Here is a 288,358-nt window from a genome sequence, read left to right as displayed (position 1 = left end):
CTCACTGTGCAGCTTGGATTTTCTGGTGAATTGAATGAGGAAGTGATATCACGTGGTCTTTCTATTTAATTGTATAAAGCAGCACTCACCCTGACCTCTCCATGTCTCATGGAAAATGTCAACAACCATATAATCATAGAGGGGTACACATGAGCAGGAAGAAGAAAAATTGTATTTAAAAGTATCCACCATTTAGAGCTTTAATTTACTCTCCTAGATCCTGTCTAGCAGAGCATCTTAAAACAATTTTTCAAAGAGCCTTAGCAAAAATAAATTAAAAAGTTTATTCAAGGAGAAGTATTTTTGTTTGAAACTAGTTGAATATTAGGTATAGAACTGAAATAGATTTTTTTTCCACTTGGCAGATGAAGAATTAGTAAATGTTTCACTTATTAATTATCTTCAGAAGCTATTTGCTAAATGAATATTATTATTTATTAATTATGTATCCAGGATCCAAAGATGCTTTACCAGCTGTAGTTTCGATTCCCAGTTGATGTAAATTGGCTTTGCCTCACTGAAAACAAACCATCTATATCAGCTTACACCAGCTGAAGATCTGGCTCCTTAAATGCAGGGCAGCATTGAAATCTCAGACCTGCTAAGCAGCATGCAACTTTCCATATGAAAATATATAAAATATTTAGCAGTTTTCCAGAAACTCCAGAAAGGGCTTTGGTTTCTTTAAAAAGCTCAGAAACAATGTCCTTCTGAGAACTCAATACCAGCTGAAGGCTGAACCCTGCAGATACCTGAGCAGGATGCAGGGGTGTTATAGTGAAGACAGTGCTCTGTGCTACACTATCCTAAACACTCCCTTGTTCCTATCAGCTTCCTTTCACTCTCCAAAAAGCAGCATACCACCTCTTTAAGAAGAAAATGATACATTAGTTTAGCTAACTGTAAACCCATAACAGTTTGTGAAAACAAGAATCAGAAGTGGTTATAATTTGCCAGGTCTGGCATGGATACTACTCTCCTACTCTTTTATCCTTTTTATCCTTTTTTTTTTTCTCTAGCACCATATTATAATAAGTAAAAGATCTAGCAAAATAACAAGTAGTCTAAGACCCAGATTTTGTAAGTTCATCTGTGACTCATCATTTATGTAATTTGGCTCTCTTCACAGACTGAGGTTGACATTCTTATTCTACCTGCTCTGTAGCTTCTGCCTTAGAGGAAAAAAGAAAAATCTGGACTATAAATAATTTTCCAAAGGTTATGTGGTGGAAACAAATAAGGTATAGGTTATATAGACATTTCTCTACTACTACACACACACACACACACTCACAAATAAAAAAAAAGGAAAAAGAAAAAGGAAAAAAAAAGAAAAAGAAAAAGAAAAATTGCAAAACTGTGACAGGTCTGATGTTTTTTTTATGCTTGCCTTTTTTTTTTTTTTTTCTTTCTGGTACTTGTTCAGTCTTCATGGCTCGAAAGCAAGTTGTAGCAAATGCCTCAAAAAGCTCCAAAACGTGGGCCAATACTGAAAGGACACTGTGGCTTGCCAGAGTGCTTTATGAAGACAATTTTGCAGTACTAAGAAACTGCAACTTGAATTAAAAAGGGGCAAGGCCCCCACTTAAAATGTGGAGCCAAAGAAGACCTATTCCATATGTTTCCTGTCACTAAGTCTCACCAGTATAATTTAAATCAAACACAGGAGAAGAAGACAAATAATTTCTTCAGGTGTAGACATTGCGAATTGCTAAGGCAGCTTGCTCATTTTTAAGCAGATGCTGTGTGCAGCAGATAGGCAGGCTACTGTTTTGCAGTAATTAAGAGTCATATCAACCTGGTAACATGCCAGGATTTCAAAGACAGGAGGAAGCACAGCTAGATAAAGTCTCACAACTAGTGTTTTAGTGCTGAAAGGTCGTTTTGCATTTCTTTTTTATTTTTAATTAAAATTTCAGTCTTCCTTCCTCAAAAAGGTGATGAAAATGAAAGGACCTTTCTAAATTGTGAAGACATTATCAGAAGTTCCCAACAGTCAGTCGGACTGGCTGGACTTCCTGCAAATGGCTGATAGCGTTTATCACCTGGGCATCTGAGTGTCTGGTGCACCGTGGAGCTAAGTGCTCCTCTTTCTACTAGAATGATACTGCACATATACAATTTTTTTGAAAGCTTAGTAATAAGAAAAAAAAATGTTTCTCATTTTCCTATAAAGCATTCCAAGCATTCAAGGTAATACTGAAGGTAGTCATTTTCCATATGATAGCTCTCCCTGTGTCAGATAATGATTTTGCAGTCTTTGAAATCCTGACTCAAAATCACTCTATATGTTTTTATTATTATCATTTTTTCCAAAAAGCTTTACAAAGGAAAGACAACATGAGCACACTGCTTTTATTGTGTGGGCGTGTGGTTGCCGCTATATAATAGACTCCCTAACGTTCTTGGTTATAATGTGTAGCATTGACAATGTGAAGCTCTGGATTTCCAAACTCCATTTTCGGTCTCCATTATAGCCTTTCATTCAGCCAAAGGATTTACACCTAATTACAGAGCTGTGTGCTTTTTGTTCTGTTGTCTGCTCAGAAAGTATCCTAGGCATCTAGGCATCTCGTTGTTGTCATTTAGGGCAAAGAACCGGAGTGTATCAACGTGCTTTGGAAAGCTTTTGATTTCTCTAAGTATACAGCTATAGATTTTAAACAATGTCTCCTATAGGCTTGCTAATGAGAGTGACAGGCAATTGCCAGGGCAGTACTATCGGAATAAATCCATTTTGGATTGTTGCTAATATGGACTTTGTATCTTTGGTAGGATTTTGTGAGAATGGATGGGGAAGGAAACAAAGAATGGTATGTTTTGGTTGGTGGTTTTTTTTGTTTGGTCGGATTTGTCTGATTTATAAACATATATAGATATATGTAGATATATAAATTTAAGTCTTTCTAGAGCAGTTGCAATTTCAAGTTGTTTTGAAAGGAGTTTTATATGTTAAGCAACAGTAATAAAGATATAAATAGATATACTGAGTTGGAAACTCTGTTAACTTTATTAATCTATCTCTGCTTCTCCTCTGATCTCAAGTATACCAACTTACACCTGTAGTCAGACATATGCAGTTTTTTGTGCCATGAAATTTATATGTACTAGTCAAAGAATACATCCCATTCTAATAAGAATCAACGTAACAAAACAACAAAAAAGGGTAAGACATAAGACAACAGATGGAGCTAGAGAAGTGAGGATACAAGGGAAATAACGCAACAGGACAACTAGCAGGAGTCTCAGCAGATGAGTGTCCTAATTGCTCTCAACTATTTTTGTAGGTAGACATTAGAGCACACAGATGTTTCACTGTCAAGGATGTGAAACGGGAGAAAGAAATTCTGTGTGGCTATTTATAGGGAGCTTTTTTGATCAGGAAGGGCACAAAGGTAGAAAGCAATAAGATGATTGGCTGATTGAGGCTGACATTATCACAGTGCACAGATAGGAATGGGAATCAATATTCTGTGTTGGTGAATGACAAATGTTATGTAAAGAAAGAATAGTCTGTGAAAGGTCTTGGAAGAGATGGCAAATAGCTTCTGCTAAATATGGTAAAGAATAAAGAGGTGAAGGAGGATGCAGGGGGAGAGTGACATAATTAAAGGCACTGGTTAGGTGGATGATCTCTGCAGCAGCAATCTGAATGGAAGCAGGAAAAAAATGATATTTTGATTAACCTGAGCACAAGCCAACACAGCTCTCCCCAAACATTTGAAGATACGTGTAAAGATAAGAAAAACACTTCAAAGCACCACAAAGAAATGAAAGCCATAAAAATGAACAGTGAGTACCAAGTTACACATCTAAGGATAGTTCTTTTGCCCACAGGAATGAAGAGATACAGTAGAGAGAAAAATAACAAGCTCTAATTTAAATATATTTAACTTCATGGCATGACTCAGAATCCAAGAGGGGACATTGGAGAAATATCAGAAATGTAATGTGGATGGCAGAGGCAGTATGGGGCACATTAAGTAGATATATGAATTGTGACATTAAATATGGCTACAGATTAAATCACCCCAAAATATATTGTACAAAGAGGGGAAAGTAGAGTTAAGGACAAAATCCTTAGAACTATTGCAGAAAGAAAAGAAAAAAAAAAAAAGAAAAAAGTGAAAAAGGGTAATGAGATTGCTCAAGATGTTGTGCAGGCTGAAGGTATAACTAGAGTTTTCCTAGAGAGCACAGGGAGGACAGAGTTGTGGAATCAAAGGAAGGACAGTAGTTTTGAGGAGAAGAGTCAGCAAAATCTAAGGTCCCAACAAACCAAAGGGAATGAAAATGGAAATTCAATTTTCAGCACAGGCTATAAAAAGACAGAAAGGAGAAGGAGGTTCTGAAGAAAAATGAGGAATATGCCAGCAGTCAGGAGGAAGACTAGGCTGAGGATTTAATGAAGGCTCAGAAGGCAATGAGCTGAGAAACAGCTTGAAGAAACAAGTTGTATGATGGTGAAAGTGAGAGGAAGGTATATTACATTTCTTACAATGAGAGAAGGTTGAACAAATAGTTTTTCTGTGGGAGAAAATTTTATAAAAGCGTTGCAGTATTAATACTGAGAGCAATCCAGCAAATGTGTAAGAATTAGAATAGAAGCACTAAGAAGTGAGAACATATTCTTGCCCCACACAGAAAGCAGGATTAAGATCTGATTTTCTGTGTGATGATATAAAGAGATACAGAGCATTGATCTTCTTTACTACTTAAGGTAATATAACAGTGTCATGCATTGTACACTGCCATGCTAATATGAATGCCAGGCACCTAATGCAGATGTCGAGATGTTAAGGTGTAGTTTCACATATCTCTATATGATAGTTATTTTATGTTATCAATAGTTGTCTATGACAATTAAAAAAAATGCGTGATGCAGGAATCGTCAAAATAAGGCAGTTTGACATGCAGAAGTGGTAGTACTATTTAATATGAATCAGGTAGAAATGGGAAAAAAAATGTAATACATAAAAAAAAAAAAGTGAATAGGAACATTTAAATACAATATGAAATCATAAGTGGTCATTAAGAATCTGGTCATGACTGAGATCTCACCAAAAAAATGTTTGGGAGATATTTATCTTGGAATTTACATGGTCAAAAAAAAAAATACCACCAAAAAAAAAAAAAAAAAGGCTTATGGCAAGGGTGATGACTTGGATGATCTGTTTACAGTCAGTTTATGTGTTCTGGCTGATGTTGAGGATTATTTCTTTGCACATGCAACTGAGAATATTCCTACTTTCCTGTTATCTTTTTTCTTGTTTTAATTATGGGGAACCCTGGGGTTCCAGGAAGCATGGGCACAGGAGTGGCAACAAGAATTTGCTTTCAGGTATTCTGTCCCTGAGAAGGATTGATTCAGAAGTGTGATTCATCGGTTGGTTCTATGCAAGACAGTTAGCTTAGCAGCAGTGATGTGGGCTATAAGTGATATGTATTAATCTGTCAGGTGGATCAGGAGTTTGTGTCATGGAAAAGTGGAAGGTTATAAAAGCACAAAGACTGTTCTACATCTCCAACCATTTTCCTCAGATGAAATAGAGATCATTTGCTTTGGGACCCCACTGAGGTGGGGGAAGTCCTGACTATTTCACCAAAGGTGAACCATTCAACTTGAAAGATACAAGAGTGAGTTGCATTACACTGAGAAAGTTTCTTCCTAGCAAATATCCATAGGCTTTTATACATTTCATGTATTAAATAGAAACTGAGTCAGAACCTTCTATGAAGTATCTGTTCATTTGTTAGAGAGATGAGCTGTAAACCAGCAGCCTCAGTCCTTCAGTGAGATGCTGAGGAGTTTGCACTGTAAGTGTGGACACATAGGTCTAAACACAGGGGCAGCAAGCCAAGGCCATGTGGATCCCAGCATAGCAGCTCAGCAATTTCCAATGAGGGAAGCTGAACCAGGCCTTTGATTAAGTACACAAAGATATATCCACAATTCTTATACACATGCTACACTAATATGAATAATAACAAAATATACTTCAGAATTTCTGTTTTTTCCCTTCTGAATTATGTGATTGCTTTCTCATGCTTTTGGTAATGTGTCTATTTAATTCACCTGGCATGAAGATTTAAGCAGGACTTGGATGAATTGGCATGAAGATTTAAGCAGGACTTAAATGGTACGTAGGTCTTGTGTGGGTTCCTCCATACATGGCAGATTTTTTTTCTTTTCACAGAACACTCTTTTTTGCTTTCCTGGGCAAATTGTTTTGCCACTGGAATTATGCTACCTCCCATGAGGATAAAGCTGACCCAGCCAAACTAAGGAAGGAATTAGATTTGGCTTTAGCATGCATGAAAAGAGGAAAATGCCGTCGAGATGTATTTAGACAGAAAAAGTTCAGCACCCCAATGTTGAGTCTAACCACCACGCTCCTTCAAGTTTGAATAGTACACACATTGTCACTGTTTGATGTGATAGACCTCTCTGTTTCTTGAGTACACACGACTGCGTGACCTTGCTGTTTCAAGAACATTTTTCTTTGGGGCTTCTGGGAATCTGTTTTCTTCTTCGCTGTTGACCTCTAATGATAGATGTGTCTGAGCTTCCATGACAAATATTTTCAAGCCTCACAGAAGTTTGTAAACTATTTGCTGGGTTTTCTATTACTTCCTTTCCAGATCAAAAAGGGATTTTAATATAAAGAGATAGGTTTTTATGGTAGCATTTCTTTGATACTTATTACCATATGTGATTTCTTTTTCATAACACAGTTAGAGCTGCCTGGGGATAAGAATGAATATATATACATTTTATGTCCATTTTGACAAGTACACCAAAAGAAGAATAAAATTGTATACCCATTATATTCCTTTAGAATGTGTGAATACTAAGCTATGTTATCTAAGGTATTGTTCATTTAATATTATTACTTCAATAGAAATAATTAATAGAATAATTTAGTATTTTAAAATCAGGAGTTCATACCAATCCTTCTCTTCTGTGTTTGTATAAACTTTCAGATCTTGAATTTGTAGATCAAAAAAGGAACATTATTAAAGAGTAATTGTGGTCTTGTTTCTAAGACAAAGGCCCTGGTATAAAGGTTGTGCTTCTATTACAGTCAATATATAAATCTTAAAAATATCTGAGGGATATATTTTCACTTGAGTGTCTAAAATAGTCACTAAAATCCAAATGATAGCATGAAAAATAATAGACTATTATTCATTATTAAAATAAGTAGATATTTGTCAATAGCTTCTTGGTGGCATTTGTCATCTTGGCATATAGAAACATTTTTCACATTAGATGGCTTATCCCCAAACTGCTCACGAAAGCAGTTACACTGGAAACTGTGGCATAGCAACATGAAAGGAAAAGTCTCCAAGAGAAGTGGAAACCAAAATGCAGATATTCACTGTCCCAAACAGAGACTTAATTGCAGGAACATCTTATTTTGGGAAATATTAATTCACATAGCCCTGAAATATGAAAGTGGAAACAGTTGTTCAGTTTCAGGTGCCCCTGTTTAAAAACTGAGATGCTCCATGCCTCATTTTATCTGTCTTAAAGTGGAGAATAAAATGTTTGTAAAGCCTACTGAGTTTGTGAAGATCTTTCTTCTTATGATCTTTATATATTTCTCTCTTTTAATTACATGTATAAGAAATTAGCAAAATTATTTTTAAAAGCTTTAAGGTTACCTATTTTAAATGCTACCTATTCATTACATGACTCATGAAAGGGTCATCTTATCTTAAAACATTATTAGAAAGCAGCTGTAGATCTGTGAAAAAGAAATCTCAAAATTAAAGCTGCACATCTTAGATAACTTCTGAATGTTTAGGAAGCATGCAAGGTTCTCCCATCACTAGTGTAGTGTAGACTTGCAAAAAGTACAATCTAATTATAAAACATGATGCCCAACTATCAGCAAGATTAGTTTAGGGCACAGTCTGGCCTGGAAGGAAAAAAGAGTTAGCAAGTCTTCCTATTGCCTTAAATATTTAACAAAGGTCTGTTATAAAAACATGTCTGATATTATTAATAGATTAAAATTGGGTTTTAAATTCCAGTCATGATGTAAGTAGAGAAAGCTGGCTTGGTGTACTAAATGCAAGATGACTAAGAGTGGTGTGCTGAGAATTCAGATGGCAAAGCTATGCAGCTATCATAATCGGTACAGCTAAGTATTAGAAATGAGCACCAAACAGGATTAAGAAGTAGTCAATAACTTGTTAGGAATAAAAATATTCTGCTAACGTAGGACAGCATTAAAACACGTGTTTTAATGCTGTTCTACGTTAGCAGAATATTCTTGGAGAGATTAAAATATCAATATTTGTTCCGTATTGTCCAACAGAATGAGTTTAATGGGTTTTGCACTTAAGCTGTCACCTGCCAGTCTTTGGTTAGATGAACAATATAGAAGACAGAAGCTGTTGTTACTGTTATTAATTTAGATAGGAATGTCAGGGTGTTGTGGTTTAACCCAGCCGGCAGCTAAGCACCACACAGCCATTCGTTCATGCAGCTCCTCAGCCGTGGTCAGGATTGCCGCAGCGTGAGAAGAGACACCCTTCCCAGTTGGTTCCTGCACTCTGAAGTATTTGCCTTCCATTCCTGGGGCAGGTTTTCCCTTATTTCATATTCATAGCTCCATGTGTGTGATTTTTTTTTTTCTGGATTATCTTGTTTGTGTTTATCTGAAACCTAAACTCCTAAGGCACCTCAGACACTTGGGATTTTCCCTGCAATAATGAATTTATCCTCAGATCTGAAAATATAAATCTGCCTCACTCAATCTATCTCAGAAGACAGGCCAAGTGAAACAAAAAAGAGTATACACACTTTTACATGCCTATTTACAAAATCCACTAGTTAATATTTTGAAATAGACATTTTAAAATGTATTTTAACTTATTTTCTTACATCAGTCTAAAGCATTGCAATCAGCAAAAATCCATTGTGTTATGTTTTCATAAACATTGCTCATGTGCTATCTCCTTAAAAACAAGGAATAAGAAGAAAGAAAAAAAAAAGAAAGAAAAGAAACAGCTGTGATTCATCAGCAGGGTAAGTCATATGGGAGTTTAGCAGTGAGGGCTGTCTTCTCCCATGCTTCTCCCATGTCCTCACAGCTCGTGATCTCCCAGAACTGTCTCCCTCTACATAGCCCTCTCTGTAACTTTTCTACAGCTTCTCTGTAAGTACAACTTGTCCAAGGGCCCACTTTTAAAAGTGTGGATTGTTTGAGGTGCAGGTTAGATGTGGGATTGTGCAGTGTAACCATCTTTAAAACAACTGCAGCACCTTTGTAAAAATACTCTTTAAGCTGGTCAAAATATGGGTTTCTAAAGAAAACCCCATGCTGGAAGCAAAACTTAGAAGAAGGAGAAAAAAAAAAAAGGAAAGAGAGAATTTCAATGAAGGAATTGATTGCACAGTAAAGAAAAAGGACAGTTAGAGATGATATAGAAAAAAAAATACAAAGCTGCAGTCTGCACAGTCCATTAATTATTAGTACACAAAATAAATGTTGCTTTGTTGCTTGTTATCCACAAAGCACTCTCACAATGAAATAATGTTTCTTTTCCTTTTCTATAACTTTATCAGGATTGCACCACTTTATCTCTGTAATAGGCTGTTGTACAATACTAAGTGTTTTATTTCTGTGTGTAATACCTAGACAACCTAGATCACAGCTGTTTAGATTCCAGCAGTAGAAAAAGTTTAATTTCTCAGCTGTAATGCAATGGGCACAATAGGTTATCCTAGATAGGAACAATGTTATTCTATCAAAATGGTGGGATTGTATCAGAAGGCGGCATTAGCTGGAAATAACAATTTGGGTCCCTGCTACCCCCGCCAAGTACTTCTTTTACTAAGCTATATAGACGTGTCATATCTTTTTTTTTAAGATGCTATTGTGATAAAAAGACAAAGAAAACAGTTTTATACTTAGGCATTCTGAACAACTCAGAAACCATCGAGGATGTTTTATGTTGAGCTTGCAGTGCCACAGAGAGGTTGGATTAAAAAACAGAATAGCTATCTTACTCATATGCTTTAAAACAAGTTGTGTGGAACAAAATATACATATTGTAAGTAAGTATGTATCATTGGGTCAAGTTAAGCTTTAAATGCCTTTTTAAGCATTTTACAATATAGTAGAACTTCATTAATTTTCAGTTAATCTGTCAACAATACCAGTGACTGATCTCCCAAGCTCATTTCCTGTAGACTTTACCACTAGGGAAGCCCTAAAAAAGGAGCTGCGGAACCTCAGATGTCTTATTGTTTAGGAGATTCTTACTCCCTTTTTATAGGTTTCAGCTCAGCATACGTACGAATTTAATAGATACGTTTTTGAAACTATATAGGCACGCAATTCTGAAATGAGGGAGGTTGTCTCTTTAGGGTAAACTCCAACTCCTGCTAGTAGTAGTTGCAGTGATTACATGGCCATTCAATATTTTAGTAAGAAAAAACAGACAGTGACTTCATGGGTAAGTCTTTTAACATACATGGGTTTTAGTGAAACCATTTCAGCCTTTCTCGGGCAAAAGCTTCTTTGTTGGGTGAAATACATCTTACTCCTTTGAAAAAAAGACTGCAAGAATACTAATACAGCCACCAGCTGTACCTCAGAAAAAGAATACAGTCAGGAAGGTTGACTCTGGTGGGAAGAAATGAGGAGCTCAGTTTATTATCCTGTTGATGACTTATTTTAACAATGACTTCAAACCTACTCTACATACAGTTAGAGAAGGTCGGGGGGGGGGGGGGGGGGGGGGGACATTTTTAGCACTAGGTGACTAGTCTGGGATTTTTTGAGGCTCTCAACATCGTGACAAAGAGTCTTATAAACCAGCCAAAGGAAAATCACATGTATTTTTTATTATTATTATTTTAGAAGTAGTAGTGATGTTGCGCTATTTTACTCCACCAGAAAACCAATCTGAATAGCTGGAAGATTATTTCTAGGTTAAGGTATTGAGCATGAAAAAGAGATGTATGTGTTCAAAAAAAAAAAAAAGTAAGGACACCATGTAATTAGGATGAAAGAACTTTTTCAACACTGTGCCTTGAAAGAAAGTTTCTATTAGCCTTAGAGAGCAGATGAGAGTAAATGAGTCCATTAATAAAGAATCATGCTAAAAGAAAATCAGGTTTTCCACCTTGTGGAAGAATCCAACCCCATATTGCTGTTTTCAGACAGATGGGGATGAAAAACTGATTTTTATTATTTCCCTAGAATGCAATAATCAATTTTATGACAATGCAGATATGACAAATATTTGTTAAATGGAAATATTCTGACATTTTTCAAGGCAAAATATGTAACCGTTGCAATGATCTGAGAATCCAGCTGACCACAGATGTGAATCAGAGCTAAATCACTTACTGCATGTTCTGATTCTGAATTAATGTTAGTGAGAGCAGATTTCTTGCATGTCACATTAGTTGTCAGGTTTAAAGAGCACTTAATTGCTACTATTTGGAGACATGGCAAACACTTGTAGAGAGAAGCTAATGCCTTTTTCTCTTCTATATTGGGTGTCTTAAAACAAGTTTTGGTGTTCTGCGAGCACTAGAAAATTCCCAAGAGCTGGCTGAGGTTTTGGGGTATCCTAAACCACAGAAAATAGAGTGGTGCTCAGTGGGGAGTCCAAGCCAAATAATGTATTCATTTCTAGCTGGTGCCCCTCAGATCAACAGATATCTACAACCATGCAGTCAGCACCTTTTGATCCTATGGGGAAGCAAGAGCTTTATACTGTGAAAAATATCTCTTTTAAGGGATGCAGGAAGAATGGCATATTCTCCAGAATGGCTCCCTTTTTGTTCTTCACCTTTTAAGGGCTCTAGCTGTGGTAGGAGGCTTTGATGACTTAAGTGTTGTGTGAGAGGTAATTTCATGGTGTTCTTCAGTTTTTGAAAGAGAGGTGGGTGTTGCAGTGCATCTTCAGAGTATTATTATCATTATTTATTATTTTATTATTTATGTGCATGTTGAGCTTGTGGCTATAAAAACAGCTGTTGGAAATGAAAAGATAGCCCTTCAGACCTATGGAAAATATCTCTAGGCAATCAAAGGCAGCTATAGTTGAACACGTTTAAAAACACACAGTAAATTAAAGGCCTTGAAGGCTGCAGTAAGCATATTCTTTCAGAACTATTGCTGAAGTACCTAGTGATATGGAGCCCCATCTGTTAGATATTAAAGTCAGCCAGAGTCACACAGGGTCTGTCTACTCCACCCAGTCCCTCCAGCTATATTTTCCATCAGCTTTTCTTAAATGTGCTGGTGTAAGTGTGAGGCTTTTATGTTTTTCACATTCTTGACATGTCAGATGCTAACTTAGTGCACCATTTGGGAAGAAAATAGCTAGATTGCTTTGAGAAAGTCTTAGTTGCTTTTAATACAACTGATTCAAAAGGAGAAAGAAGAAAGTGTGTGTTTTCTGTTGTGCTGGGGCCAAGGTTCATGACACTTAGGAAATGCTGCCCGATTCAACCATGCAAGACTAATGTGATTGCAAAGCATCGCTCATGGTTTTAGCCCATGTCAAAACATTTAATTTGAAAGAGATGAATTCACAGCTACCAGCAATGACCCTTTAAAATGATGGACGGTTTTTGCCATTTGCTGGGACCTGTAAATTCTCTATGAAACTGGAAATCTACTATCAAAAATCCCAAACTCAACTGAGAATAATTTGTTTGTCACCTCCACTTAGAGATAAACCATTTCAAAAATTCTTCAAAAAATATCAAGTCTTCCGTTAATCAATAGTTTAGATATGTAAACCCTGTATAAAAGATGCAGTCATCTTTACAGCCTTTATAAGATTTTAAATTTGCAGTATGTCTGCTAAAGAAAAATCACTGAAGTCCAACATATGCAAACCTGCAAAATGAAAAGGAGCAGTGATAAAGTATTTTGCAGGTTTTGGCAGGATATCTTCTAAGCTTGTTCTATACAGCAGAGCGGTGTCATCAGCAAATCTGTTAGCCTGCAAAGCGACTTTCCTATGGAAGAAGTGGCAGATGTGCATCCATTCTGCTAGAAAAAGTAAACAAACAGTGCAGGTCAGTGCTTATGTCAGAACCCTTCAATTTTGTTTAGTTCATCTTGCTTTTACTATAATTAAGTAATGATCAAATAGCTTGACCATATAGGAGCATGTACGCTGTAGATGACAAAACAAAAAAGCAGTTACATGGATAAAGTTGTCCTTATAAAGAGCAGAAGATTGAATTTATGGTGTGTTATGCAGCTTCACTGTGTCTGTTTTTAACTTGTTTCTCCTTCTCTTCCTTCTCACTGGGAGTAACTTTAAAATTTCTTCATTGTGTTGTCTCTGCACTTTTTTCCAACCTAATCTTACTTGTCTCCCAGACTGTCTATCTCAGTTGGTCATTCTTCTCAGACTCCTGTCACCTCTATTTTTCTCAGAGAAAAATAAAGAGAAGAAAAATAATCTAAATCAGATCTCCCTTGACAGGTCCCATTATACTGGACACCCCTAAAATTAGAATTTAGGACTTAAAATTAGAAATTAGAAGGAAAAAATCACTTAACAATTTTCCCTGTAGCCACACTATCTTATTAAATTACCTCTTCTTACTGCAGCTCATCTGTCCCTTCTTGTGCTTATTTTTTACCTCAGAATATTTCTGCAAGCTGAACTGTGATCACCTTGGAAGAAGTTCTGTTCTTTCTGGCTACCTTTGGTAGCAGCACCTTGTGAGCAATGCACCTAACAGTATGATACCAGTCATAGATGGTGTACAGCCACCTCCTCATGTGGAGCTGCCAAAGTCCAAAGAATTGCTGTATACAAGATTTCAGAATACTTAAAACGCACTATGATCTTCAACAGCTTTTAAAGTAAATTCGTTTTCTAATCCCTTGTGAAAAATGCAGTTAAGAGTACCATGCTGAAAATTCTGGAAATTGGATCTTCTTATCATTAAACAGATAAATGATGGCAATAGCAGTGTAAAGTTACCTTGCCAAAAAAATCTCATATTTGATCTTGAAGGACAAACCTTTGGAGTGAGACTCCCTGTTTGCCAGTAAGATGATGTTTGCCCTGGTGGCCACCAGTGCCAATGGGATCCTGGCGCGCATTAAAAGGAGCATGGCCAGCATGTCAAGGGAGGTGATCCTCCCTCTCTACTCTGCCCTGGTCAGGCCTCACCTGGAGTACTGTGTCCAGTTCTGGGCTCCCCGGTACAAAAAAGACAGGGATCTCCTGGAAAGAGTCTAGCGGAGGGCCACAAAGATGATACGGGGCCTGGAGCATCTTCCCTATGAGGAAAGGCTGAGAGACCTGGGTCTGTTCAGCCTTGAGAAAAGAAGACTGAGAGGGGATCTTATCAATGTTTATAAATACCTGAAGTGTGGGAGACAGAGGGATTTGGCCAACCTCTTTTCAGTGGTTTGTGGGGACAAGACAAGGGGTAATGGCCACAAAATGGAGCACAGGAAGTTCCGCACCAACATGCGAAAGAACTTCTTCACGGTGAGGGTGACGAAGCACTGGAACAGGCTGCCCAGGGAAGTTCTGTATCTCCTTCTCTGGAGATATTCAAGGCCCATTTATTGCATATATAAGCAGAAGCTTTCTAATCATATGATATCAGTTTTATAATGAACATTTTAGTATATAGGACAGCATAAAAGACTAGGGCAATACTCTTAAACAAGTGTTCAAATGTCTTAAAAAAAAAAAAAATCCCAGTTTGACACTGAACTCAGAAAAGAGTGATTTTTTTAATAAAACAAGATTGCAGTATTGAGGGCAGCTTTTCTCAGTTGAGGGCATCAAACAAAACCAAACCTATGCAAGGTGACTCTAAATTAAAGATTCTTTTATTCCCAAGAACATTAGGGCTGTCGGTTCTTTTCCTGGTATGCCACTACTTCTAATGTGTCAAGGACTTTCTAGCTGTCACTTCACCTCTCAGAAACTTAATTTAATAAGATACTAAATTTAGACAGCATCATCGGCAAAATCCGGTAGTTTAAGCAGCTGGGGAAAGCATTAATCTGTCCTATTTCCAAATGTTGATTTCTACCTAGAGGACAAATTGATAGTGCACAAAAGTTTAGTTGCATTTGTGTGGGGACCTAATGTGCATGCACTAGAGAGTGTCTGTATAAGTAAGTTAATTCTCAAGGTATGTAGTCAGAATCTGCAAGTGCTTTCATTGTTATCACTTGTAAAGTGACAAATGTGTGTGTTAATTTTAAATGGGACTATGATCCCAGCCCAACAAGCTTGAAATTGGAGAATTTTGAAACTTGTATATTGCACATGAAAATAGTTTACCAATTAATCGTATTTGGGGGGTCTTCTATATAGCTTCAAGTTGTTCAAGACTGAAACAACATGGGGAAAAAAAAAAGTGATGTTCTTTGTTTTTACTTTTTTACTATTTTTTGATGATGGCCAAATTGTCATTGGTCTCGGTGTATTTTACAGTTCCAAGCAGATGAATTGGTAGACTATAGTATTTATATTTTGCTGTTTAAACATCAATAGGATAACTCTGAAAATAAAAATGTTTAGCCTGAAAACTGCACTCCTCTGATTAGGAAATACAGGGTATTGTTAAGAAGCCTGTATTTAAAAAACAGAAGCAAACTGATAGAGCACATTTTATGCAGTAAATTTCTGTTCCAGCTTGTTTTCACGTTTAAATCTTGTTAAAACTAAGGGAAATTATATTTCATATTGCTTGCTTATAACTGTGAATAATTATAATACTTGAAATTCAGTTGATAAGTGTATATATTTTTCATCCTTTAGGAAGCTTTAATTTCTCTAAACAAAGTGTGCAGAAGGATTACTTTCTGTCCTGCGTGCCTGTGCAATTGATTAAAAGTGAAACAACCTGCCCTGCTTAATTCTCACTGCTTGCTATGTGGACCTTGCATAGCCACGTGGGGAGGAAATCCAAGTTCCTGGATCACATTCAATTTCTGAAGGCACAACGCTAGAGAGCCACACAAATTAGCATAGATGGTAGAAAGTAATCAGCCACAGGGTTTAGTTCAATCTGGATTAAGATGTGGGACAAGTTAATGAAGTACAGTGATACGTTCCCAGTCTTAGTATCTTCCCTCATGCATGGGACTGTGGTATAGCCATGGCAAGCACTTCTTGTTTTAATTATTAAAGTATATTCTATAGTGTGCTGTCCCATCCCAGACTAGTAACAGTTTTGGCTACGCTGGTTCTGAGATACGACTTGTGATCATGGGTAAATATGACTGTAAACATTGTACATGAAAATGTCTTACAAAAATCAAGAAAAACATGTAAGCACTCATAGTTCTCACACTCACTGTTTGTTTTAATCACCCAAAAATAAACTTCAGAGCCTCTGAAATACCAAATCTGGAAAATACCATCCAGTTTACCCCTCCACTACTGCAGGCTGCTCCTTAATTTCCCTGTACTTTGTGAAGGCTCAGTTTAAAAAATTTCAGAGCCTACTCCTGCAGTTACACTACTTTGTAGTTTTCTGTGGTCTGTTCAAAGAGATTCTCAAAAAATGTCAACGGGGCCTACAAGGATTTTGGTGGGGGAGTTGCAGTCCTACCACGGATTTCTGTGTGGTCATGGACAGCCAGAAAGAACAACAAGAGAACAAATGCTGCTGAGGACCATAAATCTCCTCCACAAATGGGAGGATGCTTGAATATGTTGTTTTGTTGTCATCCATAGACTTAAGGGCAGTATTTTACTAGAATTGATATGTGCTATCTATGTAAACACATATAATAAGTAGTTATATGTAGAAGGAAATAGGCAGCTGTACTTGTATTCTTCGCTAGAGGGCAGAGCTTAGCACAGAGAAGTGGTGACAGCCACATTTCCCTATGCTAATACTTCAAGCTCAGTTCGGAGGTATGACATTATATATGCACATAGCTTCAGTCTTCTCTAATCTCTGGAAGCCCAAAGGCAATGTTATAGTTCTATCAGTTCAAACCCAGCTGCTGGTCTATCTCAAATCCTGATCAGCTCCATATCTCACCACCAAATCTGTACAAACTTTGCTATGTTCGTGGACTTGTCTACAGGTCTCTGGAAAACAAATTCTTCCCTCATTACAATCAATTCCCCAGTCCTCTCTCCTTTTTTCCTTTTTTTCCCTTCCTACCTGTAGGAAAAATAAATCTACCTTTAAAAAAATAAATAAAATAAAATCCTAATAAGGCTAATAAGAAGAATCAGAAACAACTATGTGGAAAGCTGTGTTAAGGTCTTCAGGTGATGATGTAGATAATGAAATACTAATCTACTAAATGATTCCATCTGAGATCCAGTGAGAGGTATGCAAAGGATTTGCCCTGATTGTCAATATAGGTGGATCTTGAGAAAGGACAAAAAAGAACTGGGACCCTGAAAGAAGAGACAGATTGAAAAGTCAGTCGATGAAAGAGTGCTAAAGATATAATTGAAGGAAAGAATCCAAAGTTGTGGTTTTGGAGAAAGGAGCAGGAGACAAAGACCTTTTGGACTTACAGAGAGAAGGGAAAAGAAGTAAATAGGGTTAGGAAATGGGAGAATGTGTTTTCATGGGCAGTGGTCAGAGGTTAATGAGGGCTTTAATTCTGTTTTTAATGAAGAGAATATTGGGATTAAACAGAATCAAGAAAGGAAAGAGCTCATGATGGTGGCAACTAACATTTAAAAGAATGAAAGGATGGGAACTACAGAAAGCTAATCAAATCCATTTAAATACTCTATTTTTATGTACTGCCTCAAATAGAAAAGTTCATAATCATTCAAAAAGCAAAGATGTAGTTACATTTCGTTATAAATAATTTTGTCTCCATGCTCAGCATTTATATTAATTCTAAATGAAATAGTTTCATTTTTAATAAAATACTATCCTTAATTGGAAGTAAGGTATTAACTAGCTTTCTCAGCCTGTCATCCTGACAATAGCCAGTATGGAATTTAAATTCTTCATGGAAGTTACAACAAGGCTGCATTAGGAAGACAAAGAAGAAAACCATTTAATTAAATTGTAAAAGACTTTAGTAAGGAAGCAGGCTTAGGAATAGTTTGAAAATGACAGCAGGCACTTATAAAGAGTGATCACAATAAGGAAATGCACATGTTTACACAGACCTAAATCACAAGGCTTGTTCCTTCCTTCCAACATAGTTTATTCTGTAAGGTTTTGCTAGCATGACTGCTTACATGAACATATAAATGGTTCAAAATGTATAATGTGCTTCCTTGAGCACAATAACAAAGGAATATGTTTACAAAATATGGTTGCTAAATTTGAATGCAGATGTTACATGTTTGGCAATATAGATATTGTATAATTATTGTTCTTGAAATGAAAAATTAACTCTTAGAAATGGGTTAATGTGTCGTAATGATTATTCAAGAAACATTATTGACTATAGCAGATATAGGGTAGAAGAGAGCTTCAGCTGACAGTTTGTCCAAACCAGATATAAAACACAGATGAAAAGCAGAATAAAACAAATAAGACGAAGTAAAACTAGATAATTAATATCAAGTAGGAGTTGTGAAATATTGAAAACCGAAAAAAGGAAATAAAGATTGAGGTAAATAAAAATTTGTGGGTTTTGGAGGTATGAAAAAAAAATGGAAGAGGATAAGAATAACAGATTAGCATGTCTGTTATTAAAGAAATCCTAAGTATGGTACATTCTCATCTTAAACTACAGTCAGCAAAATTATTGATAGTACACCAAAAGGTAGAAAATGTACACAAATTATTTCAGACCTATATTTGTAAGTACTATAAAGTATTTTATTTTGGAAGTAGACTTTCCAGCCTTTTAATAACATGGAAGGACTGCAGAAATGTGTACTCGGCATAAATATTTTTAAATAAGTAGATGCAGTAATATGTATTCAGAAATCCTGAAAGAGATAGATAAGGACATCTATAGTCTGCTGATGCTCTTTTTAATAAATCTTGGAACAGAGGAAATTCTGATAAAATAAAAGCAATGATGAAGTGCTAGTTATCGTTGCAATATATAGTATATTTTCCCTATTAAAAACATCAAGTAAAATGTCCAAGGTAACTATATGCTGGTTAGCCTGACACCTGTCCCTGACAAAAACAAGAAAGTGCCAATGAAATTAAATTAATAAAGAATTAAAGGACAAGAAAGTAATGAATTACAGACAGCATGACTTTATAAAGAGATCTTGTCAACAAATTTGACTTAAATCTCAGATGTAATGACACATCTGGTTGATGAATATAATCGGGTAGAAACGATGTACTGTGATTTATTATAGGGGTTTGACTTAGTAACTTATGACATTCTAATGTACTGAACAGATGTCAAAAAGCTGTTGCCAGTGAGAAATTATCATGGATAGGGGTGATTTCATTGGACTTTCACAGACATTGATACAAAGCCACATTTTAACCAATGATCTGGAGGTGAGTAGAAATGACCCCTCACAGAACTTGTGGATGACACAAAGACCGGTGCGAACTGTAAACAAAGATGCAGTCATTCTCAGCAACTGAGGTCACAAGCAAAGGCACTTCTTATATAGCTACATGCACAGTTATACAACTGCCTCCCAAATAGTAGTCTACGTTTAAGAAAGAGGTGACTTGACGAGTATCTGTGGGTCATGAAGGCCATGCAACTACCCGTGCACTCACAGTATGATGCAACAGGAACAGGTGATCCTGATGTGAGAACAGGAATGTCATGACCAGAAACAGTTGAAAATTTTGGGTGGGAGGAGGAAGGGTGTCAGACAAGAGTTGAAGAATTTCTTCTAGAACTAGAGAAAGTGTCTTAAAATGTGAGGCAGCTCAATTCATTTAAGTAAACAGAAAGAGCCTGAGAGGTGATTGATCCCCTTCCTGGGGAAGGTGCCAAATGGATATTACAATCCATCAGAGAACTGTAAAATCTAAAAATCTAAGAGTTTAACAAGAACTGTCTGAAAACTGAAGCTGGACAAAACTAAATTGGAGTAAGATTGGAAGACGTTGTGTGCCATATAGGTTTTCAAACCACAGTTACTATATTTTCATAATTAGTCAAATATTTTCACAATTGATAATACAAATGTTGCACTTATATAACAAGTAATCAGACTGAATATACTGAGCTTAGCAAAGCAGTGAATTGTACAATTTGATTGCTTGTTCCTTCTACATTATTCTCGGCGAATGAATGCTGACTTACATAAGAGCATTAACAGTATTGCAAATACTCCACAGCTGAGTTTTCAAATTATTGCCCAATTTGAAAAGAGCATTTTCATGGTAGAGGTGGTATTTCATATTGGAACTGTAATATTACAGTAAGCTTTTTCCTCCAAAAGGGACTAAAGTTTAAAGAGAATATGGTTTGATCTTAACTACTTTTTGGCCTTGCTCATTTTTCCATTGCAAACATATAATTCTGTCAAGTTTTATTTGTGGTAATGTTCACAAAAACAAATCGCATGTTATATTTCACAGAAATACTTGTAGAAAACATCAAAGTCTTTAGTAATAAAGATAAATAAAGAGTAGCAAATAACATTTCGTATTCCACCCTGAATGGAAGTGACCTCTAGTACAAAGTCAGAATTTAGAAATTCATGGTTATTTTACTTCTGGAGAACATATTTCCTGTGATGCAATAAATAAATGTTTTTGCTTTCTACCTCTATCCCATCATTTGTAAAAACCAAACTACTAGTAAAGGATATAACAGAATTCAGCTTTTATGACTGAACACTGCATTACAAATTACAAATGGAATTACAATTGGAAACAAATGATGTCTTACTTGGAAAAAGCAGTAAACAGAGAAATGACATTGTGGCCAGGAAAAAGATCTATAAAAAGCAAACCCAGATAAGTCAAATTATACACACACACACGCAAAAGGCACTTTGCTTGTCAAAACGATTGCAGTTTTCATCTATAAAAAGATGCTTCTGGGTGGTGACTCAAAACCCCTGCATTTGCTATTTCAGATGTAATTTCCCTCATTCCGTTTTCCTCTGGTGTCAAGAGCATTAAAAGAGACGCACAGATTGCACGCTGCCTTGGCAGGCATCCTGTGAGCGAACACAACCTCTTCAGAACTACTTTTGTTACTTTCATCAAATTTTGGGCTGCGTTGGGCACAGGTTTTTCCTGTATATGAAGGTAAAGATGTGCTACAGAGTAGAGAGGGCATGACATTTGTCCGTTCTAATAGTACCTCTTGCCAGCCAGAGCTACCTGAACTTCATCTTGGGTTGGGGATAGGGGCAGGACTGTGCTGCCAGCCATTAGAGGCTGGGGAAGTCCTCATCCCCTCAGTGTTTCAACTTTTTTTTTTTTTGGTCTTTGGCAGGGGGAACATTTTTTTTATTATTGTTTTGGGGGTTGCTGGTAGTTCAGCCAAAGACCTTCCCTCTGGGTCAAGAGTTCCTCCAAGGGAAATCAAAGTCCTGGTATTTCAAACTTGTGATCTAGATGTATGCTCAGTAACATGTCTGTTTCCCAGCTGTGCCCAGAGCTGTGTTCACCTTCTAGGAAGCTTCGTTCTTCAGCTCTGCCTTTCTGTAAGGCCTTTCCAGCAGCTGGTACCCTTGTAAATTCAAGAGCTGCCCTAGGGTGAGGAAAGCCAAAGGCAAAAAGACAAGTTCTTGTCAGTTGCTTTCACCCTTATTAAATGTCTTCTTAGGGAGCTTGACAAAGACTTGTGGGAAGACAGCAGATGGCCCCTTCCTGCCCTACAGCCCTGTCTCAACCGGGTCACCTTGCCCTGTCCCCGCCGGGCAGGACATCTATGGGAAGCACTGCAGAGTCAATCCAGCATGTGGGCAAATGCATTGCTCAGAATGGAGACACAAACTGATAAGCAGAAATAAAAATATGTCATTAACAAGGGTCTCTTCCTCTTCAGTTAAGCTGCTATTATTTTTTCTTCAATTTGGGTTTAGCATAATCTGAAATTTAAAAGAGAATATTTTTCCTTTGACCCAATATTAGAGCATTGGATGGTGAGGACAGTGGCTGACATGTCAGGTTTTGCTTCGAAGATGAAGCAGTCTGAACTATCCATTGTAACAAGATTGGTGAATTTTACAAAGTGAAAAAAGGAACTTTACACCTTAGTAGAGATACTTCTCCTTTCCTTCACATAAGCTTAGCAGCAGCATTTTTTTTTGAGATGGAAAGTGATCTCAAACCATACCAGGAAATCTTGCTAAGCTGTCTGCAACAGTGGAAAGACATGGGCATTTTGAGAGTGGTCACATTTGTGCTGCGTTAATTTAAAGCCTTTGGTCAAACTATAGATGAAAACCACTCATGACAGAAGTAGGTAGTGCATGGCACTAACATTTGAATAGAGACGTGTGTTGAATCTGTGAGGCTGGTCAACAATCACAGACATGGCTTGATAAACTAAATGATGTAACTGTGTGCTTTGGTTGTACAAAAAAAAGAAATCATTCCTTCGTATCTGTAGTCCTAGACACTTACAGCTAAAGTCTCTTAATACTGTATAGCCTCAGACGAGTAAGAAATCATAATTAACACCTGCAAGTTATCCCTGAAATGACATTAGTTTTGCTATAGATAAACAAGTTCCTTTTGAAAATCTGTTACAAAAATATTATGGATGAGGAGCTAGGAAGTCAAAAGTTAAGAAAATGTCACATTAGCATACACAGCCTTGACTCAGATGCACAGACATAGTTAATATGTACTCTTGTCTTCTTAGTCACAGCTATCAGCAATGTATCATAAGTGAACAGGATGCAAGCTTTTGTGTATGCTGATGTTGTTTCCAATAAAGCCCAGTCCATCCATATGGCTTAATTAATTATGTGAACAGTGCATTAGTAAGCTTCAGATGACATGGCAGCTGTGGCTTTCACGGTTTTCCTGAAGAATGACAGGCTGTATGTCATTAAACAGTGGAGCTGTCAGATAATTTTAGAAAGAAAGTGAATCCTCGATATTTCTCCTTTCTGGAATGTTTAATTTTCTGTGAATGGGAAGAGTGTCTGTATTTAGAACCAAAATCCATTAATTTACAGCCCATCTATAATGTAGTCTTTGACAACTAAAGAACTTTACCACAGTTCTCTGTTGATATTCTGATCTGCAAAGACCATCCTCTGTTGAAAAAGAGAATAATTTGCCTTTCATACATAATCAGCCTTGAGTGTCATCTGAAAAAAATTACCTTGACGCTATATATATATAAAAATCTTTCTTCAAACAATTCCCTCTTCTCTTGTATTACAGTATGAATACTGTTTAAGGAAACAGTCTTGAACAACTTAACTCCTTTTGCATATTGTGATCTGTTTTCCTACTACAGTTCTAAAAGTTCAACAAGTACAGCAATTCAGTGTACCGGTGTATCCTAGAGCTGACATTTCCAGCAATAGTCAGCACAGAGATGAAGCTTGGGAGTAAAATTCCCCAGTTTATTAAATAACTAAGTATTAAAATCTAGGGGCTCTTGTGATGAGCCTAAAACAGAAGTTTAAATCCAAGTCTTAACTTTACTGCAGTTTGTATTGTTTTTACTTACATTCACTTAAAAGGCTGTGCTTCATTTGGTTGTAGGAAATCTTTGATGTCTGACTTTATGTTTGAAGTCATTGTGACTCCAAATTTCTGTTTTGTTTCTTTATATATTTCAAATAAACATGTGCACAGTTAGCACACTGGTATTTTCCACTCCGGGAGAAGGAAAAAGGGACTGAGAAAAGTGTAAGAGGAATGTCTTTTCAGATGAAAATACAGATACTGTATTATTCTGTGATAAGCAATCATAGGATCTGTTCCTGGTGGTTGAATAGAAGAATCCCATTTGCCAGTATTTTACTTCAAAAGTGACACCGTCAAAGACAAAGAGAACGCTTGCAGTGAATGACATTGCTCAGAATAAGTGAAATTGCTAGAATTGTGTGTGTTTGCAAAAGACAGAGACCAAAAAAAAAAAAAAAGCTTTTTCTGGCAGGAAATGTAGTTGTTGAATAAAGACTAGCTGCAGAGTGGAGGACGCATGTGGCTGAAGGTATTTACGTTCAGACTTTTTCGATGGCACTGAAGATTGTACAGATTTCCTGATCCTGGGCTTTGAGATATTTGTATCCATAAGATGTTAAGTGCTGCATAGTATTGGGAAATGCTTTCTAATTTTTTTTAAGCTTCATTTGTGGATAATAGGCCTCCTCAGATGAGTAAGTACGGGTGCTTGTTGAATCTAGAAATTAGTGGGGGTGCGGAGAGGAGAGCTACCAGTGAACATCCTAAAGCTTTGAAATTCTGTGTTAATTGCATTTGAAAAAAAAATAACAAATAAATAAAAGCAACCTCCCCACCTCCACATCTAACTGAAAGTAAAGAAATCTGCTTAAATATGTCCAAAGTATTTACATTTCCTTTGCATGCAACCTGTGTATACCATTCTTTCTTTTACAGCTCTTCTGTTTAATGTGTTTCTTTCTGGGTCAAGGGCTTTTTCTAAAGTTTTATGGTGTGAATAGCTTGTAATACAAATTTGAAAAAACTGCCTGTAAACTTCACAGTTAAGCTGAAAGTATGTGCAAGGCCCTCAGTTAAGACTGATGTCATGCTTCCAGTGGAGCCCCGCTCTGAGAAGACAGCAGAGTCCCTGATTTCTGCTACATCCAGAGCACCTCCTGCTCTCTGCTGAGCAGCCATAGACCAAAATCCTAGTTGTGTTACCTATTCTATTTAAAAGCCCATTAGTAAGAAGCCACAGGTTTTTCACAGATTGAAGGAGAATATCCAGATGTTGATGTCTGTTGCAGATGTAACTTTCACAGTGGTTGTGTTCACTTACTCTGTGGTTATTTCACAGTGGTTTCCTAGGTTACAGCTGGCTCCATTTTGTTGCTAGTTACAGCATTCTTAAAAAAGCTGATAAGTAATTGCATCCTCAGCATCCCCTCAACAAGAAAGTGTCTTTTTGTGTGTTCTGTTTTGTGTGTGCCTTAGAGAGCCCCAGTGCAGCCGAGCTGTAATATGTGGAGGCCGGTTCTGCCCTCTCCATTCTCAGCAGAGTGCACATGTGCACATCCCAAAATCTGCAGTGATGAACTCCATCTCACAAGCATTAAGAAGTGCTTGGAGACATGAGTCCCTAGCTGGAATATTCAATTTTTTATGGGCGGAGTGGTAGAAATGACTGGAAAAAGGGGACTGAGTGACATTCCCATGGGTGGAATTGAAATGGATCCACCCTCTGACAAACACATGGGGGATTTCAGTTTGTGAGTTTGGGAATTTTCTTATTTACTTCCCACAGTCATTCAAAAACGCAGGGGGAAAGGTTCAGGAGTTTTGATTTGCTGATGATTGCACAGTGAGTTAAAGGCAGAACCAGCATCAGAAGTTTGCGTTTCTCCATTTTCTTTTCTTAGATTGCAAAGATATGGGTGTTTCAGTCTACTGTTAGCTACCTTGGAGATTATTATCAAGGTACTAGGTCAACAAGTAATTAGAGTCTTATTCTGTCAACAGATTATATCAAAATCATCATCATCATCTACAGATGCGTTACTTCCATAAGAAAATTTATACCTCCATAACTGGACGAAGCAATCATAATGGCTTCCACACATACTAGCCCTACTAGTAAGCCAGGTTTGCTAACAGATCTGTGTAAATTCTCTGACTGCTTCAAAATCTTAATGAAAACTCCTCTGTTGTCAGTGGAAAACTATCCTGTGCTGTTTCATTTGAATGTTCCTAATGAAAGGAAACTGTAGGATTACATCTGTTTTCTTGCCATCATCTGTTTACCATCAATTTACAATCAAGTTGTAAAATATTAAGTATTTCTATTTTCTATTTGAGTAGTTTGCTTACACTCAGCTGAAGTACATTTGCCTATATTAACTGTTTATAGCTAATTACGTATATGACTATTAGCAAGCTTGGGAAACATGCTTTTTGTTTCAATATCTATTGTAACAAAGTTTCTACAAAAGCCTTAGCAACCTGAGAGGGTATACACAGATAAGAAGCCTGGTTTCCTCTATTTGAGAATTATTCACACAGAAGACACCAATATAAAAAGAGTAACTGAATTTTAAAATGAAATTATCAGATTAGTTTCGGTCCAGATTACAGAGGCTGTAAAATTAATCTGGAAAGAAACTCAAACATTTTTCTTTTAAAAGATCCAGTGATTAGGGAAAATTCTGCTTGCTTTAACTTCCATAGGAGTCCTTGCAGCACAGAAGGAACAGCTCTATGCTGGTATAAAATATATTGAATATAAATTTGAAATTTACTGGGAAGAAGAACAGATTCAGATTGCCTCATTTAATTATCCATGCTGTTTCTAAAAGTAAACACTTTTAGCCATTGCAAAATGTAAAAACAACATCAGTTTTATGAACTAAAAGGCTTTAATTTTTTAATAGGTTAAGAAATATAGGCATCTTTTAACTTGGTCAATTCACATTAGAGAACTTCCAGGATTGCAAAAGGCAGTGTAAATGGAAAAGAAAAAAATAACTTTGATATCAGGAAGTTGGAAGTTCAAGGGAAAAAATATAGCAAGCTATGTACCGTTCATCATTTGTTTTTGGCTTTTGTTCATGGTATAACTAAGAGAGAATTTAATCTCCCTGTATCAAATATCTTAAAATACTATTCGATTCAGCTTTTCAGCAGAAAAGCAAAATGGGGTCAACTTTATGAGAATGGATCTGCTACTCAGATTTATAAAGATACATAGGAGTGCTATTGATCTGGAGGAGCTGGAAGAGCTCCGGTAATGAAAAAAGAGGCTAACTGCTGTCAAGAAGTGCTGTTTCTTTAAACTGATGCTGAAGGCTGTGTAATTTGTAACAGACTGGGGAGAAGAATTGTTTTTGAAGCCCTTGATTTTAAATTTGGTTTTAAATTCTTTTTCCATATGTAGTTTTTCATTGCTTAATGTTGTGCCAGGCCTGTTTTTACATAGTCAGCATCTCATATATAAAGGATGAGTTTCTGTGCTGCCCCTCCAGCAGGGGCAACCCAGAAGATGCAGTTGAGTGCAAATGAAGCTGCAGACTACTGAAGAATGCTTTCCACTTTGAGTTATTTCTGGCATTGACATGGCCTTCAACATAGCTTAGTAAGCTGTGGAGCAGATGAGCTCCTGTAGCACCTGCAGTCAGCTAGCGTAGCTGCCATGGCATGCACGAAGGCCTCGTTTTTGGCTCTGCTCCCCAACCAGTTCCTACTGCCAGGGCTTGCTGGTACCAGCCATTGCCCTGGTACCAGCACTGCGATAACTTCCGACTGCAAAATTGTGTGATGGTGACTTATGGCAAGTATTCCTATGTTCCTGCCTGCACCAGCCTGGGAAACCCGCCCGGCCTCCCTGCAAGGCCTCCAGCCCCTGCCCTGTGGTTGCACACCAGCACACTCCTGCACCCTGCGCTCAGGCAGAGGCAGGAAGGCTCCTGCATGGGGCAAGGGCCGCGCTGCACCAGGCCTGGGGCCCACCGAGCCCATCTGCTGTCATCAGCAGACACAGAATATACACTGAATTTAACCTGCAATTTTATCATCCAGTCATGCTGTCTTATAAGGTTTTCTTCAGTTCTTTACAATCAGCTTTTGTCCTTGCCTCGCTAAACAATGTAGTGTCATTTGCAAGCTTTCTCACCTTGCTGCAGACTTCTGGCTGGGGTGATGCATGATAGCTCCCACCATTCATCCCGGTAGAAGTCCACTTTTATCTCACTTACCTTGCAAAAAATGGCTGTTTACTCCCTGCTTTGTTTCTACCTGAAAAATACCACCTATTCACTTCTGTGTAGGCCCAAGCTCTAGTAACCAGTCTACCTGGTAGCCCTCTGTGGACACTTTACAGTCCCTGAGCTAACAACACATCTTTCTGCCAGCAGCTCAGTGCTGCTCTAAAACACCTGAAACAAATTGCTGTAGGTGCACAAAATTCTGTATTTCATTCCAGGACATTAAATACTGCAGTATTTAACTTCTGTGCACCTAGCTCCTTTATTGGATCTAGCCTGAAGTATACACCAACACCGTGTTCTTTTGTACAGAAACAGTAGAAGAGAAAAGCATTTGAAACTACTACCTTCTAACAGTCCTGTACCTGGGAAACCCAGCTACACTTCTGAAAGAATGATAAACGTTTGGCTGAGGTTGTCTGCACAGTCAGGAGGCTTTCTTTTTTCCAGCCTTCCTCTCATACTTCTCTCGCATCAGTAAGTCTTTGGATCTCTAAAGACACCTATCACTCAAATGGGGATGCTTATGTGGGAGACAGAACTAGATACACTTTGGACCTAGGGTGAGACCTGGTGCAAGGCTCTGGGGCTTGAGGTTTTGCAGGTGGATCTCGGCTCTGTCCACTACAGGATCAATTCATGTTCATGGGCCCCTTCCCAAATACACACCAGAGAGGACTGCATAGTCCTAGAGGTTCAGTCGGTTTTAATAAATGACTTCACGTTGTTCACAGGGTATGAAAACATCTCCCCGGTGAATAGATTTGGGTTTAATATAACTCATTTATTTACTTAAACATGATTCTAATAAAGAGATTGAAAGACAAACACTGTGGAGATTAATCATTATAAAATGGTAATTACAGAAAAAAATCATAACTGACTTGAGGTCTTTTGAAACCTAACCATACAGTGATACATTCTTACTGTATATTATGGCAGACCTCTAGAAGCCTTTAAGCCAAACTGCCCCACTTTTTTTTTTTTTTTTTTTGAAACTAAGCATGACAAATACAGGAAAGAATTTTCCATTTCTATAGGTAGATTTTATTAAAAATATACCAACACAGGTACTATGTATACTCTTTCTCGCTCTATGTATATGAACATGTACACGCACAACTGTACATTGTATACATATACGTATTTATACCCTATATACTGAACTAGAATGAAGTAAAAATTTTAAACAGAGAAAAGTTGGTGGCTAAGACCTATTAAATAAAAATGTCTGGGAGAAGGTGAATCCTTTGTGATTGGAGTGTCATTACAAGAGGACCTTTACTTCCATATTGCTTTCCAGCCTAATAACTATTAGTGGCTTCATAGACACCTAGATAAATAAATCCCTCCAAATTTTTAAGTCTGTTTATTAAGAGTGGGTTTGCTCTGTTCTTCAAGCACATCTCCTCCTGCGAGAGTCCCACCCTATATCTGTGTCCTCACTGCCAGGTCCCACTCCCTGTCCCCCACAGCTCCCCCCATATATATGTTCCAGGGGAAAGCAAGCTACTGCTCTCTGAGGAGTGCACAATAGGACCCAGGGTGCAGCAGCCACAAATGTCACCTTTTCACTTGTCCACTCCTAACCTTTTTAACAAAACCACAATATTGTAGTGGCTATGTAGTCTACTACAAAGTAAGTGTTTGTGTCCTCTGTTGCCTACATAGTATGGAAATGGTTGAAAAGGCTCTGTCTTTATATATTTATTTACTATGCATTTAATGTGTATGGTAAACGGGCTATGTTTGATGTGTCGATCTGGTTGCCCTTACATTGTGTACACTTGCCAATGCCATCTTCTGTATTCAGTGTAGTAGTACATCATATCATAGCCTGATCAACAAATAAACCATAAAGCATATACCTTTGAAATATTACTGGTTTGTCATCTCTAGTCTTCATACAGTATAAGCTCTCATAGTATTGCATAAATACAGACGATTCATTGCTTACCACTAGTTAATAATGACGTGAGTAAAAATTTTTTTGCTTTCTTCTTTATAACTGTCTTTTTCTTGATGGCTTATGTCTGTGAGCTCACATTTGTTTGGGACATCAAAATTATCCAGATAGTCTTGGAAGTATCTGTGATGTCGCAGGCACCATGTTGTGGTTTTACCATGAATGAATTGGCAGGAAGATTGAAAGGAAACAACAAAGGAAACACCTATTTACACTCAGATACCTTGCTAGTAAGTGTTCACAATAAACAAGTAAATAGAAAAATAAATAGATAAATATGTAAATATCATTCCCAGAACAGATTGGGGATTATTAAATGGGGGAGAGATTTGGGAGTTGTTTATAGAAAAGTCCCCAGAGCCTTTGGACTAAAATACAGCTGCAGTGCTGAAAGCAAATCAGATGCTAGATTGTTTTGCAGGGGTAAACAAAGTGAAGCAAAGCCTGTGAGGGGATGTTGCTGTTACATAAGACACCAGTTAAATTGCATAAAAGTGTTATAACCCCTATTGTGTCCTGGGCCTCAGGGTATAATTGCTCTTGAAAAAGAGAACAAAGCAGAACAACCAAAATGATAACAAGTTTCAAATATTTAAGTGCTGAAAAATATACAGCTTTCTTTCCATGAAAGAAAGAAAGGAAAAAAAAAAAAAGGCACCTTTATAGTACTCTGTTGAAAGTGCTGGGGTTTAGAATACAAAAAGCTAACTTGGCTGTAGGTGCATTTCTTTTTTTCACATTCATAGAGAGCAAAAAATGAAGCTAAGCAATGTGAAAATCAGAAGATGAAAGCATAATGAAGAACTTTTAGGAATAATATGAAGGCTAATGATCGCATAAAATAGGTTACCAAAAACCCATTGAGGGACTTTAAAAGATATCTCTGCCTTTCAGAACATACAGCAGAAAAAAAGGATAGAGAGTTACAGGAGCATGCAAGAAGTGATATAGAGAGCACAGAAAGGAGCAGATTTAACAATGGGACATTTTGCTCCGTTTTCTATTATGTAAGTCCTTACCCTGTGCTCATCAATGAGAATCTGCTCCACCTTCATGTTCCCCCTTTATCAGCAGACTCAGTCTGACAGAGAGCATGAGATGAGCTCACTTTTTTTATCCTGATTTTGAATGGAAATAAGACTCACGCAATTGCTCAATTTCTGTGTCTTTGCTGATCTTTCACATCCGTTCAGTAACTTTTGTACCCATGGGCCAATTTTAAACCCATAGGTTACCACATATATTTCCACAGATTTCATGAACAGGTAGTGAGATAGAAAAGAGAGAGGTCTTTCAAATGTCCTAAGCTGCATTATGAGCCCAAGACTGATTAAACATCACAAAATCCGTATCATCTCTCAGACTCATTATACAAATGTCTGCAAAACTGTCTTCTTGAATACTAATGCTCATAGAAAGCTTGATTTTTTCTTTTTTTTTCATTCCTGGGAACTTTTTGCTCTTGGATCAAAGTCAATAAGAACCCAAAACCTTGTTTGGCATTTCAGCTGTATTGACTGGTCCAATTAAAACTATTACCTGTCTTCAGAGATCTTGCCCCTTGAACAAAGTTCTACTTTCCAGCAACTATACTATTAAATAAAACATATATGAAATAACAGGATATTAGGGATAGATTTCTCCTTACAGCTAAAACAAGAAATTCTTACCATGTGCTGTTGCATGTTTTAATGTTGAGGTATTCATTTTTTCGTGTGCCTTTGTATCAAAGCTGAATTTTAGTATTGCATATGAATTCCAAACAATAGTTACTCACAAGAAAAGCAAGAGAAAGTCCCTCTTGAATGTATTTCACTAATAGACACTGCTTCAGGAGGACATTAAGACAAGTAGTCTGTTGAGATATTTTTTAATATTTTTAATTTTTTTAAATATTTTAAATAAATTTTTTGAGTTGCAATCAACATTTGCATAGCTACGGCAGCCAAAGGCAAAGTAGTGGCCTGGATGAAAGGCTCCTATCTGGTTTCTCTGTAATTGATTGTCCATCAAAATTATGAAGAGTTTGTTTGTTTGTTGTTGTTGTTGTTTGTTTGTTTGTTTGTTTTTTTTAAGAATGTGGATGAGAAAGTTTTTTAACTGCATTTTTGAAAGGTTGCTGAAGAGAGAACTGTAACTTACTGTTTAAATACATTTTAGCATTTAATCCCATATATCTGAACAGTTTGGTTTGTTTTTTGTTGTGTTTTTGTTTTTGTTTTCCCACAAATACAAAAAGCAGAGGCCTGTAAATACAGAGTAGTCCCCAGTACTTGCTAGACATTATGGAGGGCTGAAAGATTTCAGTGCAAAATGCTAAATTACTTACATTTGTTTAAAAACAGATAAGTTGAATATAGTGATGATTGTTGATTGATTTATAAGAATCCTTTAGAAAAGAATTCTGTTTGCTAGAAAACCCAAACCCGATAAATTCTGTATAATGTACAGATTACTGGAAACTTCGGTTTATTCCAGTTACAAATATCTACATGAATTAACTTACAGGCTGCAAAATTTGATTCTAGGTGGGATTGTAATATGGTCCAATAAAGTAACCAATTCCAAACGCCAATCAGAGCTATATACAGGAGTCTGTCTTGAGAAACACTAAGGTGCCTGAAAAAAAAAAAAAGAGGGGGGAAAAAAAAAGAAAGAAAGAAAAGAAAAATCTTTCCAAACTATCTCTTCCATTATTTCATTTTTGTTTTAATGAAGAACCTTTTGGGGAAATTGCTATGCTTGAATAGCATGAAGAATGTACATGACATTTTATTTCATTCACCTGTGACCCTGCCTATTATTCTCCTCAGCAGTTCAGAAATGAAACGTTTCATAAGCTGTTTGCTCTTTACTGGCCATTTAATTATTATGCACCTCATTTCTTTTGTTTAGTTGTTAAATTAAAAAATATATTTAGTTTTCTGTGAGTTTGGGGCTACTTTATAATTTTGTAGGCTATTCCAAGGTGTGTATGTTACGGTAAGATAACACTGGCAGGTCACTAAAAGCATTTGCTTCTGCTTCATACTTCACAACACCCCCAAGGCATGCATTATCTCAGAGTACCACACATCTTGTTAAGCCTTACATTTTCTGCAGTTGATGGACAAGCTTACTGTCAGGGTCTTAGCAGAAATGCTACTTTTATATGTTCATAGCTTTCCCATTGTCTACAGTTCAGTGCTAAGATGCACATCCATTGTATATCGGATGTGTGTAATGGGAAGGCACTTAGACCAAAGTCGAGAAAGAGATCAGTTTAATACTAGTTTCCTTTGAAAAACTATAGAACTGTGGACAGATTTGAGTGCAGAGCTGCTAGTGGGCTGAGACGGCCCAATAGCAACACCAAGACCACCATGAATATTTCAAATTATTTTCTCCTTTAAGATAAAATTTCATAATAGATGACACAAATAAAATGAGATTTACAAAGACTGGCAGCAGGTTGACTCATCAATTATCATGTGTACACAAACTATATATTGGTAAGGCCTCACAGAAGTAATCACGTGTTTCAGTTACTTGGCTTTATATATTTCTAATAAAAGCTCTTAGAAAATTTGAATTAAATAAATGGACTGTGAAGCTAGAGGAAACAGTTGGTAATTTTGACTTTCTGTTCTTGCCTAAACAAGTGATGGGCACAAACCAATTCCTGGAACTAGACACTGACACCTCAAGTGCCAGAATCCATGAACAGAAGCCCTATAAAATGAGATGAACCTAAGCATCGAATTCATTTCTAACTTGTTCCTTGAACACAAGATCGAACAAAATGTTGATAACAGAGCTAGAATTTTGAAGTTTGCAACCATTTTTAATTTGAAAAAATAACACACTTTGTTAATGGAAAACACAGATAGTTTGAACTGTAACTCAAATTGGTTCCTTTTCCTTTAATATCTAGCAGGTTTTCATAAACTATAATTTTGTCATATAGTAGCTGAGAAGTGTGATGCACACTTGATTCTTCAGTGGAATTCTCCAGCATATATCACAACATAGAGGAGCACATTCAAGTCCTTCTCTATTTGAAAAACATGATTCTTCCACTTTACAAGCAAGCATGCTCTGCCTCTTTTTGTTTTGCTGCTTATAGAAAAATTCTGACCTCCTGTGTATCCAAAAATCAGACTGAAGTCAGAAGGAGCTTATGGTGCATTGTTGTGGTGCATTGTTGTGGCACACAGCTGCAGTAAACATGCTAAATAAAGTTAACACAACATAAGAATCAAAACAAGGTTTACTAATGATCCTTATTTAATAAAAAGTAATAACCCCGAAATACTGCAATAAGACAACTGGGAGCTGTAGTGGTTTGGGGCCATTATTGTTGAGTGCTTTTAATACAGTTCGCAGAAGTAACCTTTCTTTGTTTTCTGTGTGAGCTGGCAGGTTGCCTTTGAAGCAGAAGAACAAAAATATAGTGGGGTCATGCAATAACAGTGCCTATTTCCTTTTTTATCTTTGCTTTAAATTCCTACCAGCAAAGGAAGTCAAATTTTGAGAGGAAAAGAGAAGAAAAAAAAAAAAAACATTTTCCACCAGATTATAATTATTTCAAGGTAAATGGTACATTGCTGTTTATCACTGATCCATTGGAATATTTTTTTATTTGATTTATGCAAAAACTGAAAAGGCCAAAATATCATGATTAGCAACAGAATAGACTGACAGGCATGTATGTTCATGTAGGGGAATTAGACACACAGTGGTAATTTCTTCAGGCTAGGTTTTATCTGAATATTATATAGAAAAAAAAAAAAGAAAAAAAAAAGAAAAAAAAATTCCCTTGATTAATAATGTTCTTTTTAGGCAGGTCCTGAATATAGAATTTAGAACATGCTACCCTACTTACAATTGTCTGATTTGCATAGCGTGCCTTCAGGATGCCTCCTGAGGTAGAAGAGGTGAATATCTACAAAAAACATTTCTTTTTGTTCCTACCCCAGGAGCACTCCAAAATCATGTGGTTTCATAGCTGGAAGGCTTCCAGGTGTGGCTGCTTCTGAGCCTTTTGAGAGCAGGGAAGGGGATGAGAGGAAGAAAAGATACACCATATGTTAGACAATAGTATTGTTCTTACTGGTGTTGGTATAATAACATTTTTTATCATTGTTACATTATCATTGCTTTTAATAAGTTCTAACAGTGATTATGAGGCTGTTCCTATGGTCAGGAGTGATGTGAGAGGAATGATGCTTTCAGATATAAATAAAAGAAAAGTGAAGGTGTTGGGAGATGGAGGAAAAAAGAAGAGAAATTTCAATAGCTTGTTTTATGACAATGAGGTTTTAAAGACATGGGGAAAAAAATTAAAAAGGAAAAAAGAAAAGAGAACTTCAGTTTTGTTTCAGGAGTGCAGCGAAGAGAGTCAAGATGTAAATGTAGTCAGAGAAATGGGGGGAAAAAAAGAATATAGATGGAATGCATATGAAGAGTAATGAAAGGGAGGAGGCCCAGGAAGAGGTGAATTACTGCAGCACAATATCTCAGATGACAAATACTGAGATGTGTGCTCTGCTTGTGTAGTGACTCTTGATGACATAGAGATGTATGAATTTATATACTAGATGTCAGAAACAGGCAGGTAGGCCCTGATCCTGAGAAGCTGCAATTTGATGTAGCTCTGCTGGAGAAAATGGAGTTGTGCCCATTTCCATGAGCCCAGGATCTGGCCACATTAGCAAGCAATTTCATATATAATCAAATCATTATAACACAAACTAATTGTCACATAAGATTAATTCTTCAGCACTCTTTCTTATTAAAAACAAACAATAAGCCCTATCAAATCTGTGACTTAGAAGTAGTAAATAAATGAAGCATTCATCAGCAATAAGTGCTTATTCTAAAGAAATAGATCATTTGCACTGCAGTCATTAATTCCAGAAACTATGCCAGGTTAGAGTTCTTCTTTAAAAAAAAAAAGACATGTCACTAGGTTTGGGGACCTCCTAGTGGTACTTGGAGGGACTGGATCATGCTTTTCTGAGATGTCAAGAAGCCTTTGCCCCTGCCAACACTGGCACTCAGGTGCACTGTGTTGATTTGCCTTCTTGCAGTGGATCTTTTGAATCAAGACTGGATTGTGGATGTGTTTTAGTTGAGCATAAAATGTTTTTATACAGAGGTCTGTTCTACTCCCATGTTGTGCACAAGTTCCAGCTTGGAGTGGTCCTTCTGAACTTGTGCATGTGCAGATGTTTGTTTCTCTGGGTTTTAAGGATTACATCTGCTTTGCTGACTATGTTGAGAAAGGAGTGAAGGACTGGGCTTTGATTTAGTGCAATCTGTTGTTTTGCCCAGTTTGTAATCCCCTATCATGATCCTTCTTCAGCAAGAACAAACCTTTCTTGACCTAGACTGGAGCTTCTGGTCTCAAGGGCCTGGGATTCCTGAAGGCAAGTCTTGCCAGTAAAGACAGAGGTGAAGAAGGCATTGAGTACCTTTTCTTTTTCCATGTCTTTTGTCACCAGATCCACTGCACTGATTCAGCAGTGAGCCCACGTTTTTCTTGGTCTTCCTTTTGTCGGTGATATACCTGTAGAAGTCCTTGATGGCTTTCATGTTACTTACCATCTTCAGTGCCAGGTGGGTTTTGGCTTTCCTAACCCCATCCCTGCATCCTTGGACAATGTCCCCATACTCCTCCTGGATCCTGCTCCTGCCTCTTACATGCTTCCCTTTCATGTCCAAGTTTAACCAAGAGATCCTTGTTCATCAGGCAGGTTTGCTGCTACTTTTGTTTGACTTCCTGATGGTTAAGATGGACCATTGAGCTTGAAGGAGGTGATCCTTGAACATCAACCAGGTCTTCTGTATCCCCTTTTTTTTTTTTTTCATGGCCAGCTCCCATGGGATTTTTCCAGGCAGACCCCTGAACAGACCAAAGTATATTCTCCTGAGGTCAAATCTTGTGGTCCTATCTTTTTGCCTTTATCCATCTTCTCAGGATCCTGAACACCATCATGCCGTGTTCACTGCAGCCTAGGCTGCCTTCAGTCTTCATAACTGCAACCAGTTCTTCCTTGATGGAAGTATGAGAACTGTGTCCCCTTTTGGGCTTATTCTTCACTTGTGCCAGGGAATTGTGTATCAGTACACCCCAGAAACCTTCTGAATTGCATGTGCCTTGCAGTGTTTGCCCTCCCAGGCAACTGAAAAAATATAGTGCATATTGGATGATCCATAGATATTTCAGAAATCCAAAGAAAAGTAAGAGAATTATGGAGTTGTAAAATTATTTTTGATAAATAAGCAATATTTATGGAATGTATTTTTTGTAGACAGAGATCTTGCAGTATATGACAATATATGACAACATTTGTTGATTTTACACACATGTATATCTATTTGGTTTCTTAATGTGGAATTTCTGTTTCTAAAATATTTAGTGCGTGGTTCGTCAAAGGGATGCAGAAGTAGTTGCCAAATAGTTTGCATTTCCTGTAAACCAACTAACATTGTGAGCTTACATTTCACAGTTCATTTTTGGTGGTTTAGATAATTACACTACAAAAATGTCTAGGATCAACAAACCAGAAAAAGATCCGTTTGAAAGGTCAGACAAGAAGTCACATTATTGACTAGGTATATACTCTGTGAACACAATTAGCACAAACTGTGTAACTTTAAAAACTGTCTTTTTTTTTTCAGAATAAAATTGCTTGAAACCAAGTAGCCAGCCTTTGCACTGAAAACAAGGAATATAAATTGAGGGATCCTTAATGGGAGCTCTGGGTTGCAACCAGGGACTCCTGGCATGAACCAGCCCAGCTATCATTGATTTTTGATCAGCAAGCTGTGTTTCTTGAGAAGCTACCTGCTTTTCTTCCTTGACAGATGAAGCGTGATATTTTCATTATTATTCCAATGTGTTCATTCAGCAGTGTTCTTCAGCAGTGTTTACAGAATATTTTGCACAGATGATGCCTCATTCAGGAAAACCAGATCTGAAGATTTTTCAAAATTTCTTGCAATTTCTTTCTTGCTTCTCTTTGAAACATTTTTTTTATTACCATTATTTTAATTCATTCATTTTTCCAGATGACTGGGAATTGCAGAGCCTGAGTCTAAATCTATCCTTCAGAGCTTGGAGTTGATGGTGTTCTGCTGTTTGGCTGCATCTAACTGTAGACTGAGGTTTAACACCAAATTTTCATCCATTTTTGCAATCTGCCCTAAGTTTCCCTGTGTCATTCAGTGTCAATATTCAGGCTCAGGAACACCTCTAATTGGAATCATCTAATGCAGCATTATTTTTTTTGCAGTATTCATACTCTGAATTTGAACCAAGCAGAGTGCACATCCATGCTCATTTGTTGAACTGGATGGTATCGGTCTTTGAAGGGAGCACGGGCTGGCTTTGTTGATTGTAGATTCAGTTACTCCCTAATTTTAAAGAATTCACTTGTTCATAAGACAAACACAAACTAGAAGCAGAATCGTGGTTTAATATTATCCTCCTCCCCAAATCCCCTACCCTCCAAAAACAATGTCTCAGAGAAAGATCCTAATGTTGTGCTTAATCTAGTTAGTACGAGGAAACTCACTCTTGCTGGAGCCATGTGCAGTAGGTAGGCATTCCCTTAAAAGAAAGAAAAAAATGCATTTGTTCATTATTTTTTGCTCTGCCTGACACATAGGCTATGTGACTATTTATAGTCATAAAAAGCAATGGTTACACCTACAAGATAGTGTGAAGGCAACAAAATGCTTAAAACAGCACCATAGTTATCTGAGATACATTATTTATGCTATTTTATTTGCTAGATTGTCATATTTATGTTCTTTTTATGGAGCTTCAGCTGTTGCCAGATTCAAGAGAAGTAAGATGCAATGTCCTTGAAACAAGGAGCACCCCTTGTTCCTTTTTATGAGTTTTAGTGCATCTGAATACTGTTTCTTTATGAGACTGTCTTGTCAGGACTAGGTTTGCATGTATCAGATGTATTAGCTGTTAGTAACCCTGGACTGAATCTTAGCTGTTGACTATGATTTTTTCAGAATCTTTCTCGTTTGCAAAAGCTTAGCAAAGACCTTCTGTGTTGATTCCTGTTTCACTGCTGCCATCTTCTGAAAAAATTTTAGTATTGCTAGGTGGGCTTTTTTTTTTCTTTTTTTTTTTAGATTTAACCTGGCAATCAGGACGTGAATGAAATGCATGCTTTGTTTGTCTTATTGTTTGAGGGTATATTAATTGAACTCCAAAGATGCTACAGACAGAGGTAAAGGGACAGGCAGTAAAATTTGTTCCTCATGACATTCCTTGTGAACAGATACATGCATTCAGCAATAACATATCTTTTTCAAACTAGAGAGAAGTGATATTTTACTGTAACTTCCAAACACTTTGTTGAAAAAGTCAACTGTGACATCACACATGTAAAGTGACACATCTTCTACAGTAAAAATATTTTGCAATGCTGTGCTGTTATGCATGCTATAAAATGCTATGTCTCTGTTTCTAAAGGCATCTCAAGGTAACTGATTTTCCCTCTTTACATCATAGCTCCTTATAAATAATGCTTCCTTTCACACAAAATATTTTATTTCATATTCTTGCTTGTATCCACTGAAGTAGTGACAACATATATGCTATTGCTTTTTTTGACTTGAGAACATAACTCATGCTCTGAGTTCATGTGTTCTAAGGTAAATGTAGCATTGTTCCATTAGAGCTACAGTTGATTTCTGCTAGTGTTAGTGGGAGAGGTGGAGAGATACACAATGTAGTTTTAATATGTGCCTATACGTACTATGCATTTAGAGGTTTGGTTATAATCTGCTAGATTCAAGTTTTTTAAGACGTCACATTTAGATACATATTTTGGCTGCCTTAAAAATGTTCCTTATACTCATTAAATGACAAAGTGGCAATAATTGTTTGCTTCCAGTGTTTCCTCATAGAAATACCTTGTAAATTATTATGGAAATCATTTGTAGAAATCTAAGTTTACCTGCATCTACTTCACATTTTCTTAGTCATCCAGGCATAAAAATACCCCAAATTATACACTAAATATGTGTAGTTAGGTGTCTGTACCACTTCAGTTACTTCAATGGGAACAGAATTAAGCCAATGAACAATTGCTTTTTTATCTCCAGAGGTGCCTGCAAGAACATAATACTGAATTTAATTTCCTTGTCATGCCTGTACTACAGTGAAGTAAGGACTCTCTCTACTTGTGCACCCTCAAGCCAGATCCAAGTGGTGCTGAAACATCCACCGAGCGTAGTGCAACATCGTGCAGAGCCAGTAGTCCAGGTCCCAAACACACTGTAGTTGCATTAGCCACAGATTACTGACATGGCTGTAAGACTTCCAGCAGGACTAGCTTAAAGCTTCTCAAGTGTAAGCTGTACGTAAAATTCAGTTTTGCCACCCAAAGAAGAAGAAAGGGGCTTGACAACAGCTGCATGGGAATAAGAAGGCGGAGAGGAGATCCAGGTACACAGGGGTGAAGAGCACAGGATGATGCCTGGCTCTGACCAGGCGTCTGATTCTGAGGAATCAGTGTCCCAGTGGCAGCAGCTGTTTCTGTGGTTAGGGAGAGCTCCTCTAAGCAGCGATGTTTTACATCTGAGGACTTGTCACAGTCCCTGTAGTATGATGAACTGGAAGCCTGGCTCTTTCCTTAGCTGTCTGCAGCTCTGGCACAAGTGACGTAAACAACAGGGACATGAGCATCTTGCTGTGTTTTGTAGCCTGCTGCTGTAGGCAGCTCCCTACTTTTCTTAGGCTTGTTTGACTTCCTTTTCCAGAGGTAGTTTGGTCATCATCATTCTGGGCATCTCTTCCCAGTGCCCCAGGGCACAGGATTGTTCTCCTCACAGTAAAAGCTGTGCAAATGCTGTCTATGTCTGTTCAGAGAACTAAATCCATGGTCCACTTTGAAAATCTTGTGGTGTTTGAACTCATGTTTGCTTGGGTTGTCAGCTATCAGATGAGATTCTTCAGTGATCACAAGATCTGACTCTATTATGCACACATAACAGCACCACAAATAGCAGGGTTTTGTACTGTCAATATACCACATAATTTGTTACCAATTCTGCTTTACAGACTTTTCGTTCTTATTTTCTGGAATAGGCCAGTAAGTCTCACATCCCATCCACACGCTAAGAACAAGATTGTGCAACACCTTTGTGTGTAGGCATGCAGCAGAGTAACCTGTAAAGAGTATCATCCCTTCCTCTACAGGTGTCTGAAGTAATTTCACCTCAGAGAAGCACCTGGGCTCCTCTTAGCTTCTTACTTATGTTCTATCCTTTGCAGCACTTGGAGCACAGAGCAATTCAAAAGGGATGACGATTGCTCACCCACATAAATCAGCAAACAGATTTGGGGAGGTCTGAAAGAGGTTCTCTGAGCTTATGCTGTCCATTTTACCAAATCATCTTTAGGTTAATGTAGTCCAATGCAAGACAAGGTCCAGGAAAGTCTGCCTATCTGCAAACACAAACTCATCAGCATTCACCAAAGAGTCCCAGGGTGCACACGCTGTCATTTAGATCTCAGGGAATGAGCCCATGGGTTGTTTTGTAGAAGTTAGGAGGGAGGCTTTCACTTTTAGATTCAAAATGAAAACATTGAAATTTCTAAGACATTTTGACGCAGACCTGCATTTAAGGCTTTTAATGTTTATAGAAAATTGCTTCTTATAATATTGATGGCAAATCGCTCTTGGATTGCAAAAGCTGCACAGAGACTACAACTATATTTTTGATACCGTGTTTTGACAGATTGTCATGCTCCTCACAAAAGTTTCAGATGAAACGTGCATAGTAAGTATGTGTACTTTATTGTAAGGAAAAAGACCAAAATTGCTCTGCAAGTACTACCATGCTTTATATCTGATAGAGCTGGTGTCATTGAAAATGGATGCTTTTTCTACTGTGACATTTATCTTCATTGTAGTATTTGTGGGTTTTCTATAACTGACAATTGGCAAAGCCACAAATCCTAAGTAAATGTAGCTACTGCAGATGGTAAATATTCTGTTTTTAAAAGTTCTTGCTGTAAGCACAAGAAATATCAAAAGACAGAGGGTATGGGGCTGATGGTCTCACACTTGATCCTGGATAATAAAAAGTGCCAGAAGCAAAGTCAATCCAATACCTGTAGTTCACAGCAGTAGTACAGCAAAGAGTATGACATTTATTTTGTGTATTTTTATTTTTTTTTAATAAGGGATAATTGACTTTAGATTGAAATAGGTAACAAAGCATATAGTTTCAAAGTAAAAAAGGCTTGGTCTGTATTTATGGAGGTTTGAACTCTAGTCAGGAATCAGACTGCTCTCCTACTCAAAATATATACTATATGGTAAAAACTTTTCCAGTCAAATTTGGTATCGGGACTTTTTTTCACAAAACCACAGAACTGCAGACTGGTTAAGGTTGGAAGGGACCTCTGGAGGTTATCTGGTCCAACCCCCCTGCTCAAGCAGGGCCACTTAGAGCAGGTTGCCCAGGTCTATGTCCATGTGACTTTTGAAGATCTCCAGGGAGGGAGACCCCACAGCCTCTCTGGGCAGCCTGTGCCAGTGCCCCATCACCAGCACATGTTCAGACAGAACCTCTTGTGTATCAGTTTGTGCCCATTGCCTCTTGTCCTGGCACTGGGCATCACTGTGAAAAGAGCCTCGCTCCTTGCTCTGTGCACTCACCCTTCAGGTATTTATACACATTAATGAGACCCCCCTGAGTCTTCCCTTTCTCTAGGTTGAACAGCCCCAGCTCACTCAGCCTTTCCTCACAGGAGAAGTGCTCCATCACCTCCACAGTCGTTCACTGGACTCTCTCCAGTATATCCATGTCTCTTGTATTGGAGAGTCTAGAACTGGACAGAGTACTCCAGGTGTGGCCTCACCAGTGCTGAGTAGAGGGGAGAGATCACCCTCCCTCAACCTTCTGGCAATACTTTGCTTAGTACAGCCCAGGATACCATTAGCTTTCTTGGGAACAAGGGCACATTTTTTCACCAAAAATACCTCTTCTGTAGGTATGTATCACTCACTATAAGATTACAATTTATATTTTGTAAGTGTAATCTAATGCTGTATTTTTCTACACTATAACAAGAGATGACATTGGGTATTATTGGCAGCGTCATTCTATATGTGACTCTTTGATCGCTTTGGTTTCCCTTAAGGCATGCTCATATTTTCACTATAAATCCTTGCTCCAGTTAGCAGCCTATAGTTTGACTGCAAAAGCTCATCTAGAATTGAACCTTGGTGCATTATAAAATTTTACATTTTCAAGGGGTTTTTTGACCAGGTGATCATGTTGTCTAGTGAAAAAATGGATTTTTTTTTGCCTTTCCAGTGTTAGTATCCAATAAATCATTCTCATTGTTTTTTAAAAAATCCAATTAAAAAAAATCCTGCTAGTCTGATTAATATATATATGTTCACTATATACAAATTAAATGATTAATCACAAATTAATCATATATATCTTAGATTATACTTGCCTTGTATTCTCTTAACAATATGCTATAGACTCCTCCCATTACAATAAGTCTTCATATTTCTTTTTTAGCAGCTCACTTAATAATAAAGTTAACGCTTGTAATCTATGGTTTATTTCTCCTTTAGCATGAATTATGATAGTAATGTAGTGCACTTCTGTTTTGCTTAGGGAGGGTGGGGTGACTTGGTTTTAGAGGAAGGAGTGAGTAGAGATGTTGAAGGTTGATTTCTTAAAATACATTTTCCTGAAAAGGCAAGATAAAAGTTGTAATCCCTGCATTTTAAATGAAAGGTGAGAGATCTGTAATTTTTGTTTGTTCATACAGTCATGGTTTTGAGGGACCTTGGCCTCTCTTGCATGCCAGTTTTACGCTACTGACAGAAAGCTACAGTAGTGATGGAAATGTTGATCCTGCCTTCATTCAGTAGCTTTAATTTTCATGACTCCCATCTGTAGTGACTGACCCAGACAGACAGCACTGAATGAATGAGGGAAGATCAAGGACAAAAGACAAAGGAACAGAGAAAACAAAACAATTTTGATAATATCGCTAGTCAATATATTCTCAGTGACAATAGGTCGTATCAGAAGGAACTGATTTCATTCTTTGATGAGATTATAAGTTTGATGAGAAAAAGTAATTGCAGAAAATCAATTTCATATATTGTATGACTTCAAACTACAGAATATTCTGGTAAGGTAATCACCACCATAACATATCCATAAAGAGTTTTAGGGGACTGGGTTCCAACTGCAATGTTTAGGACGTGTGCAGCAGCATTGTCTCATCACTGTTGGATGATATAGTATGCCTCCCTGGCTGGTTGTTGTGTGGATTACAAACTGACAGATCACAGAAAGCAGTCTTTCTGTGAAGAGTGCATGATCAGCAGGGTATTGCTAGCAGCATTCAACAGGGACTGATAGCATACCTGTCACAATTCAATACTTGACAGTGATCCAGAAGTAAATAAAAAGACTCTGCTGATACAGCACAGCAATGACACAAAGATTAGTCAAATATAATTAATGTCAAAAGCAAGTCCCTAGAAAAGTGCCATGAATATGATCTGGGGCTGGACAGAGGGAGTAACAGAACGGCTTATCCAGTGAGAAACTTAGAGTGTCTCTGCTTAGGTTAAAGAAGATTCAGGGGTATCATGATAGTACATATGTACCTTTACAGAAAGAAAATAGGAGATACTGAAAGATGTTTTAGCAGAGAATTGTGAAGCAGAATGTAGTGTCTGGAAGCTGAATCCAGGGAGAGTCAAAGTAGATGTTAGTTAAAATTTTTAACAGTGATTTGAAGGGCCATTAAAACACAGTGCCAGAGGTATGAGCGGGTCTTTCCTCACTTGATGTCTTTAATGTGGACTTCAGTGTCTGTTTTGGAAGAAACACTTGGCCAAACCATATGTCACACACAGTCTGTTTTCAGTCTAGCTAATAGTGGTAACTTCAGGAGAGAAAACATGGCAGCCCAGATTTCAATGTAGACTGTAGAAATCTGGTAAGAAATCTGGGTACATGCTTGAGTTGTCAGCTCACAAAGTCCTTAGCAGTGCACCCATAGTGCTGTAGCTTAGACCTCAGCTATGACTACCTCACTGCAACCTTGCCTTCATTTTGCTGTGTAGACACAAGAGGAGGTGAGAGTAAAAAAGAAAAGGAATATCTGAGTAGAAGAGTAACTTTAAATTAACAATAGGGAACCAAAACTTGAAGTTTCATGTGGGAATTCAAGAATGGGAGTATTGTATTGAAGTTGGAAAAAAGATGATTTTAACAGGAATACTTTGCAAGCGTTATAGGGAGAGATGATCAGTGTTAGAGACAAAAGAAAAAGTGTGTGGAGTAGGCAAGAGAATGAGAATTGTGGTGCTTAATCAAAAAAAAAAATAACAAAAAAAAAACAAATCTTACAGATGTGAAAAAAGAAATGGCAAAATCCTGCTTCCAATACCAGTTCAGCATATAAATGACAAGCTCATTTTCCTTTCCTTAAAAATTAGAGCTACATTCTGTTCCCTCTTCCAAACTTGAAACGTTATGCATGGTCTGGTCAGGAATAACTGAGACTATGGCTCAGTTTCATCGTCCTAGGTGTCTTTCAGCATCATTCTTGGCAGTGCACATGTCAGCTGTGGGGTACAAATTCCATTGAACTGACCAGAGTTTGGACTGATTTTACCTCCTGTTTGACTGATGATAAAGACAGGAGGATTTTTAAAATAGGATCTGGATCCCTGTTGAGGTTTTTTTATACCTCCTGTTTTGAGATCACTTGTATTCAGAATTTCTGCTTAGGCCTATCTTATACATTTTTACAGATATCCGAAAGCCTGTAATAGCATATGTACAGGTTATATATTTATTCCAGTGCCCAAATCCCTCAAGTGCTTTGGGGATTTCCCTGCTAATCCTTATTTTAATGTGTAAACCTAGAGGGTAGGTTTCAGACCTTTGGGATTTATTCTTTTTGCTAGTCGCTTTCCAGCTGAAGAATCTTTCAAGGGTAACAACAGTAAGTGCTAAATTCACTGTTCTTGAACAATTTATGTTATCACTGTAATCTGCCAGCCTTTCAGCAAATAAAGGGAAAGAAAGTGTGACTGTTGTTAGTAATTACACTATTTATAGTATTTTTTAAACATATACTAATATTAAATTTATGCAGAAGTATTAAATCCTGACTGAACAACGTAAATCCTTATATTTCCAAAGGCAAAATAACTGTATTAATATTAATGAAGCCACAAAATAGAAGTTAAATGACAGCACTTTTGCAATTGCTGTATTTCATTACTGAAACTTTATTATATTTTTCATATGTGGATGTAAAAAATGAATGGAGCTATCGCAAACTGCTTTGTTGTAAATGACCTACGTTTTCTTTATGATGCATGTTTTGCCATAAAATGGGAGTGCTTAATGCATTTCTGTGGGGAGATGCCTATTTATTCTGACAAACCGATCAGCCTCCAGGGTGGTCTTTTGCCACAGAACTGATTTTACAACTCATCCATTATCTAATAAGATGTGAAATGAGTATCCTGGCTCACCAAAAAAATCAGGCTTTGTTCCATCACAAGCATGTGACAGGGTCACTCACAGACTTACTTGCAGGATATAAAATTGTTAGTGGAAATCCCAGTTTACACTCTCATACACACTTCCAGTACAGAAAGCCTGTGGGGAAAACATTGGTAAACAACACTTTGATCTTACTCCTGAGCAATTTTTATTTTAAAGGCAAGTATAAAGAGTGACCTCTATAGTGAGAAAATGCATTTCACATCTTTAAATAATACAGCATAAGTTTATGAATTTTGTTGTTATAAGAAATGTCAATGCAACCTAAACTACATTGTGAGGCAGCTGGAATGTCTTGACAAAATATGTCCTGTGTTCTTTGTTTGTTTTTTTCTTCCTTCCTTCCTTCCTTCCTTCCTTCCTTCCTTCCTTTATTTTTCTTTCTTTCTTCAGTATATCCCCCTTTTTAATACTTATGAAATGTTTAAAACTGCAATTGTAAAAGTGAAAGACTGGAGCGAGGAAAGGAAACTGAGACATTCTGGTAAGGCAGTGGTATAGTAAGTGTATACAAAACCCTTTCAGACAAATGTTTTCAGCCAGATATGTTTATAAGGAAATAAAGTCAGGAAGGTAAAAGAGAACAGGACACACAGTAAGAAATATGGTTAAACCTGGCTATAACCTTCATTGCTAAGTGACAAGTCTTTGAGATATTAGGGATCCAGACAGAGAGTACATCTGTACATGTTTGGGCAATGTTGAACATGGATGAAACTTTGGAGCACTAATGCAGTGCAAATGTTGTAATTACATGATACTGTATTACAATAATGCAACCTTTCATATAACATACCTTACAGAAGTGCCTTCATTGTTAAACTGTTTGCTAAGAAGCACAAATGAATTAACAGATCAATGTCAAATGAAGTAAAATAAAAGATTTAAAATCATTGACAAAATAGTTAGGGAAGTGACAGGAAAGCAAACAAGAGATTTGGTTCGATATCTCTAGAAGCTAGAACACCCACTCCATTTCCCCACTCCAAATTTCCCTGACTTTCTGAATAACAGAGTCAACCCTTTTGGACTCGCACAATGTTTCTTTTCACAAAAGCACAGTTTCTTTAGCATGACAATGAAATACGATTTTCAGTGGTTCTTAGAAAAGTGACAATAAGGCTTGAAAGAGTTCAAAATGAAATTCCGAAAGATTGAATTTGTGGCAGACAAATGTTCCAGTGTCATGTCCTCCTGATATCCTTTATTCGTTACTGGTGAATGCAGCTCTGCATCAAAAATCAAGGCTGTTTTATCAGTCTTGCTTATAATGCCAGTCAGAACAGCTTACTGCTGAGAGATCTTTCTGCTGAGAGTCTGGGCTGGCATCACGACAGCGTGGCTTTAAAAAAGCATTAAGAGAGACCCATTTTACATTATTGACTTTTCCTCTTACCTGCAAGGACACAGAATTTAATGCAGCATTGATGAGTCAAAGATTTTGACACATGTCAAGACAGATATCTTAATTTTAGAGTTTAAAAAAGGCATCGAGCTTGATACATACGAACCAGTTTAGGGAGCAGTGGCAGCTCAGACTGAGGCAGGGACAATTATTTTACTCATCTGCTAAAGACATTACATTACTTTTGAATGAACTCTTATGTAAAGAACAATGTAATTTAAGGAGGATGAAACCAGAACAATTGCCAGAAATGTAATAAGGGTCTAGAGGGAGTCCCTTAAAACCCATGTTAAGTAACCTGTCATTGTATTCTTACTATGGATTTTTTTAAACCATTCTATAAAAGTCCACGGCAAGGGTATAATTTCCTAGAAAATGGTATTTCATATAACCTGTATAAAGCGATCATGTCCCAGTAAATTCAGTAACAGTTTTCCATGAAGAATGCATTAGATTTAGAACTATGAATGGACTGCTTACATTGGTAAACACTATAGAGCAGAACTACTTGTTTCAGACAGCACCCTTTTTGTATAAATAGATTTCATTGCAGCAGAAACACACACACGCAGAAGTATCTAGAATGACTTTATGTCCTTAAATCAACCATGTAGCAAAATCTCATTTTTAATAATGGCATTTATTTTACTTCACCAGAGAAATGTATAATAATAACTGCAAAATTGTTGTGTTAATGATCAGATTGCATAATAAGATGCACAATTAGGAGGATTATGGGAATTTAATGGGATGAGAAGGGCAAGAGATCATCTGCTGTATGACTCTTCACAGTTGTACTCTGCTGTCTATGTCCCTAATGTGTTTTTATGACTTGTGTGCTTTGGTTTGTTTTCCAGTTTGTGTTCTGCCGTGAATGTAAAGAAGAATACCATGAAGGGGAATGCAGCTCTCTCCTCAGCACGCAGGGAGCTGTGGCCCAGAAGGTAGGCATCCCCACAACTCATTACATCCTGATCATTATCCTTGGTCCAACTAGAGCGACATTTGTTGGATGGGTCCTAATTATAATCCCAAGCAAAAGCAATTATGTTCATACTGAATTGCTCTAGCCATTGGAGTTGGCTTTTTGGTGGATTTCAGATGCTCTGACTGATAGAGTAGCTGAATTCTGTCAGAAACACACAGAGCTCTACCATCAGATGACAAAGAAAAGGCCTTCCCAATGGGCTTTTGGGGTCGTCTCTATTCAACATGAACACTTTTGAAAGGCTTTCTGTAGTTTTCCTGTCTTGCAGCTTGTACTCAGTGCACCAGTCAAGAAATCACGTGGGTTTGGACTGAGTAACAGGGGTTTTATACAGTGTGTGCAGAAAATGCTGTTGATAATTCATGTTTTAGCTTAGAGAAATAAAAAATTGGATTGCCTAGGCTAGAAGCTGTTAGGTGATAATTATTCTAAGCTGCTCCATAATTTTGTAGCTACTGTAGCTATAGCCCTGGACAGGAAATAGTTTTTCTCTCCCAACATTTCTCTTTGTTTGAGATTAAAGTTTCCCTGCTCTTCATTATACATGAACCACAGTCTTTCAAAAGAGGGAGAGGAAGAGACAGAGCAAAGAACAGGAGAAATTCCCCCTAAATATCTCACACCTGGATGGTCAAAGTGCTCTCCTAGGGAGAAAAAAACTGTAAAAAAAAATGCAGATGTCCGGCATGTTTGATGCTAAGATGAAACACTAACCCTGAGACCCAGGTAGTCCAGCATGGCAGCTACAGGACTGTGAGCAGGTGCTGACAAGGTTTGTGGCCTGCTCCCAACAAGGCATACCCAGCACCTGTCAGTGCCTGCAGACAGGCTCTGTCTGAGGATGGCTTTTGGGGCCTCTTACTCTTTGAATGTAGAGATCGAGATGGAGCTGGGGACATACTAGGAGTCTTTGTCATATGTTACCATAGAATCATAGGATCACAGAATGATTTGGGTTGGAAGGGATCTTAAAGATCATCTAATTCCAAACTCACTGCCATGGGCAGGGAAACCTTCCACTACTGCACCAGGCAATCACCTCTGTAGAGATTTTTCTCTTTAACCTTTCTTAGTGAAGCTCTTCTACTTTATGAAAAAGAATCAATGCTCATTGAGCCAGAATTAAACAGCCTGTATCCTAGCAGGCAGGGCATCTACCTCCGGTGCCTGGAAGATGTATACTGTAGAAGACCCAAAAAACATCTAGTCCAGTACCCTGTCTCTATCAGATTTCAGTTACCAGTGTCTAGAGAAGAGTGCATGAGTATAATGATGTCCCATTCCCTGAATATTTTCCAGTCTCTGGTGACTTGTGATTCAGGTGTGGAATTTTGTATTTAGCAGCTACCAGCAAAGTTTTACTCCATGAATTTGTGCAACCCCTTTTTTGAAGCCATATATATGCTTCTAGTATTCATGTTACTCTGAAATGAGGAGATTTGCAGCTTAATTATCCTCTATGAAGAATAATCTTGTTTTGTTTGAAGCAACCTTAAAAAAATTGTTCCAGCTTCCATTCATATTTATGTAAAAACAAAAAAGCTTCAATGGAGACATTGAGAGATACTTAAGTTAAAGTATCCAATAGCCTGGTAAAGTAGAAGACCAAAGCTGAGTGTCTTACCTGAATTAAGCAGAGCTAGAAATTGAATACATCTCAACATGCACAGTGAGTCTTATGTCCACTAAGCTATTTATGCCAGTTTTGCTTAGAGTACTGAAAGCTTTGAGCAGTCATCATGGCACCTTACAAAGGATTTTAAGAATTTTGGGTCACTGAAAGTTCAAGCTTATATAATCTCCCTTTTGCTTTAGAGCAAAAGATAAAGGTGTGCCAGGAAAAATTAGAAGACTACAGGAAGAAGTGGTTTATTTTAAACATTTGCATGTTGCCTTAGTGTCTCTTGATGACAATGTGAGTGCTACATTCATTTAGTCCAGTGTCTCAGCAAATGAACTGCACTCAATTAGATCTGTTAAGTTAGGGAAGTTAAATACTATAGTTACAATGTAATGCAAACGTTTTAGCTATACCAGAAATTTTTCCAATGCTCTGAGAGAGAGCTGTTCCAGAATAGTTAAATGATACCAGAATATCTCTTGTAGTTATGCAAATCAGTTCCCCAGTACAGGCAAGATCACAGACTACGCAAAATTCATTTAGACTCCAGCTTGCGTAGAAGTTAATTGACTTTGATCAGCCTTCTTATTCTTAGAAAGCGAGGTGCACTGATTAAACTCCTCCACAAGGTGGTGATGTGCCGCTGAAGGAATGATTTCCCTTGCTTTCTGTAAACAGCAGAACAAGTAGCTAGCTAGCTAAAACACTGCTACCGTAAGTGCTGCTAACACGCTGGGTTTTTGTTTTGGTTTGGTTTGTTTTTCTGAATTACATCAGTAAAAGCTGTCTTGCATACATCACTCATGTACAATGCATACAAAACATTTGTGGGGCGTATATGGAAAGAAATGCATGTGGGACTACTTCATCTGCTTTACTGAAACTAATTTAAACACTTATCTATCTGTGCTTTCTGCATTTTTTTGTTTTTTGCACTCTTCCTGTTAGATTCAGAACCCTGTGTGTCAGAGTTAATTTGCTATTATTGTACTATTTGTTCCAACAGTGAAGATTGTTTTACCTTTGACTGTCTTTTTCTAGGTAGGAATAATACATTTCCAGGGTTGGCTTCTGCGTCTTAAGCTCCTCCAGTTTGACTCTTGTCCTTCCCCCTAGTCAAGATCCTTTCCATACCATTGATTTTAGAAGCCAATCTTATTGTCACAACTGCTTCTACTCAGATTTTAGGGTCAACCAGACATGCAGCCACCAAACCATTCCTCTCCAGAATTGGTGCAGAATGTGTAGTCTCAGGAAAATATCTTCTATCAGAAAAAGACAGGTTTTATTTTTGCCTCTGGTGGCTACAATACTGAAGGGAACCTTCCCTTACCTTAGCATTTCTACAAACACCTGCATGACCCTGACATTTCCAGTGTAAGAGGAAAGGTTTAGACCTAGGTTGGCATAATGAAGATAAATGCGGTGGGTCATGAGGGGTGGGAAAGAGCTGGAAGCAAAGCCAAAAAGGGATATTGTGGAGGAGCTGGGTAGCCACATGTTGACAACACAGAGAACAAGGAGACCTGCAGTGCCACTCAAAGAAGGCTCTCGTGATCCCTATGTCAGAGCACTGCAAGAGCCATCTGCTGCCCGCGGGCCTGCTCATGGGTCTGTCAGGGCAGGGCCCAGCTGCCTGTCCCATCCCCCTGCCCCACCAGGAGCAGGGCACTGGGGACACCTGGACAGCCCCAGCCCTGACACTGGGCACCTCCCTGGGGACAGGAACGGGACAGGGATGGGCCGAGGCCAGGCTGGGACATGGGCCCACAGTGGGGCAGGGCCGTGGGGAGCTGGAGCCCAGCCCTGCTGTGGCCATGCTGGGGCTGGTGGCCCTGGGCTGATGAGGAGTCCAGGGGCTGGGGGTGAGCAGTGACAGGCAGGGGTGGTGGTACCCTCAGAACTAGATAACAATTTGGGAAGTCTTAGAAAAGGTGATCCCTCAGAAAGAGAAGTAGAGCCTGAAACAGAGGCATTCAAGTCTCCATAACAGCCAAGAACTGATGGGAGGCAGACAGGGTACAGACAGTGTTGTTTGACTGTGACTTTTCAGAGACATAGTAGAAGCTCCAGAAATAGGAGAAGGAAGAGGGAAGAAAGGGAATAAGGTTGTGAAGTGATATGGGACAACAAGGAGGAATCAATCAGAAAGGGTGGTGGTGAAATGGGCCTGTGCTGGGCCTGGTGTCACAAGGAAAGAGGAAGAACCCTTGGGTCAAGAGGAGGGAGCAGAGCTCGTGGGTCTGTGAAGGGAGGATGACGGGGAAGGGGAAATGGAGTCTGTTGGCAGGAGGAAGGAAAAGTACAACCACAGCTATGAAGCACAAGAGGAACAAAGCAGGAGCTATGTACGGTCCTTAAGGCTGCTTGAAAGGGTTTGAACTTTTTAAAAACGGGAAGCTAAAGGACACTGCTTGCAGGGGATAGCATACTGAGTCCTTTACCAGAAGGAAAATGATGTTGTTATTGATATTTTTTCCACCTCACTATAGGATCTGCTTGGGGTTATTTTTATATGTTAGTTAACACACTTCTTTTTCACTGGTCTGCAAGTTGGCATTGCATCCAAATTTACTATCTATCGTGTGTTTACCTAAATCTGGTATGTTTTTTTTTCTCTTTGCTATCCCCAAAACTGTATTTACCCAGCTCTCAAGGTTGCATTTGGGTAATTGACCACTGAGAGTTGTTCATAGCTCTGAGACCTCACATATCATCCTGCACATGTGCTTTCAAGGCCTTTAGCTATCATCCCATGCCTTCACTCCTCCATATGGTGTTTTATTCTAGGGTCAGAGATAGTTCAGTCTGTATATTATAGCTGTGCTTGCTATTACTATCTAGTAGTTATAAAAATATGTGTAGCATTGTTAAACCACACAATTGTACAAAACTAAGCAACATCTAAAGCAAAGTCAAGAGAGGTACAAGTCACTTCGTCGTTCAATAATTGCTGAAACAGACCTCTAAGATGGTCAAGGCAAGCCCAGACAAAGCTCGACAGTCCTGAGGCCTGTGGTGTTGGCTGGGCACGAAGGCTGAGGCCTCTTACCAGAAATAGTGACAGCATTTTTACTGAGACACAGAGCTACATGTTCTAAATGTTAGTCTACACTCTATTTAGGTGCAATCTTATAGCTAATGCCACAAAACTTAATTCTGATGCCACTGCAAACCTGTGGGATGTCTGTCTCAGCTATAGTGCTCATCTGGAGGCCTTGCTCACCCACACCCTAAAGCCAGTCCCCAAACCTTCTATCTTCAAATCAAATCTCAGCTGCTTTTTACTTGGGTCCCAGTCCTTACTGTACTCCATTAGCTAATGCAGAGTCCAGATATTAATACTGCTTTTCTGCTTCTGACAGTAGAAAACTTATCCAGAGCTCCTGCCAGCCCAGTGGCCCATCAGACCAAACCAGCAGTCCAGTGCCTCAGCAATGCCTCAGCTGAGTCACTGCAAACCTTGGAAGTACAATTTTTTTCCAAATCTGATCCTAGTCATCAGTACATGCTACCTGGACTCTGCTGGCAGTCTGGGGGTTCAGATCTAACTTGGCTGTAAGCTCTCCGACAAGTGATCAGATCTGAAGCAGACCTTTTTGATAACTTCTCAGAAAGCAGCTCTGTGCTTGCAGAGGCATGAAACCTGTGCACACATCCACGGAAGCCTGTAACATCACCTGGCATCCTGCTTTTGTCTTTTGTGTTGTAGTTCCTGGAAAGGCTCGCAGCTCACTTGGGCTTCAAGCGAGCCTTCAGGCCTTCTTTTCCTGCCATTGCCTCATGTATGCATATCTCTAAATTGCCAGTAGGTGGTATAAAATATACAGCCATGACTTGAGAGGCTTCCTTTCCCAACCACTGAGCAACATCTGTCTAGTCTCGTATACTATTTTCCCTGTAGAACCCCAGCAAGCACATAGGCTTGTGAAGCCTGGTCTCTATATAGCTGGAAGTTTGCTGTAATTATGCAGCAGAACATATTGGCGACTGTGAGCAAGAGCTATTAGAGAATTTCATTCTAATGTGGAATTTCCAAACAAAGGCACTTACAAAATATCCTTAGCTGAAATATTGTAATACTAAATATGCAGCTAATGTTTCATGAAAATCATATTTGATGCGATGTGTTTCTTACAATACTGGTGTGGAACAGAAAGACTATGCAACCTAAGTGTTAAATTGTAATAGAGAGAATGCTGACAAAATTATGGAATTGCATATAACTCTTGATTTACTGTATAAAGAAAGTAGCAAGCTTTGTTTTATCTGAACCTTCAGTGATGGGTGAGTTATTAGGGAAAGCATTTGTATGTCATATTGGACTCCATAGACATGTGACATCCCGAATCAGCTCTTGGTTATCAGGTTTTTGTGTTTAAGCTGTAAAATACTACAAATATAACTTACAGAATTGTTTCTTCACTATTACAGCAAATTTTCTATACTGCTTTTAGAACAGTATGAGAAAAAGAGGTGTGGTATTTGAAAAGATATATATACTACAACCAAGAGTTAAAATGGGAAACATGCAGCATGTCTATGTAAGCATCTTTCTCTACCGGAAAGAGGGGAAAAATTAATCGAACTGCTAAACAGTAAATGCTGACCACAAAAGTATGAATTATTTCGCTGCATTTTAGTGAAAGAAAAGGTTATTGAAGAGGTTCATCATACATAGTATCTTTCAATGAGTCCTGAGTTACAGTATGAAATCTGGAACCTCTATTATTAGACCATTGATTTTTTTTCCATCAGATAATTTTAAAAAGTTAAATAAAACATGGCTGTACAAAAATGGCACATGTAGCTCGATTTTGACAGTATCTTAAACAACGGGAAAAGAAACTGAGGCTGAGCTTCATTAGGTGGCATATTTACAATGTCAGGCACAGGACACTTCAACCCACAGATGCCTAATTAAAGGAGCAAGAAAAATAACCAGGAAACATCCTGCAAAATTAATCTCTATGTTATAAATAAAGATGCACCAGAGGAAATCTGAGAGTAGGTCTTAACTTTTTTTCTAATGAGAAATAGATGGAAACTATAGAGAGAGAATTTTATCTTTCCTATTTTAGGCAGCAATAAAATAAAAAGATGTGACAAGCTGTTTTTGTTTATGAGGTTAAGATGACAGTCCTTTGCATCTGTGTTGCCATTTACAGGAGAAAGTATGTTCGTCCTTCCACTGGTGGAAAACAGTTATACAAGAATGATCTCTCTTGGATTAGATTTTCTGCTTTAGAATGGTGTAAATCCAATATTCACAGGCTACCTGAATTTCATGTGTTCTGATAGGAATATCTGCAACATGCAGAGTGAGAACCTTGATGTGCAATATCACCAAAACAGAGCTCTCTGATTTTATTTGGTAAAAGTCTTGTGTCTGACACAATACCCTGTGTATAGCATTGAACTTTGATTTTATCTACTTGCTGTCATCACAAAACAGGTCGTTTTACAGAAGAATTCCCTAGGCATACCAGACAAATTGGCTCACACAAAGCCGTTTCATGTGAGCTTAGCTGGATCAGCGTGGTGCCAGCGCTCTGTTTTTCCTCTGCATTAAACATATTCCCATTGATGGATATCCTTCCTTTTCCTGATCTATATAACCATTTTTAGTATTTTGATTAGCCTGAATCTCTCTGTAGACCAGAGCACTAGTCCCATAGCTATGTGCACCTCTCCTTATGAGATTTTTTGACTCTTAAATGACTCAAATGATGGACTTTTTTTTGCAAAGCTCCTCTAGCCTATCTAGTGCTCTAGACATCTGATATTTTTTCTCCCAGAACTTAGTAAAAGACACCGATAAATATTACAGGAGGTTAGTTCATGCAACCATGTTCATAAAACAGCTCAGCAGAAGATGAGAAAACAACAGGAATTTAAGCTGGACTGTCATCATCCCTTGTAGATCAGGTTTCAAAAGATGAGGCTGCTTTTGCTCCAAGCTCTAGCTCAAAATAATTAGTGGGCAGTGTTAATACAAGTGTTATGGAAGGTTGAACATTGCTTTGTGTACAATGAATTATTCTTTGTTTTTCCTTTGAACCTTTTCAAGCATCCACAGTTGTTCTCACATTCATGCTGGAAAATGAGTAATACTTTCTCTTTTGAGACATCTAAGCCTTTTTAAAATGCTATATTTCACATAAAGTCATAATTTTACATATTTCTATTTCTCCTTCTTAAATCTTATTTTGCCAAGTAAAATTAACTGAAAACCAAGCATTTCTGATCAAAAGGAAAAGTATTTCTGATTAAAAGGAAGCAGCATTAGGGTACATTTTTGAATTAATGCATGACCAACTTTTTTGCTTATCAGAATGGAAATAAGCAACAACAACAAACAGGGATTCACCAAAGCTGAGCACAACAGAATGTCAACAGCCTCATATTCCATTCTGAATCAAGGGTTTTCAGTTTTCAGATGAGCATGGTCATAAAAGAAGTGTGCTTGCATAAGACAGTCTATAACATGGTGGCATGTGAATTTAACATTATATATCTAATGCTGCCAATATTTTTGAACAAGTTTTGCCATCAATGTTTTTACCCTGGATCGCACTGCTTAGTTGCTGACTTTGACCACATACTTTTTTTTTACTTTATGTATGACAAGACGATGAGTGTCCCGTTACCTGAATGAGATGCTACTTTAAGAAGGATGCTTTCTTTCTATTTCAGGATGCTTTCTGTCTCTGTAGCACTTTTTCCTCTAGTGCCTGATATTGATTAACTGCATAAAGAGCTTTCCATGTGCATGTACTTGCAATGCTGTATGGTTCTCAACAGTCTCTGTGGTCTCTTTATCCCTGTTAGTTTCTCCAACAGACTCAGCATAGAAACAGAACAGAAGTAAATCCGCATCCTTCAATGTGACCCAGAGATAACAAGGTGGACTCTTCCACCATCTCACTAAGAGGACAGTGCAGAGGGGATGTCGAAAAATGCTTGTGACAGCTCATACTGGAGCTTCCTGTTATTTGTGGGTATTCACTCCTTGTAATCGTGTGCAGCACAGTTGGGAATCAAGAAAAATCATCATGAAGTGGAATGGATGGAATCTAGCAGCTTTTCACTAATGCTCTGATAAATACCCTGTAATAACTGGGGAACTAGAGTATATTTTGTGAGGTCAGCATCATAAGTGTATGAAAGTCTCCTGTTCTAGACAAACTAGCATGTGATGCATACCTGGAGCATCACTTACCTTCCTATCCAAGATGTGGCAGGCCACAGAAAGTGCGAGCAGCCTCTGGTTGAGAGCCCTGGTCTATTACCTAGGCTGTTGTCAAGATTAGGTTTGCTAGCTTAGGATAAAAGAAGGTGATATAAATAGACACTGGTAATGGAGAATTGCCATACAACTTTTCTTTATTGTTTGAAGGTAAAATGAAGATCAATATGTGTGCTTGCAGTCACTGCAATGCTTGTGGCTCATAGATCTGGGTGGTATGATCTCTTTACTGAATTAGAGAGACTCCATCACTGTACCATTTTTCTGCATTTGCTTCCTGCAGCAGGAAGTTTTTAACTCAGCATTCAGCAAGACTTGGCATAGGAGGGATGTTTCAGCTCTGATGGGCTGAAAATATCATGCTGCTGTGTCTATTTCATGCTAGAAGTTTTGCAAGGAAAACGTTAATATAATAATTCACTCTGCTGGTGTCATCAATTTGTTCTTTCTCAGTCAATCGTGTATATGCGGTTTGCACTTGTTTATTTGAATTATTTCTAAGCTCTCCGAAGTTTGTATTTGCTTTTAGAACTAAGATCAAATATCTTTATACAAATAAAATTAGCAATTCAGTGTGTGAAATTTTGCCTCAGTGTCATTTGCTATTAGGAGCAACAAAGACCTGAGGATGTGGAAAAGGTACATTTCTAAGTTCTGAATCACACAGTTTGGATTTGGACTATTTGGGAAAAAACAAAGCCACTGTGAAGCTCTTCTGGGTTGAATACAAAAATTAAAAATAATCCAATCTTCTTGTGTAGCTATTATTCTGAAAATATTAGTAAAGTTTTTTCACTGCTATAGTGATTTTCATCTTGAATCATCTTTATGGATGTTAAATAATTAATTGCCATTGCAACCAGATTATATTAATATCTTCTTCCTTCTGTCACCGGGCAAACTGAGGCCCTATGGGCATTCACACTCTCCCCGTCTTCTCTTCAGGCCCCTCTGTGTTTGCTCAGATTGCTTATTAAAGTCACCCTTCATTAAAGACCAAGGTGCTGCAAGTTCAATACTAGATTATGTTCTTTGCTGTTAACCTAAGTAGCTTTTTCTATTTCCTAGAGCTTCCTAATGTACCGTTTGACAGAGGTCATCCTTTTGCTGAATAATCCAGCAGCGTGCAAGGCCTAATTTGCTATCGAGAAGCAGTGAGCTAAAAGTAAAAATCATTGCTAAAATAGAGCTGAGGAAACTTTGTTCACCTTTATCACCTCTGCATCATAAATACTGGCAAATGGGAGAAAAGTGAGGGTCACAAAAGGTGTTAAAGGCCTGAAGTGACTGATATAGGTTGTGGAATAAAGGAAGCGTAAACACATTTTCAAGGATTTCTAATTAAAACGCGCTGATTTTTTTAGGTGCATGTTGCAACGACCACCAGATGAGCTAGAAACAAACTTCTCCAGATGTTCCTCTGTGTTACTCCATGTTAACTCAGGAAACTTCAGCCAAGAAATAAAAATCTATGGTTTATTCTCTGACACGGCAATAAGTCACCAGTTTTATCAGTCAGTAGCAGCTGAGTAGAAACCCCTTGGAGTTACGGTTACATTGCGTGTTTCAAAGCTGGGCCAATTTCCTTTTGCTGACTTGTTAGAAATAAGTATTTTTAAAATCCGTATAAATCAATAATAAAAGTCAATCCACAGAGTAGTCTACAGTTACTTCGAAGGCAGGAACACGAAGAAGCTGCAGCATTTTTTACAAATGATATAATTTAGTTTAGGCTCGTTATTCTTCCAGACACTGGAAAAACAACCACAGTACAAATAGATAGAGTTGCACTTCAAGGCTGGAACCTAAATACATTGTTTACTTTTGAACATCGTTTCCAGCCCTGCGTGATAGATATTACCCAGGGCACTGCCATCTCTTTTGTCCTTGTATTATCATTTTAGGTAGGAAATTGCCAAGTAGGACACTTGCGTAGATTATGTAATTTTGGCCCAGTCATAAATAGGACAAATGGAGGAGTCCTTTTTACAGCGCTCTTCATTATAACTTTTTCTGTCCATGTTGTTCTGTGTGGGGAGATATGAGCTTTCATTATTCACCAGTTGTTTGTTTTTTTTTTCCTTCAAAATCTTTGTGTTTCTTTTCTGTACCTTATAAAGGCTCATAAGTTTACACAGGATTATATATGAATGAAATCTAGATCACAGAAACAAAGGAATATTCTTTATTATGAAAAACAGCTTTCTTTTAGGGACCACGCCATTTCTCATCGTGTTGCATTGCCTTGGTGTTTTATGTTTCTTGCAAGAAGAGATTTAGTCCCTGAAGCAAAACCAAACCTATGGTGTCTAAAAATCTCAGCCAGGTTCACCTGACTCCTGCTTCACCTTTTGCTTTTACCTGCCTGTGTGCATTTGCAGCATGGCTTGCTGCCTGCTGCACCACTCCTGCTGCCCCTCAGGGCAGGGAGCTTTGGGGGGACACATCCTGACCAGCAGCTGGCTGTAGAAGCCCCCTGGGATGGCACACGCTCCAGCAGCTGCAGCTGCCCCACCATCCCCGTGTCCTGTCACCCAATACACGTGGTGTGCACACTGAGGGAAAACAAGTTTGTGAGAGCTGCAGAATTTGTGCTTCAAAATACAAAGTTCAGCCTACATGTCTTGCAGTCATGGGTAAATAGTTTTTCTCTCTCTTTGCAGGGATATGTAGTTGATGAACATGCAGCCATGCAAGCCCGATGGGAAGAGGCATCTAGAGAAACGATCAAGAAAACAACCAAGCCTTGCCCCAACTGCCATATTCCAGTAGAAAAAAATGGTAAAGTTATTAGATACCTCGTATTTACCTGTCTTGTAAAATTCATTTTACAGTATAAATATATGAATGTGCATGTGTAAATATGCATACTATTATCCCAAGAGAGGGAGGGCACACAGAGCTTGAATCTTCCCTCTGACACTGTCTAAATTATCTTGAAATCACTAAATCTAAATCACCTAGTTCCAGAGCCACTAACCCAGCCTCACAAAGCACTCAGCTATCCCCTTGATAGACAGGGAAAAAGAGGCATAGAGAAACACTGGGTGGTGCGTTCATATGACTGAATGTCCAGTTAGTTGGACGGATTTTGCATTGTCAGTGAAAAAAATCAACATTTATAGGCCAAATCTCATCTCTCACTGAAACAAGATGTGTCTAATGTAGGCCAGAAAAATCACACCTAAAAGCGGGATGTAGGAAAAATAGAGCTGGTGTAGATGTCTAAACAGTATACAGCTGAATTTAAATGAAATGAATCTCAACCCGGTGAAATGTCAATTGCAGAAGAGCAAGTCAGAGGAAGAATTACAATTCTTGACAAACTGCTTATGCTGATCAGTGCCTACCGTGTAGGAAGAAAAGTAATCTGTTGGCACCAGGGTGGTTAAAACAGGGAACAAGAACAACAAATAGGCTATGTCCTGTAGTACATGCTGTTCCAAGCTTTAATTGTATTAATGTGAATTAACCAAAATATTCTAAAATGTTTGCCTAAATATTATATGAATATAAAGTATAGAGGATGCTTCTCAGTTTTGTGGCATCAGTTATACAAATGGGACTGACTTTGAAAATGCTGAATAAGACACCACGAACTGTAAGGAGAAAACATTTGAAGCAGTGATACTATGGAAATACTACTAAGGAAGAAATAGGACAAAATCCTGAAATCTGTGTTTTGAAGAAAGAAAAGAAGGTAGCTGGCAGATGGAAAGTGGGAGACTTCAAGCACAAGGACCTGAAGGGATGAAAGCATGAATTCAAGAGTGGGAAGGAGAGACAAGATTTGGCAAAGTGTAGAGAGCAAGGTAGGCAGCAAAAGAGAGAGAACAGAGAGGTAGGTCAAAAAAAAGTTATTTACAGACTTGGAAAACAGGGTGGAAAACCAGAAGGTTGAACTGGGTTACAAATAGACATTGCAACTGTTCATACTTACGGTCTGTGCATACACAAATGAAAAACCTTCTGGTCAGGCTGGAAGCCCTGCTAGGAGCTTTACTTTCTTTTACACTGTGTAGTTTTATTGTTAATTTACAGTTGTCACATGTCACAAATAGCATATCCCTATTTGACAACATGATATAATTTATACAACTCCCACTAAGAAAATTACTTGTAAAAATCTCCAACATATCCAAAAAAGAAATAAAAGCCATTATACTTTTTTCTTTGGAAGAAAATAATTATTCAAAATGGATAGTAAAGAGGAAAAGACCTTTCCTTTCTAATGGCATGACCCATGTCAGAGTAGTGCCTCATAATGCAAAATGCCAAAGCCACAACAGCAGGCTAGAAATGTTTCCATGTACTGGAACCAGGTGGTAATGCTGCCATTCAGAAGAACTTTGACAGGCTGGGAAATGGGCTGAGAGGAACCTCAGGAAATTCAACACAGGTAAATGCAAAGGTCCTGAGCCTGGGGAGAAACAACCCCAGTACAGTCTGGGGTAATACCTGATGGGGGAATAAAGAAGACAAAGTCAGACTCTTCTCAGTAGTGTCTGGAGAAAAGACAAGGGGCAATACTCCCAAACCCAAATGCAGGAACAGAAAACATTTTTCACCGTGAGGGTGGCTGAAGACTGGAACAGATTGCCCAAAGAGGTTGTGGAGTCTCCATTCCAGGAAACATTCAAAACCTGACTGGACGTGACCCTGAGCAGCCTACTTTAGCTGACCCTTCTTTAAGCACAGGGGGTTGATGATCTCCAGAGGTCCCTTCCCACCCCAGCAATTCTGTGATTCTGCGAAATAAGGCATGAAGCTTGAAAGGTGCAGTGTTTGCTGTCTTCTCTGGTAACAGGTACTGCACATTTCAGCTTGTAGGCTGACATTTTTAAACTGCCTACAGCCCATTGTTCCCCATTGTAACAATACTGTAGATTTATACTGATGACATGTTCCACTGAGTCAAATGATAAAAAGGCACCTAAAGTCTTTTAACAAAACAACTTTGTTTATTGCATTCTATTAAAATATATGCCAATTTTAAAAAATTGATATGCAAAAGGAAATGACATCTCAGCAGCATTTATTTTATTTGTACTCCTCAACAAGTTTTAGTCATGCTGGAAATCTCTTTGGATAAAGATCTATGTTCTACTCTACTACACAAATAATAGCTTTTCAAACCACCACTTACAAATTAAATCTGTGCCCTGCTGGTTAGTGAAAACTTCTGAACAAGTATGTACAAAAACGATTAATGCCCTTGAGAAGTCAAACTGTCAGACTTGCTGCAAACTGCAATAGTCTGCCTGCTTCTCTGAAAACACAGAAAGCCAGGAGGTCCTCGGTGAGCCTGGCTGCTGGGAAGACATGGTTCCCTTGTCAGTCTAGAACTGATCAGGACAGGTATATAAGTGTTCTGGAAAAATGGTGCTTACAGAAGGCATTCAGGTGATAATCATCAAGCTGAACAGCTTAGTCTCATCTGGAGTCAGATGGCCTTCAGGTTGTGCTGAAAAACCTCCTCTTTCTGTACCTCAACTATTCAACTAGAATAACCTGCAACAAATACCTTTATGGTATCTCCTATCTCCCTTCAAACATGACAGAGCAGGTAGGGAAAAAAGCAGGAGGGCTGCGGAAACATCACGCTGTAGGTTTAATTTGTGGTACCAGGACAGCACACAGCACCTGCTTCAATAAATGGGTTTGGTGCCAGTGGGAGAACGTAGGCACAGCTGAGCAGTCCACGCCCAGAACGATGAGCTGGAGTAGCCTGCTGCCTGCATGGGTAATGCCCAGCTGCCCTGAGCGCCTGGGTGACTCTGAAGTTCCCCAAGCATCTTCATCTTCCCTATGACGTCCCACCTCAGTGGTCCCCTGAATTAAGGCATGAAGCTTGAAAGGCACAGTGCTTGCTTTCTTCTCCGGTAAAGGGTACTGCATGTTCCAGCTTCTAAGCTGACTTTTGCAAACTGAGAGGAGCACTTCACTTCTGCCTAAGTACAGCTGGTGTCAAGAGGCTGATGACTGTACACTGAAATCTGCCAGCAGGCCTCATCTGGGAGGAGTACGCTGACTCCACACAAGAGAATAATTCTGCCTTCCCTCCCCAGATGCTTCTGTGGACACTGTTACTTGCCACTTGACACTTTTACAAGGGACAGTGACAATGCCAATAACTTTTCTGTAATTGCCTATATTCCTGTATGTCAGTAACTTTTCTGTATCAGCTTGTATTTCTATAGGCATTGTAGAATACTTCTAAATGCCAATAACTTTTCTGTAATAGCCGAAGTGAAAGAATGAAGCACTTTCCCACAGTTCAGTCCACAGAATCACAGAACAGCCGAGGTTGGAAGGGACCTCTGAAGATCACCTAGTCCAACCCCGTGCTGAGCAGGATCACGTAGAGCACATTGCGCAGGATGGCATCCAGGTGGGTTTTGGAAAGCTCCAGAGAAGGAGACTCCACAGCCTCTCTGGGCAGCCTGTTCCAGTGCTCTGTCACCCTCACAGTAAAGGACTGCCCCCTCATATTCAGATGGTAGTCTGGGTGAGTTTAAACATACATCCACATCTCTCAGAGGACTGCTGTGCTCATAAAGCCATGGGCCATGTTGCTCGGCTCTGACTTGATTTCAGCTGCTGTGTAACAAAGTATTTTCACTGATGTAGCTTGGCAGGTGGAGCAGAAGGTTTGACAGAAGGTGCTTGTTGGACTTTGCTTCCTGCACCAGGATTGAGATGCATTTTATCCCGTGGGGACTTAATATGAGTTGTAAGAGAGGATTGGGTCTAAACTTAAAGTGTGTTGCAGAGTTTGGCCGTTAGTACACTTAAATTTAAATAAGATAAAAATATCCAGTGAATTGCATCTCTTGCACAAGTATATAAACTTTGCCTTGTTGAATAGATGTTGCCATCACAGCTAGTTTTCTCCCTCTGTCAGATGAAGCAGATAGGCCTATTTTAACAAATCAGTTCTCATGTCTCCTGTCATTTTCACCTTCTGGAGTGGCATTTATAGGAAAGGTTGAGTAAGGGTAGCAAGTCGTACAGAAGGGAACGCACACTCCTTGTACATCCTATCACCATCTGGAGTCAAACTGAGCTGACATTTCAGCACTTCTTACTGCATGTTTTTCTTTCAGTTTGAATTATACAAGAGATTTCTTTGTATGGTAAGCAACATAATTTCCATTTGAAGTACATTTTTGCAATGACCTTTGACAATGTTAATGTTTTATATATTACAAACTAATCATTTGATCAAGGCTGTGAGCAGAGAGATTAAAGCTGTTCTCACAGTGTGGGCAAGTAAGAAGCCCAACACACTGGAAACACTGAGGTGATCAAAAGGCTGCTGCAGATATTAAGAAGGTCAAAGTAACTTAAATTGCTAATGTCATTTTGATATAATCAGCAGTGAGCTGTCAAAATCTGTCTCCTGATTTACTCTCTTTGCAAATCTCTTAGTTGTTGAATCCAAATTCAAAAAAGAATTGAATTTTGTTCAACCTCTGCCTCACAGCTTTACTAGCATAGACTGCTCTGGAGCAGATACCTGCGTCACTGCTTTTAGAGGCCACAGGCTGTCATTGCTTTTCCCTGTCCCCAGATGTCAGACAGGACTGCACTTCCTGCTTCTGCAGCCCCTCAAGTGAGACCAGAGTGTTAGACCTCAGTAGGAGAGGGAATAACAGGATTTAGAAAGCCCAGGAGAGGTAGTGTTCAGGTTTGTACTTTTATTAAGTATTCTACTTGGTTAGTAATTGAAGGGCTTCAGAAGTTGATTTTAAAACTGTTAATAGTTGATTAACATCTCTTAAGTGCTTGCCAAGTACCAAAGTCATTCTTTTGCTGTTTTGCAGGTGGCTGCATGCACATGAAGTGTCCTCGACCTCAGTGCAAGTTTGAGTGGTGCTGGAACTGTGGCCTGGAGTGGAACAGAACCTGCATGGGCGATCACTGGTTTGACTGACAGCACAGGGGCACTGGGACTAGCTGGCATTGCTGTTGGAGCTTCCTTTCATCAGGGTCAATTTCTGAACTCCTTGCTTAAACAAACCTCCCAGCGGTTTCAGGAACAAAGAGTTCAGAAATTGGCCCAGTTTGTAGGTTTTTCTTGCTTGCCTATGAAATCATACAAAAAATCACATTGAAGTAATGCCAAGGGTTTTAAATCCACTAAGTAAAAAGAGTAATTGTTTTGGTGGACAGACTTGCTCATCGTCGTACGAAAAGGGGTAAATTTCACCTTTCTGAACACGTGTGGTCTGTTAGCACAGTGAGCAGATAGGGTTACTATGAGGAACTTGCTTGACACTTATAGTTAGGAACCCACAACTCCTACAAGAGAGCATCGTCTGTGTGTGTGTGTATCAAGGGCTGTGGAGGATGTTTCCTGCATCAGCTACTTTTTCTTCAACAGCTCCTTTGCCCAATCAGCCCAGTTTTTGATTTTGAGATAGTATTTCTTAACAGATTATCTGGCGGATGGATGGAAGTCTGTGGCTCTTCAGTGTTTTTTCAGGGTTCCTTCCTAACAGGCTTTCTGTAGGGGTCTTGCTTTCAAACCATATTCTCACAAGAACTACCAGCTTTATGCCACATTTGTGCTTGAATATTTGTAACACGCGGCATGAAATTTGGCTCTGTACTCATTACAGACTATGTTAACACTGGAGAATTATTTCAGGGTGGATGCAATTTCAGCTCTAACCATGACTGTTGTTGCAGTGATGACTGGATCTGATTAAGTGTTGCACAAGCCAGACTCTCAGGGTTTAATTTTTGTTGTGCTTACAGCAGTACTTTGGACGTAGCAAGGGGAAGCAGGAGGAGCCTTCTCAGGGGTTTTCTCTATCATCATTCTCCTAAATTAAATTAGAATATGGGTGTATTTCTGAAAATATATTCACAGCTCAAACAGTGAGAGGTAGAGGGACTTCTTTTATTTTACAGTGTTAAGACAGTATGTAAAGCTTAATAGCATTTCCAAGCCTGAACAATCTTATTGTTTTGTGTCCTTTATATTGCTGTCTTAATCTGAAATGAAATGGGTACTGATCATATCAACATGCCATGTAAGGATTTATACAATTCAATTTGGGAAAAAAACGCACAGTAAATAAAATGGTCAGAATTTTGATCTTTCTTTTATTTCTTTTATTTTTTTCTTTCAATACAATATAAATAAATGAGTACAAAGATGGGTGTGTTGGATGATGCATTTCCTTGGCTGATTCAAACTACCAGCTGAGAGGCCAGCCCTTTGATTAAAACATACTCTTAGAAAAAAATAAATTCCAAGGCCATGGAATTCTTCTATCAAGCTTGAATTAGTAGTTTGTATGGTATGACTGTAGACTCCTGAAAATATGAGTGCTTTGTATCAGTTAGTGCAGAGCAAGAATCTTGATGTACAAAGAAATCCCAGGCTCCGCAAAAAAAGCCCAGTTGTTAAAAGCAGTGGAGTATTAATCTGTGTCAGCTGGAAGTCACATTAAAAATCTGAAGAAACGAAAGGATGAGGGGACGAGGTAGCAAAAATGAGAGAGTGAACTGACAGAATTTAGAAAATGCACTGGGGAAGAGAAAGAGAGTGACAACGAGAGCACAATGGCCAGTTCCTAAAGGCCACTTTCCTTTTTGGCATCAGTGAACTAAAATGTGTGCAGAAGTAGCTACATTAAAGCATAGGGGTGCAATAGAATGATGCACTGCAGCTCATGTAAGTACATTATCTTAATAGAGATATTTTACTGTGAGCTCTGATTATTTCATGATTTGATTTCCTGCACCTGGGTCTATTTCATAATTTATAGGGCTTGCTGCCAACAGGCTAGGGAAAAATCACCATGCATAATTTTACTTTTATGCTGTTACATGGGAGCTCCTCACTAAGTTTCCTATCTCCAAATATTTGAAATAAAAGAAGTCTGGATCTCTTCCCCTTTTTGTTCAGTGGCTTCCTAAAAGAGGAAGAAAAACTTGTTCTCTGTAAGGCGGTTTCACTGAGTTAGACCTAGCCCTAACAAGTTAATATTTCAATTGTCACGTAGAAACATATAATTTATGCCCCTGGATCAAGGTCCATTGAAGTCAGTGGACTATAGATCAGCTCCTGTATTTCTTTTTGGCCCAGGCAGGGCATGGCTGGGCATGAGTCATAAGGCTAGAACAGAAACATCTCTTTCTTGGGAAGAATTTGTCAGAGGACAGGATTATGGACATTTATCTAAAATATAAGCAAGGGTAAGAAAGGGGAATAAAGAAAGGAATTCCAGCAGAAATGCAAATTTATTCACTTTTAGAGGCTAACTTTATAGCCCTTTGCCACGTAGAGCTTCTTCACACCCCCCAGATTTTCACCCTGCAATCACACAACATCTCCCTGCCCAAAAAAGAGTGGCTCCTGCAGATTTTAACAGAATACATCAGAACACATCCCGATTTTCTCTGTATTAATACATATACATCTGTCTGTATATACACACACAGTTTAATGGTACAGCCTGTAAACCTGATTTCTGTTTGCAGTAAGATTAATTCTAATAGCTTTCACAATGTACAGGGTATGAAAAATTGGGATTACTGCTCTGCTGACACTGTAAGAATGCTAGAATCCTTACAGAAATGTGTGAAGTAGACCTAAAATTTCCTGCACCTTTTTTTTTTAATGGAAAAATTGTATTTAAAAACCTAAAACATTTTTTGTTTTGTTTTCTTTTGTTTAAAGCTCATTGAAACTGTAATTTGAAACAAAGCAAAACGTACCAAATGAAGTCTTCAGTGTCTGTGCAGACTGTTACTCTTGTTTCAGCTCTGAGCTATCAGGGTGGGATTCGTCTTACCCAGCCTTAGCCATCTGGTTGGTTCAGTAGCCTCCAAGGCTTGTGCACAGACCTGCTGACATGTGGGTAGGGGGGGGCCTGGTGATTTTTTTGGTCGTGGCCAGAGGTGTAATGGTAAAGTTCCTCCTGGGCCCTGGGTGCAGCTCCTGACATAGGAGCAGGACCATGGCTCTCCCCCACGCTCCTGGCTCTGCCATTGGCATGGAGGAGTGAGGAGGTGGGGGGGGTCTTTTCTTAAAACTTATGAACTGGCATTGTTTGCCAGCATCCATGAAGCCAGCCTTGGCAAATACCCTCTTTGGTGGGGCACTCACGTCTCTGGAAGTACTCCTGGCAGCCACGGGGTGATGAAGAGAAGCAGGACTCGAGCACAAAACAAGAGGCAATCTGAGGGCTTAAGCAGATGCAGAGGTTTCAAGAGCTTGTAGGGTGTTGCTCCCCACTAGCGATGCACTCTGGAAACAGTAAAATTTAATGTGGAAAGAAGATGATTTACTACAGTGACGTAAAGGAAAAAAGAAGTCCATATCTTTTCACATCTAGGTTTGCCTTTGTTTATTGAGGTCTCTACCTCAAACCTTCTTCACCTTTTGGATTAAAACAATTAGAGACTTGTTCTTGGTACTGCAATCCATGCTCCATTTAGTGTGTGTTAAATGAATTAAGTACAGGATGTATGCTGAAATATTCAATAATAATTATCTCTATAATAATTCAGTTCTATAACAACAAAGAAAATCTCTAATATTTAATTCCAGCTGGCAGTGAAATCTGAAGACCGAGTAGATTAAGAAGAAAATATGTAACAGCTTGGCTCCCTAAGGATAAAGCATATCTCAAAGCTAAGCATAAATAATATTTTTGGAGCCGTGACTTTGACTAAAATATGATTTGTATGTCTGCCCTTATTTTCCACAAACTGCAGTCCAACTAATTTCATTTAAAAATGTAAACTTTAAAAATAAATCAGTAAATGGCACCTCAGAAGAAACATTACACCACTACTGGGAAAGAAAAGTCACACTCTCAAAGGACAATTAAGCAGTGGGTTTTGCCTTTTGCAGATGAGTACTAAAGTACCATCTACGGTGCAAAGCAGTATGATAACAGTGCTTTTTGCTTACAGAGCCTTCATGTGGACTGAGGTAAAGTTGCATTTGTGGACGGAAACCTGAGACACGTAGAGGTGAGAGGCCCAATCCCAAGAGCTGCTGCTGCCCTGGAAGGCTGGAAAGATTTAGCCCTCTGTGCCAAATGTCACACTTTGAGGCAACAACAGCAGCTGCTATGTCCCTCATGTTCATTGTACCACTCTAACTGCTATACTAGTAAATCACTGGATGGAGTAAGCTTCATAAGCAACACTAGTAGCAAGATAGAGCATGCTATCACCTCTGAAGACAGCTCCTTCAGCAACTTTACTGAGATGTCTATGACAGCACTGCATTGACAGTGATTCGGCAAAGACACAAATGTAATACTTCATATTTTATCCAATTTTATTACTGTTTGCATGGAAATATTTCTCTCTCTAATTAGCAAATTTAGAGAAACACATCTCCCCCTTTTAAAAAAAATAAAATAAACATGTTCATCTACTGACTCTCCTTATGTTTATTTGTGTATGTGTTTGACTTCCCTTGTAGCTCATCTACTGATTTCCAGCTGTGGATCATCCTCAGGTAAATTAGCTAATGCTCTAGGAGCTACTAGAATAAACACAGAGTAGCCTCTTCTAATATTCTGGGTAAGTGCAGGCAGACCAGAAAAATTAAAATGACTTTAAGCAAGCAGTAAGGTAGGCAAGTTGAGAGAAGCTCATTTAATCATATAGAGAATCATATTCAATGTAGTGGCCTGTGGATCTGCAGGGATTGTTTTTTAGAAATCAGGTCATATGCCATTTCATTTTTCTTCATTATTATTAATAGTGTTTATAGTGTTTTTTTCTTTGCTTTTAATTTAAGTTTTTTCTTGTCTGTATTGTCGTTTTCTGAATAATGGAGCAATGGTTCTATGCCAGTAGATAAAACATGCAGAAGACATTACCTGTTACATTATTTGTTTGGCTTTTATCCCTTGAAAGCTTGAGGAGTACACATAATCCAAGTCAGCAAGGAAGTGCCGTTATCTGTATTTTACATTCAGGGAATTCAGTCCAGAGAGCACAACCGGGCCACGTGTAGACAAAGACACCTACCAACCCTTTCCCCACCACTGCCTTTCTGCTTGGGGGAAATCTGTGGCTGCACCAAAGTGGATGGCACCTGCATGTCAGCACAAAGATGAGGTGGGCTCACAGAAGCAGGAAGCAAGTTTGAAGTTTAAGGTCCAGAAGACACCAGTATGATAGTACACGCTAAAATAAAATAAAATAATAAAATAAAATAAAATAAAATAAAATTAAATTAAATTAAATAATTTTTTAAAGGTGGGCTTTTCAGTGGTCTAAAGAACTGTGACCTAACCTGACATCCTTTGCAACAACTGGGAATTTAACTGCTGGCTTCACTGGGAGAAGGCTAACTTAGGGGCTTTGAAAAGTTTTGATTTTTTAGCAGTACATAGGGGATCTCTGGGTGAACTCGAAGTCCCAGATTTCTTCTTGTTTCTTTGTTAGTTGAAAATTGCGTCTGTAAAATGTATTTGTGCCAACTCTCTCCACCTTGCTTTAGTGAAAGCTTAAATCCATCAATCTGATGCTAGGGTTGTTTTGAAAAGCTCTGGTTAAGTACAGCTGAAGAACTCTCTATACTCATTCTTACTTGGTACATGATTGCTTTGTCTGCCTCATAAACAGTAATCTCTGCATCTTGCCAAGTTCATTTGCTGTTTACCAGCCCAAAAACTGGTTGGATGAGGATCTCAATCAATGATCAAAAGGCAGTGCTAAAATAAAAAGCAGCAACCAATCAAATGAAATAGTATTCAGACACTGCTTCTGTTGGGGCCAATAAAGTAATATAGTTTTCTTGGAATGGACGTTATGTGCTCCTGGAGAGGTTCAGTCAACTGAGTTTGTTTATGCCTGGAAGTTCATTCGGGAAAACTCTGCACTCCTCTTTCCCAAAGTAAAGGTGTCACAGTATAGTAGAAGGGTTGACATTTTTTTTTTTTGAGTGGCCTAAGTCTGTGTGTTCCAGAAGTGATAGAGTTAAAACAGAAAAGACAAACCACCTCAGTAAGCCACACTGACATTTTTAAGTGCTCAGTGCTGCAACAAATGCCAGGTTTGCTTTTTTTTTTAAAAAAAAAAAAAATGTTTCTTAAAGGCAAAAATGGCTGTGACATTTACATTAAAATTAGTCAGTTAATGAAGCTTAAATCAATTCTGATTCAAGCTCAGAAGTTTTAGCAGTGATGTAACTGAATCTAAGACTATACCAAAATGTTAGTCAGTCTGTGCTGAGCGAATATTAAGGTGCCTGTTAGCTGAGCTGCAACCACTCAGGTTCTTGGTTTACTTCAGAACTAGAGTGATGAAGGCTATTCCTATTGACTCATTGTGTTGGATTTTACAGAACAGTGCTAGCAGAAAGCTCCTGCATGGTAGGATATCTTTTCCTGAACTAATAACCTCTTTTCTTCTGACATTTACTGTGTGCAAGTTAAAAACAATCAGTGGCATTTCATTTTTAGTCCTCCTTTCTGTGTAGCTTCAGGCAGTTGAATAAATAAAAATATAAAGCCAAGTCTCTCCAACAAAAAGGCTTCTTTTCTTGCTATCCCAGTACAACTATACACAGACCTACCTGATACAATATATTAGCTTGGTAGACCAGTCTGGTGTACAAAATAAGACATAGAAAAGAAAATTTACTTACGCCTTTATATATTGCCCTGTTTTTAAGATCTTTCCCAGTCTAGAAAAGTCATAACACCCTTTCCTCTCCAGAGAGGGTCCAATCCAATAAATCCCTGAGATGGGTGATGGCTGGGGCAGTCCCAAAGCTCACACATAACCTGTATCATCATCTGGGTGAGCTGCAACGCAGATTGCTGGTGCTCTGCTATTCCAAGTTTGATGTTTTTTCCAAGTTTGCGTTCACTCCACTATGGAAGAGAGTACATGAGGTACATGGGTCTTGATGTTTGTAAGGGGATCTTATGAGGTCCCTCCATACATGCTCCTACAGCCTTATTCTCCCATGGGCTTTACTTGGCCTATTCCCAAATGAAATTTTTAACTTTGAGGACTGTTTGATCAATTATTTATCTGTTTGCAGAAAGGGAGAGAGATCCAGAAGCCTTTCTTATTAATGCAGTCATTGTCTCAGATCCAACAGCTTCCTTTGCTAGTCAATGGCATTAACAGAGAAACCTCCCTGCCAGAAGGCTTTCCTGATAATTATGCCACATAATCTTTTACCCTTTCATGATATTAAGGTATCAGGAGTGGAAAGGTCTTGTTAGTTTGCTGTGTCCTGCCTGCTACCACAGGCCCCTTGCGATGGAAGGCTTGCAGAGTGCTCTTGCAAGCAATTTTTCTTCAGTCTCATTTACTTTCATTGCAAGGCAATTCTGGAACCTGATTCCAGCTGCTAATGGTGAGAAACACTTTCATTCCAATAAATTAATGGCTAGTTTAATTATTTTTTTATCAATATGAGTTTTAAGTTTAAAGTTTTCTTTTCCCCATTTGTTTTTCCTACTCCCTTCCTTCTCTGTGGAGACTCCATTTGTTTTCTTAGGCTAAGTAGGCTGAGCTCAAAAGCTTTGTTCACCATTTCTCTAACCATCATAAAATCAAGTTATTTTTTCAAGTATGAGTGACAGGATTTTGCATATGATGGCGTGCATGGTCTCACCATGGCCTTCATGCCACTATGGCTCTGCTGAAGACATTTCTGACGTGGGCCAGGATCACAGCACATTCTTCACAGACACATCACGCTGGCACTTCAAAAATCATCCTGTGATGGTGTACATCTCCCAAAGCCTTCTTTGCCTTTTTTCTAAGAGATGCACTTTCAATTTACCAGGTCTCTACACTTTTTTTCTGATTATCTTGCTCATTTCCTGCATTTATACAGTGCTAGCTGTCCACTGCTGTGTATCATAGAATGCTAGTGAGTTACTGCAAATTGAACGACTATAGGGACATCCTTTGGTAATCACTTTTGAACATGTTTGTATGATTTGTAAATGTTGTTTCCAAGTGCTACAAAAGCTTTTTTTTTTTTTAATACTTTACAGTACTGTAAAACTGCTATATTCAAAGAATCTGATAGCTTGATGGGCTTGAATAACTCCAGTTTGGTAACTTATTTGTTTGTGAAATGTTTCAGTTCCTTATCCTTCAGGTTTATCTATATTTCTATCAGTAGACCTCATATAGATGTAGATGAATGTGGTGGGTTGATCCTGGCCAGTGAATTAAAAAAAAAAAAAAAAGTGTTGAGATAGATAGTTTAATAACTGAAGGAAAGAGAGAAAAAAACAGTGATGTAAAAGCAATCATTCACCACCTCCCACAATCAGACCAATGACCAGTCAGTCTCCAAGCAACAGCTACTTTAGAAAGAAAACCTCCCCGTTTTTGTTGCTGAGCATGACGTGATATCGCATGGAGTATCCCTTTGGTCAGTTTGGGTCAGCTGTCACCACAGTGTCCCCTCCCAGCCCCTTGCCCACACCCAGCCTATTTGCTGGGGTGCAGAGTGAGAAGCAGAGAAAGCCCCAGCACTCTGCAAGCACTGTTCAGCGACAGCCAAGGCACTGCTGTGCTATCAACACTGTTTTAGTCATGAATGCAAAACACAGCATAATTCAGGCTGCTATGAAGAAAATTAACTCCATCCCAGCCAGACCCAACGAGCTACCTCAGGTTACTGCTGAACATGTGCTGACAGCAGCATAAATTACCTCCTGCCTTGGCCTCCCCCGGTGCTCCAGTGCCTAACAAGGATTGATCTAACGATGAAGGTTTTTCCTCAGTAGGGCTATTAACAGGGTTTCTGCCTGACTGGCAGTCTGTTTTTTATAAATGTAGCATCTTTAGGATCTTTTTGTCTTGGCCAAACCTGGTTGAAATTGGCTAACATTGAAAAGCTTCTGCAGGAGGACTGACAGACAGCTGCACAGACAGACAGATTCAGACAAGGAAGCTAGGAAAAAAAAAAAAAAAACAACTAGGTAGCTACATTACATTCTCACCAAGCTATTGGGGAATACAGAGTAAAGTCAGAGAGATGAAGCAAAGGAGGCTAAACAGCCTTGTTTTGTCATTAAATTATGGCTATACAAAACAGTAAGCATCCAGTCTTCAGTCTTAATTCCCACTTTAAATTGAGACCAGAAGTTCCCAATTAACTTAAGGGAAGAAGAATTGCATACATTTGGATAAGTAGCTGTGATAAATGGTTTGCTTCTCCCTGTTCTCTCTTTTGGGGGCTATACAGGCAGCATGAAGTTTGTGGGATTCCAACCCAAAAGCTGGGCATTGCCCTGTGTTGTCATGGGGTGTTGTTTCTACCAACTTATGGGGAGATTGAGGTTGGTATTAATTAAAATACTTAATTAAAATACATCGGTGATGAAAATTGCCAAAATAATCTGATTCAGTTTCACCACGTGTCTCTCTGTGTCTCTCCTGACTGCTAATGAAGTTTGGAGCAACTGTACTCCTAGCTCGGGTATCTCAGTTAAATATCTCACGCTGGTGGAATGGCATCAGCTGCAGGCAGCCTGCTTTCGGCTGCTATTTAAAGATCACTAGGACACGGGCAGCACAACTCCCATGTCGCTAATGGAGGGCATTTATCACAGCTGATTGCAGTCCAATTTGTTTCTGTTGCAGTAGCCTGATGCTATATGGATCATAGGACCAACATCCTCGCTTCATGCAGCTTCCAAGCATGTAGCACTCAGAGAAAAGGTGAGAGGAGGAAAGACATGGAGGTGGGTTTCAGTGATCTTGGTCTTCAGTCTGCCAGGTTCCAGGCTGGACCCTATTTATTGGCAAGGAAGGAATAGCAAAAGTTTTCCAGAGGGGATTATAATAGCTGTTTATCAGTAAGTGCCAGTGTTTACGATAATGCTAGATAACCACATCCTTATATTTTCCCACTTAGTTCATGGGGATTTTTAAAAATACTTTTTGCTTCTTTTTTTATTGAAGTCATGTACTATGGTGATTGGCAGAGTATAAACTATATTCCTAGATAATAACTCTTTTTAAATACAAATGGGACACACATTTTTAAAGAGCTATTTTCACTCTTTATTGCAGTATCTAAGGAACTTGAAGCTTAAATATGATTTTGTCTTCTTTGCCACTTATGCATTTTTGAGTATTTTCCCCAGAACTACCACCTAACAGCAACTAAATAAATTGCATTCTAGGGACATTCAGTAGAATATTAAGAAGGTATCCCACATAGCAATTCTGGTTTTATCTCCTATATGTACATCTTGGAACATGTACTACTCTACAGCATCTATGGAGTTGTCATTTCTTTCTGTAAGAAGAAATAAAATTTAAAAAAAAATCTCAATCTTCTTACAAGATTTTTTCATAAGAAAACAAAAATGAATACTTCATGGGCAGAAAATAAAGGCATATTTAATGTGGGTTTCAAATACACACATAACAATTTAGGAAACTGCTTAGTGGAAAACCCAGCAGCAAATGTCAGCACCACTGGGTAAGTGGTCTCGGGGCATCCGCTCTGCAGAGAGCAATGCCTCATCAGACACCACTTCTCCAAAATAAGCCTTAATGTTTCTGGAGACCCTGAGAATTTCATACTCTGAGAGAAAACTTAATATTATTAAATGTTCTCATGTAGCTATAAAGCCTGTGCAGTTCATTCATGTCCTATCCCACTAAGAAAGGAAAAATAAGCTTTTAATGCACAACCTTATGCCATCGTTACTTCCCAACTACAGACACCATGAATTTTTGCATTGCAGACTTCAGAAACAGTGATACCAGAAGCCTACTGAATTACCACCAACACTTTGAACAGGACTCATTCAAAAGTAGTCTTTGCATCAACAAATTAACTTTGCTATGAATACGTCAGCAAACATGGGAAGTCAGGACCACTGCGATATACATCATCCCTGGCCTCTGACTACTCGTCTGGCCCAGAGCAAAACCCATTAGCGTGTTCTTGCAGAACTCTCTGGCAGAATTCCTCTGTGACAAATATCTCCTTCTGTAGTAAACTGCTGAGAAGCAACAGTTGCTCCAAATATTATTCAATATTACTCATTTAGTAGGAGAAAAAGAAAACAACCCTAATGGGTGGTTTTGTTTCAGTTTTAACTTCTTAAATCTTAAGCAAACAAACAAAGCAAGCACCTTAAAATTTCTCTGAGAATTTCTTCTTGAAGAGCAAGCACTGATAAGAAATTTCAATTTGAAAAATATAAGTTTTCGTGGGTTATATATAATTGGAAGAGTTTTGCTCTGAAGGTGAGTGTTAGGCATGCTCTTTCTTTTTGGTGTTACTGTCTCTTACATCCTGACTCCACAGCTTTCATTGTTAACAATAATAGCTACTATATCTAAATGACAGTGTTTTCGCCCTGTACACGCAAATGGCTGGGTTATCAGATGTCCTGTTTTGTAGTACAGAGGAAGTTGTTAAGTAGGATGATAATGACAATTTCATCCTCTTTCCTCTGTCTCTGTTTTCAGGCTAAGTCTGCACGCTTCAATCTCTGCTGGCCAAGAATGCCTTGCATCATTACTGAAAGAGGCTGTGTATGAGGATTTATGGGACTAGAAACTGTACATAAGGTAATCGGAAAACTGCATGTGCAAAATCTGGATTTAATGACACATCCTTCTCTAGCTGACAATTCAGATTCCTTGTATGAACTTGTAATTAAGTTAATTTATATTTCTCTGTTGAGAACACAACTAATCACAGATGATGAGTATTACCTGCCCACATACCTTTCTGGTGCAAGGAGGCCATTTAGAGGAGGTGCACAAACACACCAGCTGTAAAAGGGCCCTGAATTTTCTTCCCTTTTTCTGAAGAGCAGCACCAGCAATCATGAAGGAAGCTACTCACTGACTAGAGTAAGGATGGCAGAATCTGATTCATGCTCCTGGCCTCACTTTGCAGATGAGCTGTGAAAATAAATGTGGATAATCAAAGAGCCAGTACCATTAAAGTGCCCACGAGGGTTTAACATCACGCAGCTTGTGTTGCTGCCACACACGGTGAAGAACAGCCAATTTTGAATAACTTCCCAGTAAATGAGGCCTGCTTGTGCTGTACTCTGAAAAAGGGAAGGGGCTGGCCATAGAAACTGAAACCTTGGAAACATGTAAGTAACCTAAGAGAAGTAACCATATGGGAAGGCATTAAGTTTGCACAGGCTGCTTTCATTCTGGCATTTCCATCTTTATTTGACCTTATACTGTACCTTTTGCTGTTTGTGTGTAGCATATGAACGTAAACTGAAGCAGCGCATCAGAGCGCTTACTAGCCCTAGGAAGTGTGTCATCTCGTGCTGTAAGCACCACTTGCTATTCAGAGTCATTTCAAGATCTGTTACCTGTCTTTTCACTCACTCCCTCCTCGGGAGAGGGGATGGGAGGCATCCACTATGCCTCCCTTATCTCTCTGTGCAGGTCTGATTGCAGTGAGGACATTGGCCAACAACATACTCTAAGGAATGTTTCTGAGGTGGCTGAAGACACTACCATGCCTGTCCGTGCACCCTGCCCTTCTTCTGTTACTCACTTTATCCCCACGAACAGTGAGCACTGAACAGTTTGACTCTGGGGTGATTTAATTGAAACCTTGTGCTATGCCTTGGGACAGTTAAGACACAGACATGTGTTGTCCCTGCCTCTCCTAGAGGATCTGCAAACCCAAGAGGGCAGGAGGGGCAGCCAGGAGACCAATAACATCTGAAAGTGTCCCTGCAAGGTTTGCCCAAGTCTGTCTGATAAAAACACCCTTAATTAAGTTGGTAGAGAACAGTTAAGGGGACACAGTCTCCTCTGGTGTAAATCAGTCCCTAGTGCTGTGGAAATCCATGGAGCTGTCAGGTTTACAGCAGCTAACCACGAAATTGTTCATAGTTCATGCCCTGGTAAATGTTTAGCCAGCAGAAGGCAAGGTTTCCTATACGCTGCACTGACCAGATGCATGTCAGGACAGGGTGCATCTTCCTCCCAGCAGAGCTGCAGGTCCAACCCATCGCCACCTGCCCTCACATCACCCCCAAGCAGAGGAGCCACAACCTTCCCCAAAGTGATTTGCAGTCACTCAGGTAGTGGGCTGAATGCAACATTAAGGAATTCAACTCATGCCTAATTAAGACGATGCAATCAACTGGTCCATAAACACTTAAGGATCTTCTTAATAACTCTATTTTTATCAGCTTGAGTGCTAGACACTGTAGTGTGAGGTGATCATTAGTGCCGATGTTTGAAGTCAGGGAAGTTTTATCTTACTGTATTTTCCCTCATGAGCATTTGCTCTCTATTAACCCACTCCCTCTGCCATTACTGTGCTGGCTCCCATTTGCTGCTAACATCTAATATAATTTGCTCTAAATTACTTTAAAAGTACGGATGGCCATGCTTCCAAAAATACAGTCTTAATAACCAGTTTCTAGGCACAATTTTAGGATATGAGAAACTGAAAGAAGAAGAAGAAAAAAGAACTAACTAGAATTGCTTTAAGTGAAAAAAAATTTGGAAAGAAGATTCTCAAGAGCTACTTTTTTTTTTTTGTGGGAAAATGCATACTATCTATATGTTTGCCTTCATTTCTTAGTTCAGAAATGGCTTTTTAGATTACTGAACACATTTATAATAAAGTACAGTTTACAAAATTAAACTTCTGTTGCCCAGGCCTGTCACTGCTTGCCACCATTTAGCTGTGGAGCATTAATAATATATTAACAGTTCCTACAAAGCCTCATTGTGCTTCATATTACCCAGAGTTACAGCAAAAGAAGACTGTTCATGGTGCAACCCAAGTGGTTTATCCTCCCTCCACCCGCTGTTGTGAGCTCTAGTGTAGTGTACACAGCAGCAGTCTGGTGCAAGCTGGCTGTATCTTGGAGATGCATCAGATTCTCACAAGGTCCTGTTCCACTAAGGGAAGAACTGGAACTTCATGGCAAAATCCACAAAATCCTATGAAGGACGTTGGACCCCTCCAGCTGTGATGTACAGTGATTCAGCACACAAGCCCAGGAACCTCTTTTGGCTGTTGGATAAAGCATACTGCTCTTGGCATGAGCCTTTACAGAGGGGTTGTGCAAAACTCACTTGTTTCCACATGATGGAGGCCCCTGCATATGCAGTGCACTGCTATTTGACGCTCTGTATGTCTTAGTATGTATGTGACTGGCTATAAGACGCTTACCCTGCACAAAACTGAGTGCTGGCATATCCCCTTGTCTTCACAGAAGCTTTATTAATTTCAAATGGACTTTGGGGAGGTTCTTGTGGCACAACTCAGTGCAGGAGGCAGGGCCCAACTAGGGCTGCAGTTGTCTGACCAGTGACAATGCAGAGGATTTATTTTCTATGTTCATTTCTTTGCCTAAGTATGGTATTTGAATTAAGACAGAAAAAAAAATACATTTTCTACTCACCAGGTAGAAAGATTTCCCTCCAGCAATTTTTTATTATTATTATTATTTTTTTGTAATTAGTTGTCATGCCAGTATCATAGTGGCCAATGCAGATCTTTTAATGGTGCTGTTGTTAAGATGAAGATTTTTTCAGCCATGGGTTTAGGAATTCTTTTATTTGTGCTGAAAGGTGAAAACACCATTTTTTGGTTGTTTGTTTTTACCCTTATTAAGAAAAATAGATGGGAAAAGACGGCAACAGGACAGAAGAGGACATTTTCAGTGTACAAACAAACTCAGACTACTTGGTCACTGATGTCTCAAATGCTTCAACTCATTGTGGGTGGGAAGAGAAAGCAAAGCTTTGGGTGTCAGCTGCAGCCATCTGTCTCCAAGGAGCAGCTGGTGATGAGATGCTGATATTAATGAAATGGGATTGCTCAGTGCTGTCGATTTACTGCGGTTAGCATAGCTAATTCTGAATCATGCTACCCTTACGGCTACTGTGCCTTGAAGGCAGCAGGCTGTGTTGATGGTAATGATAAGACTTAGGACACCAGTGGTTCAAAGAAGGTGTGAAAAGCAGTACACTCGGGGTGTTTATGTAGACTGTATTGTGCTTCAATTGCCAGGTGACAGATCCCAGAGCTCTGAGTTTCCTGGATCAGTGATTCTTAGTCATCTGCTGGTGGTTGGTGGGTAGGAAATGACATTGGCTGTGTTATTCAGACTTGGGGGGGGGGAGGGCAGGTTATAGGGTTAATAACATTGCTAGTGGAATGGAGAATATGAATAAGTCTGTGTGAAATCACTCTGAAAACAGTTGTGTTAAACCTGTTGCTGCACCAAAGGGCTGGGTCTGAGCTGGCATTTCCAGGACATAGGCTCACCAGGCCATGTGTGCACAAAAAGCTTTTTGCTAACGTTTGGTGACTTAAGTTTGCATGTATCTGAACTCCTGTGGTAAATGACACTGATAGTAGGATAACATTGAGGATAGCCTGCAGAGTAAGAGGTGTGTCTTAGCAGCAACCCAGGTCCTTCGGCCCAATCAGTTCTAAATATGGCATAGGAAAAATATCTGACATGCTGCATTCAGCTTTGGCACTTCTGTATTTCCTTCTGTACTTTCTATAAAACCACTTTGTTGATGTTTTTAATGACATTTTTATGCCTTCTTCTAACACAAGCTCATACTTAGTCAAAGTAATTCTGATACTGGGTTGGAGTCAGTATTTCCCAGAAAACAGCCCACTCTGCGTACTGCATGTAATGGTTTCCAGGAGGGATTATCTAAACTTGTGGTTGTGAGACCCGTCTAACATAAGGTCATGGGTGTTTGAGTCCCATCTGTGAAGCAGGCAAACCTCTCGTGAGGTCTGGCTCAGCAACTATTCGAAGGTACTGCCTTAGTATCGGTACCAGCCAGCAGAAAGGCTGGGATTAGGTGGCCATCTCCCAGAGGTTTGTGCCTGCAGGCCGAGTGGGAGAATTGCCCGATTTCTGGCTGAGCCATTTGGGCATTTAGCCATCAGGTCACTTAGCACAGTTTCCCACTGGACAGGTATTTGGAGGGGGGCCTTCGCCTAAGGCCTCAGGAATATATTAAATGGTGACAAGGGACCAGCTGCCTCAGGCAGTGCCATGCCCAGAGAACTTGAGGATTGGTTTCGGGACAGCCTGCCAGAGCTTTGTAAGAGGTTGCTAATTACTATCAATTGCAGTGATTTTTCCAGAGGAAGTGGATTGCGATTGCAAATTCACAAGTGCAATTTCATGTAGACCACAAAGGAATCATCTGAATAAACAGCCTTTAATTCACCACCACCCCATGCTGGATTCGGCCTGCTGACTAGCTCCACACCCTGTTGGCATGCCCGTAGCTATCCCCACACCCGGAGCTTTTCACAGTCAAAGAACAGAGGGGAGGAAGATCTAGCGGGGCAGTTTATGCTATGAAACACAGGCAGAAGGGCTGATTTTAGTGCACACGGAGAATTGTGGCCCTTAACCTGCAGCAGTGCTGGGGCATCCCTGTGGTTTGTGCTGGAGGCCACGCTTAACACCGAGACAGACAAAAATTCAGACAGCACACAGGGGCAGTTGGAGGCCAAAGCAAACTCTTATGCAAATAGCCTAATCTTTTTGGTCTTGCAGTGGTTGTAGAGAGGCTCTGCCACTGGCTGGCAGTGTCTTGGAAGGGGACAAGTTGTGCGATCATCACATATTTTGCCCCTATACAAAAGTATCCTATCTCTGCATTATATGCCTTTCTTACATCCCTGGCAAGTAGTTTTAAGCTGTGCCCCATGCACAGGCTGCAGGCCAGCAGGTCATGGTATGGAATTGGAACCAAACCTGTGAAGTTTTACAGCTAAGGATTCAAAGGTACGTGATTAGTAGATGCCAGCAAGGCACTAAGAAAACTTCCACATTGAGCCAATTCAGCTTCAGAAAGTATAACATCACTTTTTCAACAGTGTTTCCTTGTCCTTACAGCCTGTCTGAAGAGCACTGTGGTGTCTTAAATAGCCCTAGCACTATAAAGCCTGGGCTCCTGAGAACTACTCTGTCATTTTACTCACAGGTGTCCAGCCTGCTTTTCATTTCCTGGGTCTGTTTTGTTTGGAGTGACTCTTGCCAAGGGATGATCAGATGTCTTACTGAGATTTCCATTTATGTTATGTAAAAACATCATTTTTTTAAGGTTTCCATGCTCACTTAAGCATTTTATATTCAGGAACTATGTACCTTTTCTCTGTAACTTAGTATTTTTCTTAATACAGCATCCTTATGCAAGAGCCAGTTCAGGAGCTGTGTCCGTGTCTGCTGAAATCAATGAAATGCTGCTGAGAGCAAAATCAGGCCAAATCATAAAAAACAAAGGACTGAAGTGTCAAGGCAGGAGACTTGTCTCCTGCTGTGACACTGGAAATGTGTAAGTTCCAAAAACCACAGCTTCAGAGGGGTAGAAAGATTAACTGGGGGAAATAGAGGAAAAGCAGTGTCCCATATGCATTTAATATAGGACACACAGATTTGCTGCATTTAGCAGGATGAGGCAGTCTAAATGTACAGTGTGCTGTATTTTTTCAAAGATATCACAGGTATTTGGCAGTCTGAGGCAAAATCAATACAAAACTTTTTTTTAAGAGTCTTTTACCCCCTTTTCTCTAACCCTGGGCTTCTCATGCTGTTTGTCTCTGCATCCCCTGTTACCAATTCTTATGCTATCCATTTCTGCAGTTTGGTATCAAAGATCTTGTCCCCACTTTTTTCATTCCTTAATGTGCATAATAGACATTTACAAGAACTATAAGCATTCAGCTTTTACTCAATTAGCTTTTAGCTAATGCCTTTTTATATAAAAGTCTATTTCCTCAACCACTGGCTCATTTTAAGAAAGAAATCAACAGCACTGAATGTCAGTTATCTCCATTTTTCAGGGGTCAGCTTTGCTCACACTGAGTACCTTAGTTTATAAGGTGCACCGCTAAATTTAATCTTCAAATCTTCAATAACCATTCTTCCCAGAATGTCTCTAAAGTGTGGGGTCTTTATGAATAATTACTGAGTTCCATTAAAGTATGCAGAATAAAATTTGACACAAATCAGTTCTTCAAATACATCCAACTGCACAGAAATAATTAATATATATATATATATATATATATATATACACATACCATTCATGTAAAGACTGCTGCATAGTGGATATTTCCTGCCACCTAACTAGGGTTTAACCCACAATTTTCTCTGGGAAATAGAGAGCTCCCTGATGTTCCCTTCAGATAAGGCAATCTCTACAAAAGTAGCACATTAAGAAAACATTGGATAGAGACTGCAACAGCTGATCAAGACAAGAGTTGTGTCGTGTCCTGTATCTCCACTATGGCAAACATGGTGCAGGGTCGGTGAGAGGCACTGCTGTGGGCATCTTCTTCAGTGAGCATCACGTAAGGATTAGTATTCTGCCTGCCACTTGTTAAAAAATTTTTTTTAATGACCTTTCCACTTCTGTGTAGTTGAATGACGAAGAGATAATCAAATGCTAGCTTCAGTTTAAATTTGGCAATAGAACTAGCATTGCTCCTTGGCAGAACGAAGATGAATTCTTTAAGTGTGGCTTACAGCTTCTGTTTTTATGGGCAGGGTGAGCATGCAGCCATCCACAGGTAGAGGACACCACTACAGAGTTCATTACAAACTAGACCAAGAAGCATCTGCTGATTGCAGGGATTGTCCTTTTCTGTAACCGTGCAAAAGTTCCATGTGGCAGTCTCACATAGCTCGTCTCTACACACTATTGAAATATAAAGTAGCCTTGTCTTCATCACACTGAGATAATTTCCTCTTCTAGGCTTCTAGGTGAGGAAATGTAAAAGCAAAAAAAAAAAAAAAATGCTGTGTGGATTTGTTTCTGACTGTTAAAGCCTTAAAGCCTGTGTAGCTATGTATGCAGATTAGGTACTGCCCTTGAAGACCTGGAGAGCAGCCAGCCTGCCTCTTCCCTGGTAATCTTGATGTAAACAGTGTTGTGCATAAGCAGCATTTGTTATTACAGTCGGAGCAACTCCAGCTTCCAAGCCATACAGACCAGGATTTTATTCTACACTTTCTTCTATCTGTGTCTGGAAGAGTGGTGGTTTCCTGAGTACCCACTAAACATCATTTACTTTGCAGCTCCAAAGTGATCTTTCCTCCAAGATCTTAGACGAATTTGACCCCCCATCCACACACACATACCCATGACCATGACAGTAGCAGATGTTGGCATCTTTACATTTCCGAGGTGCCATTGAAGCCCTCACATTTTTGTTACTCTCTGAACCATGTTTGAACAGACCTGCAAGATTTCCTCTTGCCACAGTGGTGTTTACATGTGTGTGTGTACAGCATGAACCATCATTATAAGTTTATATTGTAATACAAATAAAATCAATCAAGATCAATGTTAGTAAAACATCAGACTGTACCGTGCCTTGGCAGAGAAAATGGCAGTCTTGCTCTCCAGGCAGAGCTTGCCATTTAGTTGGCAACACCACCCTGCTGTGTATGTTTCACTTCAGTTCTTATACTTACGGATTTGGGATGTATTTTTCAGCCTAACATTTAAGTTCAGGTTGCTTAGCACCTCCTGTGCATGTAGTTTTGTAGACTCTGTCTGAAAAATTTCTGCTCCTTCCATTGCACATACAGATACTCTAAAGCCAGTCACCCGAGCCAACAATTTTGGGCCTGAAGTGGTCCACACAGAAGTCATCTTTTCAACTATGCTTTAAGAAAGAGGGAAAAAAAATCCGTGATATTTTGTATTAGATGTGTGTGGCGAGAGAAACAAAGGCCCCTCCTCTCCTTATAGGTAGGTTCACAATGGACACTTAAAACAGTCATGGAAATTCTACTTGCATGTGTGTGAGGAGTACTTATTTTGTGGATGTCAGTAGCTGGGAAAATACTGAGTCTAATTTTGTAAAGGATAATTTTGAAAACTTTTTGTACAATATGATCCTTTGTATTTGTTAGCGGAATGGCATTGATTAAAAATGATTGAGTCCTTTTTTTTACAGCTCTGCCATTAGTCTTTCTCCATGTATTAGCCTTTGTAAAGGGTCAAGTTGGACAGTCTGGAGCTAAAATTTTTGTAATGCATCTAACACGGCTTTCTAGCTAACGCATATTCAATTAAAGAATTAATCTGTTCTAAAATTAATTGTGGCTCAGGATTTAGTTTTAACAGGATTTCCATTTATGGGTACTGTACAGCTTCTGTGTAAGGAAGTGGGTTTTTGTGTTTGTTTTTGTTTTGTTTTCCTGTGAAGACAGTGGATCTACTATATAGCTGAGGTAGAAAATCTTGCCCACTAAAGCTAGTTACTTGGGCTGAAACGGTGTGATTTTCATGGCCACCCCACATTGGCATATTTATATTGATACACCTGCATCTGTGTTAGGACTTTTATCATTACAACTATGTGCTGTATCAGTACCTTTCATCTTTGTTTTCAATACTTAAATAAACTGTTAGCATATATTAACCTATGTACATGTATTTTTATCTAGTTTCCTAAAGGAAAAAAAAAATCAATCGTGCTGTATGCATCAGTCCTTACAGAGTCTGGAACGTGTTAGCTGATTTTAATCAAGCCCCAGAAAGAAGCAGAGATCTCAGAAACAACTACTTTCCCACAGATTTCATAAAGACAGATAAGCCAAGTACAGGAAAGACTTCCTGTTATTGCCTGCATGGAGGGATAGCTGGCAGTAAAGCCTTTATTACACTCAGCCTGCACAGAAGAGGAACATTACAAATATTTTAAATTCAGGAAATGTGTCATTTATAACATGCACTGTATAAGACATCAGAGAATCTAATAATATGACGTGCAGCAGTAGCAAACTGGTCTTCTTGTGTCCAGCTGCTCACAGTAGTATATCACCACATATCCCAATACAGCATACACCCCAGCAGTCTAGCAGCTTCAACACTGTGAGTGCTGCTTCTTCCACTAGGCTGCCATAGCTTGAACCACAGAAGACATTAATTTGAGTGCACACCTAGCCCAGCAGGAGGGCTTGTTTGCCTTTTTTTTTTTTTTTTTTTGGTCTTCCAGAGAAGCTGTTTGAAAGTTGCCCATTTCATGCACAGTGAGACATGGGATTGCAGCAGAGAGCTGTGACTGGTGTAAATTCCTGAGTCTACTCTTGAGACTTGCCCAATGTAAACAAGCCCACGAGCAACAAAGAAAGAGCTTCAGTGAGGGTGCAAACTCAAGCACTCAGAAGAACGAAATGCCAAAACTGAGACTTGATGAAACTTAATTTAGCTGCCCTTGGCCATATGGTGGGATTTTTAATTAACCGTACAAATCTTAATATACATTATTCAGTGCTCTGGAGGGTAGAGCTTAAGGAAAGAGAAAGTTCATCTGATTCCTTTTTACTGTCCATGTTGATAGCCCTTAAAAATATACAGAGAGGACATGACAAACCTTGCTTTTACTTACAGAAACATTTTTTTTGCTATGGGCTTTTCAGTCTTAGTCATTACCATAGAATCTAACAGCTTCATAAGACTGATAAATTTACCTTTTAAACCCTAATTTAAATAAAAGGGTTTTATTATTCCCATTTTCCTGGTTAGACTTTTGATAAACAGATGTAGTGCTTCAAAACTAGGATTTATCTACCCACTGGAGATTTTTCTCAGGTGTAAAGCATCCACAAATCCTGTTACATCCAGCTGTAGCTTAATACTAATGAAAACAAGATGACAGATTTTTCTTATTATTTTCCAGAAAATGAGGAACATACAAATAATCAGCTACGGAGAGTTTGGTCTCAAGGCCAGATCAGAAAAGATGTTCAGGCGCTACCACACTCAGCACTAGGGTGCCTGACTGTTGAATACTTGTCTCTCAGGAAGACACCTAGACCCTGAGTGAGATGCCTATGGACCTTCAGCTAAGATCCAGAAAATCTGTAGATGTAGCACACAAAGCTGCTTAAACTAGCTAGTAGGGGATGCTTAGGTCATAGCTGTGTTACTGAGTACCTCACTGAGGGATTACAGTTTGCTCCGCCTGCCTGGAAGTGTCCCTTTTAAGAACGTATCCACAGGATCAATCTTTTAAAGTATGGCTGCAGAAATACCCTTTACCAACCTCCCTTCAGACCACTAGCCTGAGGATGTCAGTGAGCTAGATTCAATCCTTCATGACTAGATGGGACAGAGGCTGCTAAATCTTGATTTCCTCAAAGAGTACATGTTCACCCACCCCACCAACATGAATCTGGCAGGGCCCTGAGGGCACCACCAGGTCTTAATGCCCTGACCAGCTTCACCGGGGACCTGCACACTGCCCATGGATCAGGGCTGTGTTTAAGCTCAGGTCTGGATGTTCAGCCCCTGCTTGAGCTATTGTAGTAGGTGGATGTGCTGTCAGCTCTGTCTCTCTGGCCTTGTTTCCTGGATGGATCTTCAGTGTAGCCTATCTCCTAAGCAGACTGCCTGAGCAAGCTCCACACCAGGCCTGCTGCTTCATCTTGCTGGGCTCATCAATGGGCCCTGCTCCCTGAGCTGTGCCCAGGCCGGCAAGGTTAGTGCCTGTGCTGTGGTCACCCCCGGCTCCAGGCCTGTCCTCCCTTGTGCAGCAGCCTTGCTCTTGCTGCTCCCTGCGAGACTCATCACGTCTTGTGCTTCCCATGTGGGGCCTTTTAGTCAGGATACTTCCCTTTTATACCATAGTGAATGTGCTCCTGTGACTAGCCTAGGAAGTCTTGCTTATATCCTATTTCAGTCCATCCATAGCACAACTTCTGTGGTTCGGTGTTTGCTTTATGCACTTTAAATAAATAAATCTATGTTAAGGGTGAGCAGTGATGGCACATGGCTGTTATGGAGCAGGGACGTGACAGCTCAGCTCAGTTTCCCCCAGAGCCCTGCAGCCCTGGTGTGACTGCACGACCTGCAGAGCCCATAACTCTGCCTTTTATGAGATGTCATCCGTGGCATAATCATCTTCCGATGCTCTGGGTACCGAATAGCCTGGTTTCTTGCAGTCCTCCCCTCAGGAGAGCTGCCTCGCAGCAAACTGCCCTTCCCCAGCCGGCGAGCGCAGCGTGCCAGCATACCGGGCGCTGGGATGGCTGCCACCTGCATCCCCCTCACGGTGCCGGCGCGGAGGAGCTGGAAGACAGCTCCCCGATTCCTCCCCGGAGCGGCACACGCACACAGGTGCCCTTCACCCCCGCTGGCCCTGCGCTGCCGCTGCCCCTCCCGCCCCACCTCCGTCGGGGGTGCTTCCCGTGGGTCGGGGCCGCCGTTCCCCTCCCCACATCCCTGCCACCCCCGGCGGCTCCGCGGGCGGGCGAAGCCGTGCTGCCTGGGGCCGGGCGGGGTCTCCCCGGCGGGTCGCCCCGGGAGGAAGTGACATGGCGGCTGGGAGGGAAGGCGAGGGGCGCTCGGGAGCCGCCCGGCGGGTGGAGCCTGGCGGCCCCGCCCGAGCCGGCAGCCGCCCGGCGCGGGCAAAGTAGTGGCACTCGGGGCGGGGAGGCTCGGAGCGGCTCGGCACGGCGCGGCTCCCGCCCCGGCCCCCCAGCGCGGCACACATGCCAAGGCCCGGCAGCGCCAGGTACGTGCTCTTCCCCTGGCGGCCGGAGGGCTCCTCAGGTGCAGTCGAGCCGGTTTGGAGGAAAATAAAAAATAATTAAAAAAAAAAAAAAAAAACCAAGTAGCCCCCCTCCCCCAAACCGGCGGGCGGGCGGGGCGCGGCGGGCGGTGGCCAGGACTCACCCGGTTCATTCCCCCCCCTCCGGCCCCCCCATATCCCCGGCCGCCATTTGCTCCGCCGAGGGTCTCCCCGCGTCCCCCGGGGCTCTGCGCTGCCGGTGGCAGCGGCGCTGCGAGCAGCCGGCCGTGCGATGGCTGGGGCGGCAGGGGAGGAGGAGGAGGAGAAGGAGAAGGAGAGAGCGGCTGGTGGCGGTCACAGGTAGCCGGGAGCCCGGCCGTGGGTGCTCGCCTCCGTGCCGGCCTCTCCCGAAGGAGGGGGGAAGCCCAGCGGAGCGACAGCCGTGAGCTGGCTTAGGGTGTTTGGGCTGATAGCGGTCGGTGCGGGGAAAACTCCAAAGGGGCATTGTTTAGCTAAGAAATAACCCTTTGTGTATTTTTTTTTCAACAAGTGCATGCTCACTGATTGCTGAAAAGGCAGCCCCCCCAGAAAAAGAGAGTCTGTGTGAACAATGTCATAAGGAGGCTTTTGGTCTTTACCTTTGACATGCGTTTCTAAGAGTTACAAGTATTTCCATACTGTGTGTAGAGCTCTAGGAATGATGTCCCTTATGCAGGTATATGTGGGAGGGAGTAACCTTGCTGCTACATGAAAACCAAAAATCCATCATAAGAGGCGGAAGGAGGTGAGAAACTCCCTCTCGCCGGCCCTCTCTGTCTTAAAAAAGCCCAAGAGTGTTTCTTCAAAAACAGCGATGCGTCCAGCCCAGGAAGTTGTACCAGGCGATCATAGCCTCAGCTTGTGCTTAAATCACTTTGCACTGAGAGCAAGTTGCAACAGACTTAGAAGCTACTGGAGCAGGGAAACAGTCGGGGTGCGGAACAATGTAAGCACGAGTTTGCAGCTTTCTTTCTTTACTAACTTCTCACGTGAATGGCAACATTACTTTAAACACACAGTGATTTGCGTATAATGTGCCAGGACTGCCTTTGTATAAATACTGACCACGTCGGTCACTAGGGTAGTTGGTGTGCTGTAAATGTTTGCTGTCGTTTACTGCCCAGCAACTTTCTCTAGGTGTTTGTGTCTGGTCTAATGCTGTGTTTTTCCAACTACTTTCTGCTGTACTACAGATGAAAATACAGTTTGGTTCATTTTAGGAAATATATGCATAGCTTTGCTTTTTCCTATTAATGTTCTGCATAACCGTGCCTGAATAAGCTGTATCTAAAAATGAAACTTTAACCGCATGTTTTGGAAGACAGAAGGCCAGGATTCACGTGGAAGAATATATCAGAATATATGCCTGCAATGAACAGAGGAAGCATTGTAAGCTGCTGGTGGATAAAGATTGCTCTTAAGCAAAGTTTGGTTGTACCATTAGTAAGCCTTTAAATATGAGGCTTTAGTAAGTGCTGCACAAGAAGCAGCAAGTGTTGTATTTTTGGAGTGGAGAAACTGCATAGAGGGGTCAGTGCTTGCCCAGAGTCACAGAAAAGGAAACAGCACTGTGCCTAGAGCATGGTAATGGCCTGTGGATCGTGAACCCCAGTGGATGTCAGTTTGGTGGGCAGTTGTTCTGTTCAGCAAGTTTTGCACTGTCCAGCCAAAATCATGAGGTGGTGGAACTGTGTTCAGCTTCTCTCTGGAGGGAGGTGTGCTTTCCTGGAGCGATGGTTGTGCATCAGTTGCAGTTGAATGTACTTACTGTACCAGAAAGGAGAAGGGTTCTTGTGCAGGTGGTGGGTAAGAATCCTATGGCTGTGCACTGTCTTGCTGGAAAGAGGTGGTTTCTTGTTTTCTTTTCTAAACCCTGATTTTATTACTGGAGGATGAAGGCTGTGAAGAGTGCTCATGGAAATCTCTTCAACCCAGGAAGGCACTGTTATGACTGGTCTGAGGTTAGCAAATGGCATTCTTGTGCTGCACACATGTGCTTGCGGCCCTTAGAACTTGTATTAATAATTTGAGCTTAAATTTTAATAAGTCAAACATCTGCTGCTTGGTGTAGAAGAACGCTTCCCTAACCAATTGCATTGCTGCTGCTGCTGGTACATCTTGGTAAGGGAGGAGAGGAACAAGAGAGCAACAATGCATTTTAGTGTGCTGTGCTTGTGCTCTAGTTAGCAAATGCTTTTGAAGCTGTGGATCTCCCTAATTAGGGAGAACTTTATGCAGGGCAGCTATTTCCTTAGGTGTGCTTGATTGGATCAGTGGGATGCAATGGGATTGTCTGTAAGAAGACTGGGAAGGTGACTGGAGAGCAGTACCTGTACACTCATTTCATTTCAGCACTGGTACTGGGCAGCTGAAAATGTGTTTTGCTTCTGCTGGGGGCTGGCTTTCCCCAGCTGTGCAGTTTCAGGGGTTTGGGAAAGTGTATCTAGCGGTCTGTTGTTTGGTGGTCTTAATCGTCACAGTGAGACATGAAGGAGCTTATCCTGCTCGCCTCTGACTAATGCTCCTGTGCTTCTCAGAAACTGCTGACTCATTTCGTTTTCTTGCCTTTTTTCCCCTTTCCTCCTCCGGTTCCTCAGAGTAGAGATGTGGTAGTGTCAAGGTAAGGTCAGAAAAAGAGGAAATGGAAATAAATAAGAATAACTGTGTACAGTGGCAAGGACAAAGATGCTATAAAGACCCCTCTTTGATTATGTGAGGGAAAGACAATGTCTGTAGTGGATTTCCTGAAAAGGAACACGAACCGAGCATTAGAAACTGAGCAGAGCGGTCCACATGATAGCAGTCTGCTCTTTGTTTTGAACTTCATCTTCCTAGTTCTGCGCCTCTGCTTTCACCTTCAGCCCTTCTGTCTGTTTCATTATATTCTGCCATGAAGAGCTTAACACAGAAATCATTTTCTGCTTCTTGCAAATGAGCTGACCTGGCTTGAGGTTTCTGTTGTAGCATAAATAACAGGAACAGGGAAAGATGATTAACCAGTTCTAGGCTGGAAGGGAATCAGAGGTAGAGGTTGCTGAGACAGGGCTTGCTTGCCAGAAGCTTTGGAGTTGCAAGCAGAGACTAGTATACTGATTGTGTGTTATGTCCGCAAAATTTCTGACATACTTGTCATACAATGTTATTTCTGGATTTCATTACTGCTGATTTGCTTTTTATATGATCACAAAGTCAAATTGCAGTCACGTTTCTCCATCAGGATCCAGGTGAATGGAAAGCTTTGCCTGCACAGTTTCAGTTGGCAGATTATGCAAGCTTCTTTCACCTGTCAGAGAACAGGAAAATGGCTAACTGAAGATCTGTTGTTAAAGACAGGAAAAGAAAATATTAGGGGAAATCTGTGTAGAAGTTACATATGATTTTGCATGAGAACTACTGTGTAAAAGTTAAATAATGTCCTGGTTCTCCCCCTTTTTCCCTTATAACCTCTTTCTTCACACATCGTTGTTTGTCTCTTATTACCATGCTTTTCAGCACTTTGGGAAATACCATTACTACAGATGCTGCTTTGCACTTCTGGAAGGTTTGAGGCACTCTGGGTGTAGCAGCCTGCTCTTGAACTTGAATCGTTCATGAGGTTTTCCCCCTTTGTTACAGGTTGTCTGTCAAAGGTTAACAATGCTTTAGTTAATCTTATGGTTCCGAGGATATATTTAGACAGTGCTGAAGCTTGCATAGACACATTTTTTTTCTCCTTGATCTGATACTAGTGAAAATTACATTAAAAACAATGCAGTAACATCAGTCTTCAATTCAGCAAACAGTAGGCAGCAGAGATACCGCTATCTTCCCTTAACTTAGAAATGTAAAACAAGCATCTAGAGCGCCAGAGTAATTGAAAGAAACAGTCCTTTCGTGTTGCCCAACGGTGGTAGGGATGCAACACGGTTATAATAAAGCAGAAAGATAACTAGGAAAGAAAGTGCTGTTCCCAAATTCATTCGGCCTTTGGTGTGTTGCTATCTAGTTTTTACATGCCTATGCATGGACCTCTGAGAGCGTGTGTAAGTACTGCATTTCACCTGAGAGGGAGACAGAGAAAAGCTTCATTCTGAAATTAAGCCTTGTAAAACTATCCCAGATTTATTTGAAGTTACCGGGACAAATGCTGAAAGCCAGGCTTCTGAAAGGATTTAGACAACTGAAATTGTGCAGAGAAAATCCAGGTTGGTGTTGACATACCAGATACTTAATTTCTTCCTTACAAAGTTTGTAAAAATGCTACCTGATTCTTACCAGCCTGCTTAGGAACTCTGCACACTTGCCATCCAGTGGAGTAAATGCTATTGGATGAAGCACTCTTTTTAAATGATTTTGCTGGAAGTCTAAGATGGCTTTGACTAGCTGCGGCTTTAGGTACTGAGAATACAAGTACATTGATTAATTGTATCACATTTGGCTGGTTTTGAGGGATAATGTTTTCCAAATAACAAGAGCCAGTGAAGCTTGTTGAGAGATTTCTTTTGGCTTCAGCAGGATTTGAATCAGGTCCAAAACGAAACTTCCCCCTTTATTATTGGACTTGATAAAACCAGTGTCTGTGATAAAGGCTTTTATTCTTTGAAGTTCTCAAATTAAATCAGTCTGTTAGGGGACTGATGATTGGGGGGGGGAACAAGGAGGCTGAAAATATTCTGGGTTCACAGTGTAGCAAGTCTGTTCAGAAGCAGGTGTCTTTGAGGCAGAGGTGAGTGAAAACTGGTGTGGAAGATGATCGCTGAAGCACGGGTAAAGCAGTTACCACTGTTTATTTGGATTTTTACCTGGCATCTGAATATGTGATTGCTTTGTGTGTGGGAGCAGCTGAGCCTTTCACTGAAGCCAGGATCTTATTTTTCTGGGACCATGCCAAAAAGATCTCAGCTATAAGATGAACGCTTTTCTAAGTATTGGATGTTACTTCCCTGAGGCAGAAGTTGGTTTTCTTTGAATAGACATCTGGAAGCTTCCCTGCCACATGCATCCTCCAGTTAAACTGTTTTCCACAGAAAGAAGAATTAGAAAGTGTAATAAATAAGTATTTACTTTCCTGTGAATTCCCATCTTGGTGTGGGCTACATCTTGTGTATGCAGTGCCATTTCAAATTTTGGTATGTGGTTTTCATAAAGGAGAAATTCAGGTACTTTATACTCACTTCGTACTCTGCTAGCACATGACACTGAATAAATCCAAATTAAATTAATACTTGCAGGTGGAAAAAAAGGTCTTGTTAGACAAAAAAGAATGTTTTGTTTAACATTGTCTCAGTATTCAGAGGACATTAATGAATGCTGTTTCATATTAATTAAAAATATGCAAATGGCTTAGCTGAAGGAGACAGTCCTTCAAGACTACTGTCACAGAAGATTTAAAAAAAAAAAAAAAAAAAAAAAAAAACAGTTCGTTTGGAGTTGTAATCAGGTGGATGGCACTTCCCATATCCAGCATGGCTAATTGTGCCTCATGACTCCTACTGGGGGCTTTTGGATGCCCTCACACAAGATGTTGGTGCTGTTCCCTCCTGCGCCTGCCGTGAGCAGGGTCTTTGTGGCCTGGCCTGGTCTGGGCAGCCGGCAGGCCTGCAGCCAAGCTCGGCTCCTTGTAGGCCAGGGGGGACTGCCACCATGATGGTGGCACTCAGTGACTTCTGAACTCAGTGAGTTCTGCCACATCTCCGCCATTTTCTGTGTTTTTTTTTTCAAGATTCAGTTTTCTGTCACAAATCCTATATTGTTCATTAGCTGCACTTTCTGGCTTTTTTATGTAAACAAAACAACAAAGTCACAGAGGTTAAGAATTAGACTTGTGGAAAAAGGCTTAAAGAGGCTACTCAAAATGTAGGTCTACTAATGTAGATCTACTAAATGTAGATCACAAATCCAGAAAATATAACAAGGTCATTTTATGGGAGTGTACTAAGGAAATAAAATTATCCTTTTTCTGGTGCTGGTGGCTTTTGTTTTATGATTGTTGTAGCTGAAACATCTAGCAAATGTCTTTAATTCCTCCTCGGACAGGAACAGTGGTGGACGTGTATGCCTGTGTGCATGTGCGCACAGTGCTGTTAGTTTGGTACTGAAGTTACACCTTCTAGCTTATGATACAGTCCCACTTAAATTGCTAAATACTTGTCTCCCATTTCTTGAGGAACAGAGAAATGAAGGGAAAGAGTTCATTAGGTCAGCACATACACCCTGGTCTGAGCCATCCCCTACATTTTTACCTCTTACACTGCTGCCGCTGAAGAGCCCAGGCACCTTGGGTGTGTCCTTTCCCTCTCTGTTCATACCTGGCCTTTCAGAAACTGTTGTGAGGGAAACTTGAGCACTGGCAAGAAGGCAATTAAAGGAGTATGAAAAGTACTATTTTGTGCTGAAAGCTGGAGCCTAATGACTGGGCTGGTCGTAGTTCTGGAATTGGCTCTGCCATTGGTTTGCCACATGACTGTCTGGCTTTGCAACAACCTTGTTAGTTCCTGGTGTGTTAGATGGAGGTAGGAAGACAGATCTTGTCAGGCTCATTGAGTGGTTGGAGTTTTTCCTGGATTTATTCACCCCTTTCATCCAAAAGAGTTAACAAAAATCCATACTGTTTTCTAAACCTATCTGTAAAAGGTTTGATTTCCATATATACAAATGGAGTTACTTATGCTAGCAAGTTTGTTGAGTGGATGTGAAACTTCCCTGCCTGCACAGAACTGTGTGTTGTAGAAGACTGTCTGTTGCTGACCTGAAGTTAGGGGGGTGATAATTTTGTAGTCTAATTTTGTACCTAGCTAACTGTGGGTAAGAAATTGAGTATTAAATATGTAAAGTTTAAATTAATCCTTTGACCAGTGTTTCCTTGGTGCCTCACACCTAAAGCTGTTATGAATTTAGGGAAAGTATTTTGTCTGCTGAGCGTATAGGCTGTTCCCGGACCTTGTGTTGACCCCTTGTTTTGTTGTGGATGTAATTTACAACTCTTTAAGACAAGATGACAATGATCAGTGTTTGGCAAGAAAAAACATGAGTCTTGTAGGAGAGGCCTCCTTTCTAAAGCTTATCTCTCATCAAAAGAATGTTTGGGCTCCCAGCACATTTTTTTTTTCCTTTTTTATTTTTTAAGGCATCCCTGTATTTTTGCCAGCCCTTGAATGAGCCTTTGTCTGTTGCCCCCCGTCCCCTCCCAGCCCTATTGTTCTGGTTCTTCTAAAAGAAACATTCTTGTAATAAGCACTGGAGAACAGTAGCTACTCCTGTGTTGCATTTATTCCTGAAATACCCAACACAGAGGTGATCAGCCAGAGTGGTATGTGCCCTTGAGGCTGGTTAAGTACCATGACACCGGTGGCAACATCCTGCTCTACTGCACCTCCTGCCTCCTTAATTTTTATTTTTTTCACACATGTGAGCGATGTTGTAGATCTCACCATTGAGATATTTCCCACAGACTGTACACTGAGGGCCAGTGGCTTAATGAGATTGACTCGGATCTCTCTCTCACATGTGCAATTACCTTATACAGTACCTTGAGTGTTCAGTACAGAAACTCATACATAATCAACACAAAAGCATATGTACAAGCATATATATGCGCAAAGATTTGGTTTGTTACAGACATTCATATCCTGTTGTGTGACAAGCCACCTGTACTTCAGCAGCAAGCCAGATCACTCACTGAAGAATCTTGGTAGAAATGTGTTTTAAAGGTTTTGATTATTTTCTTTCTTTCTTTCTTTTTGGAGGTGGAGAGTGCCAGATGTCAGTAATATCTGTGCCTGGTTACCTTGACTAAGCACTTAATATTGCCTATGGTGACTTGAGAGCAAGTATTAAATTGGCTAAAAGTGCATGATAAAGATAGTTGTCCTGGACTGTTTGTTAGTTACCTGAGTTACTTCTCAGGAACTGTCCAGGTCACCTATATTTGTGTGACAGTCCAGCTCACATCCTGCTTAGATTCTCAATATATTTTCTTGTAAGTCTGTGTTTGCTGTTCAGTCCTGCTCTCTTGCTCAGTCTCTGAATTGTGTTTATATGCTCTTATTGACAACACAAGTAACTTGTATTGATGGACCCAGAGACAGTAAAAGAGGAAACAGGGACTCTCTGGTATCCAGAACTGAACTCTGGGGCTCAATTCTGTTAGACTCCTTCTGGTCTGAAGAATCTTAATGCAGCTCTTTGTTTTATTTTTCCCAAACAAAGTACAGATAATTGTGCTTTGGAGAAATATATATGTTTTAATGTATTAAGATGCAGGAACTTGGGTGGGGAGGAACTGCAGAGCAACACCTGACATGCTGGACAGAAGCAACTTGCCTTCTGCTGCTGTTCTTATGAGCTTGATGTTCTGCTTGATGTTCACCCAGGCACATTTTTTGAGTAACTCTGCAGGGGCCAGGAAAAGAAATGCTTAACTTCAAGGAGTTTACCCTCTTCAAATAAATGCTTCCTTCAAGATGAAGCTCTGATGGCCCTGTGGTCCCTAAACACAGCACCCCCAGGAGTTCTGTACTGCCTTGTGTTTAAGCCCAGCTCCCTATGGTGCCCTTGTTCAACTCCCTCCTCCCTGAATATTTCATGCTCCTAGAAGAAGGAGCAAGATTGAACTACTTCTCACATGAACTTGGGCAGTGGTTCCTCATCTCGCACTTTTTGTTTTCAGAGTACTCATGTTTCTCCCTGGTTGCCAGTACCCCCTGTATAATTCCTTTCTATGTGGTAAGGGACCAGCCAGCACTGAGACTGTCAGGGCAAACAGTAGCCATGTGGTGTGTTTTACCAGCACACAGTTTGCGTGCATGGCCAAGGAACTCATGTCCTGGTAGGCATGAAGGGCTCGCATAGCTGTCTTGCTCTGACATTAGATCACAGCAGGAAGAAAATACGAAAGGGGAAGGGAGAACCTTATTATACTCTAACCACTTCAAAAACTCTTGGGTTACTTTTGTTTCTTTTGTTTGGACTCTGTTATGCTAATTATCTTTGTGCTCAATAGAAAATAAATAAAAATTCAGTTTTATGGTGTGGTGGTTTTTACACTGATTGTTAAACTCCACTATGCCACTCACTCATTCCCCCTACTCAAAGGAACAGTGGGGAGAAAATATGATGTGAAAGGGCTCGAGGGTTGAGATGAGGACACGGAGACACTCAACAATTACTGTCACAGTCAAAACAGACTCAGAGTATAGATTAATATAATTTATTGCCTATCACTAGCAGACTAGAGCAGTGAGAAACTAAAAGCAAACTAAAAAAAACTTTCCTCTACTCCAAGCGCCACAGGGGAATGGGGGCTGCAGTCAGTCCCTGAGACTTTGTCTCTGCTGCTCCCTCACAGTCCCTCTCTGCCCCTGCTCCACGTGGGGTCCCTCCCACGGGATGCCGTCCTTCCTGAACTGGGCCTGTGGGGGCTGCCCACAGGCAGCAGCTCTGCAGGAACTGCTCCCACACGGCTCTATGCTACCACGGGGTCCATCCCCCAAGAGCAAACTGCTCCAGCACGGGTCCCCCACGGGCGGCAGCTCCCCCTGGACGCCCTGCTCCTGCGTGGGCTCCTCTCCACGGGCGGCAGCTCCGGTCCGGGGCCTGCTCCTGCAGGGGCTCTCCATGGGCCGCAGCCTCCTCCAGGCCACATCCACCTGCTCCACTGGGGGCTCCTCCACGGGCTGCAGCGTGGAGATCTGCTCCATGTGGGACCCATGGGCTGCAGGGGGACAGCCTGCTCCACCAGGGGCCTCTCCACAGGCCGCAGGGGAAAGGGGAACTGCTGCTGCGTGCCAGGAGCACCTCCTGCCCTGACCTTGGTGTGTGCAGGGCTGGTTGTCACTCCTCTCTCCCAGCTGCTTTTGCACAGCAGTTTTTTTCCCTTTCTTAAATCTGTTCTCCCAGAGGCCCAACCAGCATTGCTGATGGACTCAGCTCTGGCCAGCGGCAGGTCCCTTTTGGAGCTGTCTGGAGCTGTCTCTGATCTGTCATGGGGCAGCTGCTGGGCTCTGCTCACAGAGGCCACCCCTGCAGCCCCCTCCTACCAAAACCTTGCCACATAAGCCCAGTATACATCACAAGTCTCTAAATTAGGTATCCTGAAGCTTGCTGGTAGATAGTGTTCATTCTTCAGCCTTTGAAACAGACAAATTGACAGATCTCCGTTGTAGCTGTGTATTACAAAATATGCAGTCAGGAATGCCTGACTTCTCAGAAAAACTGAAAAGCGTCCTGGAGTTCCCTTAACTGTAGGGAAAACGCTTAAGGTATGATCAAATGCATCCCCAATGTGTGACTTTTCTGAGGAGGTAATGCTCTGGACTTTCCTTTGAAGGAAAGGGAAAAGTGATTCAAACCCTGATTAAGCATGAGACAAATAGATAATTCTTCCTTCAGACTTTTTTTTTTTTTTTGTAGCATGTACAGATAAATACCCCTTGAAGGCCTATACACAGGTGGACGCGACCTATCTTATGCAGACTTTTGACACCCACTGGCAGGAAGAGAAGAGCTCAAGGGCTTCCTCTGTCTGCCTTGTCGATATATTCTGAATACAGAAGCATCGTTGAGTTTAACTCTGGTATGAGCTACTGCTGCTAGCTGAGCTGCTCTGATGGCAATTGAAAGTTACGTAGAGGCAGTACAGAAACTGCTGTAATCTGACCTGCGCTTGTTCTCATTGCCTTGGTCTCTGTATCTCATCTGTCCAGGAATCTGGTTTAGAGAAGAAAATGCAAGAATGGGCATCATTGTCATATGCTTGTTTTTTCTTAATTTGCAGCAGAGCATTTAAAACTTAAGCATTAGCACTTTATCATAGAGTAAATATGAGCAAAGAAATTTGTGCAGGTTTGAAACGTGCTTTTCTGAAAATAACCAATTGCTTTGCTGTCCTGCCTCAGGTTGTAAGTATGGACAGTATTAGGTTAGTCCAGATGCTGTCAGATAGATGCCGTGTGACTTTCTGTACTCCAATCACTCTGTTTACTGCATAAACTTTGCGAAGGTGGGCAATAGTTTTTAGCTTCATTCTCATGCTTTCTGTAGAAGTGCAAACAGTTCTGGTCTTTAAGATATCCCTGACTGTAGTCTCAAATGTCTTACAGACTTCGACGTGCTACGCAGTGTTATTGTCAGCAGCCTCTGCCAGAAGAGTGGTGTTCACCTTGTGTATCACTAGTCTAATGTTGTCTTTGTCTTTGCCACGTCCTCCTGCTGATTTTCTTCCAAGCAGAAAGAAACACTGAGAGTAGTTTAAATAGAAAGAAGTGGATCTTGCTGAAGAACGGAACAAGGAGAAGGGAGAGGTAGAGTGAATGGTCTTGCAGTCTGCTTTTAAACCTGATCCTGTGACCTCTTAGTCACATGAATAGATGCTTGTTGACTTGTTCCCTAGACGGACATTTGAGGTTTGAGTCTTTTGTTTCATATCCAACTGAAAACTGTTATTAAAGAACATTCCTATCTGTTTTTGATGCTCTGGCTGGCCGTTTTCTCCTAATTCATTTTAAGGGGTGTTTGATAGAAGAGAGCTTCTTGGCAGCTCTCCGATCTTAATAGCTTCTGAGAAAATGCATTGATTGACTCTTTTGTTTTCAAAAGATTGCTGTAATTTTCAGCCATTATCTATAAGGAAATCAGTGTAATTTATTAAACTAGCATTTCGGATTAAGAATTAAAGACTTGATCCTTTCATCACTTAAACCAGTGTTATATTGATGTTACCCATGAGGAATTTCAGTAAGACAGAGCAAGTGGGAAAAGTTGCTACGAATTCTTAGAAAGCAGGCTTCTAGACCTCTTCCACGAGGTCAGAATTGCTTCTTGAAAATTAAATTTCTACTTTGTAGCCTTTACCAAGAATAAACTACTTTTCTTGGAGTTTTGGTAATGGAAATAGTCCTATCAGTGTCGTATTCAAAAAAATCTTTGAAAGAATAAGCTTATGTCTGAGAAACAAAACACTTAGCTGGCACCATGTGTATAATGGGTTGCAAATTTTGTAGAGAAAATAACTTGAATTTAATCAGAAGAGAAAATTAATCTCTAGTCTCCCTACATTTCAGCAAAGAAAAATATGAACAGTGGCTCCAAATTCTTGTTCCTTTTTCTAGCAAGTTAGATTAGATACATTTCAATGGTACTGCTTACGTAGTTTTGGTTTGCTTTGAAAACGTTTTATGGAAGCTTTACAGAATTGAAACTTCATGACAGGTCTAAATGCAGGAAGAAATTAGTTTTAAACATTGCATTGTGGCTTTATCAAATTGTAAGACAGTAATTATGTTTTATCACAGTCATCTCATCAATGTCTCTTTTAATTCTGTGAAGTTTTGCTTTAAAGACCCAACATGAAGTAAATACTCATTACTCATGAAGTAAACGATGCACTAAAATATAACATTTTAATGTAGTTTAACCACTCTTACAGTGGAAAAACCAAATTGATATACTAACATTCCGGTGAGTTCTTCCTCCTTCCAGACTCTGTCATTCAACTGCTTTTCCTCTTCATAAAGACTGTCAATCAGCTGCTTACTACAGGAAAATTTTGTTGACCATATCAAATAGTGAGTTTCTATGTCTCCACTGTAAGTAGACAGTGCTTTAATTCTATTTCACGTGTGGGTTTTTTGATCTGTTCCCTTCCTGATCTCTGGGAATTACATTAGATTAGAGTGATTCTGTGACATGGAATTAAACAGGCTAGCTAGCACAAAAAGCTTTTGATCAGTTTTAACCAAGGACAGTAGGATAACCCTACTTATTGGGTTTCAGGCACTGTACAGTCTTTTAAACCATCCACTCGTAGGCCACCGATCGCTCCCAATCAGAGAGTTTTAAATGATCTAAACCTGCTACTTGACAAAGTAAAAGAGTCAGAATTAGAGAAGTGAAATCCGTTATTCTTCACTGTAAACTTACTCAAAACTTGATTTTACCTTTTATTATTTTTTTCCCCTCCAGTGTTTGATTTTATCTTCAGAGTGAGACAGAGGGCTGTAGCATGAATCGTTACGATGATTCCTACGAGACAACATTTCTCATTCTACTTAGTTTTCAACGAAAACAAAGTCTTCGGGCAAAGCCCATGCTAATAAATTGTATGCCATCCTAAGAAACATATCTGTAGTGGAATGGTTGGTTAAAGCTGGAAAAGCTTTTTACAAGTATAATGACAGTGGTTACTACAATGAACACAGGCCTGCTCTGCATTTCCGAGGTACAGATGGTGTCTGCTTTGGGACTGAATAGTGCAGCGAGATAAAGGGAACAAAGTCTGTAATACACAAAGGGCACATTTTAACTGCTGATAATAGGCTTGGGACTGCCATAAACACTTGATATAAATCATTCAGCAACACAGATCGTCTTTCTGACTTTTTTTTTTTTTTTTAGTGTTCCTTGTGATTGAAGACCTGGCTGAATATCTTCCCATCACTTTGTAGCAATTCTTGTGTGTGCTCTTTGCTGTGGTACGCACAGTCAGCAAGGGCAATAAAACAAACGTTTCAGGACACTGATCTAGACTCAATGCCTCATGTAATGGGGTCTCATATAAACTAAAAGGATAGGCATAAAGATTTGTTCATCGTTTAATTCCCTGGGATGCTGACAGCTGCTGTTTTGTGACGACCTATGACCGGCACATTCAGAAATAGTCTCAGGACTTCCTCCCTGGGCAAACTCTCATGCCTTACAAGGAGAAACAGTTTAGGAATGGAGCAGGATGGCAGTACCTCCTCCTTAAACATATTCAAAATACTGGGGTGTTGATTGTTGAGAGATCGTGTCTTAATATTTTTTCTCCTGGCAAGTCTAGAGTTGGTGGTAGTGACGACTGCGGGGAGGCCAGTAAGGTTTTTGGTGGGCCAGAATACTTGGCAGAGGGTACTTTCTCTGGATTGGCAGCTGCTAGGATTGGATCGGTCCTTTCCAAAATTGTGCAGACCTTTTTAAAGTAATCTAAGAGTTGGTTTTCTGGAAACACTGCTGGGTCATGGGCTAGCGCTGTTATTGATGTTTCCTTTCTGGGTTTATGGAGTAAAACTGACAGAATTACAGTGTCAAGGAGTGATCGAACAAATTGTGTATATTGTGCATAGTCAAGCTTTTATTCTATTGCCAAAATCGACTCGTATTTAAATGTAACAAGGGAACAAGCCAAGAAAGCTAGAAGCTGCTGCTACCGTTTGGTTTGGGAGCATGGCTGGAGCAGCCTGCAGAGGAAGACACAAATTCTGACATTAAGCTTTAAACCTTGCATTTACTTTTAATAGAGAGGAGTGAAGTGAATACATACAGGACCTTTTCTTTTTTTTTTTGTAATAACCTTTTGAAAATGAAATGACTCGATGCTCTCTTATGCAGAGGGGCAGAAAACCTGAATTCTTATCTTGCTCCGATAACATTGTAGTCTTAGATTGTGTGCGTATCCTTGAACTTCAAGCGTACAAGGAATAATATTTAAATTGAATAAGTTACTCACATGCCTAAAATTAGTGTACTGCACTGTTTACTTGAGTGGATATACATGGCTGTGTATGTGTACTTAAAGACATTTTCCTGAGTAGACATGGGGTATGCTGATGAAAGTGATACCAGGAAATGTATCTGTTGTTTTGTTGTTGTTTGTTTGTTTGTTTTAGTTTAAAACTGTGGACGTGTTAAATAATTTGTTCTGGGTTTCGTTGAAGGCAGTGGGACACACAGTATAGTGTTTTTTCTTCCCCAGTCAAGTAAAGGAAGAAAATACTGTTCTTACCCTTGCTATTCCTATGCATCTGTAGTTAAGCTCTCTAGCTTGCTGGTCTATTTTAAATAAGAACTGAATTCTGTGTACTTAAATCACACAGGATCAATCATTTGGTAAATGCATCTTAACAAAATAAAGATCGGTCAGCAGTGTTCTGGACTTTCGTATGTGTACACAAGTAAAATAAACCTTTTCATGAAGGTATTTGAAACTAAATAAATCAGTCTTGAATAGAGTAAAAGTTGGAAACAACTGTTTTGGGGTGTTTCATAATGTACCCTTGTGAAGTTAACCAGACACCCAAACAAAAACCGTTCAGCGGTGTGGAAGGTACTGGAGGTGTGCACACCCTGGTTTGTGGGGAATTTTATAAAATAGTTTTGAATGGGAAATAAGTTTCAGATTTTAAAAGTTCAGATAGTGTTGAAGAGAGGTGACGGGACTGTAATTAAAGATGTATCCTACTTTGGGTGTGGTACAAGTTCCTGCTGTGATTAAGGTTTTTCGGATGAAGCATCATCAAAACTACCAGCAAACACTAGCAAACCTTTGTGAAGACTGAGTGTTTTTAAGACTTGCAAACTTTGGATCTGCTCATGAATATAGCAAAGACGACTGTATGTGTCTTATGAACTACCAACAACTCAATTCAAAATATAAATGAATCGTTTTGCTCATATTTTAGCAATAAAGGCCTGATAGAGGAGTATTGCACTGCACGAAATGGAGTCTATATGCTCATGTGTTTTGTAGAATTAGAACTGAAACGTGAAAATTTGTTTCCAAAGTCAATGCAAGTCGATTCAGAAATATGGTATTCTCTTTCCATGCTTACCTTTGCAAATATTGTAATCAGTCCTTCTAAACAAAGGAATTAAATTAACTCAGATGTTTAATGGAAAGTGAGACATCTGTAATAATCTGTTCACAGAAACAAATGCACTCTGTAACCACTGATACTATTTGGTTTTGCAGGTTGTCTTCTGCATTTTGGGTCTGAAGGTACCCTCTTGCTTTCTCAGCAAATCATGGACATCGTTGGCTTTCTGAAGTCTCAGTTCATTTGCCACCTGCTGATCTGCTACATATTTATAGTGTCAGGACTGATCATTAACTTCATTCAACTCTTTACACTTATACTTTGGCCAATCAACAAGCAACTGTTCAGGAGGATCAACTGCAGGCTGGCTTACTGCATTTCAAGCCGTAAGATTTTATTTTGTTTTGTTTTGTTTTTTTGTTTTGTTTTAGTTTTTTTTTAAGCTACTTTCATATTTTGTCTTGAGGGAATGGTCAAAAAAAATCTGCAATAGATTTCAAAGTAACCTATATAAAGATCATTACTGCTTCCTACAGCCCTTGCATTTGTGTGAAGAGGTGTATGCTTTGTTCAAATGTGCTGTTCTGCTGAAATGTCGTGCTCTTTTATATTGGGATACTTGCTCGACTCAGGATAATGAAGAAAGACTGCCTCTCATTTGGATATCCATCATGTTCCATTAAGCCAAATGGGAAATATTGACCAAATAATAGCATAAGTTGCTGAGATGCATTATCTGGAGGCTTACAGTGTTAACAAGTCATTTCTGGTAGCACTTTCAATCTCTTTGTTATGCATGATTTTGTTTTTAATCATTGTTCAGTTTTCATATGCCAATACTGCTCAGAAATAGGAAGTAACAGTAACAAAAAAAAAGGAAAAACACTGATTCAATATACTGCTTTCTTAAGCCGGTTGCAAATTGTTGTTTGCTTGAATAAGCATTTCAGACTTTAAGCTGCATTCGTATGTATTTGGTATAAGCATAAAGTGTATAATGTAGAACACAGCTGGTAGCCTGTAAGCACTGAAAGAAGTGGGAGTCTCGGGGGGGGAGAGGGGAGTGTGGGCTCAGGGTATTTATTACTTGTAGGAAGGCCAAACCTTTACAACTGTTGGAGATGTGACAATTCACTGACTGTTGACTAAACAGGTAATTCCAGTGGAATGACTGAGGTCTGTATGCTTATGTTTCTTCTTTGTTAATAGGAGGCTGGTGGAGTCTCCACTCATCAACAGTAGATTATCAGAGCACCTTGATAATATCAGTCTGTTTATATATTTGTTTCTGAAGAGCTATAACTGCAGCTTCAGCACTGATTTATTGTGGTACAACTTCTGACTTCCACATAATTGCTATCAACATACAGCAGAGTGCAATCCCTCCAAAGCTGTTAAAAACACAGTAGTGTACCCATGTCCAGTAGCTGTGTGTGCACTGTTAAATATGTCCATGGTCCAGGGGAATTGCCCTGGGCCTTTCTGAATCTCAAAAGTGGGTTCTAAAAATGAAACTGTTACAAAGTGCATGCTTTCTGAGGCTCCCTAAAGATGATCCAAATGTGATGTCACTGTCAATGGTGAGTGGTTTCATACAGAGGAAAATAACCCTTCAGCACAGGGATGATGAATTGTGTTGCAGAAATACCACGCAGTGGTTTATTCCAGCTTACCTACTCACTACTTGCGATATGAGAAGGGGGAAGCATTGTTAGTATTCATAATTAACTGCTTGATGCAGAAGTCTGCCACTCATCTCAAACTGGAGGCTGTTGGGGATTAATCTCATCAGTGAGTCTGATGTGCAACTGTTAAAAACATTTTTGTTTAAACACTTCTGACTCAAATTTCAAAGCTGCATCAGGATATATGGGCCCAAATGAATTGGGGGTACTCTTTTTACTATATCTGTAATAAAGGGAGGGGGATGTTCCTTGTGAGAAATTTCATTTTTTGCTGTCTGTGTGTATATCCCTGAAGTAGGGAGTTTGCAAGTAGTATACATTTCCATGTGTGAACGGTGGCGTGAATGTGGCCAAGTTTTTATCTGGTAGCATGCTATATGTTTGAAGCCATGGAATGTAGAAGATAGCACATGTGTAAACTTTCTTTTAGAATAGAGGAACACATTTAGATATGTATATTATTTTTAATGCGATACCTTCTGCCCCGGTCAGCCTTTTGGCTATTTAGTGCAGAGACACCAGCTACTTTAGAGTCTCCAGACTGAATCCTTTAGCTGCCCTCCGCCTGGTCTCATCTATACCAGGGGCTGGTCACTGTTTGAATAAGAGCCTGTAATAATACTGCATGCTTGTCCTTCATCGGTCCAAAACACAGCACCACACCGGCTAGCAGGAGGAGAATTAACTCTATGCTAGCCGAAACCAGGACAATTAGGTAGATGGCTTTGCACTCAGGGTTGTTGATCTAGTCTTAAGTGTTGACTCCACTAGAAAAGGTTGTGTTGTGAGATTTTTGCCCAGTTATGCCCAGAACAATCTAGCTCTAGGTTAAAGACAGTTATATGAGCTTTACAACACTGGTTTGCAATCTGTCGTGTGATATGAGTCACCCTTATTTGAGTGATGTTTGAAAAGGGGAAAATGGTAGTTAATTAAAAAAGGTATTTGGAAGAACTGCAGTAGATCAATTAGTCAAAACTGATGTGTTTTTGTATTACTGTATGTGTAAGATAATGGCTTTTGCGGGCATTGGTGTGCTGACTAATACGTAACTTAAGTTGGGTCTGTATGGGCCCGATGAAAGTCATGGAAACTCAGCCTGCTGTTTGAGATGACGAAGCTTAGCCATGGAGAACACAGAGAAGAAGCCTGTGGTTTGCAGCTGATAAGCATCACATTGCTTTGAGCAGCTGCTAAAGTCTGAATCACAAAGTCAACCCAGTAGTGAAATAGAGCAGGCATGGTTTAACTTAAAAGTAAAATGAAAGCAGCAGCTGCCTTTAGATCTTTCTAACTTCAGCCAGTTTCCATTTGATGTCAATGGTTGAGATGAATAATTCCACAAAATTGAAGGGGAGCGTTTCATCCTTGCCACCATGCTCTTGGGAAAGTGTTTTTGTATTTCAAATAATAGTGAAGTTTTCTTCTACCCATTTTCTTCCTGTGTCCTTTCTAGTATAGGAATGTAATATTCTCAGTTGCCCAGGTGCAGCGTCTGCTGTCATACTGCATATAGGAAGCTAAACTGCTTTTGTGGCTCATGATTTGTCCTCACTGCAGTGGTTCTGCCAGAGTTGGGGATGTTCATCTGCTCACTCGAGTTAAGTCAGACTAGCTCAAGTAAATGTGTTCGTACCATAAAAAGGTCATATGGAATAACTGTGTTTTGGTAGCTGAGGACATGTAACCGTGTGAGCTGCTACTTCACTGGGAGTATGCCAATAGCTCCGTAGCTTCTCACCGTACCTACTGACAACGCAGCAGGCTAATGCCATATACTTCAGAATTCTGCTCATTGATTCAAGTTAGAGAAGAAGTGAAAGCTTGTTTTCTAGTTTGAATTTATAGTGGAAAGGATTGACTAGAGCAACAACTTCAAGGGAAAGGAGCAGAAATGCATGCAGCTGCCTTCAGTAACTGGTGTTGAGAAGTTGTCTTCAAACCAACTGTGAATCATGGGTTGGGCAGATAGGGTGAGTTTAGCTTCTGTACTGACTTGTTCTATTATACTTTAGAGTTAGGGAGAACTGATGTAGTGTTGCAAGAGAAAAAATACTCATTCTAATAAACTGGCATATTTTTGGCATGTCTTTTTATGAAATTTGAGCTGGAGAAATGTTCTTCATTGTTGATTGGAAGCCTTGTTCATCTTGAGTCTCCTGCCCTCCAAAGGGTGTGTTGGCCTGTCATCAGATTGTAATTTGGATTGCTTTTGTATCTCCAGCGTACTTTGTGCTTAATTGTGAATAAACTCCCTGTTTGATCCCGTTAACCCCTTTGCCAAGTATCTATAGGGTAATGGTTAGTTGTAGTCATCCTTACTCTGTATGTCTTAACCTTTACTGGAGAGTGTTAGTTGCAGAGACTAGTTATATTCAACTTGAAAAGAACAACAGAGGAAACCTTGTTTGTCCTTTTGTCTGTGTTGCTCTTAAATGAGCTAAGAGACTAGTAAGGATTACATGTTCTCTGTTGTGTTTTAAATGTAAGGGGAAAAAGAAAAGGCCTTTGGGCTTAGAACTTTCAGCCGGTATTTATAAGTTCTTCCTGATGCCAAACTCTTCAGAGTGCAGCTGTATTAGGGAAACCGAACATTGCAAGCCCATGCAAGCTGCTAACAATAACAAGTTTTAAAAACAAGTGTGCTTGGAGGATGGCATTGGAACATAGGTTGGGCAATCAATCAATCTTATATTTTGTTTTTCAATAATTGATGAGCACTTTGTCCTCAGTTTCTTTTTCCGAAAGACCAAGAACCATTGGATATCTAAGGAAGGAAGAAAACACACCTAGTGTGGAATACATCACAGTCTTTGATGCTGCTTGTACCTGAATTGGAAGAGGTAGGAATACATCCTCCTTGTTATCTGGAGACAGCAAACCATCACAAAGCATACGCAGAGCTCGTCTGCACTACTGTGTGAAGTTGGCCAAGGCAGTAGGCAGAACAGGTTCTCTTCACAGAATCATCTAGGTTGGAAGAGACCTCCAAGATCACCGAGTCCAACCTCTGACCTAACATTAAGTCCTCAACTAAACCATATCACTAAGCTCCAAATCTCTTGCCTGTAGTGCCATGTGTGCACATGGCTGTGTAGCTTCCTGGGGCAGTGGGAGAGTGCCTTTTACATCCTGAACTGGTTTGTGCTTGGTAGGCTGGTGCAGTGCTACCCCGGGGATGAACAGGGTGTGCTGGGCACCTGCTGGCTACTTGGGACATAACTTGGCATGTGCTGAAACTGGGAATGGGACTATACCTGCTGGACAAATGTCATCTTTAATGGTGCTGGGTATATTTACTCAGGAAGATGTTTGTCTGAGCAGAGCAGTGGTTGAGAGTTTGTTCTCTTGCTGCCCCTGTGTTGATGGAAACTCAGCTCTCCCTTCTGTTGAGAACCAGCTGGTGCTCCCAGGACGCCTGGCAGGCCGGCCTGCCACTGCCTCTCATCACAAGGCGAACTTTGTGCTGCGTAAATGGAAGAGCTGCCAACAAGAGTATGATTGTCTGGAAGGATGCAAAAGGGTTTTAAAAGCAATTGTCTTAGCTTCTCATTTGCCTTAATAAATTAATTATCGTAGTACTAATAGCTATTCTTGTGCTATGAAAGGGGTATTATTATACCTTTGGGTAAAGTTACACTTTGTAGGCTGCGGTTTGTAAATCCCTCTGAGGGGAAGGCCCTTCTTTGCATGGAAACAGGCACCCCTGATGCCCGCTCACTGATTGCAGAGAGAACAAAACGGAAACTGATTCTTCTTATGACTGAGCTTTCTAGAAACAAAATCAGATGAAACTGAGAACTGCTTTACCTTCATCTTAGCTGACTGTTATGAGACAGTAAAGCTAATTCCTTCCATGTACAACGATAAGGTGTCCAAATAAGGATGAGTGATAGTATAACGTTTTATCCTCAAGATTTTGTTTGATTGCTTGTAGTCCCAGTGCCCACTTGGAGTTCAGAGGAGCCCTGGACCATTTTGCTTGTTGTTTGTACCAAGGTGATGCTGAGGCACAGAGGAGAATTCTCTGGGGCAGCTGAGTAAGCAGGAAGGGATGGGAAGTGAGGGCCTTTGTAAGGCAGAGCTTTCTTCTTTCTGCAGTTCCCTCTGCTGTCATCTTGCAGTGCAGAAGCAGCAGTCTGGTGTTGTTCAAAGTATGCCACAGTGTCCTTCATATAATCCTGTAGTGTTTTATTTATAATACAAACTGAATTATGCTTGTCAACATAGATGTAACAAAGAGCTTTCGTAGGGCACTTAGGACTGCATTCTTAGCCTGTTTGCAGGGCTGTTTCCAGTAATGTATACGAAATGACTTTTTCTCAAGTGCTGTCACTTGTCTATATAAGCCTTTCTTATTTTGGTTCCACACAACACATCCATATGAAGCCACTTGTAAAGACTAAGCAAAGTTTAGAACAAATACTAGAGGCCAGATATGGTAGTCACGGAAAGAGAAAATGTTGCCTGGAAGCTTCTGATAGCTGGACTGTCACCTTAGCCTTTCCTGCTTTCACTCAAGCCCCACCATGGGGATGGATGACTATAGGAAACTACAGGAGATGCCCACGTGCTGTGATTTAACCCGGCAGGCAGCTCAGCACCACACAGCCCTTCGCTCACCCTCCTCCAGCAGTGGAATGGGGGAGAGAATCGGGGAAAAAAGGTAAAAGCTTGTGGGTTGAGATAAAAACAGTTTAATAGGACGGAGAAAGAAGAGAAATACTAGTAAGTACAAAACAAGTGATGCACAATGCAATTGCTCACCACCTGCTGACCAATGCCCAGCCTGTCCCCAAGCAGCAGTCTCCCCCACCCCAGCCAGCCCGCCCATATTAATTGTTCAGCATGGCATCACATAGCATAGGACATCCCTCTGGCCAGCCCAGGCCAGCTGTCCTGGCCATGTCCCCTCCCAGCTCCTGGTGCACCCCCAGCCTCCTTGCTGGCCGGGCAGCACAAGAAGCTGAAAAGTCCTTGGCTTAGCAGTAAGCATTGCTCTGCAACAGCTAAAACATCATCGTGTTACCAGCATTGTTCTCATCCTAAACCAAAAACACAGCACCATGCCAGCTACTAGGAGGAAAATTAACTCTATCCTGTCTGAAACCAGGACACCATGTTAGTTTTAATCTAGATGACTTCTGCTAAGGAATACAGGATAACCCCAGTAGCACAGAGATCCAAGTGAGCAGGTTGCCCACGTACCTACCCAGGCAGTAAGGTGGTTGTTATAGCCCCAGTGAGCTCCGTGCTGCTGTGGCAATCTTGTTCTCGGCTCGTGGGCTACCTTAGGTGTCTCTATACAAACTCTAGTCCTACCTTTTTTCTGTAATGGAGTCTTAGGTCTCCTCCCACGTTCCCTGCCAATGTAAAGTAGGGGGTTACGTGTCAGATTGGGGATGGGGAGGTTCATGCTTATAAGTTCCAATTACCTGTGTTGATCACGGAGCTGTGTATAATAATGCAGATGATTAGCTTTCTCTAAAAACTGCTTTTGTTGGAATGATGAATATCATTGAAGCTTTTGGATTCTTTTGCTTTCAGAAATTAAATTCATAGGGGTATGTTGTGTTACAGACTTTGTATCAAGTAAAATATGCTTGGAGCAGAGAAGAGTGTATATTTGTGATCAGATGGTAACATTTCATTTTCTAGCTTGCTTTGTCTTTCCTTCCCTATAAGTAATGGAGTAACATATAGCAGTGCATTGTAAAAAAGATATAGTGACAAATGAGCATGGTGACAGGAGTGATCTTACCTTTTGATGCGAGCAAGGACAACGGAATATGAGAAAGTTGTATCTGATTTACTGAAGCCATCAAAGTAGGGGGTAGCAGGAGATTTAAAATAATGTATGACGAGTTATGAACTCTGTAGCAGTATATTGTACATTTCTACAGCTAGATTGCCTTCTAGTGCTTTTTTTTAAAAAAAAGTTAACGTGAGGCAAATCTATCTATGCTTCACTTTTAAACAGTCAGTATATCTGAACTTTATAACTTCAGGTGCTTTTTTGTTTTTATTTTTTTCTTTTGTTCAAAACATGCTATTAGTTCGCAGGCTGGCAAAGAGTTCTTGGGATCATACTTCTCAAAAGCTATCAGTATTTGTTTACAAAATGATGTTGGAAACTAAATGTTTCAAGCTGTGAAGTACACTGCAGCCTGTATCGGTGTGCTTTCCTGCTCTTGCTTCATTTTGGGGTCTGAGTCTTTTTCTAAGAGGGGAAGAAAAAAGAAAAAAAAAAGTAGACTTAAGCATGTACACCATAATACTGAAATAAACCTCTTGTTTCTTCAAATGATAAGCTGTATAATGCTATTAACTCAGTAAGAATCTATTTTAGGGGTGGTGGGGAGATCATGCCATTTTTGGTTGTGGATGTGATTTTGAAATGTTTTCTAGTTGTTGCTGAATATTTTCTCAATGTATTATGGCATGTGACCCAGTATTCTGCTGTCTTCTAGACAGTTGTCTGAGTTACTGTCCCTCAAGCTTGTGTGTACATCACCAGATGTGAGTGTACACAGTTTCCTTCTGGTAGATTGTATTTGGTTTTATGGTTCATTTCCCTTTTGAAGCTTTCCAAAAGGCCCAGGTAGATCTGTTCCACACTGAAGTGAGTTTTGCCCTGAAAAAGTATGTTTCCTTTGCCTTGGCAATGTCTTGCTAGAGTAGAAATCACCTGAAGTGTTGTCTACTTTAAAGTAATTCCTCAACACCTTCTTCCAGCCTGCTTCCTAATGCTCTTTTGTACCTGTTACGCATTTGTGTTAATGCTGCTGGTTATTTGTACAGATCCCCACTGAGACCAAACCTTGTACTTCTTTACCCTAATTTGGAAGGTCTGAAGGAGCTAGTCAGTGTAACAGGTTCTCCAGTATCTTGTTGGTAGTGTAAGATAATGCATTTGTTTTCTGCATCCATGACAGCTTAAACTCCCTTTTTTCCCAGTTTGTAACAGACATGAATAAGTCCTCTGCAGTGCCTGACAAATGCCTCCTTATTTTCTGTACTGACATTAGTTTGCAGTACCAAACAATAACATTTCAGTCCCTCTCAACTTATGCCACTTGCATGCTTTGTTACCAAGTTTTCATAGTGGTTCGGATATCGACAGTGAAGTTTGGTGGAACCCGAGGCTGTACACGGATTGCAGGTGCTCTCTGTGGGCATAGTGCTGTTCTGTTCACGAAGTGCAATTCGGTGTCACTGGCACGTGACCTTTAGCAGAGTTCCTAATTCAGCCTGGAAGGGATGTGGGCTGTTATGGTCAGCTGCTGGTTTAGGAGAAAGGAACTACTTTCTAGGAAAATGGATATAAAAGAACTTTTGATACTGATGCTGTCTGTCTAAGGCTGGTGAAGAGCTAGGGAGGCACTTAGTCTGATCTTCTTTAGTGAAAAGAGCATCTTCCTATTGCTGATCACAGAATCACAGAATTGTAGGGGTTGGAAGGGACCTTGAAAGATCATCGGGTCCAACTCCCCTGCCAAAGCAGGTTCCTTAGAGCAGGCTGCCCAGGTAGGCGTCCAGATGCCTGATACTGTTTTGCCGTTGCTGGAGCCTCTGTAGACGTAGCTTGTCTTCATTTACCCTCTTTATTTTTATATATATATATTTTTTTGCCTCAGATTCCTGATCTGAAGAAGGGTGATGGTGGTATCCTGCTGAATGGAGAGGGGGATAGCAGGGAAGCAGAAGAAGGCGAAGCACATTCTGTTTGCTGTCAGACATCTCACATGACAAAGTTCCTAGCACCTCTTGCTGAGCATTAGATCTGGACAGCAAGCTTCCTAGATTCCTGAACAGGGGGAAATCTGGAGTTTTTGTATTAAAGTATGTCACGATAAAATTCAACAACATGAATTTTCTGTGCCAAATTACAGCACAGAATATGAGACATTAATATTTACAAGTTTGCTATAGTTGTTGCCTTATTAAGGGGGAATATCACTGCCAGAGGACCAGATCCTTCTTAAGAGACCTGGCATATTTGTGGAAACCTCATCTTAGCTCTAGGGCTGATTTTAATTGATAGAATGGTACTGAATCTGAAGGAGAGAGAGCCCCTTGATCCTATGTAACCCTCCTGCAAAGATGTGGAGAGTAGCTCATGGATCACCATCAGCTGTTACAAGCAAATACCAAGCTAGCAGTGATGCAGCCCTGTCTGGGAAAGAGCACTGTTCCCATGGGCAGAACTACTGGAGGAATTTTGAATTCTGTCAGGTCAGGGAATACATCTTCTGGTGTGACATCGAGGTGAGGTGCCACATATATTGTCTCATTCCAGGATTTGCTTTTGGTTGGCTGCATCTCCTACTGCCCCGCTCTCTTTCCAGTGTGCACTGCTGGAAGCGTATGCCATGATGTTTCTCCCTCTCTCAAAAGCATGGAAGTCCCGTAGCTACATGTTGTTGTGGAGTAGGTTGTTGGGCTCTTTCTACAGCAAGGATTTCAGCAGCTGGTTCCGTGAAAGCATCTGATGGCTTACCAACTTTTTGCAGGAATTTTTCAAACCCGGTAGGAAGCAATATTTCCTTTCAGCTGTTACTTGAGGTCTTTCAGTATGACCCTTGAGTTGAAGGAGCTTCTGAGTGCACATGTGGTCCTCCTCTATGGCTAGGTGGTTGTTTCTTGTGACTTGTTTGCAAACATTGTGAGGATTATGTTGTTTTCTCACTTTTCAGGGTCTGTTGGGCAAGGTCTTGTTGGGCAAACTGAATGTATGTTGCTGAATATCCAACAGAGTATTTAAAATTAGGGATCCTTTAACGCTGTATTAGAAACCAAATGGAAATGAATGCAAAACAGTTCTGTAGTCTGCTTGGGTTTGGTGAGGCAGTTACCCTTTGGGCAGACCCATTTTGATCCTTGCTGAAATAAATTTCAAAATGAAATAAAGAACCACAGAGACAGAGATATAAGAGACTACAGTGCAATTGTTTGTGGGTAGATGTTTTTGCTCTTCTGTTAGCCCACTGCTATTAGTATTTTTTCATTTGTGTGCTCTTTCTATTCTCAAACAAATTGCATTAGGGCGTCAGTAATTAACATTTTCTTTATCTCACGGTGTTGAAGGGGGAAGTGCTCCTCAGTCTGATTATTCTTCAGTTCACTTAGCTGTGTTTCTAAATTGAATCTCCAGTATATTGCATCTATGAGTGTGGAGTTTGCATTGAAGGTTAAAGTGCAAGTGAACTTCCTAATACACGAGGTTTCTTTTTCATTGTACGTACATTTCTCCCTGCTCATTGGAACTTATGTAGCTCCGTAGTTCAAAGCAAAAATCCAGGAATTAATATGTACTGCTAATGAAAGATTTTGATGAATGAATGTATCTGCTGCCTGGGTTAGTTAAGGAAATAGAGTGATTGTGCAGACTTAATTTCTGGCTGTCACTTCTAAGAAGCTTATCCTCGTTTTTGGGAAAGTGTGGGAGATCTGCAGCAGTGAGGCTTTTGACAGTGGCTCTTGTTATTATAGCTTTTGCTGCTGTGATGTAGCTCCTTGCCTGTACCACCCTCAAATGCTGTGGAGAGTCTTTTATTGGATTTTTTTTTTCTTAAAGCAAACAAGCTCGTAGCATTCTCTGACATTTTCCAGGCCTTTTCCCTAGCTTATCTTAGGTCTTATCCAAAGATGTGCAATGTGCTAATACTCTGTAGTCTGCTGAAGACTCTCTTTTGGCTAGCTAGCTATAAAGAATCTCTTGTTTCCTTCAGACTTCAGTCATTTTTTGTGGGTTCTGTCTGACCTTGCCCTTTATAACGCTATTCATTATGCAAAGCAAAATACAGAGAAGGAGATGTTAACACTGCAGTATTCAGAAGTTCTTTTTACTTGTTGGATTATGTTTTCAGAAATTGAATGCCAACTGAATTTCTGAGTTGAATTTTTATCAAAAAGTTTTCCTACCCACCAAAATATGTCAATTAAAGTTTATTATTATTTTACCTGTTGTACGAGGACAGGCTGAGAGAACTGGGCCTGCTGAGCTTGGAAAAGAGAAGACTGAGGGGAGACCTCATCAATGTGTATAAATATCTGAGGGGAGGGTGTTGAGAGGATGGAGCCAGTCTCTTTGCAGTTGTGCCCAGAGAGAGCACAAGAGACAACGGGCACAAACTGAAGCACAGGAGGTTCCGGCTGAGTATGAGGGGGCACTTCTTTACTCTGAGGGTGACAGAGCACTGGCACAGTGCCTCCCAGAGAGGCTGTGGAGTCTCCTTCTCTGGAGCTATTCAAGACCCGCCTGGATGCCATCCTCCGCAAGGTGCTCTAGGTGATTCTGCTCAGCAGGAGGGTTGGACTAGGTGATCTTCAGAGGTCCCTTCCCACCTCGGCCATTCTGTGATTCTAACATGTATTGCCTCTTGTGCTCATAAAGAAGAAGGGAGATACACAGTCAAAACAGTTGACATACTTCTTTAGTTTTCAGATGTTCCTGGTTTATCTAAAGTTTAAAATTGAGAGCACAGTATATTTTCTTTTTAGTATGAGACTACATTTTCAGTATTTTACTAAATGCTAAAAGTTAAGAAAGTTTCTGGTTGAATTCAAGCTTTACATAGAGTTTGTCCTTCTTGTGTCTTCGTAGGTTCTGACTAAGTGCTGGGATCTGCATTAATTCATGCCTAAAATTCAGGGTTTCCTGGAAGGTGATTTAAATTTCCTTAGTTGTATGGCAGTAGTTTTTTCCTGTAGGTACATGCAGTCCTCAGCTAAGAACTTAAAAAGGCTGCAACGACAGATCCGTGAGTCTTTGAGGTCTGGACTTTGTTATGAAAACAAAGGATGGATTTCTTCATGTGGAAAACAGCCCGTTATGCAAGTGCAGGTGAGCAGAAGGGCGAGCAATGTCCTGGGGGCGTCCCAAGCCCTGTGGGTAACACTGTAGGACTTGGTGACTTAGAGTTGGTGGGGAGGACAGGGCCCGATGTTTGGTGCTACTTGATGTATGGGCCACGTAAAGAAGTCCTTGAGAAGTTCTTTGTCTCTGTTGGAAAGGTAGGAATTGGACCTCCATTAAGAGCAGTGGTGTGCTAGGTTCTTCTTGTGTTATGTAGGATATTGGAGTGCCATAATAATCGTCAGGGCTCGTTTTCAAAGGTTGTTCCTGTGAGCAACATGAGAAGGTTGAAATACTGTTGAGTACTTTGACCCAGATTGGGTGGAATGATAGTGATGTTGCTGGCCTTCATACAAAGAGCCAGGATGCTGCGGCTTGTGCTTTATTTCCAGCTTATGTCATTGACTTGGTGATGCAGGAAAGTCCTGAAGTCATGATCCCATTTTTAAACAGAGAAGACCAAAAAGAGGTGGGAAGTTTGCTTGCTCTCATACGTGGGCAGTGCCTGTTGCAGATGGGTGCTTTTGTTGTAGAATGGCTTTCCTGAGATCTGAAAAATGTAAGTAGAAAAAAACATGGGATCAACTTGTCTTGGGCACTTCTGCTGAATTACGGCATTGCAACTGGGAGGTCATCCCTGCCTCTCCCTTTGGCGCCTCTGTAGGTCTGCAGCAGGGAATCGCGTGCTGGCCTCTGGCGCTCAGGCGGGCAGGAGGAGCTGCCCGCAGGGTTGGTGTCTGCACCGCCCGCTCCTGCTGCCACCAGGAGCCGCTGCTTTGTTGCAGCATAGGAGCACTGCTCAATTCCTTGGGGAAGAAGGGTAAGAGGAGCCCTCAGACGGGAGATAAATCTCTCTGACGTGTGGCTGTTAAATAATTAATTTCCCCAAAGGTTTTGAAAAGAGCATTTCAATGCGGTGACTGCTGCAGATCTGTGTAAGCGTTAAAGCCGTTGTGCTTGCGAGGCTGGCGTTGTTCCACACGCGCCGTAACTTGGAGAGAAGAAGCTGTTTTGTAGGCAGCTTGGGTAGGGATAAAAGACAGAAAAAAGCTGTGAAATTAAATGTTTGAAGTGTGCAGCTGTTTTTTTCTTACGGGAGGGTTGCTTCTAGCTTTCAACATGGAGATGGTTTAAAAGGAACAGTGGCTAAAGAAGTGAACAAAACCTGTTTCTGTGTTTCTCCATCACTCAAGCTCAGGGTTGTACTAGAGAAGGCAGCATCCGTCAAAACCCCGTTTCATGAATACATAGACGGACTTAAAATTACTTCCTTACGTGAAGAAGAAATTTTGCTTTGCATTCCGTGGGCCTTAGGTTAGAAAGAGGGAAAATCCATTTAGTCAGACCCGAATGATCAGTGTCTGTCTTGAGAGGGAGGGCAATGTGGGAGTGGGAGCTGGGGGAAGCTGGCAGCGAGGTGGTTTGTTGGCACAGAGGAAACTCAAGCGTTCGGTGCCAGGCCTGGCTTCTGGCCGGATCCGAGCTGCTGGCTCAAATACCAGAGGCACGCCTTGAGGTACAAAGGTTCAGCCCTGTTTTAATCACAAGTTCGCAGTTGCTGTCATAGGTAGTACCCTGTGAGGATCCGAAACACTCTATAACTTTCAGGATACTTCGAAAACTTGTGCGTTTAAGATCTTGCGTTAAATCTGATACTGATTTGGGTTACCAAAGCAATTACAGCTTGGCTGTGTTACAAGAACGCAGGCTTGGCCATACTAAATTGGCAGTAGTTTATCTAGTTCGGTACGTTTCATCTGAGAAAACATTGATGACACTCCATCAAAAAGTGTTTCACACTTTTTATCAGTACAGCACTTGTCTTCATTCTGTAAGAGCATGAAATGGATCACATTCAGGGAGCTGAGGCACAGAAAGCACCAGAACTGTAGCTGTGTGGTGCCTGCCGCCAAAATTTCAGCCGTGATGTTTGAATAATGCAGCATATTTTTCACTTATTATGCTAGCCAATTCATGCATGTGTATGTGCATGTTTTAATTCTGTGACTAGCCAAGCATTGAAGTTAAATTGCCAGGAAGATCAAGCCACAGATAAAGCTTTGTAATGGGTGTGAAGAGTCTGTTCCTCATTTTGCGTTACTCAGTGTGCTGTAACAGTGACTACACTGGAGTCGAAGATTATTTTTATACCAGTTGAGGATCTGGCCAACTTATGTAAATGTCAGTGTATATTTATATTTAAAAAAAAAAAAAAAGTGGGGAAAAAGTATGTACCATCAGTCTTCAGGAACTTCTGTTTAATTAAGACCAATGCAAAAATCGCATTTTAGGTTACAGTTGCATTCAGTATTTATAATTTACAGAACCAGCTGGGGGGTAGGGTTGGATTGTTTTTGTTTTTGTTTTTTTTTTCTTTTGAATTTTAACTACAAAATACATCATCCTGTCTCCTACTCTGTGATTTTTATCTTGAAGTTAGATTGGTAAATTATAAGCATGTTGGAAGGAGGGAGGGGGTTGTTATAATTTTAAAGTGGTGGTTTGGTCTGTACTTTAATATTCCAAACTGTGCATTCGTGAAGTGTTCCTTTTAGCATATTACTCTTTACCAGTCACGGGCTGCCTCTGGGTAGAGCGTGCCTTTGGGCAGCGATCAGTGAGCTCTGCTTTCAGCAGCCCGTGTGTGTGCCGGGCTCCATAGAAGAGCGCCGTCTCGCACGCTTCCCTGGGGAGTGTTTCTGTACGCTGCATGCCCTGCCTTTGCTCTCAAGGTCTAAAGGTGAGCCCTGGTCTGTGGGCTCTGTGGCCAGCCTAGGGCCCCTCTCTGCCCACCCCTTGGGGTGTTAGGTGATGAAGCCCTGCTTCCTGTCCGTGTTCCTGGTCGAGTTGTTTGGCCTGTTTTAATAAATAGCCTGCTCTGGTTTGAAAGTTCAAGTCTAAAACAAGATTCAAAACTTTATTTGGCTATTTGTTTGGATAAGAACCTAGAGAGACTTTCTGTTCAGGTCTGGGGCTAGCCCCTTGACTTGGACTCTCCATAGAAGTAGCTCCACTCTTTCCTGTGCATCTTCCTCTGCAAGACAATTTGCCTCTTGCACAAAGTTCATAAAAGCAGTCTTTCTTTAAGAACTTTGATCTGTTTGTTTGTCCTATTTATGTGCCGTATCAAGGAGTGATTTGATGTGCTGCAACATCTGGATTTGGAGGATTCTGGGATGAGTTCTTGTTTGTGGAAACCTGCAAGCAAGCCTCATTCCACAGAACCAGGCTACTGGAGGAGCCTTTGCATGCCATCTGACTGGAGTGTTGTCATCAGCTGCTGTGCTGTTTTTTCACAAGCTTCACAGTTACATCCTTAGCAGTCAGAAAGAAATTGTAAGAAAGGGTGCTCACAGCAACGCGACCCAAGCCATGAGTGATTTCTGTCCTTCAGAGGAACTTGCTGACATTTCTTCTGCTGCTATCAGTCTACATGGCAACTCCAGCTGAAGCAGGATCTGAACTGGTTAAAATCACACAGTTTTCAAATACCAGGCCCATAATGAAAGAGGACTGGAGTACCTCAAGGCACTTCTCTCCCTGGTTCTGTTGTGGTGCAAGCTGTTGCAAAGACATTGCAGCAGTGGTGTAGATTACATAGGGTGTTATTCTTGCCTGAGCCTTCAAATAAGGTCAGTAAATTCACATGCTAAATCATGCTTATTTGCACTGCTTTTTGGCTTTCCAGCTTTGTAGGCAAGACTTTAGAGAAGATCTAAATGGCCTGCATGGAACCCCAGAGACCTCAGGCATGGTGCCAGCTGGCACCCTAGCAACTCTGCAACCTGCCCTTGGTGGCTCTGATGCAGCAACCAGAGCTGGGGCTATTACTGCGCCTCTCAGTTTCAAGTGGCTGAACTCCTGTGAGAAGTCCAGATGACCATCAAGAACATTTTGTCTTAAAAAGCTGTGAATCTGCCTAATACAAAGAGAAATGTCGGCTTGCATGAGTTAAAGGAGGGCATTTCAATCACTTGTAATGCAGTAGCATGTATGGCTTAGACAGCGGGAAGAGGACAACGTTGTCTCATCACCTTCCAAGTTGATAAGCATTGCATTAAGTGCTGAGGTCAGTGAGTCACGTGGGTCCTGTGAATATCTTTAATTTTGAGAAAATGGGGGCAACAAAGGTGGTGGTGATTGTTCAGAACAGGAACTCACTGGATAAAGTCAAGGAAGTCACTGACTCTTGCCATAGGCAGCCTCATTCTGGGATTTCTGTACTGCTTTGATCAGTTTGGCATGGAATTTTTTTTTTAATTTTTATTTTATTTTTTAATTTTGTTCTGGTACCTAATACATTTTGTGTAATATTGTATACCCTGCTTAAACCTTGAAGCGTTTTCTGTTGTTTCTTTGGTTCTGTTGTGCTAGAAATACTTGTGGTAAAGTTCAGGAGTGGAATACCAAAAGGACATATGCATCTGATTTTGTGACACCCCTCTGCTCCCAGCACACACACACCATATTTGCAAGATGGGTCTTAATTTTAGTATTTCTGTGACACTCAGATTCTGCCTTTTAAAAGAAGTGATAGCTCTTCTTCCTGTACCTCCTTGAAATGGTATGACTGGCTGCTGCTCCTCCTAATTTGCAAAGCACTGAATAGGAAAATGCCTTGGTTACCAGAGCGGGACAGCCTGCCTTTTGTAACTGGCAAAGCCCGTCTTCTTAGAAACAGAATAGAAGAGCATAAACTCCAAGTTTGTTGGTTATGCTGGGCTGCTGTGTACCACATAAGCTAAACCTGTGTTTGCGAGGAAAATTATTCTGTGCAAATAATTCTCAGAATAAGACAGTAGTCATGTACAAGCAAGGAGATGGTTACCTCTGTGTGCAGCATTTCTGCAAGTGTTTTCTTTTACTGGTGGGACTACAGAGCAGAAAGCCAGTAGTACTCCTTTTGCAGGCACCCTTTTAGTTAGAGCAGTAGGAGGTTAGACAAGCTGGTGAAAACTTCACATCCCCTCCTGCTGGAGCAAACGAGCTGCCAGGTTCCTGAGCAGGTCGGGATGCTTGGGGATTCTTTTTCTGACTTTCTTACTGCACTTAAACGTTGAGGAACTGTTAATGCAAGCACAATTAAACTGAATGTGATTTGAGAAGCACAGATCTTTTGTTCCTTACCTGTGATGTGATATTATTGCCTTCTTCAGGTGTACATCTGACTTAACTGAATATAGTATTTCTCATGTGTGTTGCATTCTTTGTTTGTGTTTTGTTTTTTTGGTTTTTTTTAAGTGCTTTTTTGTATATTTACCTATTTGGATAACTTCAGTTTGAGGAGTTATGCACTACACCCAGTATAAGTATCACAGCTTCACGAATACTTGATGGGTATATTTGATCTGTCGTACTTTATTTTTAATTCATGAAAGCCATTTGTTTGACTTGTAGCTTCTGACCTTATTGTCCCTTTAAAGAATGCTTGGTGAAAGTCACTGTTAGGGATTCAGAAGCTAAAATAAGCACCAGGACATTGTTCTTGTCTCTCAAGACCTCACGTGATGAGATGCTGTAAGATTACAGGCAGAGACAAGGAATTCAGGGAATGCAAGTGAAAAATGAGTAATGGCTTTGTTCTGAACTGTGTTCTCGAAATGAGAGAGGTTCAGTGGCCATTCAACGTTAACTGAATACTAAATTAACTGTGATGGTATAAGAAAGGTACCAAGTCAGCTTTTTGTTTCCAGTCCTGACATTCAGAGAGAGTATGTTGTGCATAGGAAGGCTAAGTCGAAGGTATCTACCTTAGCTCCTGAAAATAAGTTGTTCATAGCATATTATTTCTGGCAATATATGGATATTTCTTAAGAGTGCACTGGTTATCTGAAATAAAAAGTAAATGGAAGTATTACTAGAAACATACAGAAACTTTAGCTGCCATTACCCCAGTTTTCTTGTTCTGTTGAGACTCTAATTCCTTCTTTTTGTCTTTAGACCTCTATGAAATGTAGCTCTTAGTAAAAGAGGGTTTACTTAAAAGCACTACAGATTTTTTCTAGGTTTTAAATTACCTTTTGCTCAGTTTCTTAATCAAATCACTTTTTTTCCCCAATTCTTGCTACTTCCTATGGCAACTGGTGTTCTCTTTTAAAATGATCAGTCAGTTTTCTCTCCGAGGTTGGTTCCATCCCTTTTCATCAGTAACTGAAAGTGAAGGTTGAACATGTGGAAGACGTGGATCTAGAGCAAATAAAACAGTGGGATTTTCTCTCTTGATGTGCCATTTTGTTCTGAACTGCTTTCTTTCCAAAGTCCAAATTTTTATTTAATTTGAAACTTAGAGAGGATAAACTTGGTACACATAGAAATGAAGACTTCTGTAAGAATAACATGCAAGAAGGACAGACATTGGGTGAGAATAGCTTTCCCTCCTTAGTATTTGAGTTGAACATGAACAATTCACTTGAGTCAAATAACTTTTCTAATCTTTAGATGATCTAGTTAGTACATGCAAGCAATGCATGTAGCAAAGACAGAAAGTCACGAGCGTGGGAGTTGTTCTGAGTCCTAAGTATGGATACTGCCAATAGCCCTATAATTAGGGAAGTGCTAATGATTCATTATGTCAAAGAATTCAACTCTGATTGAATAAATACAAAGGAAGACCAAGACATCTATTAACTCAGTTCATGTTTGCTTTTGTGCATGCTCAGATTTTGAGATCCTGGCCCCTGAAAGTTGATTTTTGGCTGAGAACTCCTTTGGCCAGGCTACTTTTTTTTTTTTTTTTTTTCCTTCCCTAGTGGCAGGAAATAGGACTAGAAGGGAGTTCCTGTATCTTTGAAATAAATTCGTATTTTTTTCTAGCAGCAGTATAATGCGCTCATTCGAAGATGAATCTTGTTCAGTTTCTAAAGCTGTTAAGTATTTGTCATCTGTTAAAAGGATTAGAAGAAGTTGGAGAATACACAGGTAGTTGAGTTTTCGGTCATTTTACACAGTTGTTCTTGTGTCTCTCCTAACCTGCCACAGCTTTAAGGCATACTTGTGGAGGGGCACCCCAATCCCCTCCTCATGTGGTGTTTGTTTGTTTGTTTGTTTTTGACAGCTTGAGTGAGCCAAGCTTTTCTGGTTACTGGTCATCTTGATAGCCATGGTCTGCATTTGCTTTGTTTCAGCTTTTCTTTCCTGGATGTCTGGTACTGATGTGCTGGCCCAGAGATTGTCTCAGTACTGCATTGGGCCATTCCCTTTCTTTTCAGGAAAAAGGCCTTCCTAATGTCATCCTTTTCCTTCATAGAGCTGTATAATGCTAGTAGACCAGAAACATTAACTGGCAAGCTAATGTTCCCAGATACTTCTCTCCTCTGTCATTTCTAAATGATGAGGCTCTATTTTATTAGTTCTGCAGGGCTTGTCTTATCAAAATTAATTTCATTTCTGTTACCTTACCTCTCAAGGTCATCTGATTCGTAAAGTGTGTTCTGACTTTGTATCACCCACAAAATTTATTAATTTGCATTGAATACCTTAGTCTGCAGAAGTGAGAAAAGGAGATCCTTCTTTTCTAGATTGACAAAAAGACAACATATAGTTGCAGTTTTTAGTGCAGGTCTCCTTTAGAGCCGTTTACTAATCGTCAGTTTTCATTTTTATTTTTTTCTAATCTTCCATGCTTTCCTTTCCCCTGTTTGTACATGTTGTAAGCCATGTAAATAGCTGTTCTTTTTCTGAAAGATTAAATTATGCCAGATTCCTGACTTTTATTCAAATCAAATAGCGCCTAGCCCTCTTGTCTCAAGAAGAAGCTCAAAAACAAACATTAGAGATTCAAATGCCTGACGGCAAGTACTTGTCCATGCCTTTGGTGTTTTATAAAAGTTTGGGAGCAGGTTTGTAACCACTGTATAATTCTTGGATTTAATTTTTGAGTGTATCAATTTAAGATGGCACTTCCTTATTCTTATAAATTATAGGTCACGCTGCTCCCCTTTAAACTTCTGTTTTGTGACTTAGACAGTAATATGTCACCCAAACCAGCAAGATCAGAATGGGAGTAACCTCGGAAGTACTGCTCATCTGAGCCATCGTTGTTGCAAAAGCTTTCAGTGGGATACAGAGGCTAGTCCTGGCACGCAGCCCCCTGGATAAGGCACAAGGCAGGGCCATACACAATCACGGCATGCCGGGAGGGGGACACCTGAGGGGTCGGGTGCTGTTTTGCTTTGTCCCGGGGTGGATCGGTGTGTGAAAGTATGAGTGTTGTCTGCTTATCTTTTTAGCAAGCGGTCACTGTGGTGTAAGCCTAACTGATAAGGGCTATCAAATGCTGTATTACTGATCATTGCAAAACATGCAACATTTTGGGGGTTGTTTCTCACCCTCTCTTCTCATGTTTCCTCTCTCAGCGCTCAAGTCTTCTGTGTGTCAGTGCTTGCACAGATGAACGTGCTGTATTTCTTGCTTTGTATACGTCAAATACCGATAAGAAAAAGCATAACCTATTAGTCAGTGAAATCTGACCTCTAGTGCTGTTCACTGATAAGCTGTTTCCTTCTAGTAAAGACAGAGCAAAACTTTTCCCGATACACCTTATGTACCCTCCTTGTTTTGGATCATGTGTGCCGCTCCCTCACGGGGCTGAGGGAGTACCTGAGCTGTACGGGAGCTGACGTAGAGATGGAGCAGGACAGATTTTGCAACTGGGCACTAGTTACGAAGCGTCAGTTCTCTTGATAGCATTGCCTGGAGAATAACTGTTTCTTTCAGGAGCACATTACAGTAAAACCTGCATGAGAAGTCAGGCTTTAGTGTGGCCACAAACAAGAGCTCTGGTAAAGTGTGCTGAGCTTATCTGATGGCCTGGTGATCAAAGCAGGTCCTGGGGGATTTAACAATTGAATTGTGAAGCTTTGCCCCCTTCCGAGGGAACCATTAGCTTGTGTTGCAGAGATGCCGGGGGAACAATCTGCAGGACTGCAGATGCTTTAACATTTTATCTCATCTTTTCATGGATAACAGGAGGCTGCAGTGTATCTGTTTTTTTTCTGTTTGGCTTTATGTTGTCTGATTGGCATAGCTGGGATTAAGCAAAGTGGATAACGTAAATGATACAACATCTGCAGTCAGCAATGATTTTTCTTGTTAGACCAGTTGGCATGCCTGGAAAACTGGAAAGGATTTGTATGCAGGAACCCTTCTTCAAGCTTAAAAGAGAAATCACAATCTTTAGGTTAAGTTCAAATGGAGAACAGTTAATTGAAGGTTAATTTCTCTATTCGCCCACTACCCTGAGAGTGAGGAGGAGAGAGGTTGGTTCCTGTGGATCTGGGGAGAGTTGGGGATGCAGGACAGAGGAGGAAGGGCAATCGTCAGTGGATCTGTGATGTTAGTTGGGAGTATGCAGGAATTATGGAGGTGACAGAAATCGTAACTTCATAAGCATCCTTTCCAGCTATCTTTTGAATGTTTTTGGCTTATTACAAAGTAGGTTTTCTTTGAGAGGAAGCAATGATCCTCTGTACAACTCTCAAACAATGAAGCTTTAATTCTGACCGGAGCTTGTAGGCATTACTCTCTGGTAGGTTTAGAGGTGAGGTGTGGAGCTGTGGCTTTCTGGGAAGCACTGAGGGTGACTTCCCTGTTAGCTCTCATACAGGCAGGTTCCTGTGGAGCCCAAGCAGGAGACTGGTATAAAAACAGCAAGGAGTTGCCTGGCTTTTTTACTTCTTTCTAGATTCCGTTGAGATTTGTGGGCCAAGATCAACACATGGAGTCGGGGTTTCAGTTCATACTCCACGTTCGTTTTTGTACCTCTCATAACCTTAGGCATAGTTATCAGTAAGTCGCTCATACAAATCCCCTAGCATGGGAATAAAAGCGTGTGCACTCAGGACAGATGTATGTTGTTTCCTCTTCTCAGTTAACCTTGTTCTGTAAGAACAATGAATTCTTCCCAAATAACTTGTTGGGGATGACTGGAAAGCTGGAGTTGGGAGCTTTTTGGTTTTGTTTCGGGCTGTCGCCTCCTTCCTGCTGGTAACTAATTCCAGCGAAGAGCTGAGCACTGATGGCAAGTACAGACCTGGTGGTCACAGTGTACCATTCGTAACAGTGAGGAGGTTTACTGTAAGCAGCTAAATGGGGCACTATTTCTTAAATTAAAGATACATGGGCTTAAAAATAATAAAACCTAGCATGAAGAAAGAATTATTTTCTGTGCGTTTAAGCAAACAGGAAATTGCTTAAAGTGAAGTGTTGAAATAAGACTGTTGGTGTTCCCTTTGCGCAGTGACTTGCAGTGTGTGCCCTGTTACCATTTTTAATTTGCTGAGCAGTTCCCCTGTGGTGGTGTTCCTGTGCACAATAGAAGAAAGCCAGTGGTGTTATGGGCACAAGAAGCCACATCCGCCAGAGATGCGACTGCCTGGTTTCATGCCCATACAGAGCAAGTGGTGGTGCCGTGGAAACTTGCCAAGCAGCGTGTTGTCTTTCACCATTCGTTGGTACAAACTCCTTTGATCTGTACGTATTATACTGAGCGCAGTCATTTGTGGCAAAAAAAAAAAAAAAAAAGCACATGGTCTTTGTTGGAGTATTAGATCGGTGAAGAGAACTGTATTAAAAGAACTACCTGCAAGCAAATGCTGAAATAAATGGGTCTCGGCCTGAACATATGAAAGGGCTGGACTGCATTTATCTCTTGCCTTGAAAGCACATCCAGTAATTTATTGTGATGGGTGGGGAATTAAGTCATCATTCCTGGATTTCTCCCTCTTCGTGATTTCTGGCCCTAAAAGCACAGCCATGCACGTCCTTGAAGTGTTATTCAAGGGAGTTGCTGACAGGATCTCCCATGGGGACTGAGGCAAAAATCTCCAAAAGCAGACCTGCAGCCAATAGAGAAAGTTTTGTTGTTGGCTGGTTGGTTGTTTTTGTTGCTGTTGTTGTTTTAAATTTGTGTGCATGATTCACCACCATCGTGCTCTGCCTTTTTGCTGAAAAATAACTTAAAGGGCAGGGAAAAAGAAGTGCAAAGGTAGGGTAATGGGGGTGGACTAAGGGCGGGGGGGGGAGTAGGTGAGGGGCTAAGGCAAGGAGAGTGTGGATTTTGGTTTCCTCTTCTGTTTAAAACACTCAATTTAAACATTTTCCTGCTGGTTGAAGACCAGGAGCTCTGCCTTGGAGCAGACCAGATTTCTCCATTGCACCTCATGGTTGCTCCCGTGTGCACCTGCATGTGCAGCTCATGCAGAGTAAAGAATGGGAATCTGCTTGAAGCTATAGAGCTGATTCCTTGTCTGCTGGGCTCCATGAAAGTCCTCCCCCTCATTTGGGAGGATCAGGGAAGACAATGCTGGGCAGAAAATCTTTATATGCTTTTTGTAATAATAAGCTATTCTAAGAGTTCTTCCTGTGGGCATTTAGTAACATTCCCTCTCTGACCTCCAATTGTTTCATGTTCCTAATCAGTGCAAGTTTGCAGCAGAGCTCCTGTCCTCGAGTTTTTCCTCATAATTACTTGTAGCTGCTGCAGGGGATGGAGTAGACAACCAAACCAAATGACTAGTGAAGCTAGATGCATACTGAAGCACTGGGATAGCCTGTGTCAGGACCCGTGCAATTGTCAGCACCTGATTTTTTTGGAAAACCTCCTAGGCAGCTTCACAGCTGATATAGTAGGTATCGTCCTGGGTTTCGAATCTGTGGTCCCTGAATCATGTGTGGTACAGAGGGCTTTTGAGTAGTCCAGGGAAGATAACAGACCTGCTTTTCTTAGTTACCTGTGGGCTTAATTAGGTATATGGAAAATGTTTGAGATGCACCTAGTAAATGTAGTATGATAATCTGAAAAGGAAGAAAGTTGTTCTTGTAAGTCATTAGTTCATGGACAGATATGGCCTGGAGTAAACTAGCCATCAGGCAGTGTTTAGCCTTATTTTACCATGACTTTTTTTGGAAATGCTTTCCCCCATCTTTTATGCAGTGCACCGATTCATTATGCAGCCAGTTGGTCTTTGGAATGGTGGTTGTGGCTTGCGCTGCTTCTCTTGCTTTTGATTTGTATTGGAGTTTACTACACTTTTATCACATCTTCCTATAAGAATAAAGGAATGGAACTTGTAGGTTTTCTTGGTTTGTGTTGCCGTGATGCATAGGTTAAAGAAGATGACTAATGCTTCAAAGAGGAACAGTTCTGTTGCCCTTTAAAGTAGGTTACGTACTTACATTGCCTACTTTTTGTACTTTATTTTGTAATTGTTGTACTTTTTGAGTCAATACATAAATATGCTTTCAGTCGCATTCTGAAACAGGCGTTTTATGGTTAACCTAGTAAGTAGATGTTTCAGTGTACTATCAAGAGTAGTTAAGTGAGCTAAAGAAATTTACTAACAAAATCCATGCAAGGACAGAAGAACAGCCTCAACTGTTTTAATGACTCATTCTCTCAAAACATCAAAGTAGCAGGTCTCAGAAAACTCTGTGTGTTTCCCTTCCTCTGGTAAATGTTTTCCACATAACTAGTTAGCCTTGGAGATGTTCTCTATTTAGTTACTTGCTCTTGAAGTGCAGGCACTGAGGCAGTTCAGATTCAAGCACCAAAGGGGGGCAAGAAGCCGTCTACTCTCACAAAGGGTAGGTGCCGTTATGTGCAGCGGGGTGAAAGTTTTGTTTGTTTGTTTGTTTGTTTTCTTTCAGGGTAGAAAAACTAGAAATTCTCAGGTAGACAAAGAATCCTTTTTAGGCATTTGAAGGCACGCCTTTCCCTACAGCCAGACTCTCCTGGAGCTAGTTGTAACCCACTGAAAGGGAACTCCCTTCCAGCCGGGGTGAGAGATTTCATGTTTGTTTGTTTTTATTCTCCCTTCCTTTGCATTAATTGTGCGGCAGTGTTAGTGGAGGAGTTGGTTTGTAAGACAAGAGCCCCCATGACGTGGGTGCATGTGAATTAACCAGCTTAGTCATGATATTCTAGCTCCAAAACCTCATGAAAGGGGGTGGGGAAGACTAGAAATCTTCCTTACACTAGAAATCTTGGACCACCCCTGCTTGGGAGCAAGACATTTTTTTTTTCTTTATTTTTTTCCCCCTATATAGCCTGACTGGTGTACAAAGAGGAGGCTTGCACTGGTTAGCTGCGCTGTGGAGGAGGCAAAGAGAATGTGTATGAGTGACCTTGTGCTGTTAGGCCACTGCAGGAAGTTTTTGGTAATAAATTTCTGTGGCAGATTGTGGAAGTAAGCTGGTGGCGTGATGCAAGAGCAGTGCAAACTGACATTGCTAGTCATTGCTTGAGAGCCACAGGGAGAAGGGAGGCTGGGAAGAAAGGAAAAGAAAGAGGGGAAAGATTAGGGAAAGAAAAGCATTTAAAACTGAAAGGTTGGCGGGTGGTGTTTACTGTATTTAATACAGAAGCATTCAGTGACTGCTTTGTGTTCCTGCAGTGACTGCAGGAGCACAGCAGCAACAAATGGGCATGTGAGGTGAGGAGTAGGGACATACTTCTGCAGGGTTTATACAGACAAAAATCCTGCTCTTGTGAAGCCTGCAGGATCCAAGTACGTACCGAAGTACTCGTGTCCATACTTCTTTGGAATATATTGGAGACTGAAAATACGAAGAGCTTTATGTATGTGGCATACCAGTATAGTGAGATTCCTGATGTATTATTCATTTTGTTCAAATTCTTAGGAAAAGACAAAACAAAGCACTTGAAGGGAGATTACTTTGAAGTTGTTGTTTTTTGTGTTTTTTTTTTTCCTCGGGTAAAGTTGGCTTTTTCTTCAAGAGGACCTCACAATCATCATCTGTACATGTTTATTTCAGGCAAGAGGCTTAATGACAGTCGAGATCAAAAAAGAGACTCCTGTCTGACCGTCATTCTTTCTGTCATAGCTAGGGTTCCTAGCTAAGCAGAAGACAAACAAAAACCTGTCACAAACTTCTTTTCCTGTGGTTGTTTTCTGCCCTAGGATGTGATTGTAGATTCTGTAAAGGTTTGCAGATTGGTGGGTTTTTATTATTCAATTTTGCTGTGTTTTGGAGAGTGGAGGGCTTTTGTTATTTTTTTTAAAACAAAACCTACTCTCTTGGAAAGATGTTGTGTATGTTTGTCACAAGGCAGCTCTTAGTAGAGCAAGTCTGGGAGCTTAGCCATGTATTTGTTTCCCCACTTCCCTGTCTCTACATCTCTCTCGCTGGGATGTGAACATCTTTGGCTGTCATTGGGAAATCCGTTTCCAACCAGCGATATCCTTGCTGTAACGCGTGGCAGCTTGGGTCTCTGAGCATTGCTTTGATGCATAATAGCAGGCATTGAGTAATAGGTACTCCTGCCACCGTAGTAGTAATCTGCTTTGATTAGGAGTAAACAGAAGGACTGACAACTCAGTCATTTATCTGTACCTTAAACGTGTTTTTATCATATTAAAGTAATGTTATTTGAATAGAGATTGTTTATTAGCCTGGCTGTAACACTGTTAGATGAAATTCATTCATGTCACTAATGCCTGTTCTCCAGCGTACAGCACGATGTCATCCAAAAGCTTCAGGCAATTAACTGAGCTAACGATGACTGAAAAAGTAGAAGACTTGTTCCTGCCTGTTCTCTGTTTTCATTTCCCAGTTGAGGCCAGTGGGGGACATAAACTGAAAGGGTTTCAGACATGTTTCAAGGGCCAGCCTGGTTTTGATCTTCCCTGAGGTGCATGAGGATGTGCGGAGCTCTGGGGTTTACCTCAAGCCAGGAGAGCATCTCAGGTGTCTCATCCTTCCAGCAGAGATGTATGCCCCGAGAAGGGGGTGCTTTTCTCTGAGCAGAGAACAGCCCCTCGCATTGGACCTTTGCTTCAGTGCAGAAGTTTTGTGGTAGCTTTGTCAGGAAACATTGTCCCTTACCACCTTCCCCTCTTCATCGTGACAGACGGTTCTCATTCGTCCTGTGATCTCCCTAGGCCTTCCCAGGGGGTTCCTCAAGGAGAGGCACTGCTTTTAGGCACCCTCTTCCTGCCCCCATCCCTCCCTTGCTTAATCATTTCATCAACTAAAGCATGTGCAGATGTACTTCCTATTAATAACTCCTCTTGGCTCTGCACACTTTGCCAGCCACCCCCCTTATCTTTAGCCTGGGGATGGCAGTTCTTCATCCAGCCTGAGCTATTGGCTCTGCTCTGAATGATTGATACACTCCTGGCAAATGTAAAATGCATCTGTTGTAGCAGGACACACAACTGCTACTCCTGACAAGTTAAAAGGATGATGCATAAGGTGTACGTGCAGCAGACCTGCTTCCAGATGTCTTGTCCAAGCTGCTTTCTGGTCTATAATTGTGCAGTTTTTAGAGGCTCCTCTCTTTATGCATTTCATTTAATTGATTCGCAATTGCTGCTTTTGTAACTGTCTGCCACTTAACTCGTGTTTTTAGATGGCACTTCTTTTTCATTTGTTTGTTTATTTGCTTGGTAAAGCACCGTACTGAATAGTAATGTAACTCTCAACAGAAAAATAAAGAATTTTTCTGTCTGATGTAGTTCAATCTCCATTTCATTGTGGGGCAACGACAGTGTAGCTTACAATCAAGAGAAGGTACGTGTCAGAGATTCTTGTACTGGACAGTCTCAGCTGGCAGAAGCATATCAGTAGAGAAGGTGTGAATAGAATTAAGGAAGTTTAATAAAACAGAGGAAAGCTTTAAATCGAACCTTTCAACATTCAACTTTTGAACATGGCTATGTTTCTCTGGCCGTTTCTGGGGCTTGGGACAATGTTAGATTCATGTGTGTCCATGTTTTTGGTTCCAGCAACCAAATTAAAATGCAGCCTTTCCATTTACTGTGGTACTATTTGGATCAAGACCCTAGTCCTGGTCACCTTGAACAGGACAGGGGGTCCAGTCCTGACACAGCTGTAGCCAGAGCTGGCATCAGTGTTTTCTCGCAGTTGTCTGAAATGGGCACATCACCTTGGAAAGAGCTTTCCCAGGCAGTAGCTATTCTGCTGGGAAGATGCTGAAGTCTGCTGGGTGTGCAGACTGCCTCAGACAACAGTCCCCACTGAACGGATGAGTTTGAGGACTGGTGCCTGCTCTGCCTACACCCTGACGGGGAGAATGCGCTGGGTCTGCGACACCTCTGGCTCTTTGCTCGGGACTGTCGTTGGGTTACTGGCCTGAGTGGTCAGACTGAGTACAAAATGCAGTCACTGGCTGTGCTGTCGCCCATATTGCATGTAAGATGTCCTGAGAGCACGGCAGTTTGAGCCTGTCCAGCCAGGAGCCAAGTGATGCTGATGTGGAGTGAGGTCTGATTTGTTGTCAGTGCTTCCACAGGTTTTCAGCTGGCAGAACTCCTAGGCAGGAGTATGAGGACCAGTGCATAGTGCAAATAGGCCTGTTTGTTTTTCCTACGAGCTTGTTTCATTCTTCATGTAATGTTGTATTGAAAACCATAAATGCTAATTTTACATGTATCTTGATAATACATTTTTAACTTTAAATTTGTAATTTTCAAATAAGTGAAACTCCTCAATATCACTGTGGAACATTTCTACTCCCTCCCTCCTTCCATGCCATCTCTTTATCTCCCTTTTCTCCCCTGCCTCCCCTGCCTTGCCCTTTTTTTGCCCTGTGGTGTTGAGGCAACTGATGCTTTTCAACACATTAATAATTTGTGGCTTTGCATATACTTTGTACATTCATTTATGTCTTGTTCTTTATTTTAGAGATGGTGATGTTATTGGAATGGTGGTCAGGCACCGATTGCACCCTCTACACTGATCCAGAGAGTTACCACAAGTATGGGAAGGAGAATGCCATTGTAATTCTTAATCACAATTTCGAAATTGACTTTCTCTGTGGTTGGAACTTCTGTGAAAGATTCGGAGTCCTTGGGGTGAGTTTTGATTAGTGTTAAAACAGCTTCCTCTTCTTGGGTGTGGGGAAAAAAACACACAAATTCTTTGTGTTTTTGTGAGTGTTGTGGTTTAACCCTGGCATGCAGCTAAGCACCACACAGCTGTTTGTTTGCTCCTCACACAAAGTAAAAACAAAGCAAGGTAAAAGTAAGGTAAAAGTGCAAGAACTTATAGGTTGAGAAAAGGCACTTTACTCGGTGCCAAAGGTAAAGCAAAAGAAGGAATTCATTCACTACTTCCCATCAGCAGGCACCTGTTCAGCTGTTGCCAGCAAAGCAGGGCTCATCATGGGTAACAGTTACTTGGGAAGACAAACACAGTTCCTCTGAACATGCTTCTACCCTCCTCCTTTCCCCAAGCTGTTACTGTTCAGCACAATGCCCCATGACGTGGGACATCCCTCTGGCCAGCCCGGGCTGTCCTGGCTGTGTCCCCCCCAGCTCCTGGTGCACCCCCAGCCTCCTTGCTGGCAGAGCAGTGCCAGGAGCAGATGAGTCCTGGGCTCTGTGTGAGCACGGCTCTGCAGCAAGTGAAACATCCTAAATCCAGAACAGAGCAACATGCCAGCTACAGTCAAGAAAATTAACTCTATCCCAGCTAAAACTGTGACAGTAAGTTAACAGATCTCCGTTCAAATTTCATGCTGTCGTCAGGACTTAGAGATGTGAACCTAAGTCAGTGCAGTGGAATTACATGGAATACTGGGTTAGGGTTGTTTGGGCATTCATAGAAATGTTAAAAGTATTGCAGTTACAGCTGATGAAGGAGGTAGTTTTAGCCTGTAGAGGCTTTACAGTTGTTTCTTTCAGTGTGCTTGCTAGGTACCTATATGGTTGATAGTGCTGCAGAAGGATGAGCTACTTGTGATACTTTCCCAGTAAATTGTAGAATTCGTTTGCCTTCTCTAGAGTTGTCTTCCAAATCCACCAAAACCATAGCTAGAGCTTGAATGATGTAGTTTCTGTTGTTTCTCGGAATGAAATGGCTGCCATCTAAAGTGAAAGCACTAACCAAGTGCTAACTAGTAAAGAGTGGGAGGATGGGTTATCCACAATTGAATATACTCTTACGTTAAGCTAGGAGTATGGGTGCATGTGTGTTTGATTTTTCTTGGTTCCCCGGTTAGTTCATGGAGATCATTCTGGTACCTCTCCTAAGCTGGTTTGATTTAATTCTGTGATGCTGATGACATTTTCTGCTGACAAGAGACTAAGAAAACAGTTTCACCCTCCAAAGAAAGCAGACTAATACCTCATTTTGGCAGTCTTCTACAGTATCCTCTTCTAACCTTGCTACTGAATGCTGTCAAAAGTCCTGAACTTGTGTGAACCTATGACTTCTTGTGGCCTTTCCTTTTGGCTCTTTGCATTTGCTGGATATTTAGGCACCGCTTGAATCCCTTTCAAATTAGTTGTGAACGTCTGCTTTAAAACAAACAAGTTCCACAAAGATGAAAAAAAAACCACACCACCACCAGCAAAAATAAACAATAACAACAAAAACAAAACAACCTTAAAACTGGAGGGAAATAAACCAAAGGACTGCAGGTCCAGCATATCAGTGAAATGGCCGTTGGCTCCTCATTACTGTGGAACAATTTTACTGTCATGTCTAGGCCTCAAGTACAGAGCTGGAAAATATCATCAAAGACAGCAATAGATGTAGGGAAATGTGTTCGTGGCAGACAGATGTATGTGCCAAAAGCATTCTCCTTTCTATATGCTCATTATACGGTGGTTCATTAGTATAGTCTGTCTAATTTTATAGGTCTAACAATGACAGTCCTCTAGATAAAGCTGTACTGTAGAAGGTCAGGAGCTTCTTCAGAAAGCAGCATTGTGGAAAATTAAAGGACTGTTTCTGTACAAACTAATAGGGGCCTACAGGGTCAGAAATCTCTTGTTTTATGTTAGTGTTGTGTGGTTGGATTGAATTTCATTAGCTTTAATTATTTTTAATAGTTTTCCCAAGTTAATCGGGATTATGTTTTAATTTTGTGTATTGTTCCCTACACATAAGAAGACCACTGCATAAAAACATTAACTATTGCACAATTACTGTGCTGCACTAACTGAAAACAATGCTGTCTTTAGATGCTGAGTTATTACTCAGTTTATATCTTTGCTAATCTTAGGGATCGTTTAGGAACTGATATATCTTTTTGTAATTACTTCTTAAAACTATTTCGGTCTTGATTAATGTACTGTGGTTTTACTTTCCAGAAACTGTTCCAGGAGGAAATGGTTCCCATGTGCTCTTACTTGCGTAGATGTCTTAACACAGGAAAGCAGTATATTTCCCTGTTGGGGTAACCAGTCAAGGTTCATCATAAGCCATCAAAAGAAACAAAAAAGCCCAACACCCCCTTCCCCAGCTGTCATCCTAGATTTGTTTCCTTACAGGATTTACTGTACTGGCATACTGGTGCTTGGTTTGGTGCAGCACAGGAGTGGATGGATGCCTGGCGGTGCAGGGTATAGCTTGGTGTGACTTTGTGCTGTCTTACACCAGCTTGTGTAATTGTATTGTGCAATACTGCAGGATTTGGTGTGGCAGCACAATTAAGAATGTAAAAGCCGTTATGCTGAAGGCTCGTCTTGCACTGTCTTGAACAGAGGCCAGAAGCAAATGTTTGAGAGAGAGTTGCAAGAACAAGGCGAGCATACAGAGAAATTTTAAAGGGCTGTCCGAGCCCCTAGCAATTTGTGGCTCGGGGACTTTGTGAGCTAATGGTGTTTTATATTTAATGTGGTTTAGTTTTACACTGCAAAGTGTCTATGCAAACTTTTTAGGCATTTATCAACATCCCGCTAAGCTAATTATGTACTCGCTGCTGTTGAAAGGGAAATTTTGCCCATGCCATCCTATCTTCTGCATCTGTTCTGGTGTTTGTCTGACCGGTATTAGCACATTTCAGGCACCTCTTCTCTTTCTCGTGCCATACCTAGTTCTATGAAAGAAAGGAAAGATGACTGGGGAGGGTGAAGAGAGAGAAGACGAAGACAATTCATGGCTGAAGGAGTGGAACTGATTGCGTTTAGCTGCAGAAGGCGGACGGAATGGCTTTGTTGTGATATCCAGCAGTACCCTACAGCCATGGCAGATGATGGCCATGCTGTTAATGATATTGTAAGTGTGCGCCCAAACTCTGTTTTACACCTTGAACTTCTTCTGTTAAATGAAGCCACTAATTCTAGGGTTTGGTGGTGCTGTGCTTGGTTGTTTTGTTATTGTTTTTTTTTTGAGTTTGAGGGAGTAGGTAAAAAAAAAAATATATATCTGCCATTTCTGACATTTATTTTACTTTTACATTTTTATCATACTTTTGGATATGATCTTTTATGATACTTTTGGAGCACCCATTCAAAATGCTAGGAGGTACTGGCTCGACAGTGCTGAGTGAGAGCCAGAGATCTATTCGTTTACAGTGGAGAAGGAGAAAACCCCATCAAGAAGCAATTCTGTGCTCTGTTTTTCTCTTGCAAGTTATTCTAGGCATAGATTGTCTTGCCAGTTGCAGTTGGGCTCCATGTAGCTGAAGCTGCTGGTGTGTGTTTGCAGCACCAAACCATAGAAGATCTTTGGTGGTTGCTAGAAATTAGAAGGAAGCAAACTTCACAAAGCCTACAAGTCAACAGGGATTTCAAACAAAACTATGAATCACTTGCATCTGTATTCCACTTGTGTTGTTAGTGAAGGGATCTTCCTCCTTCATTTTCACCCCGACAGCCATCAGCCACACTTACCTGCCTCCTTGCCCTGCCAGAGCTCAGTGATGTGTGCAGGAGCATGTAGCCCCAAAGCAGGGAATAGAATATGGGGGATGCTCAATGTCAAGTCAGCATCATCTGCTATGGGACAGGCTTCCATTTCTTAATAAAACGCACCAGGAGGAGCATGACTGTGACGTAGTGAGTGCTCTGCTTTTCCATGCTGTGCTGGCACAATGGCTGGGGCTGACTCTGGTGAGCCTGGGCTTTGCCTGCTTGTGTTGACAGGTCCCTGTGCTGTGCTGCACCCTTCAGTTTTCTTGACTGTGATATTCGACCTAGGTCCTGTATCGGCATTTAAACGCATCAGTAACAATAAGTTTTTCAAGGTGTGTGCCAAGCAGCCCTTTGAAAACAGGCCTGCTGGAAACAAGAAGTTTCAATCAAGAAACAGGCATTTTCTGAGGAAGGAGATGTTGTTCAGGACTTAAACCAAAAGCACACTAGTACACTCCCTGCCAGGACTCACTGTTACCCTTCTGGTTCAGTGCTAGATATAACGAAGCAGTGCTAAAATAGCTTTTTAATCAGTTTAGTAACCCTTTTCCTGAGATGAAGATATTTATATGAGCAAAAATTGCCTCCACTTTAAAGCTAAGTCTACTGGTTCATCTGTTCATTTTCCATTGAACACAGGTAATGCTAAGCATATGTAATCATTTTAAACCCTAATTATCTGTTCCATATGCCAGAAAAAAAAAAAAATAAATAAAAAGTTATTTATATTGAAGCTTGCTGTTGGAAGAACTGAACATTGCCTTAAAAAAAGGTGTGAGAAGAGTCTTCTGCTAGATTACTGCTTGGAACTGATAGATATGTGAATACTGATTACTTCCAATGCTCATTCATTTGTATATTTCAGTATATTAATAGGAGTTGTATGATTGTTCAGGTAGGCAGATAAAAACACGTTATTACTTGTATTTAGTACAGCATCTTAACATATGCTTGGGTGTTACATCCACTGAAATATTGCTTTGTTACCTTTCCAACGTGGAAAAGTTTTTGTTTGTTTGTTTTCTTTTTTCTTCAAATTGAAGCATTAAAAATTAGGAGCCTAGTTACATTTACGGAATCATGGCTTTGAGGCACTAAAGAAATGTATCTTTTCATCTCGATGTCCCTGAGACTACAATATGAAAGGGTGCGAAAGAGAGCAAACAGAATTACCAAAAGTATGTCAGTGTCGAGGGCAGCCTGTAGAGCAAGTAATTTATGAGATAAATTGCTGCTGCTAATGGTTTGCAGCTACAATAAATTTGTTTTGAAACTGGAACAAATTTTGGTAGACATCCTCAGCTTACAGGTTGATTCTGTGCTGTTTGTTCATTCTGTGATTAAGAGGTGTTGAGTAACTGAGGCTGGAAACAAAAATCAGGATTTTCTTTCTGTGACAGTAAAGCTATGTGAACACATCTAAAGTGAGTTTTAAATTTATTTTTTATGCAATGTTAGTACAGTCATTCATGCAGGGAAAATTTCATGGGTATTCCCATCTGAACAAATGTAGTCAAAAGAAATTAACCTGGATTAAAATGCTCTTACTGTAGATAAGCCATTCCCATCCAGCAATGATTTTGTAAGATGTCTGTTGGAATTACACAATTCTGAGCACTGAAAATATTTAACTTCCTTCAGGAAGGCAGCTTACATTTCATTAAAAAAGCAATGATTTACTCAATTTATTCTGTTGAGCAAGCTGAATTTAAGGACTACAGGTGACTGTCATATATTCTCCAAAGTTCTCCGGTAAAGGAAGAGTCAGTGGCAGAAATAACTACAGCTGTGTTCTTCCCCCCTTGTACTCGGGCAGGAGCTGTGCACGTGTAGACAGCTGAAACCGAACAGATTGCAGCTCTAGTTATTGTAGTGAGGCGGTAGCTTCTGAGAGGCCTGATGTATTCCTCCCACATGAGGAGTCTTACCCGTGCAGTGACGGGAGAGTTTCCTTCCTCCCATTAGCTCTGTGTCATCAGCCTGCCTTCTACTGCGACAGTAGGTGGGGTGCGCGAAATACAGCCTAAGGTAATTTGGTTTCTTTTTATGTTCATCTAAGGAGACGTGCACTCACGTGTCTGAAAAGCATTTTTAAATTTCAAAATGAATAGGAGTCTGCCCTGGGGGAGAGCTCAAACATCAGCTCTGCTTTTGTGGCTGTACCTGCACCCTGTGACACCGTAGCTCGCATCTGGCCTGTCTCTCCTTCACCGGGGAAAGAAAACAGTGTTGGTAACGTCTCTCCTGCCCCATGTTTAACTCATACACTTTTTAAAATATGCAAAGCATTAGAAGAAAGATGATGGTGAAGTATTTACTTCAGCTTGTTTTTGGGCTAGGATTCCAGTGTTTTAAAGTCTGGAGGTAGGACAGTTAGATTAGCTTGTCTTTCCTGACGCTGTGCTGTGGAGGCCTCGTGTGTCCTATGCAGAGCACGATGCTGCTTGTTTATGGCATGCCTTGTGATGCTGAACACCTACTGTAAATAAACTTTAAGAGCGTGGTGCTTTTGTTTTGGGGTGGGGTGTTGGGGCTGAGGTGTGACACTGCTGCTGTTTTCCTAAAGAATTGGTGGCTTCCCCTGGGATTCCTTCCAGCTGGGGCTGCTGGCAAAAGGCCGGCCTGCTTGGGACTGAGGTGTGGGTTGCAGTTCCCTAAGGTTCTGGTCGTCATCCCCCAGCTGGAGACACTACATCTGCTGGGGTTTTGGGGGCAAATCATAGGCCAAGGTGTCTTCCTCAGCCTTGCATGGGAGAGAGGGATGACAGAGCTTCTGGACTGGTGTGTGCATTTTGAATGGAAGTTGTACATGGCCTATAACAAAAAGTGCTCCCTGGAGACTTCTTTTAAAAGTATATGCCAGAATTCAGAGCTTAGATTTATTTTGAAAATACAAAAATAACTTGTCTCAAGAGTAACAGAGAAAAGAAAAAAGCAGTAGTGTGGGGAGAAAAATAAATTGAGGTTTAAGAGAGGTAGTGGGAGGAGAGCTGGTCTCTGTCGCCAGCCTGGGGAGCTGGAAGAGGAGGCTGGGCTCAGCACTGCTGCTGTCGTGCAGTAGAGATTCATGTCCAGGAGAAACTGAAATGGCAAAAAGAGTGCCTCAGCTGCTCCCTGTGGGAGAGCAGGGCCTGGGGTCCCGGCCTAGGGCCATCACTGAAGTTCTCCAAATGGCTGAGAGAGTGCACTTTATTGCAAAGTGGTAAGTTGTTTGACAGTAGTAATTCCTGCATTCTTAGAAATGGAACTGTCTCATGTCTTTTTCTGCTCTGCTTCTGTATAACAGCCACTTGTGAAGCTATTTATGTGCACTTGCCTTCCAGTCTTATGAGCTTTTAGATAGCTTAATTATTTAAGGTATTTTCCTTCTCAAGGAAAGAAAGCAGATGAGAGAAACGAGCTGAGATAAAGAAGTAGGTCAAGTCTCTTCTCCTAGTAACCAAATGAACAACAGCAACCAAAAAATAAAAGGAAATAATTCCTGCTGCTGATAATTTCTATCAGTAAATAATTTCTTCTAGTCAGATGCAATGTCTTGGAACCCATCTGTGGAGCACTGGCATGGAACAGCTTATAATGATATCAGGGATAGAAACTGGACTGTAATTGCTCCATCTATCCTCTAGGAAAATGTCACCATCTTTCAGGGATACTGAAATGATTTTTGTGTATACACACGCAAGCATACCATTTTATTCACAAAATAGCAAAGTGAAAGGTAAGACAGCTCACCAAGGCACAGTGGCTTGGAAGATAGGAAATGAGCAAGTCATGTTCTTGTGCCCAAAGGGACATCAGTCTGAGGTAACTGTGGGACTGAGTTCTGGAGTTAGATTTGAGATTTGGAACAAGTTGAACGCTTGAAAAGCCATAGACTTCTTATGGAGAGTCTGGACAAATCAACTCAGCGTCTGTCACACCTGTGAGACAGAAACAGTACTTATTTTATTCCAGAAGGATGCTCTGAACAGAAGCTTACTAGTGTATTTCTGCCCTTCCATAAACAAGTCTGAACGGAAACAAAGTATTTTTATTTCTCCTGTTATTTCTAGTGTTGCTTAAGGTTTCCTCCATTGGTAAAGCATGTGTGAAACAGGTGTATGCATCAATATGCTGTTGTGCAGCAAAGGCTCTGTGAATCTGTTTCTCATTCAGAATGGTTTTCTTGTCATGATGAGGTGTCCTGGCTTTGGGAAGAGGCAAGGTTCATTGCACAGGGTCTGGTTAAGAATTTAATTTTATGTGGTTTGAGTCTTTTGCATGGATTCCTCCGCATTTGAAGGAATTTGGCTAGTGTTTTGGGTTTCAGGGTTTGGGCAGGATTGGCATACGTACATACATGTATGTATTTCATACCAAAAGTCTTCTGTCATACAGATACTGGGATCAGATTTGACTATTGTGTCATGCAAGGATAACTTCCTTGTTTTGCTTTTGTACTGGTTTTAAAACTGGGACAGCTCAGTAAATGAATCAAGATGTAAATGTCTAACTTTGCATGTGTCATGTCCGTACAAAACCCAGTAAGTGGTGTGATTCCGCCTTACTTCCTTTCACTCTGTCTTGCAGAGTTCCAAAGTGCTGGCGAAGAAGGAGCTCTCCTACATGCCTATCATTGGCTGGATGTGGTATTTCCTAGAGATAGTCTTCTGCAAGCGTAAGTGGGAGGAAGATCGGAAAACAGTCATGCAGAAGTTGCTGAATCTCCGGGACTACCCAGAAAACTTTTGGGTGAGTGATGACTAATGAGTGTTGTGGGAGGTGTTGTAGTGCTTGGCGGGATGAAGGCGTATGCAATACGTGATAGTCACCAGGTTGCTCCTGAGAACTTTGATTCATGAACCTCCTGGCAGCATCGGGAGAATATTATCTGAGAGTTGAGTTCTGTCTGGAATTTCCAATGTAATTGTCTGTACCGCCTGTTTGCTAACTCTATAGTATGGAGCTCCGTGGATGTTACTTCAAAAATTCCTACACTGCGATCAACTCAATAGTTGAGTTTGCAGGATTTGCAGTCCTCTAAATGTAGGAGCTGTAGAGGGGTAGATGCAGGTGTTCATGGCAGTGTAACGGATCCATGTGACAATACTGTTTGGAAACACATCAGCTGTTTTCTTCTTGCATTTCCCTGTGATATTGCCATTCCTGTGAAGGTGCTAGGTCAGACATGGCCCAGTAAAAGTGAAAGCTGCAGAGCAGTGTCTGGTCAGAGAAGTGGCCCTGGGGGTCATTGGCTATGTTAGAGAAGTTTGGTGTCACCTTTCAGTAACAAGGAAGTGCTATTTTTTGCACTACTATGATTTTAAAGTGTTGAGTCTGTTCTAGTCTGGGAATGAAAAGCCTTTGAATCTTTAATTTCCTCAGTAATCAGAAGAATCCTAGTTCTGATGGTGAGAGGGAGATTAAGCAGCCTCACAAGGGCCTACAGAAACTGTTTGCTTAAAGAGGTGGTTTCCTAGTGTACGTGCTATCTCTCTCCTTCTCTGAAACAGAACTTCGTTATTGTTGATTTCAGTGAGCCCTAAGCAATCAAAACTAAGCTCTGTTTGGTTACCGCTTAAATGATTTCTAGGTAGGAGGCTGTCAGCAGATGGAGAATTCTTAGTTTCTAATCCCACTTTCTCACAGGGATTTGCCTGTGCTCTGTGACTCTTAAAAAATGCTGAATTCCTTTTCGTGAACATAGGCAGTTCAGTACTAATGGGTAATCGCAAATTACCACCATTCTTTATTTACTGCTGCGGAGTATTACTGAGAAGGAGTTATACATGTATTGAGAGATCCAGTTGCAGGTGTACAGCTGGATTTATTCCAGTGTGGTGTTTTAATCTGCACTCATTTGTTGACATAATTTCAAAAGGTACAGCAGTAGTTAGAAAGTGAGAGCATGCTAGCTGGTTTAGGAGGATTTTCTTACCAGTTTCTTTATGTTTCATCTGACTGTTTAACACTATGCACGTGGTACATGAGTAAAAATGCTCTTAGACGGGCTGGATCTGAAGCTGGCTACTTGGACAGTTTTCTTTAGGTTCTCTGTGGGCTAAATTCTTGTTGTGGGTTATTGAGAGTTAGCTGATGTTATTTGGTACTGCTCTCTGATGTGATAGTTTGCATTCAGGTCTGGCAGAAAGCAGCTGAGCAAGTGATAAATCTCCAAAGATCTGTGCTCTCCGCTGCCTGCCACTGCCAAAATTGTAATTGTTCAAGTCAGAGCAGTTGTGCTGTGTAGCTCATAAGGGACTGAGACCTACTGTTGTCCTGCATCTACTGCCCTACGTTTGTTACCAGCTCAGTCTTTGGCATCAAAGTTAGTGTCTGCTGTTGCTTATGGTCCTCATGTCGTAGTGAAAGCAGATGAGCCAACAAGGCATTTCCTAGAAATGTGTTCAGTTCAGACACAACTTTTAGATACTGAAGCACCTCAGCATCAGTAAGAGATTTGCAACAAGGAGAATGTTCTGTGAGTCTTCTGTCATCTCTTTAGAGATGGAGTGACTCATTTAGAGAAATCAAGTCATTCAGACTTCAGTAGAAGAGCAGGTGTTAAAGCCCAAAGCCTAGACTTCAAACCACAGGACGGCAAGTTGTATGAGTGGGGGCAATTGAGAGTTTTTTGTTTGTTATTTCTTATTTTTCAATAGTTCCAGGGTAATTAAATTACCAGCATATGTATGTGGCTATACCTGTCCTTGCTAGGGGTGTTCATTTGGGCCATGCTGATGGGAATTAGAGAGGACTCTGGTCAGGCATATGTAGAAAACCTGAGCTGTTTTCTAACTGAAATTCTCTCTTGTTTTAGTTCCTGATTCATTGTGAGGGTACAAGGTTCACAGAACAGAAGCACCAGATTAGCATGCAGGTGGCTGAAGCCAAAGGCCTGCCCAAGCTCAAATATCACCTTCTGCCACGAACGAAAGGATTTGCTGTCACCGTGCAGTGTTTGAGAAATGTAGGTAAGGAAAGTCACAAGGAGCAGTGCTAAATGGCTATTTCATGTAACTGCTGTCGCTTTGCCGTGCTCTTCTTTTCCCCATAGTGTGTGTCCTAGAAGAAAAGCCCTGGAATCTTTTCTGAGCTTTCTTCTACTGGTCTGTCAAAATTAAAGGTTAGGTTTGACTAGCGAAATTCATGGGCAGCTTGATTAATTTCTTATGTTTGCTTCCTTTTCTGTTACTGTATTGGGGGATCCCAAGTTACAGGTTTCCTACCTATTCCCAAATGATAATATTTCTTAGTATATACTGTATTACTAAGAAATACTATTCCCAGTGAAGCCAATACATCACTTTATTACTTCAGAGAATCTAAGAAAGTGTCTTAAATGTTTAGTTGTGGTAAATATAAGTAACATTTTTTATCAAAAAATACTCTGCTTTAAATTTCTGTGTAGATGTACTCTAAGTTTCTTAGTAGCCTTTGCAGAGTAGAGGGCAGTAAACCATTTCTGAAGATATATGTAGGAGAAGTTTATAAATTAATTACGGAATATGAGTAAATTTTTCCTTGTTAATGTTGTTCTGTACCCCTCACCCTCCTTCTGGTTACCTGAAATAGATTTACCAGCTCTAGAGTGCCATCAGTAAGAACATGGCACTCTAGGCCATTCCTTTAAAGTGATCTTCTTTGACTAATAAAATCCAGCTAAGTCTTCTGCTCTGTACTTCATGAACGAAGGAAAGACAGTGCTAAGTAGCTATAGCGTTACACTTTGGGGTTTGGTGGATTTATGTGCTGTTAGAAGGCTGATATATAAGAACGGCAAAGTAGTGGTTTAGAAGAAAATGTTCTAGCATGACTGAAGTTAATGTCAAAACTCCTTTTTGTCTTTGAAGACATGTTTTCATCTGGCTTATCTGGGGTAGCTGCTGTAAAAAAAAGTTTTGCAGTCAGCTGTCTTGCTGTCTGTCATGTCTCTTTTTTGTATCTTCTCACAAGTCAGGTAGATGATATCACTGTTGTAGCTTGTCAGGCATCACTGATTTCCCACCCCCCAAAATGGACAGCATAGCTTGGACCTCTTCTGACATGTGAAAAAGATGGAAGTTACGTGTAGCATCCAGAGCAGCTCCCTGAAGGGCACAGTTTAACCTTCCCTTTTGAGTAAGGGCAAATGTTTTGCTGAGGAGGAGGGGAGACAGACCTGAGGCACTGAGAAGATGAGTCAGAACTCTCTGACCTCCAATGCCCTGAGCTGGAGTCAGGGACAAGTGATTTTAGTGGTGTTTTTTTCCTTGTCACTACTCAATGTAAAACAAACAAAACATGGTGTGACTGCAGACAGGTAGCTGATTTATGGGAAAGTATTTCAAAAGGAAACAATTTCAGGGATCTCAAGTGCCATTTATAAAGAGGTTTGGGCATTCATGCGATAAACTACAATAGCACTTCTTAGGATCCTAAATGTTTTGTATACTGTCAGGAAACTAAAAAGACTTAGATCCCTAAATTACCTACTTAGGAGAAGTGTTTGTTACTACCTCAAACCAGAGCCAGTCACTTGTTAAACCAAACGGGGTAAGGCTAATAACAAGGTAGTACTTCACTGTGAGGGTTCAAGAAGCACAAAGTCATAATTTTTCATAGGTAGTTGCTGCTGAAACTGTGTAATTAAACCCAGCCAAGAGACCTCTGAGGGAAGCAGCTGATGATCCCAGATAATAATTGCAAGTTCTGTGGGTATGCTGATTCTTAAAGGAATACATCTAATATTTTTAAAAATTGTTCTGATGTTTTTATTGGTGATCATCTCTACCAGTTCCGTAGTAACAGACGCAGTACCCAGGAACTTCATTTCTAGAGGTTGTGTGCTGTCTTAATAAATTGCTGTTAGGTTGTAGTGTAGAATTTGCTACTTGTGCTTCTCATGGAAGCAAATGAAAACATAGATCTGTTTCTAAAACACCTATCCATTACTCCCAGTGCAAATAAATGTCATAAATATTGTAAAAGTTGTATTTAACTGTTATTACTGTTGACTGCTTGTATATCAGACAGTGCCTTTCAGCTGTTTTTATTTAGTTAAGGCGTATATTAAAAATATAACTCTTGAAGGATTGCAGATAATTCCAAGTTGTCAACTTCTTCCAATTGTGCATGCATGGAAATTGCTGTCCTAGAGGAAACACAGAAGAACAAATTCCAGAGTGACGTTTTCATGGAGGCCAATATGACTGTGTATGGGGGTTTGATTGTTTTTTGTTGTTGTTGTTTTTTTTCTCATGAGCTGAATTTCAGTCCTGGATTTCTTCAATGTTTAGTGGAGGTCCTAATCCTACCTGAGCAAGCTACCAATTTTGAGCAGATGGATGGTCTTTGGCCAGAGCAATGAAATGTTAAAAGATTGTGCCAGAATGGCTGTCATACTGGCAGTACGGTGAATTCCACCTTCTCTTCCTCATGCATCTCCTGAGTCTTCACTGCAGATCATTGTGTGCTAGTATGAAGCCATATGTAGGCATACTCAGAGCTTGCAGGTTGATTTGTCGGATGTTTGTGCAGGCATAGTCCACTGTGCCCACAAAATAATGGATAAAATTCAGTTCAAGAGGCCAGTTAAAAAATAACAGTACAAAACAAACAAAAAAAACCTCTCTAAATATGTAATTCAAAGACTTCTTAAGCATTAAGTAGAGACTAAGAAAGCAAATTCCAATTTCTTAAGTATGTAGTTCTTTGTCAGAATTCTATGCAGGGAACCAAAAGCAAAGGGTAGAGTTTATTTGTGTGTGTATGTTGTTTGTTTTTTTTGGTCAGAAAATAGTGATTTCAATGGAAAAATGTTTCTTTCAATTGTGATGTGTTCTAAGCCTCTGAAAAGACTTCAGAAAAATGAATTATCTTTGTTTTTTAATGAAAAAAGTTGTTTTAAGATAATTTCTCTGAGAAATGTATTATTTCATAATTAGAGCAAAACTTCTGAAGAACTGCCCAAACTAGTCTGAGAATAAGACAGTTGGAAGGTTTTGAAGATACTGTGGTTTTTTTTTTACTTGATTTAGAATGTGGAATTTCTGGACTCTTAAGCTTTTGGATGAGAAAATCGTGAGCTGTCTAGTTGTAATTGAGCACAAATCCATATATAATTGTATGTATATGCATAAAAATACCTAAAATATATAATATGTACAAAATGCGTGTTTAATGAAAAACAATGTCAGTAGGTCATGCAGTGTAGTAGTGCTGCTTTGGCTGTGGAAGCTTTCTGGTAAATTTTAATCCTGTGCAGTCTTTTCTTTGACACGTCCTCCATTGTTCTTTTCCTGCACTTTCAAAATAGAAAAGCTTAGGTCTTCAGTTACTTTATACCCAAATATAATAGGGGTCTATTTACTCCTGCATATGTTGTTATCTTGGATTTGGCACTGCTTTGCCAGCAAAAGATTTCAGTGTGATACAAAAAAGAACTAGACTGAACATCAAACTACAGACCAGTCACAAACTGGAAAAGGATTTGTTTAGCTGGAGTGAAGGAAAACTCTGTGTATGGCCTATGATAAGATGGAACATAAGATGTTCCTGATCAACACTGCACAACTTTTTCAGAACAAGAGAATCATTTTCTAATGTGTCTGAACAAGAACCCAAGTCATCTCAAAATTCAAATGTAGGTGTCTCCTAAAAGACAAAAGTGACAAGTGCTGGACACATCATACTTTCCTTTATTGTTTTCGTCTTGTCATTATTCTTTAATAATTTGAGATTATTCTAAGCTAACAAATTTACCTTGTACAAACCAAATTAAGCTCTTGTCTTCCCTCGATTACATTGGATCAGTAAATTAGAGTGGATTAGTAAAATCCTTATTCACTAAGAAGCTTTAAAATGGAGGTAGGTAATTTATTCAAAAAAATAAATTCCTATTTTTATTGTACAATGAAGGTAATGTGCTGGAAGCAGATTTTGGCTTATCATTTGTAGTTTTGAGCTTGAGCTAAAATCCCAACTGTAGTAGAAAAAAATAGACTTAATAGTGATGGATACAGTCTGTGTACAGTGACACAGTTTTGGCCTCTATTTTTGGGATTTCTTTGCAGCACTAAATCTGGGCTGTTCTGTTCTAGGCTATGAATTCTGCTTTGCAGTAACCAACTCTGTGGGGGAATTTCTGCTGGGCTGTATGTTGTGACCAAGCCATATCAATCTCACACTGATAAACTTCAAAAATGAAACCAAATCTGTTCTGTGTAATAGAATGCTTCCTTATGGGGGTCAAAACCTCTCACAATAAAAATTCACTGAAGTGTTCATTATTGCAAAACTCTGGAGCAGAAAATCTGAAATACAGCAAGCTGCGGGTGAAGCGCTTTAGTCAATTTTGTTATTGTTGCTGTTATTGATCTTGGAATTCATATTGTGATGCGCAATCAGTTTCAGTGCCAGGAAAATTAATTGCTCTCTGGTAATTTCCTACCGTATCAGAAACAGTCTCTTTACAGATATGTTAGAATCACAGAATGGTTTGGGTTGTAAGGGACCTTAAACATCATCTAGTTCCAGCGCCCCTGCCATAGACATGTTGGTACTATGAAGCAATCAAAAAAGTTTATTTAGCTCCTGTGTTCAAATAATCTCTTACTTTTGTAACACTTCTTCTGGTTTAAAACAATGAACGCTTTTTCTGTAGAAACTGTTTGTTGACGCTGTCTAACTAAGAACAACCTTTGCTTGCAAATGCTTTTACTGTTACTGTGCAGTCCTGAACTGACAGTGTTCTTTCTCTCTGGGCTGAAAGTTTCATTGCAGTTTAGTTGTGTGGAACTTAGATGTTGTATTCATGCAGCTGCATGTCTTTATAACAGTAGCTCATCTCACACAGGTGATGGTCTGTTATTCTGTCTCTGCCTTTGCATTATAGCAAATGCCTCAGCTATCCAGGAACGGGCATGAAGGGGAGGTTGTTTCAAGCCCTAATTCATAGTTGGGTTAAGCCTTCTCGCTGTAGGATAGGTCTCAGACAAAGTTTACCTATTCTCAGTCAAACTGTATGTATTGTTTATTGCTTGTGTAAGTGGTTACCTGCTTGCTTATTTAAGCAATCTTCTGCAGGGAGAGTGAGTCCCCACTCAGTTGTCTTGTTCAGTGAGTTGGGGAAGCTAACAGTTTTGGGCTTCTAGAATTTCCTATGGTATATAAACTGTTGATATGTTCCTAGCATTCAGCATCTGTTGGGGAAGGAGACATGGGTGGAGAGTATTCATCCATTCTACTGGTGTAAGTCCTGAAAGGGTCACTGGATATTTGCCTTCTAATAACCTGCATGTTGAATATACATTGTCATCTTTACCTTGTTGATAGCTCAGACTATGGTGCTATTGCTGATGGCTCCATATGTAAATATGCTTCTTGTTTGAGAGAGAATGATTGATCTTCAATTCTATTACTACTTTAGTCACATAACCTGTTTTTCTTCTTGTAGTTTCAGCAGTCTATGATTCTACCCTCAACTTCAGAAATAATGAGAATCCAACATTGCTGGGCGTTCTAAATGGAAAGAAGTATCACGCAGATTTATATGTAAGGCAAGTAATCCATGTTTTAATTCCGTTCTGGCATACAGGAGTGTGTACTTGCAGTCACACTTGCACAAATAAGGAAATATTTTCAAAGAGGTAATGGACATAGCAAGTCTCTACCAACCTGGCTTTACAGGACTCTAGAAGAAAAACTCATCTGGTTTGAGTAGGGTTTCACATCAAATTCTGTAACTATATATACTTGAAGATCTTGTGTTGTTGTTGTTTTTTATTGATTTCTGCATGTCAGCTCAGTCACAACAGTGGAGCCTCTTTTTTAACTCACCTGGCCTCAGTGACCAAACATCTATGAAGTGTTCAGGAGGGTTTCCTTGACTCCTGTCTCTGGCACGGTGATTTGTACCGAGGTGGAAGCCAGGGTCAGGACTCTTCCCGTTTGTTTGGTGTAGTTGATATACTTGACTGCCCCTCCCTCTCTACGTAGGATGGTTTGTATAAAGAAAAAACATTTGCCAGGATTCTGTATCGCTTACGTTTCTATAAAGATGAATGACCCAATGGCTTCCCACAATCTTAGTAAGGATGGGCCAATTCCAAAGAGCTCCATCTCAGGCTAGGTTCTATCAGCAGCACCCATTCTGCAGGTATTTGAGGTATGTGATGATTTAGGATTGGAGCATCAGAGCCTTAGAAGTGATCCCATAAGTGATTGGGAGTTCGTAACCTCATTGTAGCTTTAATTTGCTGCTACAATTGGTTTCTCTTGAAATAGAGTAGGGTGATGTTTTCTTTTTACCTCCCCTTTTCTGTCTGTTTAAAAAGTATTTTCTTGAGAACTTAAATCAGAAATACTGCCTGAGAAATTCTAGATGTGCCGTGTCCTAGTTATGAGAATACTTTTTTTTTCCCTCTGATGCCTAGCTGATTAAACACAGCCCTGAGCTCCGTATGTGAGGTAGGAAATCAGTTCTTTCAAAAACTTTCTTTAGAAACAGAAAATTTCAAACCTTTGGCTAGAAAGTGGTTCTAGTGAGCTCAAATAGAATGCGTTACTGTTTCAGAAATCTAAATCTTGAGTTTCAGATGCATGTGAAAACTGAAGGTAGATATAGAAGCAAACTATACTTTGCTGATCTGGAAGCTGTTACCACAGATTATTAAATAAATAAATAAATAAAAGAGCGGTGGGGGGAGTACAGTGAATCTCCTGTCAGATGGATGATCTGTCTCTGTAATGCAAATGCTGTTCATCAGAGCAGAACTATTTAATATTCCTCAATTTCTCTTTGTTTACCATTGGCAGGCGGATTCCATTAGAGGAAGTCCCAGAAGATGAGCAGGAGTGTTCTAATTGGCTCCACAAACTCTACCAAGAAAAGGTTAGTTTTTTGTCCAGACAAAACTCATGAGCCGCTGGTGCTCATTTATTTATACTCCTTGTAGACCTTTACAGTGTGCGTGTGAAGTGGTTGCGCTTTGGGGTTTTGTGGTTTTTGTTTTTCGGAACAAGTGCTCTGTTTCTCCAGATGCAAAGTGGTCTTGCACTGTCAGTCATGGTTACCTTTATTTTGTACTTAAAGAGCAGCAGGTAAAAAAATGAGGCAAGCCTCAGTGAGAGAGTAGTTTTAAACTGTTCTTCAGAAAGTTGCGTAAGTATACAAAATACGCAACTGCCTGGTTGGTAGTAAAACCTTCTTCCCGTTCGAGTCACCTCCTAAATCAAGAATTAATTCTTGGGCTAAATGAGGTATATTTTGATTTAGTGCATTAAAACTTTTGTCCCTTGTTTTAGCCTGTGTCTTTTACCAAGGCAAATATCCAACATTAACAGGACAAGCTGATAAATACTTTCACATTGTGTGCACAGAGGGCGTGCATTCAAGATTCCTAATTACATAGCACAGGGGCAGAATAAGGACAACTTGTAGACGGAGTGTGCTTGTAGAAGCCTGATGATTTTTTTTTCAGCTATTTGCATATGCATCCTTCAGATTTTCAGAATCTGTTTCCTATGGTTTTTGTTTTTATGAAGAGGTAATGGTTGGGGATGTGCTCTTTGAATACACAGAGCACTCCTGTTTCAGTCAGTGGGAGTCACAGGTGTACAAGGCATGATACAGTGAGATAAGTTATGTTATTTAGATTAGAATACAGCAATGTTTGAGATTTAGAAATGATGGCCTATAGCTATCGTTTCTAAATTAGCCTGTAGCTAAGTTCTGTTTTCCTCTCACTAGTGCAGTGAAATTCTGTTATGTGGTTTGTTGTACTCAACCCAGAACACCACATTAGCATGTCCGTATAGTCTATGCTCTAGTCTTTCTCAGCTTCAAACCAAGACTGCTTCTGGTTTAATTCAGCGCCTCTGATCCTTCCCTCTTGTAAGTTGTGCCGCAGACATCTAATGCAGGCACTACGTCTGGCGCACTTCTGCAGAACGGCATTGTGGTACCTACGTGCCCGTGCTCTCTCTACAGGAAGATAAATGCAAACGGTCCTTTTGGTGAACGCTGCAAAAGTCCATTTCCTGGTACTATGCCTTTATTTTTAACCCTGTTTCGTGTTGCTAAGATAATGTTTAGACATTTGCAGGAAAAGTACATAAATTAAATGAGTATGTGGTGATCGTTTTCCTGAATCCTTTATTGCATCCTTTGCAGTAATTCACTTAGTTTTCTGTTATTCTCTCTTTGGCAAACACTCGGTTATTGCTCTTGCAAACAGTGTGTGCATCTATCCTGCTTTCTTTTAACAGCTTAGCTTGCTGTTAGTTTCCCATTTAAGTACAGGAGGAAGGCATGTTTGTTCAGTTTTCCTTTCCATTAAAAGCTTTTTGGTATTGTGGGATTTTTTTCCATGTTTTTCCTTTTTCTTTTTTTTTCCTTTTTTTTTTCCCTTTTCCCTTTCTTCTTTTTTCTCCTTTTCTTCTTCTTTTCTACTTTTCTTCTTTCTTCTTTTTTTGTGTTTTGTTTGTTTGGAAGATGACATGTTGCTCTTTCTTGAGCTGTTTTATGTTATTTCATTGCAGTCATTCCTGGTTTACACAAGCCCACATCTGTGTAAAATCAGACTGTTTAGGAGAATACAGAGCAGGGATAAGTTGATAAAGAGTTCTGCGATAATGAAAGTTTATGTGCAGAGTAAAAATTCAATTTCCGTTTCACCTTTCTGCCATATTTCTTTTAGATAATTACCTCTTAGGTGGGATGACAAGCAGCATCGCTGTCTGAGTGTTGCTTCTGAAAGTGAATTCTGTTTCTCTTCCAAGAGTGAATTTTGTTTCAGGCTTATGTCTCCAGAGTCAGTAAATATTTATGATGAAAAGCAACAAAGTTACATTAAAAGGACAGTAATTCATTGCAGGATATGCACTCATCAGCTGCTTTGTCCATTTTGGTTGTAGCACTCCACTTCCTGTTTCAAAACAGGACAAGGTATGCACGCTACTGAAAAACAGGTTCCCTGTTTTACCTTGCATCATGGTTGCATGTGCTGTTGCTTGTTCTCAGCGATATTCATAATTTTTGCAATACCCTCTCGAGCCTTAGAAGGTGGGAGAGAGCATGCAGCATCTCTTGATTGATTCAGGGCAGTCTGAGCTTTTTCTGTACGCTGCACTGGCTGCCAGCTCTGGGACACCTTCACAGATGAATTGTGCGCTCTTTGCAGAGTTGTGTGGCAGACATTGGCCCCATGAACTGCCTCTCCGTATGCGGGTGTGCTCAGAGGCATTCATCAGCTGTGAGGCTCCAAGAGCTACCAGTAATTGCTGCCCTGTCTTTTTTGCAAGGCCATGGTAACAAAAGGGGTGGGCAGATGCAGGGTTATTCTGCAAGCTGTGAATCAAACAGCTCTAGCTAAATGTGAAAAATGCAGTCCTGAGGGGTCCTGCTCTCCCCAAAGCATGACAGTGTATGTGACAGCATCTGAGTGTGGGGTTGATTTAATGGTAAGCTCCTCCATCCTCCCTTTCTTACTTAGCAGGGCTGAATTATGCTCCAGGAGCATAATTTAGTGTATGGGACATGCCATAGATGCTGAGGTCAAGGCTGGAGTGCTGGGCACTCATGATCATCAGGGACACAAAGTTGTTTGAATGAGGAATGAGATCTGCTGTTAGTGGACATCAAGGGACGTGACCTTTCTAAATTATCTTTAATAGAGGAGTCAGAGTCTTTGAGAAAAGCTTGTGTTGTCTTTTTTTACCCCATTGCCTGGTATCAGTTACATGTTCCTCAATGAGATGCTACTGTCTGGAAACCTGGCTTCTTTACGTTCTTACTACTTATCACCCCGTTTCCTGGTTTAGTCCCTGCTGCGAATGTAATGAGGAGGGCCTTTCCAGATGAGCAGTGGCACCCTGCTATTATAAACCAAGCATCGTTCTTCTTCCTGTTCCAGGCTTATGTAGGCACCATGTCCGTGCATTTCTCTTCTTCCTTACCTGGGGTGATTTTTTTCCTTTCAGAGGTGGCCAGCACCGGATCAGTTAATGCCAAGTCCTGACAGAAGTGCAACTTGGGCTGCCAGTTGCCTTTTCCTTTTAAACTGCCACTGCTAGAAAGACTCCCCTTAACGTGGAGCAGACGGAGCATGTTATTGCCCAGTCCGAAAAGATACTGTACAACAGTCACAACTCTGCTAGTCCTTGCTTTTTTTTTTTCTTTCCACCTCTTCACAGCCTCAGCTCCTGAAATAGAAGTTCTGCTTGAGAATCTTAATTTCCATTAAAAAGAAAGTGAGTTTCTGATTCTTTTCGCTTGTAAGAGAAGGATGGAAAACAGGGCGTGAAAATATATGCCAGAATGCCCCAGGGACTTAGCAAAGGATAGCTGAAGAGGGAAAGCGTACAGAACTCCAGTGTTTGGGAACAAAGAATATTTTTTTGGATACTCATTCTTTGTGAGTGTCTTCATGAAAGAGCAGTGGCATCCCTCTGCAGTCAGATCTTCGTGGTGGGAGCAGGAGGGAAGACTCCAGTTAGATTCTCACAAGAGGATGGATGTTCCCTGGTTTCCTGCCACTGCATTACTCACCCCTGTGTCTGAAGTAACTCAGATTTGGTGGGGTTGTTAGGGGCAGCATGCTTCCACATCTAAAAATGCTACTTGAGTGGGTGAAACTTACTACAAACAGAAAACAAGCTCTGCATGCAGAGAATGAAAGCTTCTTTTGGGGGAGGTGGTTGAGGGGAATGTTAATGTGCATCATAGGTTTAAATACTGACTTGAGCTGTCTGGGGGTACTATCGGCACCCTCTAAAAGCTTAGATCAACCCACGAATCTCTTCTGTGAGGAATATGTATGCTTCTAAGGGCAAGGAATCGTAATTGAATTGAGGAGCTGGTCCCCATGATGGTGTAAAATGTGTAGCAGAGGTGAAGACAGTGACATCCTTTTGCCCATTATTTATTTCTTCCATCTGTCTCAAACCTCTTGGTGAGATGTGGTCAGCGTTTTTTCTGACCCTTATGCTGTGCAGAGCCAACAAAAGGAAAAATACTATGCTTGTTTTAAGTCTGTCTGTCTTGCTTCTGTAGTAATAGGCCCCCTAATGGTGGTACCAGTAATAGTCAGAAATTCTTAATATTTTTCTGGGTGATGCTGGTGTTTAGAAACCTAATCGTATATAGGAGAATTCAATTTACTGATGATTAGTTAGTAGCTAAACCAGTCATAAACCAAAATCCTCAAGGCACTGTAAAGAAAACTTCATACATTGTGTGATTTGCTGAAGATAGCAAATTAATTGGCCATAATGATCCCAGTACAATCTAGTTCACATGAGCAAAACAGTCATAATTTTTCTAATCTCAATAAAGAGAGAGCAATTCTCTAATTACTGTGTAATCTCTTAAAAGTTAAATGCTCCCTTTGAATTATATAAAATGGTAGCAGCCTGTAATTGCTCAAATTGCCATTAAATAATTAAAGAATTGTCCGTGTTAGCTGGAGTGTAAGTAAATGTAAAATCATAGCATAGTAGAACTAATCTTGTGGTTGATGAGGACAATCTTGGCTTTGCCAGAATTTTTGGAAACTGTCATGAAGCATTCCTTTCTTTGAAGAAAATCAGCCCTTCGTTCTGACTCAATTGAGGTTCCTTTTTATGTCAGTCTAATTCTGACTCCGTTAATTAACCAGTTTTATGTGCTAATCAGATTAATAATCTTTGCTTTGGAACCACAAGGAAGGCATTTTTCCCCACCAGCTTGACACCTTGGGGTGATCACATTGCTAAAGGCAATACTGTTCATCCATGTAAACTTTGGAGCAAGGTACTGGAGGCTAAGCCTTCTGTGCTGTAAAAACCAAAACGAAAGAAAAACCAAACTTCTTCTCCCCCCCTCTCCCCACAAACCCACAAAGCAAACAAAAAACCACCCCACCGTCATCCTCTTATTCTACTGAACGTGAGAGCCCTTTGAACAAAAATAGTGGGAGACTCTTTAAACTATTTGTGTGCGCAACTGTCTGTAGAGGGGTTAACCACCCTTTCCTCCACAGGCTGCATGGGAGGGAACAAGGTAAGTAAGACTACGTCTGTGGGACAAAGTGGACAGGAGGGGGGAGGTGTTCTTTGGAATATATAGCACAAGATGGTGTCTGTTCACCTTTTCTGGTAGGGCTGTGGTTGCTGTTTTAGAGCAATGCTTGGAGAAAACGTTAGGGAGCAGAGGATCTGTTACTGCAGACGTAGCCCAAACGCTTCCCTGGCTTACCAGCACTATTTGTCCGAAAGCTGTGGCTCTTGCAGGAGGTGCAACAGTGATATCTACATTACTGCAAGTGCGCATCCCCTCACCCATTGGGTGAGGTTGTTACGGGTTTGTTAGACACTCTAGGCATGCCATTTTCCAGGCTTCTATGTGCAGGAGAAAGAAAGGATGCACACATCAATGTAAGCTCTCTTTTTTGAGTATGTGCTCATTGACTTCAAAGAACAAGCTTTCCAGCCATGACTCGGTCTTTGATCTTCCCTCAGGGTTACAAGCATGTAGAAGGAGAAACATCAAAGTCAGGAATGGCTAGTTTCATTGATGGGAATTTAATTGTTGCCCCTCCTTTCTTCTACCAGGATGCATTCCAGGAAGAGTACTACCGAACAGGAACCTACCCGGCAGTCCCTATAGTACCACCCCGACGACCATGGACGCTTTTGAACTGGCTTTTCTGGGCTTTATTGCTGCTATATCCTTTATTCAAGCTGCTCATCAACATGGTCAACAGTGGATCATCACTGACACTGGCTAGTTTTGGATTTGTCATTGTAATGGGTAAGTTTTCTCCAACAGAAAGTTTACTTGAAGGATAAGTGTTTGACTTGGCCTATTGAGCCTTACTAAATATAACCTCTGTGAAGGAGTATATGATGTATGAACTCAGCTGGCTATCTGATACCCACTTGAGCCTGGAATAGGTTAAGTAGTGGTAGCTGTGAGCTGTCTTGGTTTGTGAAGTGGTTAAGTTATTTAAAAGGAAGAAGGGAAACGAAACAAGGAATTGGCCCAAAGGAGATCTTGGATGGTATCATTCATGGAAGGAGGAACCAGGCCAGTTTTGCAGACTAAATCATATTTGTTGTCTGTACTTTTTGGCATATTGACTGCAGGTCAGTTGAACAGGTGTCCATCCAGAATAAGCCATACATTTATAAAGCAAGTATCTCATGTGGCTGCGCTGTCTCATGTACTGATGGCTTCATCACCTTAATGTCTGAGTATATTACAAGTATCCTTTAAGAAAGAAATAAAACTTCACAAAAGTGGACGGATGAGTTATGACACATCTGCAAATGCAACTGGCAATAGCACTTGAGACCAGATAGTCTACCTTTGGAAGAAATATTAGAGTAGTCTGTTTGGTACAGGGCTGTGGAGCCGTGGTCTAATGGGACACTGAAGCTCAGCTGTTGCAACATTTTTTAATTCATCATCATTCATCCAAATCTTTCAGCATTTTCTTCTTAATTTAGCTTCTCCACTCAGTGGACTGGTTGTTCATATGCCTTTCCAAGGTGCCTTATGTCCTGCATACTCTCTACAGGGAGCCTCAGTGCATAATTCAGGGTTTTGGATTTTAATTTCAAGGCTAGATGCTTTAATGTTTGGTATTGTCATATGTGATGTTTCTAGATTTAGTCCTTATAGTCCAGCATAGTCAAGTGACCACCCCGCTCCTCTAAGTCATCTAGTATCATCTTACCATTAGCGGTCTTTACGTAGCAGGCTAAGTCATGTCTGCCTCTTTATCAGGAAGGAAGGAACCTGTAATGAAAACAAAAATGCTGCTAAGAATGGACAGCTAAACCTTTTTTGTTTGGTTGGCTTTGTTTTTGTTTTACTCCCCACTTGGCTTTCTTCTGCTTCTGGCCACAAGGCAAGATTAGTGAGCAAGCTGCTGTGAGTCCTGTTTTGAATGCAGTGATAATCCAAAGGATTTGTTCTCAGGTTATTTGTGATGCTGGAGCCAACAGCAAACTACAGCAGCAGTCTGCTGCCAGAATGATTGCCTGAGTTCCCAGCCAGCAAAAGCACAGCTGAGGAACACATTAAGAACGGTGAGATTAACAGTCCACTATGTGATGTGCATTGATGCCCCATACGTATCAGCCACGTTTGTGGCATGCTGCAGGTTCCAGTCCTCTGCAGGGATTTGAAAGACCCCTGCGCTTAGCAACAGCTCTGGTTTCTCTCTGAATATGTGGTGTGATCATACCCAAAGTGCTTGTAATTGGCCAGGATTTGCAGCGTGGCAGAAGACACTGTATCGCCTGTAGCAGAGGGTATCATCTGATTAGACGCAGCCAGCCACCTCTTGCTGATGAGCTGGCAAAAAAAAGAAAGGTGATGTCACGTATTAGCAGAGAGCCTCCATGGAGCTGTGGAGGGTAGAGAATGTGTGGGAGGGGAAGGGAAGTTCAGCCTTCAGAAAAAAAACGCAGATCTGGGTTACCCTGGTCACTTGAAGGTGGATGTGTCATTACTCACCAAAAGGACAACAGTTCCCCTACTGTTACAGTCTCTATCTTTTTTACAGTACCCCTTTGAAAGCATTGTTATTGCTAGTTGGGAATTTTTGGTCTCATTCTGTGGAAGCATCTAACTTCAGCCCAAGCAGTTACATTGACTTTTGTAGCCAGCAGCTGAGTTTCTGTAGCAGAGCCATTCTCCCCAAACTGTGCTTTTTATCCCGGGGGTCTCTCTGTCATGAGTGTCCTGGATGTGATACAACCATTTTCTGACAGAGGAGCAACCAGTATTTCATTTCGCAGTTCTCCAGCTTTAGGAAAGGTCTCAGAAATGACTTCTGCAATGGCTAGGAGGTAGCAGTAGAGGACCACAAATGTACCCTGGAGGTTGTGACTCCTGGTGCCGGCTGCAGTTTGCAGCACTGCAGAGAGGACTGTATTTGCTGTCTTTTCCAGTGTGAGTGGTGAGCTGGTACCTGCTGGCTTAACAGTACAAAGGAAGCTTTTTCTGTAAATGAGGGCAGTGTATTTCCCGTTGTGATCAGATGATAAAGCCACCTTTTCACATCGCTCCTAGAACACCCTTTCCATCTACTGATTAACTGAAGAAGCTCCAGTAGCATTTGGGGGATTATTTGTATATGTGCTAGTTTGACAGCTCACCTGAATCGGGAAGCTTAACTGTGGTCCCTCATGGCCCATTATAGGTAGGCTTTAGTGCTTCAAAGGGCAGACTTCAGTACCTGACAGCATTACCTTTATTATGCATATATTGTGCTATTTGCACCTATGCTAAATCTTCTGTGATAGGAGAGAAAGGAGGGACTAGGAGGCCCTATTACCTGATGTCCTCTGCTTTGTTTCCAGAGTGTTATTTGTCTTTCGGACAGTCTCTGCTAATTTTGCTCTCCAGTAAAATGCTTTCTGGATTGTAAGTGGCTGTTGAGGTGGAACGATCTGTAAGAGAAATGCCCCGTAGCGGTCGAGCTGGAGTGAAAGCACGGTAATACCTCAGAACCTAACTCTCAGGTCCAAGGAATGAATAACCGACGTATATATAGTTCTGCTGGTTCAGCTCAAACAATTTCAGCCCTAAATAAACAATGTCTCCTCTTTATACTAAGAATGCTGAGCCATCCCCTTTTGCCTTGCTGTGCAGCAGTTTGGCTATTTATACTCATAATAATCATTGTATTGTGCTAATATCTAACTACTGGTCTGGGACCAGGAGTCCTTTGTGATGCTATTTGAACTGACACAAGGCAGTCCCTGCTCCAGAGGGTGAATGCTCAAGCAGTTTGAGGGACAAAAGACTCTTTTGAAAACTAGCTTTAGTTTCACAGGACACATGGCAAGATATTTATGTACTTAATTCACAACTTTTGTTCAAAACTTGAGGCTGATATTTCAGCGTTAAAGCAGAGAGTCTGGCAAATGTCCATAGGTGTATTTGACAGCAGCTTCCTTTTCTTCCTTCCTCCTCCTGCTTCCCTAATCTCATTTGGTTCCAGAGGACCCAGCGTTAGGTCGCCTTTCATGTTTTGGTAACTTGTGCTGAGGAGAACAACCTTTATGCTCCAGAAGTATTTTAATATAGAGCCTTCATCAGTTCCACGTGCTGAAGATGAGAGGGTGTCTCTTGTCCATTTTAAAAAATGGAGAAGTAGCTCTTACGTGTCTAATGCTAAAAGCATAATGGCATCTGCACTTATGGCATGGGTCCAGCAGTTAATTATCATAGGCAGGAGAAGTATTTCATTTGAAACAAGCATAAGTAGTAGTGAGCCAGCTTTGATTCTGCAGGAGCTGTTGTATATCTGCTGTGTGTGGACAGTGCTATTAGAAAACCTCCTTCCAGGGATCACAAATAGGGGTGAGTCCTTGGTGACTTGACAGTGTCCGAGCGCAGCATGTGGACCAAAGGGTCAGAGCGTGATGTGATGCGGGCAGCAAAGCTGCTGATGCCCGTAGGATGAGATGAGTGGATGGTGGGGAGAGGATGAGCCCACAGCATTACAGGAAGTTTTACAACAGCAGGAGGATACAAACCACGTGCGGGATTCTACCTGCCTTAGTTCTGCTTGTTGGTGGAGCTGCCAGACAATCTGGCCTTTGAGCCTGGTGCCTAAAACTGATATTTTTATTTTGTTGTTGTTACTTGTTTCATTTCCTTTATACTATATAAGATAGACCTCAAATGGAAATTTGTACCGTTAATATAAGTCTTAATTGTACAAATTTTCATTTCAGTGTATAAACTATGAAACTCAAGTGTAGAGCAGAATATATATGGGAAATTTCTATACCCCTACATCCTGGGTTGCTTATAGCACTTGCTGTGTGGTGCAAACGCCAGGAAAGAGATGAGAGCAAATGCTGAGGTGTGAGAGAAAAGGGGGGAAATCCTCTGCTCTCAGCTAATGTTTATGCTGGGGGATGTGGTACTATGTGTGTGGGTGCTGGTTTTCGTGGAGCTAAGATGTGTTCAAGAAACAGATTCCATTGCTGATAATTTGTGTGAACTCAACCCTCCTTCAGCCCCCAGTGCTCTGGCTGGCAGAGCAGGTCTGTAGTGATATCCTGTGTCAGCTGGCTGGTGGATAATGATGGGCATAAAGGTGGCAGGAGCTCAGTTACCTTCCGTAGCTTGCCATGGAGCACTGTGGGGATGCCCTGGCTGGTAGCTTCTCTCTCCTGCTGTTCAGGACAGGGCTTAAATTCTCACAGCTGATGGTTAGATGTTTACTATTTCCTTGTAGTAAAATAAATTAATAAATAAATAAAGTAAAAAATGTTCCCTTACCATAGTTGAATTTAAAATAACAGCAGAATAAGTCCTTAAACATGATGGTACCACTGGAGCATACACTAAGGTAAGAATTGTTTGTAGGCGTGTGGCCCATGCTAGTGCTATTTGCCAGCTTCCCTTCAGCACAGCAAGGGAAGAAAGAACAGTAAGAAAGAAATCTGTAGCTTTGCCTCTTCTGCCTCCCTTGTAGTCCTTCCCTTCATTTGCAGTTCTGATTTGTCTGAACAGGGCCTGTTTGCTATGAGAAATTGTCCTCATGTATGCTGCAACATCAAACTCTGTATGTAAGTGTATGTAAGTATGTAGTGCTCTGGTAGTTACAATACTGCAGAAGAGGTTTTGCCCTAATTGCTCTGGTATTTTTTTTCGGTTCTCGTATGTGGTGCTCATTGTAGTCACAAAACCAGTTTGGAACTATAGGATCTACCAAGGTTTGGCAGATATTGATGAGAGCATTCCATCTGCAAGTAGTAATTTAAAACAAATGGGAAGAGATCACCCTGTGATGTTTGATGAGGTGTTTAAAAAAATGTAGAAAAGCTTTTGTTTCCAAACTTGGACTTCTACAGCTATATTCATAATGTGGAGTGCCAAGGCTTTCTGTATGCTTTGAAAATCTTGTCTTCGTATCATATTTGGGCAAAAGTTTGTAAGTTTTAGAGGGAACAAAGAAGTGGCCATTTCAGATAAAAGTGGCAGAATCACTGGTCTCTTACCATCCATTTATTCCAGATGGTGACAAATCAGAGAAGTCTTTCAGACTAAGAAATTAGTTGAAAAGTCAGTCAGTTTTATGCCTTGGGCTGGAAATCCACAGCTGTTTAATTAAATAGAAGTTAGCCAGCCTGCTTCTCAACTTACAAGATATAGACTCTAATATTCTATAGAAATTCTTCATCCTATTTCCTTAACCCTAGAAACCTGTAGGTCTCAGTGTAATCTTGTGACGGTGAAATTAGTAATGTACCTGTTGTGTTTGTTGCCCAAATCCACTTGAATGATGCACTCGTGACACTTGCCATGTTCTGTATGTGTATGCAGCACCCCTCTTAACTCCTTGAGCCAAACCTTGCCTTTAAAAATGGTATTCATTTCCATAAAGCTGACTTTGTGAGCCCCTCTACCCTATCTACTTAAATGGGTATTTCAGGCCTTGACACTGCCATTGAGCTGAACAGAGGCATTGTGCTGACAGAGGTGGCTTTGCACAAAACCTTTTCCTGGACGTAGCTGCGATATCCAGGGAAATCACTAGAATTGTGCTCTTTTGGGATTGAAGAGGCCCCCAGTGTGCTACTATCCCCTGTCTCAAGAGCAATTCTTGTGCTGCTGTTTCTCTTAGGCCAGGCAGCTCTGTGGTGCTCACCTCCACTACCTACTGCTTGGTACTGGATATTCCTCAGCCACAGCTCTGATTTCACCCTCTTTCTGAAGTGTGACCCAGCTTTGAAACCATCACTTCTTACCTTCCCCATAATTCGTCAGAACCATGGTGGGGGTGTATTCCTGGGGGAGAGCACTGACATGCTGCCCAGAAGCTGAGGGGATTTCAGTAGGGTGTGCCCGGGAGGAGGTCAGCTCCAGGAGAGGTGAGGAGAGGCCCCTGGGGCACCCCAGCACTTCTCCCCACCTTGTGTCCACAGGCTTGGCAAACAGGGGCAGTGCTTTCCTGCAGCCCCTGCCCCGGGTTGATGAGGACTGCGGGGTGACATGGGGGTGAAGGGCAGTGGCAGTTTCTGTCAGGGAGCAAAGGAGAAGGAAAAAAACCTGAACTGCTGACTGAAGTATTTTTTGGTGTCCAGGCAGCGGCATTCCTGGAACCGTATGAAATCCCCACTGTGCTGTGTGGTTGCTATAACAGTTGCTCTTATTTATGCTCCGTGTCCCTCTCCAGATGCAGTTTATATTCCTCTGGTTAAAGTCTCAATGTTTTCATGCTTACTGTTCTACTGTGATCCCAGACTGCAGGCTGTGTTGGGTCCTCCTCTTGTCTTCCCTAGCTCGTGGCCGTTTAAACATCAAAGATGTTTTTCTTCTGTTTGTGTGAGCAAAACCCTTCACTTGTCCCGGCTGTTTGTGTTTCCATTCACGGACTAACAGTGGATTATAAGTTTCAGTGAACTTGCTAGCAGCTTTCTCTGTGCTGTGCACTGTACAGAGAGTTGCCTGTGAGAGGCCCTGTTTCTCTGGTGTCTGGGCAGAACACAAGTCTGTAGTTGAGTGCTCCTGTTTTGAAAGAACAATACCGAGTGCCTTACACCCAAGCAAATGGCAGAAGACAGAATAGCTGAGGGGGGGAGGTGACCTCTGGAAATTGTCTCGTCCAGCCCAACTCAGAGTAGGGTCAGCTGGAGCAGGTTGCTCAGGGCTGTGTCCCATCTGGTTTTGAGTGGAGTGGAGACCCCACAACCTCTTTGTGCAGCCTGTGCCACTGTTGAACCACCTTCACCATAAAGAAATTGCCTTTTTTTTAATGTTCAGGTGGAATTTCCTGTGCTTTGATCCGTGGCTGTTGCTCCTTGTCCTGTTACTGGGCACTATGAGAAGAGCCTGGCTCCATCTGCTTTACACCCTCCCTTCAGACACTGATAAGATCCCCCTTGAGCCTTCTCTTCTCCAGGCTGAATGGTCCCAGCTGTCCCAGCCACTCCTCCTGTGAGACACTTCCTCCACTCCCTTAGTCAGCTTTGTGGCATTCGCTGGCCTTGCTCCAGTATGCCCCCGTGTTTGGGCACTGGGGAGCCCAGCCTGCACCCAGCGCTCCAGATGTCTCGCCAGTGCCGAGCAGAGGGGACAGATCACCTCCCCTGACCTGCTGACAGTGCTGCTCCTAACGCAGCCAGCACAGCCTCAGCCTGCTTCTGTTGCAAGGGCACGTCGCTGGCTAATGTTCAACTTGACGTCCACCAAGATGTCCAGATACTTCTCTGCAAAGGTGCTTTTCTCAGTCCCCAGGCAGTCCGGGTGCATGGGGTTATTCCTGTCCAGGTGCAGAACTTCGTATTTTCCTTTGAACTTCTGGATTATCCTGCCAATCTGTTTCTCCAGCCTGTTGAGGTCCCTCCGACAGGCAGTGCAGCCATTTGTACAGTAGCTCAGCAGAAGTTTGGGGACTTGAGGGCACTTGAGCCCCTTTAACAAAACAAACAACATACAAAAGGACACCCGTGAGGGGAGGGTGAGGGCTTAGGCTAAGTTGCATTTAAGTTGAACAGTCACTTCAGAAGCTAACAATAAATTAAAAAAATCCTTCTGCATGGTGGATTATTACTCCTATATCAACTCTAAGTCTTTTAAATTAACTCAGCCTCCTATAACTGATTATTTCATGAGCTATAGTTAAGAAATCCCACAAATTATAACTTTTTGGTTATTCAAGCTATGAAGGGCCCTTGCAGGTACTCTTCTAGGCACTAGGGTTGCTGAAAGCAGGCAGCATTCCGTTCCCCACCACACATCACAAGCAGACATGTTAGTGCATTTTGTCACGTAACTCCTGAGAGGCAGGTAAGGAAAGCCAGCAACCCCAAAGCACCCCCATTTCAAAGCCAGCTGTGCCTAGGGTTTAATGGGGCCAAGCACGTAAGGCCTGTGCCTTGCAGAGCCGTGCTGGTTCAGGTAGCCTCTTCCCTGCTGGTGGGCGAGGAGAAGTCAAGACTTGGGCCAGCGACCTACTGTAGTGAAGTGACTGTGGGCAATTATTGACAAGGGGGAGCTCAGGTGCGCCTTTTACCAAAGGTAAAGTACTTTAATGCTCTAATACTGTAAAGCGGAGAATGCTGTTTGTCTCCTTCAAAACACTGTGCATGTACAGACCTTGAATCCCCATCTGCAAATAGTCTTTTAACTTACTTTATTTTTATTTTGCAGCTTCTGTTGGTGTCAGATGGATGATAGGTGTTACGGAAATTAACAAGGGCTCCACCTATGGCAACAATGACAACAAGCAGAAATGAAAGTAGTATCTTCAGAGACTGCTTCAATCCAAAGGGAACAAATGCAACTTCTGAGAACTTTTAAGTGCATATCACGGTCCTTCAAGTGAGGTCAGAGGAAGGGTAGGATGAGCAATTGCCATGCATATCTGAATTTGTGCTCCTGTTATTTTTCTCTTGGGGTTTGGGCTGGATTACATGCTTGAAAGGTGCACTCCTTTGTGTATACTCTCAACAGGTTTGCATTTGTTTGGTTGGTTTGCTTTCATATAAAGTGTCTTAAGTTTTAAAGAAAAAAAAAATGCAGCGTGCTGGTATGGTGAGACTCTACCTGGAAACTAATCAGTGGTTGCTGAGGTGCAGGCTTTATCTTAACTTGATCTAAGGAATGGATAAATGTCAGAAGATTGGTTTAAGACAATTGAAATTGATAGTTGTCTAACTCACATGTTAACAGTTTAAAAACAGTAATCTCTCAGTGTTCAAATAGAATAAGATGCTCTGCTTGGTGATACCAATATTGCAACTCTACTGAACTGGCAGGAGTGCAGTAGAGTTTTTTGACATCTAGAATTTATTCCCACAGTAAGCACCACATTTGAAACTTCAGTCAGACTCGGGCAAGGGGCCCATTTTGTTAGCCTTGCAGTGGCATAACCTGGCGTGGAATTTGGCCCTGCGGCCTGAGCAGAGCTAAGTTACGCACTGCCACATCTTTCCCCAGGCAAAACGTTAGTGGGATAGCTGAAACCTGTAATTCTTTTGAGAATAAATGCCATTTATAGTTTGGAAAAAAATAGGTAACAGATTACTTTCAGCTTTAAACACAGATTAAAATTGTAGGCATTCCTAACAGTGGCGGAAACAGAAAACAACCGGTATGCTGTAACACAGTAATGCAAAGCGTGCATTAAAAGTTACCACCCCACACCCATACTGTTGTGAACCTAATTAATCTGCCTGTCTGTCTTTTCTGAAAAATTACTTCACATGGTGGTACCTCGTAACATTGTCTGAGGTAATACTTAAATTATCTTTTGCTTTTCTTTTGGGGAAAAGAGGCAAGCAGGAGAGAGACCTAGGACAGTGCTATGGCTGGGAATTTTTTAATGCCTGTCTGGACTTGCTTTGTCACCCTTCTGAATTAAAATAGGATCAAATCCCTTGGGAAAACTGTGTTGCTCTCACATCCCTAGTACTGATTCCTGGGCATCCCCCTCTTGTTTATAGACTTCAAGAATTAAGGATTTGTATGTTACTGAAAAGAGGTGTTTGTTTTGTTTTGTTCTAATTTAAAAATAAAAAGGAAAAGAGGGGACTTCTATCAGCAGTTTAGGGGAAAAAAAAACTTTTAAAACCAAAAGGTACTGATATTGAGTAGCGGGGAGTATTTTTGACACTTTCAGTGATGTTACGTTTTCATTGCACATGGGACTAAACCATAGTAAGTCTAGGCATGAGCAGCCTATATGTTTCTAGAAAAGAAAGTGAGCAGTCTTAAAGTAGCAGTTCTAGCAGCTGGTGTAAAAAAAAAAAAAAAAAAAAAAGGCATTTCTCTTATGCTATAATAAAACTGAAGCCAGAGGTAACAGAGGCCAGTACAACAGAATGTGAATCATTGCATGAAATATGCATTTGCTGTTCTGTAGCTCATCTAGAAACTAATCCTTTTAATATGCAGTATCTAAAGAGCAGGTGGAGTAGGGCTTTCAGCATGTGGCAGCAAGTAATGTCTTCTGAGAGCAGAAGCAGTTAGTGAAAAGTACAATATGAAGGAAGGAATAGGCATGGGGGCTTGTGATGGTCTAGGCTTAGGGGGGTTTTGTCTTGTGTGTACCTGCCTTCCCTGTGCTGTGAAGTGCTCTGGAATAAGTTGTATGACGTGTCATAAAAATAACCACAGACTTTGGTTTATTTTTTTTAAGACATGAAATACAGCCAGAGCCCACAGGATACTGTCATGCTTATAAAGCTATTCCCTGAATAAAGTACATGCCCTTCTGTGCTGAAATGCTGCCCTTCACCTGTATTGGCTAAAACCATCTTAACTGTGGAAAACAGATTTATAACGTGTAGTAGCATAACGTCTACAGTAATGCATCAGGCATGTAAATGAACAAGCCTACGCAGTTCTTTGAAAATGGGAGGGGATGGCAGAGAAAAGATCTCTTCAAGCTAGCATTTTACTGTAAACCTTACCTGGCAGATGAAGTGAGCTTTTGTCATGACGGTAGAATGAACTCTATATGCAGGTGTGAGTTTTGAGCAGCAAATACATATTCATGCGATAAAGACTAACTTTTTTCTTTTTTTTTTTTTTTTTTGAAGACTGAACATGCTGGTAGAGAGACATTTAACATTCCTTATGAGTCGTAGTCCTTCTCTAATTGCATGCAGTACCACTTCTCCAAGAGGAAAATACCAAACCCGTAAATACTTCTGAATGATCTTTTAGCATATTTCATACCAATTTCCCTGGGAGCAACCATTGTAAAAGGCATAAGGCCAAAGACGCCAGTCCTGGATCCTTCTAGAAGTCCCGGTGCACAAGAGCTGCAACACTGGGCCCTTCCAGTGTTTCCTGGCCAACAGAGAAAGCTCAGTAGTACTTGCCAAAGGTAAACTAGTCCAGTTCACTGTATTAAAAGAATGACATATGTCAGTAGGAATCAGTGTTTGCCCCTCTTCCCCACCAACAACTGTATGGTCTACAACTGCCTTAACGAAAGTAGTCTTACGTTTGTTTATACAAAAATAAAAGTATAAAAAGCTGAAGTGCAGTGAATGCGTTTTCTTTTGGTCAGCAACGACAACCCTGTAACAGCTTTTACCTTTCTCCTGACTGCTGGAAGCTGTCCTCACTTCGTGTGTGTACAAGGATACCTAACACAAGACAAATGAGGAGACAAACTGCTTGGAAACTTGTGATGCACCTGAAAGTGAAGAACACGGCAGGCCACAGGGGGACCTCAGCCTCAGGTACTTTTCTAGTCAGCTGCTTATGATGACAATATGTACTTCCCTTCCTATCATTACTGAAAGACTGAAAGACAAGAAAAGTTGTTTGTTTAAATTCAGCATTGTATGTTTTGAAAGCCTAGATCCACTGCACTAGATGTGCAGAGTGAGGCTGGTGCATGTCTAGATGTAAATGTCAGATTTTGATACTTTCTCAACAGCTTATCCAGCTGTGCCTCACCTGTAGTAAACCAAGGATTTCTGTATTAAGAGGAGACACAGAACTTTTGCAATGAAGCCAAATATTAAAAGCAAGCTCTCTGCTTTGTAACGTATCCATTTTAAGGTCTATAGCTGTAACAAAAATATATAAGCTTGCACTAATAACTTATACTTAACTTAACTTATAACTGTAAACATTTGTATTAGCAAGCCAAACAAAATAAGAATACCTAAGTAGATCAGTTGGAGAATGCTGCTTCTATTTGCTAGCCACTTCTATTTTTTGAGATCGTTGACCATTAACAATTAAATTAAAAAAAAACAAACAAACAAACAGGAAAATCAATGCCCAAGATCAGAAACTGGTTGTAAAAAATCTTAAAAATGAGTTCTTGTTTTCACTAAACAGTACACAAGAAATAATCTTAATCGATTCTCTTTTTGGTCGGCATGGCATTTCTGTGGCCATTGCCTGTTTGTAGTTCTTGTGTCCAAGAACAAAGTTAGCTCAGCCCTTACCACTATCCCTTATATAATAGGTAGCGTAGGGAATTGGACATCACTTTATTTCCTCACTAGTGAGCGAAGGGGGGAAACCTTAATTCTGTTATCCCTTGTGCAACGCAAAATGCTTCTTACACTCCTTGTACTTTACAAAGCATTGACTATAGCAATATACGAGACCGTTATTCCTGTTAGGTTAGCACTGCAGTCTTAGGAGTTTAAGAAAGAAAAAAAGTTTAAAAACTGACCCACATCCCCTAGTTACTTTCAGAAGAAAAACCCTTCACCAACAACTCCTAAAATAAACCATTTATTGAGAAAAAAACCTTTTTTTAAAATTTCATTAATCAGCCTTGTGCATAACAAATCTGAAGCTTGCCAAAAACAAATAAACAAAAAACCAGTAAAAGTTCACAGTCAGTGCACTCAACAAACAGATTAAAAAACAAGGTCCATAACGCCTGATAACACTACAGCATTTTTCTGAACCTAAAGAGTTCAAAAATACTACATATTAACATTACAGTTCTCAATAAAATGAGAAACAGGAGAAAGAACAAAAAAAGGTATGGTCCATATACAGTAGTAATGGCACTTTCACTGAAACATGCAGCTTCTTTCAACTTGCAGACACTGTCACAACTTGAGCAACATGTGCCAAGTAAAACATACAGGAGCAGCAGAGGAAGTGACGCTTGTCACTTGTGCAGTCTTCATAAGTTCAACTTCTATACTGTTCTCAGCATAGTCTTTATGTAAATATTACATACAGTAGTGATTAAAAGGTATTTTTGCCAGAATGAAAAGGGCCAGAGATTGAATAACTTCATTCTTCATCTGTGCAAACCTGTGAAGGGGACAAAAGGCAATGAATTGTCTTTCTATTGCAGCAAAAAGATCACAATCAATTTCTTAAGCACCTTCATTGAACAGAAGGCTAACAGGACATCTTAAACGTTTTCTTTTTCCCTTGTTAGTCTGATAACGAATTACAACTGTTCATGTCTGACAGACTCTTAAGTCCCTGAAGAAGTGATCTGCCCCTGTGGTGGATGGGATTTAGCTACAGTTACTGCTACACCTAAATTTGTTGCTTAAGAATAAGCAAATATTCACAACTAAGAATTAAACTAAAATTCATGCAAGAACTGCAACTTGTTACAGTAACGCCAAGTGCTAGATAAACAGTTGATAACAGTGTGAACTTTACTGAAAAAAAAGGAAGAAAAGTAAAACCGTGTATGGAAGGATGGTAAAGGATGTGCTTGTTTAATCTTTTTTATGGAGGGGACCACTATCTGCATTACAGAGTATAAGTTTTAGGCACGTACGTGGCCCTTCAGATGCAATTAGCTACCATTGAGATGGAGTTTGACAAGTCTTTAATATAAAGATAACGCATTTACAACAGCTGTGTAAGTCTATTGCATGGTGCACACCAGGTTCTTTTAGCCAAACGTTTGCAAGCAACAATGCGTGTGCCTCTTCAAAATTTCCAAACCTTACCTTCTGTACAGCATCACCGTACATCAACCTCCCCCCACGATAAAAAGCCCTGTGGCACAGCTGCATATGGCAAAGCCAATTACGGCTGTTTGATTCCCACCTCCAGTCTTTGCAGCCAAAGCCGTGAGACAAACCTTGACAAAAGGATGGTCGAGGAGCTGGCTGGCTGTCCACCTCATCTTTGGGTCACTTTCCAGGCAGTGACAAAGGAAGTCTTTCCCTTCTGGACTCACTTTGTCAGGAATAGGAGGTTTATGACCCATCCCCACTCTGTACATGATCTGGAAGTTGTGCTCATATTCGTGCCAAGGCCTCTGTAACAGGAAACAGAATTGCTAAGTGCAAGGTTTAGTGAGTAACTCGCTGTGCAACACAGCATATATTTCTGTACCCCAGGAATTTAAAAGCCACCCTGATACTTGTGGACTTACTGCTAGGAATGAAACCACAACTTTTGGAGAAACTGACGAGGACATTTTGTATTCATTCAGCAGATGGAACACCTACCTTGCCAGTGACCATCTCTATAACAACACAGCCCAGGCTCCAGATGTCCGCTGCACGTCCATGCCCTTCTCCTTTAGCTCTAGTGATTACTTCTGGAGCCATGTATGCTTTGAAACAACACATACAATGTCATTAGTTCATACAGCAGAAAGAACAGTATATACTTAAAAGCATTTGGTTTGCCCAGTTAATCACTTAATACAACTGTATTTAATACATCTGTAGTGAATTACCACTTAGGTTTTCTTGCTAAGTTCTGTCTGGCTTTGGCTTCTTGTTCTTTGACACATTTGCAGTGTAACTTGTTCGGTTTGAAAAATGGTGAAGTTCCGGTGCAGTATGTGCTTTCACTTATTTTCCTTTTTTAAAACAATAGATTAACCAGGTGTTCAGTAAGAACAGTACTGTTTCACTAAGGCTATAGAGAAAGGCAAAACCCCAGAAAACAAAAGATCCAGAAGCTTTATAGTTAACCAGACAAGTAACATTTTCCAGTTGCAACATTCACTGATTTTTTTTTTTGCCTTCTGGATGTAAAGCACATCTAACCAGCCAAAGTAAAATGAGGTTTCCCTGAACCACGTTGTTTTACCAGTCCAGACTTTTGACAGAGGTATTTTCTCGTATGGCAATTTGACAAGTTTCTGCCTAGCACATGCTTCCTCACCTGCAGTACCCAAAGTGCTGTTCACTTCTCCAGGCATTGTCTGGGTGTTGTTCTTCAGTTTCACTGAGCAGCCAAAGTCTCCTAGTTTAATCAGTCCAGATGAGGTAAGAAAGATGTTGGCTCCTAGGAAACACAAAGAAAAACAGTAACGCTCGTTAAACCAATGCTTGAGGACAGGCATTAAGGCATGAGGACTTCTCAACATGATACAGTACTGGAAGTTACACAGTAGGTAATAGCTGAGTTCACACTTGTATCTTTACCTGTGGATTAAGTGTGGAATATGACACCATTAGAGATGTTCCCCAAAGGGTATGTTACCATTAGACAACTGGATTTTGATGGGTTTCAGTTAACGCTAAACATACTGGAAGATGACAACAAGAAATGTTCAAAGCACAAAGCACCACAGCAGGCAAACTCATCAGCTTTTCACATATGCTCATTATGAGAAAACTCCTCCAGAAATTTATGAATTCCAGTGTTTATCCCTGTGAGTGTTGCACTGCAAAAAAACATGTGTCCTTAAGGAGCTTTGTGGCAGAGGCTATTGATGCGAACCTCCCAGTATGCATCTTTTCAGTTCTGCTGGGTCAAGACAGGTGATACAATACAGCTGGGTCATTACAGCACTTAAAAGCTAAGCTTATAGCATTTGTTTATTACATATCCCATCAAATGCCCACTCCTATTTTGCTCTACTTCCAGAATAATTTCTGGAGGAGGGCTACCGTTACAGTATCTGGCTACACTGCCAGCTTGCACCAGAAAAAATTCTCCAAGGGAAACCTGCAGCAGGCTTTAAGTTACTGGCTCTGCACAACACTGCAAAATAAGCCAAGCAGTTTTGATAACCAGTGGTCTTCTTTCGTTCAACATCCCGCCAAAACACAGGCAACAGAAAACAGAGCAGAAGGAGCTCACTGTACAGGTCAGGCCAAATCCTGGGTTCTGCAAGTGTTGCAATGAGACCACCAGTAGGTTACAAGTCACCTGGCAGAGATGCAGCTTGAGCTGTGATTTCTCTTACACAAGGATGAATGGTATGCACAGAACAAAACTGCCTGCTTACTCTGCAAGTAGGCAAACGCGAGGACTTCGTTACACACAGCATTTTCCCATGTCACATAAAAGATTCTTTAAAAAAATGCCTCATTTGAATGTAACCTTTCAAAAGAAGTTTCTCACTTTTGTTCCACCTTTAACATGGGTCAGTGCAGGAATTGTTGGCTGTTCCTCCTTTCTATTATGTTCTCTTAATTAATGACTTTTTCCAGTTAGCTTGGCTGGGCACCTCCAAGATATTTACAGAAAATAGAGTCCTCAAAAAGCTCAAGTCAAAGAAGGCAGTGCAGGTCAATGATGCCAAAACTACCCAGTTCTCAAAGGACTTCCCTTTCAGCTATGAGAATGCTTGATAACAGAAGCAAAATGTATGTAGTCCGAGAGGTGTTACACATAACTGCGCTAAAGGGAGGAGAGAAATCATTAACAGAAATAAACTCCAACCTTTGGTTACTGTAAGCCTTTTACAAGTTCTGAAAGGAGAATTAACTTTCAGTAAATACAACTCTTCTAGACATTGTGTCTGCACATTTTCCAGTCCTGGCATTCTCAAGATCAGAATTCTTTCTGCTGGAAAACCACAGAACCCAGCCAGGGACATGGATTTCCAGAGTCAACCTGGACCCTGCAATCTACGTGTGTAACACACACATAGACGATCCGTCAGCTCCTTGAATAAAACAATCTGCCATCACACTAAAGCAGTACAAGAAGGCAGCTCAATGGGACACTAAATATAAGCACTGCAATAGATGACTGACATTTATAGGTACCAGCAGCTTTTTCCTTCAAACAACTGCCCACAGCTTGTCTTTTTTGGATGATTTTTCAAGCAATTACTTAACATATAGCAAATGGGTACACTTAGCCCCAAAGAGCATAGGAAAAACAGGCATCACTAGCAAATATTTTACAAGGATGGTTTTGGAAACTTAGGTTCTGGTTCCCCAAGAAAGCAAGTTGCCTGCAAATTTCACGAAAGACTACAGAGTAGCTTCTGAAGCTACTGAAGTGGGTAGAAAGGGCCAGAGCTAAAGTGAAGATCTTTTTTTCTGACTGAATCTAAAATTATTGTGATAACTTGACTTAATGCAGTTTAGAACCAACTTGTAAGGCCTTTCAGTCCAAATCTGTCCTCCTACAAAGAAGAAAAAAAAGGTAATGACAATTTTTAGCATAAAGTTTACTGTGAAAGCTCTTGTGAATTCTTCTGCGAACACCCCGAACTGTCAAATGCAGTGAAGTAATGAACCTAAATTTCAAACTTTCACCAGAAAGAAAGAGCCAGAACTTGAAGATGTATTGCTGACATTTTCCATCAGCTGAATGAGGCTTCCACTGATGTGTTGTCTGCTGGAGCCTCTGTTTTGTAAGCCATTTGCCTATGTTTTAGAGAACAAGACCAAGCTCTACCAGGAGTTTTTAGAAAGGGTCTCCCTATTAGAAGGAAATTCCACAGAATCCAGCAGGACCTGGGTAAGAGAAAGGGAAAGAGAAGAACAGTACTTTGAGGATGCACGATCCTTTTTAGCCTTGACAGTTAGTGTGATTGGAAACATAACAAAATTCCTACCATATCTGCATGGTTAATAAGAGAAATAAAACCAGAGACCATGGCTAAAACAACAAAAAGGCACAGCACCCCCGATCGGTGTCTTCTTTCCTCCACATTCGGTATTGAAAGTAGCCCTATGGGATGTACTTGGTAGAGGGCAAGAGGTAGCAAAATACTGCTGCCATTTACACCACAAGACCTTTTGGGCAGACTGCAAACACAGAGCAAATACCAGAAATGGTACTCTTGCTAGAGAGAACAGCAGCTATGACCCAAAGTGTTTAAACTCAAGTTTAGTGCACAGTATCTGTGTGCCAAGACAGCCCCATGCTAACCCCAGTGAAAACTGACACTAGTGTGACATTCCAGAAATGCTGCTCTCAGTACTGGGAGTCCAAGGAGCAGAACCAAAATCCCCACGATGAATGTGGCACAGTTCCACAAACAGGGGCAGCTCGTAGCCACTCCTCAGTACTTAAGCAGCCCAACAGCCAAATTCATTGAAGAAACAACTTGGTTTGGGCCAAATGCACTCTTCAATAATATGCCCTGCTCTCCCAAAGAGAAAGCACCAGGCGTGACCTTAGTGATTAATTTTTCTCAATTCAGCACTTTTGAGACCACACTTGGAGTGATCTGTATTGTTTTGGGGCTACCCAGTACAAGACAGACGGTATAATGCAGCAAGCCCAGCCCAAGGTCATCAAGATGGTCAGAGGGCTGCTACATGGGATGCACAAAGAGGGGCTGAGAGGTGGGGTTGTTTAGCTTGAAGAAGAGGAAGCTGGGGGGGGGTTATTGCTGTTTTCGACTGTGTAACTGTATCATGAAGATGGAAACAGAATTTTCCTCAGAGGCACACACTGAAAGGATACGGGGCAATGGACACAAATAGCAGCAATGCTTGCAAATTCCAGGGAGGTATCAGGAAAAAGTTTTTCACAATGGGAACAGCAGAGGGACCCAGGGAAGAGGGAATCTCCATCCCTGGAGATATGCATAACTCAGATAGACAAGGTCCTGAGCAGTCTGATCTAACTGGACATTGGATCTGATATTGAGCTTGGCCCTGCTTTGAGCAGAGTGCTCAACCAGAGATGTCCTGAGGTTCTCTTCAGCATTAAATATTTCATCCTTCTCCATTATTCAGCAAACAGCTTTCTTGCAAAAAGAGAAGTCATCGTAACTGAGGAATCTGGTCTTAGCCACAGGGGTTAAAACACAGTAGGCAGGATAGAGAATTTTTAAAAAAAGGTATCCAAAAAAGACTTGATCGCCTGCTACATACTCCACCAGCTACTTTATACATGGATGCAGGCCAACTAAAAGCAGTGCAGTCAACTGCAACCAATGCTACTCTTAGCTTTCTCTTGCAACCACAGGTTGGAGAAGGATTCCCAGCAGCTGTGTCTTGCTACAACTTTTACACTTGCAGAACTGGATGCCACAACCGCACCAGGACAATGGTGGCACCTGTGGGTGCTACTAACGAAATGACCTAATTTTTGAGCACAAGGTACTTGCACATGCCAACTGTAGGATACAGATATAAACAATTACTCTTAAGAATTGGTTGGTTATCTGATGCTGAAAGAAACAGATCCACAGTGACTTTTGGCAAACTGGCCATGAGAGATCTAGTGTGATCTGTCAGTGAGATTCCCATAGAAAAGCAGTTTTAACACAGTCTGAATGACATTTCGTCATTCTCCCCTATCAGAAAAATAAGAGCACTTGACTATGTAAGAGAAAATCTAGCATTATGCTAAAAGTAAAAACAGAGTTTTCTTTACTGCTGTTAGCCTGAGAACTTGGGGATTCAATCTTAGCATAAAAAGAGACAGGGAGCAAGAGACATGCAATGTAACATCAGGCATCCTTTACAAAAACACCCTCTCCGCAGTCTGTCTTCAAATTCTGTCATTAAGTTTAAGGAAGGTGTATACACAGATGTGTCTGCAGTTACCCCTGTCTGTAGCTGTTATTACTCCCAAGGAATACCCCAACATTTGGTATGAGGAACCTGTTGTGACAGAAATGCCCTCAGATAACACAGCATTACAGTTCTGTTAAACAGCTCCTCTGTGCACTTCTCTGATGAGAGGAAGACCTATTCAGAAACATATCCAGAAATCAGCAATGACATGGAGCAGCACAAAAGAAATCCCTATCAGTCAGCCTTGGATTTTGATCACGAGCTTCCAGGAGAGTGCAATCCAGCTAAGCAGAACCTGGATATGGAATGATCGAGTAAAGGGCAAGGAAGGCACTGTGAAAAGCACGGAGGGAAATCCACAACTGGAGAGAAACCTTTGGTCAGGAAGGAGAACCAGAAAAGGCAAGACTGCTGGGCAACGGGAGTGAGGGAAAGTGTTTTCTAGGAAAAAAAAAGCCAAAACTGACTCAAGAGTGGCCTACCTGGGTGGGAGGCCTCTGGATCGTAGATAGTTCTTTTCCCAAATGAGAAGCACGAGGCCAAAGGACCAAGAGCAACTGGGAACCTCCTACACTGCTGCGATGATTCAAAACCCTGTGAGCAAGAGGGACATAGAAACCCAGCATCGTTGGGTTGCACTGCCTGGTCATAAAATGAGCATAAAATGAGTGGGGCATAGTGTGCATTGTTTCCCCTACCATCTGTTACGTTTCTGCCATAGGTGAGCAAAATATGTCAGATTAAAAAAAAAAAAAAGAAAAAAAAAACAACAACCAAGATAACTAGACATGGAGGATGTTCTTGGTAGGTGCAGGAAAAGAAAAATGAATGTGAAATGCAGACTGACACCGTGTGCCTTAAGCAAATGCCAAAACCAACCACCCTTCAGTTATTGTTGTTCCAGTTTGCTCATTTTGTAAGCAAAAGCTGAGAGCCAGGCATGAGTAGATAAATGTATGGCAAAAAAAACAGAACACTGGTAAGAGTTTTCCCATATCTACTTAACTCCTTTTACCAAGACTTTTATTACTACGCTTAATCAAACATTTGTCTGAAAGCCTAAAACTCTTCCGCAAAATGGGAATCACAAGGAGAAGTTCTGCTGAACCACTCTAGCACAGTACACTGCCTGTCAGCTCCCAGAAAACGCCATTGCTTCTTGCACAGATGAGAAAAACAGTATTACATAGCTCAGTATTAGTGCTAGAAATACAAGGACCAAAATTTGAGTTTGGATGAACCCCCACAACAATCCTGACAACCTCTACAAGAGCTATATAAATCATGGGCACAATTTATGAGTTTGCAATGCCATCTGTGAACATTTTTATGTTCTGCACTTAAAAAGGAACGTTTAACTAGCTGACAACTTGTAAACTGAAAATCGAAAAATGTGTGAAAGATTTTATACTCAACTGTTGTATAGATAATGTGTGCTTAATCTGAAAAACGTCCCCCATCCCTACCCCACACCCTCATCTACAGCACTGAAACAACAACATTACCTTTTTGGTTAACGTTACCTTTAATGTCTCGATGAACAATACCATGTTCATGTAGTACATTGATAGCAATCGTGATTTGCTTTGAGTAGAGCCTAATGACATGCTCCTGAAGGCCCAGTTTTGACACTTCCTCCAGAGTGCCCTCATCACAGTACTCCATGAAGATGTACATTTCTTCCTGTTGTGGGAACCAAACCGGATTTCATTGGTTTTAATTTTTTTTTTAAACACTGAATTAGGACAAAGTTTTTCTTCCATCTTTCACTGTTTGTGAAAGAGCAAGTTCTAGTGGAGGTACCTTCTACCATGGATCTCTAATTAAGCATCTCTTCAGAGCTCTATTCTCTTAAGCATACTTCATCCTAATATTGTATTGCACAGCTATGGAAAATCTCTTTCACATCTGTATCCTTTATATGCAAATTACAGTGTTTGGTGGTATTATATATGTTACTTTGGAATCTACCAAACAGCACTTGGGAAATCTTCTATGTACATTAAGCAGAAATACTAAAAGAGGCTTTGCATATTTAGCAAGAAGTTAAAAAGAGATCCTCCCCCCCTCCCCTTTCCCAGTTCCTGCACTATCACATGTTAATTGCTTAGGGAAGGCAAGTTTTTTTGTTGTCTGTGCCTCAGACAAGCATGCCAACTCTAACTCACTTCAAGGAAAACTTTGGTTCTTGTTCCCTTTCTTTCTCCCTCTCCAAGCCCATTTTGGAAGTTTCAGCCAATTGCAGCCAGATTTAATACAAAAGATGGCAGACACTGAACTTTTAGAACTAGCCTGAGAAACCAATGACCCAGTGGCACAGACACCCAAAGTTGTGTCCCCGAGTAAAGAAATGCAGACAGAAAGCAGCCTTTGTCCCCTTCCAAAATAGCAAAGGGTAAGCGAATCAACACATTTATACTGATCAAGTCAGTCAAGAGCACACACCACATTCCAGCTAGATACCCAGCATCCTGTTTCCTCCCAGGGAACAGGTAGAGAGATACAGGAAGGACCTGAGTCTTGAGGGGACTGGGGAGGGGAGGGTATATGGAGATCAGAGAGTAAGAGAAAGTCAGGTATCTCAGCACACAACTGTGGGATCCAACTCTGTAAGACAACCAGGCTTCGTTAGTTCTGCTGCTCAAGCAAGAAAACTTTGCTGCTAACAGTGAAGAGTTTTAGACAGGCTGTCTAGTCTTAATCTGCATACAAAAGTTATCAAAAAGTACAACATCTTTGCATTTGGAGCAGTCAGACAGAGTTGCAGCACACAATAGCTCCAGCATTACTCACTCTATTCACTTACTGTAAGCCTTCTCTGTTTATGTACCAATTTCAACAAATTTCTGCAAACTGTGTTTTAGAGAGATCTCAACATTGATAGGAAAGAAGACTTCTTGTAATTCAAAGAGATATCCAGACAATTAAGTTGAACGAGAGTGTTCTGAAGTAAAACCTCCAATGATCCAAAGCTCCTTAGAATTCTCTCCCAACCCTAGACACAACCTCCCAGTAAGTAATGTTTGCTTACCCGATGGAGCTCCACGCCAAAATACCGAACCAGATTAGGGTGTTTGATGCCTTCAAAAATCTTCAGTTCATCAGCTGTTTCCTTGATGGTTTTGTGATCATTAGGTTGAAATCTTATCTACAAGAAAAATTTTCATTATTTGGCTGTTATTAAGTTTCAAATTGCTAAGTAACAACAACAACAAAAATAATAAGAAAGCAGCTAAAACTTTTTTTTTTTTTTTGAAAACAGTATCATCACACAAAAAGTTACAAAATTCCACCCCTTCACTCCCAACCTAAACAAAAAAGAACCCCAAATCGTTTTTGGAAAATTACATACACGTGATGATTTATAAACTTGTTAAGGGGAAAATACTATTACTTAAATATTACAGGTGTGGACACATATATATGTATCTCTTTGGAGCTTGCCTTCTAGCTTGTATGTGGTAGGTAGATGCAATACAGGAGGATCTGAAAACAACATGAATGAGAGCTGTCATTCAAGAAAGACTAATTGTCAGGTATTTCATCAGAGGAGACTAAGGGGTTTTCTTTGAGGGGTTTCTTTGCAAACATATGATCAAGGAGGTTTTGATTAAAGGAAGATGTTTTCATTAGTTCTCCTACAATATGCTGTGATGGGTTTTTCTTGGAGGAAAAAAAATAGCAATCTTCTGGAAAACTGATTTAAGGCTTCTGTTCACACAAAGATAAGCAAAATGCTCACTAACTTATGGGGTATGTTATTTTACTATTCTGGTAGAAAGCAGAAATTTCATTGAGTACAGGACAACTGCTAGAGAAATAAATGCATATATTTTACCTTTTTTTTTTTTTTTGCGAGGATGTTTGATTGTTTTGTTCTGTACAACAATTCCAGTATATCATTTGTACTCAAACGGTGATAAAATTAAATACATGGAGGTTATAAAAAAAAGTGACCACTGACATTAAAGTATTTTACGTATTTCATAACGCTCCAAAGTTGCACTACTGTTGCACTATATTTGTAGTAAACCTTTTCCACTACCATTTTAGAAACATTCACGACACTGTGGTTAAGACAGTGGAGTCTTGAAGAAATCTCAGAAGATGGGGAAATGCAATGTTTTCAACCAGTTTAAAAACAAACAAAAAACCTTCTCCTGAGATGCTCCTAAGGAAACCCAGAAGAGCTTTTTCTTGGAAGTTGCACTTTGCATTTAAGCCCACAATGGGGGCAAAAAAGTGTTTCTTGGTAGAATACTTACAGCAAGTTTAAAAGTACTACAGCATACTGGGTATTAGCCTACTAAGGAAGTGTCTGTCAAGCGAGGTCCATTTAACTTCCTTCAGCTTCTAAAATCCCCCTAATGAGAGCACACACATGCTAATCTGCAAAAAGCACCTGCATCTAGAAAGCAACTTTGAATTCCAGACACAGAGAGCTACAAATAATGCAGAAAATGTTACTTTGGCAGCAGCTGGAAAAACACTTTTGAGTGTTGGTATTAGTTAGTCAGTGAATGACTACTGGACAAGAAGTTAAGTACAATCCCAGGCTTGCTTTTCCATACTTTTGTGAGCTCATATACATATTATGTATGTGGAGGAACTACCTCATAAAAATGTAACTGCTCTCGCATCAAACTGCTGACACGGTAACTGTTATGAACGCTTGATGATCCTCGTTGTAAGATGTGGAAATGCAGTAAAATTAAACAGTACAAATATTTTAAAAACCAAGGTGTTGTAGGGAAAAAAGGATCTCTACACCTACACAGCTTTACTCATTTCTACACAGAAAATTAGGTTTTCTGTACCCACCAGGTTAGTCAACAGTTTTGTGACTCAGCCTAGCTCACTTAAACTACAGAGGCTGAAAAAAATCTGATGTGACACTTCCTATCTTTTTCTCTAAAAAATGAGGAAAAAGAGAATTAAATGTGAGATGAAATACTGTAAAGTAAAACAATTTGTGTACCATTTTTCTAATCAGAAAACTCTAAAATAATTTAAGATCTCTTCATGGGAGTTCACACATATTAAGCAAGTATCCATTCAACATCCTTGTGAGATTACCCAGTATCCATTTTACATACTTTTAAGTTGAAGCTTTTAAACTGTAAAAAAAAGCTTGAGCAACTTGAGGAAGAACAAGTGATAATTAGCAGTTGTGTCTACATGAAGAAACAATTTGTCTTCCCATTCCTTTTGAGCTAGCTAACAACAATGTTCAGAAAACCTTAATGCCCAGCAACTCCTGTACATGTGGTTTGGAAAAAAAGCAAGGGCAGCAGTGATTCTTGTACAGTAAATACTCACTTCTTTCATGGCCATCAGCTCTCCAGTGTCAACACTGATACAGGTATAGACCTTCCCGTATTGGCCTTCACCTGCAGAGGTAAAATAAGAAAAATTAATTACCCCACATTCAATAAGTGACACATACATCAACCACAGTAAATAGACACATCACTGAAAGCTCACCTTGCCAACTTTATTTAGGTGTATTTTCATTTAAAATGTCAAGTACCTTTTAACCTGTAACACCTAATAAAACATTTATAGTCCTGAATTCAGCATCATGTTTTCACTCCAGTAAACTTAACAGGTTAATCTGAAAGAAAAATCCTCATGAGTATGAGGATTTTCCCACAAACCCTGAACCAGAGAGGAAATAATAGTCATATGTGGGAAGCAACAACATCACTGGTGAATAAAACAAATCCCAAAGTTTGTGCTCATTTCCATTCACATCTGTGGTTCTTTCAAGAGCAGAACTCATCAAACCTTTTCTAGGGTTGAACATGCAGAGGAATTGCAGGATCATACACAAGTAATCATCCTAACCAAATCTTTTACTCCTTTGTTTCTTATTACTTGACCAATGAAAACTTCACTAAGTTCTACATGAAGGACATCCTAGCTGCCACTGTATTTTGTATTTCAACATCCTGATTTCAGTAAAGCTGGTATTACCTACACAAAGATGCAAGATTTCAAAATATAGTCTTAGATTTCCTTCAAAAATAATCTTGGTACCTTAGCCTTATAAATGAATGTGCAACAAACTTACCGATTTTGTTTCCTCTCTGCCACTTGAAAGTCACTTTTCTCAAACCTACATGCATGACATTATCGTATGATTTTGGTGTGTCACAAACTTGGCCAATGATGTTCTTCCTCCTCATCTCCCTGTATCTCCTTTCTTCAAACAACTGAACAGACTTTTGAACAGCTTCAATTGGTGCTTGCTTTGAAACAGTGTCTAAAAGAAGAGTGATGAACAATTTCCTTGATTGAGAAATATTCTGTTTGTATATTTGATTTTGTTACCTTTTGATATCACATCAAGTGACTTGACTTAGACGACAACTATTTTGTGAGTCAAATTTAAGACGTAGCAAAAGAATACAACATTTTAGCAATCACATATGAAACTAAAGGAAAATGAGAATCCTGGTACTTTTCTACTCATCTCTTAATTGATTCAAGGAAATCAAATGTATGAAAAACACTGATTTTTTTTTTCATATTTGACCTGTAATTAATCACAGATAGATAGTGGAAATATGTCAGAGCCATTAGGAGTTACCAAGGACAGAAGGGCAGTTAAGTTTTTACTCTCTAGAATTGTAAATTTCTCTTATTTCAAAGATTCAAGGTATTACATAACTCCAGCTTTAAAGTGTAATCATGGAACTGAATCCTTGTCAGTGAGGCTAGCAGAAATTTCAGGAAAGCATTAACTTATCCCCTCCTTGTAAAGAATCAAAATTACACATCTGTCACTCTTGAGAGACAGTAGTTTAACCTTCTTCTAACAGCCTCTGAAATGTGGAGACAGTGAAATACCCCCAAATGATATATTCTACTGCCTATAATTAATATCACTTCATCTACACTAAATCTGCCTCCCAGCAGTTTTTAATCCTTGTCTTATTCACAGTGGATAGTAAGAGCAGTCCCCTTTGCAGCAGTCTTTTAGAAATGTTGTTTGTCCCTAATTCATCTTTTCCTTCCAGATTAAACAAACTCAATTTCTTCAGTATTTATGCTCCAAACAAACAATAAGCCTTCTAGATTTCAGAAGTTTTTCCTGTGTTCTCATCATTGTGAGTCACATCATTGAGTGAGTTCACATCCTGAGTCACATCACTGAGAGATCAACTTTTTATGTGAAAGAAAACTTTTTTATAATGTTTCATGAGGTTCTAGCTTGCCATAATATATGCACATAAGTTGTGTATATATCTGCACATACAATATAGGAGTCTCAGAAGTAATCAAGTCACTTTATGTTTCGTGAAAATAAGCAGCAGGACAGAGGCGAGGGGCCCATAAGAGCCTTGAATTTGGGAAATGGTGTAGGATCACCCAAAACAAGAAAACCCCCATATGGAGGAGAAATCTTAGGAAGTGCTTCCTACAGTCACACAACCAGGACAGGAAACTTCTGCAAGTCCTATACCAATAACTGTTTGCATTTTGCAATGGTAGGACAACACTACTCACATCTTTAGGTGACTTGAATAGAAAAAAAATTATGAAGTTTAATTACTCCCACATCAGATGGCGCACACTGTGATTTTGCTAGCAGTATCTCCTATCTGCAAGCAGATTTTTATTTCCCCTTTCTAAAAACAAAGCTGTGAAACCTTTTCCAATCAGCATTAAGATTCAGTCTTTTAATACAGCGCTAGTTTAAGAAACGCCAAATTATAGTGGCCTACCTTTGGTCTGGTTGATTAAAGTTCTGAGCTCCCAACTCCGCCGGGATGAGCCAATAGAATCTCCTTTTGGATATGATGGTTCTGTAGAAATAGTACTTTTAGCATAAAAGTTGCTTTATCTCATATTAAAGATTATGCAACTATATTCAGCAGAAGCTGAGATCTTACATACCAGCACTAATACACCCTACAAGTATGTAAGGCAACCACATAGCAATATACGGTCTTGAATTTAAAAATGACTTCTCTTTAGAAAATAGATTATGAATGCTATTCTAAAATAGGATTTAATTTATATACCAAGAAATATCTCCTTCCACACCTGTGGACGCACTTCAAGTCAGGGCACTCAGAATCAAATGTGGGATACAGGTCAGTAGGAAAGCAAACTTCTAAGTTGCCTTGGAAAAAGACCTGTCTCATTCCAATCTAAGCCAGTTTCTTGTTCATACATATACATTAAAAAAGGATTAAGTATGTGACAAACAATATTTTCAACATCTTAAAACAAAACAAAACACGCCTCCTAGTATACGTTTCTAAGACATATGTTTGTAGAAATCTGCTTCATTTTGCAGAATGACCACAGTATCACTCTGTTTTGTTTGCGATTCCATACTTCTTTCTAATTTGCACAGAACACACCATCTTAGAAGAGGAGGCTTGTGGGGATCTTATCGATATGTAAAAATAACTGAAGGGAGGGTGCGAAATAGGTGGAGCCAGGCTCTTTTCAGTGGAGCCCAGGGACAAGACAAGAGGCAACTGGCACAACCTGGAACACAGGAGGTCCCCTCTGAACATCAGGAAGCATTTCTGTACTGGGCAGGTGGCACAGGTTGCCCAGAGAGGTTGTGGGGTCTCCTCCTTGGAGATCTTCAAAAGCCACGTGGACACGGTCCTGGGTAACCTGCTTTAGGTGGCCTTGCTTGAGCAGGGAGGTTGGACCAGATGACCTCCAGAGGTTCCTGCCAACCTCAGCCAGTCTGTGATTCTGTAATCAAGGTACGTGACCCTGTTTCAAGGTATTTATTGTAATAAATACCATACATACAAGGATTGAGTAAACCTGAAGAAGGAGACTTGATCGGGACAAAGTCACCCACCCTGACCTTTCTTCCTGGATTCAAATAGCAGCAAGCATCTGTAACATGAATACTGCAGTGGTAGTGGAAGAATTGGACAGGGAACTTTTCACTGTCCTGATGGGTCCAATTAATACCTCATTAACAACACTTAGAAATTTACTATCTAATGGGATATATAAATCAGCAATCATGGTACTTATTTAGCTTTGAATAATGTGACTTAGTAAGACACCAGGAAATTTCTTCAGTTACAATTCAGAAACAATATGGAAGGCAAGAGAATAGTGGATATGTCTGAAAACAGAAGAACTTACTCTGAAAAAAGTAAGTCTGAAAGTTAGAAATCTAATATGTTTAAATGGGAGAGGTGAAAAAAAATGGAAAGGGTAAGAACTGGTAACAGATAAATATGTTAATGACAAAAATCATCAGCATATCCAGATCACAATCTAACATTGTGACAATCACCTTCTCGCTCTTCAGTGGGACTGGAGTGACGACTAAGGGATCTGAACTGCAACTCAGCTGCTATTGAAGCCAGTCGATCATTTTCAGGGACACTGGAACCCCTGTTAAATAGAGCCATTGCACTAATTAACTTAGCATTGCACTAAATAATTACCAATGACAATTTAACTGCAGTTTGAAAAACTGTGAAGTCTAGGACATGAACCATGAAAGGAACATGAAAGAAAAACTGATGCTGAGAGGCAAACTGAAAACCCCTCATAAACAATTTTTTCCCCAAATGAAGACTTCTTACATAATTTTAGCTATGTCACCCTATCTATGAAAAAGATATGTCCATCTAGCTGCAGCTAGCTGCTGCAGGACGTGGCTGGTGCCAGGATTGGATACAAAATCAGAAGTGATTCAGCTTGGTGATAACTTGCGGCACGTTATCAGATGAAGGGTGCTAACTGAATTCATATGCTTCTAGTGCATGGCAAGTACAAAGTCACAACCAATAGTCACTAAGTCAAAAATACTAGGAAGAGCCACAGCTCAGCAGACAGGAAGAAGTACAGTGTTAAATGACAGCAGCTTGATTGTTTGTGCTCCTAGTAGTAGCCCAGGCCCTACCTTCTCCAGAAAGCAGAGTACAATTAGATGACTCAGAATAAGATCCAGATGAATGTGCATGCTGAACAGAAAGGGAAACAGCAGTGAGAGAAATGAGTCTTAAACCTTTAAGTCTTCAGGCACCTTTTTCCAGCTACCAAGACACTGATCAAGCCACCCAGGTTTTACAGCCATAAATCCCTCACAAATGTCTTTCTGCACTAAGTCCCTTTTGCACAAGGCTCCCTTTCATTTCTTAAAGCATGGTGGGGAAGAGCTGTGACTAACACCTCCAAATGTTTTAGAGGTATGAGCTAAACACTACTGGAAAATGGGGAAAGTCACTAAACCCTTCACTGGTATTTAAAAACTACAAAAAAAGATGACAGATACTCGGGATCACAAACAGTGCACGCAAAACGCTTCCCTACACCTAAAGGTGTTTTTGTGATTGGTAAAAGAAAAACAATAACAATAATAATAATAAAACACCTTGAAAACAGAAGCCCAAGCCCAGGACATCCTATTCCCATGTGAATATTCTCCCTATGATGTTTGCTTTTCACTCCCTGCAACTGTCAGCTAGACCTTTTATGTTTGAGAAGGAACTGAACTAGTGAAAAATCTTGATGCTCCTCAGGCAAAGTTGAGTTTTTAATTAGCAAGAAGGCTGAAATTATACTAAGGAGATACAGAGCAAAAATTCTAGATGCACGAAGAGTTCAAAAGCACCTAGTGAAAACAGATGCCTCTAGAATGATGTAGTAACTGAACAGAAAAGCCTAAGTATTGTAACTCTGAATCTAGTTGTCTAAAATCCATTTCGATCCCATCTTAGCCACCCATATCTTTTTTTATTGCCTATGTCCATAAAGATTGTCTGCATGCTATTTGGCAAAGAAACAGAGTAAAGGAGAAGGAGACTTGCTAAATTTCTGCTCTGACCCTGGATAAATATAAAATGATGAATAATAACCTCAACTAGATAAAAAATGAAATATTTATATAGGTCGCTAGTATTAACATAGCATAAATTTATAACCATCAAAAAGCTCAATGTAAATAAGTAATTTTGCTGCTTTGGATTTTATTTTCCAGTTTTATTAAACTTTTATTTTTTCAGAAAATACTTCTATAGAACTATGGTGGCATTTGTGCACTATGCACCGCCTAGTGCAACTGATTTACCAAGTTCCTACATTCAACCTTTTATAGATATTTAATGCTTATAATCATTTCCTAAATGTCTAATGAGTTTCTGAACCCCACACCTCTTACATTCAGAGCCAAATAACACTTCCTTGACCCAACAAATTCCACTTTTCTTTTGGAGCACAAATAAATGAAATCTGTAATTAGGACTGCAATGTGTTAAGGTTTGCTACTTTCTTTTGACTATATTAACAGCAGAAACTTGCTATAGATATAGTACATTGGCCATCCTCTTAAAAAAAAAAGCCAACCAACCAAAAAAAAAAAAACAAAAAACTATGTAGTGCAAGTGGTTAAAGCAATACTACTTAAAAATCCAGGTAATGTGTGAAAAAAAAAGTCATTGGATATTTTACTAAAGCCATCAAAGAGGTCTAAGAAAAATACCAGTCTTTGATAGACAGGCCTAGGCCTGTTAGACTAAAACCCTGCATTCACATCAACTTTCCTATTACAATCCATAAAAGTACTATGTATTTAATTGCAATTAAGAACTAGAATTCTCATTTCTTTTCTTCAGAATGACTGTCTTCTAGAACTAAAAGAAACTGTCAAAATGCTAACCTTTACACTCAGCCGAAATTTGCATAAGATGCACGTAACAGAAACCATTAAAAGACTATACCTCTGTATTCAGGTATGTCAAATTATAAGCCTGATAGTTGCATTTGGTATAAAATCACCACAAAGACTACAAATATAAAAGAAATTGCCTCCTTTCTCTCCTTTAAAATTAACTTCAAGCAAGGAAACACTTTGGATCTAAGTGCTGTACATACTCAAAAATCCCCTGCATTCGTTGTGTAAAGTAAAAACATAATCAAATAAACATGTTCTGCATTTGGTTTTTCAAAATCATAAAAACGTTAATCATTACTCTGTCAGCATATAAAGCTGCCAGAATCTCCCAGTGAAAATTCTCTAGAATTTAACTTACTTGAAAGTGGCTTTTCAAGTAAACAGTGCTGCAGATTACTGCCTACTTTTGTCTTTTTTAACAGGGGGCTTAAAATGGAAGCATGAAGTATAAAAACACATAGATTGAATGACAAAAATTCAGGACATATTTTCAATAAAAAAGTCCTGGACTCAGAAGCTGTACGTCTAGCAGCTACTGTGGGATGGAAGTTGCATCTTACCATAAAAATAAACTTAAAAGACTTGCATGAAGGTTATTATATACAAAGATGAAATTTACTTCCCTCTTGAACACCTTAACATGTGCTTCTGTTGTCCATCTGGTAAGGGCAGCACTTGAAAATCTTATTCGTCAAATGAAATATACTCCTGAAATCTTATTTATCTAATCCTCTGTTTCCACCATATGCTTCAAAATATTTATGACAAACGATAACAACGCCAAAACTGTTATCTAACAAAAACACCAAAACCCACAAAAAAATCCCACCCCACATCTTAGGCTTATCTGTATATGAGTCAACTTAGTGCCAAGTATTAGTTATCAAAGCTAATTACCAAGGAACGGACTGTCTTATGTTAGTTTCATGGACATTTTTATTGAGCAAATATGTTATCTACTGACTCAAAACATCAGAACCACATGCTTAAACTACCATGTCGTTTATACATTTTAATTCTGAGAGTGGTCTAACCATCTATTTCTAAGATGTAAGATTTTGCTCAAGCCGAACATGAATGAAGGAGCCAGTGGAATACATGATGGGAAGAAAAAGCATGGTGCAAATGATCTACTGGAATGCAAGTAGGCGGAAACATTTGTACGGATGATGTAAGGAGAATGAGACTGCTACGTCATGGAGTGAAGCTACCTGGTATCATTTGCAATGCTGACAGATTTGGGTTGAGCTGAGTCGCTACCGACGGGAGCGGGGCGACTGACAGTAACGCTGCAATGGTTCCGTGCATCACAAGGGACACTCCGTGTGCTGTGGCAAGAAGAAAAACCTCAGGAAACAGTTCAAAAAAATAATAATGAATGGAGATGAAAGTTTTGTTTAAAAATAAAATTTTGAAGCTTGCACACTAAGGTGCAATTTTAAGTCTTTCAAGTACACAAAGACTTTTCTGCAAAATAATTCTGTGTCTCAGAAGCTTCAGGAGCTGTCAATATATACAAGAATAATCATAAATAAAAACCTCAAAATCTTTAGATTAGTGCCAATTTCTGCCAACAGCTAAGCAACTTTCAAAAAAAAAGAAAGTCCAGTGTATAGTCTGACTGTACTGCTCTCTGCTCTTCTTGAAAAATAAGACCCTCTGTGTAAAAAGATGCACGGCAAGGTATGTTTTGAAATTTTATAACTATTTTTTATTATTTGCATTAATTATTTTAACAACTCATCCAAAGGGAAGCAAACACATCCTTTGCTTTTAAATTTCTTCACAGCATATTGATAGTGATGCAGAAATGCCACCATATTCTGGAATGCTGTATTTTTGCGTCTTACCTAAAGCTAGGCTACAGAAACCACTGTCCCAGCCATGTGCACAAAGATTCAAAGAGAAGAAAGAAAAAATATGTCTTGCTAATGAGCAGTTTTCACTAAATCAAAATTTGTTACACTTTAACATAGTTTTCAGGAAAGACAAAGGGCGTATGAGTGACTTAAAAGCTGGGAATCATGCACCAATAAAAACTGTAAAATAAAAGAGGAGAGGGTGAGGAAGAGAAGGGAACTGTATTGTCTTTAAAAGCACATTTATAAAATTCACGTTATTTTTTTCTAGCTGTTTTGCCTCCAAGAGGAAAAAAGAATGGTGTTCCACTCACTAACAGTGAGCATAACCAGGAGAGGATAAAAACAGTTTAGAAATCTGGACTAATACCTGAAGCCTTCAGGAGTGGGGATGATAAGATGAGGGTTTGGTGGATCACTATGGCATCGAGGTACTTTTACAGGACGGGGGCTGTTTCGATGAATAGCTGCAAACATAAAAAAAAAAAAAAGGTAAGACTTTTACTCAGATGTCAGAAAAAACTCTGCTAAGGGCATTTCAAGACACAAAATTAAAACAAACTGCTATTTTACCAAATTAAGTATAAACCTGCACAAATTTTATTATCCTTTAAGAAAAACCTCTAATTATTTAAATGTTAAAGAAAGCTATTATATATAAATATTAATCATGCTATTGTATCATGTAACTCTCATCTATAAAATAATTAAGATTCTAAAGAGAATAAAAAAACAGCAATTAGAAGATGTATACTTACTTCGCTAAAACTACGTCTTCGTTATTACAACTTCACAGCTTAAAGATGATTTATTATCTTATTGCAAAATAAATATTAACAAACCAAATAATAACAAGCAAACAGCAGTATTATGTTCCTTTTGCATTAGAGTTAGGTTTCTCAGGCAGCAATAGAAAGCAAAATGAGTTGGGTAAAAAACACATATGACAGTTTTACCCATACTAATGTCTCCCCCATGACAGTATGCAAGGAAGTGGTAAAAAGGGATTCAAGAACAAAATGACCCAAAAGCATCTGTAAAGCTTTTTAATTTCTTTAGTAAAACTACCATCTATTTAAACTTTACTCAGGCAATCATGGTTTCCCATTAACAATCATGAAAACCTTAAAAATATTTGTTATGCTTTTTAAAATGAACTTACAATCAAAATTATACAAAAATAGCAGCAAAACTTCAGAGCCAATGCCAGTAACTTCTGCCTTACCAAGGTACAAACCTGTAACTGGACTGTGAGGTTTTCCAATAACATGCCCAATGCACTCATTCATCAGAGCCTGCAAGCTCTAGAAAAGACAAACAGAAAAGGTTGTGATATTTTACTTTACAAGAGAGTTCATAACTATATGGTAAAGCTCACAGTAATAAAATAACACTGGTTAAATATGTAATATCGCAAAAACCGCACACCCTGTCTCCCAATCTACCAATTTAAATTTTTGAATCCATGCTAGGGTTTTGACAACTTTTTTTTTTTTAAGCTAGAAAGTCTTATTTTTGCCTTGCCTGTTGACCTTGTAAAAATTAAGTAACCATGAGAACTGAACAATGACATATCATTAAAAAATTATAATATAAAGCCAGTGGAATTTAAAATTATCCATTGTTAATAAAATTAAAAATCAAACTTGCTGGGAAAAAAAAAAGTTGTAACAACCTCTGCTGCCCTCCCCCCTTTCCCTAACTGCGCTTCCCAAGAAGAAACAGCCGAAAAACATGGGTGAGAGTACGACAGCCTGAACCACAGGATGAAAATCTGTAAGCATAATATGAAGCACTGCATAGTAAAACTTTCAGGAAAAGATGCTTAATAGTTAGACCACTGAACTTGGGCTCAGGCAATCTGGGATTGATTATGAGGTGTACTATCTACTGTGTTTATAATCTCAGACAAGTTATTAAATCTTGTTCTGGTTCAATTTACTTGTTAGCACACCAGGGATAAAATATGTCTTCACAATAATGAAATAAAATTATGTTGTTAGGTACAGTTGCTATGAAAGCCACTTATATATACCAGTCATTCAGACTAGTCAAAATTTCTTCCAGAAAAAATTCAAAAACTTAATGAAGACTTGGAACTAGAAGCTAGACCAACTGAAAAATAATGATTAAATTGAGAACAACAAAATAAAAAAGTGTTTACACTGTGATTGGCATATCATATCAACCTAGACTGAGCTCAAATCTATCTCAGCTTCAAATCTAGAGCTTTAAATACAGACTGTCATTTTTTTTAATGACATCGGGTATTATTTAAATAAGAGATTAGGACTGACATAGGCATTTCCAGGTGAAATGCTGTGGCTTGCTGTTATACAGGAGTCAGATTATATTACCACAGGAGCTTAGAGTGATGCTCTCCAAAACTGAAATCCTCTTTAAGAAAGCAAAGGTTCAGAAACGCAGTTAAGATTTTAATTTCCTCCTTTTCTCTCTCACTTGTTCAAAGTCTAACTTTAATCTATCTTAAGTAATGTTGGCTCTGAATTGTCTTCTTTGTGCATGTGAAAACTGTCATAAAGACATACTATTTGAGGAAGCGTTAAGATAGTTATCAGTCAACAAACTAACTCGTGTGATCAACTGTTAACGCTCCTTCATGGTCACAAGAAGGTATCAATTCCATTTATGGACAAAATTACCAGTTAATGTCAAAGGCCACATCAGATTTTTTGAGCTTCTGTCCTCCTTTGAAGCTTCCCCATAAATACTGAAGAGACATCTAGCAAGACAGCATCACTAAAATTTACACATACCACTCTACAAAATAGCAGGTATTTTAGAAACTGTCAGATCAGATAAGTAAAGCTATGGGGCTACTTCCTGAAACTACAGTGTTAGTGTCTTAACAACACAACCTTAACCTTGTCATTTAGGAAGACAACCCTTTCACAAGAACATAAACACAAAATGAAAACATAACTTACTTGAGAGCTTTTGACAAAAATATATGTAGAAAGAAATAAAACTATACAGTTTCTGTATTAACCAAGACTAATGTGATAGGCATTTCATAGCAAGTCTTGAAATTAATAAAAATTAGAGGCACTGGCACTTGTATTCTGCTACTTTGTGGCAACTGTATTCTCACTTCTCTGTAGTACTGTATCAAGATCAGAGAAATAAATTCTCAGGATTTTATTTCCACAGGAGAAAGGGTAAGGCAGAGCACAGAAAAAAACAACTGTATTCTACTATTTTTTACAGCAAAAACAAAAGAGAGATGCTTTAAAGTGTGTTTCATGTTGGTACAATTTGAAAATATGCTTTTTGTACTTTTTTTTTTTTTTTGGATTCGTACCATAAGTGAACTTTGGATGCTAACTGAGACTCAGGAGCTCATATTCAGAAGTTTATTATGACAAAAGCAGATTTTAACTATGCAGTAATGCTGCTATCAAATTTCCCATGAGAAATTGGGAATTGCCTCCCAAGACAGTGCAAGCAAACTGTCAGCAATTTGAAAACACTAACACTAGTGGTCATAAGCATACTCTATTCATAATTTTTATAAACTGAAGAAATATCATCATCATCAGTTGTACGCAACAGCAACTGTTTCAGAACAGCATCTGTAGTCAGACACGGCTTTATAAAAGATACCCCCGACAAGAGATACTGATAGCTTCACATGTACTTAGAAAGAAACAACAAAGAGAATAACTTTTTCCGTACCAAGAAGTCATCTTCTGGGAGAGCTGAAATAAATGCCGGTTCAATGGCTTGAAGAAAATCAAAACCTTGAGTTGCCCACCTATCTCAAAGAAAAGAAAAAAAAAAAAAGAAAAAGAAAGAAAATTAGGTACTCCTTGACTAAAGCCACCATAAGAATTTCAACATCAAAGAATACTGAATGACAGTTACTTATTTTTCCTCCTGCAAGTATGAAAAAAATCTTTGTTAAGAAAATGGATTAATATATAAAAGGCAATGTATTTAACTTGCTTTAATATTTGCTGAGTTATATGCAGATAAAACATGATTTTAGCAAGGACACTGTCAAATAAAGCAAGTAGAACATGCTCCTGAATACTGATGTATGTACTATCTTCAGGAACAGTATCATCAATTCACTCATAATAAGTTTTAGAGTAACAAGCCAAACCACAATGTTCCCTGCCTAAATTCTCATTTGTGAAACAAGATGAAAAGAGTACTAATGATTTCATAAGCATCTGATCAGCAAGAATTGGGCATCTGTGTTTTCAGAGCCTAGACTGGTAAAGCAGAACAAATAAGTAACTTGGCTAGAATGAGATGTGTCTTTAGCCACCTCCCCCTATCCGCCAATACTGTTTCCTTTTAGACCTACTAAAATTAGCAGCTGCAAGCTACAAAATGCAAGTAAATCATCACACCAGGATAACTAGTCTATCCACACATGCTTCAGACTACCCACTCTTTCCTCCTCTTCTTTCCGCAAACAAAACAAACAACCTCCAAGAAAGATTGATCAGCCCTATTCTTTAAGGGGAAAAAAAAAACATCAATGATGTGTTGTGATCTGCTAACACAGGTCAATATAAGGCATCTATTTTATAATGCAACGGAATCCATAAAAGTTCTGACATACCAGCTTCAAAATACTGCAAAACCACCTAAATAAATCAAGCTATGGTATCATTTTTCTTGGGCCATTATCCCAGTCTCTCTGTTTCCATCCTCAAAATAATGTAAATTCTCTTTTTTTTTCCTCCCCATTAGTGTCCAGCAATAGAGTTTCCCATTAGTATCCTAGCACTGACTAAGCACAATTTGAGAGACCACTGGGCCCAACAACACTCTCAACAGACTCAGAAAACATATATTCTGATATTTATAATGTAGTTCTAGTTACAAAACTAACTACAGTTTCATGCCATTCAAAGCAGAAAGTACCGCTTTTCAACTTCTTCATTTCCTGAAGTGAGGTTATATATAAATTAAAAAAGAGGCTTTGAAATAAACCAGGGAAAAGGAGTTATTTGCAAACGTAAGTACTTCAGACTGCAACAAAAACCATCCACAAATACAAAGGCTGAATTCCATTATTTACACGCAATCATAAATCTGGAGAATTTTCACCAGAGTGGAAACAATTCTTCCTCATCTGTGTGCCATACTTTCAGAAAAGACTAATAGAAAGGATGCATACAGGAGGCTAAGGTTTCTGTATAGGCATCGTTTCTGCAACCAGCACAACACTCCTTTCTCTCTGCAATACTCAGAGAATGACTGTTGCATATTCAGCCCTCTTTAATGACTCCTGGTCACATACTACTTTTGTCCTGAGCTAATGACCCTTATCTAGTCTCTGAATTGTTTGAGTCCAACGACCTCCACTTTTTCTTGCCATCTTTTGTCAGCTAACATGAGGCAAGATGTTCAGCAGAAGACTCTGCAAAGCAGCTGCGGGGTTCATTTGGCTTTATGAATTTACAGTTCAAATCACTTTCAAAACTCAAGAGACAGAAGCAGCAATAGTTTCAAAGAACTACTTCTAAACAATTAAGCACTGTTCACAGCATGAGAAGTCCAGTACAGCATTTAGAAGTAACACAAACTACTATGGCATTAACAAGTTCGCTGTTACCTGGGTCGAGTGCCTCGGCCGCTCTCACATTTTGTTAGCACGTAATTCATCCATTTTCTGGCAAAGCTGATATACTTGTCTCCAATTTTCTGCCTGAATTCTCCAGACATCAGACGAACAACTTCTTTATGGTACTGTATGAAATTAAAGATTACTTTTCACATAATAATAGCAAGATTAAAAGTACCATTTGCAATATCCACTGGAATATTTTCAGGCTAACAAAACTGCAGTATGATAACGATTACATCCTCTTCTTAAACAAAGTAATTTTATGCAAACAGTAGCATATGTATAGAAAGAAATGCGAAAGTATATGATACAAAATGTGTTATAGTGAGAAGTAGCACTTGAGCCATATTGTAATTGTTGTATGCATATGGGCATATGCTTATGTTAAACAGGTTACACAGCATTTAAGAAACATCCCACATGCGTATTTTGTTCCATAATCAGAGATTGAACTCATAGTGGTGTTTATTTTTCGTTATATTTCAAGCAAGCTAGGGGAACACAAAAAAAACAGCTGTTTTTAAGACTATCCGTATTAGTATGTTAGTGTACTATACAATCTCCAAAATAAAACCACAAACAAAACCTTGCAAAGGTCACAGGAATCAAGTAATGAAACATTATACTAAATGCAGCTGAACATGACATTTTCTCATCAGCACTGTAGGGAAGACACTCAAAACCTATATTCACTGCATCAAAGAACCACCATAAACTTTGAAAGAAAGGCTCTAATTAAAGTTATATACTACTGTAAATTGAGAAACAGCAAGAAGATGAGTTACACAATGACATTCAATACCTAAGGATACTTCTAATTTCAACTAAAATGTAGACAGGTAGCAGAGCCTGCAAGACTTACACTTGAATTTAGCAAGTTCTTAAAGCTTTTTTTACAGTTTCAGACTGCTAATTGGAGTCTGAACATAATAGATCTCTTCCTCTACAATCTTTTTCACACAACATTTCTCTCACAACTCGTATTTTTAAAATGTTCTGCTAGAATTCTTCCTATTTCCACAGAGTTAATTACCTTATTTGCACCACTGCAAAGACAGAAACTTCAACTGGGTTCCCTTACAAATCCACAAAACAAATAATATTTTCATTAACTTTTTGTTTCCTTACCTCAAACCCAAAATTATAACCCTGAATCATGGCTTCCCGGTAGTACTGCTGCAAAGTGGCAGATTCAGATTCATCAACTTCAGCATCGAACTCAGATGTGAACATATGATCAACTCTGTCAATGGCACTGCTTATCTTATTGCATAGCTGCAATGCATCATTCTAAACAACAAAAAGGGATGGGGGGACATCAAGTTATTATTTATATTCTATATCTGAATAGGATTGAGGCAAACATGAATCTGATAATTACATTATGTAATTAAGCGCATGTAAGCGCATTTTAATGTCATCACAATTCCTTCAGTCCCAGAAAAAAAACAAATACTTTCCAGCACTTGCGCGAAGGAAGTCATATCGTGAACTGAAGTACTGCAATTCAGTTTGCTTGTGTGAGATTAATTTTAAAAACAAAGAAAGCAAAGGAAAAAAAAAAGAAGAAATAAATGAGAAAAATGAGTTTTACTATCTGTAATGTGACCGAGCCTTTGGCAGCGTTTTCACCCTGCTACATGGGCAGAGCCTCTGTTGAACTCAGGAGAAAATGTAGGGCCCTAATATTGCAACTTCGACAGAATAACTTTCTTCTTTTCTGGATCCTTCAAAAAAAAAATCAATCTAATAAAAAAAAAGACAGACAGAGACCTGTTCACTTGTGCATCACATGCAGTCATCCTCTCCAAATACGGAAAAGAAGTTGTTCCTTACAGATCACATATTTTGAATTTATTTCTTACCACATCAATCACTTTCTTTCAATTCAATAATCCTACCATATGAAGATGTATTTATTCTGTTGCTATTAATATTTCTATCACATTACATACGTGTTTCCCACTTAACTAGCACAAAAATTATTATACCAACATTGCTCAAAAATACAGTCCCAAATCCTTTGCAAAAACAGAATGAAAATTGTACTGAAAATAAATTCCAATGAGGTTGCACAAATTACAGTTGCAGAATGTGATCAGCATTGCAATCTAGTCTCTTTGTACATTTCTAGTCATCAGTGACTCAAGTAAAATCAATTTTTACTGAGATAATCTGGAAAACTGCTTACCTTTAACTGTTGCAGAGCTTTGGCAATGACTGGTTGGCTGGATGTCTGTTCCTGGTGCAGTGATACGAGCCCTTCAATAGACTGTTGGAAAGCTTTTCGCTGACTCACAAGGTGGGCAGATTGAATGACTACGAGGAGGAGGTTGTCAACCTAGCAATACAAGATACCACTAGTTCTTACATACACAACCTTTTCCATAAAAAGGTGTCCCGTATTGGCAAATTCCAATTTGTTATTTTGGGAATTCTAATGTATTAATGGCCTCTCTCTTTGCTATTCATGTAAATCCTTAATTCACACAGAAAAGCTTGATGCTGGCAACAGAACTCGATAAATACTCATCTTACTAAGCAGTGGTCTATAAAGGCAAATGCCACAGCAAGTTTAAAAGGGGAATATACTACTATTGATTTCTGGAAAGGTGATTACCTTTTTGAAATTTTGGAAACACCGTATTATAAATTATCTTCAAAATAGTTATGCACAGCCAGTATCTAAGTAAAATAATTACACTTTCTACAAGCAGGTGGAGGTAATAATCATCATAAATAAAGAGGGTTTATCCAACTAAGGTAATACATTTCAGAACAAAAAGCTATTATGGAAAATTGAAAACCATAGGTTTACCACATGGTCTTCGCTCAGATTTTGAAAATTATTAAAATGTAAATGTAAGAGCATGTTTTGAAAACCAGAGCTGTGATATTGCAGAAGTTTGTAAAAGTACCCAGAATAACAGATGGTGCTTCTTTTGCTGTGGCAGTATGGTTTATATCCTACGCTGTAAATTTCAAATTACAGAAAAGGGAGCTGAAACATGTTACTCAAAAAATAAGGCCCATTTCATCTTGATTTTCAGTATCTCCCCACCAAACAATATTTTCATACTCAAAATTCATTAAATGTTGATGGGACACTTCTATTTTATGAATATTTTTAAAATAACAAATTGCATTTTCTCTAGTTTGCAATCAGAGCATGTTATTTAAAATACAGAACACAACCTTTCTGAAGAAATTTTTACCTCCTAACTTTGCAGTATAGAATTTAAAAAAAATAATCTTATATACACACACACATGCTACAATATATTATCTGCATTTATACATGTCAGATTGGATACCATTTGCAAACCACATTCCATCTTTTGCTGGTTTTGTTTTCTGCATGGAATGCTAACTTTAGTAGAAGTCCAATGAAATTCAAAAACTTAATCAAAAGCTTTTTTGTTGTTATTGTTGTTGTTATTTTGAAACTTGTTCAGCATGGACAACAGATAAGCAAGAAGCAACATGTTTGCATGTAACAATCAGTGGTGTATACAGGAGTGACTTTTTCAAGTGCCTATAGTTGTAGGAGCCCTCAGAACATCAGAGGCCAGGCACAGTGATATGGAAAGTCACTCTGTTGGTGGACAGTAGAGCCCATTTATGGTAGGGATCTAAGGAACTGCATGACATACCAAAAGGAAAATTCACTTGGCTTAACATAAGGGCATGAGAACAGGATGGGCAGGGAGTTGCAGCTGGCTCAGATACTTTAGCATAGCAGAACTACTGGCAAGAACTCCCGTTGGCTTGGGATGAAGGAAAGTATGACTGGAAATATTTCTTCCTGAAGAACTGCTGAACATCCAGAAGCTAAACAGAAATTTTACTTTAAATGTCACAATTTATCCAAGATTGAAAGTAATCTATTTCATGCCCCAGTGTGTGGAAAGCACACAACAGCCATACATACATTCTTGAAGACTGGTGAGTTCTTAATAAAACATGAAGTGATTAAATCCAATCCATCTTTGTGAAACTGAACTAGATACATAAAATAGCTCTTTATTATAAAAATCCATCCCTGAAACATTGCAGAGATTAACCCTTTTAAGAAATGTTAAAATCCAATGAATTTACTGCTTGAACTAATACAGCTAAGAATCATTCCTATGCTTTAATTTATTACCTACAAAAGAAAACATGCCTCGCTTAAATTACTGTGGTTAATCTGAAAGGAGAAGCATTCACAGTGTGGAAATCACATAAGCAGGGGGGAAAAGAAGAGAGAAAACCACCTGTATGCTTCGCAGTGTATCAACAGTTTCCACTTGTGGCACTACTTTGACTGGCTGGCCCTCCCATGCACTCCAGCTGTCATCTAACTCATGGTCTTTGTCACTGTGCTTGGTCATTAGTAAATAGGCCTCATATGCAACCTCATCAGAATCCTTTGAGCAATCCTTTCCAGCAGCTGCATTTAGGAGCTGCAAAATCACAGATTTTTCCCCTGCAATATTGTTTGGGACGAATACTTGTAAATTCTCAAGTCCAGGGATTTGTACCTGTAGAAGAAAATAAAATGATACTGAATGAGCAAATTTCACTTTCTCCTGAGATACATAAAAATATCTGTGTGTTATCTCATTTAAACAACAGAAAGAGTTTTCATCTTAAGTAGCTGTACAATATGCATATTTAAACAATATTTTTAACCAAGTCAGGAATCAGAATTGGACTGTGAAAACAGCAAAATAGTTGACCCTGTGATCTGTCATAAAGTAACTGACTTAGAGTGAAGTTTAGTTCTCTCTTTTCAGAGCTGGATGCCATCAAGTTAAAACAAAACAATGCAGTCAACATTTTTACCAATAGGGAGACATATTTAATAATTAAGACCAGTATTATCCATAGGTCAAAATAAAAACTGTAAAGTTGTTAATAAAATCTAAAATAGTCTCCCAAAATTAATGAGCATTTGATTGAAAAGCTTGTTAAAATTTTCAACTCCGTACACAATGTTAGAGGGCCAATATATGAAATACTGATCATCAAAATGATGATCTCAAAATTTCTTTCTGAGAAATGAAAAAAAGGGGAGAGGTAACGCATAAAAACAGATCAATCTTAGAAGAGATTATTTAATCAACTTGCGCACACAGATTTTTCAAACTCAAGATTCAAATTTTTCTCCAAAAACGTACATAAGAACTATGATACTGCTTTTAACAAAATCCATTATCATTTATTAGAGCAGCCAAGACTGCTAGGAAAAAGTATTTTTAAAAAGTAAACATAAACTGAGAATTTTCCTGACTATTCTCCCCCTCTTAATTTACAGACTAGGGTCCTGCTAAGCCAGACTTTTTTTAAAAAACAGCTTATGTTGGAAGGGACCTCTGGAGGTCACCTGGTCCAAAACACTTTTATCCATGTATTTAACAGCCCTTGATGTGCGTTTCTCCCACGAGGTTGTCTATCTTCCCTCAAACTAATGTCCACTTTTAGCAATCACTTATATAAATATTTATAATATATATTATATATATATATATATATATATGTTATAATATATATTATATTTTAGCAATCACTTATATAAATCCAACAGGAATTTTTCCATGTAATATAATAAGTATATAATATAATAATCCATATAATATATATATAATCCATATAATATATATGATATATAAATAATATAATAATCCATATAATAAGGACCAGTTGACCAGTCTTTATTATTGTTTAGACCAGTCTTTATTATAGTACAGACCGGTTTCAAGTGTGAAACTGTATGTGTGGGAATTTATAGTGCTGTAAATATCAGGCAGCAATGCACAACAGATTTAACTTTACTTTGCTGTGCAACAGTTTTCTAGCAACAGTTACCTGCATCCGAAGGCATTTGGATAATGCCTTCAATAATATGCTTTAGCTTCTGGTTAGCCCTGAAGTGGTTAGGCAGTTGGACTCAACAATCTTTGAAGGTCCCTTCCAACTGAACTATTCTATTCTGTTCATCTGGAACACAGTACAGACCTTGCATTTCTCACATTCTTAGCACTCTCATGCAAGCTAGCTACAGCAGAGCTCCACTATAATGCTGTTGCTTTATAAAAGCTACAGGCTAACATTCTCACACACACAAACACATGCAAAGAAAATAATTCTACTGACACAATTCAGTACTAAATACATGACATTCAGAATGTTGAGATATAGATGCCACATGAAAAAATTGGAAGTATGTATATAAATATGCTTTGATTTTTGCTTAGCATCCCCACTCTAATTTTATGCCTCTCAACTGAATTTACCTTCACATACTCTTTTGTTTTTAGAGCGTTCAGTAGATCTCGGACAGGGGCTGACAATGCAAACTCTGCTGCTATTTCAAGGTCCTAAAAGCAACAACAAAAGAATATCCTTTAAACTGAATTTATTTAAAGCATATAAATAAAAGTGAGTATCAGGAAGGTACATGAAACCCTACTGTTAACGTACCTTCCTCAGCATTTTGGCAAATCCAAGAGCTTTGGAGGCCCTTTCTCTAGCCTCATGAAACAGTTCTTTGAGTGCTCGGCTGGTCTCTATAACAGACCTCCTGCAATATTGATAGAAATGATGTGACGATGCATTAATAAATCATGTTACATTTACATAACTATTAGAAGATAATAATTTTTTATACATGTATCAATAGAAAGAGCACAGGAAAAAATATTTATAAGCAGCTGACTGAAATCAATTGAGCTTTTGCAGGCACATTTTTGATACGGATATAAAAACAGAATTTAAAGAACATTAGATAAACAACTTCTGATACCCTGAATTAAAAGAAGGTTATTAGGTTTCAAATGCACAAAATAATGATTCGTTATTACTACATACAGAAATATCAGCAAGAAAGTCCACGGAGTCTTGCGTTTACTAAGTTTTCATTCTAAGAATTAAAATGCAGTAAGTACCTGTCAGGGGTAAAGAAACACGAGTAAGTGTGCTTATTATTATTAAGCCAAAGGGCTTAATACCTTATTTCATCTGATGCAGTACTGTCATCGGCACTGGCCCAAAATTCATCACAACTGTCTTGTAGTCCAGAATCTAAAAATATTCCTGTAGATTTCAGCAGCATTCCTGCAATATCACTGTAGCAACAGAAATGGTGGAACTTCAGTCTTATTCAGGTAGCACAGCACCTTAAATTTCTTCCTACTCTGTCCAAGGCAAGAGAGCCATGTTGCCAAGTCCGTCTGCAGAAACAAGCAGCATCTTGGGGGCCCCTCAGCTACTCTACATGTGCAGGGCTAGCAGGAACAGGGACTTTCCACAGAAGTAGTCATTCCGGTCATAGCCAGAGTAAGAGCAATCTGCACTTATTGGATCCTGCAGTTACACTCATTGTAATATTCCAATAGTTCACAGAAAGACTATCAACTGCTCACTAGGGCCTCAAGAAGCCCAGTCTGGGAACCCTGAACAATTACTGACTTCAATAAATATCTGGTATAAATCAGCATCATAAGCAGAGTAATTCAAACCTACCAGAATAGTTTTCCAGCTTGAGCTTCTCCTCCTCTTATATAAGGAGTTATTTCTTTGGTGAAATTCCATTCTTCCTCTAGGAGATTTTTTAAACTATGAGATGCTTGAGGTAACTGCTGTAGCATTTGGATCCAGCTTCGCATATAATCAAAGTAAACCTGCATACAGAAAGGGACAATTTAAACAGAAATTGTTACTCAACATGTAACTAAAAACGACAACTTCTCAAATCATTAAGCAATCTTAATATTATATAATTAGTAGAGAATATCTCTAGATTTTTGGTTTGCTGTGACTGAAAATGAGCTACATGTTTCCACATAGAGGGTGCAATTTATGACTCAGGAAATAAAAAATGCTACTGAAATATTTAATAACATGTACTCTCCACAATGCTTTTCTGAAATACCTTGCTTGCTGTGCTGCAATTCACCATCATATTGGTGAATACACACTAGGACTAGAGTTATTTAAAGCAGAACTGCTGAAAAACATTTTCTAAATCTTTAATTAACTGGAAAACTCCTAAAAATTTTATTTGAACGTACCCTCCTGGGTATGGACAAGTGCAGTGAAGAGGCCTATAAGATTCTGCATTATACCTTGTATCCATTTATATCAAGTCTTACCTCTCGCCTTTATTTCATTATTATTATTTTAAACCAACATAAAAATCCCATTATGTACAATTCTTCTTCAAACATTTGCCCTCAGGCATAGTAATAAATGAAAAAAAATAATAATAGTAACATTAGCAGCTATTTAATCGTATGTTTTAGTTGGATAATCCATAATATCAACAAATGTTCCTCATTAGAAGCTGATAAAACTTCCTATTTGTTTCAGTTATTTTCAGATCACAGTGTTATAATGCCAAGATAAGGAAAACCTTAAAACTTTACTCTGGGTTAGGTAGGGACTGTGTTTTTCTCAGTCTGTAGCTCCATTCCTGATTTTATTTAATTCTTCTTTCACTCCTAGCCCAGCTCCTCTTCCAGTACTCTCCTTAGATACTGTGCCTGCCTATACCAGGAGCACATAAAGAAAGACGAATACTAAGTTCTGTGCGCCCCCTCCCAGCCCTCATTAATCCTATCTTAGCCTTCTGATCTCCCTCAAGTTTTTCCTATCCCTATGTTCAGTTCAGATCTTTGCAGCCCTCTTTGCCCAGTTGTCCCAATCTTCTGAAAATCTTGACCATTGGCATCCAATTGTTCTCCACTGCGGCTGCCACTACAATAAACTGCAACTCTGAGTAGGCACAAACTGGTTCTTAGAAGTCTGATAAAGTTATTCTAACTTACACAATCCTGCCACCACCCCTTTCAGAACTTATGAAAAGTGAGATCCTTGTACAATTAAAACTGACATCAAAGTTCAAGCTCTTGCCTCACAGTGCAAAAGCACTACAGCTGCCTAACAAAATAGGTGAGGAACTTCAAAACAGACAAGGTGAATCATTTTCCTTTTACTTTGCCAGGTCATTTCTGCTGGAAGTTTCTACAAATTTCAGATGGAGATACAGGCAGACATGCTGCATAAGAACCTTTAGGTAAAACAGCGTATTTTTACCATTACAGGCAACAAAAAGCACATAACAGGAAAATCCATGCATCCTCAACAACAGATGGTACCAAAAGCTCTGCCTATAAAACACTAACAATAAAGTACTGAGGTAAATCTTCTTGTTCTTTCGTTTTGTCTTCCACAGAACAGTGAGGACTAAACTCAAACAACTCATAAAAAAAATAAAAATCAGTCACATACAAGGGAACAATAAATTAAATTTACTTGGGAGGAAGCTTTCACTTGTTAGTATTCGGAGACCAAGCATTTATCTAGAAAATACTTCTTTGTGTTTAGCTTATTGCAATAATGAATACTAATTAAAAATAAGGCACTTTTCATGGATGAATGCAATACCAAAGTATTAAAACACAATGTTAATCAAACACTGCTTTTTTTATTCACTACTAAATTGCATTTTTTTATTCACTACAAAAAGGTTATTAAACACTTAAATATTTAATATGCAATTTACAGGTCTATCGATGAAGCATTTTATTGTAAAAACATGCTATTTACAGATCTACTGTTCCACAGTCCAGTAAACAAACAATTGGTATTGTCTTTGTAAGGGTAACTTGTTTAAAATGACAATGGCTATTATATTGCAAGTCCATTAAAAGAGTAACAGTACCTTAACGTAGCACAGCAGCAACAAAAAATTAGCAAGCCCTATATCCACCAGGAACAATAGATTTCTACAAGCAGTATTGTGACCAACACACTTACTAGAACTCCAAATGCCTTCTCCTTTTTGAAGCTTACCATTAACATTTTATGCAGGTCCTCTTCGAAAGCATCAATGTTGCAATCAATCGTTTGCAAGTCATCTAACACCTCACGTAACATGAACTGGTAATATTGCTTCATTAACAGGCCACCCTTCAGAACCTCTTTACACTCTCTCACTAGCTGCAAGAGAAAAATCCAAAAACTGCAATCAGTCAGGACACTACTCTTAAATTGTCCCTGGGATGTGAAAGTTTAATCTGTCAGACACTTTTGTCTTATTTTATCACTAAGTAATTTCTAAAAGCTTTTAGAAATTAATATAGTCACTCTGTATGTTTCCAGGAGAGATCTGTACTAGTTTTCCAGGATTATCTAATTGCAATCACACCAATTGCCACGTAACGGTGGCACTGAGATGGGGGCAGACATTTCAGATTTCGTTCACCACACGGGGTCAAGGCAAACAACTTGTTGGACAGTTTAAAAGTTCAGAAGAGGCCAAGTGGCCTCACAACCACAAAATCCCACATAAAACAGAAGCAAGTCAGGAATAACATGCAGTGTGTATTTGACAGACACTTGGAGACTTATGAGAAATATTTTATTACAGGAATTTCATTTTCAGTCTATCAGTCAGGTGTCCACAACTCTAAAACCTGTACCTGAAAAACAATTGGTATTTCTTTTGCTGTTTCACTTGAAAAGGCTAAAATCAGGCAACAGATCTTTTCATCAATAGAAGAAGCATTTGCTTTTGGCCAAACAGCTGTCAAACCTACCTGAAAGCTTACAGCTTTTACTTAATTGAAGCAACAGGCATAACCACAAACACGGGAATACACAAACATCACAACAGATTTCAAAGCCACACTAACAAATGCCTCTTTCAGAAGCCCTTCCAGTGCTAAGTGTGCATTCTTCTGAAATTATCAGTCTAACACCCCCTGGCCTGTTCTCAGCACCGACTTCAGTAAATCAAGAGTCTGAGATCAAGAGAGGGAAGAGAGGGTTTCATCTGAGGGGTCAGAAGAAATGGAGTTAGTTGTTGGTTGGTTAACCTGATTTTTAAACTCTTTTGTAATAGCAAAAGAAAATATCAATATCTCAATGTATGAGAAAGCATGACTTCATGAAAGCAAAAGACCTATAACAACATTATTAATATGACAAGAGTTCTTTGGGATCTTTTTTGGGCCGAAACAAATTACACTGTGTCCTCTTAGCATTCAGGGGAAGCAAGGGTAAGAAATGGTTTAATATTTGTCAATAGTTAACGGAAAAAAAGGAAAAAAATAATTTATTGTAATGTGGAAATCTAAAAATTAGACATTTATATCCCTAATGTGTCATATATTTAGAAATGAAAGTGTATTCTTTACTCTCCACTCAATCACATGTAGTTTACACAATGTTCATTTATTCATTTTGCACTTGGGTCCACTAAGGAAAACATAATTTGTTCAAAGAATTTAAAATTAGTATCTAACTACTCATTATTCACAGAGACTGTTAGGACTTAGCAGTATCACTTGTCCACAAAACTTTACAATATAGTATTGCATACTTTACAGATACTGGAAAGTCTTCTAAACCCTGCAAAGAGTGTAATTTGTCTATTCCGAAATAAAATATTATTAAAACATCACTAAAAAGAGATTTTTTGTTTAAACAACATTGCCATACACTAAGGTGTAGTGTTATTGAACAACAGGACATGGTATTTAAAAGCAAACAAACAAAACCCTATAAAGCTACTTTTAAGTGTCAACTTTTAGAACAGAAACTCAGAAGACAACATGGAAATCAAAAATATGGTCTGTAAGGAGCACACTACAGAATGTGCACCTCACTTAAGCTGAAAATACAAAAGCTGTTACTGGTTTCTTTGATGAGTCACTTTTGTTTAGGGAGTTTGTAGAATAATATCTTTTCTGCAGAGCAGATGGGGGTAGGTCACAGAGCCTCCAGAGTACTGTAGCTTAAAGTGAGCAGGTTTCTAATAAGATTATTTTTTTCTAAATATTTACCTGACATATAAATTAGTCATCTGTCATACTTGCAGTATGCTATAGTGCTTCTACTTACTGACTTAATGGGTCTTGAAGAAGAAGAAATTATATAAATTGCATTTTTCTAGCATAGTATCCTACAATCTGGAACTAAAAATCTTCTGTGTATTGACCTAATTTCTCCACTGACTTTTATAAGGAAGAATCTTTTGCAACATGCCAGTACCATCTATGGAATGATGCAAACCTTTAGAATACGCAAACCAATGTGAAAAAAACAGAGAGATCTGATAGCTATTTTGCAGAAGATCATGGTGCAGTAAGAAACTTGATGCAGGTTTTAAGTGACAAAAAGTGTCTAACTTAACCACCTAACAGAAATAAAGCATATGCACATGCACACACACACATCCCTCCACTTGTCAGCACAAATTCAGAACTGGTGAGAACCAACTTGAACTGTTGAGGAACTATGTTGCCATCATGTAATGACAAACTGCTAAAGAGGACAGCTCTCTCTAAAACACAGATCAAGCAGGATCACAAAAGCTATTGCTGAAAGTGAAAGACAAGGTGGTTCAAAAAAGGGAAGTTAGTGATAAAGGACAAGAGAAAAAGTATACTGCTGGAAGCATATAATCTGCGCTGTTTTCCTTTTTTTTTTAATAACTTTACTTGCAAATCAGATTTTATTTTAATTTTATTTTTAATAGAGTTGACTTGCTACTAGTCAAAAAAATTATCATAACCTTGGAAAAACTGAGCATCAGGACTACCATGCCTGATCAGTCCTGCTACATATTTTAAATGGCACCAAGAGGTAGGAGACTTAAAGGTCTCAGTGGCCCAAATGACACCTGCTAGAGTGATCACAACAGAAACGGAACTTCACTGTTGCTACATGAAGAACGATTCAAGGGACTAGGTTTGCCCAACCTAGAGGAGAGCACTCATGGAGAATCTAATCACAGTCTTCTAATACCTAAAGGGTAGTTTTAAAAGAAAACAGTGGTACTTTTTCCAAGGACGCATTGTGACATGGTAAGAGACAATAGGCACAAGTTGCTTCAGGGCAATTCTGCCTACATACCAAAAAAAAAAAAAAAAAAAAAGCTTCCATGAGGAAAAAAAAATAAACATCAGAATATATTGTCTGCTGTGGAATCTCTCTGGCACTGAAAATACTGATAATCTGGTCTGACAGGGAGCTGCATAACCTAAAGTGGGACCCAGTTTCCACTGGAATAGACCAGAGTATCTCCAAGCCTGGCTTCTCTATAACTCTGTAATATTCTGTGAACTTACAGAACAAAACAGACCCCTAGACTCCATTTTGAGCCTGCCCAAGACTTTCGGAATTCTCCAGGAAACAAATAAATCTATTTGTGAAATATTCTCTAAAGTTCTTTTGCCCGTTCAGAAATACTGTGTGGGAGAGGAAGCATTTGCTGAGTTCAATTCATTTTTTCAATGTAATTAGTGAGACAGTATACACCATCAAAACAGTTTGTAACAAATACATTATTTTTCAGGAAGAAATCATCATTTTTGCACAATTCAAAGTCCATAAATGTAATACAGAAATAAGGACCAAAATTATCCTCCGTCTCCGGACAAAAAAAAAAAAAGGATATTGCACCTTACAATACAGTATACTGTACTATAAACTTGACCCTTAAAACTGAAATTGTAATTCCCTCGCTAAAGAGTCACCAGAAATTATTTGGTTAGGACCATAAGGTACTATAATAATTGATTTTGGAGGACTGGATAACTGGAATGTGAAATCATACTCAGCCAGATAGCTTATTTTAAAAGTTTACCCTGAAAGACCACCTGATGAAGCCATGATCTGATTATACTTGCCAGGAAGATGACTTTAGATCAATACCATTTTTCAAAGTCTAGTCCAAGATATGCTAGCACTGGCTGAACAGCCCTCCTTGTTTCAGATAGCTATCAGAAAAGAAGTCCTCACAGAAAATTCTCAAGCTGTGACAGGACTGACAATCTTGGTAACTACCCTTGTAAGATCTGATATTTGTATAAAAAAATATGTTGGGAAATAAGATCATTTTTCATTTTTTCTTCTTTGTCAACTTACGCTATGTGCGCATTGCATACTGGCAGAGGTCTCACATTCACAAAGGAAAAAGATAAAATCAAATATAAAACAAATATACAGACCCTTAAATCCATCCTCTTAAAACTGGTTACTCTGTCTAGGAAAGCCATATAGACGTAAATGTGCTGGACAAGGTTATATAGCTTATAATGCAAATGGAACGAACACTATTTACCTTCGCTGGCTGATAATTCTTTAATCACCAGTTTTGATTCCTGGAAGTCTAAATCAGAGAGGTATACATAACCAGTTGTTTACTATGCAAAAACCACAACTCCATATGAATTAGACAATTTATAAAAAAAAAAAAAATTACATATTTATACATTGACATTTCTTAAGCAAATCCTCTTTAAACAGATGACCTTATTGCAATGAAAGAGACAAAGTAATTTCAAATAGAAAAAATAATAAGAAAAATAAAAGCATTTGAAGCAAACCTGTTTAATACTCAAAAGAGATGGTTCCCCAGCAGGTCTTTGTTCCAACCTGAGCTTGAGACACTCGTGGATAACATTAAGCAGGACTCGGCAAAGGACCAAGAATGCAGGTTCAAAAGATGGTAAATCCATGGATTTCAGCTCTTCCCATGATACAGTGCTGCATTTTTGCTCACAGCAAGGTGGGGAATTTAATAACTGCACATAATCTGAACACAACATGGGATCTGGAAATTCTGAAAACTGTAACAAGAAATAGGTATCATGAAAAGGATCCCCAAATTCTTTAAGATTTAGAGTCTGTTTAAAGTAGCATACACAAAAGCCTATTTTTAAAAGGTAAGATTTTATTACAGCTACCTATTAATTAACTGGCAAGTCAACCATAGAAGTTTCAATTTATTTTTTTTTTGTGGTGGGTTTTTGATTAGTTTTATTGTTTTAAAGCTTTTTTTTTTTTTTTTTTTAATTTGAGGATCACCAGGCTGAGGAAAACAATTATGGACCCTTAGGAGTGAACACATTTTCTTACTTCACGGTTCTGCTTTAAAATAATTAAATCATCTATTAAAGCTCAAAGATTCCTTCACTACACATGAAGAAATTGCTGTTTGAGGTTATAATTAAGTTATCTCTAACATAATATAGGAATATATATATTCAGGTCATTATAAGATACAATACTTGAAATTTTCACAATAGTAATAATAATGGCCTTACACCTATGACTATGACTGAAGAAAGAAGTATGCACTTGGCTATGTCAGATGAGTAATCTTATTCTTTTTCGAATACACAGTGTATCAAAAACTTTAAGCTTTCTAACTTTATATAAAGCTCCACATTGTAAAGTAATGCAATGTTCATGGAAGCATCACTAGCTAAACTGAACAAAACTTTTGAAATATTTTTTCTGAACTTTGGTAGATGTAAGAAACTGAAATTACAAAAGGAAGATTAAAAAGATTAAGTTGCTTTTTTCAATTACTAAACTTACTTTTCATTTAAATGAAAACTACATTTAAATGAAACGACATTTCTAATTAGAGAAAGTAATTGAAAATATCTGAACTGTACATCCTAGATATCTAAACTACAAGTCTTGTCACAATGTTCTAGAAAAGATGTACATGGAGGCTTTGTGGGGTTTAAACTAGCAAGAAAATTTGTATCTCAATATGTGTGCAGTTCTTAACACACCATAGATAATATTTGTTTAAGATTAAGTGTGTTTTATTTCATAGCTGCTAACTATGAGACCTGAATATCTTTCATTCATATATTAGACGTAACTAGTATTTTCTAGGTTTTCTTCAGTCAAATTTAAATAACAGCACTACAAAGGAGATATGATAAGAAATCAGATCAAATGGTACAGTGGAACCTTTAAGTTAAAAAAATTTAAGCCACTTTTAAGCTCCTTTTCTAAAAGAAAATTTAAAAATGTTTATTTCTTTACACTTACGCATTTTTGACATTTATGCCTAAAGTGTTGTACAAGCCCTGCTTCCTCAGAAGAGCCACACAAAATTACAGCTACTGAGAAGTCAGTTTTTTAGTATTTTTTAATATTTTGAAGTTTCTCAACTGGCATGTGGGATGGGATAGCACATTCATTACTGTCTAATGTTAGCACAAAATGCTATGAGCTGCAGATTTGTAAGTGGTTTATAAAATCGCTATCTCATTATACAGAGATAGTGAATATGCATCAGTGGGGATATTTCCTCTACACCTAATTTAGCTGAAGTTTAATCACTTAAGATCAATTAATCAATTAATCAATTAAGAAATTCTTAAGAGGTACATTCAGGTCTTCTTTTTACTAAATCTCTTAACAAACTTTATTTTCTGAAGAATACTGTCAGAGCTCAAAGCTTTTACAAAAGAGACTTTCATTAATAATAGATCATGAAAATGCTGTACAGTACAACAAAATATCTGATACATACAACCCTCACTGTGATGCAAGCATGGTGTTGGAAAATCTAGTCATAAAAATATTAAAGAACTAGTCTATGAATAAACATGACGCAACAAAATTGAATGAGTTATTTCATTTTCTAACATTCAGACATCAGCATATTACTTCAGGGCTTAGTTTTAGACACTTAATCATCTATTGTTCAACTTGACTAATCTTAGTCTTCAGCAGGCCCAATGTGAAATATTCTCAAGTGTCTACAAAACACTTTAAAAAAAAAAACACAAGCTATTTATTAAGATCCTGCATAAAATCTGAAGGTGCAGCCAGTTGGATAAACAACAAACAGGATGCAATGGCTTTAAATAATATTCTAATCAAATAACTTATTTAATTTTGTAAACAATACAAAATAATAGCTATTTTCTCTGAGAATCAAATCATATCACTTCTACCTAAAACACTCGATAGTACCTAAGCCTTGTTAAAATGTCAGAGCACAACTATGATGAATAAAACTTGTACTTTAAAAAAAAAACCTACAAACACTCATCTGTATAAGCATTTACATACATTTATGATGAAATTAGCATTACATTGCTAATTTCCTTCAAAGTACTGCCATTTACAAAGTCCAGCCAATTCAAAACTGTCAAAACTCTCTTCTATTTTAGTATGGTAACATATTCTGTTACAGTAGGTACCACACTTCTGACAAGCAGTATTTTCTCTTTTTTGACAGCCTTCATTTAATTTTGGTGCAGGAAAGAAGTTTATGATTTCGTAACATTCACCTTCAGTCATATACCCTTTCTTAAAGGAGAACAATACTCCAAAGAAAATGGAATAATTACTGAAAATGAACACTTGAAGAATTCACAAGAATAGAGGAGAGAGAGAAGGTTATCCATACATCTTACATAAGACAACCACTGCTAAATTACCATATGGTTTCTTTGAACCTTCAGTAACAACTCTAGTTTCATTAACTTATTAAGAACCCTCATGAAGTCAAGACATTTAAGGTATTCAGCAATTTCAAAAATACATTCAAAATCATTTTCAATCTCCCCAAATTATACTTTACTTCCTTTCTTTTTTAAAAGGTATTATATATTATATATTATAAAATTTCTGCCTGTATATTAAGCTAAACATCCCACCTAAGTATATATGGGTTCTATTTTGGTTACAGCAACAGATATCTGCAGGTTTTGCTTATGGACATAATTTCTTAGTAATACACAAACTTTTTAAAACTGCCTAAAACATTCCTAGAGTTGAAACCAATTGGAGAATAAAAATTGAATAGCTTTTTTTTTTCTTTTTTACAGTACTCTCTACATTAGCAACAGTACAAATAAAAACAATTTTCTAAAATCATATCACTTTATAAAGGTAAACTTAGTTATCCTTAGTTAACCTCCAGGGGAGAAAAGCATTCTTGTTTCTTTTGCAAATGTGACAGACGCACTTAGGGATCAGCAATGTGTCTCAGACCACATACAGTATCCATATTACAATGGGCATGTTAGCTAAGAAATCCTTTATCCAGAATCCACGGTTAGGCCCCGAACAGTGCCAGTTCATCAGTGAGGACAAATAATCCTAACTACTAGTTCCTCCTAACATAAAACTGCCCAGAAGTTAGAAAACAGTTTAAGTTAAAAAACAATATTCTGCCTTGAAAGAGCTAGTGAACACAAATTACCATATGAAATGTCAGCTAGTCCTTCATTTATTGCATAATTCACACTAACAATTATTCTTTATTAATATTATAGAATCACCCAATGAAAAAGAATAAATAAATTAAGAGAGAGTTGAAGAAAGCAGCATGCTAACATGACCTTCTTTCATAGATTTCAAGGTTAAGAGTCCATTTACTTCTCCGATTTGGACTCAAGCATAACATACCACCATAGAATTTCATTCATATAGAAGAGGAAAAAGAACCAAAACAATTATGATGTTTTGATAAAGGATGTCTTGCAGAAAGACTTCCAGTCTTGAAGACAAGAAAAGGAAAAAGTGTCAATTCCACACTTCCATAGTTAATTTTTTCTTATAATTAATCTTTTGTGCCTTATTTTCCATTGCAATTTTTCTGACTTGAGGCTTTAGATGTTAGAAAATTTAATGAGAGATGTTATCATAAAATGTCATTTAAATTACAAACACAGAACTATGTTGTGCTGCAGACATTCTAAATCAGACCAAATGACAGATTCACTTCTGTTGAAGTAGAATAGGGCTCTTAATCATAATATACATTATCTTCCAAAAACAGCAAAGCAATCAATACTTTCAAAAGATCCCAATTCCTCCAGTTTCAGTTAGAAACAATACTGCTCGTGGGGTTCTCCTGTTACCCATCCACACCAGTAACAACCTACCTCCAGCTGGCAATCACTCCTTACCAACGCCATACGAGCCCTTTGCAATGAACCATGCATTAGCTTGTGCAGTCTTAAAATTAGCTTCCTCAACCCCATTTGCTTCAGTGCTTTATCTACAAATGGCCTGTAAATAGAGGTCAAACAGTGTTTGCTGCAGCCTGCCTCAGCGCTGCATTCTGGAATAACCCAAGAGGCAGAGTCATCCTCAGATTCAAGCCTATCAAGCTTCCTTGAAAAATGGTCCTGAAAGTCAAAATTTGGCTTATTAGTAAAATTGTTCTTGATGGCTTGTCTAAGCTCCTCAACATTCTCCTCAGAGATTTGTTCTTCACCATCACTCTCCTCTGTGCATGTTCCTGAGGATTCCTTTACTTCTGTTTCCCTATCAACTTCTTCATCCTCTGGATCATTGTCCTTAGATGGTCGAGGAGAAGGAATTTCAAACACTGGCCAGCCAATGTCAGAAAGATTTTTGATGCCCAAAACAGTTCCCATAATCCTTAGTTTTTGATTTAAGTCTTTTGTAATGTTTAGCCATAGACAGAGTGCCTGCACTCTGTCTTGGAAGTCCTTTGCAGCATATTTTTCATAGTCCTTTTGAAGAGCCTGCAGAGATGGATAAAGTGCTTCTATATACTCTAGCAGCTCCATTATCCGCTTTACTTGCTCAAACGAGACCCGCTGGCGATGGAGGTGGTCGTGGTAACTTGAGTAACCCAAAGCACTAGTTCCATGTGTTGTTTTGCAAACTCCTTCTCCTGAAGTACCATTGAGACTGGCTCCGTTTTTTACACAGGAGAAGCTTCCATAGTTCACTTTGAACGTGAGGATTTCATTGATAATATCGGGGATAGCTTGACGGGCTGCATAGAGATAGAGGTCTTGGTCATTAATGCTCCGGCCAGCATGCCAAGCTTGCAGCTCCAGCCAGATCAGTTCATTGGATCGGTTCAGCCAGACAGAAGAGGTGCTTTCCTGTCCTCTTTGCTCCCTGTCCTTTTTCTTTGAGACTGAGGTAAGTTTTAACAAAAGCCGCAGGGTTTCAAAGAATTTTAAGCGGTCTGCTGGGCAATCAGTCCTAGAAGTCTGGCGTGCAGTTCTGGCTATTGGCATGGGCACAGAGACTGGAAGCTTAGCATTGCTACAGCCAAGGCTGAGGTAAGGCTTATTGAGATCAACATCTGGAATTGTTTTTTTTGGCAGAGACCCACCAACTGAGTCTAACATAAATGAGCACTGCACATTTTTCTTGTGATCTCGTTCTGTTGTCCTTAGGGTGTCTCGGATTTTTTTCCCTTGCTTATAGCTGTGCTCCTCCACGTTCTCAATGGGTTTCCCATTGTCTTTATGCACAGCCTGAGCTGGTACACTCATCTTTTCTGTAAAAGAAAAAAAAAAGAATCTGACTACACCAACAAGAAAAATCATTCAATCAGTTCCCAGTTTCTTAGGGTGTGCATATTACATTTCTTAGTATCAATAAAACAAAATATGCAAGGGTAGAAGTAAAATGAAGTCTTAGCAATTACCATTAGTACAGCAGAATCAATACCAATACCAAAGGAAATTTTTTTTCTCCTCTTGTTTAACTCTGATGTAGAAAGGACCTCAGAATTTTCATTATACTGAGTATGTCATCTACAGAGAACTAAGTATGATTGACAGGAAGAGAATGTTTTCCAAGTTTATTTTCTATACATTTGTCAAACAAGCTCCTAGATAAAAACTCAAAATGCAATAGAATATTAAGATTTCTAAGTCAACCAGAATTAAAAATGTTCCATTGTACGTGCAATCTCATAAAAACTGGAGCACGCATGGATTCTGAAATCTGGCTTGAATGATCTGATCCCAGCTCTCAGGGAACTGTTCTTAGTTCTGGGAAGCCCTCTGTAGTCTTAATACACTACCTCCAGAAGCCTACTTTCCCATTCCCCCCAAACATAATAATTTGCCTTCTCCCTTACCACAAAACAGCAGCCCTTTTCTGTCTAATTGTGCAAGTACCTTCTCTTCTCTTCCTTTTCTTTCCGCAGCAGCAGCAGACCTTACTACTTTTCTGTAACGCTAACAAAAGTATTTCAATCTGGGCTTTGCCAGAATGAACTACTTGGTAAGTATTGAAAGTATTAAAGAGTTGTTCTCTTTCTCTTAAAGACGATGAGAGAAACATCTATATTCAGACTAGCTGCAGTCCAGGGATCAGCAGCTGGAACAAAACAAGCTGGTCACACTCCACACTCCCCTCACTCCCCCAGGGCCCCTACTTATTCAGGGACAGAAAAGACCTACAGAATGATGGCTGAATACTCTGTCTTCTGTTCACTGTGTGATTCCTAGGATTATCTGTTGTGCATGACTCATTCCCCACTCTAGAAGTAATGATTTCCTTACAGTCTTCACTACTGTGCTCCTAACTATAATATCAATTAATACCAGTAATAGCAATAAGATTATTTGCAAAACACCCCCATTCAGTGGAAGAATAATATTATTCCCCTTCTATGTATGAAAAAGCATGACAGAGGAAAATCAGTCAAGCCACCACATTTCTGGGTACCAAAAATGGAAAGAGCTATTGCTCAACATTACAGAACATTGAGCACTTTGTGTTCAAAGCTTCTTGACTTCCATTGCACCTCAAATTCCCAACACTTTTGCAAACAACGTCCCAGAAACTCTAGCTGCTTCTGGAAAAAAAAACAAGAAATAGACAATTAATAATCACACATTAAGATTTTCATTTGTGCTACTTGGCTAGCATCACACAACTTCTCGTGGCAAAGTGCTGTTATCATCCTATGATGCACTTCACTGCTTTAATTATCAGATCACCCTCTATTCTTGTTTCATTTGCTACATATGTTCCAGTATCTGCCACACAAGAAGGTACAGTCCAGTTTTCTGCATTTCAAAATTCCACTCAATCTCTATTCAGTTAAGACAGAAGTTCTTTGGAAAAGAATTGATGTGATAACACAGCTCAAAGACTACCAAAATGTATGCAGACAAAGGAATTGCATTAAGGTTGCAGAGCTGTCTGAAACAAAAGCAAATGTAGAGGTGTGTGGACAGAGCACTTTCCTCCCAGATATATCACATACAGTGTCATACACCAGATAATACTGTATACATGTGATCTCCAGAAAAAGCTAACTAACAAACCCTTCAGAAGCTTAGGTACTCTTATGATGAATAATTTCTAGAATGTTACAAAAGTCTTCAAAGTATGGTAACAACTCAGGAAATATGAATGAATGGTACAGACATTTACACAGAACATGCTAATTGAACAATGCAGAGACAGAAATATTCAGCCCCTGATGGGGAACTGAAAAGAGAAAACACCTGAAGTATTTAAGTCATACCCCAATGATAGTGATCAGACCCCCTTTTGGTAACAGCAGCAAGAGATGTCAATCACTTGAGCTCGTTCAAACTCTAGATTTGTTCAGAAGGAGAAAAAATACACATATGTAAAGAAATCTAAGCTTGTACAGCTTCATTAGAAAATGAGGAGAACACCTGCCTACTATAAAACAGTGAAAACACAGATCTGGACCATCAGTCCTCCAAACTAGATATACTGAAAGAAAAGCTTCCCACACAACTGATGACTAAGAGCATGGGTCTCCAGATTCTGCAGCTAGACTTAAAGACAGAAAAGACAAGTGGTGAAACTAATAAGAAAAAAAATGTCTCTACCTATGTGCAATTTAGAATTCTGTTTTATGCATTATTTAATCTTTCTAATTTAGCCTGCAATTCAAGTTTAGAAAATTAGAAAGCAATCCCTGCTGAAAAAGCTTTTAGGTTCATCTCTGGCTAACATTAAAGGCTAGGCCAGATAGGGCAAACAAGTCTATAAATACACAAACACTCCCATGAAATGTATACTCTCCCTGGCTTTTCCAAGTGTTTCGGGAACCTCAAAAAAGCACACCCTCTCCATTTCCAAGCATGGCACACCTGGAAGCTCATGCTGCCAGGGGCTGGGGTTGGAGGAAGAGTTCTCACCAGGTAGCAGAGAATGATCCTTCGACTAAGAGCAGGAAACCTCATGCAACACACATACAGGCAAAACAAATTCTGATGTTTTCTAACATCCCTGTTCGGAGGCTTACAGAGATCCACCAACAAATTCCACATTTAAGAACGTGTTCCTAATTGAAAGGAAAAACCCTAAATAAATCAGGCATTCTGCCAAAGGATCAAACTCAAGATAAGGTTTGCTGGTAAAGACAGTAACTTTTATTAGCCCAACGGGTAACTGGGAAATCCAGACAAGTCTTTGGCATGCTACCACTTCTTGAGGTCTAAAATAAAAGCAGGAGACTTCAAAGCTAAATAAAGTTGAAAACAATATCATTACAGACCCCTTCCAAGATACCATCTATTTTACCCTTCTTTCCTTATCCTTAAGCTGTTGTAATAGCTTAAATGGTGGGGTGTACTACCCCACCAGTATAGCATCATTATTGACAAAAACAAGGGACCACCAAAAGCAGAAATTTAAATGCACACTACACTACTCCTAATCTGATCTGCTTCTCTTCAGCCAACTTCCCCTCTCGTTTCTACTCTGCACCCATCTTTCCAATCCCCACCAACTCCTGCCCTGTCTACCTAGCTACTTCTGCCACACCTCACCCCATTCAAACTCTTCTTGATGGCGATTAGCAACTCTCCATTCTGTTCTCCATGCTCCTTGTACATGCTCTCATTCTTCACAGTTCCGGCTCAGATGCCCTCTACAAGTTATTTTGATAGTTTCTTTCTCTACATTGCCTACACCCAACACTTAAGAGCACAAAAATGTTTCTCAGCTTTCTAGTCCAGGGCATGAACAAAGCCCAGAATGCTGCAGACGATATTTAAGTTCCTGGAAGGTTTCTGCTTGAAGACCAGAGCTTGCTTAAGTCTAGCAAACTCCTATGGCACACGTGAATGGATATTTTTTATTCACATTTTAATCACATATCCCTAAGAGTTAATATATATTCAACTAACCTGTTGCTTGGAAATAGAATTCAGTAGACTTTTTCCTCAGAAGGATTAGCTCAGAAAAGCAGCTGGGTAAAGAAAACTGCCCAACCTTAATCTTACAATCTTAAAAAGCCATTACAAACCCTGTTTTCAGCTGTTAATGAACAATAAGCAAGTCAATAATGGTGTGACCTGCCACAATGCCTCCTTCCACTCCCCATATCTAAAAACTATAATTAAATCCTCACCAGAGTTGTACCACACCCCCCACAGGATTGGGGTAGGCCACAAGATGTGTAACAGCACTTAACTCTGAAGAAGAAGAAAATATCTTCTGAAGGATATAAGGAAGAAAGAAAAAACACCAAGCTACGGAATAGGAAAGCATAAAGATCCTGGTTCTCCTTGAAAGCCTAAAGAAGAAAAGTAATTGGAGAGATGCATAGTAAACAGGGCTGTTCCTTGCACTCTAAAATCACCACTTGCATTGCTATAAAAACTAAAAGCTTGGCACAGAAAAAGCAGAGACTTGCAGAAGGGAAGAGAATTTCATTGTTAAGGCAAATGACTGCCATTCTAGAAAACTTAATTCTATTCCTGACTCTAGCTAAATTTTGTGAAGAATGCAACTTAATCCAAGCTTTTCGAAAAGGCACTCTCTAAAAAGAGCTGCTCAACTTCAGGTCTCAGTTATGAATACACCGAGTACTTGCAGCTGAAGTAATCCGGAGCTATGCTTTCAATATTGAAGTTGATATTAAATAACCCAATGGTCGGACATGAGGGAGGAGAGCAGGCTGCATCTCAGATCAACCACCCAAAACCAGAAGCAAGCATAATTCTGGGAATAATTTATTTCTGTATGCAAGATACTAATGAGCAGCTTAACAATCTATTAGGTTATTAGTATTTCAGAAACCATCTGATTTGCTTATAATCTTGGAATTTTCAATGCTATGATAGGTCTACAAGGGCAACTGCAGAAATAAGTAACATCAGTAAGTTGTTTTTTAAGCATTCTGCGTGTATGCACCTTCAAACATTTTCATTTTGAAATGTTGCAAGTTCTCCATCTGTCTTACAACACAGGGTAGCACTGAGAAACTTTATAGTGTCATATCCATATATCCAGGATCAAACCATAATTCAACATTTTTAGCATAGAAACTGCTTCTTGCAAATATGGAGTTTATTAATACCCCTTACACTGATTTTATTTCAGGTATTTATGCATCCTTCTTTGAATAGCTACCAAGTACAACAGCAGACAACATACAAAAACCTAACTCAGAAACAGCTTTGCTCCTGGAAACAGGAAGTTACTATGAGATCTGCTACGGAATTGAATGAAACTGATTTTACATTTACATCTACTCAAACGCTGCTGTGTCAGACAGCAGTACCAAACCCTCACTGGTTACCAACTATGGATATTAGCTAGCACCAGACTAAGCCAGCACCCATCTAAGACTAAGAGTACTGCTGAGTGTAATAATTGCATTCCACACCACAGCTGGCACTGCCGTGAGGAGACAATGGCCCTAAAAGCTAAGAAAGACAAGCAGCAAGAATACATGCTCTGCATTTGCAAGAAAGGAGAAAGATGAAAGTGGTTAGCAGAGATGAAAAACACAGACGTACCCCAAACCTTACCAACGCTGAGGTAGATTAGAAATGGATCAACTTAGCACTTTGATGGCAAACAAATTTTGGAGACCATGTAAAATAAATGAAAACCCCATCACTTTCTGAACTTACACTCTAGTTGCCAGGTCTTCTAAACCACTTACGTTTATATTTTTAAACTTATTATTCTCCTTCAGTATTCATCTTTACTTTCCCTCCCCACCAAAACAGACTGAAAAAAAAAAAACAAGTTAAAAACATTATAATTCATTATTAGACATCCAAAGTGCCCTGATACATGAATATTCATCAATCCTAACAAAGCCCAGGCACAATAATCTACCAATTGCTTCAAAATATGTTTGTGTTATTAAATAAACAGATGTCAATGACTCAAATACATCTGACAATTCTGCAATAAATGTTAAAGTCAATGGTACAACTGTATGAGCTCCTACTAGCAATTTTATTGCAGTTTTATAATATAGGCTTAACTTAATTAGTAAAGCAAGTTCAGCTACACTAAGAGATGTTTGGTTACAACTACCATTAACACTGCATGAGGTAGGTAGGCTTTATGACTAAGCAACAATTGACTAGTGAGAGGGAGCACACCACAGGCTGGGATCTTAAAGAGCTCACTTAAAAAAAAAAGGCAACTGATCAAAAGATGAAAATAGAAACCTACCCCTTTTTTAAGTCAGTCTGAAATGCAATGAAGTAGAAAGATGCAATAGACACAGTATAATGATGCACATACTCATCTCCTGCTAGTATCTTATGGAATGTTATTTAAAATACAACACTTAATTTTTATACCTTTATTAAGGGACCAACACTAGCTGCATCCACAAACACATGGTAGCATGTGAGAAGCAGCAATTTTTAAAACATTAAAAAAAGACAAACAGCTAAAATTACACCTACTACAAAACAACTACTTTCAGAGTACTGAGTCCATTCCCATTTTTTCAATCACAGTCACAACAGAAATCACCACATAGGTGGCCACAGTTAGGACTGCCTTTACCCTGAGCAGGCACAGGCTCCACATAGATGTTGCTGTTCAGAAGTCCTACTGTTAGGTTCAGCTTACTTGGTCACTCTCTACATGACACAGTCTCCAGGACAGAAAGGTACAACTCGCCTCCCTAAAAGCATAAATGTTGCCTCTCTTCTTAAAGTAAGAAAACTGTGTGCTTCAATTTCTTACACAAATTCTCTCTTCTGCTTCCTATTTTTCATCACACATGCACATGTAAAGACAGACAAAGAAAAGCATGTGAAGAAGTTTGCACTTGGAAGAAAGAGTGAAGGGAAATTAAATATGGTAGTGACAAGGAGTAGATTACAACATATGGAACATGTACAGAACAAAGAAGGATATAGGAACTAACAACTTCCCTACAAAAGAAACTCACCAGTTTATCTGAATCGATGCAGACTGAGATGTAGTTGTAAATAAAAAGCAAGAAAACTGTGTTTAGGATCCCATCAGCTAAAAGAGCTGATGACTAAAAGTTACTCTTATTTGTGCACAGGGACAGGATCTGAGTCAGAAAGAATGAAAGAAACAAAAGAGTAAACAGCACCCAGTTGCAATCACTGCCCATCCAAAACGACAGATCCTTGTTTTTCTATTTAGCTTCTGATTACAGTATTCACTTCATGTGAATGTTATACTACATTATGGTTCCAGTTTTTCATGTGCTATCAAGCACAAAATGAGGCCATTCAAAGATGTGCAACGGCATCACTCCCTCAAAATGTTAATCATTTAAATAATCTCAACTTAAAATACTCCCTTTATTTAAAATTCTCATAACATTATTTTAATAATGCTGTTTTTTTTCTTTCATCAACAACTTTTGCTCTGCAGTTCTGTACCACCATGGTTTTCATATCATTCCCAATCACACTTGGTGCCACTTGGGACACGGAATCATAAGAGTTGTAAAAGACCTCCAAGATCATCTGGTCCAACCATCCCCCTACCACCAATGTCAACCACTAAACCATGTCCCCAGGCACCATGTCCAACCTCTCCTTAAATACCCCCAGGGACGGTGACTCCACCACCTCCCTGGGCAACCCGTTCCAATGCCTGACTGCTCTTTCTGAGAAGAAATGTCTCCTCATTTCCAACCTGAACCTCCCCTGGCACAACTTGAGGCCATTTCCCCTAGTCCAATCGCTAGTTATCTGCAAGAAGAGGCCGACCCCCAGCTCCCCACAGCTTCCTTTCAGGTAGTTGTAGAGAGCGATAAGGTCTCCCCTGAGCCTCCTCTTCTCCAGACCAAACAACCCCAGTTCCCTCAGCCGCTCCTCACAGGACTTGTGTGCCAGGCCCTTCACCAGCTTTGTAGTCCTTCTCTGGGCACGCTCCAGGGCCTCGATGTCTTTCTTGTAGCGAGGGGCCCAAAACTGAACACAGTACTCGAGGTGCAGCCTCACCAAAGCAGAGTACAGGGGGACGATCACCTCCCTGGTCCTGCTCTCTACACTATTCCTGATACAAGCCAGGATGCTGCTGGCCTTCTTAGCCACCTGGGCACACTGCTGGCTCACGTTCAGGTGAGCATCAGTCAGCATCCCCAGATCCTTTTCGTCTGCACAGCTTTCAAGCCACTCTGCCTGTAGCGCTGCATGGGGTTGTTGTGGCCAAAGTGCAAGAAATAGCCCTTTCTTATGTCTCAATTTCATAAACTCTTCAGTTTGTTTCAAAATAGAACATTCTCCTTATTTCTGATCCTTGATTATGACTGAATTTCTGTGACTATTCAGTAAGTAATTCGCCTTCTTGCTCTGAAACATTGGAGGATGGTGGTTTGGTCAGCTGCCTTACAGCTGCTTCCACTCTCCCTGGAAGATAAAACAAAGTATCTTCCAATCAAGGTAACTCTACTTATTTAATCAACAGAAACCTTCATTTCATATATTTTGCCAGAAAAAAATTCCAGTCTCTGGAATGGATGTGATTACGGTTTCATAAACTTTCTGATTCTCTTCTGTGTCTTTTTTTTTTTTTTTTTTTTTTACACAAGCAGGGAAGAGGAAGGATGAGGTCTGTTTGCAATGAGTCTTTCTGCGTGTAAGCTAACCTGCTCTTGGAAAACAAAAGGAAGATACAACAGTTTCTATTATTTTTAATAATAAAATGTATTTAAATATTTAAATTTAATAAAACTAAAATAAAAATAATATTAGCATTTGGCAACGATAATTGTACGTTATGAACTTTTTTTCCTTCAACAAGTGCATAGAATTCTGAAATAGACCAAAAGAGATGTTCTCAGCATTCATTTGCCACAAGAACTCTTTTTTTAAAATTTTTAACTTTTATAGACCTTGGTACTTCATAGTGTATATATATCCAATGCGTTTTGCTGCTTCTGATGTAGAGTAAGTCATTTTCAACTAACTGGAGGACAGAAAAAAATTTACAAGACACAAACACAATTATAAAGCAGCAAAAGAACAGAGTAACCCGTTCTTATATTTAAGTACAAGAATCTCACGAGGTTAGGAGTCAAATGGACCTTTTATTTATTTACTTTAATTCCTAATGTAACAGGGAAGAGACAAGAGAGGGATTGAAAACCCATGATTTAAAGTGTTAGCATTCAAATGTCCAAATTCAAGCTTCAATTCCCACTTGCTGGATTTTCATTCTTTATGGTTATAACATTTGCCCAGACATGCAGTTTCCTGAAGGCTGTTTAGCTAATAATGTTGCAGATTGTTTTCATATATGACTCTTTGAAAATGCCCAATTCAGATTTACAGAAAAATAAAATATTGCAGCTTGTGAAGCACTTCAAAAACAGAAGGCTGAAAATGCATGATTTAAAATATCTTCAGTGCTTGCAATTTGGCAGTCCCATTACCTAGACAAATGGGTCTTGGGGAAAAATAGATTCATAAGATTTCATGCTTATTTTTCAGTTTTTACTATCAGCTTCTCAGTTTTCAAGCTTCCTCCTTAGGAAGCAGCACCTGATTTAAGTTTCCTTCTATTTAAAGCGCTACTGCCCATTCAGGGTCTTGCACCCCAACCCATGGGTCCTTCTCGGCTCCATCCAGAAAGAGCACCCTTTGGTTCACCTCCAGTGACCTTGGAAGCAAGAGTTTAATAAATATGTATAGTAGGCATGAGATCATTTACAATAAATAATTATATTAAATCCAATGTTGTTTTAATCTATGACATCTGCCCCTAAGTGAAACAAAGGAATTTTATAAAAACCTTCATAGGATCAAGGGACCATTATATAGAAAACAAACTAATATGGACATTTTCTAGGACCGGCCAAGATCCTATAATCTGCATGAGCATGCTGCAGTTGTAGAGAAGAACAACATATCCAATAAAAGGACTAAGAATTCACAATTTCAGATTGAAAGTTCATCTGCAGGTATTGTTTCAAGAATTCTCAGTACACACCCTCACGCTTTCTATCAGAAGTGCTGCTTTTTCTTTGCATTCAGGGAACATGAGGAAAATCATTATAAGCTTGAGGAATTTTAAGGTTCACATTTATTAGACATTTCCAAAGGGCTTTGCCAGGAGAGTAATTACGACTACTGACAAAAGCTATTTACACATGGTATTATCCAAGTGGTGTTTACCACTTTTTGTTTAGGAGTGTTCAAGTAAGTCTGCTATCTCCTGCTCCTATGATGTTTGAGTTATCCTGATTCAGAACTTCAACTCTCACTTAAGGTGAAAAAGAAGGCTAAGAGAAAAAGAAGCATTAAGGTCTCCTCAAAGCAAAGGGTGGAGGTGTAAAAATATCATCTTGTGTTTATGCTTGGTTAGGAGGGTAGTACCAAAAGGCAAATGTCTTTCACCTGGTCTTCCACTTTGAATTGCTGTTCCTGATATTTAATGAGCCACAGAGTACTCTAGTATCCACCATCCATAAGATCAGGTCTTCTTTTACAGAAGACAAATGTAAAGACTGCTGGACCCCTTACCATGTAATTCAGTTAACCAAAAAGCTTTAGGGATACCTGCTCTGTAAAAAAGAACTTATGCTAAATAAAATTATTGATCAAAATGCATTGAGATCCTAAATAAACAAACTGAAATATAAGTCTTGTCTTGACTAAGTAAGTACTTAATAGCTTGGGATCAACTATGAATGTGCTTCTCTTTGTAGCCTCCAATACATCTCTAGTCTTCAGTGCTTTGGATATGCTTTAATTTTATAGGAAAAGAGAACTTGAGGAAATTGATAAGGGTAAGAGAGTTGGGTAGAAGGAGGTTTTGCTTCAAGTTTCATGCACTCTTTATTCACAAAAAAGCAGACAGGGACAACGTTCTTTATTTAGTCTAAAAACTTCAGTAAGAAAGTGTCACTGAACTGACATTTCAAAACATCCCAGACAGAAAAAAAAAACGGCAAAAGACACTTGCGTCTTATGAGCAACTCTAAAATGAATTTATTAGCTTAAAAATGTAAATCCTATTATTCTTGGGGTAAAGGGGAAAGCATTCAAACTAGTTTAAACAGATTTTATAGTATCAGGGGGTTTTGTTGTTTGTTTGTTTGTTTTTAGTATTAAATGCAAGTTGGTATGCCCAAAATTAAACAAAGAAACAAACTCTGGAGACACAAGAAAGCAAGTCCCTAATGCCCCAAATTCTTTCAGTTGTCTAAATAAAGAAAGAAAAAACACTACATTGAATGTGTTACATGCCTGTGTCTGAAAAGTTACCTCAAATTTACTTTTAAAATGGATTTGTTAAATTAACTTAACCCCTGAATTAATTCTCTTAACTGAATTAAAAACACTTCGATCTGAGAAAGAGTATCTGCATACACATTCAAAGTCAATTAACTAGTCCATTCTGAAGATTTATTTTTTTATTTTTTTATTTTTTTTAATACAAAATAAATTTTCTGAGATCACACATATGGGCAAAGTTAAGCTAAATGAACTATGAACTTTCCAGAAAAACGTATTTTACAGTATACAGCACTAACCAATTCATCCAAGAATAAAAACATTTCCACATATTTTAAGATATTCACAGCAACCAAGATCGGAATTTTATTATTCAAGAAACGTGAACCATTCCCTCACAAGCAGAAAGTTAAAGAACTTGCTCCAAAACCTCCAAATCTATTAGCAAGGATAATCAACAGCTCCCTATTTCTTGTAAAGGTATCAATCTTCAATACATGCTCAGCACTGAAGACTAAAGAAATAGCATAAGTTATAGCTCTTTCTAGTAACACAATTTTTCTCTGATTAGAAATTAACCTTTTTTCAAAAAAGCACAGAATTACAAGAAAATCACAGAAAGAAAAATTATTAAATCATATACCGAAAATAAGGTCAATGTTGCATTAGAAGAGTTTAATTTAGCCAAAAAGCACAATTAAAAGCCAATAAAAAGAGCTTAATAATTCCAATGGCTACACAGTTAACTGTCAAATATAAGGAGATTTCTCTTCATTTTAGTCTATGGAAAAAATCTTTTGGGGAATTCTCACTTAATGGTGACATTATTCAGAGGTTGTCTGAAGTGGAAGGGAACAAAAACCTTTGGAAGATGTTTGCATGGGCCCTTTTATTATGAACGTGCACTCAACAACTCTACTCCTTTAAGAATACACTGTATTCCCTTATTTATGCTAAACCATTGACTTTCTTAACTTTCAAAACATAATCCTTCCAAGTAAATACCCTCTGATAATGTTCTCTGTTTTATATGAAGCTATTTTTAAAAATTGCTTCCAAAATATTAATTGGAAATAGCCTTTCTGCCTTAACAAGTTTGGCAAATAACCTTGTTTGACATAGATAAAAACAAGCAAACAAAAAAAAAACCACCTTAAGTATATTCTGTATGAAAATACTGAACATACAATCTGATAAAAAAAAAATGGTATTTAGCATCCAACATAAGCCCAGCAAAACTACTATAATTGCCAGACTTTTTTTCCTTTTTTTTTTTCCTTGGAAGAGTAGCTTGAAAAGATTTAGCTACCGCATGTGGGTTTCTTTATTATTATTTAAAAAACAAGCAATTACCATATTTTGTTTTTGAGCAAAAAATTTTTAAATCTTAAAATTCATACTTTAACCTAAAAATGGTTTATTTAGAAGTAGGTATCATCACCTAGTAACATTAGGAAAGAACATTTCTGAAGTATCTTTTGTTTGTTTTTTCCTAGATACGACTTTATGACTAATACTTGGGCGAAAGTAAACAGTGCAAAGTTAATTGCCTCAGTGACATTAAAGTGTAAAATGATCACTGTTTGACCACTCATGGTGATTTTTCTTCTTACACCCAAATTAATCTTTCTTTGTTGCAATATGTGAGGTCTGCTTTCACTTATTTTCACTGTCCTTTCACTGTGCATCTCAGAGACTGGCTCCATCTTCTGTATATTTCCTTTTTTTAGGTAACAAAGGCTGTGACCATGACATTTTTTTTTCCCCAAAAAAGGGGGAAAAAAAGAAAAAAGCACACCTACCTTTCAAAGTGGACCGGCTAGCAGGTCTCCCAACGTTATTTTTCTGATGTTTTGTTGACATACGCTTCATCTGGCGGGGTGTACTAGGAGGAGAAGTTCCATAGAAGGTGTCAGCACTTGCTTCATCTGATAATTCCTCAGGTTCAGATTCAGAGATCTTGCAAGTAGCATCTTCTGATTTGCACTCTTTCCTGAAGAGAATAAGTTAAACCATGATGTTAAAAATACTTTTTTTTTTTTATTTGCAGTATCTGTTTAGAAAGCTAATCCACCAAAACAACCCAAGCATTCTCTGAACCACAGTGAATCTTCCATATTTTCATGCCACAGCCATGTGGCACATCCCCAAGAGTTTTCACAACCATAAAGGCAACATTCCAACCAAGGAAAGGATAGGCAACAGGAAACAAAGAGGATGTACATCCAGAGAGTGTCTCTAGGAGAACAGAGTAAAGAAAATCTTGCATGTCATTTATTTGTATCTCAGAAAACTTGTGGTAAGTCCAAAACAAGAGGTACATGAAACAAACCAAAGTTCAAAAATACAAATATAATCACAGAATCGTAGGGGTTGGAAGGGACCTCAAGAGATCATCGGGTCCAACCCCCCTGCCAAAGCAGGATCCCTAGAACAGGTTGCCCAGGTAGGCATCCAGATGGGCCTTGAATATCTTCAGAGAAGGAGACTCCACGACCTCCCAGGGCAGCCTGTTCTAGTGCTCCATCACCCTCACCGTGAAGTTCTTTCGCATGTTGGTGCAGAACTTCCTGTGCTCCATTTTTTGGCCGTTGCCCCTTGTCCTATCCCCACAAACCATTGAAAAGGGGTTGGCCAAATCCCTGTCTCCCACACTTAAGATATTTGTAAACATTGATAAACAGACCCAGGTCTCTCAGCCTTTCCTCATAGGGAAGATGCTCCAGGCCCCATACCATCTTTGTTGCCCTCTGCTGGACTCTTTCCAGGAGATCCCTGTCTTTTTTGTACCGGGGAGCCCAGAACTGGACACAGTACTCCAGGTGAGGCTTGACCAGGGCAGAGTAGAGGGGGAGGATCACCTCCCTTGACATGCTGGCCATGCTCCTTTTAACGCACACTCCTTTTAATGCAAGGGAGTCCATCTACTGAGTGGCAGAGACAACTGAAGAAAGAGGTCTTCCCTTCCATCCTTCATCTTCCCAACTTGTACATACCGTGCAGGCAACTTCTAAGATCACTGAAAAGGGTCTCCACCCTTCACAGAACTTTCATCTAGCACAGGAGACCTGAACTTATTTTATGTATTTTGCACTGATTTTTAATATTAAGTAGGTTTAGTCTCAGAATTGTTTTCTTTTTGTTTTTGTTTTTGTTTTTTTCCTGTAGCAAGAAAATAACAGGGTCTCCACAGTAACTTTTTAATTACCCCTAACTACTTTGGCCCTCAGGAAAAATGCAGATAATACTTTGAAAGAACTGAGGTTATGCAAACATGAAATTAAGATAATGTATATATGTTCTTCAAACCTGAAGTCTAGATGGTCAGCTTAACGACTGGATGTAGTATCACTGAACTCAACAGAAAGCGTGCATCTTTACAGGATTAGAGTCTATGTCAGTACAGAGTCTAGCACAAGGGACCAACCCTGAGTGGGCCTTTTCACATTTAAGCAAACATTTTTTTACAGTTTTACATACATTATCACAAGACACTTCAGTATTTTAAAAATATTGACTTTGTAATTTATCAAAATTCTAAATCACTTTGATTTAAATTGTTCCAAGATAAAAACCATAGTGTAACATTTTCTCCTTCAGTGAGGAACAGGTATGTTCAAAAAAAAAAAAAAATTTAAAAAAGAGAAAAGAGAAGAACCTGCCCGGTATCACAGTTGCACTGCAGAATGAGACAATCAAAGCCCAGACTGCTGTGATTTTGATCACCTTTCTCCCCTACCAAGTGCTTGCAGCCTCTCCTTTGAGTCAATGCTGGCACTAAGCCAACGCCAGGAGCTGGTCTATCTGTAGGCTAACACAGCAAACAAAAAAAACAAGCAAACAAACAAACCCCCACGCATCAGTTTTCATATGTAAACTCCAGAAAAGCTCAAAGCACAGCTTCCAGTGCCAGCTTCCTCTCACAAGAGGAGGTCAAACGTAGAACAAGCATGATGGGGCATGCATGCACCCTCCTATGAGGGTTTGCTTTAAAAATAAGTTATGACAAATACAGTAAAAGACTAGTCATGTCAGATACTGTTTCGTTCCTCCCAGGGAGGACTTGCTCTGTCCCCCCAGATAGGATTACCTGGGCAGAGGGGCAGTCGGGCAGGATACCACTCGTGGCTGGATCTCTGCTGGGTGGCCCTGGTGACTCGCCACCACAAAATCACCCTCTGAGGACAACAGCAAGAACACTGAAATTCAGTAGGTTTTATGCTGCTTGCTAAGGTATTAGGAAATTTCAAGAGCAAATGTATACATGGAAACAATTTAAAGGCAGTCTGTGAACTGCCTTATTGCCCCATCAGCAACAGATCACTTGAGTTCTTCACAATCTTACAAAAGACGACAACGAATGAAATCCTTTGGACAACTGGGGCTTCAGGGGAATGTAAATGGCAGTAGGACGGGGTTTTAACCTTTTTGCTCCTCTTTCTACCCATCTGATGTTTATCTACCCGGGGTAAATACAGAGAAGGGAGAGAAGAGGAAGGAGGAGGAGAGGAGCCCGAGGCACCAGCAAGTCCCCAGCTGAGTGCAGGCCATGGCTCGGCTGCAGCTCCCGGTGACAAGTGGCACCATGACCACCCCTCTCCCCGGACACAAGGACAGCAGGGCCCACTGCCTCGGTGCCACCCTCTCACATGAGGGAGAGGAGCACACACTGCTCCAGCTCGTATGAGGGGATAAAATGAAGGCTGCATCACACATTTTATTTCACGTTTTATGTTCTGCAAGGAACATCCTCCTGACTGCGGGGGAAGGCATGGAGGCAGATACATTTGACCTAAATCAGACAGAGCAAGACCAGCATCAGTACCCGATAACTTTCCCTGAAATTCCACCTGGAACACAAGCAGTATTTTACTTGCTACTATTTTTGAGACAGACGAGGAATGTTACTCATGTTCTGGTGGAGCAAGTCTGAGTGTCTGCAGGAAGAAATATGTCAGAATATTGCCAGCCAGTCAAATAGCAGCGAGATTAACAAAAATCACATAGTGTGCTGTTTCTTTGCCTTTAGCTACAACCAGAAATAAATACCCTAACATGCAGAACAGCAATGCTCTCTGCAAAGCCACAGATACATTTAGCGTGTGAAATCACCCTTCTCACATTATAGCTTTGAGAAGAAGGCAGGCAACGTTACTAACTATTGCAGATAAACTTTAGAGGTTACCTAAGAAAAATGACTCAGGTAGTATCGTAGCACCACCTGTAGTTTAAGGAGAGCCCTACAGTGAATTTGGTCATGACAACAACATGAAATCACCAATACTTTTAGCCTAGTTTCCCAGCCCTGGGAAGTCATGCTGTTTGTGTGTCTTCTAACAACCCGATTCAAGTAACCACTAGTGGCCAAATACAACAAAGGAGTCTTTTTCAATGTAATTTGCTCCTACATGTCCTGTAAATGCTGAACTGGCAAAGTGGAACACAAGTTTCCATCTTTTTGGGTGCCAGCAGAATTTTGTTCCTGAGAACTCCAGCAAACAGCGCTACTGCAGGAAAAACTTCAGGCAGAGCACACCCCTCTGAGTTTGCCAAAGACGAATCAACCACAAGAGCCTCACCACATGAAACAAGAAGTCATTAGTTCCAATGCTTATGGAACTATTTATTTTCTCAGTGATCTCACTGGCCTGGCAAGGCCACGGGTGGGGCGCTGATGCTCCCATGGGGCCTGGCAGAACGGATCCAGAGGCGCTTGCGTGAGGTCCCTGTTCCAGGACAGCTTGAAATGGGGACAACTTACCTTCCTGTAAAGGCCAGTGAAGACACCACTTTCCTTTTGCTTTTAAATGAGTAACCTCTAAGAGCAAAATGACCATACCTCTTCGCAAATGGACCTTTAACGCCCATAAGCTGATTCTTTCCTCAACAGCCGCTGGCTTGTCTGTTCCTTGCTATGCCTGATGAGAGGCCACGAAGCCCGAAAGTATTCAAAATGCCCTCCAACCTCACACCTGAATTAAACACATACCTATACAGAGGGACGGTATGGCTTCCTTAAAATTCAGATTTTTGTCCTGGGTAATTTAGGAAGCTGTTCTTTAATTTGTTAAAACCCCGGCAGATTTATCATAAGACATATAGAACCAGACAGAAGCCACATCACAAAACAGCAGCCGTGCTCGACCGGAGCCCTGTGTTAGCAGCTGACAGCATGTGCTGACTTGAGTTTTCTGATCCTTGCAGAGGGAGGAGGACAGTGGCTGCAACTCATGTGTAAAAATTCAGCATGCTCAGTTTAGGACTTCTGTGCGTGGAAAGTATGTAAATAAAGCCTGCATCCCAAGTCAGAGCTCAGATCAATGCCAGTGAACAGGAAGACTTGGTTTTGCCAGCAAAAGCCTTACTGTACAACAGTGTACCTGATGCCTATGGTCTGAACTAAAGGAACAACATCAATTTAGTCACACCTATATAAATTATTCTTATCCACATAAAACCAAATAGCCTGCAGACATACAGGATGATCAGCTACAACCTGCTGGTATTAAAAAGTTATCATTTTAACAGATTACTGACAAAGTATTCATAACATTAGTGTGCTAGTTACTTTTATGAACTAAGCAAAGACTAATTAAACACACAAAACTACAAAACGCACTGCTGACAAACCCAAATCAAATGATTGTATTGGTTAATATACAAAATTGTTGGTTCCTAAATATTGTTTTAACTGGAAAAATTTGGCAAATACTAATGAAAGTTAATTCCTTGTTTGCTACCAAGAACTGCAGGTTTTCTCCCCCACAACCAGTGGAAACATTCCTTAATCTTAATTATGTGTATACACAAAAAGCAAAACCTAGACAGATGACAACTGAAGTTACTATTTGTCAAACGTACCAAGGACAGTTTAAATCCAATGGTTATGGAGAAAACTGGAAGTGTATAGTCTTCACAGTACACTACATACAGGTTGCTCCTATCCTCCGTTTTAACAAGCAAAATGCTTCTCCTCAGTTTTACCCTTGGAATATAGAAGAGACTGTAGCCAGGATCGCAGTACCAGGAATACTGGGAAAGTTGCAAGAGCTGTATGGTAAAGAGACAGAACAACTCTACAGCTTTAAAATGTAAGAAGAAATAAAATAACCAAGAAAGTTTCAAACAAGTAACTACTGTATGTTACAACATGGTGCATTTCAATCAGAATTGAAAAATCAGAATTGAGATTTTATTTGGCTTGTACATGTAGCTCACAACAGGCATTTTACTTTTTAAAAGTATGTCAAACAGTTGGCATTAAATCTAATATTTCAGCTCAATCATGAAAACTGAGATACATCTTCCAGATTTTCAAAGGTCTGCAAACAAAAACGGGAGAGGGAAGAACTGAGGTTTGAGGGAGCAGGACAGGTAGCAAAATGTCTGGGAGCTGTTGCTGTTGGTTTAGTAGGAAACCACCAGTCAAACCTCATTTCCATTGCTTTATGGGCACAAGATGACTCTCCATATACTCTGCATTTTAAAAACAGTAAAAAAAAGAGTTAAGCCCAGAGGAGATGTCACTTATTTCACGGTTTACAAATACTTGAAGACCATAAGCCATTAGAGAAATATAATAATTAAAAATATACTAACAGATGAAAAGACCACTGAAGACCACATGGGGACATGTTAAAATTAAGTTGGCTAAGTCACACTGAACGGTTTGATTTTTAAACAGTATAAACTTTTTGCACTTCACTGACACTTTTGCAATCTTGCCTTCATACCTGCTACCCTTGATCCTCACAAGCAGGAGTTCAAATATGTTAGGACTTTGCATACACCAATTCAGGTTCAGCCACTGCTTATTATCCCATACCCAGCTTAAAAGCTTGCTGGGCATCAGAGCAGTAGATGTGAACTGATTCATCCACGAGCACACAGCAGTAAATCCAAGTCAGGCAACTACAAGGCAGTAGCCAGGACAGTCGCCCAGCACACAAGTTACCACACCGTGCAGTCGACAAGTGGCTGCTGCAAGCAGCTTCCTGAAGGTCCTGCACCTTTCCCACATCAAGGAGTAGCTCTCTCTTATGGCATGTTGCCATTTCCATACAGAGCACTGCAAGATCTGTACAAGATTCACCACCAAGTTGCCAAGTGCTTGTTCTTGACATTCAATACCTTTGTTTTAAAGGTTAAATGTTAATTTTTCATGTATATGCCCTATAACTGGACTATAGACTGATAATTAACAAAGTAGGAAGAAAAGGCTTCATTAGCCTGTTCTTAGTAATGCACATTTTCAATTCACTAAGACAACAGAAAACAATTACTACGCATTGCCAATCAAATCTTTTTTAAACTAACGTAGCTATCCCCAAATACAGTTGCAAACATTTTATTTCAAAACTAACCAATATCCCAACAAGAACAGAGCTGCAAATCATTACTGTGCTGCAGCTGCTAGCAATGCAAAAAGCAAACACGATTTTAGGTAACCATCTGTTAAGGCTGAAAAACAAAAGAGTATCCAGTTAGAGCTGCTAAGCACAACACAGCTCTGTAATCGGCTGCTCTAATTTCTTGGTTCTGAAAATTTTCTGAACTGAAAGCAGACAGGACTACAAAAAAAATTTTGCATACAATTTTTTCCTAAAGATCTACTACATTTTTCAATATTAGAAGTAAGCGATTGCAACTAGTGCATTTAAAGTATCTATTACAAACCAGTTAATGGCTGTGAAAGAAACATTAAAGCCTTCAATAAGAAGCAAGAAAACTTTTGTTTTGTTTTTTTAAACAGAACAGCGGGAATTTGCGCACAGTTTGTACAAATAAAACTGTACTTTTTGCTAAATACATCCTGTGCAAATCTGGCAAAGTGCTTATGGGAAAAAAAATCGCCTAGTTAGTAGGATATGAAAATTCTGCAACTGGCACACAGATCTGAATGGTCTGTGTCACATATTTCTATTGTGACTATACTTCTAGAGACAGTTAAAAAATAAATACATTTCTAAGTCCTTTCATTTCTCAGGACCTGTTTTTCAAGCACATTTCTCTAACCCCATTTGTATGTCCCTATGATCACCTTTACATCTGCACCATCCTTCCTTACTAGGGGAGGTGGCTAATCCTTTCTAGTTAAATGCATCCATTTCTCATCTCTTCTGATAGCTAAGGCATAGGTATTTATGAGGGCCACATTCAACCTTTCATGAATTTCTCTACCCATAAAAGCAGATATGTAACATACACCAGTGTCAAGGCTAATAAGAATGGGGAAAAGAAACAAACATGAAACTTGTCTTAGAAGTAGAAGAAAGTCTGAAGTAGAGACAGTGATGCTAACCATAATGCCAAGAAGTGACTTGAGGAAAGGAAAAAACATTTTGTTATGCAGTCATCTCAAAACATCACCCTATGGCAGAAGTCCAGGGCATTTCCATATTCTTTTCAAATTCACTAAGTATCTCCAGAAAACATTTTAAAGAAGAAATACTACCAGTACAAGGATTTCAGTGTTAATTCAAACTGAGCTGTACATGTCCACTTTTTCTCCTTACAGAGGAAGGAGGGAAGGCAGATCACAGTTGTCTCTATAGTCTAGGAATGAAGAACAAAAGCATGCAAGGGAAAAAAAAAAGTAGCAAGGTAGCACTTGGGCAGAGCAAAGGAGAATTTACTTATAACAGAAATAGCAAATTTACCATCTACTGTTGACACTAACTGAAAAAAAGCACATCTTTCAGCAAGTAAGTCTGCAGATGTCAATATTAGAGCATTTAAGTCTTACAGCAGAGATGTGTGTAAAAGCTCATGAAACAATTACTTGAAAGTAACATTCAGAAACTTTTAAAATCAAGCATGAAATGTAATGAAACTTAATCACACAATTCTCTACAGGGATGAAGTAGAGTCTCATAAATCGCTAAGACTATAGTTCATAGTAAGGTGACACAAAAGAGGGAACTGTTTAGGTACACCTTTTGTCTTTCAGGTTACACACTCCTGCCCTTTCTGCACAGAAGCCAGCAATCACGTGAACTCAGCCACAGATCCGATGAGGAAACACATTAATGTCTTGGTGCATCAGATCAAGAAGCTGAAGTGAAAATTCTACAGCCATATGATTGCTAGATCCAGAAGGAATGCAGTGGAGGAGCACGCCGCCTTCTCAGGGAGAGGCCAAAGGCAAGAAAAGGCAACCTGCTGTTCAAACACCTTGAGTGTGATGTGAAATCATACCTTCGGTCACGCTCTTCTGGCTGCAGCTGAAGCAACTTAGGTGACTTCTTTCTGCTTTCCAGTGACGATTTGCCAGAAGTCCCCAGCCCTCAGGATGCACTGGTAAAAGTGACCGGACTGGCCCTGGTTCTTCCAAAACAATCCAGCTTAGCTGGAACGTCTTTGTTAGCAGAATTTTTCCAACTCCATCCACTTTGAATTTGATTAGGCAACCAAATGCACATAACGCTATGCTAGCAAATTTCACATGGCAGAAATCCCTCGTTTGAGGGTGGGGGAGAAGAGATGGAGGTTGGGAGATGGGAAGAGTAACTTCTAGTCTGGGTCAGTTGCAAAACTAATGCCATTTTTTATCAGCTGCAATGATAAAAGCAGAATACTTTGGCAGGAATACACTTAAGGTAATACCTGTATCACTACCAAGAGCTGACGGAATTATGCAATTCCAACAGCATATTTATAAATTAACCTACAAATAAGGCCTCCTTGACACATACAAAAATTACAGAAACACTATAAAACCTGTCTAGTTAATAGAGTGAATTAGCAGCATATTAATAACATCTTCTCCTCGCTATTTGTGCGTTGTCTCCATTTGAAGGCTAACCTGTGGCACAGCTGCACAAACGCAAGCACCCAAAGCTGCTACGAAGGCTTGACCTACATCCACCTGCTTGTCTGCTGTATGGGTTTACGCCATAAGAGCCATGCTAACAGTTAAGCACCAAGGACAATAAATCCCAGATCAGCCTGTCAGAAGCACAAAGCAAGTGCTTCTGCTGCAAGATCAACGGTGGTTTGTAACAAGACTTCATTGTGATAGAACAACCAGTATTTCTACAGAAAACTGCAAGGAAAAAAAAGTTATTACTGGGGAAAAACTAATTTAAAGGTTAGAGTCAAACAGTTCATCTTTAATTGAATCCCACTGACATCTTTTCCCCCTTGGTAACACTCAGCTGGAGCCATTTAATAAGAACAGAAGGGCACAGCAAGCAGGAACACATTTCATTTCTACAGCAGACCTCAAGCACGTCTGACTGCAGCCAGCACCCCGTTACAGGGCCCTTCAGAGCACTGTACTTGAATGAAGACACCCTGAACCACCAGAAATCTCTACAGAGACCAGCTACATTTAAAGAGAGAAATTCAAAATAAACCTTCTGCTTCTCGAGATGCTGCGATCAGTTTTGTAAAACCTTTGACACTTTCCCGCAAAGCAGAAGCTTCCAAGAGTTCAATTATAGTATTTATGGCAGAAAGATGTATAGTTGCAGGGAAACGCAACAAAGGTTATCAAAACAGCGGAGAGGTCTTGAAGGACCATCTACTGACAATAAAATCTAATACACTTTTGTCAAACAACGAGTTAAAAATAGATTAAGGAAAATGCAAATTACTATTCATCATATGTTTTAATTCCAAGCAGAAATAAGAGTTATTGAGACCTATTTAAATAATCTAAGGAAGAGATTTTTCTTCTGCAAGTTACACCAACTCGAAGTAAGTATAAAAATAAAGCTCTTTTAACATTTTTGGCAATTCTTCATGTTCTCATCTCAGAAAAAAAAAATCAGAACTTTCTGTTCTTTTTTACTAGTAAATTTGGAAACAGAAAAAGGTTAACTAATTTTTCCATCTTGTATTATTTTAAGTTTTCATGCAAATTTGGATTATGACATAGAAGTATCTACAGAATATGCATGGACATTCAAATCTGCACCTCCCCTCGCCAGTCCCCCATACACAAACGTATTATTTGATTAAAATTATGTCAAAGGTCATTTCAATACAAAAGAGTAACAGACCCATTTAATTCTGATATTGCTCTGTAATGTTTAAAAAAAAATTATGAAAACGATGAAAATGTTGATGGTGTTGTTAGGTTTCCGCATCCACTATAAAGACAATGAGGTAAGACTGCAAAAGACTGCAAAAGGATCAAAGTGTAGAAGCATAGAAACAGGAGCTGAGATAGCTGCACCCACCCAGCCCCTTTCTCTTCCATGCCCCAGAACATATAAAGTCAAATATTAGTTACTTTCAGTCACCATGCTTCATCCTTTGGCTATCAGGTTTGTGTTACATTTTCAACCCCTACTATATCCTAACTCATACTTGAGAAAAATATTTTTTTTTAACTATTTGTCCAAGAACAGCACTTTATCTTTTCTATTTCTTTAAATTAGAAGTTCTGATCTCCATGGATTTTCAGGAAAATTTAAGCCACCACTGTCAAAGTTACGTATGAACGGAGATACCATGACAAAAAGCGTTCTGCTGCTAGGCTCAACTATAAACACAACATATGTAGCAGGGACAACTTAGGAAATACACAGATTTACACTAGAAGATAGTAAGATCCGTAACAGCTATCGATTTTCATTTCACAGCCGTTCTGCTCATCCCCCACAATCTCCCGTGCACAAACTTTACCACCACATTCTGGCAGACAGTTCCACTTGTAGATGAGAAAAGCTATCAGTTTTGATCCCAAAATTTCAGTGCGTCTTTTAGACGAAGTCAAAGCCTACAGGGAACTTCAGGTGAAGCACTGAAAGTTAAATACATTTTTAGTGGAAGCTGGTACCCAAGCACTTTGCGCTTCTGGGAGCTAGATGACCAGTCCACAACCTTAGGAAAACGCAGGCAATGCAACGGAGCTGCAGCACACCGTACTGCTTGGAGCATCCCAGGCACCGAAGGCTTCGTGTCCATGGACAGCTCCACCACAGGCTGAGAAGTAACAGGGATGTATGTAACTGTGGGCCTGCTCCCACTTTGGGATACCATTAACTTGATGGTTGTTTCATAGCTAGCACAGTAAAAGCCTTTAAAAACACTGCTCTAAGAGAAGCCATCAGCACATAAACTAGCAGCACACGTGAGCCAAGGGCATAACATAACGTGTATATGACATTAGAAAGCACTATATGACAGTCAATCAATGCTACTAAGTGGTAGCTGGATGCAGAAGGTACAGAATGAATTTCCTCCTCCTACTCGTGACACCAGTGGACATTCAGCAGGGCACTAAAGTTATATCCCACTTGTCTGGATCCAGAATAAACCAGGTGAAGGTTCATGGCAAGCCAATGCAACTTTACATGCCGGGCTCTTGGACTGGACGTGTTACTGAACATCTGACAGCTCAGTAACACTCTAGCTGGGGCGTTAAGAGCAAACATTTCAGTTTGGCTTAACTTCTGCAGTTGGTCAAGGATGCAAGGATGCACATGAAACAATTTTCATCTATTTAAAGGAATAAGATATTTCTAAAATTCAAAAATTTGTTAATAGATTACAGGCAAAACGTAGCATCAGTGTAGATAACACTTCAGAGCAGAAGAAAATTTAAGGAAAGTAACAGGCCAGCAAACATAAAGGGCATATACACATATACTCAACAGTAAGCCCAATCACACATCCGAAGAACTAAAGCTGATATACCTGTATCACCTTGTGCGGACGGAGGTCAACATGCTATTTGACTAGCAGTGAGTAGTTTAAAAAAAAAAATCTTCTATTTTAGATGCAGTTTAATAGAATGGTTTGTACATAATCTAAGAAATGTGGCTGTCACGGAAGCCAAATCTTTAAAAGGCTGTAAAACTCTCAACTCCCTAAAATAAGAATTACCGCATATCTTTCATCCTTTCCTTTAAATTCAGCAGATCTGTTTTTCATCACAGCACAGTTTGCATTCCACAAGGGCCAATATCACTTGCTTACATAATAGTAAAACCAACCTTGACACAGACAGCGCTAATTAACAGACATAAAAACAACTCAAGCAGCCACACAACGCAGACTAATCCTTGCTGCTATAAATGCCAGAGACATCTCAACAAGCGCTTCATGTGTTTGCGCGTAGGTGGAGCAATCAGTCATTCATCCCAATCTTGCACATGTAAACAAGAAATGCGATACATAAAAAATAGAGATTATATCTTGCCTTATTTAAATGCATGAAAGTAAAATTCAAAGGAAAAAAAGGGGGAGGGGGGGAGGGTGGTAAATCTACACACACAAATCACATTTCCAGTTGAAGCTACGATCCTAATTTAATAAAATAACTTGAAACTTTTTCACTATCAGTCATACAAATACAGTCTGGCAAGCAGAAAAATACGCTAAGCACAATTCATGACATGACCTCAAGCTTCCCCCAAACAACAGCTGCTGCAGACTGACAGCCCAATTCATTGTCATCATACAGCCAACAAATCTGATAGACAGACCACCAAAAAATCCCCCAGCGCAGAGGAAGCCTCCACATTATTCACAGTTCTGTCCTGCTCTATTCAGTCTTGCTCCTTCATTCACCCCTTGTGATGGATTTATTCCAAGAGAAAAGAGGGCTACAAGCAATCAAGGACAAGTAACCCTACAGCTCTTCGCACCTTCACAGTGCCACCAAAATTGGCAGCCCAACAAAGGAAATGCTTAAGGCCTCATATTTGCTGTAGTGAATTTTCTGCCATAAAATTATTGGGAATACCTAAGATTGGTGTCAGAAGATTTAGTGCCTGTAAGACATGATCGAGAAGCATCAAAGACATACCTGTTTTAGTTAGTGTTGTACTTTATAAAAGTGGAAACAGCTTGAAAACTTTTTGCTTGCTTTGTAACAAGTGTATCTAAATGTGAATTCTTCCCAGAACCTTTTAGCAGCATCATTTCGTTTACCCATAATGACTGCAGCCTACCCAATGCTCAAGTGTAATCCTGTCTCAAATTCAACATTTACTCTTAGGCTCCCTGAGTGCTCTTTGGTTTGAAGCCACCTCCCCTCTCTCCCCACCAAAGAGCATAAGTTAAAGAAGGAAAGGAAGACCTGGGGAAAAAAGAATACTTTTGGAGTGGAATTCCCAAACGCTTTGGAACATCTAGGACTAAGGACTGTATAATCCAAACAAAGCCAAGAGTATATTGCATGCTTACCTTAGATTTACAAAATGTACCATTGCATTTCTGATCCAAAAAGACAGAATCCTTACACAAAGATCAAAAGAGTTCTAACACAAAAGGCCGTGTCACAACAACAAAAGCAATCAACTTTCTTTTTTAAACAAAGGTGGGTGTATTGCAAATGAGAATGGCTAAGTACTTGCCCAACAGAATTCAATTTAACTGAAAAAGAATGCATTATACCAACGTACTTCAGTGCTAACCAGGACACCTTGTCATAAAAACACATTCATACTCCACGAACAGGATTGAAAGCAATCAGCTTACTTCATGCCACCAAATGGATTTCAAATTCTCAAGCCTGGTACAAGGTCCTGCAGATTTCAGCAAGATTCTGACCTCACAACTGAAGTACCTAATGGTAACTCTAAAATTTAAATGAACTTTAATTGTACTGAAAAAGTCTCTGATGCTTTTTTTCTTAAAAGCAATGCAGAAATAAAGTATTGCAACAAGCTCGAGAAACAATTCTCTTCTAAAGCAGATGTGCAATTGGTACACAAAGTACCTACAGAAGTGAATCACAGTGAAGCACATGCATTACCCTACGCAAATTAAGACTACCTAATTGTTTTGAGCCACCTCCTTCCCACCCACCAGCTCAACTCTGAAATAACTAATTCAATTTTCATTTGCTGGCTGAAGTTGCCACCACACTATCCACACCCACATCCGACTCACATAAACTGTCTTTTAATAAGCAGAATCCAGCAGAGGTCAGAAACGGCCCCAGACAGGAAATGCCTGGGTGTATTCCATTGAGGCACTGCAGATTGCTCTTCTGCGTGAACGCAGCCCAAGCCTAGGGTCACGCTGCTGTGCAAACTTCATTTTTAATCACTTTGTGCTCGACCTGCACTATCGTTCTTTGAAGTTGTTAATAACAAGAAATTCACTTGCCCTACTGGCATTTGTGTTTCATGGACGCTTCCAAACTCACTTGCCTTATTGACGTTCATATTCCATAATACTTTTGTAGAATCTAATGAACTTCCACATACCTTCTGTTTTCGCCATTCTCATGCCATAAGCACAGCAGCTCCTTAAAGCACGTCAATGAAAGCTCGAACCAGACACTGCTCAGCTCCACAGCTGCGATGCAAGGCGGAGAGCACGGCCACGGCCTCGGCATGCCACCAGCACGGGCAGGAGCTCGCCACGCCCAGGAGCGAGCCCATGACCTGGCAGCACCGAGCGCTTCTGTGCAGCGCACCTGGAGCACGACGCGCCCGGCTGCAGCCACCCGTCCCCAGTTGATCGCACAAGTGTCAGGGAAAGGTTTCCCCGACGCCTCCCAGTGAGAGGCGAAGCGCACCACCAGGATGTTACTTTAAAGGCAGAAATAATTGCCGGGGCGCCAACAACCCGGCCTTACGCAACGCTCCCCCAGCCAGCTGGAAGCCCCAAGCCACGCACCCATTTGCATCCCCGTCCCTCGGCGGGGCACGGCCGGCGGCTCGCCAGCAGCCCAAGCGCCGCTCAGCCCGGCCGGGAGCGGCTGCACAGCCCCGGGGCACCGCCGTGCCCCCGGCCGCCCGGCTGCCAGCCCTGCCTTCCCCGCAGCGCTGCTCCGCGACCCCGCAGCCCCCCGAGGCTGCACCCCCCGGCGGCCGCCCCGGTGCTCCCCGGCGCTCACCTCCCCCCGGGCGGCGGCGGCGGCGGCGGCGGCGGCGGCGGCTCCTCCATGGCGGCGGCAGGGAGCAGCGCGGCGACGTCTCTCATGCGTGCAGCGAGGCCGGCATGGCGGCGGGGCGCGGGGCGGTGCGGGCGGCGAGGGGCGGCGGGGGGAGGGGGGCGCCGGGCTCGGCTCTACCCGGCCGCCGGGACCCGGCCGCCGAAAGCCGCCCGCGCGGCCGCCATCTTGGGAGCAGCCTCGCAGGGCAGCGGAGCCGGGAGCATCGCTACGGCGCGCGAGGAGGGACCAGCCCCGCAGGACGCGCTCGGTGCTGCGCCGGCTCCGCTCCTCGCCGGTCACGGCGCCCCGGCGGTCCCTAAAGCCCCGCGGGCACCGGCTGGCTCCGGGGCATCGCGCCCGTGGTCCCTCGTCGCCCAGGCGCCGCCCCCGGGGCCGTGCGAGCGGCTGCAGCAGCCCCCGAGAGCGGTGGGGAGGGCGGAAAGTGTGGTAAAAGCGCTGGCACCGGGTAACGAGCCTCCGCTCATCTGGTGCCGGGCTCGCCAGGAAGCTGCGGGGAGGCAGCGCTGCCTGCCCGGCGCTGCGACGTTTCGTCTTGTGTGGGGAGGAAACCGGGTGGCCACCGTGTGCACCTGCTCCCCGATGGATGTGCCAGTGCTGTCACCCACTGGGGGCGTCCCGGACCTGTTATCACAGAGTCATCGAGGCTGGAAGAGACCTCCAAGATCATCTGGTCCAACCATCCCCCTACTACCACTGTCACCCACTAAACCATGTCCCTAAGCACCACGTCCAACCTTTCCTTGAACACCCCCAGGGACGGTGACGCCACCACCTCCCTGGGCAACCCGTCCCAATGCCTGACTGCTCTTTCTGAGAAGAAATGTCTCCTCATTTCCAGCCTGAACCTCCCCTGGCACAACTTGAGGCCATTCCCTCTAGTCCTATCACTAATTATCTGTGAGAAGAGGCTGACCCCCAGCTCCCCACAGCTTCCTTTCAGGCAGTTGCAGAGAGCAATAAGGTCTCCCCTGAACCTCCTATTCTCCAGGCTAAACAACCCCAGTTCCAAGAGCAGGAACGTTAGCGTTCAGGGACAGAAGAAAAACCTAAGTTAGTGGTTACTGTGAGGAAGACTGCATGATTTATCTGAACACTTAACAGCTCTGTGTGGCCTGCTTGGGTGATGATCGACACATGCAGAGGTTGGAGCTACCCACAACATCCCTTATAGTTCAAAGACATGAAAGGCTAGAGGCCCCATGAGTAGGCACATGGAAGAATGAGCACAGGTGAACAGCTATAAGCATAGCTTTGCAGGAACAAATAAATAAATAAATAAATAAATAAACAAATAAATAAATAGTAGTCTTCATTTATTCTGCTTCTTCTGGAACAGCTTGCTTCATTTTAGAATCCTAGTCACTCTAAAGCCTACAGCAGTGCTGTTTATCAGCATAGAACAAAGAACTGAAGCCACGTTATCCATTTGGAAATACAGGGAGGAAAAATGTAATTTCCTGAACTATAACTTGGCTGGAATACCAAAGCTAACGCCCTCTAAATGTAGAGAAATTCCATGGGTTATTTAATTGTTCTCACTGGTGAGAGCCTCATCTTTTACATTTTATAGGACTGTAAGAAAAGCAGAAAACCCTGGTATCAGTAATGTGTGCACAAACAGTATATATTATGTTATTTCTGAAGAGTTAAATTTAAACTAAGAGAGGAGTGGAATCAATAATAGGTTCTGCTTTATGCTCAGTTCCTTCATTAAGTTAACTTACAAGAGTTGTACAAGAAATTTACACAGACTTCTAGCCTGGTGGTAACACTCAGTTATAGAGTCTCTGTTCATGACATAAAATTTTTCAAGTATCTATCCAAGAAAACCAGTTACTAGTAGTTAATTTTAATAGGCCCTTTGAACTATGAGAATATTTTTAAAGCTGAAATGCAGAAGATACTTCTAATATATGTTTATCATCTTTATTAAATAACATGCAATAAAATGTGGGACCAGATAAATACCACTATGTACAAAGCCATTTCCCTGTTTTCTACAGGCCAAGAAAATGTAACATCAAGACAATCAGCATTTATGTCCAGAATTATTGTTTAAGATTATCTCATATAATGGAAAAAAGTAGTATTTAGCATGTTAACCATTTGTTGGTGAAATATGTTAGCCCAAAACCAAATAGCAGTTATAATGGCAGATATACACAATACGTTCCCACAAGTACGTTATCATGAGAGACCATAGGTCGGGGAAAACAACATGAGAAATTCTGAAGTAATAACATAATAAAAACATAAATTCTCCAAATCTAAAGCAAAGCTGCACAGTATGCACTTTTTTAGTGTATTTGCAAATAATGGTTCAATGCCACTGATGAAATAATTGCATAGCAATGGCTTTTAGCGTTGTTTTCAGCTATGTTATAGGTCATTATCTGAAACCACTCATTGTAATGATGTGTTAGAAGCACAAAGTTTCTATTTGCTAGCCAAAAAAAAAATAATTTTTTTTTTAAAATGTCTTGTGCCATGGATGTGATGGTGTGGATGTACAGACATTCCAGAGGCTGATGGCAAGGGTGGAAATGGGGACTGCCCACTGCTACTACCTTCTGTAAATATAATTTACTGAAGCAAACTGGGGTTCACTGCAGCCTCTGAAACGAGGAGGTCCATAATAAACTTCCTTGCATGCCTCTTCCCCTTTTCCACTAGGGCAACCCAGAATATTGGATTGCATCACGTTTCTGTGGTGTACCATGGAGAATATGCTAAAACTACAGATATCTGGCCAAGCAAGCCAAGGGGGTGAGTTTGATATAATACCACTTCTCTGGGTGCAGTAGGCCATAATGAGCAACATAGATCAGGAAGAAGATGAGGAGAGAGATTTATACTCTTGCCTCATCTTCTCAACAGGAGAGATTTATGAGCGTCCTACAGAGAACATGGAAGAGTAGGGAAAAATCTGCAGGAATGTATGTGGCTGATGATATGAAACAGCAGATGACATTAAGGTTGTCAGAGCCTATGTAGCGATAATATTTAGCAAAAGCAAAATTTAAAGAAGTTACAGAGGCCTTACAAAAATTGATATACTTAACATTCTTTTAATGATTTTGTCTTCATGTAAAGAATATCATTATATTTCAAAGGCTCCTTGACTTCCTGCTTGTGCATCTAAGCATATCAAAAGTGCACAGTTGCATGGAAATTGATAAATGAAGTTGTTCACTCTGATTCTACTACTGGAACAGAGGAAGGCACAAAAAGAAAACAGACATCACAATAAATGATGCCTTAATCTGTCAGAAAATTGAGTTAAAATATTAGTAATAACGGATTTTAACTCCTGAGGTGGCAATTAATCATGACCCCAAAATTATAGGCTGAAAAAAAGACTGTCAAAATGATCCAAGTTCTTTTAGATTAACTTATGTTTTCTGAACTTTTAGGTTGATTTTACCTCTTTTTTTCAGCAACCATGTGGGTTTATATTCTTAGCAGATACTACAATTGCTTGGGAATTGCTTTTTATTCCAGCAGTATGCCTTTGTTTACACCAGCAGTCCTAGAACTTACAATAAAAATGTAAGAGATGGCAGTAGCATCCTAGTAACAAAGATCGGTCTTTCAAATAGCTTTTTAAAATTGTACTGCAACTGTCCTTTATATTTCTGTCTATTCCTTTCACCATAGATTTTGTTATTACTTTCTCCTTACTTCACCACAAATATCAGACAGGACTGTACACGCAAGTGTGCTTTTGTAATTTCCGAGTTCTACAGCTTTTTTCTATATACAAAAAGTAATAAGGAAAAGAAAGATTAGGTCAATGTAGGTAACTAAATATGTTATAAGGATATCTTTAAAAATTTGTTTCTCCCAGTAACCGTCACAAGGCCAAACTTTCATTTTATGAATGTTATGCAGAATAAAGTATAAGGTTTTTTTTTGTTGTTGTTTGTTTGTTTGTTTTTAAACAGAGTTGATGAAACATAGTAGTTAGATGGTTCTTCACTGTGAACTACATGCAAAAATAAAACCCTGGACAAGAACAGTTTTGTAGATTTAGGTTTTCCTTCCAATAAATTATTTATTTCATTTCCACTGAGAGCTGTTCAAAAGTAAAAGCAAAGTTAATTAAACATAGTCGCACTTTCAGCAGCAGACACTGGAAAGCAGCCTGTTAAACACAATTAGTCCAGCTCTAGTTAAATGTGCTGAAGACGGAATTTTCATTTTTTTCTTGTTCATAGATTAGAAATGCTCTTCTGCAGACCCATGAAGAGTAAAACATGAACCATACCTGCATTTAATATCTAGAAGACCATCTGACAGCACTTCTTTCTTATGCAGATATTGCAGCTAGCTACTCCAGAGTCAAAATAAAATACCAAGATGTATTTCTACCTGGAAATATGTAGATTCTTCCATCTGCAGTTTTGCTGCTTTCATAGAAGATCAGGAAGGTTTTTGTTTGTTTGTTTGTTTGTTTTTGTTGTTGTTTTTTGAAAGAATGAAACAGGACTGTTTTCAGTGTCCTATAACTTGAGCTTTGCTGCAACTGCTTTGAAGTGTGAACCTCTGAAAGAAATTAAGGAATCACACTATATAGCTCTGCTCAATCATCTGTTACCACAGTGATTCATTCACTTCAGAAGCTCGCATGATAGCTGCCAAAGCTTGTTCAGCAGCATGGTTTAACAGCCATGCTATAATAGGAGCCAGCTAGCTTGACAGAGCTAGAGTATTTCTGTCTAAACACTATCATCTCACATGCTGCATGTAAGATCACACAGGGCTTGATATCTGACTCATCACTATTAAAGGAGCATTTGTAAGTAACAGTAGCGTGAGGTCAGAAACATTCCCAGAATTACCGTCTTATCACTTCAACTCAGTATTTTTTTTGTACTTCCTGTCCTAAAAAGCAAGTGTGTGTAGCACTGCTACTACCATTATTAAAATGGCGTGACCCACATGAGTGAAGGGTGACCCTCAGTTGTGCTTAAAGCAATATGATTTTAGAGTGTAAAGCTCACCTTTGTGCTTAGTGTCTGCCAAGCTGAGAACAGCTAAAATCACTGACAGATATTTAAAGGTACTTAGAGACAGAGCATGGGCATGACTGTGTTCAGATATAAAGAGACTCAATTTTTTTCTGAGTAGGCACATATATTGCAACAGTCTGGCTACAGTAGCTCACATCTCCCCAAGAACAAACTTTGGACCTGGCAAAATAAGTTGTGCTGAATTCAGTGCTACTTGAACTTCACTACCAACACCAGAGTAAGTTTGTATAAAGCTTTCTTGGCTCCTGCTAAACCACACTGTAATTCTTTCCCCAGCTGTATCATAGACATATGCAGTGACCAGCCATGGGATGTTTACATACGTGACCAAGATCATGGCAGTGCTTTGTCTGTGTTTATGTTCAATATAGTAATATCATATACAAAGGAGCTCCACCAAAGAATTGGGGTCTATCCTCTGGAGCCATGTGTTGTAGACCCAGAGCATATCCAGCTGTTTTCTGTGTGTGCCTGACAGTGTAATTTAGTGCATCATTGCATGTAACACCCCGTGTTTTCTTGCAAGTTTGAACACTTGCTTATATTAAAAGTTTTAAAGTGATGCTATTTATTTTTGTCAACCTAGAAAGCAGAAAAAAAAAATAAGTTCCAGACTGTCTTTTAAAATATCTGGTCGTGCATCTGAAATTCTTTCTATATCTGCCTTACAGCAGCTGCAAAACAGCTGTGAGATCTATATAGAGCTTCCCTGCCTAGGGATTTTTTCTACAGCTCCTGTCCATCTCTCTTCTTCCAACAGCTTAAAACAGTATAAAGTGAGAGTAGTCACAGAGAAGCAGTGTAGCTGGTATGTTCCTTTACCTCAGTAGTTCCTGGTTGTTGCATCAGCTGTAGGAAGTTATAAGCAGCCATGAGAAGATTTTAATCTTCATTTAATGTTAAACCCTGCAAACACTTACATACGTATCAATTCATTTGTATAATAGGGATATTGAAATCAATGGGACAACCCTGAGAGAGCAGTTACTCATATATACATAAATGTTTATAGGATTTATTTCCTGCTTCTGTTCTGAATCATCTGGAATAATTTAGCACCTACAGCTTCACAAGGTGAATTAATCTTTCATGATTTAATCCCGTTGATGGTTCAGTCCTGCTGAACAGCAAGCAATAGGAACTAATGTATTTAACTTGTCACAAAGCACCCCTAACTAAAGGATAACAAGTTAGTAACTCATTCCACAACTCCCACAATTCCCACAACTGTCTCAAATTCTGCTGTATTTCAGGTCTTATCTTACTCCCACATCTCTAACCAATTCATTAGTTAAAAAAGCTATTACCTTATTATGAACATAACTTTTTTCATCCTTGTAAATACTTGCACATACCACTGTACTGTAATTCCTACAGTGTAAAACACTAAAGAGATCATCACCTGCCATTTTATGTTATGTCAGTGCATTCAGAGTTGTTTATTCCCATTTGAGTCTTATTGGTCCCTATCATTATTTTTATGTAATTGTTTTGCATCTCCTCTTCTTCACATGTACTGATGATTATTTTAAGACCCATGCTTGCTAGGAAACAGCGCATAGCACTTGACATAACTGTTGAATGATGTGAGCTAATCTGCTTTCCTGGCAGCAGCAATCTCTCCAGCTACAGCCAGCTGAGGAATCCAGTTTATGACCCTTGTGTTAGGAAGCTCAGGTCTCTGACATTCTCTGCTGAGCAGCTACAGAAGCTATAGCCTCCATGCATTTAGCTCCTCTGTGAGCCAGTTCCGAAGGAGTCGTGGGTGTTAGTTATGAATGGCTACTTCTGAAACATTCCTAGGCAAAATTAACAGAAAACCATAATGGACAGCACTAGAAGCTCTGGAAGAGCTGTGAAAAGCTGGTCATCAAAGTGTAACAGCTCTTTCATCCATTTTTCTTTTCTCTTCCCTCCCCATAGACTTTCAACCAAACAAACCCCATATCCTATAAGATTTTAAAGAGTCCCTTTTCTCCATCCACTTTGTATAATGGAGTTCACACATCCTTCTCCAAACAACAACAGAGCACTACAGATCTGCAGGTATCATTCACTGAGATGAGACAACCCCAAGATCTCCTGTTTTCCATGTTTTCAGGGGGTGACCTTCTTTCCCTAAAAGTGACATTACTTCTGACTGGAAAATACGTTGACTGGAAAATATGTTACAGATAAATGCAATACAATCTACTTCCACTACACTGACTAGCGTGACAGATTTACCGATGTAACCATGATGTTTTTGAAAAAGCAAAAGCAATTTTAGGCTGGACATCAGGAAGAGGCTCTTCACTGAGGGTGGTCACACACTGGAACGGGCTCCCCAGGGAAGTAGTCACTGCACCAAGCCTGTCTGAATTTAAGAAGCAATTGGACTGTGCACTTAGTCACATGGTCTAAACTTTTGGGTAGACCTGTGTGGTGCCAGGAGTTGGACTCGATGATCCTTATGGGTCCCTTCCAACTCAGGATATTCTATGATTCTATGATTCTATGAATTCTGGCAACATTTGAAAATTATTGTTAGGTTTTATTTTAATGTAACTATTTTTTATAACCATAGCAACAGCCTTAGTGAAAGTGTTCTGGTTATAATTATGAGAGGGTGCATCATTTTGCTATTTTTCCTAGGCTCATAATTTTCCAAAAATCCTCACAAGGAACCAATACTTCCCAGATTCAGTCCCATCCAAGAAAGGCTTTTGTCAAAATTTGGACAAAATGCATTTAACAGTGTGGAATCCCATTCATGTCCATTCATTCCTAAGGGCGGAAAAAAAATTTCTTCCTACACAGAAAAGTATGGAAAAAAGCATGTGAAGTGACATTGAAATAGTTTGGGTGAAAAACTTGCCTCAGTCTAAAGCCAGTGTAAAATAAATACTAACTACTAGTGACATAGTAATGCTAAAGAAAGAGCAGACTATCAGGGAAATAATTATTTCTAGTGTATCTGTGAAAGGAAAGTTCAGTAGCATAATCGGAGACATCAGTGTTAGTTAACAAATGTTAGGATAGTTAACAAACATGAAGTTAACAAGCATAGAGTTCCTATTACCTTCATGGATATACTGTTAGTGTCATCTGTATATAACAATGGCATGACTGACACCATGGCTGTGTTTCGTTTGAGGTAAAAAATAATAATAATAATTAAAAAAAAATTAAGTATTGCCACTGATTTATGTTGAAATATTGTGTAAATATTATATAACCCAAACATGACTTGTAACCTTATTCTGTTTTTCTTAGTACTACGAATGCTTTTGAAAATGTTTTTGTTTGTTTGTTTGGTTGGTTGGTTTTTTGTTTGTTTGTTTCTTTAAAGGTATTATCAGCACCTTTGGTAGATTTCACTGTGACAGTGAGGATAAAATGGGCTTTGTTTTCTAAGCGTAGCTGTTTTAACTCCAAATTGCAGTCTGAAGCCATTCAGTTCCACAGACATTGCTCTCAGCTGTAGTGATAATCAGAAATAGAAACAAAGGTGACAAAAATGTGTTAGTTCTTGTTTCTAACCAAGGAAAATAGAATGAAAACGAGAATGAAATGGAATTGGTGGAGAATGGGATGACCTTGAAATGAAGCTGAGGACGTGTCATTGCCCAATTCATCCTCTCTTACAGGCTGAATGCTGTGGCATATTTTGAACCCTGTTTCTGGTGTATATCAGTATTCTGAAGTCTGGGAGATAAATTTTCTTCCCCCTTACTCCCAGGAGAGACACTAGTCAATTAGCCCTGCTACTTGGCCTAGATATTAAAACACTAACAGAAAACATCCTGAACTCAGTTAAAAGACCCTCAGCTTCCTAATGATGCATGGATGTTACAGTATACAGAGCTAGGAAAAAAAAAAAGTTTTTCTGCAGATTCAGCAAACAGTTTTGAATTGGATCAGCACACATAATTCTTTTGGTAGTACTGGAGAAGGACAGCTGATGAACTTGCTTGTTCACCTGTCGGAAGCATTCAGTGTGGGTCAGTTACAAAACTTTATCATGTGTTGCAAAACTGCAACGTGCCTGCATGAGATCACAGAGTTATTTATCTTCTCACTAGCTCTTCAGATGGACACCAACACTTTAGATGGGCCTTTGAGCTATAGCTGATCTGGCTGAAGCTGTCACTCACGATCATCTTTACGCATAGATGACCATTCACAGAATGAGAAGATAAGCATTCTGTAAGCTATGGAAGATAACTCTAATACATACTGTATTTCCAAAGGAACAATTAAGGTTAGTGTACTAATAAGACTATTAATCTTTCTTCTCTGTATTCAAAATTTCAAGAATAACACTTCAGTTAACATTTTTGCATTAAAATGTTAACTTTACACATTGATGAAACCACCACGAAAGAGCGATGGACGTACTGGAATGGGTCCATCAAAGGCTCACAGAGATGATTAAGGGTGTGGAGCATCTGACGTCTGAGGAGAGGCTGAGAGACCTGTGAGGTTCAGCCTGGAGAAGAGAAGGCTCAGGAAGGACCTTACCAATATGTACAAATACTTGATAGCCAGGAGTAAAGGAGACAACGCCCTTCTTAGTGGTGTCCAGTAAAAGACAAGAGGCAATGCGCACAAACTGAAACAGAAAATTCTGTTCAAATGTGAGACCAATGTGAGAGCTTCTTACAATGAGGGTGGTTGAGCAACAGCACAGGTTGCTCAGAGAGGTTGTGAGTTTCCATCCTTGGAAATATTCAAAACCCAACTAGTTGTGGCCCTGAGCAACCTGCTCCAGCCTACCCTGCTTAAGCAGAGGGCTGGGATAAGAAGATCTTGAGAGGTACCTTTCTGCCTCAGCCATTCTGTGATTCCATCACTGATCTCATAAACTTTTCAATTACAAGCAAACTCTAATCCAGAAAGATTGCTAGGAAATACAACTATTTAAAAGCACACAGTACCAGAAACCTTTTGATATTATTTGCGATTTTGTCACAAATTGTGTGTTTGTTTTGTTGTTATTTTTTCAAGTATGGATTTTAAAAAGATAACAACTGCAGATAAGAATAAATTATTTTAAAATATATCATCATTCACTGCTGTTAAATAACCACTTCTTTTTCTTATTAAATTGTAACTTCATGTCAGAAGGTGCACAAAGACTGCTTATATAAGGATATAAGGACAGCTTTGTGAGAGAATCCTTTTTCTCCTCCTTTCTAAAGTATCATTTTTTAATGTTTGGTTTTTTTTTTAGAAACTCTTAAGCAATAATTAACATCATTATTAACAATAATTAACCATGTATTTTGCTTTCATAATTCAGTTGATACAAAGTCCCAATATTCAAATTCTATAAATTACAAACCATTGCATTTTGCAAGTCAAATAAATCAAGCCTGTCATTATTCGGACGTTGTCAGCTCAACGGCTTGGCAATAAATGGATATGACACCCATACTCATTTGTACAAAGTCAGATTCTGAAAGTCTTAAACTCCTCTGATTTCAACATTTCTATTCCCTGTGTGAGTTTTGCCAAGCCAAGAAACAAATTGGCTGTGTGCTATTTTCCGTTCATGGCAGTGCACCTCAACTGAGCTTTCTGATGTGTTTTAATTATTGCACTGTCTGTATTTGAAGACATCTGAGAGCATGTTTAGTGTGGAAAGTACCTAAAATCTATTTATATTATCAATATTTTTCAGCTACCTTTCATGCTACACTTACTATAGTTATTCCAAATCTCCACATTGTATCCACAACAGCCTGCCAAACCGAGTGTTGAATAAGAGGATTTATCTGTGAATGGATCCCTCTCCTGGAGTTACTAGCTCAGAAAGGGAAATTTTGCCTGTCTAATCATTTGGGTAAGGGCAGAGCTATCAAAATTACTCTCTGATGCAATGCAATGAGTATGAGTCTCCTGGAAAGCTGCGAGTTGGAGGTGTCACAGTCACAGCTTGTAGGGTTATCATGACAGAGTCCCGTTTCCTCTAAACTGTAAGGTCAAATGATCTTTATTTTAATTTTGAAGATTTCTGTCTGAGAAAGCAGTAACAAGCAACCAGCCTTTTAAATATGACATCGAATGTCTTTTCTATTTAACATTGGCACTTTGGTCCACAACTCAGTAACTAAAGTGCACTGACAATTTTTCTGCATGGAATACTACTTGCAATTTTTAATGCAAACCAGAAGTTAATCTGATTACTAGTTTGACATACACAGAGCCTTATATTTGTGCATAAATATGAGGATTCAGCATGAAACAGTTGCACTCGTTGGTGGTCAGGGTTCTAAAAGCTGATTTATGGAAATGTGGCTTTTTGCACAGAGAAAAAAATCTGAAAGATACTCTTTAAAAATGTACAGTGTCTGTATTGAGAACCACATAAAGAATCAGCCAGCTTATCTACATGATGTTACAAAGCAGGTCTGCTAGGTTTTCCACGTGGCACTTTTTAACGCACTTCATCCTTTGCTTTTTTTTTTTTAATTATTATTTTAATTTAGAAATGTAACACTAGTGTTGTATAATATGGATTGGGAAAAATGAAGAAATATCCTTAGATAAATACGTTTACAGCCACAGCAGGGCCTATCTAGATGTGATATTAAATTATAGGTCCTGTTAGTAATTGCAGTTAGATACAGCAGAGATAGAAAGGGTAGAACAGTAGAAAAAAGAGGTTGCTGTAGGTGCTCCTTTTCTAAACTGAGCCTTGTAGAGATTCATTTAACCATGGTTGACTGAACTGAATTTGGCAGCTTTTGTCTGCCTTAAAAATAACTAATTGTGAATTAATTTGTCATTTATTATCATGCGTATGTGAACCATGCCTCTCACCTATGTATATTGTTTGATTTTTCTGCTTCCACATGCTCGGATTACATGGCACTTTGTTCCATAGCATTCTCACTCAGAGTGCTCTTCATTTCTGTATGGTCTGCCACGCTGAAAAAGGGTTTCTTGGTGTGTTTATATTGGATATAAACTGGCAGAACAATAAACACGGCTCCAGCAGTGCTTATGTGTATAATTGAATCTCTTCTCATTACAGCATGAAAGTGTGACAAGGTGTGCATTTTCCATCAGAATAGCTAAATCATTGAGCTGCTACTGGCATACATTATAGACACCCATCATTAGCTTACTGTGAAATTCGCATTTATTGTGCATACAAGTAGGAAAAAAAAGATTCAGTTTCAGTGCCAGAAAGCTGCACATTTATTTATTTATTTGTTGCCAATAAGAGGGAACCCTCAATTGAATGTGCTGCCCAGTTTTGTTGTTGAATGCTCGTCCAGCTGCCAGGTATATAATCAAAGCAGTACCTGGACTCCTTGGCTATAAACAAAAGCCCTCATGTTCTCCATAACACCACCGTCAACCCTAATATTCAAGGTTCATATTTCCTTAAAGTGCTGGATAGGGAAAGAAATCTTTCCAAACCTGCAGCCTCATTCAAGCAAGAAAGTTAATTAATATTAACATTTTTCAGTTTAGTTCAAGTTCATTGAATCAAGCTGGCCTGTTTTGCATTTTCCATGTGAAAAGCAAAGGTACAGAGGGATTTGCAATATCTACTATATCTCTGAACATCTTTGGAAGGGCATATAGGTATGCATTTAATTTGCATTTGGTAGGGCTAAGCCTTAAAGAAAACATTTGCAAAATCAAAGACTTGCAAATTCAGCGGTGACCTGGCAAGAAATCCCTGTGGCTTTGCAGGAGGGTGAGGTCACTGCAGATGGCCAGACATGTCCTAGGCCAGCTCATTTTTGCTGCAGGCCTCTTTGCTCCCAGACTGCAGAGTCCTGACCTGCCATGGAGAAGAGAAAATTGCACAGCAGAGCTTCTGCTCATCCCTTCCTTGCTCGAGTGCTCCATCTCCTTACCTCCACACACAGCAGCACACATGCATGGCCCATACTGACTTGACTTTCAGGTTATTGTGATGTGAGTCATGACCATGCTGCATGATATCTGCAAAGGTAGAGGAATGGACAACATGACCAGGGAGGTGCTTTGCCTTTTGGTTGAACTTCAACACTCAGCCACAGGAAGAAAACCCCAGAAGAAATTGCTCAGTGGCTGTGGTTCTTTCCCCCCAGCTCTCTAGTACAGTTGGAGGAGTATTCAAGTTACACCTGTTTAGGGAAGGTGTAACCTCTGACTTGGGCTGCCTAGCTGGCTCAACAAGCAGGAACGGGTCAGGGTGATGCAAGCCCTGCCCATGCCCTTCCCTGTCAGACTATTTGTTCCCTCACAGGTATCAAGCAGCCTCTGCCACTTTTAAGTGTGGGGGTAAAAGAGATGCACAATCTTCTTTGAGAGCTGCAGACAAAAATAACCTGGCATGATTACAGCATTTCAACAGAAATACAGTTAGGTGGTTTATTTAGGCAAAAGAGTACCTGTATAAGGCAAAATGTGGAATTCACAAGAGCAAGCAGAAGATAGAACAGGTCTTTGGTAAATGACTGCTGAGCCAATAATCAAATATTATAATGTTAGAACAAGTTTGTCAATTTCCAGCAAAGACCAGTTGTGAGTCTTGCAGTAAAAAAAGATGCTAAAAGTATTTTGTAGAAGGCAAGCTTGCTAATCCTTACTATTGAAAAGGCCAATATATTCTCTGTGTATGGAATTTGTTTTTGATGTATTTCCAGGAAAAATATAATAGTGAATAAAATGTGGTTCATCCACAAAAATATATTTTCAAGTGCTCTTAGAAATGAAACAGTCACCAGCCCTTATGACAGTGATTGCTTAAAAATGGATCTTTTCAAGGGAATGAGGACAATAAACCATTCTTGCAGGAAATCTCAGTTGCTAACAACATTGGCCAAGTTTAAAATTTTCTGGAGAACAGGAGCTGAGGATGTACAAAATCATATTGAACTTAAGGTTACAAATGGGCAAGCAATGTGCTATTTTCATTTCACTGCACAAAGTTAGATCCTTGTCCTGTTTACAAGCTGCCTCTTAACAGCTTTTCAAATTGCAAAACAACAACAACAAAAAAACCTCCCAAATGCGTCACAAATTGGAATTACTTCTACAAAACATTCATCAAACCAGTTTAAGCTAATGCCTGTTGCAAGTATTCCTTGGAGTAGTTGACATTTGTGCCATGATATTTGTGTTCTGTGTGACATTCATGATATATTTATGCTGCATGAGCAAGTGCCTCCCTCAGAAGATTGCTGCTGTTCTGCGCTGGGTTGACTAATGTCACCCCTGTACAGGGAGGCACTGTGCTCTCTTTATGTCAAGCTCCGAAAACAAGGGAAGGTGGGAGATGAATGGTGCCTCAGTCCTGTCCTGGTCTGTCTGGTCCAGGGTGACATTCCCATTTTTGGTTAAATAAATTTCAGCTACTTATGACGTACACTTTGACGGATAAGCAAAGAAAGTCTCTTGACTGTTCTTAACGAGCTAAGAGTAGGTGAGAACACGATGCAAGAATTTTATTTTACACTGTTTCCAAGATTTCCATTTGTCTCAGAGCATTAGGAAGAATTCTTTCAGTCCTGACTCCAAGAGCTGTGTGAATTAGAGGCAAATATAAACTCAGATTAAATTTCTGTCTTCAGTTTTGAAGTAAGGAGCTTTAAGACATGATCCAGAGATATTCTAAAGTTTCAATAAGCAAAACAAACAGACAGCAAATAAAAATGGATCTACAAACTTGGGCCAGCCTCCTCATTCTGGGGACCTGAATCATGACTTCTGAATGCTTGGGTTAGCAATTCTGTATTTAGCAGTGACCAAAATGTTCAAAAATAGCTTCTCGCTATTTGTACAGCTATATTTATGCTTGCTAAAAGCCGTGCTAAGCTGTTAAAAAAAGAAACCCAAACCTTGGCAGTTAGCAGAGCATGTTCACAAAGATCAATATGCAACATTGCCTCCTGAATCTGAAGTTCTCTGCTACTGCCACTCTGCAGTCAGAGGACTGACAAGGGCTGCGCTGAAGAACTCCTTCACTTCTACCACTCTTCCTTTAACTCTGACGCATAAAGCAGCAGAATACAAGTTGGTTGAACTTCCAAAAGGGCATGTTCACCAGGCAAAACATTTATTTCCTTTCTTAAGTGAAAAAAAACCCTGTGATCTCATAACCTACATATTTGGAAAACCGTGCAAAGTGTTCCTGATTGAACACAGACAAGCCGTAATGAATTACTTGCATTTCCTACTCTTGTCTGCCCCAGTCTGAGTTATTCGTTGATTGTATCCACTCCCATATGTCCTAACTTTTAGATGGTTGGTTCTTTGGAACAGGGACCATCATTTTCCATATTTTTTTTAAGATAACAGTGAATAATGCGACACAACTCTTTTCACTTGCTGTATTTTAAATGTTAAATAAATAACAATTTATTGTAGTCTCAATGTTGTGTCCAAAGCCATGACAGGGAGTACATGAAGTATTGAAAATCTGTTTGTTCAGGCCTCTATCTGAGACATTTCCTCATTCCAGAATACAGGATGTAAAAGCTTACATCTGGAGTTATGCAGATAAGTTTACTTCCCTACCACGTGTTTTCTTACCTACATATGCATTTTAGATGCAAATTAAGACTATTATGCTAAAAGAGTGTCCTACGTGTTCTTTGTTGTCAGTCTCAATGTTATACAAACTTCTTAAAATTCCTCCAATCCAAATTCCTGATGTGGGCACTTTACCTGATGTCCAGAATCAGAACCTGGCCAACCCTTACTCAGAGAAGTAGCCAGACTTTTCTTACCCTAATGTGGCTTGTGTAAGTGCCAGTCAGCCACAGCTGTACCTCCTTAGGGCACCAGCTGTTCCCTATATGCTGTCCTAAGAGAACTGGATGGAGCACAGGTTTGTCTGTCATTGTATTGATTTGTGTTGATCAGTACAAAAAAAAAATTGTCCTGTCTCTTTGGTGCAAAGTCTTGTGTTCTGTTATTTGAGCTATTTACTGTTATCTGTAATTTTCTTATCTGTACATACTTTTATGAAGATGTTACATGTATTTTAATGGGGCATATTTATAAAACATCCTGGCATATGCAACTCTGGTAATGAATCTAAAGATTGACAGCTTTAAAACTATGCAAAGGTGTTTTGGATGACTGTACACTTTGCCAAGTGTGGCTAATTGTATAATGATGTTTTGATAGCTACTGTAAGGCAGATTCTTGCACACTATTTATTAGAGCTTAGCTTCACTTTTCTTTAAATATGTATAAGAAGGACTTTGAAGTAACCCTGATTTTTATTTCCTTTAGCGTCCTTTAGGAATCAGCTGTCCAGCCGTCTTTGTTCTGCATTATACAGATTTAACCTTCAGATTACTCCATATTATACCATTGGTGTATCAGTGAGAGAAGATTAGAACAAATTGCCAAGTGATTTTTCCAGTTAGCATCAGAAATGCCAATTCTGTGTAAGATATAAAAAAACATGCAGGGTGAACTATGCAAGTGAGAATACAGTATGATCTGCCCCAGCCCTTGTTCTATATCAGTTCCTTCTGTCACCTGAGTAGCAGCACTTTCTTCCCACCTTCTACCTTCCCACAGGGACAGCAAGCTGTCACAGCAACAAGATACTGAAAAGCAAACAGTCCTAAGTCCCACAAGAAACAAAAGTGTTATCCAGCCCTTCTGCAAATTCTAGTCCTGCAGTGGTGCCCTTCAGCCAACACTCACACCATCATCCCAAGGAACAATCCTTTCAAGACTACCAATAAAAATAATAGTAATAATTTTTTCATTTGAGCTCTTTCAGACTTTTGCTGAAATAATAATGTTATTATTATAATAATAATACTGATCTGATCTGATCCTGTTCAAATTATCTTCTCCAGAGGTCAAGATCAGCTGAGAAAGGGGCTAATTTCTCAGAACCAAGGCTATCAGGGTTCTCCAAAATGGCCACCAAGAATATGACAGACAGCTAAATGATATCACGTAAAGGAGAGATACAAGACAGGTCCAGTTTTGTAGAAGTAGATGTAATGCTCCAGTTCTATATATCTGTCTATCTCCCTATCTCCCTATCTATCTATCTATCTATCTTTTTCCCAAAATACTAGGCTTTTTTTTTTTTTTATATTAGCATTTTCTGTAGCTCTGCCACTTTATAAAACAGACAAAAATAGTTCATTAATTGTAACTGCTATTATGCTACTCAGTTGCCTAATGAAATGCTTTAGAGTGAAATGCAAAACCCACATACTCTTCCAGAGGATTTTAAAAATGTGATTATAATAACACACAGTCTGTTTGCCAATCCAACTTCCAACCCCGTACCCAGCAGGAAAAGTCACAGTGAACGTAAGCATGGAAAAAAATATGTAAAAGGTCCTTGCTAGTATTACATTTGTGCATCTGTAGGGACAAGGATGACAGCTAGCCAAGTGCCCTGAGCACTCAATTTCTCCATTGAGAGAAACTGTGTTCACGGTATTTTCTCTACAAAGACGCCTCTTAGCTTGGATTCTTTCCTACGGTGCTGAATGGCAGCTTGTTCTGGAAAGAAAAGGAAGGGATTTAAAAGGACATGAAACTAAAAGGACATCTTCTGGATAGATGGGCAATTATAATAAAAGAAAGTTTGCATTTTGTAGGGAGGCTGAACCTCTTACTTCTTTACAGTATGCACACAAGATAATTTTATTTCTGTTAAACAATTTCCTTTGCTCGTAATGCCCTTCTTGTGTCCTAGGTAACTCTTCTACATGTGAAATGAAATTGCTGTTAGAATGGCAGGAGGAGACCCTCATAAAAATTATATGACTTGGCTTTCTTTTCTTTTTTCTTTTTTTTTTTTTTTCCTGCACTGAGACCATATGACTCAGAGAGTCACTTTCAGATTGGCTGAAAGTGCAGTTCTTGGTATTAGGGAAGTGTTTACACCACTGCTTTTATGGACCCTGTTCAACCTCTTCATTCCCTGCCCCTCTGCTCTTTTCTGCTCGGCCCTTGGGAGGGATGTTCTGAGGCACAATCTGCGCAAGCAGCATGCGCTGGAGAAAGGCTTTTCTTGCCGATAGGTGAACAGAAGGCTTACAGGCTCACTTATTCCTCTGAACTTCCCCTGAACTGGTTGGCAAGGACAGGCTGGCAGGCTCTGAGATCTGCAGCTCTGTGCTCATGCCCAGAAAAGTTGCACTTTCTTCCATTGCATGACAAGGCCAAGGAATTTCTTCAGACCCTACTTCAAGCCAAATAAAAGCCAGGCTTGCTGTATGTTTGCTCCTTACATGTTGATTTACTGCTTGACTCCTCTACAGGCAGCAGATGGGGTTCCCTGAGTGGAAGGCACCCCAACAAGAAGGGTGCCTCCTGTGTGGCTGGGCCTGGCCTTCATGAGACATGCTGGCACAGGCACTCAGGGGCCACCAGCAGCAGGTATCTAAAGAAAGGAGATTGCTCCTTCCCACACTGGTCTGTAGCCAGGGTCTCTGTAGCCAGAGGCAAACTGCACAGGGGTGACTCACAGGTTACTTGGGGGTGACCTGTGACTCCTTCACAGAGAGAGCTAGCCTCTGACAGTATTTCTCTCCTGACCAGAGTTATTATGGGTGACCAGCTGAGCAGAGCAGCCAGTGTGGGGTATTACTCAGCATTCATGGGAGCTGTGGGGCTGTCTTTGGCACTGGGGAGACTTCACCTCCTTTGCCCTCTGGCACAAGCCACCCTCTGTTTGCTAGAGACCACCTCCAGCATCAGATCTTTGTGGTTAATCCATACGTGTGGCCTGAGCCAAACCCTCGGATTTTATGTTCAAAGATGCAAGGAGTGTTCAGATCAGTCATGATATGGCTGGTTTGTGACAAGAGGTGTGGGAATGAGCACGAGTGTGCAAGGGAATGAACACATGCAGCAGAGGTGTGGGAAGGAAGTCACACCTCAAGGTGTTAGTGGATGGCTTCATCCCTATCAGCCTCTGAGTCACTCAGCCAGGTACAGCAGCCATGGACTGCAGCTTTAGTCACCCCTGTTACCACAGCAGGGCACATCACTCAGTGTCTTCTGCTGCCTGTGTCATTTCAATCTGCTTTGTAAAGGTAAGTCAGGTGAACTGTAATGATGAGCTGGATTAAAAGGTTATCATCCCTGCTGTTTGCTATGGCTTCACCACTCCAGTGCTTTTACTGTTCAGCTGCTTTGTTCTGTGAAATGATACAAGCAACAAAGCAAACCACCCTGCCAATGAGGGAATAATAAGGTCTTAGGGCTGTGATCTAAGTCTAGTCATAGACAAATTTATTTGGAAACAACTGTAATGTCTTAAAACATTACCATTTTCTAGCTGTCCCTTACAGTGTAGCATTTTTCTGCTGAAGACTCCTATGTGGCTAACTGAGCCTTACTAAGAGGTCACCTGACTGAATGCAATGCGATCGCTCAGAGTAGACAGCTCAAGTCAACAAGTGGTCAAGCATAGGCTGCAGTATCTTACACCACCAAAGCTGCTTGTACGATGAACATTAATCTATCCTGTCTGTCACTTTATATTCCAAATTATTTGAACTTTCTATGTTCTTGTAAAATGAATATTTTAATATTTAATCAAAGTAGTTTTATAAAAGCAAAATATATTTTGAATATGTTGCAGGATCCAGGATGCCACCCAGCAGCCCATGGTGGACACCTTGCATGGGCACCCAGGCCAGGGGACCTGCAGAGGGCGGCAGCTCCGCTCATCCTCCCCAGCTCTCTCCCACCCAAGGTGGAAAGGGAGGTGGCAACAAGATACCAGAGATGCTATCTGAGAGAAATGGACAGAGCCAGAGGCAATGAGCAGAACTGACCAGGGTTTCTGGCCTTGCAACTCATTTGTTCCCTAACTTTGGTCAAGCTTTTTTTACTGCTTGTACCTCCATTTCACCTCTAAGGTGCTTTCTCCTGGCTTACTCGGCTATGTGGCATTGAGCCCTGGATCCCAGTCTCTGGTGGGAGAACTCATGCAATACTAATCATGATGATAGCAATGATTAATAAGTGATGATTCTTGTAAAGGTGGCATCTTGTATAACATAACAACAAAACAAAAGAGCTATCATAATAATAAAAACAACACAAAACAAACATACAAAGAAACAAAACAAAACAAACAAATTAAAAAACAGGCAAGATCGAAACCCAAAGAAAGCAAAACACAGAAGTTTAAAGAAACCTTCTCTACTTACTGCAAATATAGTGGCCTCTTCCAGAATTGTGCTGTGCTGAATGTATACCAGGGTCCAGTGGCTTGGGTGGAGTGTCAGTGGGTAAGAAACATGCTGCAGAAGTAGCAGGAACAAATTTAAAGGTCACCAAGCTCAGTCACTTTGGAAAACAACCAAACACTGTGATACTGTGAGCAATACTGTGCCTACTGTTATTACATCACACCCCATGACTGTTACGCTACTCCCTTTTCACTATCATTACATTATTTTTCTCAGTAGAGAGCTGTGAAACATCAGATATAAGAGGAAAAAATGCAGAGTAGCAAAGGAAATACTGTGTGTACATGTCCACAGTGGAAAAGAGATGTGCAGGTACTCACATTTCATGAGACCATGACTTACTGCTGGCTGCGTATAACAAGTCAGCTCCAGAATGTCTGAAGAGTTGGGTATCGAAATGATCTTTCCTACCCTAATAAAACTAATTTAAAATGGGAGCTGTCTGTCTTATTTTCCATTTTCTTGTCTAAAAATACTGTCATTTCTTTTTATTCATTCTCTACACTTGTTTTCCTCCTCTACACTTGTTTTCCTCCAAGGTCCTTTAACTCACTTCTAAGACGTACACACCAAATGACAAAAGACTTAGCAGAAAATCAGTGGAGGCTGGTGGAGGTAGTTCATTGCCACTGTCTACAGGTGTTTAGTCTTTGGATAAGGCCTGTGAGTGGTGTGCAGAAGCTGCCTATAGCGAAAATACTCTGGTTAGTTTCTTAACTGCTCTTCTTAGCAATGCTTGAAAGTGTTGGGTCGTGTGGTAAAATCTCGCCCCCCAAATACAATGAAGCACAGAAGCACAATGTCAGGCAGAGGAATCCCAAATAACTCAGTAATAGAAGGGTGCTCCTACCCCTGCTCCTCCCAGGTCTGTCCCTGAGAGCTATGGGCCTGATGAGCCAGGTGGGAAACCTGTCAAGATGGGCTGAGTGGTGGGCTCTCCTCAGAGCGTTTTCATATTGAGAGGGGCTGCTGCCTAGGGGTGTGGGACTCATGATGGGATGCAGGGGGAGAACATCTTGGGACGGTACAATTATTTTGGGGTGTTTAGGGGAGGAACCAGTGGCAGAGAATGGGAGGCTTTAAGGTCATCTGTGCAGGAACAAGTGTGGGAAAACAGATGAAATAGGGGAGGAAAGGGTCTGATAGTGTGTCAACAGGTGGGTGGTCAGTGGGTGCTACAGCAGCTGGAGTCAGACCAGGGGCTGTAGTGTCCCATCAGCCTGGGGTGCTAGCAACTGGAGGCAGCAGCACGTGTGCCTTGTGTGTGGGTGTGTATGTCAGCCTGCGAGCACATATCAAGCCGGACTAGCCAGTAAGTAGGGTAAGAGGCTTGGGAGCTAGTTATCAAAGCAGCCATAAATCTGGCCCAGTTCCTGGAGAGATAAGAGAGGCTGAGAGGCGTCTTCTGGGAGGACAAGGGCCTCCCACAGGCGTGTGGCCAGCTGTGTGCAAGTGTGCAAATGTGCATTTAGTTGTGCGTGTGATGGGAAAATATGCTGAACATGCTGCCCATTGCCACTGGCTGGATCTGGGAATGCTGAGCTGCAGCAGCTCTGTCAGGCTAATGAGTTTGGCAACACCTAACAAAAAGCTTATTCTTATGTGTTTGAAGTCAGTAAAACAAGGCCAAATAATATTTTGGAATTTTGATGATATTTAAGGTCCCTTCTAACCCATTCTATGATTTTCTATTAATAAATTATTCTGAATCTTTATCTTTCCCTACTATGTGACTCATCATAAGCTTCACATTTTCAATTTGCTGCTGTTATTGGGATCTTTATAGAATTAAACTTTGTGTTTGCACATTAAATAAAATGCTAATGCACCTTGTGTAGTTGATGGGTACTTGGCCTCAGTACTGAGGTCTTCTAGTTCAAATTGGCATGAAAGCTTTATTTTTGGTCTCTTATTTTCATAGCTTTTCATAGCATTTTCATAGTTTTGTCTCTCCTTGCTCCTTTGTTGCCAATATCTGTATCATTTCTTTCCTAATTACTCATTCTTCCACTTTTTATTTCGTGTCTGCAGAGCTATTCTGAGCATTTTTCATTTCAATATTTAATTTAATAATCTTTACTAGGGGGAGAAAGCACATGCCTGTGATTTGGTCGTATGGCTCCCAAGCTGCAAGGAATAGTAAGTCCTTGAATTTTCTTACCTTTGGTCACACTTTTCTGTCATTTTACTCCATTTATTGTTGCAGGCTGGTTCAAGTTAGCAAGGCACCATTAGTGTTACGGGAGTGATCCAGCTCTGGAAATGATGGCTACAATTCTCTGCAGCATTTCTGTGACTTTGCAAATGAAAACAGGTGAAAGGCTCTCTCTGGGTATCATGTTTAAATTCTCCATTGCACATCTGTCCTCTCTTTCCATCAGCACTGACATTTCAGTCTTGAATCGCTTCTCCTTTTCCTTTCTGGGCCCTTTAATCATTTCAACAAGGGAGAAAGAAGCAGCGGAAAAAGAGAAGAGACTGGAATCAAGTTTCCATATAAATGTAGCTCAATGGAATGGGTGAGGAAATAGTGAAAGAGTTGTGAATTAGCTCAGTTAATAACCAGATACTTCCTCCATATGTACAACAATGTGGTTATTAGTATTCTTATCATTCTGGATCTTGTGCTGTTGTACCTTTCTTCAGATAAAATGTCACAAGCAGCACTCTTTCAGACATCCACAGAGTAGCACCTTTTTTATGAAAAATTTTACAGAAATGTATTAAAATCCAAGGCTGGATTGGACCAGAAAAAATGTGGTTGCCATGCTTTTAAATGCAAAGCCTACTTTGATACCATCCTTCTGGCTGGTCTGAAGACCAAAAGAGATTCAGTGCCAAGAATGGTTTCTGTAATATCTTTTGCCCAAATTGAAGTATGATTTCAGATCACATGTCCATACTTATACTAGACTTCTTGCTGCCTAAGGACTAAAAACTGGCTCCCACATGTGTTGTATAATGCTCAGTTAATTGCAACCACAGTATAATATTTTGTAGGTGGACCAATTAGAAGGTACATGGAAGGTACATGTGTTTTATTCCTATTTTTGCTTTTTCCCCTCAGGAAATGAAAACAATTTGTGGAGAAGGAAGAGATTTTCATTAGTTATACATTCTTGAGTCTGTGGTCTCCAGTCTCACAGTCCTCAGTGATAAACAACAAACAGACTGAGCACAATGACAAAGTGACAGAGGTAAAAATAAGAAAAAAAAGAGGGGGGGGGACTGTTGAAATAAAAGCATTTCAGTGGAATTTATCAGTATTTGTGTAAATGTCATACCTGTGCAGCCTTAAATTAAGAGATCTCCTGATTTCTTGAAAGAATAAAGTCTTCTTCCTTACACCCTTCACATGCTGCCTATTGCAGAAAAGATGTGAATGTGTGTTTGTGTGTGTTTCCACTGGAAAAAAATGTACTTTGGGTATTTTCTTTTTCTCCTCAGACTTGGCTATTGAAAGGTATTGTGAGGATTTCAGAAAGATGTATGTAATTTCTGAATACAGCGTGTTCCTGTACATACAGAAACAGAATAGATAAAAAAGGCAATTAAGATATTTTTCTTATTTATGGATTCAGGTCTGACTCAAAACATCTTGAAACAGATAAACTGGTTTTTACCACAGGAAAGGAATATAAGTAATGCAGTAGCTGTTTTAATGTCAGGATATATATTCTCAATAGCAGCAGTGTACCCTGTTCTAAGAGAACAGAAGAGAAGTGATGGATGATAACAGCCAAGAGACTTAAGTAACAAACTCAAGTTTTACAAGGGTGCGTTAGTTTAGACTTGGATGCCATACTTCTAGTAGCAGATATTTTCTTGAGAAAATAGAGTCATTTTGTTAACTGACACATAATAATGATTTCTTAGAAGTATAAAAAGAAGTTACATTGCTATGAATTGAGAATACTGAGATAGCATTGCAAATGCACCAAGTATTATTCAGTTTCTTTTCTTGACGTTGGTACAATTTGAAATCTGCTCAGCTGTCTGTACCATATTGCTGTGGATGATATTTTAGCTTCACTGATGTCTGTGACAACTCCCCTTGATTAGAGTGGCATTTTGGTGATCTCATTTGTGATGGGAATCAATAGGTCAAGCTGATGGTTGGACTTGGTGATCTTGAAGGTCTTTTCAAACCTAGAGATGATTCGATGATTCGATGTACATATTGAATGAAATATAGTCATTTAGTTATTTGTCCATTTAGCATTTTTATTTGCATTTGTGCAAAGGAAAGAAATTCTAGCCAGTTAACAAAATGACAATAAAAACTAAATAATGTAAAGAATAAAGTGATCAGTGATAAACTTAAAAAAGTAAGAGTCGAAATAGAACCTGTTTTGATTATATGAACATATTACTAATATGCAAAAATGGGTAAATTTTCTCAAATGTCACATGCATGGAAAATTGTGTAAATTGCCCAGAGGTTCACTCTTTTTTCCATCCTATTAGTGGGAAGCATGTCGACGTGGAAGGAGCACTTGCTCAGCACATTCTTGAGAACAGATGGAAGTGAAGAAAGCTCTCTTTCCATGGGACTATGTATACTGTAGGTGGATTTATCTGATCAAATGCAGAGATCTCCAGTGTAGATGTCTCCTGCTAAGTTCATCACACTAAATTCATGTTGTAGTCAGTGGGAGGAATAAGAATTCCTATGATGCAGTTCATCCCGAAGCAGTAATATATGTTTAGTCAGACAAAATGTTTCCAAATACCTATCTGTCAGTTGGTTGGAAAGGGAATCTGAAGGGTGAATAACTAGTCATAGACTAGTTAGAAATCAATATTTACCTAATATTTTAACTTTATCTTAACTTAAGTAAGTTGAATTCTGTTCTGCATTTCTTTTCTAGTAGGAACAGGACAAGATAAGGTGTTCCTGTATATTCCCCACAAATTGTGCTGCTGTTTGACGTGACTGTGTGCTCTGGGGAAGAGGTTCTGAGTTTCAGAGAATCCATATATTGAAGGATTCTTCTTCCTGCTGCAGGCAACAGCTCCTACTCAGCCAAAAGCATCTACATCTTTCTGAGGCAAAACTCAAAATTTAGGCTGTTGAAAGCCTTTAGGTACTTTCCGCCACTCTACATTTGTACATCTTGTTAAATAGCCCTTTTTAATTCCAAATTCCATCCTGTTCTCTATCAGTTCAATAACACAATTAGAATACTTGCCACTGGATCCCTTTCCTATGCTTTTGATAAGTTATCTGCATACATGCTAGTTTATTTTTTAACTCAAAAGTTGTTCTGTAGTTTACATTTACAGGAAATAAATTTCCCGTCCTCACCCTTTAAAAGCTTTCAAATTCTCTGCATTCTGTTCCACCCAGAATGCTACAGACAGCAAGCCAGCATCCTCCTCTTCATTTTGCATTGTTTATCCCCTGATGAAAACCAAGGCTTTACTATTTGAACTTGATGATTACAGTAAAAAAAATATAATCTCATTTTGGCTGTCCCTTGCAAAGCTCAAATCCAGAGGCATACCTTATTTATTTCTGCTAATTTAATTTTTCTGTCATCCAGTAATGCCATAAATGCCTGAATACCTGAAATATTTGAGAATACTTGGTATATTCTAAGTGAAGAGGAGGTAAAACATCAAAATGGCAAAATCAGCTTGTAAAAAAATATATTTGTATTATGAGAGAACTTGAAAATATACAACTTAGCTTCTTGAAACCTGTTCGGTAAGATTTGAACCTTCTTCAAAGGTTCAAAATTTGGAGTTTAAACTTCAAACTGGAACAGGAAAACCAGACATGGAAAAGTGGTCCAAGACACAGAGACATCTGTATTGGATCTAGTGATTTGTCCCACTCTTGTTCCAAGCGCCACATGACAGAACTTCACCCTTTTGGGAATACAAAGAGCTGTGGTCCAAGATAGAAGAAAGTTTCAGAGAAAAATAGGATGATCTGTTCTACCTTTCTCTCCTGCAACAGAGCAACTTTTTCTACATCAGCCCTATCAGAGGTTTGTCTAACCTGCCCGTAAGACATTTTTTCAGATGATCATTCCAGAGCTTTCTTGTTATGACATGGCAGGTTGCTCTTCATGTCTATTCCGACTCTTTCAAACTCAGATTTAATCTTATCCATGATGAGTACAGAGCCTCTTATGCAGCTGAAGGTTTCTATTGAGTCTACCTACTACCACAAAACTGCAAGGTTTCTCTTCACTACAAGAAATCTATATCTTGCAAGCCTGCCTCACAGGTAATATTTCAAGATAATTGGCCATTCTTGTTGGCCACCATCAAACTGGAAGTACTATGTCAAAACTGGATGGTTTTGATATTAAGTCCTCTCCATCTTGTGAACAACGGGAATACTCGGTCTCTCTTTTTGAAGAACTGCTATACATCTAGCTATTTTCCACTCCATATTTTCATAACTATTTTGCTTGGATGAAACAAAAGGTCTTGGATTTCCCTTTTTTCTTGACTAATCCTCCAGTTTGTAAAGATAATGTGGAGGGCTCTTTCTGTCCTCAGGTGTACCTGAACACGGTCAATGTTAATTATTCCATCATACAGTGGGGCTACAGATGCTCTAAGTGATAAAAAGTCTGGTTGGTAAAGAAATGTGATCTCTGAGGTCAAATGCCAAGACCATTGTACATTTTGGAGTGTTTTCAGTCCTTTTTTCTTGAAAATGGTAGTGCATAAAGCACAGTTGCATAATTATACATTGTCAAGCAAAAGGTCACCTGAAACCTTAAGTACTGCTTTTTCTCCCTCTGCTTAGCTGTTTTTCCCATCTGTGATGGCTATAACTGTGATAAATGCCTTTCAAGTGCCAGCTACCTTCCTGGACTGAAGTCTTTCTCTTCTGTCTGTGGAGCTAAGATCTTCCACAAGAGAAATTCTGGTTCTAACAAGCTGCTGTGACTCCAGGCAGAGTCTGCTTTAGGGAGAATGTGCACTTCTAGGCCTTGCCAGGTGCTTTCAAATAGTTTCCAGTGCAAAACAAACCGCTGTTAGACATTAGAGAAATGCCAACTAGAGAGAATTCACTCTAAATCCTGTGAGATTTCAGTCTTGCAAATGACAGCTCGTCCATCTCCTTCCCAGTATGTTGGTTCTTGCTTTGGTTCATGGGTTTGCCAGAGTTGTAAGGGTTAAGAACAACCTTCCTGGTGGAATAGTGTGTAGGAGATAAGCTTTCAATATACACAGTTTTACAACAGGCTTTGATAATTTTGCATGTGTGATGGTAAGGTACAACTCCAATTGCAGGGAAGTAAACTGAAAGTCCTTCTCAGTCCTGCATTCCTTATCCTGTGTGTAACCCTTTTATAGCATAGACAGCGGGGGTTGAACACACAGAGTCCGGGATTCTATGCAGAGATAATGGCCATGATTTTCAGTAATGTTATCTACATCTTTAATTAGATCAAATGAAGCATTGCAATTTCAGAATAACAGCATGTTTAGTAAGAAGAGAGTGCCTTCACCTTTCCCCGTGCCCACTACAAACAAGTAAATATTTTTTGTAAGGTCCTACCTTCCAGGTGATGTTTGGAGATTAAAAATGGAGATTGAAAATGAGAAAATGATTAACTTCCTTTATCACATTTGTCTGTTGATGCATAACTCCAGTGGGAATCAATAAAATATTTTGCGCTGACACACACAGCTTCCAGCCCCTGCCAGCTGGGCCAAAATGGGGACTACCAAAGCCATCTTTCTTTCTCTCGTATTTCTGTGCTCTGGTAAGATTTCTTTGCCTTACATTCAAATTAACAAGATTAAAACCAAATATTTTCAAAATCAACTTTGTGAAGTTAGGTTGTAATTTTCAGATTTGCAGATCAGCTGCCACAGGTGTTGTAAGAACATCCGACTCACGGTAGCTCAGGATTGCCACAAATGAAGGTTGTTTATTAAGGTACCTGAGTATCGTCTAAAAATGGCGATATACATTCAAACCACAAATGTTAGTAAATTTATTCCACACTAAGGATCTGTACAAAATCATTAGAATCTGTAGCTCTTATCTCATCATTGAGAAATATCTTTTGTAGGAGCTGGTACAGGTCTGCAAATGGTTGCTGTGCTGCTAACAAGTTTCTGCAAGATTCTGTTTGATTTAGGGATGGGCTTATGGTACACAAGTCAAGTTGCAGCTGAGTATCAGATATCCCAGAGTTTCAGAGACACGTAAATTCCTGAACTGGGTTTCATGTGAAACACATCTTTTCCAACTATAGCATTTACACAGTCTTGCTTAAGACAACCATTTCTCCAGAGTTCAGGAATTCCCAAATCAACTTTGAAGCAGTTACGTCTAGATGGTATAAGATTTATATACTGTACATTGTATTTAAATATAAAATAGTACAATATAATGTATATTCTTACCTGCTAGCTATTTTTTTGTTCTTTAGTTCCATATCACTAAGACACTGTTTTTGTGAAAGCTGACCACAGAGTATACCAAGCTTGAGAAATCAGGTTACAATTGAGCTGATGTGAAAGTTGTTGCTGGCTGGGACAGTGCTAAGGAAACTCCTGTACTTGGATAGCTTTATAGTTACTTTCTTATTGCTTTTAAAATTAGGAGCAAAATAGGCTTAATAGATTAAAGTATAATATTTCAGTTGCTTAAGTGTTGGAGGATTTACGTTTCAAAGAAATACAAGTGGATTTTAAAAAAAAAGCGAAGCAATATGGTGATTTTTTTTAAAACTTATGCTACTTTTTAGGAGATCTGTAAAAGCTTTGGGCACTTGGGGTAAACATTTCAGTGAACACGGTACATGATTGGAGTTTGTGTAACACCAAAAAGTGATAGTGTTTTCATTTAGACATTAGATATGTCAATTTTACATCTGTAGCTACATTTTTAATATAAAGTAACAAACATGTCAATATATTTTGTACAATTTCATAGTAATTCAGAAATACCATGTGACGTAAATGTATAGAAAAATGATAAAAATATAGCAGGAATGTGCCTTGTGTACATTGGGTTATTAAAAACATTGGTTTATCTGATCATCCTTATTACTTCCAGGTAATGCGATACAGTGCCTCAGAGAAGCTTCCTCTCAAATATTTTTGCATAAATCCAAGTTCATTTATAAAAGAAATATCTATAAGACAATTAGACTAGTTTATTTCTATGACTGTCCTGTTCAGTTTTCCAACGCTATTCCTGGGCTTGTAATAGAACAGGCTTCAAACCAGGATGATGCATATTACATAAGTTTTGAAATCCGTTTACAATTTTTGTTTTGAAGTCCTTGTCAGACAGCTTAAGCCACATTTTCCTTTCTTGCTGATGTTTAGAGAATCAGTTTAAGTGTCACTGCCACTTGAGTAGGTATGCTGCCCAAATTATCTTCTGTTCAGCTTGAACCAGCTAGGATACACATTTCTGTATGAGCAAAAATGAAAGAGCAACTGAACTGGGACTGTTTTGATGACCATAAGGAATTTGAGATTAGAGATGGAAAGAATCACGGAAGGATCATAAACTCATTGCTTTATAATTCTGCAAGCAGGTGGTAGAGAAATGAAATATTCTGCCTTGCTGTATAAGAACTTCCAAGGTCTTCCTTGTTATCACATTTGACTAATTCAAAATTTTCCATATATTTATGTTTGTGATTCCTCTGTGAGCAAGGCATTTAAAAGATATGGATCTGACATGCGAGGAAACCACAAGTGAGATCTAAAATGGAATAAGGTCCACTCTCGGGGCATTCATTGGGAAAACCCCTCAGCCATGCTCTAACACTTATCTTCAGAAACAATTTGCTGTACTGCTGAAGGTTCTGCTTTTGCTCTGCTGCCTGTTGTGTTCACTGCTACCTCTGTACCAGCAACACTACCCTGTACTGTCCCCAGGAGACTGAGCTTTGTTCAGCTTGTCACCATTAATATAAATTAAAGAAATAACATTTAAACAATAATGCAACATAGGAAGTAGGATATAAAGTCAAATGCTGTCAGAAACTGGCATGTTCTTTTTTTCATATTCTCTTTTTTGTCTCTTTCAGTGAAAAAAAAAACAATTATATAAAAAAAGGGAGCTTGGAGAAATGTACATCAACAATTTTATAAGGCAAATACTGCAGAAGAATGTGCAGAACAATGTGAAGTTGAAAAAAAGTTTTACTTACAGCTAACTTAGATGTGTTGTGCCTGAATATTCTGTTTTAATATTTGATGCAGCTTCTTAAAATTTTCTAAGGAATGCACTGGACACCACTAGTGACTACATGGGAGTTGCAGATTAGGAGAGAACATACAGAAGGGGAGATAAGAAAACCTGTTTTTAACATCAACATTATGTTTTGATAAATCATATAGGACAGTGAAAAATATTTCTGTGAAAATCCATTCATGATTTTTTGACATATGAACCTGGAAGTAAAGTGTTGTTTCAAAAATGAGATATCAGCAGAAGAATGCCACATGATATGTGGCACACCACCTAATGTCCATCTAGGCTAGTATCCTGTTTTGGTACAAGAACAGAGCATACACCGATTGCTGTTCCAGCCTTCTTTGATGAACTGGTGTTTCTCTGTCTTCCATATCGCCATTTCCCTCTTCTTGCAGTACTGTCTACTTCCTTCAGACAATACTAGGATAATAATGAGACATAAGAGATGGTAGGGAAGGAGAAATTTCTCATTAACTCGTGAGACAGGAAAGCTCTGTGGCTTTTCTTGTTGACTGCTAAGAGCTCATGCACTCTCCAAATCAGAGCATGTCCCCTCATAACTGGTCCAGTGCAAAAGCCACCTGAGGCTGGCCAGCATTTTGAATATGAGTCAGCCTTAGAGGACTGGTCAGCTGCCAGTACACACGCCTTATAGCACATGTATTTTGCTGCACTACCCCTGGTCTAAAAGCATGAAGGAGACAACTCGAAGCATGAAAAGCTCATAATATAATGGATAGCAAAAGAATGTTTATTACTGGGTTTGTTGACCACTTCCACAACTGGTGTTTATTGAAGTAATGTGTCTCTAGCATGACTGAACATCAACATGGCATGATGCTTTATCTGTAGCAGTGTCTCTTCATTAAAAAAATAAATAAAATCATTAAACTGCTCAGGAAAACACTTCACATCTTTACACAGTAACATATTTTCACTCCATGTTTCTATTGCAGAGACTTAGACACAACTTGTTGCAGGAACCCCAATGGTAAGAGGACCTGGTGCTATACCATCAACAACTTGACACGATGGCAGTACTGCAGCATTCCTCAGTATCCACAGACTGCATCAAATACTCCTGGTAAGAAGGCTGGGATACAGCTGTACTAGAAAAGCAGAAAATACAATGAAATGTGGTCATTTGAGTTGCAAAAATTTCTACTAAAGCTCTGCTCAGTGGCATTCTTTGTTCATTGACGTTTTGGTCATACTGAAAAACTTTTTCAGTCATGGGTAGAAAGGAGGGCCTTTTGATAATAGGGGGACCAACAGAGAGGGATTTAAGTCTGCTTATTGACAAATTAGTTCTAGTTTTCCATTTATAATGTAAGAAAAAGCAAGAACATCAGAAAAAAAAAAAACCACAACTAAAGATCTCTGGTAAAAACCAAAATACTTGGCACCACATGTCTTATTGCATTTGCTGGGGGGGGAGTGAAAATGAGGATGAAAGAAGAAAAAGAAAAAAAAAAAAGAAAAACAATTATTTTTTCAATTTTTTTTTTAATCTTGAACATTAATCTCCTAAATCTAATTCATAAAAAATTGCATTTGATTAAATTTTAGATCTATATGTGAAATTTTGCTTCACTAATAAAAACATATGTAGTGTGCAGAAGTGAAATTTAAATGCAAGTGCTCCTACCAAATACCATCTGGTGCATGAAATCTTTCCAGACACCCTTACAAATGCCTTATGGTCTTTATTCTCAAACATTCCTGCAATTGCTTACTAATCTGTCTGAATTTTCTAGCTCAACTTTACCTGTTTCTTGAAGGTGTTTTTTTTTATTATTTTTTAAATGTTTTAATTTAAACGTAAATAAAATTAAACGACTCATTTCTGTTGTCCATTACAGATGTGCATATGCCAATGAAGTCTTCAAGTGTGACTGAGATGCTTGGATTACCATGGAACATCTCGTTTTACTGCCAGAGAAAAGACATGACAAATGTGGAGATCTCTGATGACTTATCATCACTATGGAACAACATGAGATTTCCCAAATACTTATGTATTTTGCATTTTTGTGTTATGTTAGCCAGTTGTTCTCCCTTTCCACATAGTTGCCTTACAGCACTTGAAAGGAGAAGGGAATGTGCTTAAAAAAAAAAAAAAAAAAGTCCAAATTTTAAAAATCACTCATTAGTCTTCCCCCCCCCCCCCCAAAACTTGAATATAAATTAAGAGGGTCCCTTTAAATTGCCCTTAAAAAAATTAAGAGCTGTCATTACTCTTCAAGAACGTACTCAAGAACAGTCATTTGTGCATATGGCAAAATAGCTGTCTGCTTTCCAAAACTGTCTATAAATATTTGAGAGCTCTAATAGTCCTTAAAGTGCTTCAGAGAATAACACATGGAAGAATTAAACAGCTTAAATACTTACTAGTGGCCAGGAATGTGTTTCATATGGCAAAGCAATCACAATGGTTCACCCTTAGTTTTAAACTGCAATTGAAATGATAAGACCAATATAACTAATGTGACTCCTTCCCTCTTCAGTCCTCTCATCTCTCATTTTTTCTCCAAATCCTTTCAGTGTATCATCACTGCTTCCCACATAAATCTCTGTTCAAACCTGGCAACAGCTCATCTCCTATCTTCTGTTCTGTCTCAAATCACAATTCTATAATGAACTGGTTTTGTTTTTTGTTTTTTTGCTTTTTTTAATTTTCTTTTCTATAGTAAAAGGTTTCTGTCTGTTAAACTGTTGGATATTTTGTCACTGTTCTGATTCAAGATGGAAAAATTAATTGAGTTCTTTAAAATTCTTGGGGAGAGGATGATCATTGCCCTCACTGTCCCATCCAACTTCCCCTGTGCAAACACTTATGGCAGGAAATGCTCCCTGTATCCAGCAGAACTATTCCTGGATAGGAATCTCTACTCAAACTCATATGCATATGCATTTATGAGTCCTTAGGCCTAAAAATTAGAAGGGACTGATGAATTGGTTCGTCAATTTCTGACAATGAAAAAAAGATCTTTTTAATTTTATGGTGAGCTACCGTTCATAAAAGATATGGTTGAGGTCAAATGTGAATTAAAAAAAAAAAAAAAAGGATATGTTCTGAAATTGCATATTTGCATATATATTCTAATGAATGTCGATAAAGAGGAAAACTATATCATCTGGCATTACTCAGCTAGTCAGAATATTTGTACAGCCAGTGGTTAAGAATCCACATGCATAGTTAGGTTTATCAAGAATGAAATGGACAGTTTCATGGACAAAATATATCATGCTATTTATGTCATATTAATAACTTTTTCTTTGTTTGTACTTGGTAAAGATCTGAGTTCTGTGATATAGACTAAAACAACAAATTTGTACCATTCTGTACTTTACATGTCATCTGTTCTGTGAAATGTTCCCACACATTTTTGCAGGGCTCCGTACATGAGCCAAGGTGCATTATACTTATTTCTGGGAATGTAAGAAAAAATTATTACTGAAACACAGATAATGATATAGCCCCGTGGTGTTACACTGATGTTCCTGTTGTGAGATGGGAGTACTGTAACCCACACAAGTGTGGCAATGAAGGACGCCTTGTTTCACCTCAATGACCTCATGCACCAGTAGAAGCAGACAGTGATATAACAGATACAAACTAAACAAGTAACCAACTTGGGGCAAGTGTGCATGGGTGTGCAGAGGGCAGGGGCTGCATGGGACAGGCACAGTACCAGCAGCTGCGCTTCAGGAGCCTACTTTTAAACTCCTGACCTCATCTGGGCTATTCCTGTATGAAGTATTTTATAGCTTTTGTTCTTTGTCCAAGTGCAGCTAAAATTTTACTTTTACCTATATCAAATTATTAGTATCTCTGCTAAAGATGTTATATGCCTTTTATTTTGCTTATTTCTCTAATTAAAAACCTGGCTGACTGAAACTGTGGTTTACATGTGGTAAAGCATTGTAATGGCCAGTTGTGTTTTGAAAAAAAAAAAAAGTAGGAAAACATTAAATACATGGTGCTGCAAGGTACTGAGTACTCTGCAATGCCTTGCAAGGAGCAATTTTTTAACATACTTGCAAATGCACACACATCCAGATCCTTGCCTCTGACAATACTAAGAACCACTTAAGCTTAACTTTGCTTTTAAAAACATTGTCTAATTCTTCTGGCTGAAGCAAAAAGCTTGCAAATGAAAAGCTAGAAATGAAGAGATTGTAAACAACATATTGGTATCTGCTAGGGATGGCCAAGAACCTGAAACAATATCTATGGTAACATTTTAACTCTGAAATGGGTCACTAGTTCTACTATATCAAATACAGTATGTAAGCTTACAGAAGTAAGCTTCTCAATATTTTTGTAGTATATATGATAGTTGATAGCAGTGTCTACAAATCAACATATTCTTTGAACTGGTATTTTTAACAGACAAATGCTTCAGTGCAATTTTTCTCAGAGTATCAGCCATCAAAAAATCTTCTTTATGTAAGCAGGGGGGAAGAAAATTCTTCCATCTGTTTATTTCCATTTATCTTGGAATTTATCCCAATGATTCACAGCAAAAATATAATAAATTTTTCCCCTCCCTTTACATAATGTATTACTGGAAATAGTAAAGATTATCGTGACGCCGTCACAAAAACTAGAAGTGGCAGAACTTGTCAAGATTGGCGTTCTGAAGAGCCTCACTGCCAGTTAGCTCACTCCAGACACTCATCCAAGATCCGGCCTGGATAAAAATGTAAGCAGCTGTTAATGCAGTATCTTCGTCTGGTGTTGCCTCCCTCCACTCAGACATGTCCAGGGACACCGATTGCCTGAGAAATTAACCCCATGTTCTTGGAACGAACTAAGCATCTAATCTCATTAAGTTTTTCTGGTATAAGTGGTCAGTGTTCTTGTAATGAGGTGGGTTCAGGAGCCCTGTCACACTCTCTTTCTTCTCTCTGTAGTCTTCTCTCTGGCTCTGCCAAAAATGATGGGCATCACTGTTAGAGAGGACCTGTCAAATGACAAGGCTTCCTGGCCACCTGGGGACCACAAAGCCTGCTCTCCAGCCAGAGCCCCTGTCACCCCTGCTAGGAGGAACAGGTTGGAAGAACTGCCCTACAGCAGCGACAGAGATAGAGAGTGAAAACCTATTTCAGGCTTGTTTAGCTACCTTTTTACTATGATGCTCAATACCACATACTTCTCCAATTTAGCAACCGTAGTTCACTGCACTAGGACACAGAGACACAAAAATCCCATTCTAGTTCCCCAGCAATCTTTTCTCTTCTTCCAACTCACTTTAACATGCCTCATTCCAGGCAGTGTCTTCACTTGCTCTGGTGTTTCATACTCTATTTACTGCTTGTCTTGTGCTGTGGTGTGAATCATTTCCTCTACAACCACACAATTTTGCAGCTTGCTGACCATTCTCCTTCTGATGTGAGATGCTTGGCTCTTCATCAAATTTCAGTGTAGTCTGGGAGGATGTCCTCCTATGTTACTGTTTCCTAAACAAAAACAGACATCCAGTCATTGCTTTCTTTTTTCCTCCTGAGAATTGTGAAGATATCTTAGACAAGGGAAGAGCAGAAGGAACAGCAAGTGTCATTCTTACTAGGGAGAAAGGGGATGGAAAGAAGGAAAGAACAGAAAGTCTATCAACTTTGAAAACTGATTCACATGTTATTCTCTCACTTGTCCCTTCTTTCACATGAAAGCAGCTCAGCCTGCTCTTCAGTCCTTCCCCTGCTTTTTATTTGTCCTTGGACCACCCTGCCCTGAGAAGGAGAGACAGTGAAAAAAATTAGGAGGCTGAAGGAGCACAGAGAACTTAGTGCTGGGTTGACAGAGAGTAAATGAGAATGCCAATGGCAGCGAAGAAACTGGAAGCTCTGTACCAGGAACCAGTCGGTAGAAGAGACAAATCCTGTCTTCTACATTTCTGAGAGCTAACAATAATGTAATTGATGTGCATGTATGTACAGTGTGTACATACACACAGGACAGATATGCATCCCAATATTGATTTTAAATCTCATAATTGTATGTTGATTTTATGATTTTGAAGGCTTTCATGTACTTTTTCAACTCAATATTGATAGTGTTGCACTCTTTCTATGACGAATACTGCAGAAAGAATTGCCCAAAAGTCCATAAGCAAGTGACTATAGGGCCAGAAACATGATTTTTGATCTCACTGGTAAACAGGATTCTTTAGTAATAGTGAGACTGGCTGGAGTTTCTTGAAGAACTTGCAGACAATGATAAAGATTTAAAAAGCTGGCATCTTCTGCCATATAATGAGACAAGACTACAGTAAGATTTACCTTACCTGCTGATAACTTTATCCATGGTATAGTCCAAGATTACCAGTTTTTAAGCCTCTACCATATCTGTCTGAGAACTCTGTCAAGACAGATTAACCATGAAGTTCACCTCAGCACATATCTCCATTTACTAAGTATGTTCCTCACAGGGACTGGGCATCATCATTGAAGCTAACTGATCTCTGAGGAGAAGTGTGATGATAAATGGATGTTTTCAGAGAGCGGATCTGAAAGCACTGGCAGTCTCCTTGGGGCTTTGCTAGTGCCAGTAAATTAAACAAGACCAGACCAAAAACTATATCTTACCTACAGAGCAACCAGGCCTCATCTGCACTGCTTGCTGGGAAAGTCCCTAGGCTGTGTCAGCCCAAAATTATGTTTTGGCACTGTCTGAGACAATGCTAATCAGCATGGGCCAAAGTCAGAGAATGTGTTTAACAGCTGAACAGCTTGCATGATCACAGCATAGGGTGCAAGCCCTTTGATGCTTGCCCACTCCTATGAAAACTGAGGAGGAGTCTAAGGATTCTCAAGTGTTTAGCTAGCTGATTCCTGTTGAACTAAGTGGCATTAGGACTAAGCCAACAACTGGTGAACAGTGCAAATCCCATTCTCTGTCTAGTTCTACATCTCAGGAGTTCTTAGAACCCTTCATCTTCTGCCTGCCTCTGCTAACCAGCCCTGTCCTATGTTTATTGTATTTTCTTTCTAATGGCTTTGAGAAAAATAAATGAAACATTATGTCCATAGGAAAGACAAATCTGTCATGAACAAAAAAGAATATCAAAAGCCTGTTCAAAAGTTAGATTTTGTATTAGTGATAGATATAAATTAGGAAATCAGGAAATATTTATATCTTGAAGTTGAGGCTTTATGTTTCTTTATTTCATTCCATGTTAGACTATTGCAGAAATTCTGATGGAGATGGTGCTACCTAACAGACCTTGGTGCTACCCAACAGACCTCCAGAAAACTTGGGAGTACCATGAAATCCTCAAGTGTGGTAATTATTATTTCATAGATTCGTATAAATCTTGATAGGAAGCTCACTAAAAACAGGTCAGGTCAGGTGTGGCTTTGCTTCACCAAGGCTTGAAGATCTCCAAGCATGGGTATTCCACAGCTCCCCTAGGACCTTGCTGCAGCGCTGCAGCACCCTTCTCATTATTTTTTTCCTGGTCTGAAAATCAAACTCTCAAAGCCAGTGTGTGACCATTGCCCCTTGTTATCTTGTCTGGCACTACCAAGAAGAGTTTGTCTCTGTTGTCTTTGCTGCTCCCCTTCAGGTAGTTGTAGGCAGCTATAGGATCTTCTATTACCCTCCTCTTTGCTAAGCTGAACAAGCCCAGCTCTCTCAGTCTCTCCTCTAAGGCCATGTGCTGTATGCTTCTGACCCTCTTGGTAGGCTCATCTGGATTCTCCTCAGAATCTCAAACTCCTTCCTGAACTGATGACTCACAGCCAGACAACAGGATTTCAGATGCAGCATCATCAGCACTGGATAAAGAGGGACAAAACCTCCCTTGTTCTTCTTCCCATGTTCTTTTTAAGGCACTGAAATACACAAAATGCCTTATTCCAATTGAGAGCACACTGCTCACTCATACTCTTCCCGCACTCTTTGCAACCCGCGCAAATTTTGTGACATCCTCCTCAACCAGCTGCTTCCCAGCACAAGGGCTTTTTGTACCCTTGGTGCAGACCTAGGGGTCTGTGTCAGCCACCCTCCTACATTAATGTAATCCTCAAAGTTGATGATATTGCAGTCAGTGCCATCATTTCTGCCACTAATGAAGATATTGACCAGATGGATCCCAGTTTTGCCCTCTGAAGATCACTGCTCATTGTTGCTCAGGCAGACACTGAGTCATGGATCCCTGGGCTTTGAACCACACGCAGTTATGAAGTCACCTAACAGTCCACCAGTCCAGCACACAGCTCCTCAGGCTGAGATTTTGCTTTTGTTTTGGCAGTCTTTTATTACAATTGTGAAAGGTAGCTTCATTTTTCAATCCAAACACAAAAGCAGTCTAAGGACAGCTGTAGATTTGAATTATGTCCATGTGCAGCTGGCAAAAGTATTTGCCTATGATAAATACCTAACTGCTTATACTAATGTCAAGAGCCCACTAAAGAAGCATTATCTGTCTCAGAGAATCAATACAACATTTTTTCTCTGCCCTTCTAGTTTGTTTGTGCAGTCAGTGTGCATTACCTTGTCATTTTAAGAGCCCTAACCAAATCCACAGGAGGAAGCATGAGGTGGGATCACAAATCCTATTCTGCTGCTGCTGTGCTGGCTGAAGTAGCTATTCATTGTCACTCATACTTTTACTTCCTGATCATTGATATCCAAATGATACCAACTTAATTTGAAGTAATTTGTGGGATATTGCTATGTGGAAAGCAATATCTTAGCCACAAACTTTTGCATCAGAAGTGACATTAACAGTACTCTTATATCTGTTCAGCATGCTTCTTCAGAGAAATCTTCACATTTAACATGAAGCTCTGGGCATGTGTAACAAGATTTGCATAGTTAAGTGTGCCACCATTTGTGTGCGATTATATCTTACAGGCCATGAAAGCCTTCTGCCTCCAGGTCTTGGTTAGACTACGCGTGGGAAAGGCTGTAGAGCCATCTGTGCAAATCCAAGAGTTTGACTGTATTCCAGGGAACCTATGGAGCAGGTGTTGTCCCAGAAGCTGAGCAGGTAACATTTCCCTGCCATCATTCTTTATTAATTCCTTTATTCTGATCTCAGAAAGCTTGAAAACTGGCTGCTGATAATAGTATATTCTTAGAGTATTCCATCTCAGAAACTGTGACGTGTGATTTACCAAGGCATGAAGTACAGAGAGCTTCCACCGATGGGATGGGAGTTTAGCTTGGGTCATTAATTCATCTCCTGTTACTGCTTGAAACCATTTCGTACAATCCACTCATGACACTGTTGAATGTGAAAACAATCAACTGTCTTGTTCCTCTCCCATGAATCTTCCTATAAGACACAACATGCAAGTGGGTTAATGACAAAGAAATTGGTTTATATCCTCATAGATCTTTATCTTTCTTTCAGTGGTGCAATAATTGACCAGCTTATACCTGTGCATTTACCTGAAGAAAATCCAGTGGTTGGAAGTGGAAGAGAATGTCTTTCTACTGGCTGGGGAGAAACAAAAGATGAGGAGACAACAGGGTTGTCCTTTTCCAAAGGCATTTTTTTGTTTGTTTGTTTGTTTGTTGTTGGTTTTTTTTAGTGTAGCATTTCCCAGATTTCTTATTCCTTTGCACATGGTTTGGCTACAAATGGGAAACCACATCATCTTCTTAGTGTCTTCCTACGGCATACTAAAACAGCAGAGATTGGTGTTAAATGAAATTTGCTCTGGCAAGGGTGGTATGATATTTAAGTGAAGATTCTGTTCCATTAGCAAAAAAAATATTGAGAATTAAAGCCTCATCTTTGAACACTTTGCAGTTTGTGAAATGTTCTGTTCAATATCCAAGCTTTCTAGCTAGAAACTGACTGTACAAAGAACTGAATGGAAATTTAAAATCTGAACCTGTCTCTTCCTCAGTCTTTGGGGCCAAACAGATCCCAATTTCATACTGAGCCTGCACAAAGATGTTTCTCCAGTATAAGAATTTGTCTTATTTTGGTACTGCTGTGGATTAACACAAAGTGATATTTCTCTCAGTTTTCAACAATCTCTCTAGCAACCAAAGGACCTCTATAAAAGTATCTTTGGTTTACAACACAAAGGACTTTTCCTTCTGAATTGGGTGAATTTTTTCAAACTTAATTTTAATAACATAAGTTTAATAACTTACATTTTAAAATACATGTAAACATCCTTGCCCCTGTCCCAAATCAGATGTTTTGCTGTTACCCCTTGCAAATCACTTATAAAGACTATTCCATCTCAAAGCCTGTGAAGTTTGACCTATTAAGTCACCAAGTACAAATAAAGAATGGGAGAACAGGTTGGAGGACAAAATTGCCTCTCAGTTCTAAGCTCTTGATAACACTCTGTTTTGTAGTTTATGATTTTTATTGTTTTTACTTCTTTTCTTTTTTCTTTTCTTTTCTTTTCTTTTCTTTTCTCTTTTCTTTTCTTTTCTTTTCTTTTCTTTTCTTTTCTTTTCTTTTTTCTTTTCTTTTCTTTTCTTCTTCTCTTCTCTTCTCTTCTCTTCTCTTCTCTTCTCTTCTCTTCTCTTCTCTTCTCTTTTCCTTTCCTTTCCTTTCCTTTCCTTTCCTTTCCTTTCCTTTCCTTTCCTTTCCTTTCCTTTCCTTTCCTTTCCTTTCCTTTCCTTTCCTTTCCTTTCCTTTTTTCTTCTTTTCTTTTCTTTTCTTTTCTTTTCTTTTCTTTTCTTTTCTTTTCTTTTCTTTTCTTTTCTTTTCTTTTCTTTTCTTTTCCTTTCTTTTCTTTTTCCTTTCCTTTCCTTTCCTTTCCTTTCCTTTCCTTTCCTTTCCTTTCCTTTCCTTTCCTTTCCTTTCCTTTCCTTTCCTTTCCTTTCCTTTCCTTTCCTTTCCTTTCCTTTCCTTTTTCCTTTCCTTTCCTTTTTCCTTTCCTTTTTCCTTTCCTTTCCTTTCCTTTCCTTTCCTTTCCTTTCCTTTCCTTTCCTTTCCTTTCCTTTCCTTTCCTTTCCTTTCCTTTCCTTTCCTTTCCTTTCCTTTCCTTTCCTTTCCTTTCCTTTCCTTTCCATCAAGCCCAGAAGACGTGTGCAGGAGACTCTTTAACTGGAGAACAAGAGGAGGGCAGAACATCCAGTTGTGCCATTCTATTTGCTACTAACCCATTACGCAGGCATACTATAGAAAAGCTGTCTTATAACAGCTCTTGAATCCCAAATTATGTAAAAGATCTGTCCGAAAACTAGTTAGTCATCACTAATCAAAAATAATCCCAGAGACATGATAAGGATTCAGTAGCTGACATCCCTTGTCCCCTATTTTGCACACCAGTGATCCTGGACAGACTGCTTGGTCACGCAGATCTTGATTCTTGTGTGTATGCAGGTGTAAGAGTGTGAGCAAATAAAATGTGTGAGAAAATAAGTGTGAATGGGTTAAATGAACACCTTTAGAAACTTAGTAAAGGAAATCAACTTCTCCTGTAAATCAACAGAATCACAGAATGGTTTAGGTTGGAAGGGACTTTAAATATCATCCAGTTCCAACCCCCTTGCCATGGGCAGGGATACCTCCTACCAGATCAGATTGCCCAGGGCCCCGTCCAGCCTGGCCTTGATCACCTCCAGGGATGGGGCATCCACAAATTATCTGGGCAACCTGTTCCAGTGCCTCACCACCCTCTGAGTGAAGAATTTCCACATAAGTTCTCAGACTGAGTTTTGTTGCTTTGATTTTCTGTGGTGCAGATTACAATGCAGTGCAATAATAGCTGCAGACAGGCCAATGTAATCGTCTGAGCTGCTGCAGAGGAGGACTCTAACTCCTGCTGAGAACCACACTGATGCTGCTGCACTGTCTCAGGATAGGAGCCAGTATCTCCTCTGGATTTCAATAGCCCTGAAATGTAAGGCATGAGCATCGTATCTTAAACAAGTTCAGGAGTGTCTGTGCCAGGTGCTGTTAAGGTAAATTACATCAGCTGCTGTATCTTGTTGATGTGGCTTCTCTGCTTTTATTCCAGAGCAGAGTTCAAGGCTCCCTTAGGTGAGTCACATACCTGGCAGAGACAGGTAGGGAGAGGACAGGGATGATCATAAGTAAAGGAAAGCAGACTGGCTCATTGTGTTTTGTTTGCAGAAACAGCCCCTCACATTGTTCCATAAAAATATAAAGCAAAAATTTGAAATGTAATGCTATTAAATAAATTGAAAAATGAGATAGCATAAAATAAAAGGTCAATCTTAGCTCTTTGCTGCCTCTAGAGCTCTCCATAACACACACATTTATGATAGTTATGTAATAGATAGGAAGAAGTCTTCCCTAGCCAAAGTTCAGGTTATGCTATTTACTTGCCCTTGTGCAGCTGTGGTGATATATTAACTTCACTTCTGTGCCTCCTTCTTGCACATTACTGATTACCAACACGCTGTCACTAACATATTTACATTCTTTCTTCTTTAAGGAGACAGTGGAGGACTGTTAGTTTTTCTTGTCCAAGACAGTTTTGTCCAATATGGAATCACCTTTTGGGGTCTTGGTTGTGCCCTGCCTAAGAAAATTTCTGTTTTTGACAGTTTCTAGTTACTCTTCCTGGATTAAGAACATAATGGAAGCCAACTGATCCTGGGAATGGACTGCCCTCTTCTGGAAAGCCATACGCATATTTGAAATATGAGACTCCAAGCACTACATCAAAATTATATTAAAATTTAAGAATCAAAAATAAATGCCATCCATTAAAAACTACTGTAAATTAACACTCTGATAAGTAATCAAACTCTCAGTTTGTTACCTTTTTTCTGTATGTTCTGTATTTCAGTGTATTCTACAATAAATGCATGTGAAGCACACATTCAGAACATGCTGTTCTGTGTGTAGCTGAACCTCATACATTACTTGTTCTCATGGAAACCTATAGAAAGGTCTCATTGTTCTGGGTCTTTGCATTCTCAATGTTTTCACTGACCTCCTGCATTTTCACATTTTCTCCCAGGGCCTCCATAGGTCATGAAGGCATCAGGCTGAATTGTGGGAGGCAGAGTTTCTTCATAGGTGGGCCTGGGACTTTTGAATGCCTCTTTCAGACAGCAGTACGTGGCTCTGGTAGTCTACATTCCTTGGAATTTACCTAACAGCCATCACGGGGATTGCTAGGCAGCTGCCTATCAGTATGAGGATTATTGTCTCCTCCAGATGTTATGCAGGCAGAGGAAAAGAGTCAGCAAAGAACCCTCCTGTTTGAGAAGTTCCTCATGCTTGACGGCTGGCAGTAGGCAGGATTTTCTCAGGGTATGGTTTGGTGCAAAGGAAAGAGACTTTGTGTGTGTGCGTGTGTGTGTGTGTATTCAGAACTGTTAATGATTCTCAGCACTAGAGTACACGATACAATAAAATACTTGGCTCAAAAACTTTTCCATAGGGCAGGTCGATGCAAGTCTTCAGAGCACTTCAGCACTGTTGCTGACAACCCATTACAGTAAAAAGCAAAAATGACTTCAGATCCTTAGTACCCACCTTCCGTTAGTGTGTAAATATCAGAGGTGGGATTTAACTGTTTAAAAATAGATGCCTGTGGTCATTCAAAAACCTACAGATGCTTGAGATTTGTGGATGGGCTGGCAGAAAAATTACAGGGAGAACCAGTCCTTTCTGAAGCGGCAACTGTAGTCCAGGCAAGATTCCTTAAGAAGTCTAAACTGGCATTACATGCTTTGCTTAAATAAGTCTCAACTGAGCTGTAAATCTTCTGTCTTAGTTGGGAAGGATTTATATAATAAAGAGGCTAATGAGTTGTTGTTGTTTTTTTTTTCCTATTACCTGTTAAGATACATAAATACGTTTACTGCTTGCTCATAATTTAAGCTGTACAACAGAAGAAAACAAATAATATGTAATCTATTGTAGAACAACCTTCTCTTTGCCATGCTTTATAATATTAAAGTGGTGAACTATCAAATCTCAGTGTGGCTATTTTAATGTTTCATTTTGCACTGGTAGTAGTTCATTCTTCAGTAGCTCATTCTATCATGGTCATCCCTGCATCCAGACAATACTATTTCTCCCTGTGTGTGTCATAGCATTAGTTTTCTTTCTGACA

At 39.7% G+C, this 288,358-nt stretch overlaps 3 protein-coding genes across 9 annotated transcripts in view; 2 read left to right on the top strand and 1 right to left on the bottom strand.

Moving 5' to 3' along the window:
* PRKN (parkin RBR E3 ubiquitin protein ligase) overlaps positions 1-66,719 on the top strand; it is a 758,163-nt gene extending 691,444 nt beyond the window's left edge. The window contains exons 10-12 of the mRNA XM_050709867.1: positions 48,557-48,643; positions 60,221-60,338; positions 65,384-66,719. Of these exons, the coding sequence (XP_050565824.1) occupies positions 48,557-48,643; positions 60,221-60,338; positions 65,384-65,493 (315 nt within the window). The 3' untranslated portion in view covers positions 65,494-66,719. The remainder of the gene's footprint in view (positions 1-48,556; positions 48,644-60,220; positions 60,339-65,383) is intronic.
* Positions 66,720-88,912: 22,193 nt separating this feature from the next.
* Positions 88,913-167,651, top strand: AGPAT4 (1-acylglycerol-3-phosphate O-acyltransferase 4). Of its 5 annotated transcripts, XM_035538316.2 has the most exons (10): positions 99,487-99,649; positions 100,176-100,376; positions 104,801-105,031; positions 133,854-134,023; positions 142,382-142,543; positions 144,612-144,765; positions 150,228-150,330; positions 151,589-151,664; positions 157,364-157,562; positions 165,936-167,651. In XM_035538316.2, exons 3-10 carry the CDS (start codon positions 104,854-104,856, stop codon positions 166,019-166,021), a joined length of 1,128 nt encoding a protein of 375 aa, XP_035394209.1. In that variant the 5' UTR covers positions 99,487-99,649; positions 100,176-100,376; positions 104,801-104,853; the 3' UTR covers positions 166,022-167,651. The 5 variants fall into 5 exon arrangements, with proteins under 5 accessions (XP_035394206.1, XP_035394210.1, XP_035394208.1 ...); XM_035538313.2 differs by lacking the exons at positions 99,487-99,649; positions 100,176-100,376 and adding an exon at positions 88,913-89,061; XM_035538315.2 differs by lacking the exons at positions 99,487-99,649; positions 100,176-100,376 and adding an exon at positions 89,198-89,418.
* A 2,328-nt stretch (positions 167,652-169,979) lies between these two features.
* On the bottom strand, positions 169,980-244,109 carry MAP3K4 (mitogen-activated protein kinase kinase kinase 4). 3 transcript variants are annotated; one of them, XM_050709475.1, is made up of 27 exons: positions 243,864-244,109; positions 228,862-229,052; positions 214,754-216,135; positions 210,434-210,676; positions 205,893-206,039; positions 203,562-203,719; positions 203,048-203,164; positions 202,521-202,620; positions 202,334-202,417; positions 200,312-200,578; positions 198,247-198,396; positions 197,184-197,345; positions 196,044-196,177; positions 194,147-194,225; positions 191,688-191,754; positions 190,821-190,917; positions 189,803-189,919; positions 186,207-186,307; positions 184,651-184,731; positions 182,994-183,185; positions 182,240-182,310; positions 179,952-180,068; positions 178,444-178,603; positions 172,365-172,487; positions 171,698-171,804; positions 171,325-171,504; positions 169,990-170,531 (listed from the first exon to the last, which is right to left on the bottom strand). In XM_050709475.1, exons 1-27 carry the CDS (start codon positions 243,947-243,949, stop codon positions 170,511-170,513), a joined length of 4,734 nt encoding a protein of 1,577 aa, XP_050565432.1. In that variant the 5' UTR covers positions 243,950-244,109; the 3' UTR covers positions 169,990-170,510. The 3 variants fall into 3 exon arrangements, with proteins under 3 accessions (XP_035394202.1, XP_050565432.1, XP_035394201.1); XM_035538309.2 differs by lacking the exon at positions 189,803-189,919 and having other exon boundaries at positions 169,980-170,531; positions 243,864-243,972; XM_035538308.2 differs by lacking the exon at positions 189,803-189,919 and having other exon boundaries at positions 191,676-191,754; positions 243,864-243,972.
* Positions 244,110-288,358: the final 44,249 nt, after the last annotated feature.

Source organism: Cygnus atratus, chromosome 3 (assembly GCF_013377495.2).
Source record: "Cygnus atratus isolate AKBS03 ecotype Queensland, Australia chromosome 3, CAtr_DNAZoo_HiC_assembly, whole genome shotgun sequence".
Classification (NCBI taxonomy): domain Eukaryota; kingdom Metazoa; phylum Chordata; class Aves; order Anseriformes; family Anatidae; genus Cygnus; species Cygnus atratus.
The sequence above is the reverse complement of the archived record's forward strand: the minus strand, read 5'-3'. Positions and strand labels throughout refer to the sequence as shown.

Excerpts from the sequence above, each read along its gene's own strand:
- AGPAT4 (XM_035538313.2), top strand. The coding sequence starts at position 104,854 with ATGGACATCGTTGGCTTTCTGAAGTCTCAGTTCATTTGCCACCTGCTG. Across the intron at positions 105,032-133,853 it reads GGCTTACTGCATTTCAAGCC|AGATGGTGATGTTATTGGAA; the intron begins GTAAGATTTTAT and ends TCTTTATTTTAG. Across the intron at positions 150,331-151,588 it reads CACGCAGATTTATATGTAAG|GCGGATTCCATTAGAGGAAG; the intron begins GCAAGTAATCCA and ends TACCATTGGCAG.
- MAP3K4 (XM_050709475.1), bottom strand. The coding sequence starts at position 243,949 with ATGAGAGACGTCGCCGCGCTGCTCCCTGCCGCCGCCATGGAGGAGCCG. Across the intron at positions 203,720-205,892 it reads ACCTGCATAAAATGTTAATG|GTTTACTTTGATTATATGCG; the intron begins GTAAGCTTCAAA and ends TTCTGTATGCAG. Across the intron at positions 183,186-184,650 it reads TTTAATCAACCAGACCAAAG|ACACTGTTTCAAAGCAAGCA; the intron begins GTAGGCCACTAT and ends CTCTTCTTTTAG.